We start from the raw sequence: 288,358 nt of genomic DNA, 5'->3' as shown, positions 1-288,358 counted from the left end.
CCTCCTCATGCTTACCAAAATAATTGGTGTCACCTTGAGCACCCCCAGCAACAAAGAGGTTAGTGCTAGGTAAGGAATATCAGGCTGGAAAATTCAGAATCCCAACATGAGCTCCTTCAAAGTTGTTTTGATGTCCAGCTTCAAAGGAGGGAAGAGACATGAGAAGGAAGGAGAAATATAGAAAACCAGGGTACTGGGAAACCTCCTGAATGCCGCATTTGCAGACAGGGTGCAGGCAAGTTTTCTTTGAACTGTAACACCCTCCCTACAAATGCAGACACCAGCCAGGATCACAGGGTAGGTAAGTGTTTTCCCCACTGAAATAACTCCCAGTGAGCTGCAAAGGCAGTTCTGTAGCATGAAGTCATTCCTAACGTGGACATCTCCAAGCAGAAATACTCTGTCGTCTCCCTTGCCTGTATCCCACCGAGCACTTGCTCTGTTCCCCGCATCCACATATGTGCCCTGGGGCACAAAAATGCTGAATGAAGCTGAATCCCTCCCACCACACCAGCCTGGCTGAGGACTCATTTATTTCCAGTGAGAACAGCAGGCAACGAAGTCTCACAAGTGAGTCTTTTGACACAGGCAATGGCCTTTGGGGGACACACATCGGCAGACACAGAAACAGGGCTAATATATCCTTTGTCATGGGGGCTATGACCACAGTGCTTAGCCCTGGACAGGACGCAGAGGACCCCTGCAGGGCTGCTCCCAGTGATAGGCAGAGCAGGTTTCCTCCACCCCAGAGCAGACCAGATGAGGGTTTAGAGGTCTCTCCTGCCCCCCATATCAATACCAGCAGCGATTTAACACCGCCAGGATGCGGTGCTCAGCCATTGAAGAGATTCATCCCTTGGCACAGATATAGACTCCTTGCACTGACTAACACAGCTAAAATAAGTCATTTAGTTCCTCTGTGCATCATGGCTTTTGTCTTAAAAATAAGGGCCAACACCTTTTTCCTCCTTGTCTCAGTTCGGCTGTTAAATCCAGCATGTAGCCAGGAGCCAGTTATTTTCAAACTACTACCAAAGGGGGAATCATCATTATCCACCTGCAGCTCTCCAGCCAAACACATACAGCAGTAGTTCCTCTCTCCCAAACTTTTCTCGTCCATTTGGACTATGCAGTTATTTACTGCAGAGCAACACAGCTGTACTGTGCATGGTGGAAGAGAATCCCAGTCTTGAGAAAAAAAGCATTAGCTACTTCAGCAATAAATAGATGAATACAGCAGCTTGCCCCGAGCTGCCATTGCAGAAGAGATCAATAAACAAGCATCTCTATTTATGCCACCGGCCTGCACAGAAACTCCAGACAAACTAATAACCTCGTGTTCAGCCACTTCCCCTCTTTGTCCCTGAAGCAGCAGCCTCACGCAGAGCACACATCTCACTCACCCCGAATAGGCTTTTTTGTTAATCATTCAAAAAGCTGTGGACACAGGCCTGTTCATTCAGCTCAGCTGCTTAACACTGCAATCTAAATAAAAAGGGAAAGAAGGAAAACTTTGTATTCCTTTCCTACCCTGAATATTAAATGACACCGTCAATGTTGCCTTGGGATGCAACATCAAACCATTTCCTCTGCCCGGAGAGGGGATTAAGAAGAATGATTTTGAGGCTGACTTGCCATTTCAAATCTCCCATTTTTCCCCCCATCTCAAACTCGAGGATGGAACATGAATGAAATCAGAATTAGCCTCGTTACAGACAAGCAAGTGGGGTGACCTAGATTCATTTTGCCTCTCAGAAGGAAGTGACGGCAAAAGTTTGAAACCTGCCATACAGGGCTGTTGGCTGTACAGCACATTTAGGTCAAAGTTTGTGGTGATCAAATTGTGCTTTCTGAAGAGGCTTTTTCCACTGGGATGATTTGTATGGCAGCAGCCGAATAACGCATGGGATTTGTACAGCCTCTGCTAGCAAATAACTCTAGCCTTTCCTACAAGTGTAGAGAAACTCAGGCTCTTCCCTGCAGCATCTTTAGTAGCTGGAAACCAGCTCTGCAACCTGGGAAGACACCTTCTGCTGGGGCACTGGGGTAGCTCTCACCACCAGCTGCACCAGGTAGCATCCTACACTGTGCCAGGCTGGAGCAGCCTTGCTCTAGGTCTCAAAGCGCTACAATGAAATGTGTGTTTTTTTAAAATGATCTTACTGAATCCCACCAAAAAAGTGCCAAAGCAGAAGACCTGTTCCCAGCCTGGCTCCTAGGTCTGCTGAGATGGCAGCTGAGTGGTAGCACAGGACGCTGCACAAGTGACGGTCACACTGAAGGAAGCGCATGGAAATTACCAGGCTGGCAAGGTTTGTTGTGGTGACCTGGAAGAAAAACCTTAGGGAAGTCCTCAACTGTTTACCCCATTAGCCCAGGAAGATTCAGTTGCTATATTTCACAGCTAACAAATCCTAAAGAATCTTAAGTGCTTCAGTATGAGTTAGAAGCACTGCTCAACAACAGGCAAGTTACTCAAGGTGCTGATAGCTCAGTGCTTGTCAGCAAAGCAATGATTCTGAAAAAGACAAAACCAAGCAAAGCAAAGAAAGGAAAGCTGGACCATGACTGACCAGCCCCACCAGCCAGAGGCCTCATTTGTCTTCAAGATCTGCCTTTAACTTGAGCAAAAGGACCACTTATCTTCCTCACACCATGCTCACAGAGCACGTACACAAGTGAGGGTTGGCAAGGCTTTTGGCTTTCCCTCTTTTGCTGTGACCTCCTGGGGTGGCAGTAGGGGAAAAAGAAAGGAAAAAAAAAAAAAGGAAAAAAAGGGGAACAACCTCAGCAGTTCATCTGTTCCCATTGAGACTCCTCATCCAGCCCCTTTTTCTACCAGTAAAAAGCAACAACAAACCCCCTCTTGCTCCTTAGAGGTCTCCTATTACCTGCCCCTTTCCAGTCCGTCCCTTATTGCCCTGACACGCGGCACACACAGGAATCCTGCGTTCCCACAGACTCCCACACACATCCCAATGGATGCTAGCTGGGTCATTCTCTGTTCTCCCAGGGCAGCTCTCGCAGCCTCTTACCTCCCCTTTCTTTTTTTCCCCCCTCTCCAAGCCCAGGGTCTGTCCCAGTTAGGGGTCAGCTGTGGGGGGCAGGCAGATCTTTTGGATGCAGCAGGGTATTACCCAGTTTACCACTGCCTGTATGTGAGGAAGGGACCTAAACCTTATCCTCTGGCTGCGCTTCAATCCTGGTAAAAAGGGCTAGCTGGCATTTACAAGAAGGTAAGACTGGCTGCCCCAGTTCACCCAGATGCACACCCACCTGCAAGCATATTGCCCACAGCTGCTCTTACCCAGCACCATCCAAGCTGCTTTTCCAGCTGTGGATGGTGTGAGCCATTGCCATTGGCAACTGCCTTCCAACTCTTAAAGCAGAAATTGCCATGGCTGTCCTCTGCAAGGAGAGAAACAGATGTCTTAAAGAAAAGGAGACTTCACTTCCCCGAGCAGCTCCTCCTACAGCCCAGCTTGCGGGAGCTTCAGGAGCATTTGGCACTCACCACGAGCCAGCGGTGCAGGAAGGACAGCGCAACAAACTGTACTCCAAGTATCCAGCTCTTAATTATGTCCCAAGCAGCACCTCTGCACCTGCAATAATAAGGACTCAGCTACATCTGCAGCTGTTAGCGAGATCCTGTTTTGCTTCATCCTTATTATTGGAAATAGCCTGCTCGGATCCAGCAGCGGGTGGAGATGTTTCCTCTTGTGAAGCAGATTGCTTTCTCCTGTCAATTATGAGCAGAGAGCTCAACAGCCCTGTGCAAATTGCTGGGTAAAAGCATAAATAGGAGTACACGCAAACCAATTACAGTCTTGGTGGCAGGCTTGCTCAAAAACAGCTGATGGGAACACAGAGGTCAAGGGAAATAAGAAGCATAGAGGTGATGGTTTGCACAGCAGTGCTGTGGAGCACAGTGGGAAGCACAGCCGTGACCTGCCCCTGCAGAATGGGAGCCATCCACAGCTGCAATGCAACAGGAGTTAACAGAGGAGCTGCAGCAAGTTGACTCCAAAGACACAGTTTTTTTCCTCAGTGAAGTTTCCCTTTCCTCAGGCTGTCACTTTGGTACCTATCAGCACTACGCATCCCATAGACAGGAAACCTGGTGCCCCTTGGGGAAAGGGAAACAATCGCCCCTCTTGCCATACTCCCACCAAAAGCCCTGATTTCACTGGACACTCCAACATGCCTGCAAAGTCCTGCAGGGTTTCTAAGATGTGAGTGACCAAGTCTCTGAGCTGAGATTGCACACCAACTCTTTACTCGGCATCAGTGCTCATGCTGCTCACGGCAACTGCCCTACTTGAGGAAGTCCAGGGTGGTTAAATTTCAGCTGGGCATTGTAAACAGACCCTTGTCATACAGGTTTCTGTTCCAGGGAAAAGGATGAGAAAGCATCCTTTGAGACCAACAGTCTCAGAGATGTATTCTTCAGCCCTATGGACTTTGCTGGCTGCTCCCAGCCTGATTCACAGCTCCCACGGAGCCTGCTTTTACTCCTTCCTTTGGGGCAGGAGACAGAGATGTCTCCTCTGCCTATAGTTTAGCCCAAGCTGGGACTTTCTCCCATCCTGCCCAACTCTTTAGTAACGCCATACAGAAACCTACTTTGCACCAGCTCTGCACTCTCAAACCCATCAGCATTTCTGCAGGCTCTGCAGAAGGATATCGATTCCTGCTCAGGAAGCAGTCCTGTCTGAAGAAAAGTCATTGTGTTTGCCTGAGTGGGCTTTGAAAGCTGCCCCCTCTATGCTGTGCCCATCCCTTCTTTGCCTTTCCACTTCTGCCTTCCCCACAGATCCACTGGGAAGTGGGGTTTGCTTCCCTGGCTCCCCCTTGCTCTAATTCTGGACCCCACAGGCAGAGCTGCCTATGATTTATTTCCTTGTATTTAATGCTGCTAAGGCAGAGGCACTAGAAATCTGCAGCTGGCAACTTTAGGCTGCTTTCCAGATCCTCCATCCAGACCTGCCAGCAGACGTTTTCAGTTTTGGTTCTCAGATCCCCATTACAGTCTAGTCTCAAAACAGCAAATCCACCAGCCCTCCAACTGTGCATGCTCAACTCCACAGCCTCAAAGCTGTTACAAATGAGCCACAAGTTCCTCACGCTTCTCAAGAGAAATGGGTATCCCTCCAATGTGTCTGTCTTTGGCAGAGAGCAACACCCTCCATTTCTCTCTAGCAGAGTTTGGTGCCCGGTTTTCCCCTCCTACCGGATTGCAGGCTGGTAAGCAAAGACAGATCCTCAGATCTGGTGATGTTAAAACTCTGCTCTATCAGTGACTCCACTTACCTCTGTGATGAGGTGAAAGCTGTGCTTGAATTTCTGCCACTTTCCTGGAGAACTTAAGCAACACCGAACCGCAGGTGTTATCTGTGCTGCTGGCTTCCAGTTCACTGCTACTGGGCGGGCTCTGCCCTTCCCACAGGCATCTCTGGGCCAGGTTTTATTCAGCCATGGAGGAGAAGTGAGAGCTGTGGTTCATAAATCATGTGAAATTCCATTTAAAGCTGAACTAGTAAGTTGAGAGAAGAGAGATGGGAAGAGAAGAGAAGGATTTGCATGTCTCAGGTTAGCCTCCATCTCCTAAAATGTGACTGAAGAAAGCAAGTTTAGAGATGTTATGGCAGTTATTAGGTTCAACAGGCTTGTATACATTTAAAATGATAGATGGAGCAAGGGCTGAGCAATCTCCTCTCTCTCCTGACATACAGCACTCACAAAAGAGCCCAAAGAACAAGGCAAGACTTGCTGAAGGAAAAGTGGATGCAAATCTTAAGGAGCAAAACCAATCTGAGACAGAGAGCTTGAAATTAAATATAAATTCAACCATGGAAAACATTGCCAGAGATATTTAGGGTTTGTATATGTATGTTTCATAGGTATACACACACACACACACACACACACACACAAAGACCAACAAATCCTATCTGTATGCGATGTGAGCAAGATGTTGCTATAGTAATCTTAATTTTACATTCCTTACATTAGCAAGAAGCTTGCAAGTTGTTTGGCACCCAGACTGTCTTTTTGTTATAGCATGTGCTGCATTTAACCCAGTGGGACTCTGTTCTCTGCCTCTTGGAGTTATGAAAATAGAAATAACAACTAACAATAACATCATCATCATCACACGGTAGCCTTGGATTCAGTTTCCTCTTTAAAAAAAGAAAACAAGAAAGAGAAAAAGAAAAAGAAAGAAATAGGCAGACAGAAAAAGAAACTGCCTGTGCATGATAGCACCGAGTTTAAGCTTGGGTGCGGACACATCCTCAAGGATGGGCACGGACCCAGGGAAGAGTGTTGGGAGCTGCCAGGGAGAAGAGCAGAAGAGTCCTGGCTGGGAGCAGGCGAGCAGGGGACACAAGCTGTAAATCAGACACGAGTCTGCCAAAGCCAGGAAAGGCACAGAGGTACCAAAACTGGTAGAAAGCAAAGGCCTCTGCTCTCTATCCTGCCTGGGTCCACCACCCTGAGAGGTGCTGTGGGCTGCATGGCGGGGGTTACCAGCCTGCAAAACCTGAGGACCCAAGCCCCCTTGGGGAATAGGAGTAGCAGCGCTTTGCCTCCCTGGGTTTGCTGGAGCTTCAGGTGGCAACAGACCCAGCGGATGTCCAAGGCTAGGGACCCACACAGCCTATGGGCACATCCCATGCTCTGCAGAGGCAATTTCCATCTTCGAACATCCTCAGCTGACATCAACTCCCAGGCGCATTTGTTTTCTCCAGATTGATGGTGTTTACAACTCCAGGCATCTTCCCAGTCATCTATGAACTCTGGCTGCAAGCAGGTCTCTTTGGGACGCTGAGTGACAAGTATTGTTACAGTGTCAAGGAGATGGGACTCTCAACTGCAGGCAGATCACTGTGAAATCATGATTTATCTGGAGTTAAATTATGTCTCTTTCCTGCCTGCCCTGGCAGTGCTGCATAGAAGTGTGTTGTATTTCTTCCTCTAAAAAGAAAAACATAGGGCCATTTACCAACGGCTGGAGATCAGAAGGTCCCCAAATGTAAACTGCAGGACAAAGCTTATTCGAGCGTATTTGAGGGAGGAAGTTGACAAGTGACAAACAGCCAGAGCTGAATTCACTCTGTTTCAGCTTACACCATTGCTTGGTGAAACACAGGAAGGGAAAACAGGTGAATTATTGTCACCTCCAAACTTAAACAAATGGAGGCTTCAAACAAAATTGCATTGCTTAGACATTCAAAGGGAGAAATATTTACCTCACATGCAGAAATAAATGTTAGTTTATGAGTCATATAAAGCTTTTAATGCTGAAAAACCCTCTCTGGATGAGGATGGGACATTTCTCATAGTGGTCTTGATCCATCCAATTTATTTGCAGGGCAAAAAGATCAGTGAGGGCTTTATTCTCCAGTAGATTCAACAATGAGAAAAGTTCTTCTATTGGGGGCTGATGCGCGCATGCCTCCCTATGCAGGTCCCTTCACCCAACCAGGCAGCCCCATTGCCCCTGCTGGGAAAGACCCCAGCTACCTCTTTGCACCCAGGGTTTTGGAGTCATGGCATGCCCAGCTGCAATAACAGTGTTGCTCTGCCATGTGGCTTTTCCCAGGGCCAAAGGATGGAGCTGCTGGCACCAAATCCTGGGGACACAGCAGCAACAGACACTGGGATCAGCCAAGGCAGGAATACCTCATCTGTATGCACGGGGTTTGGGTCTCGGAGTGACTGACAGCAATTCAGGCAGCACAGCAGTGCAGGACATGCCTGCCCAGATTCCTCTGCCTTTTGGGAAACATGTTGCTATGATGAGAGCCTCACACCTTCTAGAAAAGCACCATTCCCTCCGTTGCTGATGATTTATTTGGGAAGAAGCCTCATTTTTCACTGATCACATTAGAAGCACAGAATGGATTACAGCATGGAGCAACCTTGATAGCTGAGAAATTCAGTGTATGCAAATGTGAGCCTTAAATGGCTCTCTCTGTGAAAGATTGCCTGTAGCAGGGATGCCTTTGAGATATGGAACCAATGAATAGACTGGTATTTAAAAGCAGAGACTTTGCCACAAGCTACGGTACAAGGTCTACTGACATCTACAAGCAGCAGCGTTTTCCCCATGAGCATAACCTGGATCTCTGCTCTGCAAACCTGCTCATTCTGCTGCACAGCCCCATGCGCTTTGGGTTGTCTGGTCTATCCACACACACCCCTCCCACCCCTCCCAAAAGACGCCAGCGCTGAAAGCAAACCACTAAGTCCCCTGCAGCACCCACAAGCTCCCACGTCCTACACATACTGCTCCTTCGTACCTAAATTTCACCCCAAGGGTGGGCAGGAGGAAGTGCCAAGGGCCTGAGGCTTTTTCATCCTCTCCCACCTCCTCCAGCCCCTCAGAGCTCAGGCATTAGAGGGGAGCAAGCACAGGTATGAAGAGGGATGAGGGGAAACCCGTGTTTTCCCTGGAGTGATGCTGCCCATTGCATTGGTCGTCTGGTGCCAGGCTGCAGCAAACATCCTCCTTTGGGCATCCCTTGTGGCACCCAAGCTGGACCTGCCACCTCCAACCAGCACAGGGATGGACAGGGATGCTGTGCAGTGTGTGGCAGCTGCCTGAAGATGGCAAGCCAACACTGCAGTTTATAATACATGCAAATAACCCCACTGGAGGAAGAAGGGGGCTCCCTACACATAAGAGGGATATATTTTCTTCACAGCCCATGTAATGCCAGAGCAAAATTTAAATTGCAGTGTTTAGGATCTGAGCAGGCCTGAGCCTTTTTTGTTTCCTCCTCTTTGTTAAACGCTGCCTGTCTCAGAGAATTCCAAACGGTACTCCTGGTACTGCACCAGTCTTCAAGCCCAAATGCAAAGTCTGAGGAAGAAATTGCAATGCATCCTTTGGCACCAGGGAGCCATAGAGCTAGTGTGTGCATGCAATAAGTTATCCTAAGCCTTGTAGTGGCATTTTATGTCTTTTTGCTGTAGTGCTATTACAGCTTTGATTACTCCATTTTTATGTTTGTCAGCACAGCATATGGGCAAGATAATTTGTATTCCAAGTATTAAACTGGTAATGTAAATTATTAAAGACCCAATTCATAAAAGCATTACATACCATATGCAGATTCCTTCCTCTGAACTCTTCCCTCCCCCTCCTCCCCATTTTGCAGACCTGGCTTCACACAGTTTGAGCAGGACCAGGACCACTGCCAGCTCCCACCCCATGGGCACCAGGTTTGTCAGAATGGATGTCAGATGAAGACCCAGCACTTTCTTCTTCCTGCTGCCCCTTGCACGACTCATTTATCCCCAGGCTTCTGTTGCCCATCAGCTCAGCTCATGTCAGCATCTCTGAAGACTGGATTGTATGATAGGGAAGAAACTCTTCTTCATTTTTACTCCACTCCCATCTGCTGCAGAGGACCCTCTAAAATATACACATCTCCACGTGCAGCCATTGCAAGGGGACATTGGAGGGGATAACGACAGGAGAAGGTGAAAACAACTGCCGTGGTGGTCCTGTCTTGGGCTCCACACATGCAGGAGGATGGCAGCTTGCCTCTGGTTTCATGGTGGGGGCTGCCACGCTGTGGGCAAGCACCTGGTGCTCGTTGGCAATAGGTCACCTCTCCCTGTCCTCAGCCTCAACAGGATTCCAGTAGGAAAAGTCTGGGGATAGCAAAACCTGCCAATCCTACAGGGAAACTGGGCCTTTCAGCTATAACCCCTGTAATAACAGGCAACTCATTTCAATAGCTATTTACCAGACCATACACACTACCATTGTCTTGAGCAGATGCCATCTTCCGTTTTTCTCATTACCAAGATTTACTGTCTTATAAGCTTATTATTGACTGAGGCTTTAAGGCTTCTTCAGGGCTGAGACCAAAGGGAATGCAAACTCCCAGTGGCTCCTGTTTCCAGGAGCATCCTCTGCTGAAGCTGTCAGGACCGACCCCATGCTCAGGGCTGCCTCCCTCAAACCTGAACCCTTCTACTATGCAGCAGAGGCTTTGGCAGCCCAGAAGGGTAGCAAAGAGCTGCAGCGTGCCCTGTCCCTGCCATGGAGTGTCCCAGAGCCTCGTGTCAGCCCCTCGGGCTCTCCCCCCACCACAGGGCAGTTCTAATGCACTGCACTAACAGTGCTTCTGGAAAACCACATTAAATTGGAGCAAGAACTGGGGCTGTAATGCTTAACTGCACACAGCCTGCGTAAAACCATGCAAGGCTCCAGAGCACACAAATGCTTTTCTGACCTGTTTTTTTCAGGAGAAACACAGCCCTCCCTTCCAGAATGGGAGGGAAAGAAGGATTTTGTATCCTGCTTCCAGAGGTTTGGCATCCGGGGGCCCACGGGTGACCCCAGGGGACTCTTTGACACTACAGGTTTCACTGAGTCAGTGCTTTCAGCGGGTGCTGCCACACAGCTGCAGTGAGCTCACTCCTTTTAATTTCTTATGTCCAGCAGCAATGGGCACATGTCCTGTGACCACTCCTATTCATGTCCTGCACAGGTCCCTGCTTCTCTTCCACAATTCTGGTTACCTTTTTAAAATAAAAATCCCTTTACTTTTATCATCCCAAGCATGATCCAAAGCACTACCAAGCTCTTATACCTGCTTCGGGGTGATGTAGTTGTGCCTGGAGGTCTCCTCTTTACCCTCTCCTAAACTGCTGTGCTTTGGCTTTGCCATAGTCCAGGCAGGGTGTGAATTGCACTGTTCCCCCAAACAAGGCACGTATCCCAAACCTCTTGGCGCCAGCTTCCTCAGCATGATGTTTCCCACCTGTGGGCAGGCAGCAGTGGGTATTTGGTGGGAGTGCAGCAAGGCTCCAGCTGTGTACAGCCATGTTTTGGTACATTACAGCTGTGGCCAGAATTGAAGCTGCCAAGACAGGTTAGCCAGGAAGGCGATGGAAATACAAGGAGAACAAAACACTGGAGACAGAGCAGAAGAAATGGAGCACACACCAAGAAGCTAGTAACAAAGTGACTTTTGAGGGAAAAACAAAACCAAAACAAAGCAGTATTTGGCTATTTCTATTCACAACATATTTAGAATTCCTTCTCCAATGATGTGTTTTTGAGAAGGCAAAAGCATTTCTCAAGTCTTACTTCATCATCAAATTAAAAACCCCACACATCTGTCCCCACTCCACCCAGAGCTCTGTACCCTGAACCGGGTGCCTGTGCCCACAGGGGTCAGGCAATAGGACTGGCCAGGTAAACCCAATCCCGAGCAGATACTGGCGATGGCAGAAGCAGCCCTGTGCAGTAACAATGGGCTCAGTTTTGGGAGAACCAGACTCCACGCAGGGGAACGGTTCAGAAGCCCCGAGTTCGGTTTCTCTCTTCCTCTCCCATGCGTTTTGTGTTCTGTTGGACTCTGCAGAGCTGCGCCTGCCCAAAAACGCAGGGAGACACTGCAAGGAAGGGCGCAAGCATCCACTGTCCGTGTAACACCAGCCACAGGCAACGTTTCTCCCCCAAGCCCTCAAAGCATCAGGCCGAGGTAGCGCAGGCAAACAGTGCTGCCAGCCCGAGCCCGCCCTCCACCTTCAGAGCTTCTCCTGCCCTGCTTGTGCTGGTGGCTGGGTTTGTGCTGAACAGGCAGAGCTCTGCTGGGGAGGGTGGGGTGCTCCGTAAATAACAACAGAAACTGTTATTGCAGAACATACCCATAGAGAGCAACCGTGATCCCAGCGTGCTGCTCATCCCCTGCGTGTGTAACCCACATAATGAAGACGCAACCCACCCCAGCAGACAAACTAAACAGCAGGTTTCCAGATGTCCACCCTGCTTGCCCATCTCAGACTCCTAATCCCCTGCTTTGTCTGAGCTCTAGCTCATTTCTGATGCATTCAGATTATGCAGCAAGCATAAATACTTGTGAACATCTGAATATTCCCCCCCCCCCCCCATCTCACATTTCACCTTGGAGGAGAAGCACTTTACAGAGCCCAGGCCCTTCTTTATCAAGCCAATTAGTGTAACACAAAAGCAGCAAACAGGACCAGGCAAAGCTCAATGGCCTGTAAAATACCCCATATTTGAGAAAGGCTGAGGCCAAATATAACTGTTTCTTAAAAGAAGGAAAAGCCAAGGGTGAGTAACTGGAGTGCTGGCCTTTCCAACTGCATTAAAAAGAAAACCCAGCAAAGTCATCTAACATACAAGGCAGTTCATGTATCATAAAGGGAAGTTTACAAACAGAGCTGCTATCATTCCTTCTGTAACATTGGAGGACCAAAGTTTGCGAGGAACAAAAGGAAATGATTAACAGGGGAAATATGCATGGTACAAAAAAGACTTTTTAGTCCAAAAAGGGATGTCCATATTTAGAAACACTTGATTCCTGTTGTCAGGGCCCTGCTTTTTCCTGAATGCGTTTCTTCCCCGTGAAAGAAAAGTCACAAAGGGAGTTTGTGCGCAGCCATGTCACATGCAGACAGGGCACTGCCTGGTTTTCTTCCAGGATTAAGGGAAAAACGCAAAGATTCCAGAGCAAGCAAATAAAGAAACAATCACGTCCATATTTAGGAGGCTGCTTCCAGCAAACCAGCGGCTCCTCCTGCGGGATCCCCTCTCCCACCACAAGCACCCTGAGCCCTTGTCGGGGTGGGCTGTCCCCATGGGACCCTCCCCTCAGGGCTGCCAGAGGCAATCCTGCTCATGGGGATTTGCAGCTCTGCTTTAGGAGAGGCTGGCAGATCCGTAACAGGCTCCGGCACAGCCCCGGCACCTGAGCATCGCCTGGAATTGGGTAAATGGGGAAGAGACCCTACCAGAGCACCTCTGAAGGGCAGGATGCTCCTGTTTAGCAGGATGAGAGTATAAATGAAGCCACATATATACTTCCCATACATGCGTTAATAAACCCTTAGCTCACCCCACAGCAGCCTGTTCCTGTTCCCTGGCACGAGAAGGTAATCCCAGCCCAACAAGCACACTACAGACACTCATCACAATCACAGCCCAACATATTCCATTGGCCGTAACTATCTCCATTAAAGACCTGAGCACAAACAACAGCAAACATTTTTAAGACCACCATTCCCTTTCTGCTACCAAACCTTATCTCACAGGGCCAGCTGTGAAATAGAGCACTATATGGTCCGTGACACAGAGGGAGACCCTGTGGGCTGGATGCTGTCTGCTCAAGACCCAGAGACCTACAACCCTCAACTGCCTCCCACTCCCATTTCCCACCTCCATCACCACTGCTCGGGTCCACGTGCATCAGCCAGCCCAGCACACTGCAGCCTCCACCCTCGCCCCAACGCTGCCATGAGCTGAAATCTTCCCTGAAGCACCTGACTACCAGGAAAACACAGGCCAGTCTCTTCCCAAAACTTGGGAGTAAGTTACATGACCTCAAATAACCCATCGGATCCCGCCTACTGACTGTGGCTGCTTTGCTGGGTAGAGGGAGAGCTGGGGCAGGGAATGGGAGAACAGGCGAAGAACAGCATCTTTAATAGCTAAGAGATGTGTGAAACAAGCACTGTGGGGACATTTATCTGGAGGGTTTGAGGAGGAACACAGAGAAGAGGGGTTTAGGGGCTTCTTTCTACTTTGCACTTGGAAAGATCAGCTTGAACTGCTGTTGGAATTGGCTTTTTAAGATGTCACCTTCTAGTAAATGAGGAGCACTAAGGAAGATATTCCCTGAGTCTGCATGAGTGTTTTTTGGTGCTCCCCACATATAAGTAATCACACAATAATGCAAAAGTAGAAAGGCTGAGCTTTTAAGGGAGCCACCACTTTCTCCCTAGCAAAGCACTAAGAGGGGAGAGCAGCATACTGCAGAGACCCACAGGGAAAAGCAGAAAACCAAGGCCAAGTCCTCCTACATTCAAAACCATCCAAGGCCTTTTGCAAGTTGCCCTCAAGGTTGAAAATACCAGGTCTGATCTAGCCGATTTGTTTGCTAGACAACAATGTCTGGTGGGGAATCACTGGAGAAGGAAAGAGGAGCTAAAGTGTGGAGCAAGAGATCTTTTATTAGACAACTTAACACCACTCAGTCAGGTATTTATTCCACTTCCAGACACACCCTGGGAAGAAAGGGTTCTCCAAGACTTTTACTGATGCCTTGATCCTTGAGCTCGGTTTGAAAGACCTCCCAGCAGCTTGCAATAGACAAGTTACTATATGAAGCAACAGTAGACCCAGTGCTGTTCTCCCTGCTAGTGGAGAGCGAGCTTCACCAGGAGCTACAGGCAGCAAACAAACAACTGCAGAAGCCAAGTTCAGAACAGATCCCCAGCCTGATGTCTAAAGCAAAAGAGAACAAAACTTGACCAACATACATGTTTCAAGAAAACTGTAAACCAATTGCCTCTGTTTCCACCTCTCTCTTTTGCAAGACCATGAATTATTGCTGGTACATCCCAGGTAACGCAGAGTAAAAGAGCAATCACACAGTAATTAGCAGCAGGCAAGAGGCATTTGCCTCCAGCAGTCCCTCAAACCACTTCACCCTTCTACAGGTATTAATTTTCCAAACTATCATGAGGCAAATTTTAAGCTTCGAAAAGAAGCAGTTAAAAACACTTACAAGCAATAAGCTCTCACAACAACAAAGGCAGGCTATGTTTGATTACTGTTTTTTTAAACAGAGCATTTTTCTGATTTGAAATACCTGCAGGAGCTTTCCAAGGGGACAGGGTGTGAAGAAAAAGCGACTCTACCATTCACAGCATCCTACCTGCCTCCCTCCTTACACAGGCTTGGCTACAGCAACATGCAAGAGGGGGTCCTCCCTGGGTGTCTTGGAGGTGAACACCCAGAGAGAAGCAGGCCGAGGTGGCAGGTACAGCACAAAGCAGCAGTACCTGAAGTTCAGAGGCTCAACAGTCAACCACAAACACAACCAAAACACCCAGTCCCACAACTTGGTTCCCAGCTGTGATTTTCCTGGCTGCTGGACTCAGCCAGGGACATGAAGTCAACCATACCAGAGGACACAGCCACAGGGCGGGCATCCCCCTACCACAGTTAACACATTTTCATCTCCCAACATCAACAAGATAAAGATGTCCTTTTATACATTCCAGCTTCCAATGGTCTTACCCCACCACAGCACCAGTTTGCTGCTCCACACAACAACCTAGGCTCCCCAGCCCTAGAGAGGTCATTTGTCATTTCTGCTCCAGCTTAACAGGAAGACTAACCTCAGTTTAGCCACTTCAGAGGCATTCCTGTGAGGCCATGCCGCATCCAGGTACAAGACAAGATACTCACCACCCAAGAGACATAACTGCCAGCTCTAACAGGGCTGTGACTGCTTGCTCCTGCCTAATTTAGGGATCCAGGTGCAGGGAGGTGCTCAGGCAGGAGCTGTTAGCAGCAAGCAACTCCAATCAAGATCATCAGCACAAGCCATAAGCCACCCCTCATCCACCTCCTGCTCTAGCATGTACTTATCAGAAGGATGAGATGTTTGCAGAGCACTTTGAACACAGGCTGCCGAACGTTGCCCAAGCAGCGGCGGGCGCACACTACACTCCCAACAGAGCCTAGCCTGCTGAAAAGGGTTGAAGACATCTCACAGGGCATGAACCCCCTCAGGCATGCTCATTACCCCATCCCTTTTCCACTCCAAGCTGAAACACGTTCAGAGAGCAGCCCTCTTGTTTGGCAAGAGGGTCTCCAACACACTTTGTTTTGCAGCACAGCTGCAATTTGCAATTCAGTTCATTGCATTTAAATATGGTACAGCCCTAGCGGAAAGCAGTGTGTCACTTGTCACAGTTCTTCCAGCTATCTTTTAGAGGAAAGCAAGCTCAGGCTAACATTCAGAGAGGGAAGCGCGGGGCTTGCCAGAAAGCAAACAGAAATATTGCCATAAGTGCAGCATCCTGCTCTCACCCCCAACAAAGCCAGCAGGGACATCCCATTCCAGCCACTTCTGGTCCCAGCCCAAATTCCCAAAACGGCAGAAGAGGGCTTACTCGGGAGATGTTTCCCTGCCCATGGAACAACAGCCTGAGTGAGCAGAGGGAAAACAAACGTGTGGCGGCTGCCAGAATTGTGCTGGAGGCTGAAAGCAAAAAGCCATTCACCTGCCACCACCTGAGCCAGAGCCAACACAAGCCCCCACACCTCTCTGCTGTTCCTGCAGGGTTTAGTGGGAGTGAATAAAACTATATAAGAATCAGCTGTTCAAAGAGACCAGGCAAGAGAGATGCTTTGTGTCCCCAGTATGATCCCCAAAGCAGGCTCTCACCTTCCCGTGGACCTCTGTTAGAGCTGCAGCCATTTGCTGCTAATTGATTCAACACGCATTTGGACTAGGATTTTTAATTAATTTTATTACAGGAACAATTAATGCCCTGCTTCCCCACAGATGCATTAGGGTACAGACACAAGCAGTAAGAAATCATTCTGCAGTGTGGTTTGCCTTGTGTCTACTTGCAGGGAGCTAACCCTACACCCATGGTAGGGCATCCCCAATGCAGTCCCTCCACTATAGCCCCTCCTCTAGTGTAAGGGCTCACACCAAGTATGAATTTAGGAAGGACTGAATTTAGGAATGTAAAGGTTACAGAGCAGCAGGAAAACATCACTCCTCTGCCTCTCCAGGTCATGCCAATAGATTGCTGGGCTTGTTTTCGACAGAAGCAGGCTCTGGCCTGCACAGAGCAGCTTGACAGCCCCATTAATCACATTGCCCCCCAGCTGGTTTGATTTCAGAGGGATGTGGCGCATTTTGGTAAGAACTGTGTTAAGCAAGTGGTACCAACCACAGGAAATCAGCTTCACCATGTGGGTCAGTGCTTTCAGGCAGGACCCTGCCTGCCTCTGCCCACCTTTGCCCCACACCAGCACATGCTTTCCCTTGAGCAAAAGCTCTCACACCTCTGACACTGCTTTAGGCATCTAGAGGGACCAGCACACCCAGTCAAGTCATCCCCTGTGCCTCCTCAACATCCCTTTTTCCTAACCAAACCCCTCATCCTCGCAGCCCACCTCAGCCTGACTTCAGCAGGACGGGGGGGATGCAACAAATCACATTTTGTATTTTAGGAATCCAAGCAGTCTCACAGCCAGCTCTTCCAAGTTCATATGAGGAAGTCTCTCTTCATTCCTTCCCCTCCCTTTCCCCAGAACTGTTCCATCATTACCCTTCTCTACATACAGCAGAGTTAATAAGACATACTCTGCTTGGCTCACGACTAAAATCAAACTAGAAGTTTGAGCTGTACAGCAGCCCAAAGCAGTTGTTTGCTTTAAAACACCACAGGCATTTCAAAGCAGAGAGCATTTGGAGGTTGCTCTATCAAAACCAGAGCTGGGTCAAATTAAGCAGTTCCCAATATTTGAGATGACATCTCAGAACACAAAAAAAGTGGGGGGGGGGGGGATCATGTGTTATTTATACACATTCACATTACGGTATTTACCAACAGCAGAGTACTGGGGGCAGAAGCATCATCACTACATCTGCAATAGCCAAATTTGAGTCTCCAGGGTCCTGCACTATCATTGTATTGAACAGCATCTCCACAGCATGCTGTATTTTAGGCATCTGCAGAGCAGGAACACGTAGTGCACCACAAGGTCCAAGACCTTAATCAAGCCCTACAAGTCAATAGATTTCCAATATAATGAAGACAAAGAGGTGTCAGCTCTAGTTCTTATTTGCTAATACTATCAATAGGGGCTCAGCTCACTGGCAGTTAATTCAAAGCCAAGCCCGATTTGCACAGCAGTGATCTACACTAATTCTCATATGTAGCTAAGGGGAGATTTTGCCAACTAGACAAAAGAAACAGTATTAGAGCTCCTGAAACAATGCCATCACTTTTCTTTGCTCCATCACTTCCCCACCAATTTTCCGTGTGCTGGAATCTCCAGGTGTCGTTTCCCGCATAGCTGAAGACATGCAGAAAGGATAGCAAATACAAAGGTACCTATTTCTCTTTTCCAGACACTAATTTGAGGCTTTTAAAATGTAACTTCCCATAAAATGGGGGCTAATTTCACACTTGGGTTTTTTTGTGCATTAAAGACAGTAAGTGCCATAATTAAGCAATTATAGCAGTATTTCTAAATGATCCAACTGCAACTTAACCTTAAAAGAGATGCTACATGTTGCTATGTTTCATAAAGTTTATTAGCTCACTTCATCCAATACTAAGTTTTGCTTGGTCTTGCTTTCAGGTTCTAGTCCATCTCAACTCTTTTGCCAAAATACTACAGTTGTTGAGAAGTCACAGGAAGCCAGATGTGCTACCCAATTAGGCAACAGAGCTGTTTCAACCACATTAGAAGTAGTCACTGCCTGTGAACCTGGCCCTCATTAATCTGCAGTTAGGCTCAAATGAAGCAGTGGCAGCAGCCCATACTCACAGTTTACACTAATGAGTTACCCTGTCTTCCTAAGTCAGCTGCACATGGCAGTCCACAACTCTGACTTGCTATTAATGCAAGCATCCTCACATCCCATCTCCTTCTTGCTGCCAAGCAAACACCAACTGCTAACTACAGCCAGCACGAGGGTAGTGAGTGGGTGCCGTAGTTTTCCCAGTTCGTGCAGTTTCCATGCTAAGGGAAAATGAGGTTAGTCACCACCTGAAGACCAGGTACCACCCTTCCCTTCCAATGGCTGCAAAACATCCCCAGCTTGGATTTGAAAGATGGCAATGATACAACCAGCTGGCCACCTGAGAGGAGAGACCTGCATCACTCCCCCAACCCACCTCATAGGACCCAGTTCCTATTAAAACTTGCATGGTTAGAGAAAGGACACAGACCAAGTACCTGTGCCATGCTCCTGCTTCAGCAGGGAATTAGACTAGGCACCTGGCTCCTGCCAAGAATCAAGATGCTAGAAAAAAACACAAGTCTGAAACAGTTTAACACAGGACAAAAAAGGCACATTTTAATATGTACAGCAATGCATTTGGGCTATAAATTTACCCAACACAACTGGAAAAAAAAATCCAAACTATGCTTTTATACTTATTTCATGGTGTCAGCCTCATTCCTAGCCACCTACCTTTCTCTGCATCTCTGAATGCTGCTATATACACACACAAACAAACAATTAAGTCATGAATGTTCATTTAGGCTCCCAAGTTCAAGTAATAAAGTTCAAACTTGCATAGCATCTTATGCCACTCAGCCATAAACAGTTACGATTGCATATTAGCTGGAGCAGCCATCTCTTTCAATTCAGCCAGTTTTGGCTGGCCACCATTTATTTTATTTTATTTAAATCCTTGAGTCAGAATGTTTCCTAAGTCACCAGCCCTGAGGGATGCCACAGACTTCAAAATGAACCTCTTGCTGTCATCAAGATCCTTTAAAACCAGAAATTTAGAGTGTTGTCAAGAACAGTTTTAAAAATGTAATACTGTTTATTTTGCTTCAAAAACATTTCAGCATTCTAAACATACAAAAAAAACAGAACGTTGCAAATTCGTTTAAGTACAGAGTGTTTTTGAACTTCAGTTGCTGCACTGGCTCTTCACTTAGTTGACGATGAAGAGATGTCTACAGTTTCAGTTTAAAAACTACCGCACTTAACTAAAAAAATCCATACACTTCTCATGCCAGCTGAACCCCCTTTCCACAACTAAGAATGGCAGCAGAATGCTATTTCACTATATACAGAAAGACAACTTTAAGCTAAATGGACGCCCACTGTAGTGTAAATAGATCTACCCTCACAGTGCATGCTTTGGGCCATGGCACCCTGGGGAACGTACAACCTTTCCAAGTAATCACTGCTCCTCTAAGGCATCATAACTCTAAGCATGTACCACAAGAATCTGTCTAGTTTTTACAAACTATAGATATGTACAGTTTATAACCCAGGATTTTCTAGCCAATAACCATATAGTAACACCACCTTACAAATTAAAAAATGCTTGAAACATTTTTAAATGCTTTGTTACACCAACAGCAAAGTGCACAGAGTTAGGAGAACACTAGAGCGCCTTTTCATTTTAAAAATGTTTGGAAATATGTACAACTTTGATACAGTTTCAGGGTGCTCGCTACACCCATGGCCACTTCATGTAAACCAGTTACAATTTTCTAGAGCACTTTTAGAAACTACAACGCGATCGGAATCCAAATTTTTTTGTTTTTTTTTTTTAATTAAGCCTAATGAGGGCAAGAGACACCATCTCAAATAAGAGGTGCTTCATTTACGGTGTTTCCCCTACTCTATGGTATTCACATGGAGACAAGTATTGTACAGTTTTATTCATCATCATCATCTTCATCCTCCTCTTCTTCATCCTCCTCCTCCTCTTCGTCTTCTTCCTCTACCTTTTTCCGAGCAGCTTTGGTTGCTGCTCCCTTTGCGCCATCAAACTTTCCTTTAGACTTGTAGTCTGCAACATCCTGCAAAGTCAAGGGGACGTCTTAATTTGCTCTAAGCAGCAAACACATACAGCATTTGTACAGCAGCGGGCGTTAACGTAAAGGGACTGGCCTTCCACAGCTGCACCTCCAAAAGGGGCAACACCCAGCGTTATGGTACACAGGTATGCAGACACCTAAGCATCCTCAGCTGCCTCCAGATGATGGATACCTTGAACCCTGCGTTCATGGTTATTGCCTTGAGGAGGAGAAGAGAGCCCAGCCTCTCTTAAAAGTTTCCTGCTAATGGGACAAAACTCATTTAACAGCACAACACACCCTGTGCTGAAGCAACGCAGCAGCCACTGCTGGGCATCACTGGGGGAAAGCTCTCCATCCATGCTGGAATTCACCCTTGGCTCTCTAACCTACTCCATCCCAACGTACACAGTGCTCAGCTGCACAGCACACAGCATGATGAAAACAGGTCTGTAAGCTGGAGATCCTCACTATGCTGGGGCTACCTTAGCTGGGTATACATTACAGAAACACATCAACACAAGAGCCAGCATGGAAGAGGCACAAGTGAAAACTAGCCTTACCTTCTCGTACTTCTCCTTCAGTTTAGCTGCCTTATTGTTATAAGGCTGCTTTTCCCCATCACTGAGGTTGTTCCACATTTCACCCAGTTTCTTTGCTACATCTCCAATGGATATGCCGGGGTTTGTGGACTTGATCTTGGGGCGGAATTCTGAACAGAAGAGGAAGAAGCCAGACCTTGGAAAGAAGCACCAAGAGGACAGTCAGCACCACAGCAACCTGCCTGGAGAACATCCCTTCCTTTGTCCCTCACCCACAACATTCACACAGGAAGAATTTCTTATTTTGACTTAAGGAGACCAAAACCCAAAACATAAATCCAAATCTGTTTTTATTTTACTGAGGCCCAGACCTTCAGCCTTCACCCAATGCTTCTTTCAATCAGATGTTATCTATCCTCCCCACCCAATTTCATCTTAGATACACAAGTCTCACTGTGGTCCACTCATTTCCATGTCTTCCGTTACTATGAATTTAAGGGTACCAAGTACTGACAAGTCCTGTCAGTGCTCTACATGCTCAAGATTACAAACTGCCTAGAAGATCTGCAAGACAGCATCAGTAAACTGTGAAGACTACCAATACTGCTATACCAACAGCATACCCCATCTACTTCCTTTATGGAAACGTATCAGATCTGTTACATGGTGTGGAAACAAACCAAAACACCTGTGCATTTAACACAAAGTCACTTACGGTGGTCGTTTCGGGGCATTGGGGTCCTTCTTCTTCTTGCCACCCTTAGCTGGTCCATAATCCTTCATTTCTCTATCGTATCGTACCTTATCAGCCTTTGCCATTTCATCAAATTTAGCCTTCTCCTTGCTTGACATGGTCTAAAAAACAACAAAACAAGACACCGAACTTGTGATTACCCAACAGCTGGCAAACTTTAAGTAAACAAGCCAACACATACTGACTCAATAGGGGAGTTTCAGAGTTTGTTTGTTTTCTAACTGTACCACCTTGGGGACGAAGGTCCTGTACCAGGGACCGCAGCCACCACTGGCACGCTCGTAAGAGGGAAGCAACAGGAATGGGACAAGCACAGCCAGAGTCCTCTGTAAGGACACAGGCCTGGATGGAGGTAGCAACTGGAAACAGGAAAAGAGGCCAGGCTGTATAACCGAAGCACCTCAACAGGCAGATAAACTAGGCTGAAACTTTCACGATCATAACAACAGTCAGCAGCACCCAATCAATGGCTGGGACACACTGCCAAGAACGGTATACAGACCAAAACAGCACCAGCTCCCTTCACGTTCAGACACATGCACATCATTCTAGCAGATACAGCAAGTTACCCCTTCAGGAAGTCACAAATTAAAGTACCTTCCACCTCTCTGAGCACTTCTTGGAAAACTCTGCAAAGTTGACTGGAACCTCTGGGTTCTTTTTCTTATGTTCCTCACGGCACGTCTGCACAAAGAAGGCATAGGCAGACATCTTGCCCTTGGGCTTCTTCGGATCACCTTTAGCCATCTTGACTCTGTACGGAAGAGAGGGGAAAGGGAAAGAAATAAGTGAGTGCATGCATGGACAAATGTGTATATACGTACAGTGTGCATATTTTTATACATATGCACATACCACCATCCCCTGAAGTGACACCCCATCAGCAACACATCCCTTTTTTCCCCCAAAACACTTCCTACTATCCCCAACAGAAAGACTCAAGTTATTCTTCCCTTGACACTTGGGTTGCAGACTTGAGCCAAGCAAAACTGGTCACTGATTTCAGTTTTACATTGATATGCTTTTACATCATGCCCTAAGACTGGAGACAGGCTATTAAATACACATACTTCTGCCCATTAAGATTTATAGATGAACTAATACAAAATATTTTAGTTGGCTACCACACTGGGGCTCAAGTGGTGTGCACAGCACCAGGCTGTGACTTATCCCTTTAGCAACTGGAGTTCACATGTTCACAGCTGCCGGCCAGGTAGAAAAGCAGTACAGGCTATCCCCCCCATGAAACTGCAATAACGTTCTATATATAAGGTGGTGTGGAAATAAAAGCTAGTTTTAAACACAACAGGGGCCCGTGAAGCTCAGTGAGGTGAGCAGCGCTCGCTCTTGCTCCACCAAGTGACACATGTTCAGAGGCATAGTGGTCAGTGCAAAGATGCGATTAGCAAGTCACCAAGAGGATGATGCTAACTTTTGGGCTGTATTTCTTTCCCTTTCCCCAGTATTATTCTTTTTTTCTCTAAAAAAAAAAAAAAAAAATATTCAAAAGTCACAATAAGAAAATTAAAAAAAAACATCCCGCAGTAATATTTCCTATTTACTGCCTCCGAGGCGTTTGAAAATTTAATTTTTATTAGCACAACGTTAATATTTAATTGCGCCCGGTCACTCTCTGTGTGCGGCTGTAGTGGCTTTAAGCCGCTCGCTCCCACCCCGGCCGCCCCCCGACCCGTCGGGGGCCCCCGCTGCCGCCCTACACCTCTCCGCGGGCGGACAGAAAACCCGCGTACGCTGGGACCAGGCGGCGAGACCGGAGCGCGGCCGGGACCGGGGCCGAAGTTGGGGGCGAGCGGCCCGCCGCGGCCGGCCCGGCCTCCGCTCCTCTCCTCTCCCGCCATCTTCTCCCCCCCACTCCCCCAAGGTCACCGCGGCCGCTGGGCTCCGCGGCGCGGGGAGCGGGCACCTGCGGCGGGGCCGGGGCCGGCGGGCGGAGGGGGCAGCTGCGGCTCCGCCAGACGCCAATAATTCATCTTCCATTTTGTGAAATGCCTCCTGATGAAAGAAAGTGCCCCTGAAATGCGGCGGGGCGGCGGGCGGGGGGCGCCGGGGGGCCCGGCGGCGGGCGGGGGCGCGGAGCGCCGGCCCGGCCCCGGGCGGCCGGTGCGAGCGGTAGCGAGAGCGGCGGCCGCGCTCCGCGCCCAGGGCCGGCCCCGCTCGCTAAGATGGCTTCTCCCGGCGCCGCCGCCGCGCCGCCGAACAAAGCCGCGCTCCCCCTCCGCCGCGCTCGGCCCCCCGCGCCCGCCGCCCCCGGCCGCCAGCCCCGCCAAAACGCCGCCCCCGCCGCGAAGGGGCTCCGCGCTCGGCCCCCCATCGGGCGGCGGGGGGCGGCGGGGCCGGGGCGCGGACGGGAGGCGCCCCCCCCCCCCCCCGGCCCCTGCCTAGCGCAGCGCTCTCTAACAAAGGCTCCCGTGCAGCCATTATCGCCGCCGCTACGCTCCTCCGCGTCGCCAGAAAAAGAGTGCGGAGAGCCCCGGGGCGGCCCCCCGGAGCCCGGCCGAGGGCAAGGGGAGGTGGGGAGAGAGAAGCCGGGGCGAAAGCGAAAGGTTTGGACCCTCGGCGGGGTGCCGGGAAGGAGATTTTCCCCGCCGCGACCTCCCTCCCCATCCCTATGCCGCTTACACGTCTTTCTTCCCTTCGCCTGGGCTCTCCAGCGCCAGCCATATTAATGCCCACAGTACTGGCGGCGCGGCGCGGGGAAGAAGCGATGCGGGGCTCCGCCGCGGGCGCAGCCCCGCCGAAGACACCTTCCCGAGCAGGGGAAGAGCGGCAGAGGCAGAGGCGAAGGGATCGGGGGAGTTTGGAGGCGGCGGCGGCGAGAAAAAAACTGCTTCGCCGGGACCGACGGGCGCAGCGCGCAGGGTTTATCCCTGTCAGATGCTAAAGCGACAGCCATATTAATGCAGAATAAACAGCGGGCACAGCACTGCGCACGGCCAACAACTTTCCCACCGCCGCCAGCCCCACCGAGCCCACCCGGGGAACAGGGGCAAATAAAAACCGAGGGCGCCGCGCGTTTTGCCGTGCGACATTAGGAGGCGGCAGAGAAAAATCCCTGCCCATGCGGGGGAGAAGAGGAGTTAGTCCCGGTGTAGTTGCTGCACCAGCCATATTACTCTCGGCGGCACGGGAGCCCGGCGCAGAGAAATGGGGCTACACCGGGGACAGGTAGCCCCTCCGCACCGGGGTGGGGGGCTCCCGGCGGAGCAGGGGAGGAGAACGAGGGGTAAACACTGCGCCTCGCCCGCTGCCCACCGCCCCGCCAGCTGCGCGCAGCATCTGCCCCGGCACCGGCGATCTCTGAGCGAGAGGGGAAGAAAGTTTTGGGTGATTTCCTCCCCCCTTTTTTTTAATTAAAAAAAAAAAAGATTTTTTTTTTTAAAGGAAGAAAAGAACGGAAAACAAAAAAAAATACACCGATATCAGCCACAGAATGAAGCGGGGTCGGGCAGGACGAGGGGCGCAGGGCGGGGCGGGCAGCGGCAGCCGCCCCCCGGAAAGTTGCGGCGGGGCTCACGTACCTGTATTGTTCGCGGCAGTGTGGACAGGAGCTGAGCGCAGGGCACGGCGCGGGGCTCGGCGCGGCTCAGCCTCGCGTTGGCTGCCTACGAGAGCGGCCTGATTGGCTGCGGGGCTCTGCCGTTTAAAACAACCTCCTCGCCCGCTCATAGGCTCGGCGCCTCATGAATATTAAGCAGGACCGCGCGGTGGTTGGACGGCATGGGTGATGTCATTCATTCAAAACTGTAGCGCCCGCCGGGGGAAAGGGGAGGTTTGGGGGCGCGAGCCTTTTGGGGCGGGGAGGTTAATGCCGTCCCGCGCAACTTTGCGCGTGGCCCTGCGCCTTGGGTGGCGGGAACGCTGCGGTCCCTGCCCGCGAAACCGCCATGTGGTTGCGGCCGCCCCGGGGGCAGCCGGATGCCCCATTCACCACCGAGCGCTCCGGCGTTGCGCGCAGGGTCGCTGCGGGGTGTGTGGTGCTCAGTGTCCCCTCCCTCCCTGATGGACAGCGCTGGGTCCGGCAGCCCCGCACGCTACCCGCGTTGATGCTGTGTTGCAGAGAAGACCCACCGGCAGCCGCGCAAAAGGGACGAAGGGCAGCGAAGGCAGCATCTCGGGGGAGGGTGGATTCCCCGGCCTATGGTAATTGCCTCATTGCTGATTTCAGCAAGGGTCCCGTTCCGCTTTCACCGGTGCTGCTCGCAAAGCCGGTTACTACTGCGCGTAAAGGGGGGGAACCGAGCCCAAAATAAACTCCGCTGACAGTTCTGCCGATAGATGGAAAAGGAACTACACAGCAAGAAACGGCGTGTTTGTTGGGGGGGGGGGGGACGGACGGACGGACGGACGGGGACACCAGAGAGTTTCGCCCACTCAATCAAATAAAACACCAAAACAATTAACTTGAATTGCTGTTTCTAAACTACTTCCACAATTTGTTTGGTATTAACTTTCTAGGATTTGGTTGTTATTACAGCGGCTGGTTGTAGCCAAGTAAATCTGTCAACATGCCCTTGTGACTGAAACCTCCTCAGCATGGCTCAGGGGCCAAGGGGACAGAGGCTCCTTTGGCTCTCTTAAAAGAGCTGTTTCCTATAGGGCAGTTGCCAAATGGTTAAACTGGTATTAGTGGCTGACCACAATTGTCGGCTGGCTTGGAAAACTGGAGCTGTTATTTTAAGGCTCGAGCGGTAAGACTCAGAAACCACTGTGTACTGTTATGGGCTGGGCGTAACTGCCACCCTTTTATGATAGCCAGAAGAAACAGTTGCCCTCTTTAAGACATAGATAGTGAAGAGCAGCCTCCACCCTGGTCCGAGAAGCTGGCAGGCAAGCAGGGTTTACCAGATACTGCCCTGTGGAAGCGCTTATGGCTATAACAACATATGGTCACAGGCTGCCTTTGCCGGAAGAGATCAAAACAAAACGACTGATGAGACATAGAGGAGTTCCAGTCTCCTGCTGACAGAGACACTGGGGAGCGTGCAGAATTTCACCCAGGATTTTAGCCAAAGTCCCGCCTAGATTTCTCCCTTAGGGTACACCTCAGCTGGTATAGCAATCACCCAAATCCAGTTGTCATCCATATGCAGAACCGCTGAGGCTTAGAGAGATCTTACACCCATATCCTTGGGCTTTCCGAAGCAGATATGGTAAAACCAGCCTTACTAGCCTCTTGCCCTATTTCTACCTTCTAAAGCCAAAAGCATAAAACAAGGGGGTTCATTCATAAACATTAATGAGGTTACCCGAGGGACTGTATTCTGTAGCATCATCATAAAATAAGATAAGCAATACTACTGCAGGATAATCTCTTTGTAGCTGATAAACATCCCTCTCACCTATTTTTAGAGATACTTTAAAGTGTTTCAAAATAGTTGAATAATTAAGGCTTTTTCTCTTGGCTCTGGAGTTGCACATTTTTTGCGCTGAAACACTTTTTTCCTCAAATCACAATCTCACCCCACAGAGCACTGCTCACCTCTGTAATGCTGGGAGCATTACAGAGGTGAGCAGTGGCAGCCCTGATGGACAGGCTTGCTTAGGACAGGCACCTGGCATTAAATGCATGCGGCCCTGCTAGTCATCTCCACAGCATCCCTCCCACTTCTCATAGGCCAAGGCAAACATTCACTAAGACACTTGTTCTAGGCAAGCCAGGGAAGTTTTTACAGCTGGTCAAGGGGCAAAGGAGATATTTTGGTAGCTGAGAGACAGCTGGGTGGAAGGTTTTGTCCTAGTACTCACAGCATGGTTTTGAAAGCAGTGGAGGGCTGAGTAGCAAATGGGTGACCATAACCCCTATGGAGAAAGCTTCTGCTCACCCCCAGAGCTACCACTGCAGAAGGAAATTCTCCGGCAGTGCCCTCTGCCCTGCACATTGCACTGGGCTCTGAAGCTGAGTGCTTTCCCGCAGTGCACCAGGGCAACAGCCTAGAAAGTTGTCTGAGCAAATCTAACCTTTTGCTGTCACCTCTTTCAGGCCATGCACCCCACTTCTTCTTAACTCCAGCCTTCACCTGCCCCCAAGGCAGCTCACTAACCTAGCAAAAGATAAATGAAGTCCCAAATTCAACCTCCTTTTTCACTGGGTTAAGTTTCTGCTGGACCAGAGGACTGAACCTGCATACCTAGGGGTCAGGTAAGTACCAGAACAGAGGCAAAAGAGGATGCAGAAGGGTTCAGCCAGGACAAGGGAAACACTTCTTAGAAGTATGGGTTTGGCAAATTTTAGGTAGTTTTTCTTTGTTTGTTTTCATATTACAGACTACTATACATTTATTCTATAGGAAGCATGAGAAGAAAAAACATCAGAACAAACTTCAGGCTTCCTGGCTGTTGGCACAGAAAGCAGTGTTTGCTATGAAGCTAGGACTATGCATCTCAATGCATAGTCTTGTACCTTCCCTTCAGAAAGTTCTACCCTGATCCCCACCATACTTGCTACAGGCAGATTTATTTTACAAACACATGTTATGTGTTTATGCAACTGTCAGCTATACCCTGCATCCCACAGCAGGGACCCAGGCCAGGCAATATCTTGACTATAAGGACCAAGGCATAAAATTTGGTTCAAGGTCCTGTATCAAGCAGACAGCTTGCTGAGGAGATTGTCCACAGAGTCCTGTCCCAGCTGGAATCACCAAACACTGAAAGCTTCTGGCCCGTGTATATCATGTTGGTGCTGTCCAGGAAGCAGCAGAGATGCAAACAGCTGAGGCCTCGTCAGTACCGGCCAAGATGGAATGACATCTCTTCAGCTAGAGATGATAGAACAGGGAGGATGCTGCGAAAATATCTGGAGTAACCAAGGAGTCTTCCAACAAATCAACAGATTGCATAACTACACTTCAAATTCAGGAAAGTCATCCACATTACAAATGAAATGCCTTCTTCTGCTCCCTAGAGTTGCTGAAGGTCCAGAATAAGCTCACCTATTTTTGAGCCAACAGCCAGATCTCATCTGAACACCAGCAATAGGTTGGTGGGGTCAGCCTTCTCACAGCTCAGTCCTGCTCCAGTTGTGTCAGATGGCTAGCAAATCTAGGCCCTCCATGTGTCTAAGCTGTTCAGAAATCAGTGCTGAAAAGAACCAGAGTGATTTGGTGATTTTGGGTGTAGAAAGGAAACAGCATCCTCGCCACCACGGATCAGCTTCACAGCTCATCCAGCCACCCTCACCTCCACTGTATCGTTCCCATCAGTGAGACCATGAATGCCTTGGAGTGATCCTGGAGGACAACTGTGTATGAAAGATTGGTCCTCAAGACCTTTAACAAGCTTCTCAGTCTGAATCCAGATTGTCTTGAGTTAGAAAGCTATCCTGACATTAACTTGATCTCTTGTTAGTGTCACTAGGCATTTGCTCAGCACCTGATATGATTTCAGCCACACAGTGGATTTGAATTGATATCACATCCTTACTGGATTTGTCCAACACTGGTCAGAGCACATTGTTCTTGTTGTGTTGGCTATCTTGATCATGAGTAGCATCACCTATTAATAGCTAGGAATATGCTGGTCTGAATTCACAAATGGAAATTTCAAAGCATCTCAGTGAATTAGGAACACACCAGTCAGAAAAATGACTAGGGCCCCTGATGGCATGATAGCCTTAAAATGAGCTACTGTGTCTGAAAAGCTTCCCAAACATACACAGTCATTTCCAGAAGGAATAAAACAGTTACCTGGTTTCCATTCTTGAGGGTCAGGTCAAATACACAGTGCATTGCCAAAGCACATTCCTTACTGATTAACTTCTTGGGCTGAGATTCAGCAGCATCACTGGGAATAGCCAAAAAGTTCCTCTGGTCTGCAGCACACATGCTTGGAGATGTGCTGTTTCACCCCATCAGCCTCTGCTTTCCAGTGCTGATACTCAAGTTTCCACATTTCTTTCTGACAGCTGATGTAGGTACTGTAAAGCCATGAAAGTCTGCGGGGGCAAATAACTGCAGTGAGGTATTGGGTACCTTTTGTCCTTTACCCAGCTTTGGAAGACGCTGAGCCCATGACTGTGTGCTTAAATTAGGAGCACCCTGAGCACTGTATGGGGGAGCCTATTGAAGGCAAAGGGTACAGTATGCATCAAGAAATATCACTGGAAAACCTGGAGCCATCTGCCTCCTGTCCTTACTGAGCTAAGAAGTAATTTTCTGAGGCCATCTAAGCCACAGGATGCTGTGGCTCACAGAAAAATAGAAGAATCCCAAGAAGAAATACACTTGCTGTTCACAGGGTGAGGAAGTTCAGGAAAACTCAGTTCTAATATCTCAGTTCCCATTAAACACCTTTTCAAGCAACCTGGACACCCAGCACCAGTACGCTGAAGGTGTGCTCAAGGCCCTGGTAGAAACACCAGAGAGGAAGTAGAGTGGACACAGCAATCCCAGGACATCATCATGTATTCCTCACAGTGGTTTATCTAGGCATCCTGTCCTTAGCAAAGCAAGTTATCCCACTGTGGTCAGAAAGCTGCAGTTTAAGCAGTATAATTACAGCTGCATTTGGAGCTTCCACTCCAGTCTGGATCACATCTCTTCACAACCTTTACCCACTGGCAAAACTCTCTAGTGAAGACTTGACCCGAATGAAAAGGCTGATATAAATACATCCGTAGGGTTCTGCCAGCAATTAGGAATAAGGGCGGGGGGAAATCCCTCCGAGGAATCTAACAAAGCCAGGAAACCTTTTTAAACAGAACCAGCCTATCAGAGTGGCAGAGTTGACATTTAAGGTTGGATGGACAATAGTGACATGAAAAGTGTTAAATGACCTGTTCGTCTCAACAACATATTCATTAGGCTAGTTAGGGGGCTGTTTCCAAAGCCTTCAGTTTGGACCTAGCTTCTCCCATCACTGACCTTCTATGTTAACACGCAATAGAGATGAAGAGGCTCAATTAACCCTTCTCTAACTGGTGTAGTTGAAAGCTGTTTGCAGAGGTTTGATTTAGAAGTACAAGAGCTATTTTATTTTATCTTACTATTTCAATCAAGAGTTTCACTTCAGTAAAGATGAGGAGGAATCCCTCCGTCTGAAACCCTCCAAGTTTTACAACATGTGGGATTTCCATGCCTGGATTTTCTGATGCCCACAGCCTGAGGCTGAATTCCAAGTCCTGTAACTATAGTAAAATATTTGTAATTGCTCACTGGGATCTCAGCCAGTGAGAATATTTCCTCTTTAACCTATGAAACAAAAAGAGTTACCTTAAATACATGCTGCAAGTAGAAAATAAAATTAGCAATGGTGTTTAAGGAGCTTGGCAACATGCAAGTTCAGAGAAACAGAGGTTAATCTGATCCCAGTTCAGCTACAGGAAACCCAATGTTCCAACAATTAAAATATTAGTCCAGATGAACAGGTGACCCCCCTAAACCTCCTAATGGGGTGGCACAGCCTGTTATCCCCCGTAGCCATATCCCATTAAGCTGACACCTCTGCAGGAGTAGGATACACTTGCAGTTACACACACAAAATTAATTATTGTCAAACGCACTTCATGGGGACCGAGGTGAGAAGTTAAAATAATTGACAATTATATTAGGCAGCAGTTCAAAACCTCCTTGCAGCATAACCACAGGCAAGATAAACAGAAACTCATGGTTACCTTTGCAGGTGGGCTCCTCCACTTGGCTTTTTCCTTCCTTTCTGCCCCTTCTCCCCCTCCTGTTGTTGCTTCCCTTCACACCCTGGTGCTGGCTTTGTCCCAGTGCATGCTGCCAAGTGGCAGTTAGCCCTTGCACACCTGCTCCGAGAGATTTGCCACCACAGCACAGCACCTCCTACACTACCAGACTCCTGGAAACTGCATGCCCACTGCATGCTGCCTCCTTACATCCCAGCTCATCTCTGCTCCTTCATCTAACACATCCTTCCTGCCACAACACGCTTTCTTCAGGCATCTCCTTCCATCTCAACGACCACAGGACCATCTGCTTCCACGCATCTTTTTGAAGAGGCATTATGCCAAACACTGTAAACACCAAGTGACCTGTTGGATGAGCAGTGAGCAAAATTTAATTTCAGAAGGATGTTTCTGCTGCTGTTTTGCATAGAAAGAACCACACTCAAAAAACTTAAAGGTACTTCAGGAAAAAAAAAAAATCACACAGGACAACCAGAAACAATCTCTGCAAGATTCCCGTAGCCTTCAGAGGAAGTGGAATCTAGATGAAATTTTAAAAGAGAAGATTGTGTTTTCCTTGCACTTTAATTGGCAAATAATCAAGACCACATCCAATGCAACACAAGTTCTTGCAATACACGCTGTGACAGCAGACCAAGAATCTCTATTAGGAATGCAATTACAACCCAACAGCAGTCCAGCAAAAGACTAGATATAAAGGGAGGCATGACCCCACATTAGAAAGAAGCCAGTGATGATATGGCTAAGGTGTAGTTCAGACAGTGACACACTGAAGCGACACTAAAGGAAGCAATCAGAAGGGCTGCCACTGGATAGCTATTTCACAGTCCGGAATTGCTGTAGTCAGAGTTGCTTTCAGATCATCAAATAAACACACAATTAACATCAATTTTCCAAAACCACGAACACCCCCCTGCACTCAGCAATATCCAAACACAAACAGGTATCCTTTTCTCCTGGGCCGTCCTGCCACTGTCTCCTCTTTGAAAGAGGACTAGGGCAGCACATGGCATACAGACCAGGTGATACCTTTAAACAACTCATGTTCAAATGAATGGAAGAGGAGAATGTTCTGCAACAAGCATTATCTATCTCACAACATGTTTCTGAGTGAAGCTTTGGGTCTGGCCATGGTTTGTAACTTTTAAAGACAGGCTGCCTGCCTCCAGATGCCTGTCCTTGGCTAGGAAGAAGGAGGAACAAGTTTTCCCTGCAGTAACTCTGAACTAAATGCTTGGTCTCTTCCCCACCTGGTCAGGCTGCGGGAGCACATAGCATAGACCAGCTGCTCCGGCCGGCATCTGAACTAGGGTGAAGGTCTGGGTGTAAGAAAACAAGGAGAGCGCTGGGCGATTCCAGCCTGGTGGGGAAGCAGGCTGCCTGCACAACAGGGCTCGTAGAGGGGTTAAAAATCTGACTGTCAGAAAAGGCATAAACAACACAGGTCCTGCAAAGGCAGAGACTTCAGTTTCTTTATCTGTGACCTGTGGTATGCTGCTAGGACATATGATCCCCAAGAACTGGCTGTAAGGCTAGGAAATTTAAACATTGCCATATGCAGGTAGACTCCCAAAAAGCAACAGGGAAAAAAATGCAATTGAAGTTACAAGTATTTACAGTTTAGGAAAACATTTAATTGGTTGTAATAAAACCCCACCAGGGTGACATTGAGCAAGATGAGTTGGCTTGTCTTCAGAGGGTTAGGTGGACCTTTGTTTAAAAAGGGAATGAGAAACAGGAGAACCCCCAAAGTCCCTCAAGCTTCCCCACAACCTCTCTGTCCCTGTGTATTTTTTTCTTCTCATAGATCTGTTGAGAAAATACCGTTCCCTTTTTGGTATCAGTTTGGTGCTATCAGTTCACCATAGCAACTGACAGCAAACAGCAGCTCCAGTAACTGGAAGTTGTTGGCTGGCTCAGGTAGGCTCTCCTGCAGCAGCAGGCTCGAGTGACTCTGCTCTTAACAAAACCATCAGTTGCATAATTCTAGACCTAATTCTGTTAAGAGAGAATATACACAATTAACTAAATGCCACCAATTAAACTATCAAGAAGGCAGGAATATTTTCAGTTAGAGAACTTTGTGTGCAGCTACACTGTAATCAGGGTATGACAGCAGCTCCTGCAGACACACCAAGCTACTTCTAAAATAGCTACCTCAAGTGCTGGAGACAGACATGGACCACAAAGCCCACCAGGGCAGCTGAGTCCATCTCAGGCAGCTTCCCTGCACACATCTCCGTGCTGGCACAGGCCAAACTGCAAGCAGTGCCTGAGCTGCTAGAGCCTGGGATGCTGTGGAAGTCCAGGTCACTCCCAAGCAATGCCCAACAATAGATGGATCTGAGCTAAGACACCAGAGCACAACGTGAAGCAGATGAGACTCAATCCTGCTGCTAGACCATGGAGGTATTAGACTCAGCAGGAAGATAAAGAAGTCAACAGGATGGGGAAATCATGAAGGAGGGGGAGTTTCGCTATATATGGCTGGGACTTACACAAATATCTTTGTATTACTGAAAAGCATAGGAGAGGCATATACTGTGACAAAGTATCCAGCTCAGGTTGCTGCCACCAGGTGCTTACATCTATCCTTGATGATGTGGAAGGAACAATTTATTTTGGCGGAAATTTAATAGTAAAGAGCATGGATTTTTTGCCAAGTGCTCCTAAATTCTTCTGCTTTATGTTCACTGAACATCTGCTTTGCTAACAGATTTAATCCCTGTTTTGCATAGGAGTGTAGGAACATTACAATGAGTGAATAACAAACATATTTACAGTGAAATTGGTTTTAAGAATGTACAGTTTATGTGAGCACATATTCTTTAGAGACACACATACACATACATTAGGCATTGCTTTACCGTTAAAGGAAGGTGAACTCCTTCCGCCCAAATTTGCAACAATTTCTATTTTATCTTACAGTTGTTAACCCATTAAAAGACATTGAGATCAGAGTGTGTACTGTATACCTGTCACCACAGATTGCACTGAAGTCAACTAACTTTGCTTTGCTTTAATTACAACTTCTCATACCAAGACAAAAGTGTTTCATAAAATTCTCTCCAAATGTCCCAGCTTTGTGCTTTTCCCCAACTAAAGCAGATGCCTGCCAAAGAAAAACGCCTTCAATCACAAAAGACAGACAAACATACTGAAAAGATTAAAACAAAGTAAAACCAAAAGTGTGCCCAACTTCCTTCCCGTTATCATCAGAGACAGCATGTTTTCAGGATAGCAGCAGCACCCCGGTGTGTCTGGCATTTAAAAACATCCAAATAGCTTACACCCTGTTCAGCCCCTGATGCTCTAATTGTGTGTCCAAGTCCTAGTTATAAAATCCCACTGAATTCACTGGAATTCGTTGCTTAGGTATAACTGTTCATAGTATACTGTTTGGCGAGAGAGATTTCTACCACTGCATACACTGGTGAGATAAAAACCTTAGTAACTAAAATGTTTTTCAGAATCTTGCTTTCCTGGAGAAAAAAAAAAGTGTAATTATATGGAAATGGAAGAGTTATTTGGTCTTACTGTGGACATAGTAACTGTGGTCTCTGGGTCATCTTGTGCTCTTTCTGTCAGCTCATTTATTTTCCATGTGGCTGCTTGAATACATACAATTGTCTCTGGTTATCATATGCTGAACATGATTGTTATGCACTCAGATTTATTCCCAGCATGAAAATTATTTGAAAACGTGTAGAATGAGGAGGAGAAACACAGCCATCAGTTGAGGAACTCGCACAGTAGAGTGCTCAAGAGCTTCCTTTCAGATTTGCCTTTCCTGCCAAAAAAAGGCATTGTTACCGTGACAGCCAAGAGGCGTGTGTTACAACAGGGAAATCACATGGGATGCAAAATTAAAATCTCAATCACAGGTGAAAAATCAAGGCAGCAGAGGAGTGGATATACAGCACTGCTCGTTTCTCATCATCTCCCAGGAAAAGTTGCATATGCCTTGTCCTTACTGGGGTGATACTGTGAGATGTCCAACCCCCAAAGCAGGGTAGCTAAGCACCCTCCCAGCAAGTGGAAGAGGTCACCCCTTCCACCAGAACAGCATCCAGTGGCCCAAGCTCCTCTGCCAGCACAGCCGGACCTATGACAGGTCGTTACCAGTCAGTCCCACCCAAGGAAGTGTGACTTTGCAATGTCCCAGGCTGGCATGGCCACACTGTCAGGATTGTGCAGCACAGCTCAAGCACCAGCAGGACTTGCACACCATGCCATGGTTTCCACAGAGGAGCACAGGGGCTAATTCCTATGCTCAACTGAGGATCCAAATTACACCCGATGACAATTGAAGACAAACTTGTCAAGCCCATGTAGGTCCAGACAGCAATCACCTGGGATTTCTCCATGCACAGACCACTGTATTTCTGAATGGCAGATGACTATCCTCAGGTTCCTCTGCTTGCAGCTACTCAGCGTTTCTCCCCTGTTGTAGTAATTCTGGCCAACAATGCTCACTATTACTTACCCTCTTTGGATAATCACACCCTTATGGTACCTCTCACAGCCTAATGTTTTACAATGAAATCTGAGAAGGTCTGAATAATCCTAATAGCGGTTCAGCAGCGGCACTTGCACAATTATTATGTAAAATGTAAGTGTGCTCCTACCAGCTCTCCATTTAAATTTATAGTGATTGGTTCCAATCACTAACATGGTAAATGAAAAAAATCCCCAGCCTTCATTTAAGAGGTTTATAGTAAATAAAAAAGTGCCAAGGGTTGTGTGTTGGCCCCCAGTCTGTCAGCTTTCTGTGCAGGAAGGGATTCAGGCTCCCTTTCCTAGGCATACATAAAATGCCGGGTGATATACGGCTCTGCTCCATGAAGAGTATGGCTGCAGCGAGAGCCAGAGCAACTTAGGCTGCTGGTTCTAAGGAAACCTTCTCTGCAAGCCCAGGCTGGAAGGGCTGAGGCAGAAATCACCCACATTCTCCTGCAGCCTGCTTTTCCAGCATCTTTTCAGTGTTTGGCAATGTACTGTTTCCCACCTACAAGGCAGTGTGGAGTTGGAGCCCTGATTAATCCAGTGCACAGAGCCTTTACCATATTGAACAAAGGCCGGCAACTGTCAGATGTGGTGAGTATTGCTTGAATTATTCTTTCCACAAGGAACACAGACCTTGAGAAGGTTTTAATCTATCTCTAAAGGCCACTCTGTTGTTCTGAATTTAGGCTGCAGGGAAGGCAGCTCTTCACTCATGAGATTTTAATTTCAGTAGCTGCAAGAGTAACTTTAGAAAATACACCCTGGGTCTGATTCTGACTCTTACTGAAGTCAAAGGCCAACATACTGTGCAAGTCAGTGGGAAGAAAGGTGTGATTCTGCTACACAAAGCCAAGTGTCTGGAGGATGCTCAGCCCTATCCTGTTGTGAAGTTTACCACTCCTGGGTGAAAACAGGCGCCTGCTTCTCTTAGCTGAAGTCCCCCTGGCAACCTACAGACCCCCTTCTGCCCCCTGGCACAGCCTCAAGGGGAAGAACAGCCAGTACAAGCGACACTGTCCCCAGTTTGTTGCATACATAGAAGGCTTCGGAAGTGTTGTTCAGTGAGAACCACCTATTACTGCTCCCCCGAGGCCAGCTCCGAGAAGGGTCCTGCAGCTGAGTCAATCACAGGCACCAGAGAGGCATCCATCACCTTTACACTCCCTGCATCACCTTTACATTGCCCGTATTGTCTTTATGCTGCCCAGACCTCTCTCCCTTGCCATAAGCCTGCCATCTCTGCTCCTTGGGGAAGAAGGAAGGGCAGATCCTTCAGGCTTTCCCACATTCATCAAGCTGTTCTTCCAATGGCACTCAACACCCTTGCACTGCCACAGTGTCTTGACCAAATGGACTTCCCAAAGGCCTGTTCCTCCCAGACTGGCCGCAGCTGCTGGATGGGATGTCTCAGGAATCTCCATGGAGCCTGCCCACCGGGCCCCACTCAGTAGTGCTCCCAGCCCCTGTGGGAACTCAAGAGCAAGCCAGCAAATGGTGGGATCAGCCAAGGAGAACTTGCTTGTTGTCATCAGGGAAGACAATTCTCTCCCCAAAGGCACCCTGTGCTGTCAGAGCAGCACACTGGCCAACAAGGACAGTCTCAGTGACAAAGAGCCAGACATGAGTAAAGAGGTCCATTAAGTACTGGCTGGGAGAAAGAACCGGCATGTTTGACCCCAGGAAGCTCAATTTTTACACTAGTTTATTAACTGCAGTAGGTCCAAACCACCTTGGTTTTGTCTGAAGCTTCTCCTGACGGTGGCAGATCAAGGGAGATGCTGGACTCTGCTTCCTCTCTTCAACACATCTGAGATGGTGCAACCACAAGGACTTCATCCAAGAGGACTTCAAGAGCCATCATCCACACAGGGGCCATTCTCTCCAGAACAGTGGGGTTACTGGAGCCCCCCAGGACCTGCTGCAGCCCTCCCACAATGGCTGGCAAAGGAGTACACTGGTGTGGGGTGAGTCATTCCAAACCAAGGCTACACGCCTTAACAAGGAGGTGTTAGTTTGTCCCTTTATGTCCCTCCCCATCCATTTTTTTCCTCAAAATAAACAAATGCTTTGCTGGGTGTGCCTCAACCCTACACAGCCCATGCTACTCACAGGTCCCTGCTGCTCCCCAGCAAGGCTCCTCTCCCCAGAGGAGAGATGCAGCACATCTGTCCTGCCACTCTAACCCCGATGCAGCCTTTCCTCCTGCACACCCACACAGGGGGTATTGCCTGTCCCCTAATTTGCTGTGATTTCACAGCAAGAAATGAAACCAGTGTTTCTATGAAGTAGGAGAAAGTAACCAGCCGTGCAAGATCCAGTGACAGATCCCAGCGCAGCCAGCCATGGCTGGCGTCTGACAAGAGCTTCGTTAATGCATTTCTAGGCTCACTCCATGATTGGGGAAATCCTCCCTTCCCCACAAGAGGACACAGAGCAGAACCAGCCAGTCTGAATCAATCAAGGCAGACTGGGGGGTCAGTGGTGAATCCGGGCACAGGAAGGGGTCTTCAAAAGTGCACTTGTAAATCCCTCAGTGGGAGTCCCTCCTCCTCCTGCTCACAGATCTGTAGCGTCAGGGGCTTTACACTCCAGTGGCACGCCCCCAGTGTGCCTTGCACATCTGCTGAACTAAGGTAAAACTGGACACTGCAGAGCTGTGATTTATATCCACAGGGTAAGGCGCTGCTGGAGAGGTCCCTTCCTGCCGCAGGAGGGATACACACTTCTCTTTCTCTCCTCTCACATCCTGCCCTTGCAAGCGCTGCACAGTTACAGAGAGGAAGCCTGTTAGGACATTGTCACTGCTCCTCCTCCTCTTTCAGCAATCAGAAATCCCAAACCATGTGGCCGCTGTGCTACCCGGCAAAAGCACCAGGCAAGAGAAGAACCCAGGCATCCCTGCTGCAGGCCCTGCTGCACGGTACCCCTGGACGCTGGTGCTTTGGAGCAGTATAGGCACCTTTACCTTTAACAAATGCTAACTGGAAGCTTGAATTGCTCCACCAGATCTGGCCAGCTAGATTGGCTGAGAGAAGTTAACTCAGTGGAAGAAAAGGCCTTCCTTTCTCCTTTTGTCAGGCAACAGGTCACACATGCTTGCAGACAGATCCCAAAGCCTGTCTCTACTCTCACATTTCCTCTCTTCCGCTCCCTGATGCTTTCCTGACACATCTTCTTGTGCACTTTGCTCAGCTTTTGAAGTAACACTCCTCCCTGCTTGTTCTCCTTCCTACTCCTTGTCACTGCAGTCCTGCTGCTGTCATCACGCTCCCGTCAGACTTCTCCTTTCAACTGTGCATTTCCACGCTGTCTTTCCCAACTGTCACACACGCTTCTGGTTCAAACATCTGTTCCTCCCCCTCCCAGGGAAGTTACTCCAAAATGTGCTGCTTTTTGTCTGAATGGAAGGAAGGATAGATTTGGTTGTACACATGGTGCTACACGACCATCCAGGCTGCCAAGTGAAAAGGTCCTCTTCTGTTATTTGGTCACATCAATTCCCAGGGCTACAGGTTCAGTTCCTGCTTATTCTGCCAGGATGAAGAGTGAGAAGCCTGTTTCTTGTGCCCTACAGCCTGGTTGCTCGGGGCTAATAGCCTCTGCTATGCATGGAAGCAAAGGAGAGGGATACTGACTACCCCACAGAGAAGGAAGGTCTGCATGATCATTTTCTGTAATGGGGTTAATATATGCCCTGCAAGAATGACACCCTGAACTGCCCACCCTCACTGATGCCATGGGAAGGCAGGGGAGCAATCATGGGGTAAGAACAGCTGGATTCTGTCCTCCTTGACTGCCCCCATGAACTGGCTGGAAGCAAGGAGCCTCCAGCAGCTGCATGGAGCAGTATGCCTCGGCAGCATTACAGACAGAAACCCAAAATCTAGCTCTGTGTAAAACCTCAGGGTAGAAAATGACATTACAGCCCTTGGGCCATCTTTGTCCAAAACATTTGGAGACTTGGCAGAGACAGCAACTGGAGCTGTGGGGGAATCTTCTGCTTCCAGGCAGAGGGATGACTGCAAGCCCACACTATACATCCACCATCACACCAGCTCCTTCAACACCTCAGCTCAGCCATTCCCATGGGCTGGGTATCACTTACCAGCAGGTTTTCATTCACCAGGCACCCCACATGTGAGTGCCTGAGGCTGCTCTGTATCTGTGGCAAGCCTCTGATAAAAGGGTGCAGCTGGTCATGAACCAGTTGAGCTAACACAGGTGCAGCAGCCAGTTCCTCTATTAGGGCAGTCACTCAGAGTCCCTCCTCTCACAGGGAAAACTGGTCTTTCGTGGGCCTCGGACACATCCCCAAACCAAGTGTCAGAACTTAGAGAAAAAGGTTCAGAAAGTTCTTGTTACTGGTGGTAAGTTCTGCCCATAGCTGCAACCACAGTGAAGAATCTGAAATGTTGTTTCTATTCTATTCTCCTTTCAGCTGCTTATAAGTTTCTCAGTTTCCCATTCAGGGTGAAATGTTCAGTGCTTGGTCTCAGCTCAGAGATGATTTCTTTTATATCCCCCTGCAGGAACTGTGAGCAAAATACTAAATGCAGTAGATTTGGAGTTTGGGGAGTGCAAGCAATCAGATATTTCCCCCTTGTTCCCTCTGATACCATATGTTCCAATTGGAAATTTTACACTTGCAGACTGGTAACTCGTAAATGGTGGAGATGATAGACTTCAAATATTCTTATTGAGAGGCAGAAAACAAACCCAGATTTAACAAAATAATTGGTTCAATACTGTTAAGATGAGTTTAGAGAATTCTGATAATTCTTTTCCCTCTCCTGGTGTCCCAGGAGGGGCAAGTACACACGTTTTATTTTAATCTATGTGCTATAATTGTAAGGATAGCTGACACAAGGTGGTCCTTGTTAAGATGTATCTATTCGCTTTGAAATCAAGCTCAGTGCTTACAGGCTGCCAGAAATCACAGACCTATTATTCCAGGAACTTTTGAGTTCCACTGTCAAAACCATCAGAAGTCTGTAAGCGGAACAGCTCCCATTCAATGCATTCTTGTGCTCATTTGCAAACTCTATGGTGGGATTGCTTAGAGCTTTGTTCCCCTCGATCCTAAACTCACTTAAAACTAGAGGCAGAGAATATCTGAAAACCCAGCCTTCCAGAAGCAACATCACCCTAATCATCCTCAACCACAGTGTCTCTTAGGTCACCTTATATATCACATACTTGGAGTTTTTGCTTTAAAGTCAGTTCTGCAAGCCCCATGAAAGCTTTGGATAACCTATTCATACTTTACATGTCAGTATAAATACATAAGTTGTAAGACACAGTCAATGAACTTTAAGCACAGGTACTTCTAAGCACAAGTGCTCAATCACTGCCAAATTCATATATGCACATAGATGGTTATATTATCCTTTCGAGGGACAGGTTTATGTAGGGAGACAATATTCCCCTATCCCTTCTCCCTTTACCATGGCATGGATGTCCTTTTGTATGTGTCTGGGGAGTTACTGAACAGCTGTCCAGCCCATCTTGCTTCCCCTGCACCATCCATGGTCCTGTTTACAGCTGAGAGTCACTACTGACAGCTCACATGGATTTAACAACTTGGGCAGCAAACCACTACCAAAACAGACTGGCACATTGTGACATAACAAAACAGCTCACAAAATGACCCTGTTTGGGCAAGGAAGTCTCATGACCTGAAACTTACCAAACACAAGGGCTGGCAGACCATTGAGGAAGCAGATGATGGCTCTCTTCCAATCCTGCTGACCAAAGTGACACAGCAGCCACCTGGAACACAGCAAGAGATGAAACCTCCTTGGCAAGCAGCTCCCAGCCTGTTCTCTGCCTCCCCAGCATCTGGCATAAGCTAGTTTCACATCTAGAGCCCTTGATCACTTTGATCTCTCAGGTAGTTATTACCTTAATGATTCATGATTGTTAATCAGGTCTCACCTGCAAGCAAGGGAACCTCCACACCAGCCTGCTAACATTGTAGGCTCACTTCCCCAGCCTCCTGGGAGCAACTTTGTTACACCAGTCCCACAGCACAGTGATTCTATTAAGTGCTATGGAATTAATCTTGATTTATGGCAGTGGGAGAGAATTGTCAAGTCCCGTGTCCTCGCCTTCTGAGCTACTGGTACCGCTCGGATCTTCTTCATACTTTAAGTGCTTTATTCTGGTCAGGTTGGTAGAATTACTTTGCTTCTGTATCCTTACGTTCTGGATATTCTTTGCAGTAATTCCTGGTAGCGGCTTCTGGAAAGGTGTTTTTCTCCCTCCACTCCCCACAATAAATGAGTTTGTCACCTGAAATATACTGCCAGTGTGTTACATGTCCCACAGTGTTTGTGGTTATATCAGAAGTGTTTGTTTATAGCACCATAATTCAGCAATATCTTGATTACAGGAGAGATGATGTTGTAACTCACTGTGGCTAGAGAGAATATTATTTTTCTTTTCCTTTAATATAAAATGTTGATTTTCAGTCAATACACTGAAAGAAAAGAAGTACAGCTGTTACCCTAGTAACCAGCTGCCTTGTAAACCATAAGATGTTAGGAGCATAAGGTGTTAATTGTTCCAAGTGCTGCTTGTGGTCAGGGATAAAAGATAGAGTGGGAGAGATCTTAAGAAAAATCTGGGAAGATAAAGTCAGCTGGTCTCTGCTTGGAGAGAGCCTATATAGCAGCAAGTGGAGACACAAGGTGAGGAGAAGTAACACTGCTATTAGAATGGCCTGAATTGTGGCCATGTGTGACAGCATCCATGAGAGAAGCCTCTGAACGCACAACAATGCTGGGAGCCTGGTGGGTTTTTACCAGCATGGTCACAGCTCAGCACCTCTACCACCAGATGCAGCAGCTTTTTCTGCCACTGCTCACCCCCTCTTCCTGACCAGACCCACCTCGACTTCCCCTTCTGTTCTGTGTCCTGGGGTTTCCACGTGCTGTGCTCCAGGAGGCTCCTTCCAATGCACTATTCAGCACGGACTGAGGTCTGTCCTGCAGAAATTGCCACCACCTCTCTGCAGAGCATTTCTTCCAGTGGAGCAAGCCAGGACAGAGCACCCCTTCTGTCACATACCTGTGAGTGCTGCAACACAACTGCATTGCCCTGCTAAGCGGCTCCTGCTTTCGCACCTCTTGCATGGCACAGCACACAACATCTCCCTGGCTGCTCCTGCTGCGCATTCATCCCAGCCACGCTGCCTGTGAGGAGTGGGAGCAGTTGATTGCCCAGAGCACAGACTGAACTCCACAAAGATGTGTTTCTGTTCCAGCCTCCTACAAGACAGAGCCCTCATGTCCAGCAGGCTGGGGATGGGAAAGCAGCGCCAGAAGGACTCCTGCAAGAGGCCTCTAAGGAAGAAAGGCGGCATGAGGTCTTCTCTCCCATCTCTAAGATGAAAGCAAGCTGGCGAGACAGCAGCCTCATGCTCTGCAGCATCTGCCACCTCTCCCTTCCCTCCCCCCAACCCCAGCCCAGCAGAGAGCAAACATGAATATTGCTAAATCAGGAGGAAAGTTTCCTACTGTAACCTTTTTTAGCTATTACCTGCTCTTGATGCCCACTGAACATGCAAGTACCTGCAATCCCTTAGGAAATAAAGATAAGGGGCATAGAAAAAGCAGCTTATTTATAAGGTAACCCCCTCCCAGGGGCAGGGTTATGCTAATCAGAGAGACTGTCCCAGCGTAACACATGGATTACATACACACCACAGTAACATATGGAGAGGAGGGCTCACATTCAGCACGGCTGCCCTCCCCAGCACACATGGCTGGAGGGTTTCACACCATGAACAGGAACAGAGAAGCAAGGCCAAGCTCTGGCTTTGACCTGAAGAGAAAAAGGATGGGACAACAGCATTGGAAAATTGGCAATTCTGGCAAAAGCCCTCCCCTGGGCTCCAGTTTCCAGGGATATATTCCTGATGGCTCATTAGCTTCTGGGGAGAAGTTTTTTCTGCTATTGTTTTTATTTACTAACTCTTGATGTTTATACTTGGCAATAAAGTCACAGGTCCAGTGAGCCACACCACAAAGCCCTGTATGCAGCCTAATGCTGTGTCACATTGGTGATGGAGACTACATCTAGCTACACAGCCTTCATATCAAATCAGAGGTTTATTTTCTCTTTCTTGCTCCCCCAGGTAGAGTTGCCTGTGATAACGCAGCTGTCTCCATCTCAGCATAGCCTAACACAGACCTGTGTCACTGACCGGGGCTGGGATTTCTGCCATGCATCCTCTACACTAAGAAAACACAGCTTGAGCACAGATGAAACTGTGAAACCATGATTTTTTTCCAAGTGGAGAGTGCCTGGGCAGCACTTCCCATAGCAGAGCTGCATTTAAACTGGGGTCCGTGGGTAAGATGATTGAAAAATAAAGATGAATGAGTTTGGTTGGATAATTATATAATAAAATTGAAGGCTCTGGAGTTTAACTCGGGAATATAATCCAGTATATGTGGCTGGTTAGCCTGCTCCCTCTCCTACTACTAGCAGCACCATCTTAACCCAGCAAGCAAATCTGCCCTTCATATGGAGTCCCAAGACAGAAATGTTTGGGTAGCACAGCCCAAGTACCTGCACAGGATCAATCCTGCCCTGTGCCAGTCTCCCAGTATATGGTTTTGTGCCCCACGTGTGAGGCAAAGCAGCAGAGGTGCTGCAGGACTCGACATGGGCTTGTCTGCTGCTACAGCTGGACCCATAACTCTACACAGCTGAACAAACCCCATCCCAGGGAAGGCTTGCGGGAGGCTCTGTGCTTGGTAGGAGCACAGGGCAGATGTTTAGGGGCTGACAACCTGGTTGATAGCTTGGGGGCTTCACAAAGGCAAGCCATCCCGTGGGTGGGTGCGATGGAGACCTCTGCTCAGGGCCCGCTAGGATAAAGCTGGCCCAGGGTCAGAGACAGGTTTGGAGCTACCTCTCATTCCAGTAAATACATGGCTATGTAGAGGGTGGTGTCTAAGGGTAGAAAGGGCAGCACAGCAAACCTGAAAGGAAAACTGAGGTTGGTTTTGCTATCTGGAGTGACTGCTTTCCTACATTCAGCTTTCAAGCTGCTGCAGAACTGAAGAGCAAAGTAGAGGCAAGTTCTCTTTGACTTGGGAAATCCTTCAGAATTAAAGCAAACCCATTTTGAAAGGCAGACTTTGTCAGCTGTCCTATTTTTAGGATTGACTCCTACAGGTCCTTCCCTTCAATGATAGCAGTTTTGCCTGAGCAATGACTAGGGACTGCAGGATTTAGGCTTTTAATAAAGCAATTGTGTAATTAAAAATAAATGGGTCTCTAGTGTCACTATTTAAAAGAAAAGAAAACTTAGATCAAATAAGGCATTTCTTTCTTTTTGGTTTAGCCTGCTTGGATCATGCAGAGCTTTAATGACGCAGTCACAAATGTTGTATTTAAAAGGCCTCTTAGTTGCTGAGAGGAGCCCCAGGAGAGGGCTATTAACTGGCCAAATTAGGCTATTTATTTTTGTGAGTTTTGCAAGTTTGAAAAAGAGAGGCACATTTTCACTTAGGAGAGTGATATTTCAAATAGGTCACAGGAAACTCTGGCAGGCGGGGAGCAAAGCAGAGCGTCAGTAGGAAAACATTAACCAGAGTAATTTTGCAAGTGCAAGTCGACATTTGGGTTCCTAATGGCGTCTGAAGTCCATTCAAAAACCTTTCAGTAAAATGGGGGCAAGGCACTGCAGCTGCGCAGGAGCCCTGGCCTGATCCTGGAAGTCTAAACCAGCAGAGCTGTGCCTGCGGAGGCTGCTGCAAGAGAAGGCGATGCTGCCATCACAGCCGACGAGCTGGCACTAAGTGTTTGAAGGCGATGGACTCAGCCTGTTGGTTAGGAGATAGCTGATGCTTGCACAGATGGCTGGTCAGTCCTGAAATTTCACTGCTCCTTTCCCTCCTCCAGCTTTGACTTTCATTCTTCAGACAATCAATAACTTCATTTTCCAGTCACAGCCCGGAGCAAACCAGGAGTGACTTCAGTAACTCCCTCAAAGAAAGGTGCATGCACACCTGAAGAATCAGGTCCAGTACTTTTTACATGCATGAGACTGGTTGGGAAAGGTCCCTCCACACCATTTCAACAGCCATGGCACTTGCTTGCCAGTAGCACATCATTTCCTCCTTTTCCATCTGCAAATAACCTGGTCTTGAACACTTGCAGGGATGGGGCAGCCACAGCTTCTCTGGACACCCTGTACCAGTGCCTCACCACCCTCACAGGGAAGAACTTCTTCCTAATACCTCATCTAAATCTCCTCTGTCAGTTTAAAACCACTCTGCCTTGTCCTGTCCTTACTTGCCCTTGTATAAAGCCCCTCTCCAGATTTCTTGTCACCCCCTTTAGGCACTGGAGCTGCACTAAGGTCTCCCTGGAGTATTCTCTTCTCCAGGCTGAACCTGCCCAGCTCTCTCAGCCTCGCTCCAGAGCAGAGCTGCTCCAGCCCTCAGAGAATCTCCATGGCCTCCTCTGCACTCACTCCAACAGGTCCATGTCCTGATGTTGGGGGTTCCAGAGCTTGATGCAGGACTGCAGGGGGGGACTCACAAGAGTGGAATAGACGAGGAGAATCCCTTCCCTTGACCTGCTGGTCACGCTTCTTTTGGTTCAGCCAGGATACAGTTGGGTTTCTGGGCTGTGAGTGCACACTGCCAGCTCATGTAGAGCTTCTTGTCAACCAATGCCCTCAAATTTTTCTCCTCAGAGCCATTCTCAATCCAGTCTCCACACAGCCTGGAGCTGTGCCTGAGACCTTGCACTTGGCCTTGTTGAAATCCATGAGGTTCACCTCTCAAGCCTGTCAAGGTCCCTCTGGACATCATCCCTTCCCTCCAGCATGTTGACTGCACCACACACTTGGTGTCATCAGCAAACTCGCCGAGGGTGCACTCGATCCCACAAAGACGCTGAACAGCACCAGGCCCAACAGTGACCCCCAAGGAATGCCACTAATGTCCAGAACCAGGAGGGATTTCTGGCACAGTGAGGGCATGGGCTGGACTGTGACCACAACTGTATGCTCAGCATACAGGGAGAGAGAGTCCTTCCAGGCATGTCACAGAAAAAAACCCTGCTCCAAACTGTGCCACTGGTAGCATGTGACAGGTCAGGCATTAAAGCACACACTTTTGCAGAGGTGAGGATGGAATTTATAGGGGCAGGGAAAGGACAAATGTGTTGCTTGTCCATTTGGCATGAAGAGAGCTATAAATACTGTGATAATTGTCTCCGGGAACCACGGACAACCTCTGCCCTGACTTGCAACCACAAACTGTCCCTTTGGACTTTACTAAAGCTATTCAGGTTGCAAGTCACCAGCTCAGCTGGCTCAATTCTCTGCTGTTCCCAGTAAAAATACCATAACAAAAGCAGCCCTTTCCAAGGAGATACAGTGGCTGGTTCTCTGTCTCAGACAAACCAGTTTCAGTCATCACCCAGTTGTAAAGTACTGTTCTCCAGCTGGACCTTGTATCTCCTCCAGTGTTAGTAACGCCTCTAGATCTACTCTGCTTATTAGCTTAGTCCAGGAATATTTATTTAGCAGATAAAATTTCGATGCTGCTCCTGTAGAAATAGCTTGCAGTATATTAATAAGGCCATAATATTAGTCAAAAGCATTTCTTATGCACCCTTGAATGCTTGGGATAAAAGAAACAGCAGATGACAAAGGTCACAAAGCAAATTGAGTCCTTATGAGGAGTTAACCATCAGATAAAGAAAAAAGATGAGGGTGATCTGCAGGTACCGTAAACCACTCTTTCCTCCAGGACCTTGCAGCTCACAGAGTGCTGTGTATAATATGTGCACAATTACTATTTAAAACAACTAAATACGTATCCAAGTCTGTTAAGATCCAAAGAAATAATTCATACTTTCCCCAATAGATAGGCACAAAGCAAACCATGCCATAGTGCAGTCCTGCAACAAAGAAGTGTTTCTTGATGAATGCATCTGCATAAAACACCCCACCACCTGCCTGGCCAAGATGGGGCTTTCATGTAGATCTGCAGGGCTCTGGGCCACTTGTGCTTTCCCTAAATGGCCAGTTCCTTGCCAAGGTACTGGGGCACCTCATCCCACTGCTCCTTTCCAAGGCAGGGCACCAGCCAACACCAGCCATGACATGGCTCTTCCTGGCCTCAGTGCCATGCCAGGGGCAAGGGGGGAGGCTCACCAGCAGCTGTGCTGCCCTCCCCAGCGAAGGGCAAGACATTCCTCATGGCAGCAAGGGGCTGGCAATGCCCACTGCAGAAACCTCTCCTTGGCCTGTTTTCTTTTTGTCTCTGTTTCCCCATTCAGGAAAAAGCTTCTGTCACAACAGCTGCTGATTCATTTTCTGACTTGGTGCCGAGCGTGCCAGACATAACATTCATTTGCTGCCAAAGTGGTAAAAACAATGACTTACGAGCTCATTTTTCTTCAGCTGATTATGTTGGAGGGGGGGGGAGAGAAAGGAGCTTTAATTAAAATTAGATAAGGAGGAGAATAAACGCACTGAGATGCAAAAAGCAATGCTCTGCAAGGCAGGAAAGGGGATAGCATCCGTGGCAGTGTGGGAATACCCATCACCAAACAAAGAAAACAAAGCGGTCCATGGTCAACAGAGTGAAGGACTCTGTGATCGCTTGCTGCCCTGCACCAACTTCTGCTTCTCTCTCTGTTTCCCACCTTTCAGGTGTCATCAGCTTCCCAGACCAGTAAGTCTGGGATCCCACATGATGCCTCCCAGACTGAGAGGAATGAAGCTGCCTGAAGATGGCTTTGGTAAGTAGTCTGGTCTTTGATCCTTCCCATCTTTCTTTCCTGACTACTTCTTGGGTTGAAGGAGTCCCACCATCAGCATTTATCTGTTTCTTAAAACACTGACTAATGATTTGCCCAGTAGACAGAATCCAAATCCAACCCACATTTTGGAGGTGCTGAGGACAGTGGTAATTGGACTGAGATTTTGGCTTGCCTATTATACATTAGAGACAAGAGAGCCAAGTCTGGATGTGATGAGTGAAGTCTGGCCTGTTAGACCCTCCAGTATTTTTCTCAATATCTGACAGGCTGCTTTGGACACATGGGAATTAAGCTGATCCATGTTTCCTGACCTTAGTCATATGCCACAGGTCATATTCAGAAACAGCTCACCAGGTCACTAACTCTCATGGCAAACATCCAAGTGAAGCCTAGGTGCCAATAATGGCAGACAGAGCCTAACGCAGCATTGTCCTACTGGTGCTCAACATCAAATTCATTTTCTAACAGACTGGCCCATCTGCAACCAACATAGAGGAAACAGCACCAGTTCTGCTGGACAAAACGGATGGAGAACCAATCATACTAACTCACACATTCAAGTTTTCTAATGTTTCTATTACGAGTTAGTGTAGAACATAGCACAGCGAAGTGCTGACCCTGCTACCTGAAGGATTTGGTTCCACTGTCTTTAAATAATTGCCAAACCAAGCTGCTGTCTTCCTCAAAGTGGTTCATTCCCATGGGGTTTGTTTCAGTTCTTATTTGGAAAGGAATGAGAGTCAGCCAGTGCAAAGAAATGCAGAAGAGTTATGGTAACCAGTGCCAGGGTGAGGACCAGCTACGGAAAAACCATCCAAACCCATTATCCCAACACTACTATTGTCATCAGAACCAATGATAAAGAAGCGACTAAGTCATTCAGAGCACCAGAGGCTACAAGAGAGATTTTTAAGGTTCAGCTGCCTTTGGAACAGTCATTCCAAAGTCTGTGGCTAAATGAGTGGTGAGATAATATGATTCAAACCAAGGACTACTTATCTAATGCTGAGTAACCACTCCAAACTTATGAGTCGTAAAAGCCTTACCTTTTTACTTGGCAATCTTTTGCATTCTTTGCTTTAAATGGTTGTTTGTTCTCTTTACTTGAGAGGAACATGAAGAATGGCTATTTGGGAATGCAAACCCCAAGATCAAGAAGTCAATCTCATTCACTAGAGAAAATGAATAGACACTAGAGAACCTCTTAAGCAGGAAAGGATTTTCAAGAATATCAAATGAGGCACTTAGTTACCACTAACAAGACACCAAAAAAGCTGTCCATCTTCTTGGAATATTTTTGGAAATCCACCTCATTATGCCAACCTCTATTCAGAACCTGAAGGGAATATTTTCACCATCCTCTCACACAAAGGGGAAAAAAGGATTTAAGAAATCTTTTACGTTCTCTGCCCTTCTCTTTGCTACACAACTAAACTACTTTTTGCTTGACTTGATCTACCCACATCATTTCACAAGGGCTTGTACACACTGTCTTTTGGATGACATTGTTAAATTACTTCTCTACAGCAAAATAAAAGTATTTAAGGAAATCTCCAACTCAACCAACCATGTTACAAGAATACTCACCAAGAAAGATTTCTCCTTCTCATTACCTTTCACTGATTCAGCTCCTACAGAATGCAATGCTGCATTGAAGAACAATGCTCATGCTGTGGATCAACATGTCTGACCATCCAGAGACACTCTGCTTCTCTTGGGTTCAGTTGGACCTGTAGTTTCTCAGCACCTTTGCAGATTAAGCCTAGAAACTAACATATTAAATTGTATTGTTGCATAAGGACCCTAATTTCCAAGCTTTTATCTGCAGGAATGATATTGCCATTCTATACAGTAGACCAGATTTTTGTAATGCTATGGTTCATCAGAAGTTTTTATGTTAATACCGAATCAGAAATAATACACATGTGATTCATAATAATCTAACTGAATGGCTGCATTGAACGTATTGTAAGAAATTCTGGATAGGAAAGAAACTCATTAAAGAAATAGTGACTACTATTATCCCACTGCATATACTGTTCTACTGGAAAGTTTCCTTGAGTAGTTTCTTTAATTAGCAATTTGATATTTTGAAATAGTGTGATCTCCACCACACACAATTTGTAGAGCAGACTTGGCTGGCAATACAGAGGAAAACAAGCAATCTTCTCAGAGTTTGCGTCTCTAGGGCATTATCTTGTCATTTTCTAGCTATTCAGCTGCTGTATGTATGTGCATAACATGGTGACACTATACTTGTGGGATTTTGATTCTTAAAAGTTACACAGATAAAGAGCTTTCTTATTGGAACAGATTTTTTTTTTTTTTGAGAAAATCCACATAAAAATATTTGCATAACTTTGGGCTATTCAGATAGAAGGTGTTGACCCCAGTTGTGTTCTAGTGAATGAATCATTTATGTAGGAGCTCACTGCACAGAACGTATGGTATTTTATCTTTGCTGGTTTTCTGCCAAATACAGTCTGTAACAATTTTTCCCCTTTGCCACATTTGCTGCTTGATATCCTTTAAAATATACCAGCTCCAAGTATGAGAAAGCAAAACAGATTCTGGGCCCGCTCTGGCTGAGGGCTCTTTGTATGGATACTCCTGTGCTGGCACTGAGGTCTGCTTGCTTTTGGAGAACATCCATTCCAGATCTGGGATCATCTTGTGCTGAATGTTTTTAATCAATATTGATTTAAAGTTTATTTAAATCTGCAGGGAACTGCAAAAGCCCAGGAGCAAGCACAGAACCAGGGATCCTCCTCACATACAGAACAGATTTGCCCAGAAGCAGAGGGACAAAATTCCACTACCACTAACATCCTCAGCTCTGCACCTGCAGGGAAAGCCTGGGAGGATGTTTCTGCCAGAGCCCTACTTCATTATGTCTACCCTCTAGATATCACTTAAGTGGTATTTTGGCAAGACATATTTCTCCCAGCAAGGGCAAGAAACAAGATTATTTCATTAAGTGACTGAGGCGCTGCATGGCCAAAGCCACTATTACACTAGGTTTGATTTGAAATAGTAAACAAGAGGTCAAACTCTCTCAACACTGATCTCCCAGGGGAGAAGAGATAAGGTGGAGCGCTAAGATTTCCACACTCCCACATGAGTAGATAAGATCTGAATGAGCTGCCTCATCTGTAGGCTGCTTCCCTAAGTGATTTTTATAGCTTACACTGGAAACCCTCATACCTCTCTACACTGAATCACATAATTACGGTTTCCACCAGAAATTCCAAGCAGGATCTCCTCCCACTAAATTTCCTCTCACCTGCACTCCTTTCATCACTGAAGATGATGATTTGTCAGCACTACCTTTACTGCTGAAGAGAGTTCACATGCAACTCAATTTAGCAGCCAACAGACATGAGCTCCTAAAATACTCGCCCATGATTGTGCATGGCATGAACATCTCCAGGAGGAACCCTTCGTGCAAGACACACTGCAGTCTTGGTGTGTTCTCCCTGCTAAGCAAGTAACTGCTTTTACAACAGACAACCTCCACCATCAGGAGGATAACTTCTAGTTTGACAGAAAAGCCTGGCTTAGATGGAGACACTGCAGACAGCATGCAGTCTTATTAATCTCTGCCATCACAGCTTCCTCATCTGAGCTGTTCTCCATCATAAGAGGCTCTCTCTTCATTACACCCTTCCTTCCTCATGCAACAGAAATATAATATCCCAGCTAAACCTGACCCTGGGTAAACACTGAACACAGAGAAAACAGTGCCTTGAAAGTCACCAGTTAATTCATCTTTCACAAGCCGATTACTCCTGATGTGAAACGTTTGCTCCCATCCCCTCAGATCAGCAAGCTGGGGTTTATAAACAGCTCTGCAAGAAGGCTCTTCCTGAGTCACCCAAGGACTTGCACTGACACATGTGCCAATGTTACAGGCAGTTGAAAGCACCACTGTAATTACAGTTGACTGTTGTACAGCTCCAGTTTTCGTTGCTCATAACTTCATCTACAACTAATTTTTTGGGCTGGAAATTTCTCCAGCTGGCCTTGGCCTCAAGCTAAACTTTTTCATTTCAGCTGAAATGGTCCAAGTCTTTCCCAAGAATATGTTTGAGGGAAAAGAATCTTTTGCCCCTATTAAAAGGATCTTTCTGTCATTTACAGAAATGCTTCCACATCTCCATGTTTCTTAAAATACTGGCAAACTCCACTGCTGTGAAATACATGTCTTTCCCTGCAGGAAAAGGATTATAATTTGCCTGGTTTTAGCCTTAGACTTTTTATATATTTGCTGCTTACACACATGCAGCAGAGATCAAGAGAATAATTTGACTATCCTCAGTGCTGAGCAAGTCCAGTGCTCCACTGTGCCAGGCACACCAGTTAGGCCACACATGCAGCATCTGACCATAATCAAGAATGCTCCTGCAGCTGGCTGCAGGGTTTGGAAGGGCTTTCTCTGCTAATGGGATCTCTGGTGCAGGGCCTCTGTGGCACCAGGCCAAAAATTGCTGGGATACAGTTCAAGCTGAGCAAGGATATAGACTCTACAGGTCAGTGAACACTAAAGAAGTAGCTACCAAAAAGAGCCAATGATCAGCCTATCCGTAGAGCAAGGTCTGACCTGTAGATGATGAAGGTGACTCTGGGTGCACATGGAGCAGTGAATACAAGCCCAAATATTCAGAGGACAAACCCCATGAACATGAGAAGGGAAGCCTTGAAAAATCGGAATTAAAAAATGCAAATGACATCTTTAAAATCTATACCAACCCAACAGAGCCCAGAGATGTCATTAAGAAAACAGAATACCCAGCTCTCAGCAGCCTAGGAGCAAACTGGAAAAGCAAAATGGGCCCGCTCTGAGGCAGAAATTAAACCACTTAGGGATGTTCTTACTACTCTGTGAACATGAGTCAGTACAAGTGAAAATGGTGCACAGATGGGCCAGCACAGAAGCAACAGAAGTGCCGTGATATTTACAAGGGGCGGGGGGGGGGAAACAATCTTCCAAGTGTAAATATACCAGAGAAATCGTCCGCTCGCAGCACAAACCAGGGCTTTGATGCAGCAAACCCTCCCACCAGGGACAGCTACCAGGAGCTGGTAGACACATACCTGGAAGACAGTACGCTAACAGTGCTGATCTTTTCCAAAGAGTCACAACACGCAGAAACACGCCAGATGACATGGATCACTTTACAGTCTGTATGCAACCAGCAGCAAGGGGCCAAGCACTGTCCCAGGCCACAGAGAGATGCTAAGAAGGGAAGAACCATGGCAAGTGTTGACTCTAACATCTGGCAACACCAGCTTGGGCTCCATGTGTGCACAGCTTGGGCACTTCAGCTCAAGGCAGACCACAGCCGCCCATAGAATCATAGAACAGTTTGGGCTGGAAGAGACCTTCAAGGGTCATCTAGTCCAACCCCCCTGCAATGAGCAGGGACATCTTGAACTAGATCAAGCTGAACACCAGCAACATAATAGCTTAAAAACACTTGGATCCATTCTACTGTTGTTCTGCATAGAGCCAAGCAGGTGGCATTTTGGGGTCCCCCAGCCTGTCCTGGAGCAGTGATAACACATGAGGTCTCTTTCCCCAACCTCTCCCAGGTCACCCCATCAGTGCAAGCTGCTCAGTTCCCAGCATGGCCACAGGGCTGAGCTTTCTAGGCAAATCACATTGCTCCCCACCCGTCCTTCCCTCACCTGTAAACCAGCAGTAACAATATTTACACTTCTGCAGTTGGCTCAAGATGGGGAAATGAGAACTTAATTATCATCAGTGAGGAACAGCTCATGGCTTGACTGCCGCACGAAAGGCGATGGAGACCAAAGAGCAGGCTGATCTCCCAGAGTTGCAGGAGATAGCACAAACCTCACCCCAGCAGTAAAAAGGTCTAAGAGCTTTGAATGGGAAAGAAACAGCTTTGCATCACTCATGAACTTGCTTACAATGAATTATCACAACATTTCATAATGGGTTTCTGAGTGGGTCAACCAAACTCCTTCCTATTGAGCTGCTCTGACGGCTGATTGCAGCAGCACACACACTTGGGTTCTACAGGAAAACCATTTTTAAACAATAAAACCAACTTTCAGAACCTCTCACCTCCCCCAGACCCCCCTAACAACTTCGCTGGGTTCACACCACACTGTCTCACTCTCAAAGACTTTTTTTCCCTGGTGTTGTGTAAAGACCTGAACACAGCAGGAGAAATTAATTAACTGAGCAGACAGCAATTCTGCCATCAAATGAACAAAATGAAAGAGTAACAGAGACTTACACTTTTAGTCACCCCTAAGTGCTTCACATGACAACAGCAGGGAAAACACAGTCCAGACTGTTGTTTTAATGTTGATAATATTCCAAAATCCACAGTGCTTACTAATTTCTCAGTGGAAATAAAACCTTTGACATCAGTGGGAATTCTGTCTAGGCATGGAAGTTGGTTGTTACATTACAGTCTAGCAATAAAAGTCTATTTTGATGGTAAGATCGTTAGCACAAAGGTATTTTCTCTCTATGCCTGCCCCGAGCACCTGGACTGACAAGCAGAGGACACAGCTTCAGTTGAATTGCATTGGATTTGAATACACCCCTGCACAAACAAGCTTTCTGCCTGTGCTAGCTGAGAGTCTGTTCTGCTCTTCACTATGGGCAGGGTTTATACTCTGTAATCACCTGCCAGCAGCTGAGGTCTGCCCAATGTGTCAGCCTGCTCTGCTGGAGAGCATTTGCTCTTTGCATCTCAGCAGGCTTGTTACTGCTGCTTAGAGCCCACTCGAACACAGACCAGAACTGGACAAAGCAAGGCTGTTAGATCCCCCCCAAACCAGGAAGATGCTAAAGAATGTAGGAGGTGAGGGGGGAGGGAAAGCGATATGATAGTAAGAGGGAAAGGAGAAGAGTTAAAATTAAGACAGGAAAAAAAATCAAAGCTGTGGAGCATAAAAAACAATCACTTCAGGCGTACATCAAAATAGTGTCAGATCTTTTTCTGTTCATTAAGTCAGCAGTTAAACACCCACCAGCTCCACTTTTTGCTAGCCCTGAAGTTTTGCCATATCTGGAGATCCACTTTCTGGCATCAGCAGTAGAAACAACTGGGTTTGCAGGCAAATAACCTCATCTAAGGGCAGTTGGATGAATCCTTCCACATTGACTCGTTTCATCATAGGGTCCACCGGTAGGGGTCAGGTCCCATACTCTGTATGGTGACCAGCCCAAGAGCCAGGACCAGAGTACAATAAAACTCTGGTTTGGATAAAAGGTCAGAATTCTAGATTTTTCCTGTATTTAAGTCATACGTAATAGCACTTAATATACATCCTCAGGGGTTGATAAAAGAAAATTACCCCCATAATATTAAGTTAAAAACATCAAATTCCTATCAATGCAGCTCATGTAGTAGAGATTACCAGCCTGCAGGGACCCTGAGTGCTCCCAAAAAGGGAACAACTGTGCACTGGTCTGAGAAGAACTTGTCCATCTCTGACACTTGGGGTTTTAAACTCTCACATTTACAGCAGAGTCATAGAGAAAGTACCAGAGGCATGAGCAGAGCTTTTGAACCTGTAACAAAATTTAATATAAAATCATTGCAAAATTTCATGGCATGGTTAAAACAAACAAAAAAAAACAACTAAACCCAGAACAATAACAAACAAACAAAAAACCAAAAACAAAACTCCCCCAAAACCCCAAACAAAACCACACACAAACACACAAAAGAACCCAGCAACCCACACGCAATAACTTAAGACCAATCCCAAATCTTTTTTATTTTATAAGCATTAGTTACCTGTCCTGTACATAACTTCTGCTGTGCTGATGGAACTTTCCCACTGCAGGTATAACGCTGAGTAAACAAGAAAACCTTTATTTACAAAAGAAGGACAACACTGTACAATGCAGAGTACATATTAGATCGAGACCACGGTAATTTCCTAGGACTGTATTTAGATGAAAGAGTCTGGGATTTTTAGTGGTTTTGGCTACAAAACTCTTCCCAAGGGACATGTACAATTTAGCTGTGCTATAAGTCTCCTTCAGGCTCAGGAGCCAAGAAGAGAGTCATCTTTCTCCTCCAAGGGCCAACATTCAGGATTTGGAAGCAAAACCACTTTCCTCCCAAACAGTATCAGCCCTGAGTTGTACCAGCTCTTTCTCAGTGCCCACCCCACCATCATACTAACCTAGGCACATCGATCAGGCCTGTCCAATGTGAGGGGAAAAAAACCCAAGCAGACACCTTGCTTGCCTGGTACTACCTTTCCGCACTTGAATTCCCACACTTCCCAGTCTAATAAAGCTGCTTTATGCACTGTTTTATCACTGCAGATAATACTGCACACACTCAGCAACAGGAACAGAGATTCTGGTGAAAGCAAGTTTGTTTATTTGAGGGTTTGGTGGGGTTTTGCCCTTAAAAAAAAAACCAATTCTTCCCCATACAAAACTAAGAACATTCCTCGCCAGTCCTCAGTCAGCCAAAAAACACACGAGGTCTTTCTAAAAACTAAGTTCAGTGCAACAAAGATATTAACTGCTGGGAAAGGCAGGAAAGCTCTTTTACAAATGTTCATTGATGCACTGAACTTCACCTTACACTCTAAAGCTGCCTTTTGGATTCTGCAGACTTCTGGAGTAAGGCAGAGAGGAAGAAAGGAAAACCTTGGCCAGAGCAGTTACGCTGCTTTTGAGACATGTTTTCTTTGGGTTCAGGCCTCAGATTCTCAGCCAGCAATTTCTGTCCCTGGTGGAAAATAAAATAATAGTAATAAAAAGAATACGAAAACACCGGGTTTTGCTGCTTTTCAGGAATTTAGAGAGCAAACATCAGTTTCTAATGCATTTGAGAGAAATGTGGATTGACCCCAATGTCCCAGTATCCTTCCATTTGAGATCATAGTTATTATGAGTAAATAAACTCCTCAGCATCTCTGCCCATGAGTGCTGCCATGCCCAGCCCTGGAATAGCACGGTACTGGTGACATGGTGCTGGGAAGTGGGAAAAGAGGCACCCTGCAAGACACATCCCTGTGCACATTCAAGTTGTGCTTCCATGGAAGTGGAGAGATTGGTCCACCGATTACCGAAGTCCCCATCGCCGACACTTGAGCACATCCACATGACAGCATTAATGACTCTCGAAGAGCTTTTACATAGGCACCATGGCTTGTGCCAGGTACTCTGGTTTCAGACAGGTGCAAGTAAGCCTTGTTTTAAGCAATTGGCTATCGTCCCAGAGTAGACGAGGCCGGAATTAATTTTCTCAGTTTAATTTATTATTCAACATTTTCATTCTAAAACTGCACATTGATGCTTGGGGACCAGCAGGTGCATTTAATCGGTACATAAACCATACCCAAGCAGTCCTGTTTCTTCTCATTGCTGAGCTGTCTAGCAGGAGCACACCATTCCTCATACCCAATCCGCTGCTTAGCTTTCTTTCCTCCTTCCCTTTTAAATGGCACAGACAGCTGATGAAGAGCCAGGATCTCACCTTGACCCAGACTCGAAGCTCCATCAGACTTTCTCAGCAGGAACAGCCAGGCTTGAAATGAGAGGTAATGTTTGGCAGGTGCTCCCAGGGGACTGGCCAAAAATAAATGCACTCTCCAGTTAATTTCCATTCAAGTGCTACAAACATTTCTCCTTTAAGAGTGCAACTGAAGCATTTGATTTATACAAGGCAAAGAGGTTCTGTGCCTGTTTGCAGTAGCAGTGGCAGACCCAGCACACAACAGGGAACATTCAGACCCATTTTAAGCACCTACGTAATGTACCCATGCTCTCCATACAGGCAAGGGATCTTTTAGGGTGTAACTGAGAGCACTGTAATTAGGATCCTGCCCCTCACTTTTGATTACAGCAGGAGTCTAGACATCTAATGTAGGCAGAGAAATTACATACTTAAAATCAGCTTGTATAAACATCCCCCAATGTATCGGTTTTTTGAGGAACCAGACTGGAGGCTCTCTGAGAAAATGGTTATGACAAGCAGTACTCGGCACTTGGCAGGCAGTGAGAAGCAGAGTAAGTCTGTTTACAGGGAGCTCTACTCAGCCGTGACTTCCACAGGGCAAGCCACTGCAGCCAGCCACAGAACACCACGAGTTGAAGGGAACCGAGCCCCTGCCCCTTCCCGCAGCTCAGCTGCTGGCACTGCAGGAGGAAAATCCGTTGGATGTCAGCTCTGGCGCAGGACCAGAGCCAACAGCCCGGCGGCCTGACAGCCCATTGCCCAGGGAAAGCTGCTCCTTCCTTCTCCCGGGTGATGGAAGAGACTGGGAATACCCCTGATACTTAACCACAGGGCCGCTGGGGTTGCACAGGATAAGGGCTGTTTGTAGTGTTGCCATCTCATACTACTGCTTGACTTGCCTTTTTTAAGGAACTACTTGGATCACAACTTTAATCAGGACTTTAGAAAACAAGGCATTTAGAAGATCTGATCAGGCACATTCCAGCTTTGTAAGGGAATTTAAAAGACTCCAAATTAGCAAATTTTTTACTTAAAAAAGGATTACTGTATTTGGAAACAAGGCCATAAAACAACAATACCTCAGGCAGGAGATGGACACAGGTGAAAATGTAATTCAGCCTTTGAAACTGCTCATTTTAAATGGTCTATAGTATTTTCATTTTCCATCACAGATAACTGTGTGGCAAGGCTATGCATTTCTACATGACAGCTCATTCAGCTTTTAAAACAGGAGCACTCCACTAGCAGCTAAATTGATGCTTTTTATGTGTCCATCACTTATCAAGGGTAATAGATTAGCGCCTTTGAGGGGCTCTGAGATCTAACGGATTACATGTTTTAATCCTGCTAAATGATTCGAATATTCAGGAAGAAAAAGATTCTAAACCAGATTTTTGTGTGACCCAGCATTACCTTTCCTGATCAGCATTTCCCCTTCCCTTTAAGCATATTTTTGCTTTGATAGACAAAAGCATGCTAAGTCCAGGGAGGAGATTTTCAAAGGCAGCAAGAAGAATTGAGCATTGATACCTCTTAAAACGTAATGGGAAGTAAGTATATTTTCCCACTGAAAGCTCCTCCAATGGCCATTTATTCCGCTATTTAAGGATTACAGTTGAATCTAGCTCAAGAGAAGAAAATGAAAAGGCCTTAGCCCCCTTGATGTTGGAGGAAAGCGATCCAACAAGAAGACGGCACTACAGCCCTGGACAACATAATGCATGCGAAGCTCCAGCCTCAGCACAGACACATCCTCTGCAGAGCAACTGGAAGTGTTTAAGTCTGGGCTGCCTGCCTTAAACACACCCGGAACCAAGAATAGCCTGGGCTCCCGGGCACAGGTCAGGAGATGCTGAGTCACTCGCTGGCGGGTCCCCAGGCTTTCCAGCTGCCTTGGGCTTGGCTTCCCTTAAAGACACAACTTGTGCCGCTGCACACAGCCCCGCGCTGGCTGGGCACCACCGGTCACAGATGGCAGCCTTGGTTATTGGGGAGTTCAGTCAGACGAATTCCCAGTTTGAACCGCCCTGTTTCCCTCCAGTTTCAAAGCACAGCACTGCTGCTGCCCGCCCTCCTGTCACTTAAATGGTACATTCATACTTCTCTTTGTAATTATGAATCAACTCACAGGCACTGGTGTGCACCCCAGGCTCGAACAGCACTGCAAACAATATACTGTCACGGGTTGCATCAGCTGCTGCGATGCTCTCTCATGCCTTCAGGCTTGCTAACTCTAATATAATAGCCTTTTACCCACGTCCTCCCTCAACAATTACCAGAGGCTTGGAAAGCCACTGAAATGCAAATAGCTGATAGAAGAGGTTATCGGGGAACCAGAGTGGGAAGGTACAAGCGTTGTCCTGCTACTTGCCTTTAGTTTGATTCAAACTGGACTGTAATCCCGAATTTCTTTGTATAAACAGGAATAAAGGAAATATTGTGAATGCACAGATGGTTTTGTGCAGTGGCTGACCTGCACCTTCTCTAGCTCAGCTCCTCTGTAACCTGGGACCCCTGTTACTCCTGCTGCAGTAGAGTTGCACAGTACATAAGCATCATGCACTGTGATGACACGATATGAGCATGCCGAACTATGGTAACTTCCTGAAGCTCGCTCTGGTGTGCGTTTTGGAGACCTTCCCCCTGGAACGTTAGTGGAAAGCAAGGCACTGGGAGCATGGAGCCTGCAATCTTCCACATGGGCAGAGATAAAAATCAGGCTGCCCCTGCTAGCACACCACATCCCTTAACCCGAGCACTTCTGAAGATGACTAACTCCTCCATGTCCTGTTTGCTCACCATCTTTTCAGGTGATGTTACCACCAAGGACAAAAAGCACCTTCCAGACATGAGACCCTGACACTCAGCTTGAGCAGCCAGGGACAGCAGTATCTCCCAACTGCTGTGAGGTCGGGTGGAACTAGGACAACCCAGACACTTCTTCAGGCTTTCAGTCCTCACTAGCGCTTTAGGGCCTAAATATAGGCTGCATCCTCACCCCCTTTTCTGTAGTGAAACCACCTATAAATATCAATAAATAAAGATAATTCCTGTATCATTAACAATTCCCTCCCCCCATTTAAAAACAGATGTAGAGAAGAGGTTCCAGCACCTGGTGCACCTGAACTAGAAGGGGCAGTTTGTTTGCTTTGGCGAGATCTAATCTGCAGATCTAATTGCAGTTTACGGCTACTTAAGGGCAATTATTAAGACGATGGAGCCAAGTTCTTCTTGGCAGTAGTAGGTGTCACAACAGGAGGTGACAGCTAAATAAGCGGTCAGGGTCAGCGGGAGAGTCAGACAGGCCCCAGGAGAACCTCATTCACCAGGTGGTGGGGCACCGCTGCCGCGGGTCGCACAGGGAGGTGGGGGAACCTCCATCCCTGGAGGTTTTCAGTTTCACACCGAGTAAAGCCACAGCTGACCTGACCTGTTGTCCGTGGGTCCCGCTCCGAGGGGGCGTTTGGGCTAGAGACCTCCAGAGGTCGCTTCCAGCTAACATTTCTATGTCTCCGTAACCTCCGCGTTAAAAACTTGGCATGAAATCACAGCAGCTCCCTCCCCTGCACAGCCGCTTCCCGGGAGCGGGACAGAGCCCCCCGCCCTCACCATCGGCCCATCCCGCACCATTACTGTGCCCCGCCGGCTCCCGCGGCTCCGGGGGTGCTGTCGCCGGGCCCTCCCGCTGCTGCAGCCCACCCCCTCGGGCAGCAGCCCCGCAGGAGTTCGCTGCGCATCCTCAGCGCCAACTCTCCCCACGTCGATGAGCAAACGCGGGGCCGGGCTCAGCCGGGGCCGGGCTCAGCCGAGCCCAGCGCAGCCGCCGCACACGCCCAGCGAGAGGATGTGCGCCAGGGCCGTGGGAACGCCTTTGTGCCGCGACGGGTAGAGGCGGGTAGAGGCGGGCAGGCCGCGGGCCGGGCCGGGCCGCGCAGCAACCTCCGGTGCCAAAACTCGGGAAACCCTCGCGGGCCGCAGCTCCTCCCGTCACTCCTCCACGTCCGCAGGCTCCCCACCTCTTTTCTCTGTGGCCGGGTCCCGAGCGCAGCCCGGCGGGCGGGGGGCGGCACCGAGCGCCCGCCCCGCCCCATCGGAGGCAGGCGGCCAAGCCCGCGGCAGAGTCGCAGCCCCGCCGCGACATGGCCGGCCGCCGCCTCCTGGGGCTCCTCCTCGCCTTCGCCGCGCTGCTGGGCGCAGGTAGGTGCCGACTGCTCCGCGGGGCGGCAGCGGGAGGGAGCGGCCCAGGGTTGGAGGCTGGGGGGTGGTGTCCCCCGGGGCGAGGCTTACGCGTGATCGCGGCGGCGGGTCCGGCCCAGGCACGGCGGATGTGCCCCCGAGGGAACCCCGCGGAGGCTGCCGTCAGCACCCCCATCCACGCGCTGGGTACACTCCGGTGTATGCAGCCTCCAGGAGGTGAGGCCTGGGTAGGGGGGAGATGCACCCTCGAGGAGGGTCCCCCAGGAGAACGCACCGCCCGCGGATCGCCCCCGGGCCGCACCCTGCGCAGCGCCCCGACACCGCAGCACATGGCCGGACGCCAGCCTGTGCGCCAGGGCCCGGCCTTCGCCGTCCCCGGTCACTCCCCTCTACCGCCAGCGCCCTTTCCTTTGCCCCCCCTCTCCGCGGCGGGAGATGCTCCTGCACAGGTATCCGGCAGATAGGATGGCTCTAAAACCTGGCATTAGATAACAATACTGCTGATTAAAGCATCTCAGAACGCAATATGTGCCTCTGCGTGAGGAAGTGTCACGGTGATATTCAAACAAAACGTACGATGCTGCAGGTAGAAGGCTCAGGAGCAGTCAGTGTCTCAGATAATCCGAAACAGAGGGAGGCACAGAACCATCTCAGAAGGATGATTTGGGTTTTGCCCTCTGCTTACTGAGCTGTTGGATTAGATTCTCTGCATGACCCAAATTTCTTGGGTTGCAGGTTGTATTCTCACTCTTTTTTAGTCCCAGTGCTATTTCTGCAGATTAAACTAGTCTAACCCAGAAATCACTCCCAGCTGAGCAGTAACTGGGAAGATAAGGAAAAAAATAAAACAAGAATTTATTTTGGGGGGGTTCAGGTGAGGGCTAAAATCAGTGCAAAGCTTACCACAACTGTTTCCTTAAAATATTAATATTAATAAGTATTTTTTAAAAAGCTGAATAGAAAAGAAAAATGCTTCTTAAAGGTTGTACAGAAAAAATTGACAGCAGTTATGTCTTGGGAAAGTTTTTCTAAAACTCTGCTATTAGCTAGGAGGTACCCATCAAACCCAGACTGATTAGAACATATCAGCGTCAAACGAAGAGTGAAGTAGGCCATGAGCCGCTTTTGCTGTTGGAAAAGAATGGGTTTTCTGTGGGTCAACCTGAAATTAGCCTCTGTGCATTAGGTATTTAGCTACTCATGCACATGGAAGGGTGACAGCATGGTGCAGAGTTGCTTATGCTTACCAGCTTAGCTGCTATGTTTTTAATTGGCGGGTATCAGTTGGACAGGTTGAGCTAAGAGACTGTGCAGAAAGTCTTGATTTTAGGTTAAAATGTACAAAAGACCAGGTTGGACAAGGCCTTGGGTGATATGATTTAGCGTAAGGTGTCCCTGCCCATGGCAGGAGGGTTGGAACTAGATGATCTTAAGGTCCTTTCCAACCCTAACGATTCTATGATTCAAAAAAAAAAAACCCCAAACTGATTAGTCAGCAAAAAACCTGATTCATTTGTGTTCCATGTTGTTTGCAACATGGGCAAAGAAAAATGCTTTTCTGTTTCATTTTGGAGCACTGGACTGCTGGGTCTGGCGCTTGAATGTCCTTGGCTGTGTTTGTATCAAAATGAGTTTCACTGAAACATTCATGAAGTGTTTTTGCCAGCACAAGGCTTCACAGGTAATTGAACAACGTTATGTTCAGTTCCTGTCTGAGCTGCTCTAAATTGCCTCTCCATGGAAATAACTACATAAAGGTAGGTGGCTCTGCACTTACAAATTCTTCTGCTGACACTGGACATGCAGAGATGAGGTACTGCTGCCCAGCTTCAGCCTTTCCACATGGCCTCTGGTTCCTCCCCTGGTGTTTCTGTGTTTCACATGTGGTGGGTGTCTACTCATCCCTCTGTCTCTCTCCCAAACATTTTGGAGCAACTTTGCAGTGCCCATCTGAGCACTGAACAGGCCTTCCAGGTACTAGGGCAGCCTCCCTGCTGTCATCCCATGCCCAGGAAGATAGCAAGTGATGGAAAGGAGGTGGGTTCTTGAGGCAGGGCTTTCTACCAGCTCCTCAGTGCAGCAGCAGAAGAAATCAGATTTCTTCATTGCCTCTATTTGCTGGCTTTTTTTCCTGGCTTCTTTGGTAACAGTCATTCCAGCACTGTCAGCAGTTGCAGGCAGCCCAGTCTCTCATAAGCTTGGAGGCTTACAAATGACCAAGAACCAAGGCTACCAAATTTGATATCAGACTCATTACTTTGATTGATTCCTGCAGCTAAGGTCTGGATACACCATTGACACAGGAACAGTGTGCATCTTGGTTGTGGCTGTCCAATAAAGCAGGAACACCCACCCCACTTTATAACTGAAAAAGCACAGGAGGTTTTGAGTTTCCCTTTGGTCAAATCCCCCTGTATTTCACTTCGTACACTGCGTGCTTCAGTGCCTGGTGGGCTATCGGACATAGCCATGCCACATCCGTCTGCGCTTCTGAGCTGCTGTGATCCCTCTGCCTCAGCACCTCTATGGTTGTAGATGCAGTGCTGGAAATAGGGATTGCTCAAGATGCTTTCTAGTGCCACTGAACTCTGGCATATTCCCACAGTACAGTGACAGGGAGAAGCCTTTTGAGTATTTTGATGCAGTGGAAGACACTCAATTCCCTGCCTTTTTGCTGCAGTCAGAGGCGAGTGTTCCCTATGCTAGCATGTTGCATGATGTTGAATTCCCAGGTTGGTGGCTTTTCAGAAAGTAGTTATGTTTAAGTCATCCCGGGCTAGCCACATGTTTGTGCAAAATAAGGGAAACAGTCCAACAAGGAACTTCCCACAGTCGTTTTTTCCCCTCTCCTGTCCTCACCCTCGTGGTAAGCTAGTACAGAAATGCAGTGATGTGCTTTCATGGAAGATGGCAGGTCAGTGTTCTTGCAGGGACCGCAAGGTTACCTCTTACAGGCCAGGCAGAAGGAGCACATCCAGGTTTTATGCTTTACGTTGCGTTATAAAAGTTTGAAGAAAAGCTTCATGATTACAAACTGGCAATGAGCATAGTTGGGCACATCTTCCAAAGCTGCAATATTTCCAGTGATGGGCAGCTCTCCATGTTGTCATCCTGTGTCTTAATAGACAGCGTCTCACAGATCACCTCTTCTCTTCAGTGTGACTATGATATCCCACCAGCAATTACAATAATTACTTAAATGTGAAGGTACTATTTGACAGTATAATTAGCTATTTATAACTGTTACACAGATGGCTCCAGTCACTGCAGGCGGCTCCTCTGCACAGTCTCCACACAACAGTGCCCAACCAGCAGCACAGGGAAAACAGAAAGGAGCCAGCTCTTTTCCAGATGTTTTCCGGGTGTCCGGGCTCTGTGTTGCAAAGGGCAGTGGTGGATGCAGGTAGCGGAAGAAGGGGTGCTGGTGCCAGGTAACCCACCAATCCTGTGCCCATCGCTTGCCTGGGTCACTTGCCATGGTTGTGCCAGGAGAGTTGCAGGGAGGAATTCGGAGTGGAAGGCAAACCATTGGTTTGGCATTGCTGTTGAGGCTGAAGGAGATAGCAGCGCTGTGTTAGGCATTTACCTGCATTACAAATCTTTGTTATAATACATTATTATGTTATTAAATTTATAATTACTAGGTATCAGAAGCAAGTCAAAGTAATACATTTAGAGAATAATTTTACTTTTATAGAGTCTTTAGTGCCTATGAAAAAGCAGGAAAAATTTAATTGGTTTTCTTACAAATTATCTCTGATCTCTGAACAAATATGCATTAATTAAATGTGCCATGCCCAGATATTTCTGTACATAGCTTTGGAAATAATTAATTTCCATACTTCTGTTTGTATTTTGTAACTTTTTCTTCTACCAGTATAGTAATATCTGTGCTAGAAAATGACCATCTGACTCTTGGGCTTGTTCCCCCTCTACAGAAATTTTTCCCTTACATCTGTTGCAACCATTTCAGCCCTTAAAGCACATAAAACAAAAGATTCTATTGATCTCCAGTGTTGACTAGAATAAACTTTTAGGACTGCTCAGTTTAAAAACAAATTGGTTTCTCCTTGGAAAAATATCTCCTGGAGGTTTAGGGCATTGACTTTACAATTAACTAAAGGAGAAGTTGAGGTTTTAGTAGGCAGGGCTTCTGAAGCCACTCTAAAAATAAAATGTATGTTTATTAAACTGCTGAACACTGATGGCAGAGAGAAAAACCTTTGCAATAATTCCTTTGTATTCCAGTTGATAGAACTCTCAATTGGTAGAAGAACTTGAATAGAAGAAAACGGGAGAAGATGAATGTGGCATATCAAAACACAGAACAGGAAGGGACTGTTTTTGAAAAGAGAACTTCAAAGTTAGGGATCCAGATGCTGTAGTCACAAGCTGCGATTTGGGATGTGAGCACGAGAATGCATTTCCCGAGTGAACGATGCTTTTGAGAAGGAAACAGAGCACTAACATGAGCCTGTTTGCCTCCACAAAGCGAGGCAAATGCCTTCTGTATGCTTGCAGGGACTTCAGTGGAGCCACACAGGGTCAGGTTTTGATCTTCTGAAACCTACTGTTATGATGTGAATAAAGTTAATGCTAATACATATTTACAAAACTGTCTTCTAGTCACTCCAAGATCCTTTTTCCTTGCTTTCAAACCTTGTCTAAGAAACACAGAAAATTATTGAGGCAGGAGTACTGGGGCTACAGGGAGAAAGCTGATGCTGAGCGCAAGTACCTCTTCCCTGAGATACCAAAGAACATGAGCAGCATCTCGTGGGAAGGAGTGGGCCAGGTCTGCTGTTGGGATTCAGTGCTGGCAGTGCATATTTGTAGAAAAGCCAAAGAAAGCAAACCCAGAGGCATTGACAAGATTTTGGAGGTGGCAGCTCAGACAGGGAGGAGGGACGCCATGAACAGCATCATTCTGCTGTTGGAAGGCTCCACAGGCTGAGATATGGTTGTTTCTAGCAAACTGAGTGCTGGGAAAAGGGAATTGCTCAGCATTTTGCGTGCCCTTTGAGATGCTTTCTTTGCCCACACACAAAGAAATCTGGAATAGAAAGAATTCATGAAAGTTGGAAGAATCACACTGAAGGACATAATCTTGGGATGTTCAGGGGTAACTGCAGTGCTGGCTCTAGAAGGGTGGGAGGCAAGAGCAGAAGAGGTTTCCAGCCTCCGGCAAAGGAGGCGATTGTGCTGCAAAAGGTACATTGGATTTGTAATAAGATTTTGAACAGCACATTAACATGTGATGTTAAAGCAACATCTGCTGCCAAATACGAGCTTTTAGGGGTAGGAGCTTAAGGAAAAGTCTCAAAGTCAGATTCTTATATGACCTATATGGGATGAAAGCAAGCAGCTAGCTGGAGCACACATCTCTCTGATGACCAGCCACCTCCATTCAGGTGTCCCTGCTAGTGCAGGACTTGGGTCATCTTTCCAGACAGTATCACAATATGCTAGAGATTGGAAGGGACCTCAAAAGATCATCTAGTCCAATCCCCCTACTGGAGCAGGAACACCTACATAGTGTTACACAGGAATATGTCCAGGTGAGTTTTGAATGTCTCCAGGGAAGGAGACTCCACAACCTCCCTGGGCAGCCTGTTCCAGTGTTCCGTCACCCTCACTGAGAAGAAGTTTCTTCTCAAGTTTAAGTGGAACCTCTTGTGTTCCAGTTTGTACCCATTACCCCTTGTCCTATCATTGTTTGCCACTGAGTAGAGCCTGGCTCCATCCTCGTGACACTCCCCCTTTATATATGTATAGACACTAATAAGGTCACCCCTCAGTCTCCTCTTCTCCAAACTATAGAGACCCAGCTTCCTCAGTCTTTCCTCATAAGGGAGATGCTCCACTCCCTTAATCATCTTTGTTGCCCTTCGCTGGACTCTCTCCAGCAGGTCCCTGTCCTTCTTGAACTGAGTATGACCTGTGCGAAGCTAATGCCAGACCCTGCCTACCTCATTTGGAGAAAAAGCCTCCCCAGGTCCCATCCTGCAACTCAGTACATAGCATTCCTCTCAGATTTGCATAATTCCTACTATAGATCCTGAGTGCACCACAGGGTATGCTCTCATGGCATTAAGAGGTGGAAAGACCAAGAACTGGCAAAATGTCCCCCTTGCCTAACACATTTTCCCACGCTGGAAGCTCTTTTGGCCAGAGAAATCCCCATGTAGCCTGATGCCAATGCAACACCAGGCTGAAAAGGTCACAGCCCCCAAAGCTAAACCATTTGGAGCTATGCTTCCAGCTGGTGCAAGCCTGTCCTGAACATCCACTCTCCCCAGGCAAGCCCCTGCTCTCTGACCCAGAAGCAGGCTGGTTTGTAACCCAGATGCTTCAGCTAGGGTGGGCATTCAGCCTGGCCCTGCTCACTGGGCATCAGCTACTGCTGCTAGTGACAGACTGTCTCACACACTGTCAAGAGACACTGAGTGGATGCCATGCAGCTTGTGTGTAATTATTTGCCAGGAAACCAGAATTCGTTATTTCCCCAAATCCACAGGACAGGACTAAGCTTTGAGCCCGTGCATTTTCAAAACACACACTAATCCCAATCCATTTCTTTAGCCTCATGCAGAAAAGAGAGGACTTTTAAGTGAGGTTAAATATATGTTTGAAAAAAAGGTATGTTCCTTCTTTCTCTTTTGTAATGGTGGTCTTAACTGAGTGAATGATTTAGATACTTCTGCAGAGAAAAACTCAAAGCCAAAACACTTGAATTCAGCAACAGTTTACAGACTGTTTGCTTTGTGTACGCTGGTACTATTTCCTGCACAAGTAAGGTCAGAGGGAGCAAGGGACCTGATGGTGGATTTGTTTTTGAGCTCAATGAGCTTCTATCTTTACGTTTCAAATTAGTTCATGCCACATCACTTGCAAATGGTGCTCTGGTGATAAGGCAGCTGTTCCCCTGGTAAATGGAGACAAGAGTATTTGCTGTGCACTTCCTTCACCTAGGAAAGTGTTTTATCTCAGGGTCAAACAGTTGTCTTTCATGACTTTAAAAGATGACATTGTAAATTATAGTAACAAAATCATTGCATGTATAGAAAAACAAAACCCAAACCATAAAATTGTCTAACAAATCTTTCAGTTTCTCCTTGTAAATTGACATTTAACAGCAACAGTTTTTACCCCGGCAAAAGTATTTCAGCAGACCTTTCCCACTTGCTTAACAGAGGACTCTGCTTTTCCCTCCTACTAATACTTCTGGGAGGTGATGGATACTCAGTTGGTGCTCACCAGTCGAATGCAGGCCCTGGATTTACCTCCACAGTTGTAGACACAGCTTGTGCTGGGTTCCGGAAGCAGCAGCAGCTGGATGCACACCCCAAACTCAGCTTCCCAGACCTCCAGTTTTCCAAACTCCTCTATGAAAGCAAAAAGCCAAACCCACCTTATTGAAAATGAAGCAGAGCAAAAGGCTGAAGGATGGGACACAGCCTTCCTTGCTATGGGTGAGCCAAGAGGAGTGGTCTTGTAGCTGAAGACTAAAAATCAGTACCAGATCCTGCCTCACCTGCTCACGTTACCTGCAGAGATTGCAGCCCCCACCCTGTTGTCTCCTCATGCTGGCAGCACCACCCAGGTCTGTGATGCTCCAGGGATCCACCTCACCCAGAGCAGTAGAGGCTGGATCCTAAACACCTCCCCACCCTGATCCAACACCCTGTGTTTGCAGGGTGAGGTGCTGTGGGAAGGTGTGCAGGCAGTTCAGGCACTGCAGCAGCAGCAGGCGGGCAGGAGCCCTGCGCTGCAGGCTGTGTGATGGGGCAGACAAATGCCTTCAGCAGGAGGAGAGGGCTGTAGCCCCCCCATGCTCTCCTGGGGCCTCGCTCCATCTGTCAGCATCACCCAAGTCTTCATTTCCACTACTGCTCTGATTTTAAATAGCACAGTACGACAGGAACAGCACATCCCTAGTGATGAACCAGCACTTTTACCTTGTAATTCCCTATTTACCTACTTTTAACTACAGCATCTTCTCTCAATCTTTATCTGATGAGAGCAGTCTCTTTCCATCAGGAATCAGGTGATAAGCATTTAATCTCCCACTTCAGTCTTCTTTAGGCTTCCGCATCACTGTCTTTGTTATCAGCTGTTCTGTGCTGGCTTATGAACAAGACACTTTCATACCACAATTTGTTGTCTGGTTGATAAACAGGCATCTTTGGCCCTAGGCAAATTCACAGTCATGATTTAACATGTAAGCAGAAATCAAGTGGCTAATGTGAACCTGCCTCAAAATGTTTCTGAGGGACAGCATGCAGGAAAATGTGAAAGCAGCCACAGGAAAAGGTACTTGCTGTGCTTTCTGACCTTCATGAGGGATAAAGAATACAGCATTCCGTATGTCCCACCTTATGCCTGGTGGGGCTGGGCAGTGCTCCTGGACAAAGGTTGTGCCAGGATTGCCCACAAAGTGGTCTCAGGTCAGATCCTGCCTCCTGCTCCCAGCCTACTTTTCACTGGCAGGGCTAATCTCAGCATTGTTGCACTGGGCTGTGCCCATCTGCCCTCCACTGTGGGGAGCTCAGGCTTGCGCCTGCTCAGGACCAGAATCACAGCACCCCAGTGTCTCCCCTTACCTTGCTGCAGGAGCAGTAATCCAGTTCTCCAGTGGACTCCTGCACAGTGCATCTGGAGGGGGACAAACCTGAGTCCTGGATCACTGTTGGTTCCTCTGTGACCTGAGAAAGTCATCTTTATCTATTGCCTAACCTGTGCAGTAGGGTAAGTGCCGATTTCCCCTCTGCCTCTTGCAAAGCGGTTGGACTCTTGGAGTATAAGAATGACACTGTTCACATCCTTTCATCCTTTAGGTTTAATAAATTTTTCTACCTTAAAAAAAAAAACAACAAACATCAAAAACCCCACAAACCCAAACAAACCAAAGAAACAGCAAAAGAGTGAAGAGAAGAAAAAACTTCCTTTCCCATCAAATACATCTTTGAATTGCGGGTTACCTGAGGCATTTTCCCAGAGCTCAGTGGCAGAGCTAGGAGGGCTGGGACAGGCTGAGTTCCCCCTGCCAGCATTAGCCCACTGCTGCAATGTCCCTGTACCCAACCCAGGCACAGAAAGCTGGGCATCATCCCATCCTCATTATGGGTACAGGTGGGCTCAGGCACTCCACTTTGGGGGGGGAGCCTTAGATACTTGTGCCCAAAACCTGCCAGCTTTTTGCTCCTGATGCGATTGATCTGGGACTAATTGAAAGCAGGCTTTGGCAATCCTGCAGCAGAGACTTCTTTGACACCAAACTCAAAGAATGATTATCTTATTAAAGTTGCTTAGAATCACCTGTTCAGAGATGTCAGAGGGCCTTGGAAACCTTGAAAGCTTTGAGTGCTGATATTGAAGAAAACCATTTTGATTGCCATCCTGTATTGCCAGAACAGTGCTACCTGCTTTCTGACCATACTGGACTAGAAGAAGATCTGGTGAAGTGTTTGTTTCATGTAGGGACAGGGAGAGAATGATGCTGTGGAGCCAGAGATGGGGCAGGCCCGTTCTGCAGCTACTGGTCCAAGGCATCCCATGGGAAACCCTAATGTGAAGCCTCTCCCAGCTGTGGTAGCACCATCTCATGTGCAGCCCTAGTCTGGGCACCCTCTCCTGAGCAGATGCTGTGTGGCTGTACAGATCTACCATGGGCACTCAGTACGTCACCCCCAGCATTAGGTTGTCTCTAGCAGAGATGCAGCATCTTGGGGCCAGCTGGTGCTTGCGGCCCCTTCCTGCTCACAGCTTTGTCACAGTGACGCACCAACACTGACAGCAGTGGAATGTGTGGAAACACTTTGTTTCCCTCAGACAGCAAATTTTCTCCTTCGCATCTCAGTTCCCAGGCGTGTGGAGAACAATCTCTTTGCTGTGCTCCTGCAGCCTCCAAGCTGGTCCCTGTTTGAAAAGCAAAATCAGCCAGCAGGAACTGAGCTGCTCTGCTAATAGCTCTTCTCATCTCATTTTTATTAATAAAACATGAAAACACAGTAATCACCAGTGGTTTGAGTTGTAAGACTGAGAGCAGGTGAAAGGGAAACTTTGGGAGGAAGGAGAAAGTTGGCATGACAGTTTAGCATGAAGAAATGCCTCTGGATTTGAGGGGGCTTTCTGTCCCTATGGGAGCCAGCTGGGTGGTCATGGTCCCTGGTGGGTTTGGCAGTGGAAGCTGGTGGATCTGGTGGTGGAGCTGCCATTGCTCCAAGAAGGACAGGGCTAGGGGAAGAGCCGCCTGAAGAGCTGCTCATCCTCCTGCAGACAGGTCTGGAGCAGAGGCTCTTCTCACATGCCAAAAGTGAGGAGGAAAAGATCTGTCCTTAGACCTCAGCTTTTGGTGTTTCCTTGCAGTGTCCATGCAGGCACATCTGGTAAATGCCACAGGCCTCCCTCTGTGAGCTGGTTGCCAAATGCAGATGCTGGGAAAGAGATGATGAGGGCACTTCCCTCCAGGTGTTAAATCTTGCTGTAGAGAAGTGAGCAAGGCTGTGTGAGATGGCAGCAGATGGGACGCTCCTCTATGGTGTGCTTTTTGTCTGTTCTCTGCTGAGTGACCCGCTGGCAGCTCCTGTGGAGCACCACAGGGTGCATGGGGCAGCGCTGCTTCTTTGGGTGCTTTGGGAGCAACCTGGAGGTCTGTCCTTCCTTGAGGTAGGAGAAGGTGCGTTTGGACCTTCGGGCAGGTGGGCACTGCTGTCCCTCCAGTGTCTGGTGCCAGCAAGGGCTTGCTTTCTGTCCCAGTGCTGATGGTGTCTGCTGGAAGGAGCGTGGAACCCACCTGATGCAGGCTGGTTTTGGAGGTCGCGTTTTCCTCACCACCTCCATCCCTGTTGCTGGGTGCTGAGCATATTGTGCTGCTGCTAAACAATTCAGATAATTCCTAGTAAGCCTTCAAATCAGATTGCAGCAGTCATCTGCTTCTGATCCAGCACTAAAACACAGAACTACCCTGTGGCTTTAAGCACAAGGTGTGTTGCCCTGCACTTGTCCATCCTGACCCACCTGGCATGGCTCACCAAGGTGAGGGCACGCTGGGGTGTTGTGGAACTGATATTCCCAGCAGGGATCCAGCAGTGTGGAGGGTGTTGAGGGTGACGGAGCTTGCATGGGTCACAATGGCAGCGCAGTGGCTTTAACAGAGGCTTTTAGGCATTTCTGTTAATAGGTTTCAAACATAACCACCATTAGTCCCTTCACAAAGAGAAAGTCTTCATTATGCAAATTCTCATCTTAAAGCTTTATTCATGTGCTTCCTGGCAGGCTTTCCTTTAATCTCAAGAGCGAGATTGCTTGGAATTACCATATACCCTTGTTAATTGCATTAAAAAAAAAAAAATCAGCAGAGGTTGTTTTTGCCATAATCAAGAATGATTTTTGATTAGTACTTCTGGAAATCACAATGTTTCACTGGGAATGGAGATCGAGGACGACAGCATTAGTTACCTTGCGTTTCCTGCCAGGAGCAGGTGCCATCCCAGCCAGGGACTGTGTCCCACCACTGTCGCCTGGCCATGCCCTGGGCTGGGGTGATGTACCCCCAGTGTCCCCCATTGTCCCACTGCTGTGGTGGGTGCAGAGGGCTGAGTTTCACCCCAGGCAGAGCCCTTGCCTCCCCTTGCCCCAGTGGGCTGCTGACAGGTTTGTGCAGGGGCATCTCCTTGTCTTCCCTGGCAGTGGCAAAGGAAATGGAGAAAGTTCAGAGGCTGCTTTTCAAGGCAGAGCTAACTTCAGGGGAGGTCTGTGTTCATGAGACAGTCTGGGCACATCTGGAGAGAATGCAGCTGCATGAAGCTGTCCTTACCCTCCTGGCTAGCCAGAGCTGCTCCCAGAGGTTGTCCCAAACGCCACAGCTCCAAATTGCTCTGCTCCCCCTACACACATAGGACTTTGCTTTGGTCTTAGTGATCAGCAAGAGCTCAAGGTTTGCAAGCAATGTGGAGCTTGTGAGTAGATTTCCTGGGTGCTTGGCAGTGTGGCCAGCACCCAGGCAGTGGCGTTGGAGAGCACTGCTGTGTCTGAAGCTCTGGTCTGTGCTGACCAAGATCACTGCTCTGGCCAAGGGCAGGGTGCCACTGTGTGCTCCAGAGGTCCTTGGGGACCCCTGGTGCAGCCAGAGGCAGAGCAGACCTCACCTGTAGAGGAGCAGCCATTTGCTCCTCACAGACCTTTGGGGCTGCAAGGATGCACCACCAGCAGCGCAAGATGGCTCTGCACCCAAAGCCCCTCCATCCCTGGCACCCTACCCAGTGGTGCCAGTGCAGCCATGCATGCCCTGCACAGTCATCCTCCTGTATGTGCCAACACCATAGCTCAGAGCCAAAACACCCAGGTTGGTTGCTGGAGAGACCCTGATGCCTGTGACTCTCAGCACTCTTTCTTCCTCTCTCCTGCCCTCTGCGTTGCTCCTAAGGTAGCTGTATAAAAGTCAGGCAGTTTGACTTACTTTCTGCTGCCCTTGTACCTGCTCTGCATTCTCCCGGAATCTCCTGGGCTGTCAATCTCGTACCATTGCGGGCTCTCAATTCCCAGGGAAGCTAAACACATATATATTGCACAAAGAGATCTGTGGGCTGGCGCTAAAAATGGAATACACCTTGCTCTGAGTGCTGCAGACGGCCTAGCAATACACTGGGTGTGAATTATGATACTGTAATTCAAGCTTTGTCAAACAGTAGGGCTTAATTAGAATATATATATAATTGTACAAGCTAAAAAGCTGACGAGTACAATTGCACGTTTGAGCTGCCTACTACAGAAAATAATGAGGAGCGAATACATTAAGGGCACAAAACCCTTCTACCTTCAAAGAGCAGCTAGCTCTGATTAAAAATACCCCCAGCAAGGTGAGGGGAGTTGGGGAGAGGCAAGGGAGCTGGCTTGGCGGTAACTCTCACCTCTCTTTTATAGCCTCCACCTGGCTCAGCTGCTGGTGGGTACCCCCCACTCCGCATTCTGGTGTTGGGGGATTCCTGTTAGGTACCGCAAGATGGCCCAGCTCAGTTTCTTTTGATTGTCACATTAAAGAAAAATACGGAAAATACATCTCATTTGACCATTTCGCCCCCCCCCCCCCCCCCCCCCGCCATAGACCTGCAGGCCTGCAGATGTTCCAGTGCCCTTGGCCAGGTGGCACCCAGGGCTTGAATCGCCTTCCAGCTGCCCCTGGAGATGTATGTTTTCTCCCAGCAGCCAGAGAGGAGAGTTCTTTCAGACCCACTGAAATGGGGGGGGGGGGGGGGGTGAAGGAAACCCAAACTAGCCTAGTCATGAACCCTGGCAAAGATCCCAAGCTGGTTCCCCAATACCAAGCAACCAGAGGGTTTGTGTATCAGTGGGTTTATAGCCCTGTAACAGGTTGCAGGCAGCGTGGAGTGGAGGTGGAACATCAGGGCATGCATGACCCTGATTGCTGAGCATGCACTACACACTAACGCTTTTGCAACTCAGCAGCAGGCTGCCTGTGAGCTCTAGTATAGAGGAGCATGGCCAGCTCCTCCCAGAGAGTGTAAACCTGTCATATAGAGGTTCTCTCTGCTGTGCGTGGGATCCCGTCAGAGGATGGTCTTTTGGAACCCGGGAGACCCACTTCTCCACGGATCCTGGAGCACAGCGCAGGGAGCAGCAGTGCTGCCTCCCAAAAACCTGCATTTGCAAGGTGAACACATGCGTGCAAGGGGCTGGTTGGGTTTTAAGCATCTTGCTGTGAAGTGCTGGGTTTGTTACCACTTAATAACTGAATAAAAGGATAAGGAGGCGAGCATTCAGCTCTTATCTGTCGGAGCGAGCAGGCAAGTTTGCGTGCCTTTGACGGCAGCACTGTTATTGATCCATAAAAGGTGTAATATGTCTCTATAACACCCTTTGCATGAAATAAAGTTGTTGTCAGCTTCAATTAACTGGCAATCTATTACTAATCCTCACCAGTGCCTAGGGGATTCCTGGGTTTACATTGCCCTGGAACAGGATCTCAGTTTGCTATGAGCAGTGGTTGGAAAGCCCTGGTAAATGGGCTGTGCCAAGCACTGCAATTCCTAGGGAAGGTTGTCCCGGGTGATTCAGCCTGTCAGCAGTTTTCCTAACCTTCACATGGGCTGCGTGCACACCTCTCCCTAGCAGGGTGAGATTCCCCTGGGATGCGGTTGCAGCTGGGACACGTTAGCGGTTGCTGTTTTACATCAGTCCCCTGAGAATGGAGGGCCCTGAGGACCTTTCATCCCCCTGGACCCACTCGTGTGCCAGCTGGCTCTTTGGAGAGTGATTCTGGAAGTGGCACACTCCTGTTGTCCTGCATGGAGAGATGCCGAGGGAAGCTGTCACCAAACCCAGGGAGGTGTAAGTGCTGCTCAGCCAGGGGGTCCCATGAGCCCCTCAAAGCCAGGCTGGGGGGAGCCCATTTCTTGGGGTATTCACATTCCCTGCAGGGCCTGTGTCCCCACCACGGGGGTGACTCCATGCACTCCCATGAGCACCCACTTGCCCTCACTTGGTGTTTGAGCTCACACATCAAAGGTGATGCGCTAACATCAGGACTCAGCATGCAGCAAATCAGCACCCTTAACATCTATTTAATCATGGAGAGCAGAGGGAGCAAGGGGGAGAGGGAAGGGATGGCTCCTGGCATAGCAATGCGAGTCGTGGTGCTGCCACTGCATCTCTCCTGCCAGCTTGCCCTGCCTGCTGCAGAGGCAGAGAGAACCGAAATGAAACGTAGTGACGGTGCATTTCCCCAGTGGGGTTTGTAGTGCTTCTCATCCTGCCAGAGACACACCACAGTTCTGCTCTTCCACCTTTTTTCAAACACAGTTTACAATAGAAAGACAAGAATGACAAAGCCCTGCTGGTTCCTGAAAATCCCATAAACACTGGGGAAAAGGCCATGCTGGGAAAGGGAGCCTGCATGAAATGGACAGAGTGGCAAGCTTGGGACAGGTTGCCACAGCAGTAATGAGCTTGTGGGGTCTCAGGAGGGACATGTAGTGATTTAGCAGCACCCATCCAAGCACTGAAGCTGGGCGGTTGTGGGTTTTGGCACCATGGATGGTTTTACCTGTTACTCTGCTCATTTGCACTTAGACCACTGGATAACCCTGCAGCTTCATCTGGCCTGTCTCATGGTGACAGTATTTCACCAGCAATAAGGCCCAAGAGGCAAATACTTCGGCAGAGGAGCAGAGGGGTGTGCGGAGAGGCTGAGGGTGCTGAGCACAGCCCTGCCGTGCTGCTGTATGGAGCAAGGGGCTCATTCCATGGGTTTCACACAGTGGTAACTGGGCTCCACCTGCAGTGGGTGACCCACCACCAGCTGCTCCTCAGGCTCACAGGGGAAGCATTGGCATCCTTCATCTCAATGAGAAACATGCCCCCTGACTGGGACATGTGTTTGTTACTTACCCCCAGCAGCAGCTTCACACCAAGTGCTTTGCCAGGGGAGAGAAGCCCATAGCAACTTTCCAGCCATTTAACTTGCCCTCAGGTTTGCTGAGCGTACATCTGAATAGACAGCAACTGAAACGAGGTGCGATGTGTGAGTGAAACCCAGCTGGAGGTATTGCGGTACTGGGTGACCACTCTCAGTTCAAGTTTTTCACCAAAACGCTGATACCTGCTTTCCGATGGACTGGTGCCTTCCCATTGTTATTGTCCTTGTCAGTAAAGCTTTAAATTTATTCATGAAGCACGCTGGAGCTCAGGTGGCAATAGCTAAATCCATTTAGCAGTAGGAATAAGAGGAAAGCCATTTTAATGTTCTCTTGCAGTGCTGCAGTACTTAGCAAACCCAAAGGATATTAATTACTCAGCATGCTCTGAGATGTAAAAGCATGAATTTATCAAGACAAATACATTCAGAACTAGGGTAAGTCAACAGTAATTAACACCACGTATAAAAAGGACAGAGAAAGGAAGGATTAGCTGGCCCTGTTGCAGGAGAACATGGAATAGTGCCGAGTTATCCCTGGGATATTATAAAGTGGCTGGAGTTGTGGTGAGGCATCTAACAAAAACCCCTGTCTGTCCCTGTCAGTTGTATCCCTGGAATGGGGATTTAGGCCTGGTTTGCATTACCAAGGCAGAGTGATGCGGGCGGTCTCTGAAATGTAAAGTTGTGCTTGGCAGCCAGCAGCAGCATTTTCATGCAAAGCCTTTGATGTCGGAAGGCACTTGTGAAGAAGAGGTGCAGAGGGCTTTTTTGTTTCTCACCCGGTTTGTCTGTGCTGTCCCAATGTTTTCATGGTGTTTAGCAAACATATAATCGTGAGCACAGCCACAGATGAGTGGCAGCCCAAGAGATGAATTGGTAGGCTCTCCTTGACAAATTTAAGCATAGCGTGTGTTTTTATACCGCATCCATTAGGGCAGACAAATGGAAAATCCAGAGATGACTGCTCTGCAATTTAACAGTCACAGCATTCGGAGGAGGCTGATGTCTTCCTCATCACTGATGATGGGTCAGGCTTGGAAAAAACTAGCAAAAAACTAAAGCAATTTGAGCAAATGAATCTGACCATACTGTATTTAAAGGTAGTTTGCTTTGTGCAGAGCAAGTACAACCACTGCCGATTCTTTGTTCCCAGGTCATGGGGACAAGGCAGATGACTTTGACCTAGAAGATGCCCTGTATGACCACACCACCAAGCGACGTAAGTCACACTTATTTCTTGTTTTAAAGAGGAGAAAACAAACAGCTGTTCATGGATGCGATTTGTTCTTTGGGATCTGGTGCTGGTGGGAGGGTCGTGGAGGATACAGACTACCTCAACTTCTCTGCCTGAGGAGGTGCAATGTCCATCTGGGCTTGCCAACAGGTAGGACTGGAGATGGGCCTGAAGAAGCTGGTTGCTGACCGTGTGCCCTTCACTTTCTGATTCCCATGAGCAAAACACAGAGGCATGGCAGTGATCTGAGGTAGCAGTGACGCTGAACATGTCAATGAAGGGTCTGGAGTAGGGTCACATCTCACAGTACCAGTGCACTGGAAAACAAGCCCAGCAGAAACACTCCAGTATTCAGAGGCATAAATGGAAGTTAATGGGAATAGAGCAGCCACAACTCTTGCTTATAATTTATTCATATACTTGGCAATGGTCATCACTATTAATAGGTAGTCCTTTACAGGGGGTGAAAAAAGCAAATGATCCCTCCCTCTAAAGGCTGACTGTAGCTTGTTTTAGCCCAGGAACAGCCAGGGGAGCTGGGATCTGAGCATCAGCATGCCACCAAAACTCCTTCAGCTGACAGGGAACCTCCCGTTCATAATTCAGGGCTGGAAATTATGTGTCATTTAACTGAGTGACCTGGCAGTGGACAGCAAAACCCTGGCAGCTTACTCTTGTTTTCCACAGTGCCCTGTACAGTGTGTGTCCTTGCTGCTGCCTCCAGGAGTCTTAACTGGGAGCAGCTTATCACAGCTCCCTGCTTTCGGCTTGGCAGGATGCTGGTCTGCACAGGGGCAGTGTTCAGCCCCAGGCACAGCTGCGCCCTGCAGAGCTCTGGGCTCAGTCCTGCAGGGTTTTGGGGCTCTGGGCTCTTGACTTTACAAACGCAGACCGGCGATGCTCAGCTGGAAAGCTTGTAGCAGAATGTCAGCCCTTGATTCTCAAACAGAAGTGATGTGTTTTCAGTGATGTCCATGAATAAGGTTTTCCTCTGGTTTGTCACAGCGACTCCCGTGGGCCCCAGGAAGCCGGCAGGTGATACAGGTGAGACCTTCTTGTGTGTGTATCATTTAAGCACAGTGTGGGGTTTGCTTCCCAGGGGGGTGTGAATCATGTGAGCCCCACTGCAGGCTGCCCACGTGTGGCTGGTGCTGCCTTGGGGCACCTTCACTTGCCCATAAGAAGGCTGGCGCTGGTGTACATACGTGCACTCCCCTGTAGGGCCAGAGTAAATGCAATATTGATATTTCTGTCCATGCTGAAGGTGAGTGGCAGTGGAGCATTCATGGCCAAGGCTGAATTTTGCGCAGTTTGCAGTATCATAATGGAAAAGGCACAAATCACTGCTCAGCTACACAAGAGCTTTTGTTTCTGGCTGAATGGCACTTGCTAGCTTTCCTTCCAGGAGGAAACCCAGAGGATATTTTCCTTCCTTTTTTTTCACTCCAGCCTCCACAGAAAAGCCCAGCCTGGTGATGTTTCCCCACCCAGGGAAAGAACATCTCTCTGACTGTGCCCATCAGATGTGCTGGCTGGCGGGCTCCACAGCATCTGCCCTGGCTGAGGAAGCTCCTTAAATTCACCCGAGTTTCACTGCTGGCAGCTCCTCTGGCTCAGCTCTGGCCAAATATACCTACTTAAATATAGCACGGTCACAAGAGCCGAGGGTTGCTCAACCCTGCTGGGGCAGCCTGAAATAACCTGCAGCGGGGGAGTGCTCGGAAGTGAATCTGTTCACCCCTGCATCAGGATCTTGGCACAAATTTAAGCAAATCCGACTGTCCAGCTCCTTGGCCACCACGGTCTTTGCTAGGGATGAGAAGAGACAAGAGCCAGAAGCATGTGCAGCGCTGCAGGGTTTGGATCACAGCCTGAACAAGAGCCTGTTTGATCCAATAAACTCTCCCTGGGAAATGGACGTACACTGAGGCTGAGTTTTCATCTTGGCAAGTTAATTCTTCCCTGGGGAGTGTGTTTTGGATGAGTGATGGCACCAAGGGCTCCTGTGGTGTGTTGCTGTGTTCCGTTCAGCCCAGGGTCACTCATGGGTGGCCATGCAGGGAGCAGAGTGGGGCCCACCCACTAGCTGGATGCCCACAGCAGCTTCTCATCTGCGCCAGAAGATGCCCCAAAAGTGTTATTTTGGGGTTCAGCCTTGGGGTGGGCAGAAGCCACAGCTCAGGGAGGAGGAGTTGAACAGTATCCAGGTTGATCTGAAGGCTCTACAACATGGTTGTCATTGAGCAGTGGAGCAGCTGGATGCCCTTTTCAGCTCTGCACTGGCACAGGTACTTGTGGCCTCCAGCAGTCGTGCAATAGCAGCTGCAGAGCTGCCATGCAGGGGTCGCTGCTGGAAGCCTCTCACCGTTCCACAAGCGATGGGTGTTTTAACAGTCCCTTTTCTCCTGCAGCAGGCTTTGATTTGGCTGATTACTTTGACACCATTCCGGAGACTACCACCAAACCAGCCAAGCCGACTCCAAAGCCCTTCCCCAGGCCAGGAAAGCCAGGTACTGTGGAGCATCCTGTGCCCTGTGGAGGGTGCATGTGTGCTTGCCTTGGGGCTCTGGACAGGGGAAAACACTCCACAGGGAGTGTTTTCACTCACCGATTTCATCAATGAAGTAGAACATCCATACAGAAATCCATAAGCATCTTTTTGGTGGTGCCTGGTCCTGCTCCTGCATGCCATGGGTAGCTGGTAGGGTTGGCGTGGGACTGGCCTCACACTGGCAGAGCTCTGATGAGTGGGTCATAGCATGAATCCCACTGGCACATCTGGGGAGGGTTTTCTGGCAGCCCTGCTTGTCCCCTTCCCAAGTTCAGTCCCTGCTGGCAGGTAACATGGCTCAGGGAATCCCCGTGAAGGCACCCACCACTCACATTGAGAGCTTGAGCATCCCCAGGGCACCAACAGGCAGTGGAGTCCCTGGTGTGAGGGGCAGCTGAAGCTGTGTAGGGCTCAGAGCGCAGAACCAACCACTCCACACAGCCCCTGTCTCCCTGCAGGGAGGGGGTTCCCCTCCCAGCTCTTGTCCAAATGCATGTTTCAGAGAGTAATGTCATTTTGGTCTCTTTTTTCCCCCCAACTCCCTTCAGACAACAGCTTTTGGGATGTCATCCGCACCACAACCAAGCAGCCAAAAACTACGAGGCCCCCCCCCAAACATAACCCAGGTGAGTATGAGCACCCCAGCCCTGTGGCTCCACCTCAGCTCCGCTGCTGGCGTGAGTGGAGGGATGTGCCACAGTGGCAGCATTGCCAACAAAAACCACATGGTAGACAGGGTATCTTGGCTTTGCCCTGCACTTCCCTGGGCATCCCAGCAGTTCCTGGACTCTTGCATTCCTCTGCCTGTTTTAAGGCCGTGGGCTTGCTGTGCCACCCAGCATGGCACAGCACAGCCATTCCAGGCTCCACCAGCGTACCATCCCACCAGGACACCCTGTCAGTGCGCACTTTGCTGCCGCTTCAGGCGGAGTTTTGGCAAAAGGCACTCCCAGGCTTAAAAAAAAACCTAAAAAAATCAATTTTGGTGCGAGCTGGCAGGAGGGATGAGGAGCTTGGGTTGGCTCTGGACCATGGTTTTAGCTGCGGTTTAGCAAAGGTAGTAGCTGATCTGTCAGAGCCAGGATGTTCAGGTCACCAGGTGGGCCATTCACAGAGGAAAACAGCACCAAGCCATCAAGTCGCAGGCTGCTCCACCTGGCACGTCACTGTGGCATAGACACCTCCTTTCCCTCCACCCTTGGGAGCACTTATCTGGCTCTGACCTTTTCTACCCAGCTTCATTTATCTGACTACCTGGCACTTGAGCCACAGCGTGGGACTCTTTCTATAGGAAGAACGTGATATTTCTCATCACACATGAAACGGGATGGGGTTGGAAGGTCTGCTACAATGCAGGACAGCAAAACCAGGAGAGATGCTTGTGTTGGGTGCATCATCTCATTCATCAGCGCTTTTCCCTGGCAAAGCTGAGCATTTCTATGAGGCACTGGCACAGGCTGCCCAGAGAAGCTCTGGCTGCCCTATCCCTGGCAGTGTTCAAGGCCAGGTTGGGTGGGTCTTGGAGCAATCTGGTCTAGTGGAAAGTGTCCCTGTCCATGGCAGGGGGCTGGAACAAGATGATCTTTAGTGTTCTTTCCAACCCTAACCAGTCTAGGATTCTATGATTCATTAATTAACTGAAGAACAACCCAGCCTGTGGCCAGCACTGCTAACCCCTGTGTTGTTTTCTAGCAAAGGATCCTATGGATTTTGACTTGGCTGATGCCCTTGATGATAAGAACGATGGGAAAGGTGCTAGGAGGCCGGACATAAGGCCAGATGAAGGTACGTTCACTTCCCCTCTCTGTGCTGCTGCCCCCCAGGCCCTGTGGGAGATCCTCCCAGGAACAGGTTCTCCTGGCAAACAGGGTAGGGGGGAGCAGAAGTGCTGCCTTGCCCATGGCTGCTGCCCGCACCAGTGCGTCCTGGAGGGATGCGATATGTTGCAGGCAGCACAGTCCCTTCCTCCAGGGCAGAAGGAGCCCCTGCCTCTGCCATCCTTGGCAGAAAGGGGCTCTGCCTAATGACCTGTTGCCTGTCTGCAGGTTTCTTTCCCAGGGCCTCTTCTGACCCTTTAAATTGTGGTGACTGTGTTAAGTTCCCCTCATCCTGTACCTGACAGCTCTTTTAACCAAGGACATGTGCTGTTGGGGTTCTCAGTCATTGCCAAAACATAAATCTAGAGCAGGCTTCAGTCCGGGCGTAACATACGCTACAGGCTGGGAGATTTTCTTTTCCATCTCTAAAATACTCTGGTGAATGAATCATTTGTCTACGAGGATTGTTCCCTTGAGCACTTGAGCTGGAAACCAGACTTTGCAAGGCTAGTTTATTGATGTCGAGATGGCCGTATACCCCGCTCACATGCGTCATTAATAGTCAGGTATTTTACGAGATTGAATTAACTGGGTGACTTGTCTGCACTTTGATATTCTGGGCTTGTTGAGGTTTCAGACTCCTGTGAGGTGTTGAACTGCTGGAACATGGCATAGGTCACAAACCAGCACACGCGTTCCCTGGCATCGCTGCACCCTGGACTGCCTGGGACCGCTCTGTGTTCTGGCATAGTCAGGGTTGCTTTTCCGCTTTACACTCATTACTAAGTGCATAAATCTGTTTCTGTGGTAAGCTGATGAATAAGGCAGCCTCTTCCCGGTGTCAGAGCAAAACTAACCCTTCAGTAGGTGCAGCATCAGAGGAGCCTTTTGCTGGCTTAACTTTGGGTCTCTTCTCTCATCCTGTGCCTTGCTGTGCCCCTCTGGGACTGAGCCAAGGGGTTCAACGGCGCCACTCGTTCAGCTGCTGATTCCCGGGCCTTGTTTCTATGCACTTATGCCACGTGAATTAATCATGGCCAGGATGAATGGGGCTTTCGGCAGTCTGGTCTAGTGAAAGGTGTTCCTACCCATAGCAGGAGGTTGGAACTGGGTGAGCTTTAGTGTCCCTTTCAGCCCAAACCATTCAAGGACTCCCACTACAACGGGGTCCAAGATAACATTTTCACCTGTACCGAGATGTGCTGCTTCTCAGCTCTTCCACTGCAGCGGCTCTGTCCCTCTGGAAAGGGGAGAAAGTCAGCTCCATGCCTGCAGGACCCTGGGCCAGGCTGGCCCACCAGAAGCAGAGTGGCCACTGTACACACCAACTGCTTCTTCCTCCCTCCACTGCCAGCCAAGGCTGAGCAGCCAGAACATCTAATGAGCTCATAAATACATCAGTCATTTCAGTTAAAAAATAATACACTGGTATTCAAACTTTGATTCAGGTTATTTCTTTCAAACTAGACTGAAAGTCAGTATTATCTCTTCTATAAGCTTAAAATAATTTGGGGTTGAACCTTTTGTTAACATCTGGTATCACAAGAGAAGTGGAACTGCTTATTGACCTGTCCCTGTTCTTGCTAGGGATGGAGTAGACAGCAGACTGGGTGCTGCTGGTTGAAATGGGTGTGCAGGCCCCTGCTCCGGGTCCTGCTGCACAGAAAGCCCCGCACAGCTCTTCAGAATAGCCAGTTTTAGAGAAAACAGTGAAAGGAGTAGAGCAGCTTCCGCCTGCCCAGCAGGGAACCGTGCCCCAGGAGCAGGGTTTGCAGGAGGCCAGTCCCACCCTGGGTGCTGGGTGCTCGCAGGTGATTTCTGCCCAGAATCCCCCAAAGTCCCATTCCCAGGCCCTGTCCATTCAAAATCACTCAGGTGTTGGGATCCCTCTCATCCCAAGCAAGCCATGTGCTATTCTTCCTTCTGTTACACTTTTCTAGGCAGCTCTGGCTGCATTCACCTTCCCAGGATGGCCACTTCGGTGTTTTGCTGGGTGAATCTGGCTTTGTGCGGGTTGAGGGGTGAGCTCCCCCATACCTCCTACCGGGACCGCATCTCCCTTCAGCACCAACCACTCTTTGCTCCTGTTATCTTTAAAGGGTTTTCAGACGATGATCTGGCCAGCATTGTGGACGGCGGCTACAGTCCGGACAAGAAGAAAGGTAAGCACCGACCTACAGATGTTGTCTGCTTGCACAGCTGCACCTCTGGCAGTAATCAGCAATAACCAACCTCCTAGGAAGCACAGTGCGCAGAGCAGCACTTGCCTTCCTGTGGGGAGAGGGGGTCTGAGCCATGGGGCCAGGGGAACACAGTGGTTTTGGCCTCTGTGGTCCTTGTGCCAGTGGTTGGAGGTGCTTATTTGTGATGCCACGGAGGCTCTGCACTTCCATCTGCCACCAGAGACCCACGTCTCCACTATCACCTGGATGCTCACCCCTGTGCTGTGGGTGCAAGCCTGCATTTGCCTTCTACCATGCAACCACCGATGGCTGGAGCAAGGAGGGAAACAGCAACAGTCGTTAAGCCTGTGCATTTGCGAGGATCCACAGCATTAAATATTAAATGCTGTCAAGTAAAGAGATGAAAACCGCAAACCCAATCAACATTTAATGAATCCCCGTGCCAAGGACGAACCACATCAGAGGCATTAATACAATGCTGACCTGCTTCCATAAATTCAGGATCTAAAGTGACTCGGTAAGGACTGCAGCTTCCTGCAGGAGCAGCTTCTCCTTCCAGCCCAGTTTCTCCAGGAAGGTGATGTTAAACCAGACTTCAAGCCAAGTGAGGATTCCCTGACATTATGGAGCGTAGCCAGTAACCTCCCTGTCACGGCACGAGTCTGCTGTGTAATTGTCTGACAGCATTTCATTTGTTCTCTCTTTATGCTGAGAGCAGCAGAGGTATCAAGGGGTTGAGATGAGGTTCACTGTGTGCCCGCAGAGGTGTCTCCTGCGGAAGCTCCCCCCCAGCACACACAGTGGGATAGGAGCAGGTTTAGACCCCTCTGAGAGGCAAGGACGAGCTGCAGAGGTTTGGGTCAGCAGAGAAACTGTGCCCCACAGGGATATGTGCCCCCCTCTGCCCAGGGGTGCCCCTGGGACTGTGCTGCCCCTCTCCTGCATCCCTGCTCTTTCCCAGGATGCCCAGCATGGCAGGGGGGAACAGAGGGGCAGGGGGCTCTCATGGGTTTGTATCTCTTGCAGGTAGCAGGGGCAAAACCGACAACGACTACAGTGGAAGTAGGTACCACCATGGCCGTGGGGCCAGCAGTGGGGCTGTGGGATGGGGGGGTGTGTGCCCCCACCACACAGCACCCCTCTCTCTCTGCACCCCACAGGCACAGTGGCAGATACAGGGACAATCGCTGGCATTGCCAGCGGCCTGGCCATGGCGCTCGTCGGGGCTGTCACCAGCTACATCTCCTACCAGCAGAAGAAGTTCTGCTTCAGCATCCAGCGTAAGTCATCCTCCCCCCCCCCCCCCAAGCATCTCAGGGGCACAGAGCAAGCACATCCCTGTTTGCCCCCTGAGCCCTGCTGCCATTTTCTAGCCTGGAGACAGAAGTGGGGTGTCAGGCATGCAGTAGCAGACCAAAACCCCAGCCATGGGTCATTGAAACCCCTCACCCATCAGGGCAGCAACAAGCCCAGGACCCATTGCAGAGCCTCTCGCAGACAGTCGCAGCCAAAGATAAAACCAGCAACACCAAAGAGGATAAATACAGATAAAGCCCATGCCAACCCCAACACAAACAAACCAAAACCTTCCCTTCCTCCCCCCTCCCCCCCAAAAATCTCAGCAAGAGGCAAAAACTCACCAGGTAGCAGCAGCAGAGGAAGCACAGCAACCATCTGCAGCTACAACAGCCCTGGGTGGTAGAGCCCACCCCACCCTGCTGCAGGTGTGCAGCAATCACTGCAATTAAGTGCAAATTAAGCAGCAAAGCTTCCCATTCCCACAAAGCACCGTTTGCAGGAGCTGCCCCATCAGGTTGCAGGAGGTGTCCAGCAGCATCACCCCGCAGCACTGGCCTGGCTGGGGGGGGTGTCTCCTGCAGCCCCTCATGGGGTGGTTGCAAACAGCTGGAAAAAGCTCTTTTTAAATGAATCAAATGAAATGTTCTGCGAGTCTCCTTCGCTCAGGGGGAAGGGTGTTCGGGGTTGGAGATTTCTGTTGGAATTGTGCTATTTTCCCAGTTGTGCCTGAAACAAACAGGAACATTTTGGTAAATTAGATCAGCAGGAAAAGTCAAATGAATGTGATGGAATGAAACACCCTTGTATATTCCCCCCACTTAAATGATATTTTGGCAAGAATAAATAATAATAATAAAAAAAAAGAGTAAAGGCTTTGATGAGGGGGAAGCTGAGAGACACAAAGCCCCAGAAAGGCAGCAGGAAATTAAAGTTAATTATAAAGGAGGATTAATTTAAGCCATCAGACATGGCATGCTGGGCTAATGTCAGGCCTTAGATGCACTGCAATGCATGACAGAAATCTGAGAGCCGTCAGCCACTCCAAAAGTGGCTTTTTATTGAAAAACATAAATTGCATTTGGTGTTATCCCAGCAAAACACATGTCTTGGGGGGTGGTGGTGGTGGAAAGCAGCGCTGGTGTGTAATGACCACCCTCCTGATGCTGAGAGGAACGGGCTCAGCTCTTTTCCTTGCCCACCCATCAGCTGGAGTGAGGCTTTGGCACCATGTCTTGGTTTTCAGTCTGTTCTGATGAGTGTTTGCTGATTCCTCCGCAGGACATGCACATAATGTTCTTCATCCCACTTTCTTCTCTCACACTGCATCTCCTGCTTGTGAGCTGTGCCCTGGGCTAGGGCTCAGCCTCCTGTATCCCGCTGCATGCCTGGGCAGGACGGGAGCTGTTGGTGCTGCCCCGACAGCTCCTCTCCTCCACGGCTCAGCAGCTGCAGTGTCAGTGCTGCAATGAGGGTTTATGGTTTTTTTTTAGCCAATATCTATCTAAAACTGCCCCATTGCTACATGAGGGCTCCCATTGCACTGCTTTGATTTAGCCCTGGCAACTGTCAGTGCAGATGAGCCCCATCAAACCCTGGGAGTGAGGCATAACAGGTCCCTGCCACGCTTTATGCTGCATTTAGATGTGTAAACAAGTGTAGATACCTGAACAGTGCATGTTGCATGGACGCAGTATGGATAGCCTCATCCTCCTTTGACAAACCAGCAAGCCACCTCCCCTTCCCTCATCCATCCCTGTTGAGATGCAGCATTCCCACCACTGCCTTTTTCTCCAGAGGGGTCCTTCAGAGGAGCTGTAGAGGCTGGCTGAGGCCCATGGCACACCCAGGACAGTCTTAGCTCAGTTTGCAGCTCTGAGGTGGGCCATGGTGAGCCGTGCTGCTCCTTCCCCTGTGCAATTGCACATCCCCTGGACTGCCCACCAGTGCCCTCCGCTGCCCCTCAGCCAGGCTGTGCACTTGTTGCGAACACTGGAAACTTCTTTGCATTTAAATAAGGGACTTATTTGGGATTTGGGATCCCGCTGGGATCCTGCCTCATCAGCACAGCCCTGCTCTAAACTGCTTCTTACAGCTCTGCATAACTTAGCTTTTAATGAGAGTGATCCTATCTCTCTGTGCTCGGACCTGTCCAGAAGATGTACCCACTCCATGCTCTCCTAGTTGAGTGCCTCAGTGCAGTAACAAGCCTTGCTGCCTGGCAGGTAAAGGTAAAGCAAGAGGCTCAGTAAAAAGGGCTGCTGCTAGAAGCTGTGCCTTCTAGGCAAGCCTCTCTGGTCACTTTATAATCCAGCAATGCTTTCTCAGCACCGTTGGCGGTTTGCTGGTGTTTCCATACTGCTGTTCATGCAGAGGAGGTTGCAAAAAGACATCTTTGCTTTTACAGCAGGTAGGCCCATTACCAGAGTATTTAAGGCATCAAAGCAAATCATTGTAACTTTCTACTCTCCCATCTCACTTTCCTTATTATTACTTCTCAGAGGGACTTAACTCGGAGTATGTGAAAGGAGAAAACATGGAAGCTGTCGTAAGTGAGGAACCCCAAGGTGAGAACCTTGCATTCCTTACGCTGTCTGCACCTGGCCCCAAAGGCAGCTTTACTGAGGGACTGTAAGAAAGTCCCTCGTGCTGCACCGTGTCACTGTGATGAAAACACCACTTAGGAGATGCTGCAGCTTTTTGGTTTTCCCCCTTTATTGCCCACAAAGGAAAGCCATGGTCAGCTGCAAATGATGGCAGTTAATAGTATGTGGTTTCAGCCATCGAGAGTGTCTCATACAAGAAAATCATAATCAAGGCTGCTGCAAAGGCTTATCGGATGTCACATACAACCAACCAGTACCGGGCACCAATTGCTTGTGCTCAGGTCTCATCATGTGCTATTGTATTCACGACTTTTTCTTTTTCCCCAGTCAAATATTCAGCCCTGGAAACGCAGTCAGCAGAACCACCAAAACAAGACAGTGCGAAGATGTGAAGCATGACCCAGGGCTAGAAAAGAATCAGTCGGCAGCAAGTGGAGATCTTACATGTTTGTAATTTAGCATTTTATTTAATTTGACTCCAAAGCTATTTAATGTGTACTTAGGCTTGAACTGGCTTCTTATTGCTCTAGGCTTTAGGGTTAGAGTGGTTGTGTGCGTTTATTTTTTTGTAAAGAAGTACATGTTTACATCAAAGTAAATGGTAGGTTTGATGTCCAGGTGAATGCAAACCAACAGAAGGTGCTTCAGCAGTGGCCAATTTTAACTTAAGGGACAAGGTCTTTTCCAAGGAGCAGAGGAGCTTACAGGTGGGAGGCCAGCAAAGTGCCTGTGAATAGCAGTCCAAAGGAAATGAGTCAAAGTCTTTGTAAAGCACCTCCAGCCAAATTCTGCTATCAGCTATGAGCATGTCACTTCCAGCTGCACATTTCCTGAGGGTAGACTGTGGTCCTTAGTATAGCTACACCTAAAAATGAAGTGCCTATGGGTAGGTCCTCAGGTGGGGCCTCAGGCTGAGGCAGGTGACTGCCTGCTTCCAAGCCAGGAGTGGAGGATGCTGTTCCACCACCCAGCACTGGGCTTCTAACCAAATAAAAGGAACTGATTTTCACACCAAGTCATAAATACAGCAGTGAATGCAGTGCTCACTTACAGCAAATACCACTGGAATATTTGACTGTGTTAGAGATCAGAATGGAGCTGAAGGTGCCAAGCAATATAGTTTGTCTGTGCGACATGTCTACATTGTCTCCAAAATGGAAAATGTGTGCATTTGGATGCTTTCAAGAACAGGTTCAGACCTCACTAGAACAAATGACAGATTTAACCCCACAGAAAATAAATAAACAGAATAGGTATCTGTTAAGACCTGTGTGCTTGCTACCACAGAAATCAAGCTTAGCAAGATGCAGCCCTCCACCTTCTTCTTTTATCAACAACTGTTGAGAGCACTCCGTGGCACCCAAAGCAGAAAAAGGATCTAAAGCGTTGTGTCACCAGCTACCCTTTAGAAAAGGCAGAATCTCCTGAGAGGATGGGTGCTCCCTCCCTCACCGTCCTGCATGGGGCTCCTGCAGCTCTCTGGGGAGCATTGGGTTGCGAGCAGTGCTCAGCAGAACACTGGGCTACCAAGAGCACCCCAACCCCGTCTGAGTGCTCGCACAACGTGGAACCAATACCAAGACCTTGGCTATCTTGCAGGAATTTGTGTTTGTTTCTGATCCTTCCCTTGCCCTTCTAAAATGTGGATACTGCCACTTCTTGACACATTTATCCAAAGCAATGATTGTTTAAAAAGCATGCTTCAAGTGAAGACAAATTCACTGTACGTAGCGTAAGAGGTACTTACTATTTATATATAAACCTAAAATGTGTGCATTTTGTACTGTTCTGCCAGTCCCATACTTTGTGAATGTGTATTAAACAAAAGGCCTTCTGGTTTGATGTGGAAATTCACAGCTTTCAGGTAGACACGACTTACTTACAGAAGGCCTTGGCGGGAGGTGGATCAGCCTAGGAGCACTGCCGCCTAACAGCCCCATTTGGAGGGAAATTGCCTAGTAACATGGTTAAGTATTTTGCAATAGCTGCACAATTCTTTCTGCTCTTTTTAACACTTGCATTTTTAAAGCCTTACACTAGCTCTAGCAGAACAACTGCAGTGTTTTATAAGGGAAACAATTCTAGTGTTGTGGTGTCTCGTATTCAGAACACTTGGGCTGCAACAGCGCTGCTGTGAACTATGGTTGCTTTGTTTTATGAGTGTGTTTGGATTAGAAAACAAAACTATTTCATGATGGCCTGCTCAGGGAGTGGAAGCAGAGGAAATAGAGATGAGATGCGCTCCGTGTTTGCTTACTCCCAGAGGATCTTCATGGAGGAAGCATGGTCTGCAGGACTGGGATCATAAGCGTGCAGGAGCTGATGCCGATGAAGCCACACAGCTGTTTGTGCATCGCCATTCCCAAGCACCATCGCCTGTTTTTCTTTCTTACCCAAGCACATTTGACAGCTGTAGCATGAAAAAGGTTTTTAGAAAGTTACTGTAGATGAAGTGTCACAACTTGGCATTGAGGATCACTCAAAACAGTTTTCCTAGGTTAGATCAAGTGACTATAACTTCCTTTCTCCTTTTGCAGATGACCGATGTGTTGTTCTGTAGATGCAGATCATTGGGTTTATTGCATTTCTATCACTGTGCCCTCCCTGTTTGTCTAGTGGACAGTGCAATGGAGTGGCCAACATTCCTTACAGAATATAGCACCCACCCATCCTTTTGGAAGCTCTAGAACACTAGGACATTGGAGCAGCATGTGTCCACAAATACTGCAGTTTAGAGAAGAAAAAAAATAACCTAATAAAAAGCTGTGTCACTGAAAAAAACAACCCCAACAGATTTTCAAACTATGAAGCTGCTCCTTCCCCAAGGCCTTTTCTATGAATACATACACCTAGGTATGTGGAAAACCATGAATGCACAGTGAGAGAGCACAAAGTCACAGTAGTAGAATTCCAGGTCTCTTTCTTTGGGATTTAAAATAGGAAAATATTGACAAATACCACAGTAAAGAAATTAAACTTGGTCTTCAGAACTAGAGGAAAGTCAAAGTCTTAACATGCCAAGTGTTAGCGAAGGCTCACACTGGTTTTTATTGCAGTCTGTCTCCATGCGAACTGTCAGTCACTGAGATACAGGGTGTTTCAAAACACATCATCTGCATTTTAAGCATTATAACAACTGAGAGGATTCCTGTGTATTTCCCTAGTAGTGATCCAAGTTGGGAAATAAGTGACCAAGCATTGACCTCTCTAACTACTTCCACTTAACTGGCATCCTTTCTAAATCTGGATATGGAATTTTTGCAAATCCTGCCCTTAGGTTCTGTATATACGATAGGAACGTTCTCATCCTTTGTTAAAAAAAAGGCCATAAAACACTGGAAAAGTGGTTGGTTGGTTGGATTTTGGTTTTTTTTTGTTGTTTTCTTTTCATGACTCCAAACACTACATATCCAGCTATCTTGAGAGTTTATGTACTACCTGTGCTGTGAGCTCTTTTCTTACCACCTCACTTCAGCTTAACTAAAGCTATTTTTAAGTAGCAATAAAATGATTCAGAAAAGTTTTCTCAATTAGAGAGAAAACAGAGAATGAAAGAATTTAACTAGCTCTTTTCCTGGTTATTCTGTCACTTACTTGCATTTTCCTTTGGCAATACTGTAGCAGTTTCTTCATTGGAGATTTTGCAATACTGTATTAGTTTCTTGGGTTTAGACACTTCAGTTGAGAATGCTGACTTTGAATGAGTATCAGATTTTTTTGGCACTATCAACTCAAGTCCTTTTCATGCAGCCCCACTAATGAACTCTTGCAAGTGCCATATTGTCATTCTTAATTACTCAGTTGTTGTAACAAAAACAGAATTAGTCCATGATACCATTTCAAATTCTGAGAAAGTAAGATAAGTCAACAGGCTGAGGCTTAAAAAACCTGCTTCTGCAACAAAGGAGGTTCAGGAACAAAGGAAGTTCAGCAACATGGTATTGTGAAACCAGAGCATCTTTTCTTTTGAGTCCTTAGTTAAAAGCAAGGCGTATTGTTTGCTGATGCAGAAGCGATCTATGCCAAATGAAGGTTGATCGTTACCTTGTAGGAAATCAAGATTCATTTTGCTAATATGTGCATGTAAGGATCAGGGGGGTAAAAATCAGATTTTGACTACCATTGGAAAACACCAAATAAAACAAGTCGACAAGTAAGACATTTTAGACTTGATTATTTTGTGGTTTGTTTTTTTTTTTATGTTGGAAGTAAACTGCAAATGGTGGCCTATACCCTTATTATATTGTGCTAGGCTGGATGGGGCTTGGAGCAACATGGTCTAGTGGAAGGTATCCCTGCTCGTGGAACTGGATGGTCTTTGAGGTCCCTTCCAACCCAAATCAGTCTGTGATTCTATGAGACATCACCTACACTAAAAACTTTATCTAGTTTATCTAAAAACCAAACCAAACTGGGCTTTGTGAGAAAATAATTACCATTATGAAAACTTTAATTTAATGGTAAAGTTAGGGATTTGCTCAAACACATACACACACACTGTCCTCCGGTCATCCAGCAATTTGACTATAGGTCCCTATGTCCCTGGCCATGCCCAGCATGGCTGTATTTTGGTCCTTTTCCTGCAGTTTCCTTTGGATTTTCACATCCCATGCAGTGCAAACAAAGCTTTTAACCATTGCACAATGATGCAGTGCTTAGTCTTGCAGCCCAGAAAGGTGGTTTATATTTCAAACTAGCTAGTTCTGACTCATACTTCTTGTAGGAATAAAATTCTTTCTTCCCAACTGCACACCATCTGGCAGTCAAAAGATCTCTAATATAACACCCACTTAGTTCAGCATATGGGATCTCTCAGCAAATGGACATTCCTTTTTAACAGAACTGCTTCACCTGGGGAATACTCCAAATTGCCCATTTTACTTTGTCCTCTGCTGCGGGGCAAAATGACATGAACACCTCCTGTTGATTTCCTATTTCCCACTTTTTTGAAGAACCAGCGTTCTCTGTGTTGCTATATAAAGCCTATGAATTACTACATTTTTTTCTCAGAAAATAAGAAAAATCAAACATTTCTTGTTTAAAACTCTTTGAGGGGAAAGCTGCCTGTGCAAGGGGACAAAAACCAAGCAGACAGGAGTGTTTACCAGCTTTAAAAGCTGCCTTCCATTTTAATGAAGCAACAATAAAAATACTTTAATCTACAGTGACTGAAAAAGTGTAATTCAGCTCTGAAAAAAAGACTAAAATGGCAAAGTGTCTGATGCTGACCATTCACTTAACTAACTTTACAAGCAAAAAATGTTTCAGTTGATTACCAAGGCTTCATCCTATTCTGGGACACCGGATTCAGGTTGTTCCCAGTCTCACATGTCATCCACAATAAGAAAATCCTACAGGTCAAATTTAACTGCCTGCTTCTTTACACATTCCCTTTATGCTCAGCACAGTCAAAACCAAAGAGCAAAGCAAAAGAAGATCCAGGCTTTGAATCGGAAGTGAATAGTTCTGCCTAAGGTATAGCAGCCGGAGAACAGGGTTCTGCTCTTTCCTCAACTAGTTCAATACTGCCTTATTAAAAAATAATGATGGGATTAGTTGTTAAATCAACAGGAAAAAGTCTGATTATCGGGAAGCTGACTGACTACAAAGACAGTCACCTCTTCAATATAAAACTATGCTTTAACTTAACATGTACGAGCTATACAACACCTGTGGAAATGTGCATGCTAAGTATGTACAAAAAATCCACTGTGCTTACACACAGAACAGCAGGACCCTTTCCCCAGTGCAGGTCAGAGGCAGTGCGCTGAGCTGTGTTGAAACCTGTGCATAAACAGCCAGTCAGTTGAAATGACTGGTGGTGTTCAATGCAAAACCGAATTCCAGGGTTTTAGATCTAGGAATTTAAGCTTCAAGAATTCCAGACTGCTCAAGCTAATCCAGTCATCACTTCTACAATAATTATAGAGGAAATGTTGTGATTATTAGCACCAGTAAAAAGAAAAACTTCAAAAGATTTTCTTTAGCACTGCATTGTAGAGATAATGCGCTTTGCTTTAATATACAGTTAAAATGTCAAGGAAATCCAAAATATGGAAGAGTTTAATTCGATACCAGCTCAACATATTTTGGCAATGTAAAATTCGCTGCTGGCACACTGTTCAGCAGAGCCATTTTTACAGGAAAACATCTTTCATCTATTTATAAAAAGCCTGAGGTTGATTAAGAGATGCAACATTGCAAGCCTACCTAAACTTTGCTCTTGTAGGTGAGTACCTATTATATTCACTATAATAAAAAGGACATGTTGAAATACCCTGCACAGCACAGGAAATTTGTAAGACTGGATGCAGCACATGAGCCTTTCTGGTTGAAGCTGCAAAAGTACTCAGTGGCTCACCTTGCTCATTAACTATATGCTACACATAGTTAATGCAGAGAATGTGGAGAAACAGAGAAGCACCATGGCATATTAAGAACAAATGTACAGTAATAAACAAATACTCAGAGACAGTAAAACCACAATCAGCACACAGAAGCAATTGGCTCTTGTGAACAGTGCTTAATTCCCACCAGCAGAAGTTGGAGCAACACAAGCTGGAGCCAAAAAGCAGAGCTGCAGAGTCTAAGTGCGTAAGTACCTAAGTGCCAGATTTTTATGAAAGACAGCAAGGAAAACAGTCCAGGGAAAACTTTCAGCCTGCACCATCTCTGGACCTTCCAAGAAGGCGACTGAATAAGTTTTTAAAAGGTTGGATGCTACAATAATCAAATCTTGCTGATAGGAGTATTTTTTTTGGGGGGGGGGGGGGGGAGATAACAGAAAGTTGAGAACATGCACTTTATACAAAACCACAAATTATTCACTTTACAGAAAAAACTGCTAGCAGCAATTTAAAAAACAAAAAGCCAAGAGGCTTTATTTCAAGAAAACCAATTAAGATCGTATTGTTTAAAAACTTTGTCAAACAAAGTCTTTAAAAGTTAAGGGCTTCAAAAGAGTTTGGACAGGTAGGATCCATTTCCTGAACTTACAGCTTAAAACCACGGAGTTTGCATATGTTAAACAATCACACACACGTGTATAAATGCACACAGCCTTGCATTTTGTGTGTACACTGTAAAACAAAACACCAAAACACACTTAACAAAATGTGGAGCTATACAGACTATACAATTTACACAGCTGGGTGTCATTCCAACCCCAGATATCACCATCTGCTAGAAAACGAATTTTTACTTTGTACAAGACCTTGATATGAATAAGTTTACCCCTTGCTCAGGAGGCTGAAACTGAACAATAAGCTAAACAGTCAAGAGACTTTATTTCAACTTGTACAAAAGGCATTAAAAAACCTAAAATACATGCTTTACTGAATATATTACATCATATGTGTCAGTGTGGTGCACTTGATAAATCCAGCCTAACTTCATCCACTTTTAATGGCATATTTAGTCAAAATGTGAAACTGACTACACTGGAAAACATTTATTTTAAAATCAATTTCCAAGTGCATTAATTACCTAAAAAAAATAAATTGCTCTAGGAAAAAACATTTTTTTTTACTGAGTGAAATAAGGAGCTCCCATTCAGAAAAACATTCTGTATTCTGTGTAAGCATCATGTGGCATTTCATCTGATTCCCTCAACCAGGCATGGTACCCGAGGCAGTGTGAGAGGCATTTCTTGTCTGCTTGGCAGATGGATTCCTTTTTAAGATGGTTAAATTGTTAGTTGCTCAAAACAAAGTTTAATTTCACAATTGATGATTCAGCTAGACCGTCAAAACACATGCGGAAACTGCCAACAAGAAAATACATCACATCTATTGAAGCTCTTTTTGGCCTCATCACGGTAATACCAGACACAGAGTAAGGCATGTAGATCATAGCAATTACAAGTCACTCACAGTCCTTTTGTGATGGGAAAAGCATTTCACCCTCCTCTCTGTGTTACCTGACGCAAATGTTTTTACATGGCTTTTGTTACACAGAGGTGTGCACTGGCGTGGCTGAATGGGAAGGAGATGAACCTCTATCAGAGGAGGAAGAAATGGATCGTGTGGCAGCTTCCCGCTGCAAATCTTCAACCTTCTTTTGAAGCTCTGTCCGGATGGCAAGGAGCTCTTTCAAATTTTGATGGATTGGGACCTGTAGGGTAAAGAAACAACAGGCTTATTTTGACTGTTATAGTAAGTTATCTTCTCAAGCAATCCTTCCACTGTTTCCTTCAGTAATATAAGGAATCCAACACCTGTGAATTTCAATAGACCAGTATTTAGGGAGTGTTTCTTCACTCATTTGAAATGAAACATTTCGGCAAACTGCCCCTTTCTAGCAAATAATTGGCAAGAAACCTATACAAAAGACTGTTTGCAATGGTTCTGATAGGATACAAAACATATTCCAATAAATGCACCCCTATCTTTTATCAATACCACTTTCTGGCTGAACTTCATGTGTCTTTCCCGTGAACTATTTCCCCTGCCTGTTGGGACAGAACTTATTATGTACCAGAGTTAACAAAGCTGGCTCCATATGGAGCATCTTGTTACTCTTCTAACCAGGCATCTTTCCAAGAGTCTGACCCCTTCCAGCTTGTCAGTGAGAAAAGTGCAGCAGCCAAGTGAGTTGTGCTTCTGATGGACCTCCCAGAGTCAAACTCCAACAAACCTTTTATAGACGGGGGTTGTACACATTCTGCCTCTGCTTCTGACAGTACCCCAAAAAACACGAGAGGTACACCACTCTGCATCTGAGTTCTAGACATTTTTTATCTGGAACATTCAACTATACCATGGCCAAAGGAAGATGCAAGCCACACTGGTTTTTGCAGCTTGATCTGTTATCTCAGGCAAGTAGAGACTCCCCCCCATTCTTCCAAATGCCACAGAAAGGCCAAAAAAGTTTGAATGTAAATTGCTTTTAATTTATTTTATCCTGTATAAGCTCTAATTTTTTATAGCTTTTGGAAAGGGCATCATGGGAAAAGAATTTAATTAGACTGATGAGACAGTCATGGGGAAATGGAGCAATGGGACATGTATGGATTGCTAGACATTGGAACTTATACTCTGGGCTTCCGGAATGCCAGACTCCAGGGAACTGCATTCACCCACAATTACTTCCTACTGCTTAAAAGTGATTACAGGGCTGGGAGGCACACCTGAGCATGCAATTTTCACATGGTGCTATGTCAAAAAAGATATCAAAAGCCAGAAGGGGTTTCTCTTCTTGCTATTAACACGTAACTGAGTCACAATTTACCTTTTTGTGAATTCTGGCTTTTTAAACAAACTGCATCAAAAATCCATGCATCTGATTTTGGTATTTTTCAAAACCTAACATTTGTGTTTCTGAAACATGAAAATACAATTTCATTTCTAACTTTAGTTCTAACTTAAAAGAATAAAAAGTAACAAACAGTCTGGTTTAGGTCAACATTTTTCTGGCCACATACTTTTTTGTTTGTGTAAAAACTTCAGTGTATTCACAAAGTGCTGCTCGTGCACCCTGGCTGTCATCAATTCATCCAGCATGTCACCTACAGCAGTTCTAAAAGTGTAACTTTTTGAGTCTTCAGCAGAACCATCAGTGCACACCACCAAGTTCCCAATGATCCTGGAGTCCTGCCTTCACTATGCATGGAATTCTTTCTCTTCTTGCGATCTTCTCCTGCATCCACCACAGAAACTCTTTAACAAGACTACAGGCAACAGCTTCCTTCGCTAACCAGACACAAAGCACAACCTCCAGAGAGCCAATCTTATTTTTCTGAGGAGGTCTACAGAAAATGTACACTCCTAAAATATGACAAAACCGAGTCTGGTGATGAAGTTTGTCCAAGATGCTGTAATGCACACTATGGAAAATTCAGGTTTCAATGATGATCAAGGCTTTCTGGAATTAGCACCCCCCTACATTTTTTTTTTTCCTTAAATAAAAGATCCCTTCCTCATACACTCCTACTTCAGAGCTTTCCTTTATGAAGACGTCTTCCTGAAACACTTGGGTCTGTAACAGAGTGATTTACATTGGTATCATTACTCACGCAATCCCTGGGTCACGGAAGATTTGTACATCTGATTTCTGCACAGCTCAATCATGATTCAGTATAACAGGCCAATTCCTCTTAGACAACCTTGGGGTGTTCCTCTGCACAATGTTCAAACACTCATAAAAAGCAGTTTCATACAAATGGCTTTTGGGGAACCTACTACAAATCCTTTTGGGATACACTACAAAAAAGCCATTGCAGAACTTGGCATGCTGAGTAAGGTGCTCCAAGGAGGAAAAGTGTGGCTGCACATCTCAATCCTTCTTCTGCATTCCTCCAGAATCTAATTCAACAAGACACATCCTCAAACTCCGCCACAAGCGCTATTCCCCCCACACGTCCACCTCAAAGAACAGGTCTGTCTTTAAACTAATCAGCTAAATAACAATAATGACATTTTAAAAGTCTGTGTATATTCAACTCGCAAAAACCCTACAACTTTAAGACTGCAAAATTATGCTCTCAATAGATTAAGATGCATCAGAATGAAGATTGCTTCTCCAAACTCAAGTCGGCCATCCTGTACATTTGTATAAAACTGTTGGTTAAGTAAACATTAAAATACTAGCTTCCCTCTTGCATTGCTCATTTATTCAGTGCACAGTCTGATGCTACTTAATTCATGAGCAGTTACTCAATATTTAGCTTTCTTTGCAGTGTCTGACTCCATCCTTTATTTATTCTTCTGAACATAAAATGCTTAAGTTTCCTTTTCTACACTTTCATCTCATGTCAAGAAACAAATTTATTTCTGCAGCACCCTAATGAGGGATGGGAGTACTAACACTCCACTTTTACAAACAAGGATCTGGAGCAAGCATACCTTGGATCTTAAATTGGTTTAACAGAGGACTTAAGAATTCTGCAATTCAGCCTTGTGGGTATCAAGCAGGACACCCAGTAAATAGGGAGCACACCCACAGTGACCACACTGCTCCAGGTGATGCCCCTTACAACAGAGGAATCCTTTGGCAAAGGCAGGGAGAAACTTCACTTCCAGAAGAGCATCCTGCTACCTCAACCATGAAACAATTCTTTATCTGCCCCAGCCTGCTTTTCCCAGATTGTATTCCATGAGTTGAACAGAAAGCAAAGACCTCTAAAACTGGGAGCTCTATCCACTCCTAATTCCTATTCCCAGTTAGTCACAACTCTCTCATAGACTCTGTATCAAATCCATCTCTTAATCCTTTAATTCTCATTTATTCTCAGTCCTTGAGAATTCACTGAGATTGTTGCAGCCTCAGACCTCCAAATTGGATGAATTTCTTCCAGGATATGAGCAGGCACATTTCTGAAACACAATCTCTCTTCATAAAATCTTATGTTTGCCCTAGAGATGGAATACTTACAGAAAAACAGCCCTTACCCCAACAAAAGAAGTTTCATATGGGAAAACATTTTTTTAGCCACATTCTCATGAGCAACTGAGCCTTTTTGGATGAAGTTTTACAAAACAGTTCAGTCAATCATACATACTAGATGAGTCAACATAAAGCGGTAGAGTCCAGAAAAGTTGTAAGCAAGGCAGAGTAAGGTCTTATAATGGGCAAAGAAAAAAAAGGTCACCTTTAAAATGTTGCCCACCTTTTAACGCATGCACATTAGATATGAACTGTAAGACAGTTTTACATAAACATCATCATGCCACGTCATATGGTAGTGTAAGCATGAATGGTTTTCTAATGTCAAGTCATTCCCAGGAAAAGATTCTCGCTGCTTGCTGTTTAACAAAACATCATACAGAGAGATACACATCGACATAACACAGTAAGATTCCAAAACCAGTTTTCACACATTAAGCTTCCAATACAGACTTTAATTTTGTTCAATAACATGTTAAATTGAGCCTAGAGCTTAGCACTTTCAGAGTATTTTCAGGCAGCTGATACTACCTGATTTATTAGTGATAAACGCCCATGTTAAAACCACATACTCATGGAATGAGAAAAAAAGGTGGTACAGACAGCTAAAAGATACAAAAAAATATTACAGTTCTCATAAAAAGACCTGAAAAGCAGCCTCTGCTTTTCCCCAGATGTCTTCAATCCTGCTACTGTAACTTCCCTTTTTTGAACAAAGCTGCAAATTCAAATGCAGAAGAAAAGACCAACAGCGGTGATAGGGGGAAAAAGGAAGAAAATGCCCAAAACTGAGCCTCAATCTCAAATCATGCATATTTTTCATTCATTTTTATTTTAACAAGACTGTTAAGAGAACCAAATAGAACTGGAATTCTGCATCTTTCTGAAAGCCTCCTTCCATCTTGGAAGGAGGAGGAAGAATTAAGAGACTGAAGCATCTTTAATTCTGTAACAAAACCCATTAAAATAATTGTAAGAAAGAAGTTTAGCTTATTTTTATGTTTCCTAGAGACTTTTTCCTCAGGCAGACCTGTTGCTGCCAGTGTTTCCTCGTACCATGCTGTGCATGTTCTTACAGATAACTATCTCCATTTTTGTCACCTCACACCATTATATTTCAGTGTGTGATTCCTCTCTCAAAGCTTTCTTCATGAGGAAATGGGTCCAGCAGCCTTCACAATAACACCTATAATGGCTTGCTGTGAACAAGGTTCTCCATTATTTTGCTACTGTTTAGATTGAAAGGAAGTGGGAGAGTGACAGATTTTGTAAGGAACAAGAGTTTGGAGAAGAATGTTTATTAAAAGATCTTGTTACCACCTTAACCCTAGAAGTGTAGGCTTGCACAGCACAAGTAGTGTCTCCATGGCAAGCTTTTATTACAGTCTCGTTGAGAAATCATGTAATTGATTTGACTGAGATGAGTTTGTTGGGAGCCTGACAGCAGGTGTAGTTTTCTACTCTCTCATCCTGCCTTCTCAAATTAGGAGTGGAAGCTCAAACGAGGACTCTGAACCCACCACTCAGTCGCATTCATGTTATTTTTTCTGCTCTACTTCACTGTAATCAATACCAGGTTTTCAGAAGAGTGTGCATCCTTCCCTGTGTCACACTAGCGTCCCAGTGTGTTGCCACAGTAATGCTGCTAGGCAACTCCCAGCCACTACCACCAGGTCCCCATCACTTCTCTCCATACTCGAGGGGAAAGCAAAGCCCTACTTCTGCTGCACAAGATGAGCTTATGCAGATGAAACCCAAGCTGGCAGTGCATCTGCTGGTTTTGTTGGGCTGGAAAATTACCCATTAGGTCTTCAGGATATTTTTCACAATTTATTTAAACTATCACCTCAATTTACTGAGGAAACAATAAATTTAATTTCTGCTTTACTACAAAACATTGTAGTAAGAAAATAAAGTAGGAACAGAATCGTGAATGTACTACATTTTAACAGATTTTGGTGGGTTAACCTCATAAAAAAGAAATCTGTCATTTGATTACATATGAGAAATAAAATCAGATTTCTCTAATCACATAAAAATAATTAGAACTTGATCAGTCCAAAATAAAATTGGCATCTACATCTAATATAGCTAGCAATACAATCCAGGGAGGGACAAGGATAAAGAGTTTGCGGCAGCACTAAGCAGTGGGGGGAAAGCCCCAGAACCTTGGGAAATCTGACTTTGGAATCCAGGAATTAACAAAAAAGCTGGCCCTGTAAAAGCTGGAGAAGCATTTACCTGCAACACTTCAAGAAGACTTTTCAGTGTTGGGTTTTTTTTTCTTTTTATTGCTACTGTAATAGTGACTTGGGAACTATGCAGATTATGACTGAGATTGCATGTTGTTCCCCTCCCTCCTAACCATTTTTTTCCAGCCATTTAACCCAAATCCCATGTCCTTAGTCCTTTTACCTGTCCTGAGCAATAGCTTTAGCACTAAACATAAGCTTTACAGACTTATCCCAGTAGTTTGAAATTCCAGCATCTTTCTGTTTGGTTTAAGCTCTCAACAAGTTCTGTAGTCCCTTCCCATTCAAATCCCTATTTTCATTCCATTACACATTGTTGTGGTTTAAGCCCAGCTGGTAACTCAGAACCACACAGCCTCTTGCTCACTCCCTCCCTTTCTTCCCCTCCCCTTGCTTCCGGAGGGATGGGGAAGAGAATCGAAAGAATGTAAATCCAATGGGTTGAGATAAGAACAGTCCAGTAACTAAGGTATGACACAAAACTACTACTGCTACCACCAATAATAATAATGATAAGGGAAATAACAAGGGAAGAGAATATAAAACTAAAAGGGGAAAGGAAAAGAAAACAATAAACACATCACAAGTGATGCACAATACAATTGCCCACCACCCACTGACTGATACCCAGCCTGACCCAAGCAGCAATCTGGGCCTTCAGAGTAACTCCCCCCAGTTTATATACTGGACATGAAGTGCTGTGGTGTGGAATACCCCTTTGGCTAGTTTGGGTCAGGTGTCCTGTCTCTGCTTCCTCCTGGCTTCCCATGTCCCTCCTCACTGGCAGAGCATGAGACTGAAAAGTCCTTGATCGGAGTAAACATTACTTAGCAACAACTAAAAACATCAGTGTGTTATCAGCGTTGTTCTCAGGCTAAAGTTGAAAACAGCACTGCACCAGCTACTAGGAAGGAGAAAAATAACTGTTACAGCTGAACCCAGGACACTCCTCTCTCACTAAGCCATCTTAAGGAACTACTTTTTTTGTAAATACATAAATAACTAGAACCCATCAGGAAGATTTTAGTTAGCAAAGACCTTGGGTTTCTCTAGCTTTTTCACAATTTGTACTTTCACCTATTTCAACATTAAGTTCCCAGTCTAGCTTTTCTGCCTCAAGCCATGATTAAACTTAGGACCTGATCCCCTTCCTCACACAACCTATTTACATGCATCTTCCTTATACCCTTGCACTTCTTCTCTGCTACTTGCTTCTCCCTTCCCTTCCTTACCTATCATATTGCCAGCTGCCCTGTCTCCCCAGGGAGTTTCTTCTCTCTGATACAAGCACTCTCTTTTGCTTGTAAGACTTGATTCTCCCACTGTTAGTAATACTTACAGTATTTGAAATCCCACCCCCAATCAGTAAAAAACAGCAACTGCTGCAAAACTGAGTGAGCCAAGTAATGTTCTTTACTCAGATCTAATTGTAGGTTCCATTCAAAAGCAGATACTTTTCCTACATTTTAAAGATAAGGTACTAACTGCCTGTAATGAACTGAAAAAATACTTAGAACACTGCTAAAGAAAATTTCCTTATTGCTTAAAATGCCATTGATATGAAACCATTTTTTAAACTGAATTATCTACATTGAAAGCAGAACCTGGTGCAGAACTGTAACTCTCAGATCATACCACAGTTACAGTAAAGTATTCCTGATGGGTGAGGACTTGAGGAAAGATAAAGTTGCTTTTTTAATTACACCCAGTCAGAAACTACAACTATGCCACACAACACACATGCTACAACACATATAAAAAACATCCAGACACAAGACAGCTTCATCTCCTACAGAATTCAAACCTTCCTCTCCACAGAATTACTACAGTTCACTTTCAGTATTGACTTTCAGGTTCTGATTCCCAAGTAATCCTTCAGGATCCTGGAGTGCTGTTGGATAGCAAAATTTGTCAACAAAAGGACAGGTATAAAAGAAATTATAATAGCTACTCACAGTACCACCAAGTCTTAATTGGATGGCTATCTACTGTCTATTACTGTACCAGCTCAAGGACAGCCATTCACATGAAAATTGTTCAACAGTGAATGCATTTTGTCTTGTTCAGCAAGTACACTTTATCTATTTGAGCTGCAGAGGAAAACAGTTACTTTAAATTCATTGCTTGACTTAAGACTGTTCGTTTTTCAAAACCCTCCTCTGTGCATTGGAAAGACAACAGTATCTTTCACTTGAGATTTTTGTTCATCTTCATGAAGAGCTGGAACTCTGATAGACTTGCTTTTAAAAAGTAGTCAACAGTATACTCATAGCTAAAAGCAATCTTAAATGATGACAACAGCAGTTTTCAATGATAATCAATACTTCCACACTTATGTAGAAATACCAGGGACATCTGCATAGATATCCAGACTCAGGAAACTCAACATGGTGCAAGCTGATGCCATTGCAACCTACAGCCCATTTAGATTTAGAAATGTGACAGATCAGAGCAATGCTTTTAGTGCTTGCTCTTCAAAATATGTTAGAAACTCCCCAAAATGAAGGTCATTTGTACAGTACTGTTTTTAACTTTCTGTGTATGTTCTGATGCTGTGCTCACTACAGGACACTAACTAACCTTTTTCTTTTCCCTTTCTTTCTTAAACGGCTAGATTCTTTCAGCACACAGGATAAGCAGTCAGTTTATTCTATATCTACTGAATGCTGAGAGTTTTATCTGCAGATGTAAGTTACCTGCAGTAAATCAGATGCTAGAAATCTTGATTTAGACCCCTGGATAGAAAGAAACCTGCCTTGTCTCACATGAAACTCTGTGAAATGCAGGAATGAAATCCCCTTAGCTAGATTAACACTCAGCTATTGAACCCAGGATCCCTCCTCCTGACATCTCCTGCCTCCATTTTTTATGCAAAAAGATGGACTCAAGACCATGGCTTGCAGACCACAATGCCAAGCATTTCCAGAGCCATGTGGTGGCTTTGTGCTGACACAAAACAGTGTTAAATCAGACATATGAACTTTGAAAATATTACAACCTATGTCAAGATGCTCAGAGATGAAAAAGCTGGGCAACATGACTGAAGGCAGGTACAAATAACACAAACACCCCACATGCCACATCATATTCTGTTATAGGCAGGATAAAGCATCTCAGTAACTCTGTATTCCAGTTTATTGTCAACAAGTTTTCCGCTGATGCTTAGGATCTTATTTGTTCTTTTAAATATACTATATTTAATGTTTCTTGACATTGCAGTTCAGCTGACATCTAATCACTCAACTGTTCAACACATCAAATTCTGCAGTTCTATACACAGGATTAAAAAAACAATAGCAGCAATCATGGCAACCTGTTTATATGCTTTCCAGACATTTCTGTATATACTAAGCAAACAGTTATTTATTCCTACCTTTTCCTTGCCTTTTTTTAAGCCAGCTCTTAACCTACAAACAGACTTTCCTTGGATTTTGATGGAAGCTCCAAAGATGGTCGCATTCCAATAGCTGAACCAAATTTCTAGGTTATAGATTGTGCTAGCCATATATTCTAGATGAAAGTCAACGCATACAGAGGAAAGAATCTATTTGAAAAACTTCCAGGGATTGCTATGATAGTTTCTCCAGCACAGTGGCTAAATTCCCAGAAAAATTACAAAAAAAACCCCAAACAACAACAAAATTAAAACAAAACAAGTTTAAGCCTTGTACTCTAAGAGTTAAAATGTCATTTCCTAGAAGGCATAAAAAAAAACCATATCCTAATGGATTATGCAAATTTTGTGACTATTGCCTCTCACATAGAAAGACACAGCCTGAAATGACAGAACCAGGACTTTTACTCATGCTCTGCATGTATGAATGCTCAGAGTATAGTAACTCAAAAATACTGCCCCTGCAGAAGTCATATTCAGGAGGATCATTTGCTGTGTTCTCCCCACCTTCCATCATTGCCCAAGCAGATAACTAACTGACATCTGGCAGCCAGAACTCCTGAAACCAGTGTAAAAAAAAGACTTCTGAATGATATATGGAAAAGGAAAGAGAAATACATGCTATCAACTGAAATAATTCAAAACATCCAACTATCTTATCTGCTCTAGGCTAGTAGGGTAATCTGTTAGCCCAGTAGCAGGTACCCACAGAACACACACCTCTGTATGACAGAATGAAAGAGCTTATTTCCCACATGTCACATACAAATACACATTTCTCCAACCCAAGGAAAGGGCAAATCTGGGGAAAAAAAAAAATCTTCTCAATCAATAAACTCAAGCAAGATAAGACTAAAATCTATCTAATTTTCTTGGGACAAGAAGTCAATAATGATGTAAAACCTCCAAATGGAAACCAAGTAACATTTTATTTCACTTAATTAGAATGACCTTGTTGAAGAGGAGTTTAGCAAAAAGAGAATCTACAAAAGGTGTTCACATTTCAAATTTTCTATGGTGTTCACTTCTCAGACACTTGGCTTTGAACCTTGTGTGTCACCTGATTGCACGGAATCTATTGCAATACAGCTGTAATCCTAAAATGGGGTTCTTGATGCAAATGAAGACCACCAAACCCACTAAATCAGCCTTCCACAGAACTTGGATAGAACTGAAAATCTACCGTTATAAGCAATCTTCCTTTTCCAAAACATAACTCTAAACTCTGTATGTGCAGTGAAGAATATACTCAGACCTTACTGTACTGTTAAAGGTCTGATGAGGCACAGATACCAAAGAGAGAGTACAACAATGCACAAGTAAATGGTTATATCCAGTTAGCATTCACTAATTTTCAAATAAAAAAAAATAAAGGTGACGTATGCTCATTTCCAATAAGCCAAGTCAATGAAGTGCAATGACTAATTTAGAATCATAGAATCCTACGATGGTTTGGGTTGGAAGGGACCTTAAAATCATCTAGTTCTAACCCCCTGCCAGGAGCAGGGACACCTTCCACTAGACCAGATTGCTCAAAGCCCTATCCAACCTGGCCTTGAACACTGCCAGGGATGGAAACGTCTCTCAGACCATTCAAAAATTCAGAATTAGAAAACCTAAAATGTTGCCTCAAATCAAAACCTACCTTTCTGCTCTTGAGTTTTCTCTCCCACAAGACAAACTTGGTTGAAAAGGGGTATCAAACAACCACCCTGACTATATTAAAGGACTACTACTCATCTTCCCTTAAATTTATCTGTTGGGTATTTCTCCTTTTTGGTGAGCTCCTAGAAAACAATAAACATTTTCTAGTTTCCTGAAGATGTTTTTGCAGCTGATAAAACAGCATGTGAGTGTGCCTTGAACTGCTGTTCATCAGAAAGCTCTTCATTCACTTTAAATATTTAATTTTCTCTTATTAGAGTTGAAAACCAAAAGAACCACATTAAAAGGTATTTGACAAAAACACCTTTTTATCAGTAGGCAGAGATGCCCTTTCTTTTAATAAATCCACTGATTAAGATTTTTTTTTCATGGGAGGTAAGTGAAGACCTGCTGGGCATCACAATGGTCATTGTCTTTTTTTCTATCACTGAATGGGTCTGAATGTTACTTTATCAGCTATCAGGGTGTGAAACTAGACAAAGCAAGTAGAGAAGAAAGGAAACTTAGTATACTGTATATTGGGAAAGCCAACTGTATCCTGGGCTGCCTCAAAAGGAGTGTGACTGCAGGTCAAAGGAGGTGATCCTGCCCCTTTACTCTGCTCTCTTGAGACCTCACTTGGAGTATTGTGCACAGTTCTGGTGTCCTCAACATAAAAAGGACATGGAACTGTTGGAACAAGTCCAGAGAAGGGCCACAAGGATGACCAAGGGGCTGGAGCTCCTCCTGTATGAAGATAGGCTGAGAAAGTTGGGGCTGTTCAGCCTGGAGAAGGGTAGGCTGTGCAGAGACCTTATAGCAGCCTTCCAGTATCTGAAGGGGGCCTATAGGGATGCTGGGGAGGGACTCTTCCTTAGGGACTGTAGTGATAGGACAAGAGGTAACAGATTAAAACATAAACAGGGGAAGTTTAGACTGGATATAAGGAGGAAGTTCTTTACTGTAAGGGTGGTGAGGCACTGGAATGGGCTGCCCAGGGAAGCTGTGAATGCTCCATCCCTGGCAATGTTCAAGGCCAGGTTGGACAGAGCCTTATATTCCATATATTTGTCACAAATATAATATAAATTCAGGCCAGAGACAAAAGGAATGGCATGATGTGTCTTCACAAGACAAAGCTAAGGTCGTAAAACTAAGAAGTCAAACCAGTTGTATTAGTCAGGTGGCAGTAAAGTTAGGACAGTTACCAGGATCATCAGGTTTTGCTGCCTTCAGCCTGCTGATCGGAGCAATCTGTTCTCAAAGGCCAAGGAAGATCAATGAGTCACACACACTGGAGTGACTGCAGAGCACTCTCTAAAAGAAGTGAGCAGAGGGCTCTCCAACAGAGAGGCAGTGAGTAGAGCTTGCCTATAAGTATATGATTGTTCTGATATCTCTATGTCATCTCTTCCCCACCCTCATGTCTTTTCATGTGTGTTTATAAAGTTGGCTCACTTTCAGAGCCTATAGATCTCAATTAAATACAAGTAATAAACTGACACTGCTGCAGGTTGATTATACTAAAACCTGTATAAACCACCTCACAAATGTTTTTTTCAGCAAATAGCCTAAGGGAAAGATGGTATTTTGCTAAACAAAAACCAAAACAACAACACCTAGTTAACAATTTTACATTAAACCCATAAAGATTAAAATACACCATCTTTCAAGTTTTACCTCATGCTATCACCTAACAGGCACCCAACAGTCACAGGTCATCAAACAAAATAGAACAAGTAATGGAAACAAAGCAGCTCAGAGGAAACATCTCAGTGAGAAAGCAAGCAATTCTGCCTTTTCCAGGACCTTAAAAAGTATTTCTTAGACACCTGGTGTATCTACCAGTGTATCGTCCTTGAAACTTACCTTGGAACACCATCTTTTACAACAGCCTCTGACCTGTGAGCATCTAATAAACCTGAAACTTGTGTCTCATTCTAACTGCTAGAAGACGACAGCAGCTTTCAAGCAGTAACTTAATACAGGTAATTTATCATAATACGTTTGGGGATACCTTGGAATGTTACCTTAATAAAGAGATGGTGTAGCACCCTCAGATATATCATGGTTGTGACACAAACTTAATGTTCTTTCTTCAGATTTCTAGGCATGACAGTATATGGAGTATTCGTCTGATGAGATTTAGAGATTTATCAGAATAGCAGACAGTATTTATAAGAACAAATGCTAGGATGAATAAAGGAGCATGTGCACGGAGTGTTTAATCTTCAGCATGCCCGTTTGAAACCATAAAGGTCAACTGAAAACAAGCATCTATGGGATAGTTTAGAGAGCCTACAAACTGAGTTGGTGTGTAGTCCAGTTCTTTCAGAAACTGCTGCTATACTTTATATCATTGTTGGTAAAGTGAAAACATGATTAAAAACAAAGGTACGCTAACCTCTACCAGAAAGTTCAGGCAATAAAAGTACTAAAAGTGTTAGAATTACAGAAGTGTTACAAAAGGAATCTTCTAACAACAAGGATTGTTAATCTGTTACCTTTCAAAAGCAATAAAGTGGTACTGTAACTCCCTGTTCTACTGGTGACTTCACTGAAAACATCATTTTACCAGGTTTGAACACATGCTTCACCTTCTTCAGAAACATTCCCCTTTTTCCTACCAAGCTGAAATATGTGCAAGCGATGAGCACTTTTGAAATGAAATGCTGCATTCCACACTATGACAAATAATATTTTTTTATTTTTTTTTTTTTTTAATTTCTGTGCTCTTGACTGAAAGTCACGTGAAAGCTCATACCTGAGGCCGCATCCTTGGGTTCCATCTGACGTAGTAGTTCACCCACAGTTCCAAATGGTTCAGACTAGCAACAGGATACAGGACATGGTTTTCATAGTTCACATAGAAAGGATTTGTGAACTCATCTAACTGGCTGTTTATATAGGACCACAGCGAGACAGTCTTTGTGCTTACCTCCTGATTGATAAAAGAATAAAATTAATTATATGGATTGTAAACTCTTTTAAAATATGAGATTAGCATCTACAGATCAGCATTTTTGTCTGTGACATTTACCTTATCTACTAGAAAATCGTAAGCACTCTGAGAACACTTCCAGAAGCTGATTACTGAACAGCATTAAAACTTCAGGAAAACATTTCAGCACTTAAACTGGTCCAAGGCTAACTGAGAAAGGAGACTCAGGCATATTAGTTTCAGAGACACTAAGGTCTAGTTGAGCAAAATAAATCTGTACTGCTCAGAACTTACAGCAATGGTTACAGCTACTTAAACATATGGTTACACACTGACCAACTAAAAAACCCAAAGTAAAATTAAATGAGCTTTGAGCCGAAAATTAGTTGAGATACATGGCCTAGAAGATTTAAATAGCATCTGTGAAAAAAACTATTCAATTCTCTCTCTCACACTATTTGCTCCTGTCAATTGCTATTATGCTTTAAAATGCCTATTTTACCTTTACTTGCACTTCTGAAAGTTGCATTATTCTAAATGTAATCAGCATAATCATGGTTAGATCAGAGACTGGAAATCTGAACTTGTATCAGATTTGTTCTGCAATTTTACACCCTTCAGTGTTGTAAACCATGTGTTTCTACTACCACTGCGTCTTAAATTGCATTTCTTTATTGAGAATTGCATCTGACCATTTATAAAAGAAAGCTGCGTGGAAATCTTGCATTTGCTGGCAACATGTTATTCAGCTCCATCTTGTGGTATTTACATGCAACTTTTTCCATATAGAAGCAGTAGAGACAAACCAGAAAAAATAGAAAACTAAATATGGCAACAAATTGTTCCTTGCTTTAAAAAACATGAAGCATTAAAACTAAAAAGCCAAAAGTAAGCAAGAATGTATTTGGAATATTAACAAACTTATTAATTATTTTGTTTTCAAACTCAAAATATTTCATTGAGTTTGAGATTTCATTAACTTCATTCATTTAGGTATTGTAAATTTCTGTAGTCTTCAACCATATGTTCCATCTAATCATATCCTAAAGTGACCTGCAAAGTCATCCATAGGAGTTCCTTTGGAAACAGTGAAAGAAATGTTAATAGAATTTGACAATGATCATTTAAAATTGTGTATGTTGGCTAGAAATCTGACAGAGGAGCTTCTGAATCCCTCAACCCTCCGAACATGTAATAACTAAAGAAAATTTAATAGCAGGACATGCAGTATATATTTCTCATACCATGAAATTTCACGTCCACATTGTCTTTTAAGACTATGTGACAAATGTATCAACACCACAGTACAGATGTTCTTAGGTCTTGTATTCTAAGCATTTTCATATAAAATCAGCATATTAAGAATATGCATTACACTAATTATTTACCTCTTTTAATCTCTCTTTTTCACAATTGCATAAGAAAGTCCCAAAGAGACAACTGTAAAGGTGATCCAGAATGGTGATCAAAAATAACTCATTGAATTCAAAGGCTGCAGGGAACTGAAATAAAAAATTGGAAAAATTACTTTAAACTTTATTTTAAGCAGTGGAAAAAAAACCAACTCAGACATAAGAAATAATCAAAATAAGTAGATAAGGGGTTTTTTTTTATTTATTTAGTGATTATTTTCAGGAAATCTCAGAAAATTCAGTAACTCCCCCTGCAATATACATTTTACCTACATACTTCTTTATAAATACTCCTCAGAGACAAACCTTACATTCATTATCCAAGTATACCAGAATACAAACATAGGAACATTAGCTAATGTGAAACTGGTGACACAAAGCAATCCATTTAAGGAGCTCAGCAGTATTCCGTTCTAAGCCACCTAAAACTGTCTTCAACAATGCTTTATGTCTCTTGTTACAGGACAAGAAATCAAGGGAGGGGGGGAGAATGATGACTTTTAAGAGTTTTATTTCCTATTCTAATACGCAATAAATTGGATAATAAAGTCTATGGCACATACAACGTCTTTAACGTATATTTAACATGTTTCTTTTACTTTCTATCCAACTAAGTTACTTTTCTCCATATCACCCCTTGAGTTTACCATCAGCTATGTACAATAAGCCTTTAATCTCTCTTCTTTTCTATTGGAAAGTAAATCCTATACATGTGAAATGAAAGTTCTGCTACTCCACAGAGCACCACTAGGCACTTCATTCACCAAAAAAGGAAAAACTAATTCTAGGAAAAAGAAATTTGAAAACAAAAACTTAAAAATATATCTTAATCTGTAGTGCTCTAAAATCATAAAGGAAGGGATGAATACAAACTGCACGGGCTGCTAGCTATTCAGATGGAAAAGGTCTTACTTCAATCAGATTTTACGATAGGACTGCATATGGCAACTGCTTGATGTGTCAAAATAACTTTGTGTTCAGTATGACAAGGGTTGCAAGCACAGATACAGAATGATAAACATTTAGGAGGGAAAAAAAAAATTAAAAGACTAAAGGAAAACTTAAGAAGTAGCATTTCTCTCATTACCATGACACAGAGGCTAATTTTCAGGACAAATGAAACAAATTTTGTCCATTCCTACTAAAAGACTATATCTTTATAGAAGTCTAAAATGCAAAGTTACAGATTAAGAAGGAAGAATTTCCTGCTATATGGAGAAATATCAAGTCAATATTTTAGATCTGAAGAAAGCAGAGGACTGGTTTCTGTAATGAGCCACTGAAGAATACTGAACACTGTGGCAGAGTGACTCAAGAGCTACTTTAAATAAAAAAAGAAAAAAGGCAAGTATAGCTAGGAGGAATAACACAGCAACTGGGACTACGGATGAACTAGCTGATCTAGAAACTCCTCTTCAGTGTCATCTGTGATTTAACAAAGGGCAAATGTTTATTCATGGTGAAAGCAAAGAACTGAGTAACACACAATGGGTGTGCTTGTATTAAACCCAGAAAGATCTAAGTTTTAAGCAATGTTCTTTCAAAAGAACATTTGATTTAAGTCAAACACTACAAAGACATTCTCTTTCCAAGACCTGGCAAGATATGCCAACTTTCATCTGAAAATTGTGAGTAGGGAAATTATCAATATCATAGCTCACAAAATGAATGAATGGGAGCTTTCCTTCACTGGCTATACTGTACAGCAGCACAGCATGCTCACACTGGGGCTTCTCTCTCAAATCACTGGTTTGTTTTCAATCATCTAGCCATTTGTTTTCAATAAAACATCCAGGAACTTATGATTATCAAATTTTTTCAGTCATGTTCAAAATCACTTCAAAAATTCACATCATCACTTACAGCACTCCCTTCTCTCTTGGAAATCATGCCTAAACTCAATTACAACACAGTGATGTTGATAATGCACCTATGATTTTAAAAAGGTTATCAACAGAACTTGATAAGCAGGTGTGCTAAACTTAGGGGAAAATTCAGTGGGTTTCAGACCTCAATCTCAGTGTCCAGCCCAAAGCAGCAATCAGATACAGAGAGCAACAACAATTTGCAAAGGATCAAAATAATATTTGGAAATAACTTTGAAGACAAAAGCCTCTCCTAAAAGGACTCTTTTTAGCTGAAAGCACTTAATGAGCCTTGTCACATTAGGGTTCTGTGTTGTGACGGGTCCATACTAATCAGATGGATGCTGACATGGCTGCTATTCCAATCCAGTGAAGCATATTCAAAATTCCATACATCAGTGGTTGCACTCCAACTAATTTATTAATAAGTGATAGCACTTATTGAAACCCTGTCTTTGGATACAAGAGTTCTACTGTTGGAGCTGATGTATTAAGACTGTAAAGCTTCTATTACCGCTGCTGAAGAATCACTGACCTAAAAATGCTTTCCTCTGTAGTTCCAATCCTATTAGCATCTGTTTGAAGATTCAGGTGGAAAAACTCCCCAAATGAAAATAAACTTCTTGTCAAATCCACTAATTGTGAGAGAACACATGGGTCATTAAAATATCACTCGATGCTGCTGGAGTTGTTGGGGGTTTTTGTGAAGGAGGTATTCAAAAGAAGAATTCTCTTGTTCAAGAGGTCTGATGATGACAAGTGGCATCTGATTCAGAAACATGCAAAATAAACTTGCTTTTTAATCAATGAACTCATTCTTTACTACAGTAACATTTAAAATTGAAGAACTTTGCAAAATAGTTCTTATGATTGTGGAATGGGACTGAATTGGGTCAGCTGAATCGTAACAAGGTACACCACTGAAACTAGTGAAAATGCATCTCTGGCAAAGGATGACATCCAGTAACAAACAGGATTCAACTTTCTACCAACTATAAACAAACTTTCCTCCTGCGTGGGTACTGTGCATGAAAGGCAGAAAGCTGCTAGTTTAGCTGCAATATGACATGCAAATTTTATAGCTTTGTTTAAATTTTAACAGGGCATCAGTATTGCATCAGATCACTTGTGGCTTTTCCAGTTTGATATCTGCTATTCAAAATCATCAGAATTTACTAACAGAAATTACTTTACCATGTGGTTTTTATTAAAATCTGATATTGTACTCCTCTCCAGTTCTCATTACTGTAAGTGTGTGTCATGAAGAGCATAAAAAGCCAAGGGAAGATACAAGGCTGTCAAGTATTAAGTTTCATTGTCTGAAGCTATGTGGGAATTTATATCTTAATAGGAAGTTAAGAGATTCTCTCACTGCATTAAGTTGACTGTTTTAAGAATGTAGTTCTCAGAACCTAAATGTTTTGTTTGCTTTGAGCCCAAGCCCAGACCCAGGCCCTGACGCCCTCCCACAGTCATTAACACTTATTTGAGCTTTGGAATATTTCACAAATGTTTACCATGGTTTCTAATGTATGAAACTAGCACTGTTTTACAAGTCAATGATCTACATAAGGATAAAACAAAACCCTGATTTTCACAGGTCTGTGTGAAGGTAATCACAATATTCACATCTATTCTCTAGGTGTTAAAAGTCAACTAAAAGATAAAAATAAGTGGGCAAGAACTCTCCAAGAATGCCATTTTCTTTTTTTCCTCACCCTGCTGTAACAATAATGATTTATCAATGCATTGCCATTCACATATTTCAGAGCAGTTTCTGGATGTAGGTCTTGAACAGATGTGGTATTGGCAAAATGCTTCACAGATTCCTCTCTGCCGCCTATCTGTTGGTTTGGTTTTTTTTTTAAGTAGAGGGAACTAAACTGTTTATAGCAAGATACAGGAGGTGGCAAGGGTGATCACAAAAATAGAAGAGGCTGCTCTCAGTTATGGATCTCCCCATAGGACTTTTATTCCTGCCAGGTGCTAAGAACTGCTTCTTTTTGCTATTGCTAATAGCCTTCCTCTGAGAAGGACAGAATTTTTCATGTATTTTCTGCAGCTATACTAAGCAGCACATTAACGCTGAAATACAGATACACAGAAAGCAACAGTTTTCAAGGGACTCTGAACAAGGGTCCAGTATTACAGCAGGGAACTTTCATAAAGCACTGACGATGACTGTTTTGAATACAAGTTTTGGAAACTATGATGTAAGGTTTTAAGAACCAAGTTCAGAACAAGGAGACTAAGCTAAGAGAGCTGGGAGCCCCAGAATCATATGGAACCAGACAGTTAACCTCCTCTTTTCAAAACAAATCACATACTATGCAGACCTCAGTATAATTGCTTTTACCATAAGAGCATAGATCCATGTTAGGCTTCAAGGAGTTAAAAAACAAAAAGAGGAGTCAAGCACTTCTATTTAATTGCAAATAAAGCCTTCATGTGGGCAATTTCAGTAACCCCATTAAGGAACAGCAGTATAAAAGCTCAGACAAATTTTAGGTTTATGCTCATGGAGGTGCAAAGTAAGGAAAATGAAGGCTAAAGCCATGCTATAATGTAACATACTCAGAAAAAAATGAGAATTTTAACATTTTGATATCTCAAATACCACTAATTTCCAAGATCTCCCCTGAACCAGAGCTAACAGCAGTGCTGGAAGTAATAAAATTTATCTGAGAATAGGTTTGTACGTTAGAAGGGCTGTCCTGTATGCATAATGAAGCCAACATTAACTTATATTTCACATTTGACACACATAGAAGAACCCTTTCCTCCCCTCAGTTCACAATCAGCCTGGATTTTTGCTGTTTCTTGAGGACAATAAAAATCCGTATGAACATGTACTCTACCGGTGAACATGCAATGCAAACGATTTATCTCCTCAATAACCCTCATTTACGTAATCAGAAAATCCTTTGAAAGCCTATTTTAAACAAAAAGGATTGCTGGTATTTTGGTTTTAAATCAATATTTCTACTCTAGTTCCTTGTGGAGGAAACTTTGAGCAAAAGTTTCCATATGTGGGCATGGTGCAGTCACTGCACAACCAACTTCAGCAAAATTTGCTACTCCTCTGCAAAGGAATGTGTTCTCCTAAATGCATTATGTTCCCAAGATAAAGTCTAAGACTTCTTAGAAATATACTCGTAAGCATCTTACCTGCTTTGTCATTTGCCAGACACAGTCAATGAACTGAAGGAAAATGGGAGATCGGTCTGCATCAGCATGATCATCATCTCCATGTCCTACTCGCTGAAAGTCAAATCAAACTTTTAATTTCAGTCTAGTATATTTATTGTACTGACCCAACACTTAAAAGCTCAGAAATGCTTAAATATGTTCCAGGGGTTGAACAAGACAAGCAAACTGCATACAAAATTCCATAATGCTAACCTGTATTTTTCAGCTACTGAAAACACATTCCAATATTCACATGTATATGCCTTTGCTGTTGAGCAGAGCTGGAATTACACTTGGTCAACAAAGCTGTGCCAGTTGTTTCCCCTCTTTTACTGCACAACCATTTATCTCTACGAGTGGGATCACACTGGTAGGTATTTACTAAGACTGTACTGAAACAAAAACTATTCCATATCCACCTGCCACAACTACATGTCATTTCTCCTTAAACCATCTCAGAGTCAGAGCCCACAAAACATCATAATAATTTATGCCATAATTCCCTTTTAGCCCACGTGTTAAATTACACTTCAACCTTAAATCAGGGTAATGGTTCAAGCAATGTTACCTTCTAGACACCTTAATTGTTTTCCTTGTTTCTCCATTCATAAGATTGTTAAAGATGAAGCAACGTGTTACAGTCTCTCTTCCTTACAAAAAAGCCATGTTATTTTTTCTAACCATTATGTTCAAGCCACTTCATTCTTATTTACTTTAGATTATCTCACACAGAGATACTTTATATTACCTCACAGAGATTTCCTGTTAAAAATGAACAGGTCATAATTCTCTGACGTAATCACACCATTAAAAGAAGGACACCAGAGATAACTAAAATGCATCAGAGTACTATGAGAAAACATGCTATTCAAAATACAAGCTCTGAAATTGACAAACTCCATACAAAATATTTCAGCTTACCATTGCAAATCTGTGGCCAAAACTTATCCATTCTTTCTCTATGAGAACTTCAAACCCCTTGATAGTTCTGTAGTAGCTGTCCAGCATAAGCATAGCTAGTGCTGTGAGCTGTGCAGTTCGATCCCAACCATCGCTGCAATGTACCACTACAGATGTTTTACCAGACTCAATTTTATCCGCAATTCTTACTGCCCCAGCAAGAAGCATCTTAAACAAACAAAAACCAAACATTAAATACAAACCAAAAGTCTACCCCCCAAAAAGTTATAATTTTATACTCTTAAGGTTAATATATATTAAAGTTTCTTATTAATTACATAATCATCTGAATGACATTGCTTTAAATTGGAGATTTCTGAATGGTGGTAGGCATAATCGAAGAGGTACAAGACCTGTGTGCACTCTGTTGTCCAAGAGAGACTTCTAACCAGCCTCCATTATTAGTAGCACATAGCAAAAGAAACTCCTCTAAATTTAATCTAAAATTCTGTACTATGATGAACGAAGGCTGAAGGATCAGTGTTTTCAAAGTTCATTATCACAGTAATCAAGCACGCTTTTTTCTTCAGCTTTCAGTTTTCAACTACTACCTTTAAAAAAAGGGACAAACCATTCAGCTAATCTAAATCAAAACACAACCCAGAAGAACCCAGACACCCCTGGCTGGGAGCCTGTGATTACTTGGTGCATGAATCATACATTGTATTCAACCCATAAGTAAACCATTAACAGCATGGATTCAGAAGCATGCTAGAGAGCAAAGGACAGAGATGGCACACGACTGAGATCACCTGTGTGAACTTGTTAATCTCTTCCGCTACAAAAAAAAAATCCTCTCTTGTTCTCTTAGGCTGCTCTGCAGTATTTTTGAAACAGCTGAATAATCTCTCTCCTATAAGGATTCGTCTCTATAACATGACCTATTACAGGACTGAAAAATATGTGAAAAAAAAAAACACCCAACCACTAGAATAGGACCACAGGAGAAATTTCCATGTGGCATTCCAATGTCAGAAAATGGAATCTTGCAAAATACTTGCATTTTCCCTTCCAAGGCATGTAAAAACATCTTCTGGGAAGTAGAAAGCCAACATCCACTGGAGAAGCTGTGTACAAGACCAATCTTGGAAGCTATTTCAAGAACCAAGCTTTAAAGGCAATTTTCAATGATTAGGTCTTTCAGTGATAGCATCTTTTATGGTAAAACTGAAGGATGCCAGGACGGAAACAGCAGGAAAAAAATACAAAAGCTTCTATGGGACAATAGAATCATAGAATAGTTAGGGTTGGAAAGGACCTTAAGATCATCAAGTTCCAACCCCGCTGCCATGGGCAGGAACACCTCCCACTAAACCATGTCACCCAAGGCTCTGTCCAACCTGGCCTTGAACACTGCCAGGGATGGAGCATTCATAACTTCCCTGGGCAACCCATTCCAGTGCCTCACCACCCTTACAGTAAAGAACTTGCTTATATCCAATCTAAACATCCCCTGTTTAAGTTTTAACCCATTCCCTCTTGTCCTGTCAGTACAGTCCCTAAAGAAGAGTCCCTCCCCAGCATCCTTATAAGCCCCCTTCAGATACTGGAAGGCTGCTATGAGGTCTCCATGCAGCCTTCTCTTCTCCAGGCTGAACAGCCCCAGCTTTCTCAGCATATCTTCATACAGGAGGTGCTCCAGTCCCCTGATCATCCTCGTCGCCTTCTCTGAACTTGTTCCAACAGTTCCTTTTTATGTTGAGGACACCAGAACTGCACACAATACTCCAAGTGAGGTCTCAAGAAAGCAGAGTAAAGGGGCAGGATCACTTCCTTCGACCTGCTGGTCACACTCCTCTTGATGCAGCCCAGGATATGGTTGGCTTTCTGGGCTGTGAGAGCACACTGAAGCTGGCTCATGTTAAGTTTCTCATCAATCAACACCCCCAGGTCCTTCTCCGCAGGGCTGCTCTGAATCTCTTCTCTGCCCAACCTTAGTTACAAAACTTTACTGCACTAAAAAAGTGCAAATACTAAAACCAGCTTGGTTTTCAATAAAAGCAGAAAACTAATCTATATAACATACAAATAATCTACATAACATTTGGAAGGCAGGTGCAGGGACTGTGAGAATGAAGACCTTAGGCCCACTGTAGGAGAGGATCAGGTTCAAGATCATCTTAAGAACCTGAATGTGCACAAGTCCATGGGACCTGATGAAATCCATCCATGGGTCCTCAAGGAGCTGGCAAATGAAGTTGCTAAGCCACTGTCCATCATACTTGAAAAATCATGGCAGTCAGGTGAAGTTCCCTAAATATAACCACATTTTCAAGAAGGGGAAAATGGATGACCCAGGGAACTACAGAGCAGTCAGTCTCACCTCTGTGCCTGGCAAAATCCTGGAGCAGATTCTTCTGGAAAGCATGCTAAGGCACATGAAAAACAACAAGGTGCTTGGTGACAGCCAGCATGGCTTCACTAAGGGGAAATCCTGCCTGACCAATTTGGTGGCTTTCTATGATGGGGCTATGGAACTGATGGACAGGGGTGGAGCAGTTGATGTCATCTACCTGGACTTTTGCAAAGCGTCTGACACTGTCCCACACGACATCCTTGTCTATAAATTGGAGAGACATCAATTTGATGGATGGACCACTTGGTGGATAAAGAACTGGCTGGATGGCCACATGCAAAGAATTGTGGTCAGTGGCTCAATGTCCAGTTGGAGACCAGTAACGAGTGGTGTCCCTCAGGGATCCGTGTTGCGACCGGCCTTGTTCAACATCTTTGTCAGTGACATGGACAGTGGGATTGAGTGCGCCCTCAGCAAGTTTGCCGATGACACCAAGCTGTGTGGTTGATACGCTGGAGGAAAGGAATGCCATCCAGAAGGACCATGACACGCTTGTGAGGTGGGCTGATGCCAGCCTCATGAAGTTTAACCATGCCAAGTGCAAGGTCCTACACCTGGGTCAGAGCAATCCCAGGCACAGCTACAGGTTGAGATTCACACAGCTACAGAAGAGATTCAGAGCAGCCCTGCAGAGAAGGACTTGGGGGTGTTGGTTGACAAGAAACTTAACGTTGAGCCGGCTTCAGTGTGCACTCGCAACCCAGAAAGCCAACCATATCCTGGGCTGCATCAAAAGGAGCGTGACCAGCAGGTCGAAGGAGGTGATCCTGCCCCTCTACTCTGCTCTCTTGAGACCTCACTTGGAATATTGCGTACAGTTCTGGTGTCCTCAACATAAAAAGGACATAGAACTGTTGGAACAAGTCCAGAGAAGGGCCACAAGGATGATCAGGGGACTGGAGCACCTTCCATATGAGGACAGGCTGAGAAAGCTGAGGCTGTTCAGCCTGGAGAAGAAAAGGCAGACAAGTGATTCTTGGATAAAAGCACAGGGAGATACTATCAACACTGCCAACACAGTAGTGGCATCTTGTAAGAAATCAGGCTACAGTTTGTGCTGCCAAGGCATAAGTGTTAAATATCACGTAAGGGACACATCCATGAAGAATGTTATGTGTGTGTCAACTCTTTAAAATAATTTAAATGAAATTTAAAATTGCATGCTATTGTCATCTGTGCAACAACGGCATCAAGGTCCACTTCAGAGAGGTCCAAGCCCAGGAACCCCACTGAAGTCAATGATTTCAATGTCTTCAAAGGTGACCACCAGCCCAAACAACTGCACTTTTAAAAACAGATTATCTCATTAAATGCCAGGCTGATCAGAAAAGGTTTCCAGGTACTCAGATTCCCAACACTATTTGAAATAGTCCAACTTCAAGAGAATAAAAACATTAAACTGTCCCAAAAGATCATTAAATTTGTTTAATTCTTAATTTAGCGTTTGCTCCCTCTACTGGTTCTCCTGCAGCAGATAGCAAGCACTAGTTAATAGAGCAAACTAATGAACGATCCCAAACATGTTTTGCATGAGTGACATTTGAGCGAGTTGCTAATAAAACAAATTCCACTCAATCCATATTCATCATAAACAGGAGAGTGGACGTGATAATGAAAAATTTCAGAGGTCAGTGAAATAGAGTGTAAAACTGAGTATGGTAGTGATTTATTTTAATATTATGTTAAATAATAGAGTGGATTATAAGCCAGTAGAGTGCTGACTATAAACAGGCAATGAACAGCCTAGCACAAGAACACCAACATTGCATTGACGGAGGGAAGGATGAGAAAGATTGCAGTATTTACAGTCAAGGCCTTCTGGCAGTTGTTCAAACAGAATCTGAAGTTCCCAGGGCATTCTTCCAAAAAGCAGGGATAACCCTGGACTGCTCACAAACATCCCCTCTCAAGAAAATAAAACACTGTCCAACAATAAATACAATACTGTGCTATTAGGAATTAACACATTACCTACCAATACATAAAACTTGAAACACGATGTTATTACGGAATACTGATTTAAAAATTAAGGGGTTTTAAGATGATTACCCTGATGAAAGCAATGTGCTTAAATCTAGACATTATTCTATTAATATTTTCAGAAACGTAAGTTAAAAACATGGTTTAAAAACACAACTGATTTTCCGTATCAAAAGTATTTTACCCTTATATATTCCAGCCAATGGGTGGAGTCCACATTTGATAACCACCGAGTCTCATCAATAGTAGGATAAACTATTTCTTTAAGTTTACGCAGGGATTCTCTCATCACGTGTATATTATGAATTTCCAGAAAGACTAGCTCTGCATTTGGATAGGCACTTTCACTTTCATATCCTCCACCTTTAGCCTGTCATTCAAAAAGTAAAAACAGATGTAGAAAAGAACAAGTACAGGATTTCAGTATAAGGTTGAGAGTTATTCTGGTCAGGTTTCAGGATTTTCTGAAACATGATTATTTTAGCATAATAAAAACATATTGTTAGCTTTTGTTTTTCTAAGAAGCACTAGACTATTTTTTTTAGATGAAAGAAATTCTAATTGTAAGAGGCTACATATGATAATACATCCATTGTCATGGTTTAAGCCCAGCCAATAACTCAGAACCATGCAGCCGCTCACTCACCTCCACCACCCTCCTCCTGGAAGGATGGGGAAGAGAATCGAAAGAATGTAAATCCAATGGGTTGAGATAAGAACAGTCCAGTAACTAAGGTATAACACAAACCACTACTGCTACCACCAGTAATAACAACGATAAGGGAAATAACAAGGAGAAAAGGAAAAGAAAACAATAAATGCATCATAAGCGATGCACAATACAATTGCTCACCACCCGCTGACTGATACCCAGCCTGACCCGAGCAGTGATCTGGGCATTCAGGGTAACTCCCCCCAGCTTATATACTGGGCATGACATGCCGTGGTATGGAATATGCCTTTGGCTAGTTTGGGTCAGGTGTCCTGTCTCTGCTTCCTCCTGGCTTCCCGTGCCCTCCTCACTGGCAGAGCATAAGACTGAAAAGTCCTTGATCGGAGTAAGCATTATTTAGCAACAACTAAAAACATCAGTGTGTTATCAGCGTTGTTCTCAGACTAAAGTTGAAAAACTAGCACTGCACCATCTACTAGGAGGGAGAAAAATAACTGCTACTACTGAAACCTTTGGTCTTTTCTACGCTTTATCACATAATTTTTTAGCTATGTCTTCATGCTGCTTTTAGTTCCTGCCAGCCCTTCCAAAATTCTACAAGCAGCTTACTTTCCTTTGCATGCCCTCTTTAGAGACCCATTTCCATCTCTTTTCAACATCAAGCTCTCCTCATTCTCATCTCTTAATCTTTAGCCTTGTAATAAAGACAGAACTACTAATGTTATGATATGAACTTACCTTGTTTGTGTCTGCAACACTATTCTGTCTGGCATCAAAGATGATCAGTTTATGTGACTGAGCATTGGCATCCATTATTGTCTGTAAATATTTTTCATCTTCTTTGCAACGTTTATCATTTGGGCCGACTGATGGCTGACTGCATCGTGTTATTGTTGCTTGGCTCTCAGGATGAATCCAGGATAACACCTGAAAGAAAAGAAATTTATTTTAGTTTACTATACTACTATAAAAGCAGTAGACCAGAGTGCAATTAGACAATTATACTGCCTACATGTTACTTCTTGGCAAATTAACAAGTGCAAATTTAAGGACGAGCTGACGCAAAACCATACTGAGAGCACACTAGCACTGCTCATCCCAGATCTCAGCTTGAAATGCAAAGTGATTCTAAACATCTTAGCTTTTATTTCTAATAAAAACTAAGCCTGTATTGCATCTTACTAATTAGAAAAAACAAATAAAACCAACCAACTAACCTAACAAAGGAATATAAGACAAACAAGAAAACTCCTCTAGAAACAACGAAATACAAAAAACTTCTGTGTGGAAGTCTACGGACCTGTACACTACCTTGGTAAGCAGATCTATAGCATGAAAACTGTCACTATTTAATATATTTAAAGGTGTTCCTATGCTACCTGCAAAACTTGTCTATTCTCAATAAGACTGCTATGATGGTAACATATTCCACACCAAATCAGAACACAAGCTAACATGTGAATTAGCACCAGATCCCACTGTGGCCTAGAAGCATTAACTACAAACAAAAATTTATTATATGGCACAATAACCAAGCAATTAGACTCACATTTCAGCACTGTAGTTGTTCTCTTCAGTTCTAAACCCATCAAGCCTAATCCCTAATTCTTCTTTCTTTGCTCCCTACCTCACTGCTTCAGGAAGGAAGCCAACCCACTGTTATTAAAAATAATAATAAAAAAAAAAGCCTTAAAAGAAGTCCAATAATTTCTTATAAGCTACAAATTTGTAGAGTACTTATACCTCCTTGTAGAAGTTTCACTTACTGGAACTCTGCCTTTTGCTCTAAACGCTGCCACTTTTGAGAGGTCATCATCCTTTACACTGGTTGGCACAACAAGAATAGCAGGATATGTATCACAAAGCTCATAGGTGCTGTTAATTTTGGATATTTTCCAACTCTCATTGGGCAAGCCCTGTATGAAAGCAAAACATTTTTGTATTTTTCAGGTTAGACGTTTACAGATGAATTTGGGGCAATGAATATTTTTATAGGCTGCATACTTTTTAAAAAAGAAGTGTAACCACATTTTTCTTTTAAATAAGTTTAAAAATTTAGGTCTCCAGAGTGAACCATAAACCAAAAGTCCTCTTTACTATCTTTAAAACTTATATGTGAAATAACCAATTGAATGGGTGGCATGCTCAGGTAAAAAGTGACCATATAGTGAAACAAAAATACTTTTGCAACTATCAAACTGTAGATCCTCAATGGCAAGCAACAGTTATTCTTCTGTTTGATGCTTATTCAAATGCAGGTTTTTATAAAGTCTATATTTTCTAGAAACAGCACTTGGAAAATGTGGATTTAAGAATGCACGTAAAGATAGACGAATTTGCTCAGGTACTCAGCACATGTTACTTCCACCAACTTCAGCAGGCACTTAACACTCTCTGTGTTACTTGCGTTTCATTATCTAAACAGGAGATCTATATAGTGTGTGTATGTAAACAGAGTTGAAAACTTGGAGTTTCCTTTAGTATTTTTTTCTTGCTTAAATGTGTCTGGGGGAGATGGAGAAAAAATAATATACTAAGTACTTCTATAACTTACCTGCCTCTTATATTCCACAATTGGATCATACACTTTCCAGCCATTAACAGCAAACTTTTCTTTATAGCTGAACGCAAAAAGAGGCTACAGATAAGAAAGCAAAGGCATAAATTACTGTCTGATGGGCTGTATGCACAATAAGTTCTAAAAGAGTGAACCTTCAAATATTTCAAACCTAACACTTCAAAAACTCTTTTAACAGCAAACATGAAACCTTCAGTCAAGACTGGACAACACTGTGCTAAAAAGAAAATGAAACACCATTTCCTCCTTCAAGTACACGCCATATAATTAAGAAAATCAAGAACAAAATCAAGATAGGAAGTACAGAGACCTGAAGTTACTTGCCTGTGACTATACAACACATCAATGGCAAAGCCAGGATGAGGACCTTGGTCTCCTACCTCTCAATTAGTTCCATACCCATACAAGCAAATGAAGTAGCATTCTGCAGCTAACTAATAACAAGACTACTTGTACTTATTTGTTATTTTCAACAGAACTTCCAGACTGAATTATCTGCTGCAGAAAATAAGAGTCAATACGTATATATTTTTAATCAGCTACATTAGGCAAATGCAGATCTCAGCAGTTATGTACATGTTAACTAACTTCACTGCTAGCAGGACACTTAATGTTCTAAGAATTAATGCAACAAGGAAACAGGGACAGAGTAGCTTGGTGCTCTGTAACAGATTTTATGAATCAACATTTCTATTGTTGTTATACAGCCCTTTATTTCCCCACCTATATTTTCCGAAAAGATGATGGCCAGTGACAGCCTGCTCTACATCTTAAGACTTACCAGCCCATTAGAAACAGGAAACGCACGTGTTACAAGGTTTTCAAAGATCTCTAATCTCTTCTGCTCTTCCTGTTTATAGGCCAGCCGCAAATTTCTCATATCCTGTCAAAAATAAGTTACACTATTTTACTCTATGAAAAAAACTAAGGCAGTTATAAGAAATTTGACTGAAGGAAGGCATATGTAGCACTAAGACACTGACATCATCTAACCCACATTAGAACAGAGTTAGTACCAGATGACAAGGATCATCACTGGAGTAGCTAGATATAAAAATAGCCACTTTTCCTTTGAATCCACTCTTGAGACAAAAGGCAGAAGTATTTAAGACGGCAAGTATCATAAGAGGAATTGAAATATATTATCTAGATGAAGCAGGGTTCAAATACAGGGAACTGAACAGAAGAAAAACAGCACATGTGCATGCAGATTCCTCTTACAGGAAAATGAGATGAAAATACTTTAATACGAATAAATCTCTACCACACCATACCTTGCAAACTATTTCTATACCACACGAGTTGTCTCCGTGGCTCTGTACTCCAATTTTTTCAACTCTACTTATGACTCCAAGGGGAACATCAATAACAAAAGGTGGATCCTGAAATTTGTAAAGCAATTTTGTTACACAATAGGAGGAACACAGACTAATATTGCTCACATATGTTTCTTCAGAGTCAACTACAATTCCCATTTAACACATTTCACTTACACCAAACTTAACACTTTCTGAAATCTACCTCAGCAACAATCCTATGTGAAACAATATGCAAATAGTGAAGTCTTACCCTTTCAACACTTTTGATATACATTCTGAAGTCCGTCACTGTTAGAGTACCACTTACTGCTCCCATAAATGGACAGATATACATAACATCTTTAGCTGGAAAACAGACCAATTAAAGCTTTGTTTTACTATCACAGGCATTTCTTCCATAAAAGTATATTTCCATTTAAAAAATACCAAGATTTTAGCAGTTCTGTAAGATTTTGATGCTTGACCTCTATAGTAAAGCCCACTGTTCAGATGCTGTCAGGACTGAGAGCTGTCTTTAGCTCAATGGTGAAAACAATCAAATTCCTCAGTCCCATGGCTGCTCAGGAACTGGGGCAGGGCTTAGCTAGCATGGGCTGCAGTAAAGGCATGCAGGTAACAAAGCACCCTGCTGGTATTCTTAGCTTTGGATGGCTTTGGTCCCTTCTCTGAGGTGTAAAGCACCCACAGTCATCTCAGACCATCCAATTACTCATCTGCACACAACTGACTTTCACCTAATTCAATTACAGCCCCATATCTTCATGTTCACTTTTATTTGAAAGAGCTAGTATTCTTTTCCAGCCAAGTATTGTACTGCTAACACAGTCTGCTGTCACAGGTCAAAGTGAAATAAATCTCACTAAGAACTAGAAACTAAGTTTTCTATAGCTTCATCTTCTTTGCTATTACAGTTCTGAAGCTTTTGAATTTATGAAGTATCCTTGGCATCCGCAGGCAGAAATACAACCCCATACACACATATGGAACAAACTAACCCTTGAAAAAGCTGATTTATCACAGAATCACAGAATCCTAAGGGCTGGAAGGGACCTCAAAAGATCATCTAGTCCAACCCTCCTGCAAGAGCAGGGTAACCTAGAGTACATCACACAGGAACTTGTCCAGGCGGGCCTTGAACATCTCTAATGTAGGAGACTCCACAACCCCCCTGGGCTCTACATGGAGCAAGCCATCCTCAGGAACCGATTTTTCCTTCCTACATTTGGATTTGAAAGACAAAAGAAATCCACACCAAATCAGCTAATCTAAAGTGGCATTAAATTAAAACATCAAAAGTCAAAAGGAAACAATGTTCTGGTTTTAAATAAATAAACTAGTGATTTAACAGTATTCAGTGTAGTACTCAGTAGTATGCTTACCAATAACTTTGATTGATTCTCCAGGAAAAAGTGGAGCCTCTTCCATCTGTGCTAGTTTGTTTCCATCCCGCAGTGCCTGGCAGAAATCCAAAACCATGAGTAAATCTCACTTCCCATCTGTACTACATCGATATATTTTGATGCTAAGTGCTTTTACTACCAGATTACTGGAACACAAGAAGTGTGTCTTTTTTTACAAGGCACAACTGTATTAAATGGTACCATAGTAAAAAAAAATAAAAACATAAACACGACACTTGCTATTATAACTATTACACAGGCATACATGTTAGTAACATATTAGTAATGACGCATTTATGCAACAAGTAGTTTCACATGCTAGAGACATATAGCATACAAAAACATGAACAATGAGATAAGCCCAAATTTATAATTAAGTTGTTAGTCTTTTGCTAAATGCAGGTATTATTTGGGGTATTTTATCTACTTGAGAACATTTTAAAGCTTATGCTTTTTTCTATTTTTAATGTTGTTTGAGTATTTTCATCTGAGAGAATTTTATGGCAGAAGCTTTATTTATTTAATATTCTAACTTTGTATTTTTCATGGGAGTAAGTCAGAAGCACTCCACGATGCTCTGTTTCAATCAATACTCTATTGAGAGTGCCACAGGTTAAGGAAGAGGTCCATTATAAGAATGTCGGATCCAGAAGGTCAGCTTAAAGAATGAAGTAATAATGAAATATAGAAGAACAATTAGCAATTTTAAAATAAGAGCTAGTTCCATAAATTTTCATGTAGGTAAATTGCTTCATTCCTGGATGATACAGGATTGAACCTTTGGGTCCTTCATTGGCAGCTAAGATTTACAACGTACTAAAGATTTTAATTAAGAAAAAAAGGGTTTACAGGACTTTTAAGGATCATGTGAGAAAGCGATCTCTCTCAGGTCAACATGATGACATATTAAGGTTTCAAATTTTACATCCCAAAGTAAGAACAAATATAATGGACTATGTTAATAACTCTTCTCTTACATCACAGGTCAGATTTACATTCAAATAATCGGTACGATCTGTCTGCCTCCAAGAAACTACCCCAAGTCCGCATTAATAAATAATTTCTGAAGATATTTAAATTGATCTCTGGCTTTAGATTGTCTTCTAAACTAACAAAATTTTACATTCAGCATCCTATCACGAGAGATGACATTCAGAGGATTAGCCAATACTTGCAGATTTCGAAGGATGAATGCGATCTGTCAGGCAGGGGTTTACGTGCAGTATTACATTTTAGACTACTTGACATTACACGAAAACCCTACCTAGCATGTAACCAGTTAGCATACTAAAGGCTTTCTATGGATTCTCCTGCATGAAAAAGATTTCTATGTGATCTACAAGTACTAATATATAGTACCTTGCTACACAGTTAATGAATGAAAGATGAGTAAAACTCGCCACCTGATCAGGTTCTGCTTCAGAATGATAGCCATTGTGTCCATCCTGAATCTCCTGCATTGCATGAGGCAGCAGTAGGGCAAGAGAGAAGTAACAGGAAAAAACATGCACAACAGGTGAAAGGACAGAATCTTTTCTTTGTTTTTTTTCCCTTTTTTCACTTTCCTTAAAAAGACAGCATATACTTTAACTTCAGTTTAGCTATTCAAAATCTTCTACTCCTGGCACACACTACCTTCTACAGAAAGGAATCCAAGCTGTTAGCACTATCCTTTTGATGTTATTTGGCACAGCACAAAAAGAAAAATACACTCCCTTTTTCACAAAAGAGTCAGTGCAGGTAGATAAGAACATAAAAGCATGCACTGTCTTTTTAAGACAAACAACCTCATAGTGAAGAAAATGAACTCAAAGTATGCCACATGCTTATCAATAGAAGAAACTGAATACAGCTTGCAATTGTAGCATTAGGGGAAGACTCATGCAATGTTTTAAGGAAAATATAGGTTGAAATCAAATAAAAGTATCTCAACAAATTAGAAAATGATCCACTGTGTAAAACGTGTTTTAATTGAACTTCCAGTTTCATGGTTTCACCTATACTTCCAGCAACTTCTGTGTTGCTGCTGAATATCTAGTAAATTTACCCAAAATTATTCTTCATAGCAAAATATGCAAACAATCCACATTTTTGTGTCAATTTTGAGTCATGTTGTCAGGAAATCCTGAATATTAATTAAATCTCTTTAATAAACATAAGGTCCTTGTGTACTCTAGAGAGAAGCACAAATGTCATAGGGTCATATGAAGGAATTGTTTTAATATATTCAGGCAAAATTGGTCTTCTGTCTTCTTTCTTTATTAACTGGAGAGAAGTTGTGCTCATGATAGTCTATTATTCCCAGTTCAGATAAAAAGAACTTCTCACTTGATAGACTGCAAAACCAGCCTCAGTCTAAATTTACAAATGTTTGCTAAAGTCAATTTTTCTTTTTACAGAACCTTAAAAAAAAGGAAAATTTGAAGGAAGGCCTTCAGATATCTTCAGATAATTTGAACTCTATAAATTAAGTAAAAAACCTTTTAAAATTATAAAGAACTCCTAACATTAATGTTTTGGTGGGATACTGTTCCACAGAAATTACTTAAATTTCAGACTATAAAAATCTTGTTTCTGAAATTAAAGCAAAGCAGATATTGTGATCTCTGGAAGAAAACCAGAAAGGCAACCAGCAACTACACCAAAAGATTTTAAATAAATGAAAGATAAAGAAGCATAGCAGACCCTTCAAAGACGAAAGCCTTTACAAAGAACTATGAAAAAACAGAATGAAAACAATCAATTTTTGTTACTCAACCCAGACCAATTATTTCTATTTAAAAATAAAATACAGAATCAACTTGTATGTTTGTACAGTTGCACTAAACACATAGTTTTCAAATATGTAAACAACAGATGAGAAAAAGAAATCATTCAGACTTCATCTCTTGGTTTGAGATGGAACAAGAGGTCTTTGTTTGAATATAAGTGTTAGACACATTTCATGAACAATGTCAGAACACTATCCAGATCATTTCTCACTCCATAAATGTTACTAAGAGAGAGGGACAAGAAAACAAGGCATGCCCTTTTTCTCTCTCCAGTGAACAATAGGCAAGACCCAGTCTCAAAATGATTCAAAAGATGCAAGTCACTGCACTGGTATCTAAATTCAAACTTAACTTTCGATTGTATTACAAGGGTGGTAACAATTAAAGCAAAACAGGTACAAAGGCAAGCAAGAATTGGCATCTTATTTAAATATGATAAACAAAGACATAATGTTTTTACCACTAATATTCTTTGGTATAGATAACACGTTAGAGCTGCTAATACAGCACTCTGTAGTCCGAAGCATGTAAGCCTCAGCTGTAAGCATCCATTTTGTCAAAATTAATGTAATAAAACTGAAGTTAGTGTTGCACATTCAAAACATAATTTAAAAATACTGCTCTCTTACACATTGACTTTTATTGCTCATGAAAACATTGTAATGTATATAAAGCATTTCTATGGCAAAGAAGCTGTTGCACTGCATAGCAAAATGGTCTGACTGGTTCATAAAAACCATTAATGAAGTAAAGAAGAATGCTTGACACACCAAGATCTCACACAGCACAAAAGACAAACAGGTAGGAGGCCGTTTTACTGTTAGCCAAAGGTAATCTTACCCGTATAACAGGCCTCCTGTACACCTGTTAGTTAAAATATAAAAGGTTATCCAACAAATCACATATATTTGATTTGTTAAATATATCATCAAGTGCATCAGATTTTTCAGAAGAACCCTAGTCCCAAACATTGTAATTATAGCTAGATTTTGAAAGAATGAAACAGATCTAGTAGCTCTCATTTGCAGAATTGTTTTGGTCTAAAAACAATCTTGCCACTTCATTTTAGTGATGCAACAAATGCCAAGCTCTTTTGAAACGTTCATTACTCATCACCATTTTATCCAGTTACAATGTGCTATAGTGAAAAGAGAAGAAAGAGCCTGGTAATCCTTCTAGGTGGAAGACAATGAGTCTGCAATAACAACCTTGAAGTACAACCAAGTACAAGTACAATCCTTTATATTCAAACGGCAAAACAAGGAAACATCAGCTCTTCTCAACTTATTTCTGAAAGTGTCTATGCTCAGCTACTATAATCTAAGTAATTTTCATTTACATGAACCCCTTATTCAAGAATACTCTCCAGGCAGAGAGTATGTCAGAGAAGACATACACAGCAGAGCTCAGTGAAATCATGCTGCTGAAGGGTTTAGCAAGCAAGAGCTTGCTTGGTGCTCTCCAGTTTTGACCATTTCATTTGCAGCCACCTTGCTTTCATCTTCACCCTCCTCTAAATTACATTCTGGTAAGGCAGGTTAAACAAAGTAACATGTGTTACACCATTAGATATAAGAATTGATATATTTGCCTGTTTTTGGAAACATATTGATTGAAACATTAAAAAAAAAAAAAAAGAAAGAAAGAAAGAAAGAATAAAGCCGTGAGTTCCTGGTAAACCCAGCAGAACGCAAGAGAACTGCCTGAACCAGTTCCAGAAACACACACACGCATCTGGCCCTACCTGAATGTTCCGTATTGTTGTAAGAGTCTCAAAATGCAGCAATTCAAGGTAAGCAAGCATAATGAATACCCAGAAAATTGATCAGTGTACATCAAAAGAGAATGATGTCTCAAAGGAAAACTGAGTTATAAATGGGCATTATCTTTTTGCACGTGAATTCCACATTAATAATGAATAAACCCAGCCTTCCAGCAATACTGACTAAGCAACTAATCATACCACTGAACTCTTGTAGAAGCTAAGTGCAAAGAAAACCTTCTCCTAAAGCACAGACACCACTTCACAAGATACTAGGCCTGAATGTAACTAAAGGTATTCTAGGATAAAAAATTTCATCACGTTATACACAAATATGGGATTCCAAATCACTGCAATGCAATGATGCCAAATACGATTTATACACAAAATTCTGAATGCTACCAGGTTTGTTTTTTCTTATTTCATTTTATGAAAGAGAATGATGTAGGATTTAATTAGGTCTTGAAAGCCTTACTCCTGTTAAATAACACCCAAGAGGACTTTGGTATAGAGAAGGACGTTACTTAGAATTCAAAAGTCCTCTTTATACCAGAGGAATGTGTTCTAACTCAGAGATAAACTGAACACCAAGCTTACATACTTGGATTTTACTAAAATGAAATCCTTGATCTACAGGGCAAATACAACATCGACAGCTGTTACGCAAGTCTTCCTACAATGTTTCATCAAAGATGTTAGCCTTGACCCAAAGTAAGCATTTGCAATTCAGCTGCCATAGTATGGAAGAGCTACACTTTCTTATAAGCATAAACTGCTGACTGTGCCAATAGTGTGAAACTCTGTGAAGGTAAATTTTTAAGTAGGCTACAGCCAAAAACATTTTGTGGATTCATCTTCAGGCCTGGGCTGAATCTGACCTGCTGTCACAGAATCTAAAATACACTGGTTCTGGACAACAAACTTACAAACCACAAAGCGTGTTAGAAAATAATTTAAAATCTAATTAAAAACAAACAAACAACAAACAAAAAGATAAAAATCTTCACTTGGCCATTTTAAATAAAGACCATGAAAGTATTTCAAATCTGGAAAGAAAAAAGGATCTAGATAACTGAAACCTGGGGTTTCAGAGACTTGAAACAAAGCTGACTTCTGTCAATTTGCAAGAGACGGAAAACTGCATATGTTCCACTCCTGATAGCTCAGTTGGCTGGCTACATATAGGAAACAGCAACTGAACATGAAAGAACTGGGGTAAAAAAAGCGTAATAGAACGTAACAGGTAAACCATACTATGCAATCATTACCTTAGTGATAAAAATGTTGCTGGGAGGGAACGAAAAAGGTGATTTTTTGTTTGTTTGTTTGTTGCTAAACTTTCTCTGGTGAAACCCAATGAAAAAATAATAGCAATTTCTGTCCTTTACATGGGAAGAAAGACATCTGCATTCTTTATTGTGAAATCTGGAAAGCTCAATTCTGTACTCTGAATGACACACACTAGAAACACTTTCAAACCTGTAACTATTAATTTACTTTACTATTTTTTTTATTAAATGTAGTAATCAAAAGAAAAGACAAATCACTTTTGGCATTTTATTCAAAACATTGGCTTTTAATTTCCCTTTCACCGCTCTTAATTTTTATTCCGTAGACTTCAATGCCACTATTCTAAATACAGAGAGAAACACAAAGCAGATTCAAAAGACTCCTACACATAATGAGATGTTTCTAGTTCTGAAACATTCAGTGATAGCTTAAGTACTTACCACCTGATAATCAAGGTAGCAAAGACTTTCCTGATCATTCACTCTTTTCTCTTAAACAAATCAATGCATTTCTCAAGTCACTTACCCTGTAGTCCCTGGACATGCCTTCTGATGGGACAGACCCAGAAATCTGACTAGAAATGGTCGCAGCTATCAGCTGTTTACACCATTCCACATGGGATCCAGTTGGGCTGCAGAAGCAGAATATTTCAAATTATTTAGCAATAATTCAAAATGTATATTGAGAACAGCAAAGCAACTGAGCACATCCAGAAAACAAGACCATAAATGATCACTAATATCATGAAAATTAGCTTGCTTTATAGGCAGAATGCAACTGTTTGGCTGATCAAATCAGGGAAGAGAATTTTACTAGATTTTATCAGAGATGTTGAGCCGCCAGTAGATTAAAAGCAAGGATAGGGTCTGAGGAACTTCTAAAAATGTTGGTTCCCTTATCCAGTGTAATTTTTGTCATCATTCACACATTTTTTTCTCAAAGCCATCCACTGAATGAATTTGGTCAAGTAACAGGAAACTCCTTACGCTTTCCTTAGTATGATTTCCTGGTTATTCAGTAAATCCTCAAAATTCAATTACTCCATGCTAGTATTTAAAAATTTCAACTAAGCTAGTGTTGTATTCTATATCAATATTAAATGTAGAAAATATATGTTTTCTAATGTGTAGCTTCTAGTTAGGCATTTTTTTTTCCTACTCATAAAATAATCTCTGAATAATCTTCAGACAGGCCTTCCCATGCCACAGTAAGGAATTCTGCAGCGCACCGTGTTTATAAGAACCCTTTAGGGCCAAAGCATCTGAACAGCAGAATAGCACTAAACCCAGGATGATGGTCTTGAGAACAGTTTCCTGAACTAGTGCTGCTCACAAATAACATAGTATTGAGAGCAAGAAACAACTACAGTTTATTGCCAGACACTTTGAAATGCACTAGGTCTGCTTCAAGAAACACCAGTATCTGATGGAAAACTGGGAATGCCAGAGGGAACTGTTCCCTGAGTGCCGGGGCAGCCACAGCTTAGCTAAGTGCTAACTCTTCAAACAGTTCAGCTGGGCTCTTCCACAGATTTAATGCTTATTTGGAAGTCAAATACAGAAAGAAAATGTTAATTCATTTTTAGAATTCATTCATAAACCAGCTTTGGATTCTGTGAGTATCCAGTGACACCAAAGTCAGCGCATACTCAGCACCCAACAGGTGCACCAGGACCTGGACAATAAGAGGGTGGGATCCTCACATAAGATGACCAATTCACCTTACCAAGAAGTCTTTTCACACATTGACTATGCTAGTATAGGTAGATACAAGGTGAAGCTGCATGCAACAACTGACATGAAAGCTCTTTCAGAACTGATACATTTTTGTAGTTTTCTCTCCACCTACAAGATGCTACAGAGCACTAGATCCCAAAATGTTGGTTTGCAACTAAAACACATCTATGGTATTCCTGCTTGAACAATGAAGGCAACTGTCAGGTTAGTGCTAAACCCGAATCCAGATTCACCTAAGGAAACTTTTCACTGCAGTTTTGTAATAGAGTGCATGAGCTGACCTTTTCTGATCCCATCCATTTCTCCTTCTTTCACATCTCTTAATTTCTAGTACATCTTCCTAGGGTTTGCCTAAGTTTGTTTCCAAATACGCATTTACTTGTCAATCAAGAAAAGGATTTATTTTTCTATGGCTTATCTTCATCGGGTATCACTACATCAGCAAAGACAACAGCAGGAGGAAAAAATGTCAAGGCAGCTCCATCTCTACAATCAGTGTCTGAGGATGTATCAGTGAACCTTAGGATGCTGAACACAGCTGTGACTTATCACCATCTGCCAAGTGGGTCAACTACCAGCACACGTCTTTTCATTCTGTCTCACCTGAGGTCATGCACATCAGCACAGCCTGGTACAACCATACTGGCAAATAAGTAAATTGTATGAAAAATGGACATTATAACTTTTCCAGAGTAGAACAAGATGAGGAGAAGAAACAAGGAGACTATGATAAGAATGCGCATTATTAGGAAATACAAAGTTGTGAGTTTCAGTGACAGAAAATGGACATTTGATTTCCACCTTCACTAGAAGAATCTAAAATTCCAGATTTCTCCTAATATAGAGAGAATATGGAGACTGCAACCTGGCAGTGATTCTTAAATACAGTGGCTTTTCTTCGTTTTTCATCTGGGTGAAGCTTCCGCTAGTTTCTACCCCTTGTTTAAGGATTTTTGAACTCGGCTCTGTAGTCTGCCGCCAGCTGGAACCTTCTAAAGGAAGGAGGTTCCGTGCCGGTGAGTGCCCAAGCAGATGTGACAACACCTGGCCAGGTCCAGCCCCTGTGTGACACCGGAGCACCGGCACCGGCGGCACCAGGCGCGGAGCCACCACACGCACCGACGGTAAATCAGTTACACCGCCGCAGGGGAAATACAGGCGTGCATGGGAAATAAGTGAGTAACAAAAACGGGAATAAACGCTTAAAGGCTGAGAACAGCCTCACTTGAGTTCGGGAAGAGGAGAAGCTACGCACTGCCCCAAAACACCCGGCCCGAGCTCCGCCCTGCAGCCCCGGCCTCCTCCGAACCATCGATGACGGTAATGATGAAAAACACACAGCCGCGAGCAGGAAACTTTGACAACGGCCGGTTCCCCGCCGGGGACAATCCACCGTCAGCCCGCGCGCACTGGAGTGAACTCCCAGATTTAAGTCCCCCGGCTCCGCGCCCGCTTCCAGGCTGGTTTCGGGGCACGGAGAAGCGCGGAAAAGCGGGGAGAGCCCGCCCCATGGCCGGGGGCCGCGCTGCGCCGGGTCGCGGGCCGAGGGGCGCCCTCCGCGGAGGGCAGGCCGCGACGCCCCGCACCGAGCGCGGGAAGCGGAGTCGCCTTCTCCCGCCGGCTTCGCTCACCTGTCCAGAGTCTCCGTGCTGGGCTGCCGCGACCCTGCCCCTGCCGCCGCGCTCGCCGCCCGCACGGCTCGCCGGTTCACGCCGCCGCCCTCCACCGCCGGCCCAGCCGCCGCTGCCGCCCGCTCCATGTTTCCGGCCGCCGGCGGTGCTCGCCGCGCCGCCGGGATGGAGGGCTGCCGCCCCTCCTCGTTCCCCGCCCCGCTCCACCGCCCGGCCCGGCCCTGGCACCTCAGCCCGGCCCGCTGGGGCCCCGCCGGCGGCCGAGAGCTGTCACCTGGCGGCTGGGCTTACCCACAGGCCTCCGCGCCGCCGCGAGGGCGGGCAGCGGCCCCGCGCGGCGGGAGAAGGCCGGGCCGGGGCTGAGGGGAGGGCGGCGGGGGCCCCTCCGGCACTAGCCCGGGCAGGCATGGACCGCGTGCCATGGTAAACCGCCTGTCGGAGGCAAAGGGTTTGAAACTGACATCATGTTTATTGCTTCTCCGCTCACACACATACATGGCAGACGGATGTTAAACTCTCCCCCTCAACGCCCCAAAGTCGCTTCACGAGTCACACCCGGCTCCAGCGCAGTGCTGCGGTCTCCAGGGGCACGGTCACCAAGGGAGAGTACTGGCCAGGTTATGAGGCTGCTTCCTCAAGCATGACAAAATGCTCACTGCGAGGCAACAACTGAACTCAAGGCAGCGTGAGAAAAACACATCAAAAGGAGGTAGTACACAAATTAGTTCTAAGGGATACCCATAATACCCAAATAAAGAAGGCATCCAACACAGAGCCTAGTTTGTGTAGTGGGCTTCAGTTATTATAAAGTTTATCTACTCAGGTCCATGGAAATACAACAACAGAAAAGAAAGGAAAAAAAAAAAACAAACCAGCATTCTGAGATGGACATTTCATATGGGACATGAAGCACTTAGAGCCACTGATGTTTACATCCCTGCTCTTTTACCCCTCCAGGAAAGGGCACACAGGACCTGGAACTCCTTCATTCACTGCCCCAGGCTTGCTGTCGGTTGCAGGGGATGGATGGTCCAAAGGGATGGAGGCACCAGGCGATGCCCAACATGCACAGTGACAGCTCGGATCATGCACACAAGGGGAAGAAGAGCTTCCTGTTTAACATAAATCAGTTTGTATGCTAACATTCACAACTTCAAACTAGTATTTTCCAGAAAGTACTGTATTAAAAACACACCTACGTTTGCCTACCATTGCCATGTAAAAAATAGAATTAAAACAAGTATCTTATCTGTTGAATGGAAAAAAAAAAAAAAAAAATACAAGCCCACACAGACCTGTTAGAGAGCTTCAAAGACTGAAATTCAACTGAAGGAGTAATATGAAGAATGGTATATATGTAATAAGTGCAAAAAGATCCCTTTCCATATTAAACTCTCCCAAATGCAGCAGGTTAACATGTAGTGTTTACACAGTAAAACAACTAGATTTTTGGAACTTCTCCACACTGCTCAGAGATGTCCCCAATACGTTCAACTCAAATACAGAAACTTCAAATATTCTAGTAAAAATAGCTTTTTTTTTATAAACCACAATAGAAGGCAAATATACCCGAGTATGCATAGCTTTCAAAATGTAAATATATCATGAACAATTAAGGATCCTTCTTCATTTATCAGATATAACGCATCTCATTTACCTTATCAAGTCAAGATTTTGGGACAACATTGTTATTTTGGAAGCACACAGTGAAGAACATTAATGGGAGAATGAAATTTAGAGGATAAAATTAAGTCATAAATCGTGCATATTTAGAACTTGCATGGTGTATGCTCTGAGCTTCCCTGAAAACAATAGTGCAACTCAGTGTATCTACTGAATTTAATCACGAGGCGGTATACTTCTATTCCTTTGAAAAAATACCATTCTAAAAATATTCAGATGTCCTCTAAACTTCAACTTATTTTATGCAACTAGCTTTAAATTTAGTTTTCATATGCAAAATATTTACACTTTATAAACTTTCAGAATTTCTAATAAACTATATAATATATAATTACACAGAACTTAATTTATATATAATCCTATTATATCTTGCAGATCAAAACTCGCCACATGTACAATAATTTACAATGACAAAACCCTCAAGAATCAAAATATCTCCTTTAAAAGAACAATAAGAAAGTCCCTTACAAATTGGGAATTGCAGTATTTCCTGGACTGCCTGAATATTATTAAACTTCTGAGAATATGCAAAATATTAATTAAATATCAAGCAGCAAGGTTTGTGCTACTTTTGAAACTACTTAAAAAAATACCTGAAAGGAACAAATTTAAGGTTTACAAGAAGCCTCTGAAATGAAGGCTTGAAATTAGAATTTACTGGAAGGTTCAGTGTATACATGCAACTCTCGTATACTGAAGTCCCTTAAATACTTAATATGTCTGTTGAACAAAAGTTAAATTAAACAGTAAGCTATAACTGCACAAGTTTTCAACAGTATTTGTAACTGAAAATTTTTGACTACTTTGGTATAAAAGCTCCTTTAAACAGGCACATTTACTTTTAGAAGACAAACACAAGCATTTATACTATGGCTATTGCTCGATATTTAAACAAGGTCTCTGGGGGTCTGTTTTTAATGATATAAACCTTCTTTAGAACCATTTTACTCTGTATTACTCCAAAGAACCAGTATTGCCAACAGTGATAATTTAGTGCTGAACAGTTAGCCAAAACAGGGCTTCACAGAATCCAGTACAACTGTCATTTGAAAATTGGTTATTTTTTATAAAAAATAGATTTTTTTATTTTACTATCTACTGAACTATTTGAACTTCTTCATTAGAAGCATTTCAGTGAAACCCCTTCCATATTTTTATTTCAAAAAAGGAAAATCTGCAATTCTCAGGTAACCAGAAAATTTCAACACTTCTCTCTGAAATCTTACAATAGAATTTTTTTTTCTCTCATGAACTCCACAAAGGTATTCCTAAAAGGAATACACAATACCTAATTCTACCTAATGTGGATATTCCTATTGCCATTAGTGGTTTACTCATGAGATGCAACACTGAGCATGGATTTCCTTAGATGACCTACAGTGTAATAAATTAAAGCATTCTTAATGAAACCAAATTCATTTCAATTGCACCAGATGTTCCAAAATAATTCTTGAAGCCTTCCATAACTAGAAGCTGATTAATAATGTTCCCAGTCCACTGGTTCTGAAAGGCACATAACTGAAGTTGGTTTTGTTTGCTTTGAAGTTGTCCTCAAGTGAAGACAGCCTAAAATACTTCATTAAGAGAGTCTAATGTAAGGCATTAAAATCTTCCTCTTTATGCTATAAATCTACATTAAGCACCGCTTGCTAGGACAGCACAGGAAGAAGCCAACATTTCCTTCAAAAATGTGTTTGTACTTGAGACACCATTTGTGTGGGAGATGACGACGAGGCTGATGAATTGGATATCTTGGAATTATTTGTGATCTGTAGTTCTTCAAGTCTCCTTATATAATCATCACGCAATGCAAGAAGCTCCATGTATCGCTGCTCCATTGGATTTGGCTGCTAGAAAGAAATCTATATTAGTCTTGTCACTTCAGTCCCACTACTTCTACGCAGTTAGGCTGCTGCAGTATTTGTGCTTTCCTGGCATTACTCTGTATTTGTAGTTTCCAACACATGTAACAAGTTGTAGCTAAACAGAAATGTTTATATCTATAATGCAAGAGCCCTCTGTCTTTCACTTGTTCTCATCCACTGAAAATCTTTACACAAAACAGTTCTTGCCACCTCAATAAAACCAGCCAGCACTTCCTGGAGCATATGGATTTTATTTTCTTAATATCTAACAGTGTGAGGAAGATAAGTGTGACTATCTTGTCAAAAGTTTTGCTCTTCTTGACTTATTAGAAAGTTTTAGATTCCAGAGATCAAATGTCTCACCATCTTCCTTTAAAATAGTGTTAAACAGACTATTTTAGCTGCACTAATCAAATTAAGATGGAATCCATATCTTCAGATTAAACTTCCCTTACTGGTGAAATTTCCTGCAGTTTTTAATAGCAAATTCACAACTTTGTGTAAATAAACAAGTGAAATAAATGCAAAAAATAATGAATTCCATAAGCAAGCTTGAATGTGTTTAAAATCAACTGCCCCAGCCTTCAGGAGATTGCTCACTTGAAAGAGCATTTTAACTGCTTCCTTTTTCAGATAGTGTAATGAAACAAATGGAAAATGCAGATAGCTGAAAGTTCTCCTCAGCTGTATATAACTGTCAAAAAGTTGCTGCTGTTTCACAGTTAACTGCCTGTAATGTAATTAAAACCTACTAGCAGCACAGTTCCAGAAGCAAATGTAAATGCCTCACCAATTCAAGACAGGCTGAAGCAACGCTCTGAAGCACACCACTTGCTATGCACCCCTGACAGAGATGCCAGCTGTGGAAGGTGGATCAATCACTGAATGTAGTTACTAAGATGATTAGAGATGTAGGGTTAATGATGTGGCTAGTGACAGATCAGACTCTTCATCAGGCTTAAGTCTGAGTCTGATGCAGAACATGCTTCTAAGTAATGGCACTAAGAAAGGTCATAAAAAGACCTGATTCAGGTCACATATAAGCTATTCAATTCTTTAAGTCAAGACGAAGCATAAATTTCATGTGCAGAAAAAAAATAAAATTGCATTTTGTATATAAAAGTAGTGAAAATGTAGGACCAGTAGTAGTAACATAGAAGATTATCCCACAGGTTTGCATTTCTAGTGAGAAATTTCTGCCAAAAAAATCTTTCCTGAATGATGGCAATGTGCATTTTTAACTAGATTTACAGCTAATCTGCTTGCCCTATAACCCTTCACTTTCTAAAATAAATCTTTGGGTTCACCTTTTGCAAAATGCCCTCATTTTTCACAGCAAGCAACAAAAGCTTAAAACTAAAACTTTAAAGCTGGCAACATACTTGTAAGAAAACACAGCAAATTGTCTGCCTCTCTTGCAGCCTCCTGTTGTAAATAATGCAGGAGATCAGCTGCAGAAAAGGAAGTGCGCTGCTTGAAAACTCCTGATTCATTCCAGGGGCTGCATTAGGAAGACTGCTTCTGTCAACGAATTTGCTCCTCTGTTTTCTCCTACTCAAAACTCCACAACTTGTTAAGAAAGACAAATGAATCTCTATACACTATGTGCCACATTGATGAAATTTCTAGCAAGTTTGTAACAAACATTGAGTATCCATAAATTAAACATTGAAAGCACAGCACTGAACTATGTGTAATTTGATAAAAGCTTTCCTGGGCTTCTGATCTGATCCGCTTGTATAATTTTCAATAACAGCTTTTATCCAACTGTTACCCAGTGCAAACAATGTTGAGTCATTAAAGTTACATAAAAAAAATATCTTGCCATAAGCCATCAATACAGATAACAGAAAGGACAGAATAGGTCATCTTAGTGTGTAGAATACTTCATAGGCTCTCTGAGAAAAAAGGAGAAAGATTTAAGCAAATGCAACTACATGTGTTTGTGATGCTCAACTGTTCAGGGATCAGTAAGTCCTATTTCTAAGGGTTGGCATTCACCCTTTAGTATATCAAAAGGCCCTTAAAATATGCTTCCCAAGCCCAGTTCCCAAGACAAGGGCCTAGAAGGAGCTCAAGAATGACTTGTGAAATAATAATTTTCACCTTTTCCTCCATCTTTAAAAATATAATAAAAACCTGAACAGATTACAGGACTATTCTACAAGTCAGTTATGACACAAAACCTTAGTTCCAAAGCCTAAAAGCATTTTGTACATTGTAGAGAATTTACTTACTTGTTGCCGAATTCTTGGGTTCCACCTGATGTAGTAACTGACCCAGAGCTCTAAGTGACGCATACTGGCTACCGGATAGAGTGCTCGATTTAGCTCTTTAGTATAGAAAGGATTGGTGTACTTAGATTTTTCACTGTTTATCAAAGACCATAATGACAAGGTTTTCTCAGCCACTTTCTAAAATAAAATAAGAACAGTAAATATTTACACAAAATCCATCACAGAACCCATGGTTACATTCTAAAAATCAATACACTTCTGATTTATTTAGAAGCATAAGTTATTGTAAGTTACTATACCAAGTCACTGTATTAGAAACATTCCAAGCCCAGTGCTTGAGAAATCTTTTAGTAACCATATAGTATTTAAGTTACCAAACCCAAAGAATTTACCATGTAACTATTCTAGAATGAGAAAGGCAGTTCAAAACCACTGTCATACAAGGAATACAACCAAATACAACACAACCAAAACTGTCTGTGATCATCTAAAGTCAAGGCAACAGTACAACATACACAAGCATACGCTTCTAACTAACACAGCTTTTTAGACAGAAAAAGACTAACCTCTTTTTCTCTAGAAGACTCACTGTTATACAAGAAAGTACCAAACCGGCAGCTGTACAAGTGATCCAGGATTGTAATCAAGAACTGCTCATTGAATTCAAAGGCTGTAGGAAACTAAAACCAGAAAAGACAAATTTGTTCTTTACATTGTAAAAGCATGGAGGGATGCACATGCCTTGGTTAAGAGGCTAAAAGTGGCATTTAGAAGCCTGAATGCATCTACAAATACTTTTTAAGGCAGTATTTTCATATGCTTTATAGCAGAGTAAATGTACAGATGACATGAGGTGTTCCAATTTTCTCAAACTAGTCAATGAAAAGAACTCTTCTCAAAACGTTCCAACTGCCTTTAATTTCTAAAAAGAATAAAATACAGAATGGTTACAGTTTCAGTTTTACTATCACAAAACAATAAGATATGCATAGTGCACCAATCAGGAAAATAAGGACTATTTCTAATTCTTGACATAAACAGACTAAATTCGCTGTTTTGTTTCCTTACCTATTGAAAATGCTTAAATCACAGCACTCAACAGCTCCCAAGCTTTGATAAAAGCACATTTGTTCTTGGGTTCCAAGGGACAGCTTTACAAAACTGGTGAAGTGAAACACAGACCCTACTGAGATAGCTGGATGCAATTCTGGTAAAAGCACTTTGCTGGGTCACATCTCTCCACGTGTTTCTGAGAAGCCCAGATCCAAGACACAGAAGCCTTCCATGCATAGCCAATGCTAGATTATGCAACAAAACTAGAGCTTGTACACCAGTTTTGGAAATACATTGACATGGTATGGTTTAGAAGTAAAAACGTGCTTTTTGGCTACAGCATCAGAGCAGAGGGGTATGCTATCCTCTGCAAATACTTTTGTTTAAACAAAACTCTATGTTTTTAATTCAGTAATCTCTTAATGTTACCTTCTGAAGAACAACACATACCTGTTTGGACACCTGCCACACACAATCAATGAACTGGAGAAAGATGGGCGATCTGTCTGCATCAGCATGATTTTTGTCACCATGGCCTATTCTCTGAAATGAAGCAATACAGCCTCCTGTTAACCAAAACAGTCTATTTTATGGCCAGACATGGTTTCTTATTTTGCAGTAGAATATTAACACTTCTGTAATAGAGCAACTTATTCTTATGATTTCAAAATTAGTCACTGCACTGAGGAGAGATTCAGATATACAGAAATACTGCAAAGCTGTTCCAAAGGTGCCTGAGAAATATTCCAAAGGAATAATTGGTTCCATTATAAAAACCTCCTGGTTATTGGATAAGCAGAACTGTTAAAGCATCCATTACTTTGCAAGTAAACAAGCCTTGTTTCAAACTATATTTATGTGTCAAAATCCAAGTTAGATTACAAAAAAAGACAAAGTATATAAGTCACTAGAGAACCTAGATCAAACTAGCCACACAGGTTAGTCTCTTCCCCTGCCTCACAACCTAAAGATTCACCCTGAGGTAGAACATGAAAGAGCTCAAAGTTAACATTAGTGGTCTTGACAAAGAAATAATGCAACATTTTCAAAGCTTGGGTAAGCCACCTTCTGTGAAGAGTCCAAAGCAACAGAAGAATTCTCCCTACAGACAAGAAGCAGGTTTGTTAAAAGCTTCTTTTTCACATTTGAAAGCTGAGAACAGGTAAGAGATTCAGAGAAGAGATTCTGTTAGCTCTGTAATCCTGCTTGAGTGTATTTACCTGGAGGAGATGAAAGACAATCATGTATGTTGAACTAAGATACTGCCTATCTGCCCGCAAGATAGCAAGCTTAATGTCTTAAGGATGTGACAAATCATAAAACCAGTATGCTACTCTGTGCAAGGACTTGCAAGATAGTTTAGAATAATAGAACTGAACGGCAGGAAATAGGGGGAGATGAGGGACTGATAACAGCTGAACTCAGTCAGCAATAGCAAATGGCTAGAAAAGGCACCACAGGGAACACAAACAAATTGGCCTCCCTCCTGTCCAGTTTTCCTGGTTTAAAAATCCATGGTATCTGTTAACAGAGCCATACATGTGTTCAGTAAGTCTGAAGTAAGGACTGAAAGTCCCTCCACTTCCACTATAGTTAGCAGTTTTAGGATGTCTGAGTATTCTCCATCTATAATTATATTTGTCTCATATTTCTTATACTAGAATGCATTGTAAGACTTTCCACATAGCAAGCAATTCTATCATCTGGATAGTGCATTAAGTTCACTACACATAGAACAGCTGGGGTAGGGGAATTCCTTTTCAACAAGGAAACTTATTGCACACTTCATTAGATAGAAATTATACATAGGAACTATTAAGTAGTCTACTATTTAGTTATTTGTTAAGTTCATGAAAACATGAACCTTGCTCTAACCCAGACAATATAAGAAACACCTATTCTTCTTCAAATCCCTGATTAAGGGAAGGCATAACAACAACAGCTCCAGAGATGAGGTTCAGGAAGTGTCAAATGCACGGAAGTGCCTAATCCTCACTATTACAACTCACTAAACTAAAATACTGCATGTATGATCACAGTATTTTTTGCTTCCATTACCAGTTTTTATCAAACAATTGTTTAGGTTGGAAAAGACATTTAAGATCATTGAGTCCACCCACTAACCCAGCACTTCCAAGTCCACCACTAAACCGTGTCACTAAGTGCCGCATTTACACATCTTTTAAATACTTGCAGAGATGGTGACTCCACTACTTCTATAAAACTCCAGAAAAGGACTGCTTTCGCTATAAGCCAAACAACAAATCCAAATATACACCTAGAAAACAGCAGATGGCTAAGGGAGAGTGCCTTCAACCATTTCCAAAGATTATTACTCAAGTGAGCAAGTCAGGAAAATAAAACAGCAGTTTAAGCAACGGCAAGCTATTTAAATCACCCTTATTGCTGCTGCATTGTCAGAGATGAACCAGTGGACTGAGCTAGTCATCTGGAAGGTGTGTAAAAGTCCTGCCTCACTAGCAGGTGGAAAACATTATCTGTTAAAAGATAACAAGCTCCTTTGATTACGCAAAGCAAAATTAATGGTATAATGAAAAGAACCATAGATGATTTGAATTTATTCATCGTGGTGAAAGACACGCGTCTTTTTAAGCTTTGTACAACACATATGCTAGGTTACAAATCTCCTAGGTATAAAAGCTGATTTTATCTGTGTCATGACTATAACATTTTGTAAAATACACGATAGAATGAAAAGTCAAGTCAGTGTTTTGTACCAAGACAGAATACTTCTAAAGTTCATGTAACACATCACTATTTGAAGACTACAGGTAAGCATGCAAAAAAAAAAAAAATGTACTACTGCAGATATTACTCTCAACAATCAAAATGCAAATCTACCAAGCCTCAAAGCACCTTCACAATGTCAGATCAAGGCCTGCCACAGCCTACAAGCTCACTTAAGCCATGCAGTGCTTCATGCCGAGTAGCTATACGTGAATTTCCAAATTACTGAGACACTCTTGCAAATGTAAAGTGGGCATGAAATACACACATAGGCATATCTGTCCATTTCTTTAATTTTCCAGATTGCCAATTTTCCCAGTTTTAGCAATATTAAATAATATCTTTAGTATATTCTACTAGGGACAAACTGTACAAATAACTTCTACTGAAGGTGTGGAAACTTCTTGGTGTTAATTACAAGGTTCAGCATGAACAAGGAAGAGTCTTGTAAAGCTCCCAACTTCTGTCGTATGGTTACATACCCCAGCACACTCTCCCTGGCAACCTATTCTGCTTCTCTACAGATTTCCTCTCCGTAGATGTTCTCCACATAGATATCCTGGTTAAATGGTTAGCTGCCAAATTTAACAGAAGTTCACTAAGTTTTGAATGGAAAGTTTCTTAACACAAACACCCATAACTTCGAATTACACGTGGATAGGGGTATTAAGGACTTGCTATGGACAATTTTACTTAACCTTCTAAGCATTCAGAAGACAACTCAACAGAGCTAGAGCCAGCATTACCAGTGACAGCCTCCTGAGAGCTATTATGACAAGTTTAGAGCATTTGGGAAGAAGTGCTAAAATATCACTTCAAAGGCACTGGCCAGATGCATCTGCCTCTCACAAGATTCAAAATAGTCCAAAAGGAGGGTGAGGGAGAAGCCTCATGTCCCAGCCTTATTTGACCTTCTTCTGAAAAGCTGGGAAGACATAATTTTTGTGCCTTCTCATTTTCTTTGCTCAAAAACCACATATGACCCTAGCAATTCTGTGCTTTTAAAAGGCTGCAAAGGACAAAATATGAGCTCTCAGAGGAAGAATGGTAAAAAAATATTAACCAAACAGGTCTAAAACAAAACCTCTGCTCAGATCTACCTAGAAAAGTTTTAAATCAGAATTCTAAAGTAATGATAAGTATTATAAAACATTAGCACAATGAGTAGTTTAACATTAAAAGCTTTTCAGAATGTTAATGTTGCATTTGTGGCAATTATCTTCTAATTCTTACCGATGCAAATTTGTGTCCAAAGCTTATCCACTCTTTCTGCACCAGGACTTCAAAGCCTTCAATCGTTCTGTAGTAGCTGTCGAGCATCAGCATGGCCAGTGATGTTAGCTGGGCTGTCCGGTCCCAGCCATCGCTGCAGTGAACCAATACAGAGCTCCTTCCTGAGGATACCTTGTCTGCCACTTGAATAGCTCCTGTCAAGACAAGCTGGCAAAGAGGAACAGACACCAACCACATATCAGTATTACCATTCTAACAAAAATAAACTGATTTCTTTGTATCTACACAGTATTTAAATTGTTAGTGTTTCAATTAAAAGACCTAAAGAGCATGCTGTACTAATTGGAAGAGAATTTTCTAGGAGATCAAGTAAATTTCTTGTATAAAAACAGACAGACAGATTGGTTCCCTAATCCGTTGCAAGATCTAATTCATCTCACAGCAAATTCTTAATAAATAGGACAGAAAACAGCAACCTGGATAAACTGAAGAACATAAGCTGCTTTTTGAAGAAAGAGAAGATTTACCATAGGATATATTCTAAAAATTCTGTTTTTCATTTGTCTCCCTTCTTTTAACTAAATGACTTGAAATGTCTCAGTTGTTGGAAAAAGGACTTGTACAATTTTAATATGTCCTTTAAAAAGGACTTGTACAATTTTAATGTTTATTTTCCAAATACGAACAAAATTAAGAATTTATTAAGTAGAATTCCTTACATAATGTTCAATTCTTTTGCAGAGCTGTACTTGAGGCAAAAGGTTCAAAGGACAACTGGTAAGAACACTGGCGAGTTACCAGTTTTAGTATTTTATTTTAGTATTTTATTCCACAAGATGGAAATTACAAATTTTACAAGATTTATGTACAAAACCATTATTCACAAAACAGTCACATACATACTCACAACTAAAGTAATTACAAACCCTTCACAATGACACTTACCTGTAAGTCCTGCTCTGCTAGAGAACAAAATAAATCAGTTCTCACACACATAATACACAATCAGAATAACAATGCATTCCTCTATTAAAGACTGACATTTGACTTGAAGCAGACGATAAATGTTGACTTTACCTACTGTTGCTTAGTAATGAGATCTCATAACATACTCTAAGACAAGTTGGTAAAAAGCCAACACTCAGTGAGACTGGTTTTGCAGTCCAAGTTGTTTGACGTGTTTCGTATAGGGACTATAGCAAAGTCTAACAAAGAAAACAAGTCTGATACAACAGATTTAGACAAATGTTATTTCAAACAAACAGTAAAATGTTACCTTTATATGTTCTAACCAATGGGTTGATTCCAGACTTGACAACCAGTGTGATTCTTCCACGTTAGGATAAACAATGTCCTTCAACTTCTTCAAAGATTCCCGCATGACATGAATATTATGAATGTCCAAGAAGAAAAGTTCTGCATTGGGATATGCATCTTCACTTTCATATCCTCCCCCAGTTGCCTATAAACAACATTTCTAAAATGAACTTTAGTATATATGCACTCACATAGCAACTTTTCAATGGAGCAAGAAGGGAATTTTATTTATACTTTATTTTGTAGTTGGGCAATATGGAATTTCAGCTGCTTGTGTAAAACACCAGTCTTGGATACAAGCTTTGGAGGGGCACATTCTGGCAAAGAATTGCCAGGGGGCTTTCGTTTATCCAAAGGGACAAAGTTTATTAAGTACAGCACATGGCCAGAAAGACACTGAACAAGGCTACTTCAGGTAGCCTTGTTCCTTTCTTGACCAACTGACATTACAATGTCAATTTTTTTTCTTTATTTATGTTCACTTTTCCCAAAGACTAAACAAACTCATGATTCTGAATACAAAAGAAACCAACTGACTTCCCAGACAGATTATTAATGTTAAATTAAAATGTAAATTATAGCACACAAAACAACAATTACTCAATACATAAAAGACCACCACTTCCAGGGGATAAAACTGCTCATTTCTTTGTTTCTTAAGAATTAGGAAAAAATTCAAAGGATTTGTCTGTTTCTTTACACCACTAATTCAAAAGAGCAGAATCTCAGATTTACCAGTGCAAATTTGCTACCAAAAAAACCATCACCAATAAATAAAACTAAATAATAAATAAGTAAAAAAAATCCTCCTTTCCTGTGTTTAAACTGCCTGGTTATTTACTACTAAAACTGAACTGATATACAATTAGAAAAAAATGATAAAAATGTTTGGATACATAAAATTAAATTCAAGTGTTAAGAATAAGCTACGTTTAAGAATTACGTTCAAGAATCTTTGATTCTGCCTCTAAGAAGTTCATAATAACATTAAAGTATAAAGTTACATTTCTAACATTAACTTTTACTGCTAAAGGCTAAACATGTATTTAGATGTTAAGAAATTAAAAAGCCACATAAGTAGAAGTCTGTACTACTGCTGCTCTCTCAAAGCACTTAATCACCACCACAGCAAAGGATGTACCTGGTCACAGAAGTAAGCAGAAACCCACACTATTTTAGGACACAGTGCCACTGATGAGATTTTCCAAAGGCAGGATCATAGAATTATTTATACTGGAAAAGACCTTTAAGATCACCGAGTCCAACTGTTAAGCCAGCACTGCCAAGTCCACCACTAAACCATGTCACTAAGGGCCACATTTGCACAGCTTTTACATTTCTCCAGGGATGGTGCCTCAACCACTGCCCTGGGCAGCCTGTTCCAATGTGTGATAACCCTTCTGGGGAAGAAATTGCTCCTAATATCCAACCTAAACCTCCCCTGTCACAGTTTCCTCTTGTCCTATGGTTACTGGTTACTTGGGAGAACCAATCAACCCCCACCTCACTCCATCCTCCTTTCACATAGTTGTAGAGAACAATAACGTCTCCCCTGAATCTCTTTTTCACCGAGCTAAACAATTCCAGGTCCCTCAGCCTCAGAGAGCTGCAAAATCACAGCATTTCCTGCAGATAACAAAAACTTGTCATGCCATGAATTGTGATAAATAAATTTTGCCTTTATAAGCCATTATGCCACCAGCTACACATCAGACAATAAGCTGAAGTACAGTATAGCCTTTCCTCTTTAGTACCACCTACATTTCTGTATAGTAGCATAGTATCTCTATTCTGTGCTATGTCCTTCCTCAGATGCTGCAGTATTCTCAAAGCTGCCAGGTCTTTCATGGCCTTGAGCCATAGTATTTGATTATGCAAATATATATTTGATTATGTAAAATTATCTGTATTATTAATGTTCCCAAAAACCTCCTCACAGAAAACTTCAAACTCAGTCTTCTCCCCACCTTCTTTCACAAATATGATGATAAGCATCTGTTTACCTTGTTTGCAACAGCATTCACATTGGGCCTAGCATCATAGATGGTCAGTTTTGAGATTTGCCCATTGGCCTCCCTGATGATATCAAGGTATCTTTCATCATCTTTATTCCGCTTGCCACTCATTCCAACAAGGGGTTGACTGCAGCGCATAATAACAGCTTGAGTCTCTGGATGAATCCATGACAGAACCTATTCACATGTCAAAAACACAGTAATTTTTAATAAAATGTATTTCTTCTAATAACTTCAGAATCCAATTTATTCTTTAAAATAGATAGCCTGAAAATTAACAATTACTTTATTTCTTCAAAAGATAATCCCCAGACATGTCAACTGCTTCCACTTTAGGCTCATAAAATTTAATAATAAAAGAGTCCATTCTTTTACACATTTAACTCTTACTGGAATTATACTAACCTATGTAATCCAGAGTATTTTAATATTTTCCTACAAGTTTTAGGTTACACAAATAATTCTGAAAAGCAAACTGGAAACAAACACAGCAATGTCTGCTGAGACTAGTAATTCAGAAGAATGAACTCATTGTAGAAACTATGACTAAGCTGCTCCAGTTCTTGTAGAACTTTTCCTTTTTTTAGGCAAAGAAGGAAAGTTGAAGCTTTCTGCACTATCTTGAATGTTTAACCTTCTCTTTAAAGCACAGTTTGTTCCTCAGCCCTCTTTACAAAGAGGAGGCTCTGGAGCAAAGCACATGCTGCCCTTCTTGTTCCTAAGAGACAGAGGACACTTACCAGAAACAAGTGGTAGTGAGCTGCCCAGGGAAATATCCAGACATGAGACCTGCCAGTGTGTGTGGGGGTGAGCATGACTGGTTATTTCTTGACAAGAATAAAATTACTATTACCAAGGAAATGACTCTCACAGGTACAGCCACACAAAAGCCCTGTCATGAATTTTTAGATGACTGAGAAGATACAGCCCAGTTATAAGAACTTATGCACCCACTATATATATAAAACATATATATTTTATACACATTATATATTATACATACATGTGTGTACATATATAGTAAATGCGTAATTACAGGCCTAGCCTATTCTAGAGATGGGATTCACTAGTTAGTGAATACCATATCTAATAAATATTTATTATATTGCGTTTTGCATCTGTTTGAAATTAAGTGAGATTCAAGGCAGCTTTCTGATACTGGCTAAGAATCTAGCACCTCTTCGAGTTTGCCAAATGGAAATACTAGTTAAAGCAGATTGTATTATGACACAAACTAGTATTTTCTGTAGTGCTGTAAGGAGCCGATACATAAAAATTCTCTCACCTCAAAGAATTTTAGTTACAGCAATATACCCAAAATGTCAAATAGGTTTATCTTAAATTGCACATCCCAGTTTAAAGGCCTAAAAAGCCCAAGAACTCACTCCACAGACTACGCATGAGATCTTATTTTAGGACTGATCATTGGAACTATGTTTAAATGCCATGTGGTTTGCTTACAGGAGGAAAACAGTTGCGATCACATTTTACGTGTATCCAACAATAGTCAATAAACTAGTACAGATGGCAGTCTGAGGCTCATACTTCATTAAGAAAAGGGAATCTGCAATGCTAGCATAGAAAAGTCAAGTTAAAACCAACCAAGTTGGAATGGGAGATTGTTGCAGGGGGGAAACAAAACTGTGGCTTGGCCAAGACACTAGTTTCAAGCAGCAAAAACCACCAGCCAATCAAAACTCTTTTGCTGTAACCACTTCCAAAAAAGCATCCTCTGTCGTGCTCAGCAAAATACTGTTTGGATGCATACTTAAAACTAGATACACCGCAAGGGAGCTTTCATCTCATAATACTCACCGGGATTCTATTTCGAGACCTAAAGGCAGCAACTTTCTTGAGATCATCATCTGTTGCATTATATGGCACTACCAAGAGTGATGGATATGTGTCACACAGCCCATAATGTTCATTAATAAAACTTACTCGCCACCGATCATTAGGCAGTCCCTAAAACATAACACAAAGTTTTTTCAATGTACTTTCAGCTGCAGAGATAACCCTGCTCTTGAATTTTACATGACATTATGGCCACATGGTGGCAACAACCTACCAATTTAATTAAACTATAGCACAGTTTCAAAACAATAGAAGAAAAAGAATATTACAAAACCACACAAAACATCTCATTACTGATGGGATTCACAGCTTTAAACAACTATCTCTCATGCTCTTACATACACAGGTCTATTCTTATTACACACAAATCTATTCTTGCAACAAGTTTCAAAGCAGTGACTAAAACCAGCAGAAGTATTTCTTTAACTGTGGGATTGAGGAAACAAAATCACCTTCTCTCCTCCCTCAAAGCTCTGCCTTTCCATTTTCCTTTGCTGAAAAGAAACTATGGTTCTGAGAAGACGGGGAAGAAGTCTCACCTCAACCCTTCCTCCCTGTAGCCTCATATTAGCTTTAGGTTAGAAATAAGATTCAGGGTAGCTTACTTATGGAGAAACAAGAACTTTTAGCTGCAGTCTGCTCAGTAAGGCATTTCATAAACAGAAGCCAGGAAACCGAGAAAGACTGATAAGCCCTCTACACATGCACAGTGGGGTTCATGCACATGTGGACGTTTATATATTATCTTTTTTGAATCTTAGACATATAAATGTCAAACCAGAAAACTATGGTGGGACAAAAACATCTAAGGTAGTCCTTATTGTTTGCTTAAAAGAAAAAGTAATATTTAAAGCAAAAATAAATAGCCTAAATGACATTTTAAAGTTAAATATATCATCCTCTTTCATTGACATGTTTCTGAAATCACCTAAAGAGCAAGGTAGAATACAGACAGACACATAAATAACTTCTGTAAAGCAATGCTGTTTCTAAAATAATCTGCTCCCCTCCTTCACTTTAGGAGGGTGCAGACCAAATCAAACCTATATTTAGGACACTGTAGTTGCATATTTGGCACATTCTCCCTGTCCCCTGCTCATTTAACAGTGGCACATTGTAAGAGGTATCAATAGCTTCCTTCAAAAAGCAAGAACTACCTTCCTGTGACATTCTAATTTTTTTTTTTTTTTTAAAGCTTCCAGTGGTTTATTTTTCTTTATTTTCTTTTTCAAACTGTATTCCCATCTTCTCCCATTCTCGGCTCCCCCCATAAAGGAGCTCATAAGAGAAATGTACAAACAATAATTCCTCTATGTCAGTTGTCAGATAGGAAAGCATCAGGCAACAGCAACTTTGATAACTCACCTGTCTCCTGTATTCAGACATCGGCCTGTACACCATCCATCCATTTTCAGAAAACTTTTCTTCATTCACAAATGCAAAAAAAAGCTGTAGGATGTAAAGGAAACTTACTACACCAAGCTCTGACTGAAAGCGACAAATATGACAGCTCATCATCATCATTAGGTATAACCTAATGCCTGCCACAAAACACTTCCACACCACCCTCGTTCTCTCCCTTTAAATTTGGTATGTGTAAGATTGTAAAGCAAAGAGCAAGAACAAACAATACAGATCTGCAATGAAATAATGAAAATGTGACAAGAGTTGAAACAAGAAGTGACAATAGGTGAATCTGCAATTACTATATAAAATACTAGATGCTACATTGAAAGCTAAATTGAAAAATATTTTAATTTCTATTTGCTACCAGTAGGAAGCAGCCTTCTTTCTGCATCCCCTCCCCAACTGACCCTTACTAAAAGGAATCCAGGTTACCATAAAATTCCATAAAAATTAAAAAGTTGCCACCAAAAGTGATACAAAAATATGTTAACAGGTTACACTATTTACTTTTCTCTTGCTTTATTGCTCACTCTCAAGACTCAGCATCCTCACCCAGGATTCCAATAACTTTCTCATACCTTTTAGCTTCCTTTTCCTTTCAACCAACTCCAAGTGGGCTCTATTACCTAACTAACCCCAGTTCTTCCTTGGTTTTTATAGTTCATGACGAAAGCAGAAATGTTTATTTCAAGAATCTCCTTCATTGAGAAAATGGATTTTGGTGGCTTACAAATTCTTCAGATGCCAACTGGAGTATGAAACTAAGTTGTTACAGAAAAGAATATGTTGTCCTGAGCTAATTAAGCAACAACAGCCAGAGCAGAGAGCATTCCAGAGATCATCATAGCTTGCTTATGACAGAAAAGCTGAAAGTCTCCTAGCTATTCAAAGACATTAAAAGAAGAAACTGGAGGGTAAAACTTAACATCCCAAATATACATCATTTTCAAAGGCAACCATTTTCTGCATTTCTGCTTTTCTGAACTAAGCAGAAATGCAGAAAACCTGACGAGCAAGAAGATGCCCCATAACCATGTTTCTAAGGTGTCATGGTTACATCTACTGAGGTATGGCAATGCTTCCCAAGTGCACCACACGCTAAGACAGAGGTTTCTTAAGAACTTATGCGGGCAGACCTTAAGGGCTCGAGGCAATTCTGTTTAGCCTAATATGGTACAACGGTTTAAACAGTAAACAGCTCTAATCACAACACCACAAAACTGAATCCCTCCAGAAGGAGGGGTTTTCCCCTCATGTGTTTCAAATCAACAAGCATTTTAACAGCATATCACTGCTCACACAATATACTTTATCCCACTAGTTTCTAGAAACCAGATTTTTATATTAAATCAGTATTTTAGAGCAAGTACATTCACTGGCAAGTTTGCAGAAGTGAACAATGCATTCCCAAGTTGTGTTTTCTGAACCTCTTCACCATTTTTAAAGTAGTAGGCCCTCAGAGTAAGTAAGCATTACTGATTCTTTTGCCTAAAAAAACCCTACTATCAAGTGGGATGGAGGGAGAGATTTAGAAAGGAAAAGTAAAGAGGTGGACATCAACTGTATCAGAAAAAAAAAAATATTCCATCAGAAGTACATGCAAGTATGCGAAGTTAAATAAAAAAAAACTGAAAAAGTTTTTGCAAACTAGGAATACAGCAAAATAGAAATATCGCTATCTAAAGCAGTAGATGCAAGTGATTCGCTGAACTGCGAATAAACAGCTACACACAAAAACCATCCCCTCCTCCTCATAGGAATTTGCCATATCCTGAAGAGCAACTATGCTAAGAATTCACCAAGGAATCAGAGACAAAAGAGAATCTTATCACAGTAGAAAACAAACACAGGAATCCTAACAGATCATTTAAAAGATGTCTCAAAGGCAGGAATATATTATTTGACACGGCAAATCCCATGCGAGAACTTAAAAACTACCCAGCTTAAGCAATACAAGTTTATTACAGTGTACTATTTCATAGGAGATTTTACTGATAAAGAGGGTGCTCCTCCAAACTAGAAAGAAACAAGTGGCAGCTATGTTGTTCATGTAACCCACAAAATAACCCACAAGAATCCAGATGGAAAAGTGTATTTTGTTTTCACCTTTTTAAAAAACAGGGATAAATTTACTAGGCGTGAGGAGGAGATGAACAAAATTCTTTCTGAAAGAATAATTTCCTACTACGTAAAGTATGTTTCACTTAAAACACTGCTACAGCAGCTTTACCACATCTGCTGCAAAAGCTTTCAGTCACATAACCCACAGCTATTAAAGCTGACAATTATGCTTCATCAGCTCTGTTGACATTCATGGTAGTGAATGCCTTCATTCTTCAAATTCTTCCTATATTGCTCAAGGAAATGAATCAACTCAGCAAAAATCTGCAGCCTAACGAGTAACAGGAGACTACAATGAAGGAAAAGGTGTATGGAGCAAAACTTGGGCTTAGATTTTTATACAAGCAATTCATAGAAAGCTCTTCCAAGTATACTCCAACAAGAACATTAGTTAAAAGTGAGCAGTATATAAAAACCTGAAGACTAAAAATTACTTTTCTCCTGCAAGAGTTGACTGAATTATAACAAACAAATTATACACAGTTCTATGTGCACACTGGGTACAGACTGTACAGTTAGTGTGGTTACTACTAGAAGTCTTACTCATTGTACAGAAGAGATTAAAGATCTGAATCCTGCCCCAGCACTCCTAATGGCCTTTCACTTAAGGCTTGTTTTGTCAAGTTTTGAAAATATTCTTTGAGGATAGCCTGAGCTTTAGTCCAGGATAAATACTAGAGTCTGAAGCACAGCAACATCTCCAGCCTACCTTAGACCTGTCTCTCACAACAAAATACACAAGGCAATATATAAAGCAGTTTTGAAGAGTAAAAATGCTTCCTTTCCCACTCTGACAACCATAGCATGGTTCCATTCAACAATACACAGCTTAAAGCAATTTCTCAACCTAAGTTTTTCATAAATTCATATCCACTTAAGCAGATTGGTAGCCGTAAGTAAAATTTGTATCCTTCTATGCGTTCCAACATGAGACAGTAGAAAAGTCAGAGTAGCAGAATGTGCGTTTAAAACTCCATATACATTTATACTCCTTTCACAGTTCTAAACCACAGTTTAACTGCAGTGTAACAAGCAACCCCATTTTAATACTGAGAAACTGACACTTTAGCAAACATAAGATATACGCTTGGATACAATTGTATTTTCTTACTTGCGTCAGTACAAACCATATTTAGCACACATTTGCACATTTTTCATAGAAAAAATGCGATATGAGCAACATAAAGTAATTTCTATTAAATAACATTTATTTGTTGGAGTTTCTATTATTCTGATAGCAAACCAAATAGATTTGTTCATTATAACTGGGTCTGTCCATGTGATAAATACATGTTTTGATCCCAGAAAGCATTTATTATAGTTCAGGTAAGCTTCACATCTGCACTAATGACCCACATATTTCTACTTTCACCCTAAATAACCCAAGGTTACGGATAAAGCACAGTATGTAACTGTATGTCCTGATTTAACTTAACATTGATGAAGCTTACCTCTCAAAGTGCACATAAACTGAATGCAATTCTACAGCGCAGCAGGCAAACGGGAAGAAAAATTATGGGAAGAAAATATGCCATTCACAATACACTGTTCGCATATCACTTGAGGTAAAATTTCAGGCGCTACCCTAGTAAAAATACACAGCATAGCTTTTTGTACATACAGGTTTCTTTGTATTCATGCCCCTCAGACACAATTATTGTGTCAGGATGAAAACAAGGAAGTCATTTCACTACCTGCAGGCATTTCGTATGGACTACCTGGGTGTATTTATATCCTTCAGAGTGCAGAGAGCAGAAGGTCAGAGACGCAAACTACATAACCAGCTATAGGAATCATAGGGCTCCACAAAGAGAAAAGCCCTGGCTGCCTCTCTCAGTGCACCATCGTGCACGCAGACAAGCCTTTCAAATACCAAAGTATAGTAGAAAGTTGGCCACCACACAAAAGGTGGCAAAAAATGCTTCCACCCACCTTTCCATCCCTCCGTATCTATGGCATATTCCGCCTAAACTCTCCTTCTCTCCGAACAATACTTTAGGTACTCTGAGCCTCCAACCTAACTTATAGTCATTTCTTTCCTCCACACAAGAAATTCTGTTCCCTCAGACTGTCATTAATTCTGCCTCTTCAATGAAAAGCACTTCTCCACAGCTCCTATTGCACCCCACTTATTTTCCCAGGAATTATTATACCAACTGCAGCTTCATTAGATGTGTCTGAATTAAATAAGCATGGGTGGAAATCTAAAAACGTAAAGCCTGCACACAAGAGATATTCAGGTTCAGACTTCCATGTCTGATGGAAGCCCAACAATTCCTATTAGTCCATCTAGAAATCAGCTCCAAATTCTTTCCAACTGCTATGGAAAAAATAAATCAAGGAAAGCACTAAAGAGGTAAGAAAAAAAGAAGTATAGTAAACCACCACTCAGAAAGCTTATGGGGCGCAAGGCTTGTGATTTATCAGTACCTGTAGTTCGTAAAATCAAGTGAGATTCATAATAACCAGTTAGGATTTTTGCAAAAGCAAATTAAAGCCTCTTTGCATGGAACGGAAGTCAGGTTTTTATTGCAGATCCATAGTCTAAAAGCAGAAGGCTACTGCTTCACTTCAGAAAAGGCTTTAAAATATTGCAATGTTTTTGGTGAGCTGTTTTTTATGCTTCACTGTGCAAATAATTCTGTTTACTTCCTTGCAGTGATTTTGAAAATGCAGGTGTTAACCTGCAATTTCAACACACGCAGTCTCTTTTTCAGTCTTCCTACAGATTAAGTACTTGCCTTTGACTATCAATTTATCATTACCATTTTGCACAGAAAAATGGTATGCGATACACTGGTTGCTCACAACACAATGTAGTTCTGTGAGATAAAGGAGAGAGCAGCTGCAATCTGACAACACAGTTTGGCAAGCAGTCTATTTACAAATGGTTACATATTTACTCTACTTATGGAATCACAGTAGATAAATACACATGCTACTTCAGCATATATATATATATATACAATTTATTAAATATTTGCCCAACCCTTATGCATTACAAAAGAAGAAAGCAGCAGAACTACGACAGGGTCTTACAAACATGCAAAGAAAATTGTTTTTTCTATGTCTAACTTACTGGTTGATGCTTTTCATATATTATAAATCACTAAGCTTTTACTCTGTAGAAAAGGCTGTCAGTTTCTCAGTGTGTTTAAAACTAAAGATACCATTATCCTTGCCTTTAATATGCCATTACTGCAACTCAGCCAGTTGTTTGCCTGAAAGCTAAGATCAGACATCACAGTATTTACATAATTAACTTGTGATCATTTGTGAACATGGTAACCTTATACCATTATTGCACAGAGATTGACAGAAGTCATTCAGAATGAAGCCCCAAGTCAAAATGCTTTTTGCAAAATCAAGTTCTCCATTGGACAGGTATGTATGCCAGACTTCACTGCCATCTAAGATCATCTTTATAGATCCAATGACAACACTGGCATAATCTGACTCTCACATACTTTATCAGGATAACTAGGTACATCGGGAGCAGGAGAGGTCGAAGACAGCATGACTGCCAGTGTGTCTCACCAAAACTGGCATTCCCACAGAGCTATCATGGTTAGAAATAAATACATATATCACACAGGTATGATGGTGGCAAATAATCTTATGAAAATGATGTGTAGTTTCAAGATAAGATCAGGAAGTGAAGCAGCTGCTATGCAGAAGCTAAACTACAGAGACTAAATATATCTCATCTTTTGTGGGGCACTACAACATTTGGGGGGGGATTTTTTTTGTTTTGTTGGCTTCAATAAAAAACAAAACCCAAACTTTAAAAAAGAAACCATTCATCAACAATTTTCTGCCAATTAGCACAAGTCTGTAAGTGCAACAAAGTATTATGCTGTTTGTTCCACATCAACTAAGCTGCCAGTCAGATTTTTACATCATGTTATTGATCCCAGGGGATCTGAAACTAAACTATGCTCAAACTGGAGAGAGACAAGAATTAGCTTCTGGAAGCAAGCACACAGGACAATGTTGAGAAACTAACAAACAGTTGCAAACAGACCTGTGATTTATTACAGGCTTTCAAACACTGCTGTTCATACCATGATAGAGAAAAATCTTGAAAACAGTACGTACACTCTACTGAGAAATAATGTTTTGGGCTGCGTTTACCGTCTATTTGTCAGACAACAGTAGAACACGAAGAAAATTTAGTGAGGCATCCCTAAAAGCTCTTGCTTAGGATCAGCAGTAAGGATATGCATAGTTCCACTACATAGAAAAACCGGTCAGGTAAAAATCTGACACAAAATATAAAAGCACAGACAAAAATCACAGCACTGAAGGCTTAGACCTTTATTGTCCCAGTGATGCTTGCTTTCCACCACAAAGCTGCACAAGCATCAGTACCGCTGAACCAGCTGAAGATCAAGGATACAGTTCCACAAGGCAGTCTGAGCAAAATTACCTGTTTAACACTGATAAAAATAGGACATCCCTCTGCTTTCTCTCCTGCCTGCTCCCTATTCCACACACATGCCCTCTTTTGCACTGGTTCTGGTGCATTTCAAACCTGGTCTCCTCAAATTGTTAAAAGTGTCACAAGCCTAACTCAGAAAACAGAATATTTTGTGCTTGGTAAGTGAGCTGCATTGGCTTACTTGGCAATTATACAACTATCGATTTGGTACAAGAGGAATAATTAACTACATGGCTGGAAGGTAGAGAGAAGGAGACCAGAAAAATAAAAAGAGCTGAGCATACAAGTAGCAGGAGGCTGTCATCTTTACCCAGCTGTCATGTGAAGCCACAGCATGTTCTTTATAAAAAGACTTCCCTGATGGAGCTGGCTGCATGGTCAGAGTGTTAGCCTACATTCAAAGGAAAAGGCAGGCATGCACAGCTCAGACATACTGTCAAATTAAGACAGTGAAACCTTGTTCTAAACCAGTCACTGAAAGAGGCAGTCCCATCATTACCCTTCATTCACAACCAGCCACAGATGCCTCAACTCCATCCTCACACTGGGCTGACAAGACAGGAAACAACTCAGGGTAACACTTTTTGTTCGTTTTATTTTTTTTACTTTGTTTTTTTTACTTTGCTTTAGTCTCTTTAATCCCCTATCTGGTTCATCATAGAGCCTCAAACTCACGCAAGGAAAGCCAAGGCAGGGATGAACAACCAGGCAAAAATACACACCTTTGGCAGGATCAATTTAAACTGCTTGCTGCAATATGGTGAAAGCACACCAAAAATATCACACACTTGCTTAGCTCATTTTAAAGTTTTTATTCACTTTGTGACATTAGAAAATCAGGGAAGGTGCAACTTCATGATACAGCATAGGTTTACTTTATTTCACTCCAAAGTAATCATAATTTCTAATGGTTATACCCTGCTCCAAACATAGCCAAGAGATATAAAGTACAGCCATATCTTCCCCAGTTTTGTCCTTTGCTGAATTGGAAGGCAACACTACCTCTGCCTTGACTGAGCATTTCTTTATTCAGTGTAACTTCTATTGGCAAGTTACATTCAGAATGGGCAAGGCCATGTAATGATGAGCTGTACTATGCTCAACAGGTGCAACAATAAAGCAGGAAGTGCACTACTCCCCATATTACTCACAACCATTGCTAGACAGGAACACCAGAGCTGAGGTGACAAAACCTCATACAAGTCCAAATGTCATTACCATGTTATTCAAGCCCTGTAGTTGGATTGTACACCATAAAAATAAACCACAAGGGACTTTTCTAAATTGGTTACAACTTAATTTGTCCATATGCATTACATACAACTCCATACTGGTCCTCAATGTAAGGAGGAACAGAATTCTTCACCATGAGATCAAATATGGAATGAGACTGTCCAGAGACATGCCAGAACCTACCCCACAAGAAAAATTCAAGACTAAGCTTGACTGTGCCCAGGATACCCTTATCTACAGCCCTATTTGCAACAGAAGCCCCTCTTGACACAAACTTCTCTATAATTTTTCTACATATAGCTTTCTCTTTTCCATCATTCTTTCAAAGTCCATATATCCTGTTATGCTTTCAATCATTCTCTCATACTGTAAGATGCAAAAAAACGCCAGCAGTAGTCAGCGATATATTTGCTTCCTGTACTCACAAAGAAGCCTGTTGTAGAACTCCTCACACCTACCCAAACGTAGAAATGTTTCATTTCTTGAGACCTATCCATTAACATTATGGAATGTTATAACCAAAAGCATTTATTTTTCCTTATTCATTCCAGACTGTTTGCATATAAAATGCTCATTTTCTGCAAAAAAGTTTCAAAGAATTAAATGTGTATAGAGTATAGCCTACTGATTGACATGTATCTTCAGAGAAGGAAATAACATTCTTGCTGCAGCCTCAGACTCAACAATTCTCTGCACAAAGTTCTTAAAGATTCATAGCAGAACCCTCTACCATTTTGTGAGCAGTTACTCAATTATTCTAAATGAAATCATCCCAATGAAGCATAAACTGAATTTTACAACAGACAAAATGAAGAATGAAGAGCTGTCAAAATTATCCACACCAAGCACAATACACAGATTTTGGCATAGAAACAGAAGATAATGGTTAGTTATCATTGTCATTCAATTCCTTTCGTTAGATCATCTTTTAACCTGAAAAAAATCTGTAAATTCATTACTATATTAGCTGCCTGTTCTATTTTTATCAGTTTCATCAATAAAACAAGTGTTGTCTTAACATGTCTCTTTTTTCTGAAGTAAAACTCTCGGTTATTCATATTTATCGTGGCTTTGGAGGCTCCCCAAAAATCAAACATTTTCAAGAAATCAAGGCATGTACTACTGCATTTCCTAATTAGGGAGGATAACTTGCAATCTCTAAGAAATGAAATCCATATGGATCATAAGTATTCAACAGTTTACCTGACATATAGCATATAACACAATTTTATAAATATGTAGATCTAAGTGTTGTAAATGTACAAAATATAAACATTAACTCTTTAGTTTATGCAGATTGTGGTTATGCTTTTTAAGCAACCATGATGTCCATTAGTGGGTCAAACAGTTACTTGGCAAGAACGCTGCATTAAAACAACTCAACGGCATAAATGATGTAACTTACCAAGTTATGTGACTGGGGAAAAGCATATTTTGTGAGGACTTCGAATATATCTCTTCTACTGTGCCCTTCTTGTTTTAATGCAAACCGTAAATTTCTCATGTCCTGAAACAAAGGCATTATCTTCTAAGTGAACGAAAGCAGCAAGATATTTTTATGACATACAAATGCTATATTATTCACTAAGCATGATTTAGAATCTGCTTGCAACACACCTCAAGCCATTGTGAGTGTTCAGTTTTATCTCTTATCCCACAAAATAAAATAGAGCATAAGAATTCTACAAATAAAGCAGTACCACACTCTGCAATGCAAACATTGCTTTGTCACAAAGCCATCAAAAATGACTGTATCTGATTCACTAAAAAGTCTCCTGAGCTATTGAGTATTTGCAGGATGGGAATTACTCTATGTTTTCAAAATGAAAATTTGCCAATTATCTGTCTAGACTACATTCTCCCTAGCTATTTTATCATCACTAATGTCAAAAATAAGCAATCTGTGCATTAACTAAAGAATCAAATGTGTATACATACTCTATTAATGAGTCAAAGAATCCCAAATTATCCACTGGGAACCCCCCAGTGACCATATTTTTTTTATGGTGACATAATTTTTTTGTGTTACTAAGGCTTTTCACTGCCTTTACACCTTACAGAACCCCCATCAGAGGTGTTCTCCAAAAAGATTTTAGGATTATAAAAAAATTACTTACAGAACAAATGAAATAATGAGGCAATGCAGGAATAAAGCCCTACAACACTGCTGCTGTGCAACACCTATCATCAGTTAGTGATTCAGAAAGGAAGTCCAATCCCTCTCCTCACACACAGAGGACAGCCCTTTATACAACAGGTATTTCCCTCCTCAGTTCCAAAAATCTCTTTTTATATTTAGCTGTGGGGAATTTGTATTTTAATTCCTATGAATAGGTAAGCAGTGAGAAACGGAATCTTCAGATTTCATTTCCTATTGAATTATTGGAAAGTCTTACTTTACAGGTTATATCTAATCCATAAGAGTTCTCTCCTCTGCTGGAAGCCCCTCCCATTTTTTCAATCCTTGAAATTACGCCCAATGGAACATTCAACACTACAACTGGATCCTGCAAGGAAAGTTCAAGTAAGGAAAAGATTAATCTGAAGAGTGAAGCAAACTGCTCCTACACATTCGAGAACAGAAAGCAGACATTAAATACATATAGGAAGCAAAAGTGCATTTCTGCGTTTGAGTGTCCCCTGCCAACATGTTATGAAGTCTGTACAGTCACTTCACAGTTTGAACATCATCCAATTGAACATTCAATAAAAATACTTCATGCCTAATACAGTATGCAGGGAACAAAGGTGGCAAAACTCTGAAATACGTGTTCTGCTATGTATTTCTGAATGCCTCTGCTTGCTCAGACTGCTTTATCAATATGCAGAATAAAGTAGAACAAAATGAAAAAGGTATTACTAGTAGAGTTAGCTGCAACCAGAAAGACCTCAGTTCAATAGTCCTAAAATCTTATTTAAGAAAAATAAATTACGAAACAGGTAACAAGCACATTTTATTCTTTCATGTCTCTGCTTATCAAACGCACTACCACTCCCAGCACCCACGTGAGGTTCTACCAATCAAACTATTTTTCTTTTCCAACAGGAAGGACAATCAAAACCTCGGTTTACTGATAAGCATTTCAAGAGCTATTGCACATCATTAGTTGCTGCTCTTGATCTATCACAGAATAAGTGCGAAAGGAACAGCTATCAAAAAGAGCTCCAACAGGCAAAAGATAAAGGTATCAGTTCGGTGTGATTAAACTGCAATTTTACCAGGCAAACCCACATTTTTACAACACATTTAAAGAACTTCCATTTTAATATGGATTTCACAGTGGCACAAAGGCAATTACTATTTAGTCATTACACAGTTAAGATACGGTTATTACAAACATTACAGACCACTTCAAGTAAAAAGCCTCCCATGCAATTCCACAAGCATGCGTGTGCCAAAACTAAAACAAATGAACTGGTCACAAAATACATCAAAGGCAGTGGTGGTGAAGGGAAGGGGGTTAAAGCCAATTCATCCCACAGAAGTAATTGTGGCATATTACTCACATTTTCCACACTTCTTAGGTACAGCCTGTAATTTGTGATGTACACTCTTCCTTTAACAGGGCCATTAAATGGACACATATAAATAACTTCCTTGTCTGTAAGAAATGCAGCATTTCTTAGAGATTGCAAAAAATAAAAAAATAAAAAAAAAATCAGAGCTAAGGACAGCATTAGTTAAGTAGCAGTAAAATAAAAAGAGAGCTGCACTCAAATGAATTTAGAAAGCAGTAAATCTGAATTTAAGCACTTGAATTAAGAAAATGTGGAAGTTTCATATATTACACTTGTCCAAATTAAATCAGCACATTTCAGCAGCCTTCTCTATTTATGTTTGTGTTCTTCTCAGCACTATGTAGGAGAGGGCAGGACACACAGCGAGTAGATTTAAGTCCTCTCTGTGTTTACTAAACCAATCTATTCACTATCACAGAACAAATACACTATTTGATACCATTACATCTTTCAGTGCTCTGTAACCAATTCTGCGTTAAAGTAGTAGTTCCAGCTTTAAAGTGTTTAGGGAACTCACCATCCTGAAGAGAAACATTGTATTTCAATTTGAAGTAATCAAATACAGGAGGGCCATCAGCACTGTTTCAGCAAGGGCAGTAACAAAATGAGTACTAACACATGCTACTCAAAACAGGAAGATTTAACTGAAGCAATGCCATTAAACTTAAGTGAAGCACTACAAACCACCTATTTCTCCCTGTCCACTTGTTTCTTTAGCCCAATCCATTTATCTGCCTTCCACAACAAGCATGCCCTTTCCAGCGTGCTGCCCCAAAGCACAATTTTCATAAGGTTCATATCAAACATTCATCTTAATCCCACGCACTCTCCCTCGTGCCTTCCCCACAACTTTCCTCATTAATAATATAACTACTTCCTCTGAATCACCACTTTTGTTCCACTTCAGCCAATCTTCTTTACAAACCCACCTAACAAATCCTGGGAAGGGGGGAAGGAGAAGCTTTACAAATTAAACAGACCACTTCCATTGCATTCTGATATCCCAACACAAATTTCCATCAGTGGAAGATTCTATCCCAGGAAGAGCCTCCATCAAACCACTGTACACAATCCTCCTTATGCTACAACACCACTGCATGTAAAAGCTAACAAGTGCATAGTAGCTACATGCATGCCATGTTGGGTCAAGGAAGCACAAGACTGTACTTAGGGTAGTCAGTTTGGGCTAAGGTTCACTACACAAGATGCCAATACATAGTGGGTAGAATTCTCTTGACTTTGGAAAGCTTGGAGTAGCTCTCGTTACTAGACATGTGCTACCTGGTCTGTACAGTTATGACAGATCTTCACTTGCCATTTCTTTGTATCGGAGGATCTACCATGTATTCAAACAAAGATTTCAGACTTAAAAAGTTATTTGTGATTACTAATAAAAAGTCGACACCACAATTAAAAAAATGCATGCCACTTTAGCAAGACTTACACCCACACCCAGCCCAAAGTAGTCCAAATTATGAAACAATCCAGTAAGATAAATATATGCCATACGTAAGACACGTATATGGCAGACTCCTGAACACACACTGCACTAGGCAGCTACATAGCTTCATACCTGTAACTCTAGTCTCTCCTGGCAGACGAGGTATTTCTTCATTTTGTTCCCAGTTAGTTCCATCTTTTAGATTCTAAAGAAAGAAGTACAACAGCACATCGTATTTATTTACAACTCCTTCAAGTTCCAGATTTAAAAACAACCACCACCATCTTAGAAGTAATTTCTGCACAGAAAACCAGGTTCTTCCACAGTAGAAAATGACAGACTGAACTATACCAGAATACACCTCATTCTCCTAAACTGCAACTATTAAATATTTGAAGGTTGAACAGCTCTGAAACATAAGAATGTTTTAGTCTTTCTCCTTTTAAAGTAATAGTTAACTGTATTTATATTAAACTGGAATTAAATTTCTATACTGAAAGTTCTCTGAAAGCTTTTTGCATTTAATTTTCTGAATACACTGGGCCTGGAAGAACAAATCAACTGAAATCATTTAAGCAGCATATTCACAACCATTACACACAATCTACTCACTGATGACTTTCCCACATTCAGTAGTTTTCAAGAATGATTAACAGGAAAATAATCTTTGTTTCTGAAGCAATGTCTAAAAAGCTAAATAAAACCTTCATTTCCATTTTCTTGCACACAGGTTACACTTTCTTCAGCCACACAGCATCAAAAGCAGAAGGGAACATGATCTGGAATACTTTAATGTATTTCCCGCTACAGATGGACATTATTATAACAAGCCAGCCAAACATAACTAGGTGTATCTTACAAATTGCACTAGACAGTCCTTCTACAGCATCAAAGCACCAAAACTTTCAAGAATGCCACAGAATATTTCATTGTAGAAAGGCAGAATAAGAGTAAATTAGAACCGATTTTAAGGAGGCACTCATAATTTGAGATAGGGTATTTCATGTATCCACTACAAAAAGTTTTAAATCAACTCAGTTAACTGCATTAGAATCTTAGTAATAAAAATACATACATACATTCAAGAAAGCAGAAATTCAAATATTAATTTCTACCCAAATATGGAAGATAATTATCTCTGATGACCTTTGACATAAAACATATGAAAAAAGCTCCACTCACCCTTTTACTTGAGGAACTCTCCAAGGAGTTTGAATTATATTTAGGTGTTGATGATGAGGCCATACTGGGTATCTGATGAGAAAGCACAAATTGGGAGACATAAACTTCCACCTGGACTATGTTCCATTTACAGGAGCGATTTTAGACTTTGGAGGTCCAGAGGTAGACATCAAGAACCTTCAGGAATGTTTTGCAAGTTGCTCTTCATTTTAAAAATTACACAATGCCTTGTAACTGAAGGTCACTATTTTAAAGCATCCAAATCTACCAAGAAATCCGTTACTAGCTCTGGGACTGGTTCTTATTATAAGGTCTATTTCAACTCAAGCAGTATTTTGGAATTCCGGTGTTTGAATACTATTATTAGTTCAGTCAAGAGACATTAGCATTTGTTTTAAGCAACAGGATATACATATTACGAAATGCATCCTACTTGGAGTAATTGTATTAAGACTCCCCATTTAGGAAAACAGGAACAAACCCTAAAATTATGGCACAGCACTTGAAATCACAAGCACATCAGTACATAGAAGGAAAAATGCTCTACAGCACTTTCACATTTAAAAACAATTCCCATTTCCTAAACTGAAACTGCAGCTAGCACACCAGAAGGGGGAGTGTCCGGCCTCCGCGTCTGAACAGCCCTGAGATTTCCTTCCTATAAAGGAAAAGGATTTTATTTCTATTTAAATGCTATTGATTAAAGACAGAATCACATGATACCAGATTCACCATCTCAATCATTTCCTGACATAGCACAGGGGATCGTTAGAACAAACACTGTGAAAACGCTCATTTCTGAAATTACTGCAAACAATTACTGCCAGTAATTGTGGCACATTGTACTTCCTTTTCACTAGTCACACACCCTGGGTCAAGCCACTGTGCCATCGTACAAGTAGGTACAATCTTGAGTTCTTACTGTTGGGGGGGGAAGAGGTGATTACATACCATACCATCTTTGTTCCTATTCCATAAATGAAACACTGTAGCCTTAAATAAGCACTTTCACTCCCCTTTCAACACTGGTAAGCTTGCACCAAGCTCCCTGCACCATGACAAATCAGCCCATGCTCCTGCATAACAGTGAGCTCGCAGTGACACTGCAACAGTTCCAGACAAGCAACCGCAACACAAACTGCCAGATCAAAAATGCTTTGAAGCTACACTAACAATACAGGAATGTGCCTGTGTGAAGAAGCTGGAAAACCATGACCCGAGTTTTGACAATAAAGCTTATAATCTTCAGAGAACGTTTTTTCTTCCTTGCAGCATCTAGCATACTATCAAGCTTAAGGCAGCTTTAACATTTTTTACATTGCTATGTTAACTTGTGAACATCAAGTATTTGTTCAGATTACTTTCCTTAATTCACAGAAGTTTCCTAATAATGAGAGACTTGTAAAGGTTAAAAGTATATTTACCGAGAAGCTTGTTTTAAAATGTTTTCCATATGGTTTTTGTTCATATTTTAAGTGAGAAACACCAGATGGGACAAAAAGAAAAGCACAGCAGCCCCAGTTTTTCTACGTCAGCATAGACAGTGGTTTTAATTTCAGCTCACATAAATTTAAATTAAGGTTGCACCAACCAAGAGAGACATGTGAGCATAAACAAGCCCTAGAAAAGTGACTTCTTAAAAAGATGTGGCACCCCTAAATAGACCTGCACTGCCAAATGGAAACATTAACTGCAGTAGGTACAGGCACACTCTAGGTGTTGATCTTGCAAACGCAACTACTCCATCAGCAAAGCCACAGAGAGACAAGCTGCACCAGAGGTCATGCAAGCCCACAGGGATACTGGGTGCACACCTCGTGCCAACCCACTGCCTAAGCTCAGGAGAACAAAAGCTCATTTGGATATTCTTTATGCCTTTCAATACTACCTCCAATGACTGCTGCTCACACAGGGAATGGCATCAAGCGTTTTAGAAGTTTCCCGTTTCCTCCTTTGCTTTCTGCATTATTCCTTCCCTTACTGCACATTCACTAAGTTTTGGCTGAGCTGTAGCACATAAAGTGAGTTACGATTCCAAGATAATCATCTGACTCCCCAGTACAACTCACTGACTGTAACTTTTCCCAACCTCATAAGCAAAGATCCTTTCAGAAGCTCAAAAAAAATGTCTCTTTGTAGAACCTGACAGGACAGCAGGAAAGTGCTCACCTCCCCTCCACGCTGTCACCCCACCAGGCAATTTCAAACATCAAGATGCCTGGCAGCTCTTACAGCAGACCCTCGTGTGTGTGTTTCAGTGTATGGAAATCTACTTTGTGTAACATTCCCTCAATTCCCCATGAGGCTGATTTCTCTAAACATACTTAGTGAGAATGAATTTACTCATCTACTTCAATTTCTACAGAGTATTTCACGGTAGAATTACAATCATCTACTCTTTCATTTCCAACACTTCACTAATGCAAATCAGGCTTATTTAGAGTTAATTAAGTTGAATTAATATGTATTGAAGGTGTTATCTGTCAGATTGTTTTCCTGTAAATCCATAAAATATTTTCACCAAAATTAATGCCAGTCACATCACTATGTTAGTGATTTTTTTTTTTGTGCTACCTCCATTTCGCTTTGAATTCAAGTCACACTTGAAAAACCCAGATACAAATAAGCACATTTATAACCGCCCACATTTCCCTCATTTCTCTAAATAAACTATGGTCATGTAATTAAACTTTGCATTATAAAACACCCACTAGACAGCAAGATCACCAAGAGGAGCAGAACCTGAAGCACCTGCCCTATAATGAGAGGCTGAGGGAGCTGGGAATTACTCAGCTTGAAGAATAGACCGCTTCAGTGGGACTCACAGCTGCCCACCAGTACTTTTAAGGTGGTTACTTAGAAGACAGAGCCAGAGTCCTCAAAGTGGTGAGTGATGACAGGACAGCACACAACAGCAGCTGAAACAAACTAGATTCCAGAATGACTTAAGGAAAAACTAAATAAACCCCCTGTCCAACCTCCTTTTGCACTGTGAGGCAGTGAAAATAGACCTAGGGAGGTTGCAGACTCCATCCTTAGAGTTTTTTAAGACCCAATAAAGCTTTGAGCAAGGGGAGACCTTCTGAAGTCTTACCCTACCTGAATTACTCTATGCTTCTATGATCTTCAGGCAACAAAGAAGATCAAGTTCTCATTTAAAATTACCGATCAAACAAAGACACACCCTTAGAGAAGTGGGCTCCTCTGTGCCAAAAGAGCAAACAAGATTTCAAAACCATTTGAAATTAACATGAATTATTTCCTTTTATAATATTTTTTTTGTCAAACTGCAGCAGCAGCTTCTGGCAACCTCCCAAAGTAATATTGCCATGAACAATTCAAAACCATACTCCATCGTAGTCTTAAAATAGCTACAACTTTCTCATTATCACAGAGCCACAGCAGTCCTTCCACAGAGGGAAAAATATGGCAAGTAGTTTTCCACTGCAAACACTTATTTCCCACTATCACCTGTATGCACTTCTATACAAAAAACTGAAAACCATGCAAACCTCATGCTTGTCAGCAGCTGAACAGAAGCACAATTACTCTGCAAATTTAAAACAAATCAGACAACTTTGTTTATGATCTTCTGAAGTTCCAAACAGTGAGCATTCTTCCCTGAATCCATAATAGCAAGGAGACAAAGCAATTTTACTAGATTTAACTTGAACTAATAAACAAAGCTTTGTTAGTTACCAGGACTTAATATAGTAACACTATCAAGAAATGTAGGCTCCAATGATCTTACAATAACAATGACACTATTTGGAATCTGTATTTTCATTAAATATTATACTTGTGCTTCCTAGGATTCATGGGAATGGAGGCACAATCACATTTGAAAGGGTAGGCACTGAAGGTCAGGTTTTAAGAAGTCAATTCAAGGATCCAATCTGTTCTTTACGAATAACACAAGCACATACCCACCCAGAAAATCTAAACAAACTTGAAAACATGTAAATAAGCTTTTGAGGGTTAAGAAACCTGAAGTGACAGGCTACTCTTAAGGTTCTTGACTGCCAACAGATTAGAGGACGTGTGCAGTGCAGCTTGGAAAGACCACCAAAACTCTTATAAGCCATGTTTAGACCAACAACATCCTGGTGAAACTAATTCTCATTGTTTATGATCCAGAAACAAAGCTAATTTGACATTTTGCTGGTCTTTCACACCAGAATCACACCAAATAATTTGTAACCGTTATACAACTGAGCCATGCGTGTGTCAGCCTAAAATCTTTACATACATAAAGAACTAGTTTGTTCCCAAGCACAACATAATCTGCACCTGACAAAGGACTGCTATCACAAACATCTGAGATCAAGTAAACAGCACCAAGTAAATTGTGAGCACCACTTTCCAGCTATTTAATATTATTGACTGTCCATCACTGGATTAAAACTTTGGACAATCCACTTTCAAATTTGTACCTGTATCAATCATTTGGAGCAACAACAATTTTGACAACACTTAACCTATAATGAAGTTTTAAACTTTCTGTAGTCGGTAATGTTCACTGTTAATCTGGAAACATTGAGGAAATTAAATTACCCCACACAGAAGAGATAGAATATACTAAGAGGTAAACACAATGAAAAAACATTATTGACATATTATATGTTGAAACAGTTATTGTGTGGGCATCTAAACATATCTAAACAAATAATAAGGGAAACTGGATGCTTTTACAAATATCAGATTTATCAATATAGTAAAAATGAGCAACAAAAAGTTATAACATTTTCTAGAAGCATTCCAATTTCTGTCACACATCAATAACCATGACACAGGATAAAGCCAAACTTCTAATAAACCTGCTCCAGAAAATGATTTGTGCAAGAATGAAAAAAGTCTGTGCATCTCCAAGGCCTCTCCTAAAAATACAGGTACAAAATTTACTAAACCTCTCCATTTGCTGTCATAGTAATTCAGAAAACAACTAGAAGACTTCCGAAAAGAGTTACAACTGGGCAATTATTTAAAACTTGAAAGCAATGAGTGTTCTGGGTTAATCATTTAAGATCTGCAAGGCATCTGCCAGTCAAAATTAAAAAATGATGTTATTTTCATAGTTAGACCTCATGCCAAATAAGGAATTATTTCAAAGGGAAGAAAACCAGCATCATATTAGTAAACAACTAAGTGCTTGAAAGGTAAGTGTAGGTTAGTGCAGGGAAACAGAAAAGCTTCTTGCACCCTCATTTAAACAGAAGATGCAAGAAATAAAACATCATGTTTCTAATGACAAGATATGCTGGTGTCATACAAAGATTGTAGGGGTTTATTTGGTAGAGTAACAACCTACAGAGACAGTATGAATATGCTGCCTTATGTTTCCCCTAATAAAATAAAAGCATAAAATACAAGGTCCTAAAAACAAAACCACATCTGTCAGCATCATGACTGCACAGAAGAGATAACACAGGATACACTGGGTTTCAGAAATAACATCTAGAACAGGGCAAGGCTCTAGGAATTTCTAAGACAGTAGCAAAATTAAGCTAAAGCAACCATGAAGGGAGCGAAAGGGGAGGTAACAGCAGTCCACTTCACATATTAAGCATAAAGAAACATAAATCCTTAAAAAAGCATGGAAAAGCAAAAGTCCTCAAAGGTCAAGCCAGCAACAGCATCCAAGTTATCATATCAGAGAGTCACTGACGTAAGCATCAGCAACTTCAGTAAATAAGCGTTTAATCTAATGAAGTCAAAAGTAGTCACTCATCTTATTAAAGGGTAATAAAATTTTAGAATTACAAAATCATGGAATCACAGACTGGTTTGGGTTGGAAGGAACCTTAAAGTTCATCCAGTTTCAACCCCCTACCATGGGCAGGGACACCTTCCACTAGGACAGGTTGCTCCAAGCCCCATCCAACTCAATCTTGAACACTGACAGGGATGGGGCAGTCACAGCTTCTGTGGGCAACCTGTGCCACTGCCTCACCACCCTCACAGGGAAGAACTACTTCCTTGTACCTCATCTAAGACTACCCTCTTTTCAGTTTAAAGCTATTCCCCTCTGTGCTATCACTACATACCCTTGTAAAATTCCCTCTCCAGCATTCTTATAGGCCCCCTTTAGGCAGTAGAAGCTGCTCTAAGGTCTCCTCAGAGTCTTCTCTTCTCCAGGCTGAACAAGCCCAGCTCTCTCAGCCTGTCTTCATAGAATAGGTCCTCCAGTCCTCAATTATTACTCACCATGATGTCACCCATGCTCTCTGACCTGATACATTTAGACTACTTAACTGAAAAATAGATTTTAACATTTAAAAATAATACAGTACTGACATTAAAACCAGGCCCAAAATAATGCCAATTCAGGCATCAGAGTTGAATGTATCGACTACGATGCACACCAACAAACCACCTTCACACATCCAGTCATAAACTTCTACCTGTACTTATTCCAGAGTGGAGTTGACATGGAGTGGTGATCATGGAATCTCCTATTTTTAACTTACCATCACAGACACTTACAGGGTGTAAAATCCTTCCACGTGTAACCTCTTAGTAATGGAGTCTGCAGCCCTTACCTTTCCTCAAGCAATACTCATTCTACTGATATGAGACTGGTGGGTCTTCTTCCTTAATGTCTAAATGACATGCCCCATTCACATGTAGTTACTAAGTGTACATTTTCCAGACAAACCATATGAGCTTTCAAGTCTCTTCAAAAGGCTTCTCAATTCAAACCATAGCTAGAACACAGAAAGCATGCCAGCAGTATAGCATCAATGGGATAATGTGCAGGTAGAATGTATATTAGTATTTGCCTTTCTGCACCGGAGTTTCTAAGTCAGTTAATCAAATTCATCAGTAATGCATTATAAAAAAAAAAAAAACCCTGGATCCTACAAAAGAAATACCACTTCTCAAAAAGTTGCAATCTGGAGCTACTTGCTTCCCTAGCTCCAATTCTCAACCCAGCTTCCTGTCTTCTAGAAAAAAAGCACTCCAGAATTCCTTAAGTTGCCAACTCTCTGCAAGCTGTACAACTCCACACCCACTGCTGAATTTGTTTGCGAAGAATCAGAAAGGCTCCTCTCCCAGGAAAAGCATTCTCTTGTTCCCTAATGTGCCCTGTATTTGAAAGGGCAAGTCATCATCCCCAGAGGACTCAGTACGAACTAGTGCAAACGAACAAAAGTTCACAACAGTCAAGTGGCTGCTAATTCAACAAACAAATCAGAAGTGGACCAGTTGCCTGCCCACTCCTATTTTACAGGCTTACGATACCAGGTAGTTTTGAAGACATTAGAAGGACAACCTTGCACTAACAAAAAATAGTATCCTGACAACAAAGTTCTACAAGTGCCAACAAGTAGCTTTGTGGAAAGCTTGGCAAATATTTTCTCAGTGCAGTAGATCCTGTGCACTGCTGTGTATATGTTTCTTAAAAAAAAAAAAAAAAAAAGCTGGAAAGAGTAAAAAACCCCAAACACTTCAGTTCTGCCGTGATTGATATTTCTGCTGTCTCTGTTTGAAGGTGGGTTGGGTTTTTTTACTGTCTTAACTTCTCTTGGAATCTGACTCCCACCTCATTTTCAAAGAAAATCACAACTTCCAACAAGACTCAACATAAGTTTGTAACATTACTTTTTCTAATTATCAACTCAATTGCTTCCTCTTTTCAAATTATACTGAAAATGTAGCTTAGGGTGATATCCCTGGCTTTTATCCTGGCAAGCTTTCTTGTAAGAGAATTACAAGCTCCTTGTGAGAGAGCAATGATATAGTAGGACACATGCCATCACGGACATTGAGTAATTTATCTACTGATGGACCTGTTAGACAGTTCTCATGCTTTATATCACAGTAACAAGAAAAAGCAGCACCTACTTCAGCAACAATATAATTATTTGCTAAGGCCTGTTTTCTAGCAATCGTCGGAAGTCTGTTCCTTGCAATTATGGCAACAATTATTTCTGTCCGCTTTTACGAGCTTATTGCTTCTGTATTATTCTATGCATAATATCTTTCTCTTGCCATGATTATCTTTTTTCCTGACTCTTTCTTAATATCTGGTTGCCAAATTCTAAAGTGAAAGCTCAGTCATGAGTGGATCAAAGAAAGCAGTAGCTTTCCCTCTATACACATAGCCCTGTATAGCAAGTAACTGTTAAATTTAGGTATATTAGGTAGCATGACAGAAGCAAGTGGAGTTGTTTGAGAACCATTTGTCACATTACCTCTAGAATCAGCATTACATCTGTAGGAAACCTATGCCTGAAGGTTGATCCATGGCTTTCTAAACCCACCCAGTCTATTTTCTCTACACTGCATTCCCTGCAGGGAATGCATACCTCCCACATTGTCAAAAGCTGATGCAGTTGACAGAAAAGCCTATGGGATAGTAAATACAACTTCAAAGTTCTCTATTAAGAAAGCTTTCAGTTGCTTTTGCTCATTCTTCTTGAAAGATATCCCCTTAGGTCACTGTAGTTCTATTGCTAAAGATATAACTGATGATTCCACAAGAGAAACAGAAATTTTATGTTATATAATAATATACTGTATAAAAAATTATACTAACAGTTACAATGACATCCCCTGCTTGGGCTTTCCTCCAGCTTTCCTTTGAGAACATGTAAAACCAATGCATCAGACTCATTCTCTTTCCTCTGCTGCGTTTAGTTTCTTCTTCCACTACATGATTTGCTTCTCTGAATACACGTAATACTATTAAGAAAGTACCATTCTGAGAGTGTCTCTGTTTAAAACAATGAGCTGGAACTAGATGACCTTTGAAGTCCTTTCCAACCAAACCATTCCATGATTCTGTGACTATGATGAAGTCATCCACAAACCATTCTTTGCTTCAGTCCCTAAGAAAGGGGTGATTGGGACTATCCTGCCTAAATCATATATGGGGCAGCACCATACTTTTGAGTGCACTCCCTTCCAAGCAACAGGGAGGTAGCTTGCTGAGCAAAGACAGTCTGATACTTCTGCATTACATATCTGCCTGCATGTGTTATGCATTAATGGGTCCACTCAGATCACGCCATCTCGGCATACAGCCTTTCCATCCATTGTAACAAACAATAACCCAGCAAAGAGGTAATGCACCAATCACCTAGATTTTGTTGACGCAAACACCCTATCATACACAAAAGCTTAACCCAGCCTACTTTAAAACACTTACTTCTGGTTTTGCTTGCGCAGAAGCCTCCAGGTTTAATAAGTCATTTCAGTTGTAGAAAATACAGAGACACCCAGTTCAGCGTGAGATGAGAGGATAACAGTGTGCTCATTTCTTCAACTTTCAAACAGCATTTGACTTTTGTGCTGTACCTGGCCCCTGACAGGAATGAAACAGGTAGGAAGATGTTGTTAGCACTGCCAGAATATTTCAATCAAAATTACTTTTTAGAATGGAAGCAAACCCCAGAATAGCTGCTACTAAAAACATTCTGCAGAAAAAAAAAAGCCAGTAAGAGTTCCTTTTTATGCTTTGTGTCAGGACGTTTGGCATCAAGTAGTTGGAATTGGAAAGAACTTTCTCTTCTAAAGCTTTAAGATAAATGTTTCTAATGTGTAAATTGTATGCAGACTTTTAACCATGCTTCTGTTCCCCATACATATTTAGGCATCTTTCAGCACACAGTTAAGCATTTCCTCTCTCATGCCTTCCCAAAGAATACTGCCATTTGTTTCCTCTCCCAGAATACATGCAGGAATGACTTTCACATGAAAGCTGCTATGTAACTTGGCAGTCAGAAGGAACAGACCATGAAACAAAACTTACTTTTACCTAATGTGCGTTCTTACACAAATTGTCTCCTTTAAAAGGACACATATGATATTAAAGATTTACAGTTACTTCTCATTAAATTGGTCTTGCATTCCAAATGAACTATTGCTAGTTAACACTAACTCTACAGCTCAGGAATACATTAGACTTTGCTCAGCCTCAGTGATGCTACAGGCCCATCTCTTCAGCAAGTGCATCTTTTGAGAGTTTCCTTCTAACCAAGCACAGGATGAGAAACAGTGCAAAAAAGGAAAATCCCACATTTTACTGAACACTCTTCTGTATCACAACTCTTGTGATGTTTGCCACACAGTGGAGCTATATACAGCCCCAAACATTGTATGTTGTGCGTTAAGGCTCACTGCACTTACCAGCTTTGTTAATAACTGTACAGCCTAACTTTTTTAACTACCTAAGCCACAAATTAATCTTAAATAAAAAACTGTAGCAGGACAGAGGTTTTGGTTTTGCATAGCACCAATCCTTTATCATGAGATATCTGCCCTTCAAAAGCAGTTGACTATAAACAAATATATGACTACTAGCACGCAATAAGCACAATAATGCCCCAAAACAGAAAAGCCATGGGCTTTTTAAACATAGTTTTGATTAGTACCTACTGTGACAAGTCAGTTTACAGGCCAACTGCAAATTATTCAACATCTACACAACTTGAAAACTGAATTTGCCTTCTATAGTACCAAGAAAAACAGGGGTTTCCACAAAAAGAGTACAGCTAATTCCCTTCTCATGCCCTTAATTACACAAAATGCATCTGGAAAATAAAAACACAAAAACAAGCCAACCAACCCCCCCAAAAACCCATCAATCACTCAAAAGTAGGAATCGGTTTGACTGCCATAGCACAAAGACAGCAGGCAGAAACCATCTAGCATCTGCAGGAGTCACCTCTTGTTTTAAATCAACTAAAAACGTTTGCTCTGAAATGGAAGGTTTCAGCTTTTTAGCCGTGAACGCTGAAAGCAGACACATGCTTCAGAACAAAAATTCAAGGCACACAGAGATCAATACCACAGCGACTTAAAAGTCTGAAAGGAAATAATGAGCACTCGGAATATTTTAATGTAACAGGGGAGAACTTCTTTTTACGGGAAAGGTAAAAATCAAGAGTTCAACAGCAACCTCGAATTTGCTGTTGAAGCAATGACGCTAGCCTATGCGCTTCAGCAACGGCTTGATTTCAGACTGATTCAGCACGTCAGGAACAGCAACAAACCACTCCGGGCCGCCCAGTCCCTGTCCTACCACCCTTCCAGTCTCAGCCCGAGTCTCTGTCCCCGCGGTTGCCGGCCACAGGTGGCCCACGGCCCGCGGGTCCCCAGAGTGCTCGGGAGGGCAAGGAGATACCCCCGCAACAGCCTCCAGCAACCTCCCTGACCACCCCTGGAGGCGAAGAGGCAAGTGGCTGTGGTCGCGAGCGAGAGGGGCTGGGCCAGAGGAAAGGCCCGGGCCGGCAAAAGTCCCCGCCCGAGCACAGCGGCGGGGGGCCGGGAGGAGCGGATCCCATGCGCGAGGAAGGGCAGGCGTTAGGGCCGGATACCTGTCCGGGGAGCGGGGCCGAGAGCGGGTCAGCTCCGCCGTTGAACTGGGCCCCACAACCGCTCACCGCGACGCCGCCGCGGGCCCGAGTGCGGCGCCCAGCACACCCAGCCCGGGCCCACCTCGCGCGCTCACGTGACCAGCCGGCGCCTGCTCCGGCCCTCGGGACACAACCCCGCTGCCTGCCGGGAGTTGTAGTCCGGGGAGGCGGGGCCCGGGGCCGCGCGCCGGGTGGGTCTGTCTGTCCTGCCACGGAACAAGCGGTAGGACAGGAGGTGGTGGCTTCGAGCTGTACCAGGGGAGGTTTGGGCTGAATATTAGGAACAGTTTCTTCACCAGAAGGGTTGCCAAGCATTGGAACAGGCTGCCCAGGGAAGTGGAGTCACCATCCCTGAAGGTGTTCAAAAACTGTGTGGATGAGGCCCTCAGTGACACGGTTTAGTGGGGGACTTGGTAGTCCCGGGGTAACGGCTGGACTTGATGGTCTTAAAGGCCTTTTCCAACCTAGCTGGTTCTAGGATTCTAAAAGGAGCGTGACCAGCAGGTCAAGGGAGATGACTCTGCTTCCTGCTCTGCATTCATGAGACAGCCCTGCAGTTCTGTGTCCAGCTCTGAGGCCCCAAACACAAGAAGGGCATGGACCTGTTGGAGCAAGTCCAGAGGGGTCACAAAGATGCTCAGGAACACATCTCCAACTGTTCAGTGTGACTTCACCTTCTGCTGCACACAGCCCCAGGCGCCCTGTGAGTCCCACACCTGCATGGTCAGGCACCACAAGATGATGTGAGCTGGAAGAAACGTACTTTGAGTCACCCGGCTGATGATTCACTGGGTAGCTGTTTGGATCTGTAAGGGCATACGTTATTAAAGTTATATGTGTGATATTTAGGCGGTGTCTCTATTTTTGAGCCTGGTCCTTGTTCTTTTGTATTGCAGGGTATGGTGCCTGGGTCATGATCAGCCCAGACAACACACAAATACTCCAGCGTCCAATCCCTGGACCATCTGGATAAAAACTGGCTAATTGACAACCCTAATGTCATTTTAAGCTCAGTACAGTTAAAATAGTGTCAAGTCTTCTCCCTCAAGTGCTCTCTACTTTATCTATTACACTATTATCTGTCTGTATGTAATCATCTTTGACTCAGACCTTTCCCTAGCCCTTTATGTTCAGGCTACGTCTAAATCTGTCCATATAGCTAAAAATCCCATCTTCTCAAATCTCAATTACCTCTACATCCTTTCCTTTGGCCTTGGAAAATATAACCTTGTCTTGCTCATACTTATTGAGAATGCTGCTATAAAGACCATTTTTCTTAGTCTGTCATTTCCACCATGTTATTCCTCTCTTTTCATCCCTGTGCTGGCTCAGCCTACTCTATCATGTTGATCCCTACCCAGATGTCTTTTACTTTGGAAGGCCTTGGTAGCCTGTCTTCACCTTATTTGCCATTTCCATTCACTGCTCAGATCTAACTCACAATGCCAGGTTTCACAGCTCACTTGTAATACATTTAACAAGGTTCTTTTGTGCATTCTTTTGGCTGCCTTTTATTTAGAAGGATCCTATAAACAGCCCAAGAGTTACTGATATTTTTTCTTCAAAACTCTTCTTAAAACTTTTCTTTCCTGTAATGTCTACAATACAGCATGGCAGTTCTTCATGCTGCATCTCCTGCCTGTATTCCTCAGTTCTCTCATTTCATACCTTGTAAAGCTTTCAGAGAAGGACCATTCCTTGCATCGATTCTGATCCATAACAGGGTCTTGTAGCACTATCTAAATGCAAATAATAACCACACATGTGGAACTGAGATGCTGGGGAGAAATTTAGGTATTATGAGACTGGTGACAACAAAGTATAATTTGGGAGCATAACCATATCTGATTATAATAATAACTTGTTTTCTTGCTATTCTGGTGAGCAGAGGGGCAAAACTAAGGGGAGGTGGGGCGTTTGCACGTTTACATCAAGCCCATAAGTCAAGTTAAAGATGCTTTATATCCATCTACCTTGCAACAGTTTTTGCTGTTCTGTCTGATATTTAAATAGCAAAGTCAATGTAGTGTTAAACACATCATACACACATAGGTATGTCTGTATGTTCACATGCTTTCATTTTTTTTCCTTCTGTGAGTTAGATATTAGAAAAGATATGGTATATCAGTGATTCTTTGGCTTTTCTAGTGCTGTGCCCCTTACACCTTTTGTTTCCTGTTATTGTCCTCTGTTTGCTAACTTGATGTTTATTTTTGTCTCTGCTAAATAAAGACTGACAGATTTAATTCTTTTAAGCTGTACTTTTAAGACCTCTTTAACCTATTTCTAGCTACCTTTCCCCTCAATTAGCCTAATCATTTCTTTATCAAGGAACATGTTACCAAATAAAACACCTATAGCACCCTAAAAAAAAAATATAAAAATATCTGCCCCTTGCTGCTTGACTCACAATAGCAATAAGGTGAGTTATGTAAGAGGCTTGTTGTATTTATGGATCCTGCTACTCCCAAGGGCTGGAAATAGCAATTGTATTTTGGGAACCATTTCAGAAATACTGACTGAATGTACATACTTGTTATTGTGAAATCAGGCACATGCTAGCTTTCAGATACCTAAGTTCTGTCATGCACAGTACTGCTGTCACCAAAACCTGGCAAATGGCAACTAAAGCGTACATATATATATATATGCGTGTATGTATACACACACACACACATCTGCTGTGACTGGTAGACATATAGCTCCCATTAGATGCTGATTCTTCGTCTTCAAAGACAGAGAAAATTAATATCAGGTACTTGCTGGTTTTATATTTAGGTAGAAGAAAAGGCTATCATTTTCTCCATGCAAATAGCAGAAGCAGCTAGCATGGGGTTTTTTTTGAGAAATAGCTGCATTTCACAAGAAGGCAAACTCATCCTCACATGCATCATACCTAATCTGCATAGTAAATAAAAGGTTTTGAGAGAACTGGAATGAATTTGGATGAAAAGAAACAAACAATTGGAAGTTAGTAATAGCCACTGAATTACCACAACTGTTAGTGGAATTAATTTTAGTACCTTCAGAACAATGTTCCAAATTAAGAGAAATAGAAAAAAATCCTCTTAAATTAAATAGCACACAAAGGAATAAGCTTCCAGTTCACTTCAATGTAAATTGCAATGGAAAGTTACCTGTTAAGTGTGTAAATAGAGCTCGTAAAACAGAATGATCTTTCAGACTAATACCCGTTCATTGCTTTGCTTTTGCTCTGTGCTCTGAAGTTCTCTGAAGGGCTGAGGTTCAATTCAAATCCCAAAAGAACTCTAGTGGCACAGAGCAACTGAGACCACAGCAGTGCAGTTGTTATAGTTAAGATAGCCTGTAAAAACACAGCATATTGGCATTGAACAATTTATCAGCATAAAAAACCTGTGTAAGATGAAGCCCCCTGACACCCTCCTTCCATTGACAAGGTCCACACATGTACAACTTAAACTACAGTAGTGTCTGAATCACTTAAAATTCAGCATGTAAGTTATTCTAAGCACCATTTTAACTATGCCAACGAGCATAAGAGAGATGGGCTGTCAAAACAGGGATGATACACACTCTGCTCAGAAATACTCTTTGTTTTACAGCACAAGAGTCATGGCAGCTGACAGGACAGGAAGGGAGACATTTCCACCAGCATTTATACTCACAGTGGAACATTTGTGCATTTTGAAAACACAGCACAGCCCCTCTCAGCTGTCATTCCTGATGAAGAGGAGTTAGGTTTTGAACTCGGACAAGCTCCAGGCAGCAGATTGCAGCTGCTGAGCGGCAAAGAGTCTTGAGGTCACAGAAACAGCAGAGAGCATGTAGAAAGGTCAGCACTGGGAAAGCCCCTCCTCTTTAGAAATGTGCAACTATTTAGACCAGTACACATTTTCACTTGATTTCCATAATAGTATTTGCTGTCACATTGTCAGCAGTAGTGACTGCTTATGCAGTATAGGCAACCAATGAGTTGGCAAGCTGTTCCAGGCAACACTATCCATCAGAGCTTTACCCACACAACCCAAACCATTCTATGATTTCTCTCTCTAAAGCCCAGCTGACCAATTAATTCTAAAGAAATTCTGCACTCTCAGGTGCTGGTGATGAACTTCACATTGGATTCAAGCCTGTGTCAGCAGCGGCTGACAGTGCATAGTTAGAGGAACTGAGAATATAGTTTCTTCTGGGCTCTCCAAAGTTTCAGATGCAATTTTCTTTCCCATTGTTAGAGAAAATTGCCATTTATTGGCAGGATTAAAAACAACTGGTATTCGTTGTGTTAGCAGGAATCTCCATTGCAGCAGTCAATGAATGATTTTCTCTTAACTCCGATGGTTCCAAGGATCATTCCCGTGGGACTGAAAAAGCCATGCTGCTGTCGATCAGCTAGCCTGGCTCATCTTTGCACTCTGGTGAGTAGGAGAAAATCATTATATTATGAAGCGGATTTTCTCTAGTTGATCTAATGAGTGAAACAAAACCCCTCTCAGCTCTGCAAAATCACTGAGCCAAGTGAGGTCTTTGGAAGCCCTGAATATCGCATCAGATGCTGATACAGGTTTCTTCAGACAATTAGCAAAGCGTCAAGCAGCTACCTGAAAGAAATAATGGATTTTATTGGGGCTAATGCAGCCATTTCTTCCATGAAGCTTCTTGTGAATAATTCTTGCTGGAAAAATTGTACATGATTTCTTTTCATTTATATTTTAATGCAATTTATTATACAACTGCGACCTCCATTCAGGGTTCAGAAGATCAGAGTACTTACAGTAATCTTCACAGCACTTTGTATCTCCATCTACAGCTTACATTCACAGCATGAAAAGAATAAGAAGTTAATGTACCAAATCAGAAAGTCTCTGTGTGGCTGTGTTAATCTCTGTGTTGAGTTATTATTTAGTAGTAGTATTATGGTAGCTTCTAGAGACCAGGCCCTTGTTGTGTTGCATAAAATACACAAAGAATATATTTGCTCTCCAGAATAGCTCACAGCTTAAGTTTGAAGATGTAGACAAGAGGTACTACAGCTATTATTATGGCCACAGCCAGGGGCAAAACTATCTTTGTGTTTACTGTGGATGCTGACACCAGGAATAAAGTTAGCTACTGAGAGACAATTAAAATGAAAACATTATTCTGGGATGAGACCTCAAGGTGCAAGAAGATGAAAAGAGCTTCCCTGTCTGATTTCATGCCAGGCCAAGCATGGTTGCAGATGGTGTCTTGCTGCACTCTTGGGTACATTAGCCATGCATAAGAAGCTCAAGAGTTGTCAGACATTTGAGTTTCTAAACCAGTCGATCATGGAGATGTCTGCAAGATGAAACAGAGGATAAAATGATGAAGCGGCTACACATCCCTGTGAGAGAGTGCTGGAAAAGCCTGTGCTGGTAGATTTATACGTGGCTTAGTGTGTTAGCTTTTGGCATAGCAGCTGGAAACATGGGCATGTTTTCTGGCTTACACACTGGTAACCATTCCAGGACACAATGGCCTTTTCTTGCTACTTCTAGTAAATAATGTTGGGCTCCTCTCTGTTGAGTGTTGTATTAATCTCACAACTTAGTTCTAGCCAGTTTCCTCTGAGAAGGAGTCTGATAGAAGCATTTCTGTGTCTAGGCACCCCGCCCTCCCCCCAGTAGATGATTTTGAGCTGTTGATTGATTGTACCAAATTCAAAATACACTAGGGCTCTCAAGAATTAAGTTTCACAGAGTATGCATCCAGGGAAAAGGGGGTCACTTCCCAAATACTCACCAGTTCATCTCTTATAAACTTGGGATTCCCGTCAACCATTCAGACATGGCAGGTTATCATCATGTGTGTGAAGAAAATAAAGGAAATGTATAGGTGTGTGAGGAGATAAAAAAAAAACAAAGCCACAAACAAACCAACCAACCAACCAAAAAAAAGCCCATCAAAAAAGCATACCTTAGTTAAAAATTCAGAACCGCTATAAATGCCACATCTGTAAGAAATGACTTCCACTGTTTGGGGAAAAACTGATCACGAAACACGTTAAAGGCAAATTGCAAATGTGAGAGCAGATAGCCTCTTGGAGCACTCAGGTAGCTGAACAGCAGGAACTCAGTCTCTGAGTGGCTGCAAATAACTACAAATGTACAATTGTCCACACAAATTGCAAAACACCAACAGAACAGTAATTTTCCAGGTAGGTTCGGAGCGTGGCCTGAAATTCATTGGAAAACTCATTTCCCTTTTGAACAAGGGATTGGGTTCTCAGTCACTCAAGCAGCAAAACTCAGCCTGTTACAGCCAAGCATTTACAAGTATTTAGTTTAAGTTTCTCTTTGGATAGTCAGTCACCCGCTGCAGGCAGCAGGAACTGCTGCTTTTGGGCTGAAAAGGCCAGCTGCAGGCTAATCTGCTTTGCATGCCCTGTGTCAAGCGGGGAGCAGGGGCTGCAGGAAGCTGCTGCAGTACCAGAAGACTCTTTGATCTGGCTGACACAGCAAAGCAAAGACATGGGACTAATAATAATAATAATAATAATAATACTTGGCACTTTTACAGGCCTAGCTGCTCAAAGTACTTTATCAGTGTTAACCAATTACCCATCAAACTATCTCTGTGGAAGACGGACTACCTTTATTTTATGGGTAGGTAAACTGAGGTGCAAAGCTTGGCTGGGACACTAGCAGCTTTTGATTTACAGTGATGAGCCCACTGCTGGGCTAGAAACCCTCCCCAGACAAAGGAAAGGACTCTGCAGAGCAGCAGCAAGTATCCAACAATCAAACCCACCCAACCACACTCCCAGCCCTCCACTGACAAAAAAGACACCATTACATTTCAGCAGGTTTTGGTCTGAGGTGACCAGACCACAGGATTTAGGGAAAGGCCATCCCTGTGCAGAGGCATCACTTGAGGTTGTAAGTGAAGTCCTAGCCGTAAAATCTGTCTCCAGGACATTCATGTGCCCTTTGTCCCTACCTCTCCCTCATTCCTTCACTTCAGGTACACCCCAGCAATGTTACATTCACAGCATTCCACCTTGGAACCATGGCCATCTTGGCACTGGAGTGATAACGCTGCACCAGGCTACCCAGACCAGCAACAGTCCCCTAGGCCACACTGGAGCTGCTGTGCTGCAGAGTGAGGCCAAAGCCAGGCTGCTCCCCATATGAACACGCATCCTTCACACATCCCTGCTACACAGGGGAGCTTCCTGCTTCCTCTGGGGATAGATCAAAACTCACATTCATCACATTCTCCTGCCGTTTCCCCACAGGTCTGCTTTGCCCCTTCTGCGCACTTGCTGCATTACTATTAGTAGTATACTGCTACGTTATTTCAACCACAGGTCATAAGCCAAAACACCTTAGCAGAGTAAAGATCTGGAGGTTTGAAGCAGAAGTAAGACTCCACGTGCTCTTCAAGATTCAGAGGTGGCACTTGCAAAGACCTTGTTGACAGGAATACTGGCTAAGAAGAGTGAACCACTCACATTTTCACTGTGAGCCCTGGCAGGGTAAGGTGTGCCATGTCTCAGAGCTTGCGCAGAAAGTAGGTGAAATCCATGGCTCATCCTCCACTGCCTACCTGCTGGGCTGCATGCTCTCCTGGCCAGAATGAGCCAACTGGCTGTTGAGGTTGGAAAATTAAGACACCAAGAGGCCTGACTCACAGCCCCATTTTGCCCACAACAAGCCATACAGAAACAGCCAGCTTATCCTCCCAGATGTGTGAAACAAAATCCAAACTGGTGCACAGACAGTCATGCACAACCCACTGGCCATGAGACATGGTTGCCAGTCCTGCTTAACTACACTTGAAAAACCCCACTGGTGTCTGCCTGCCTGCCTCATTAGGCACTTAAGTATCTTTGGGATTCCAGTCCTGAGCCTTTTGTGCCTCACAGTCCCCTGCTGCTGAGGACACCATCAACTATCCTGAAAGGGCACAGGAAAACATAGGTATTTATTAAGGATTGTGAGGTTCAAAGAGGGGGTTAATGGGAGCTGCTTAGGAAAATAGTGTAGCTAGCTAATAGGTAAAAAAGAATAATAACTTATGAGCTGGGTAGAGGAAAGGAACACAGATCCTGCTCTGCCAGGTAATTCTGCTTTCCTGGCTGCCATACAAAATCAGCAGGGGTGACAAGAAGCAGTCTGTAAACTTGAAACAAAGCATGTTGCAAGTAGTATGGGGAATAAACAAAGGAATTAGAGATTTGTGCACGTCTACAGGTATACGATATAATTGGCATCACAGAAACATGGTGGCATGGCTCCTATGACCAGAGTGTTGGAATGGAAGGTTATAGGCTCTTTAGGAAAGACAGGCCAGGCAGACAAGGAGCAGGAGTAGCCATCTGTGTCAGTGATGGGCTGGAGAGTATGGAACTCTGTCTGGGGACAGGTGATCAGGCAGCAGGGTCAAAGAGAGAACAGCAGTGGGGGACATTAGTGTGGGGATCTGTTGCAGGAAGACTCTATGGATGAAGTGCATTATAGACAGATAGGAGCAGCCTCGCGCTCACAGGCCCTTGTCCTCACAGGGGACTTAGCCATCCTGATACATGTTGGAGGGACGGTACAGCCTGGCACAAGCAATGGAAGGACATGGAGCTATTAGAGAAAGTCCAAAGGAGGCCACGAGGATGATCAGGGGACTTGAGCACCTCCCCTATGAAGACAGGCTGAGAAAGTTGGGGCTGTTCAGCCTGGAGAAGAGAAGGCTGCGTGGAGACCTCATAGCAGCCTTCCAGTATCTGAAGGATGCTGGGAAGGGAATCTTCATTAGGGATTGTAGTGATAGGACAAGAGGTAACAGGTTCAAACTTAAACAGGGGAAGTTCAGGTTGGATATAAGAAGGAAGTTCCTTACTGTGAGGGTGGTGAGGCACTGGAATGGGTTGCCCAGGGAAGCTGTGAATGCTCCATCCCTGGTGGTGTTCAAGGCCAGGTTGGACAGAGCCTTGGGTGACATGGTTTAGTGTGTGGTGTCCCTCCCATAGCAGGGGGGTTGGAACTTGATGATCTTAAGGTCCTTTCCAACCCTAACTATTTTATGATTCTATGTTTCTGCAGCTGGCAGAAGTCAAGCACAGCTCTGTATTAGCAAAGAAAAAAAAAAGAGATTTCACAGCTTTATAGCTTTGGGCTAGTTTTCCCTCAGGGAGTGAAAATAAGCCAGTCTCACCACCTCCTGCCAGTGTCCCAGGTCTTGTCTGTCCCAGTTATTCGTCAAATACAGCACAGCTCCAGGATGTGGAACACAGCAGGGTCAGCACTTGGGTCCTTTTGCTCCTTGAAAAGGGATTAAGACAACATTAGAACAATTAAAATGTCCCTTTTTTTTTGATGCAAATCTGACTTAAGAGCTTAAAATGGCATTTCTTTTTTCTTCTCCAACCAAATTGTTTAAATCTCAGGCATAAATTGCAGCATCATAAACCTTGATGAGGACAAAACCAGTGTGATTCACAAAACCTAAGAGCTTCTCACTGGTTTCTGGCTCTGACACCTGTGAGACTGGCAGCAGGGTCCAGCTGTGCAGCAAAGGGCCTTTTGTCAGCAAATCATTGCTGTAGCTGTGTGTTGTTTTAATCAACAGGCAACCATGGTGCAACCCAGACCAGCATCATGCCAACCTCGAGAAAAAGAAGAAATGTCCAACCATCTCTATTTCCTGAGATCAGGAGGGCAAAAAACCTGGGCTCTGTGCCCCCATCATGCACATGGTCATGCGTTCTTGGCTACACAGAGGGCACACAGCCCAGTGCAGACAGCCCAACACTAACACACACAGCCCAGTGCAGACAGCACAAGCCCTTGTTAGGCAAATGGCAGCCTTGGGCAGACCAAGGGTAAAAACCAAGTCCCAGACCTGCCACGTAACGGGAAATGGATCCAGATGTGTATAAACCAGAATATTTGTTCTGTAAAGTGCTACAAACCCATTGAGTGAGCAAAGAAAATGGCTGCAGCTCTACTGTTTTCAGCCTGGCTGCTTTAATAAGGTGCCTTTCCCTGGCTTTATGCAGGATTGTACACAGGAGGCCTCTTGACCAGCCAGTCTTAAGTTCTCAGTAACTCTTGCAGCTGCCAACCAGTACTTGTGTTTTAGCTTACCCAGGAGAGACCCTTATTGGTTTTAAAGCACCTCACTCTCTTCCAGATCTTAAAAAAAAATAAATACAATAAATAAATCTGCTATGTATACAGCAGGGAATAGCGAGTGAAACAGGCATTAATTTGGCATTAAGCACCAAACCCTGAGCTCAGCCTGAATAGATGGCAGGGCAGATGTGCCAGGGCCATGTGTTCCCCCCTGGAGCATGTGCCACCTGCCTTGAGTGCAGCAGCAGAGGAGGCAGAGACCCTCGTCCTTGCCAGCCCTGCAACCAGATGCCAGTGCAGAGCAGGTGCTCTCCTGGGGCCACCCTGCACAGCTGTGGCCCCTCTCCCACAGCACAGGGCCACCAGGACAGGACCACACGGCTGGTGCCAGCCTCTGGCTCCTGCTCCCAGGCTGGCGTAAATCAGGGGTTACCCTGATGCAGGCAGTGGCACAGCTCCTGATTTACAACACCCTACGCAAGAGGACAACTTGACCTTATGGTTCAACATCAGTGCCATTGAAAGCTTCTTAAGACAGACATGTAATCAGTCCTGGAGGGACACTGAGCAGCAGAGCTTAGGTTCTGCATAAGTCAGGGCTGGGCTTCCTAGGGAAATTGCCTGATCCAGGCTCCCATGACATCTATTCTTAGGTGCTCCCTCCATGCTCGCTGATAGGAGTGTATTTTTCCATTTTACTTTGGTCAAAAATGGGCTGCTTCAGATTAATAAAATCCACAAAGATAATTTTTCCATAGCAAGTCCGACTTACCTATGTGACCTTTCAGACAGACAGGCTTTTAGCGATATCAGCTCTTCAGAAATTCTAGCCTTTATGGGCATCTGATGTTATTTTAGAATCCAAGAGGAAAAAGTTTACTGCCTTGCCTCTGTTTTCACAGCCATAATTATGAGGGTAGTTTGGTGATGTAACTTGTTTGGTAAATAAATGATAGCTTTCAACAGCAAGTGCTGTCGGACACTTCATTCCTTGTAACCATTTTAGAAATCCTAATCCATTTTGCATTTCCACAGCACCAGATACTGCTTGTATTTATGCTTGTGTAAATCCTGTGCTACACCACTGCCTTCAGGAGACCTATTCTGCTTTTACACTGTGTGCAAGGCAACAGAATATGGCTTGTGGCATAAGTCTACATACGGCTTGTGGTATGATCTGCTAGTCCAGTAAGTACAATGGGAGAACCGTGCAGATGTAGTCTTACTCCCTCACTAGCTGCAACTATTTGCCTTGGTGATACGGACCATGAAAGTAAAGGCAGGATCACATTTCAGGCATTTTCACATTTTAAACAGAGAGAAGAAAGGGGCAAGGCAAAGTACATACAAAGATATTTTTTTGCAGAACAAAACAGACAATTTATCATGATAGAGGCGCTACCAGTTACAGGCTGACACCAACAAGAACCACAGTGTTTCATAGGGCTCCAGTGACTGATACGTTACCCCATGGTCTCCATGCCTTCACCCTGTACATCCCTGCACTCCGTGCCCCAGCCAAGCTCCCTGCTGACCTGAGGTAGAGGCAGCAGCCCAGCTCTCAGGCTGCAACCCAAGCAGAGCATACTGGTTATGTGCCACCTCCCCAAAACACATGTTCAAGAATCAGCAGTTACAAGTAAGACCAGAGGCAGCAAAGTAATAATAACACTTAGTCCATTCTTCTTTCAAACTCAATATAGTCCTGATTCCTTACACCACCTCTCTGGAAAGGAAGGATCATAATTCCCTCTTGAGACATTAGGAACTGGGGTATGGAGGGCTGAAAAGCTCTACCAGCAGAAAAGCTCGACAAAAGAAACCAGAGTGAAAACAAGTGGGTAACACAATGCAGGTACAAGATAAACTCTTCCATAAATTCTGTAGGAAACTGTTGGCTTTTGAAGACATCCCTCCACAGTGTTTGTTACCCAAATCCCGTGGAACTGAAAAGCTGAAAGATGCATTGACACAAAACTAAGTACAAGAAGAGGGCATTTTTGTTGTTTTTATTAACACCCTAGAGAAGAGCTCGTGGGCAGCAGCCTTGTCTGCCACCACAAGTGCTGTGCTGCTGATGCAGAGTGGGCGCTGCTGGCTCCCAGAGCTGCAGTCAGACCCACGGTTCCACAAACCAGCCAGTGCTGCTCACTGGCAGGACACAGCTCACGACAAAAGCTGCTGAAGCGGTGCCAGTTTTCACAGCCAAACAAACTCACCTTTGTCCTCGCCACAGATGGACTCACAGGCATTTCTCCCCTTTCTGGAGGTGAGCTGGCTTTTCTGTCTCATTCAGACGCTTGCTGAGTTCTGCAGCCTGTTTTGGGCAATTGTTTGGTGGGGTTGATTTCCTTTGCTGGAAAAACTGGCTCCTGTCCTCCTGGCCCTGGTTTCACACAAATATGTGCCATTCTTGAGATGAAGCCAGTTAGGATTCATTGTCCCCAGAGCCTCTTGCACTGTGAGGACCTGCTTTTGCCATCATGAAGCCACACAGGTTGCTGACAAGGCCTGGGCTGGTTGTGCTTGGGAAAGGTCTCCTGCCCACCTGAGCACCAGAAGCAGAGCTTTTATCTGAGTGCTCTCAACCTCAACTGCCTCCTCTCATTTGTGACTTCAGGAGCTGTTTTCTGCCATCCAGCTCTGGAGCACAGGCTTCTGGAAGGACCCTCCCTAGCCTGAGGAGGACCTTGTCAAACCCCTTCTCCCAGCATGGAGCATGTTGAGACCATTCCTCAGGTTTGCCTTGCCCACAGTGTGCCTAGGACAAAGGGCAACACTGACGGGTCTTCATCAGCCCTAAGAAGCTGGCATTTGGCTCTGTTTAAACAGGCGATTTGAGCTACAGATTCTGTTTGTGCATTTAAGTTTGCTAACATTTTCCGGTTCATTCCTACCCATCTTCCCAGCCTTGCCTGCCCCATGGCAGGGACCAGCTCTCTCATCAGACCATCTCTGTGTCAAAGGAGTGACACTGCCCTCGTAGGCATCACTGAATGAGCAAGGTGGGACTGCACCTCATGCTGGGCATGGCTTGATTTTCTGATGGGCCAACTGAAATGGGCATTTAGAAACAAGAACTGTCGCTTAAATAAACATGGTGCTATGCAAAAATAAACCCCAAGAGAGATTAATTTCACATTCACCTATAATTACACTGAAAAATGAGAGTGTGGCTAAGAAATCCCGTCTTAAAATAAAATTAAAGCCTGCTTCAATCCTTTGCCTAGCCCATTTCTACCAACAGCACACATGCATTTGTACATGTTATTAGATTGACATTGTAGCATCCTGGACAAATCAAATTAATCCAAATATCTGCAGGTATGAAATGTTATAGATGAGAAATGAACACATAAAGTATATGCAATTTTCCCCTGGCAGTTTATTATGGTATGAAGAAAAAAAAAACATTCTGTGCTTGAAGCTGACGTAATATTACAAATGTATTGCGAAGTATGATGTGACTATTAAAATATGATTACACAAAGTCATTTTAAGAAGTTTACAGTACAGTGAATCTTTTATAAACGGACTCTTAAATATACATAGGACAATAGTAGCTGACTGAAAAAACATCAAAAATTAACTATTAATGTTTATAGACTTTTCCTCTGAAAAAAAAAAAGAAAGAGAAGTCTCACATTAAAACAAATTATGAAAAGCCTTAAAACCAGGAACAAATCACCTGTACACTACAAATATACATGGCAGAGGTGTGCAAACCAGAGCTACCTTTCCACCAGGGAGGGCAGACAGTGCCTGCCCTGTGCCTCCTCTCCTGTATAGCCCACCTTGGAGCACAGTACCTCCTCGCCATGCGTGCACATGCCTTTCAGCAGCGGGAACATCACAAGCACACACTCACTGCAGGACAATGACGGCACGTTGTCAGCGTCAGATTGACCTACTGGAGTGTATTGAGCTGATAACGTGTCCAGGATCTCTGCAGGCAATGCACTGGGAGCCCAGATAGGACCTACATACCAGGACTGGGCTGCAAGTCTGAGCTATGAGTCTCTTCTTATGGATTTTATGTGTTCTTTAATGAAACTTTTCAATCTTTCCTCGTGATATGGGAGAACAGATGCCACGTTTGATTTCTGCTTAGTCTGGCTGCAATGACACCCCTAGTTCATGTGTTAAGTTATGTCAAAAACATAAGTTTATGCTGTAATACACAGTATTACTGAAACTAACAATATTATTTGCATATTTATAACAAGGTATAATGAAATCCCTATAATAAAATCAAAAGTTACGCTATAGATTTATTTACAAAGAGTCCAGCAAAGAAGTATAAATACTTCTACATTTAAGGTTTAGGAAAACATAATTTACAAAATATTCAAATATATACAGTCATCTGAAAAACTGCCAACATTAAACTTTGATGCAGGCAAAGAATTGGCTGAGTCTATTCATTTTGTATTGAAAGAGGCGCTGGCTTTCCCAGGCTGTCTATTCTGTTCAAAAGCCATACGTATGTTATTTACAAAGAGACTGCTCTTCTCCGAGCTAAACATGTCCAGAGCTTTGAGTGTGCTGTCCCAAAATGTCATCTATCATTGTCAGATTGTTCAACCACTCTTCATCATTGCTGCTGCTGCTGTTCTTCATGAGAGAGTCAAGGAAGTCAGTGTCACTGCAGTTGGTGGGCATGATGGAGTTGCTGTGCTGGGACACAAAGTCGTACTGTGGCAGCTCGGCGGTAGCACTCAGCCTGTTGAAGGCATCGGGTGGCTGGCCTGAGGAAGAGTAGCTTGCTGGGCCAAGGCCCGGGGCAGGATTGAGCTGGTTAAAACTAGACACTCCTTGTGGCATTGATTTCATAACATTCATAGCTGGCAGGGGTCCTCTGGTTAAATTGTGTCTCAAGGTCTGATTACTCATTGAGCTCAAGCCCTGGCCAGGCTGGCCCATGCTCAGTTTTTGCATGTGTCTGACCTGGACGCTGGGAGCGATCTGATTAGGCGGCACTACAGCCTGCTGGGAGAACTGCTGACCCGCTGCGCTTGGCCTCACGTTCTGTTTGGAAAAGAGAGTGTTACTGGAGAACTGCTGCATGCTGGTATCCATTTGGCTTTGATTTGGCATTCTTGGCACAGTGGTCGGTGTCCACATCTGGGCAGATGAGTTGGGGTAGACGTTAGGGACCCTTGGCATACCTGGCTGCCTCAAGTGTTGCTGAGTTGCAGAGTGATTTGCTAAGGAACCAGAACTGAAACCTGCCATCGGCATTCCTGGCCGCACAGCAGAGTGGTTGTGTACTGTTTGGCACCCTGAGTTCATGCCCAGTGAGTTCTGGCTTGGCCGCAGTGGGATGTTAAAGTCAGAATTAGGTGGAAAAATCCCCTGCTGCTTGCCAGGGTTGTGTGGAATCATCACCATTGTCCCGCTGCTCTGGCTGGCGGTGGCTGGGGCCATGCCAGAGCCCAAGGTGCTCTGGAGCATGGCTGGGTTAGATGGCAGCATGCGGTGGTTGGGCGGAGGAGCTGGCATCACCTGGCTGCAGTCAGTGGGAATGGGCTGCTGCACAGCTGCGGACAAAGAGACGTGTTAGCTGGTGAGCACACGTTCACCCTGGAAACATGGCAGAGCCTTAAAAAGCTGCTGCTCTGTCCTTCTCTGTCATTACATGGGCCTCTCTGTGTTCTTTGTAACAGCTATTACTGGAGCAACAAGGAAATGGGTGAATCTCATGATATGTGATAAAACGTGAAATGCTTTTATTCCGGGACAGAGGACCATTAAGTGCCCTGTATTTAATCAGACCCTAGGCACTAGCTCCTCGAGGCTTTTCAGAGCACGCCATTTCCCTCCTTACCTTGAAACTGATTTATCTGCTGAGCTGCAAATAAACTCCTCTGCTCAGATGTTCCTCCCAGCATATTTTGTCTCTGCTTTTCCTGGAAAACAAGGGGCATAACATTCAAGTTGCATCCTCTTGACAAGCAAGAATAGCAGTAGACAACTGAAGTGTAGCCACTGTCATCATTAACAACCTCTCCTGTACGTAGATGCCACACACGCCCCCCTCTGATGAGACTCAGCCCAGACAATTCATTTCAGGCTGAGTCTTAATTGCTCACATGCCTCTTCTTGCAAAGGTGCCCTGACGACAGCCCTGCATTAGGAAGCGCAGCCTTCAGCAGATGTTGTACAGGTGCCCCAAGAGGAGCTGGACAAACACTGAGACCCTCGTGTCACCAGCTTATGAGGAAGTGCAGCACAGCCAGAGGCTGCAGGAATCCTGGCATCTCCTCAGCGCCTCTTGTGTTTACTGTTTGGATGCGTCCTGTGAAGTTCTCAATCCAGGGACAAAAGGTGCCCGGAAGGCTATTAGTGAACAGAATCTGTGGCAGTATTGCAGGGACACACCAACAAATGGTGTGGTAGCCATTACCCTGTCTGCAGGATGGCTCTGCTCCTGTGCAACCTCACTTTGTGCTGGTTGCCACTTCTAAGCAGTTAGCACTAGACCACAGGAAGCCAGGGACCCTGAGCAAGACACTACGGGCTTTCTCCAAGTGACCTGATTTGTGTCTCCCACCATTTAACCCCAGAACCCACCACTGCAGTTGCATCCCTGCTGTGGACCTGGGGAACTCTCTGTGGACTGTGGAAGCCAAGGCCTGGCTCCCACTGCATCAAAGCAGCAGATAAGCTTGGAGCCAACTGACAGCAAGGAGGCAGAGTTGGTTTTGAAAGGGAGTTTGATCAATGAGCAGGACAGAACTTTGTTGAGGGTTTTACTGAGCCATTTCCCATCCAAAGAAATGAGACTCCTCACTTCTTTTAATGGGAAAAACGCACCACGCTCAGAATCAGAGGCACATGTCTAGTGCTGCCCCACCCAACTTGTCTGTGGAATTCCCCTATCCCTGCTCCTTCACAGGGTATGTTACAAACTCATACAGGGATTTCTGTTGCTAGAGAGACCAGCCAAGTCCAGGACAAACTGAAGTCTAACATCTGCTCTGGTAAAGGCCAAGGGAACCAGAGAGAAAAGCAACACATGGAGGACATCTCTCCTGGGCCTGACTCACTCTCCTTCTCTGCATCTTCCCTCCCAGCTCCGTGGCTGACCAAGGATGACGGCAATGATACAGAGGTGACTGAATCCTTCCCTTGCACATTAGTGGGCAGATCTGCACTTGGACTTGCTGAGCAGCACTTGGCCTTGGCTTCCCTTGGGCATGACATCCTGGACTCACCACAGCCATAGTCTGACTCAAGCCAGCAGTTCCAGGGTCACTCCTTTGTGCTTGCTGACTGGTGATTTCCCCATTCCTGTTAGGACAGTTAGTCCTGTCCTTAACAGTGAGGTGGACAGCAGAGCAACCCACAGAGGCACCTGGCATTGTACCTGCATCAGCTGTCGTTTCATTATTTGCTGCTTCAGTAAATGGTTCCTCATCGTGTACCCATTCACCGTGGCTGGTGCCGGCACAGAGCCTCCGCTTGGGATGGAGCCCGGCTCCTGAAGTCTGGCAACAATTCCTGGATTTTGATCCTGCCAAGAAAGATGAAAAAAGAAAATGAATCTCATCAGGGAGATAACAACAGAAGCCCTTAGCCTCTCTGCTGATGCCCTCTCTCAGGTCTTTGGCTCTCCCAAGGCCAAAACACCTTGTGGGTTCACATGGACCTGCATGTCATGTTGAGGACAGTGAGGGGCAGGGGACTTCTCTGATTTCTGAGGATCAGCACAAGAAGAAGTGAGAGAAGCAAAAAAAAGTTAATCCAAAATTCTTAGTGACTAGCCTGAGGCTACAGGACTGATTCACTACTATTACTGGAGTCACATGGCAGCCTGGCTGGCAGAAGGCATGTGAGTAAAGCGTCACATTTCCCACCAGTTCCCCAACTGTTACACTGAAAGACATAAGGAAAGAAGAGTTGCATGAGGGTAGGATTTGGCAGTTGAATGTAAAGGAGAGCCTACAGGAAAAGAAAACGGCAAACTAAAGGCAGAAGAGGGAAAAAGGTGCCCTCAGACCAGGGACCAAGAAAGGAAGAAAGAAGACATGGGCCTGGAATTAAGTGGTTCTTGTGGGTTCTGTGAGCTGACAAACAAGGATAGCCAATTGTGAAAAGAGAGGAGAATGGTCATGTCATGGCTGGGCACAAATCAGTGATGCACTGGGTCTGACTCCTGGCTAGTGCAAACTGGCCTCGCTGTAAGTCCTCAATGAAAGATCTGAGGTGCTTTTCACCAGGTGAGGACTTGCTTTCAAAGAAAGAGCACTGTGGAGAGAAAAGAATATTCTCAAAACCAGATGAAGACAGAACCCAAAAGGGAAAAATACTTTGAAGTCTAAACGTCTCTGGAGCTGGCAGGTAGTCAGGGAAATACAAATGAAAAACTAGGGAAGAAGTCAAGGCCTGATTGAGGACAAGATCATATGAGCACTGTACCCAGGAACAGAAGTACCAGTGTATTCCCCTTTCTCCATTTTCACATCCAGCATCTACATTATTTATGATCTTTTGTTATTATTGGCAGGGAGAAGTTTGTCTGTTATATCCAGCATCCTTAGCTGGGCCATGCTTCCTTTGTTTTCAGAATGGAAGCCCACATCCTTTGTTTGAGAATCAATGTTATCAGGAGATAAGCAAAAAGAAAATGGTTGTTGCCTTTTGACATCTGACAATTAGAAGCATGCTCAGACAGGGAAAACAGGATAGGAACCCTGTTTCAGAATGGCCATAAGAAAGCCTTGGAAGGCATTTGTCACCAGCAAGCTTCTTGGGCCTGGGGCACCTTTCCACAGCTGCTTCACTATGAGGAATCACCCAGCTCCTTCCAAGATATTCTTTGTAAGACTGATTACCAAGAAGGTCACTGAAATGACTCATTTTTATAGTGCCTCCCTTTGTTGTAGCACTTCTGTCTATTATGCAAAAGTACAATTGATGAAATGTAAATGCCTGCTAGATAATTTACTAAAAGACACAGACCTGCAGCTCATCACTGCTCTCATTATCATTCCTATTCATGGGCAGTCTCATAAGACTAGTCTTTATTACTGGTGCTTTGCTTACAATTCTGCTGGACATCTCTCCTCCTCCCCCTTCCCTCCTACACATTTTACCTCCTCTCTCCCACAGAAAAAGAGGGAGGGGAGGAGAAAAGTAAATATGATTTCCTACAGATGTAAATATGAAAGTTCATGTAAAGCTAGCACTCTGCTTTCATGTCAGACAGGATTCTGCAGCCATAGTTAAGCTTTGAATAATGCAGATTGCCTCTAGGGGAATATTTGAAAGTGGAGGAATTCAGTTTGTGTACTCTGCACATGAAAGGCACTGAAATGTTCATGCCACCAAAATCCCTGCCATCTATCCAATTTCCTCCAAACTTGTCTTGTTGCGTGCAGAGGGTCTGTGCTTACTGAAGCAAATGAGTTTAGTGCAAGGACAATCATACTGATGTCTTGCTCAGAGCTATTGCATTAACAAGTCATAACATTAAAGTCTCTTTTCCTAATCATGTCCACCTCATTCTAATTTCTCCTAAACATCATCAAGAAAATAATGTTGATTTTTCCATATTATTAATGGTAAAGAAGTGCAAATCACATTACTAATTGCGGCTCTTGTGCTGCGGCAGTACAACAGCTTAATTATATGGGATTTTTTGCAGGCACCCTATAGCAATAATGACAATCAGTGAAGTTCATTTGCAAATACACAGAATGGGTTGCTGAGTTTTTCAGAGCAAAGTTGTATAACACGTAATTAGCCACTAAAGAAACAATCTATAGATATACATTTTGCTTTTGGGGAAATTAGGACAAAATAGCATAGATGGGAAGACAAAGAATGAATTCAAAATCTTGCCTTCTACAGTTCACATTTAGGTTAAGCCAAAAAAAAAAAACAAAACCAAAAAACAAAAAAACAGGGAAAAAAAGAGAGAAAAGAAAACGTTCTCTCTTTTCACCACTAGTGGGAACTACTGTTATTCTCTTACAATAAAAAATAACTACTTAAACGTCATGACTAAGAATAGCTCTGGTGTAGTCTAAAGGACACTGCTATCTGAACCAAAGGTTAATGAACTTTAAACATTTTCCCTTTTCATCGCTCCCTAAGAAAAATCACTTTCCTTCCCACAGTAAGGCCAAGCCACACAAGCCATAATCTTAACTGGTCTATAGTTTGGGCTATCTCATTTTAAAATCCAGGAAGACAGCAAAGAGAGGAGGATTCTAGTGCTGAAGTTGGGAATGATGGAAGTGTGTGTTCACACCCAAAGGCTCCTGCATCCGAGCCCACTGTAAGCTAAACTGTAGGGCATAGATGGCCACTGGGATTCTTATTTTTTAACCTAAGGAAGTGTTTGCATGTAGATATCAGGTTTTTTTGTCATTTTTTTACCTCCAAAAAACTTCTATTAAAACATCAAATGGGCAGAATCCCTAACTAAACAGCATACCACACAGCCCTAGAATTGGAGAGCATGGGTTTATGTTGCTAAGGAAAGTGTCACACAGCAGGTCTGGACCTCCTGTAGCACTCCCTGGGGTTTCAGATATGGTGGGTTTTGTTCAAAAAGGCACTGGGGTTAACTTCCTTGTTTTGACTTAGTATCCCATGCATTAGTTTTGAGAGCAAAACAGAAAAGAATCAGGTTCCAGGTTTGAAGGAACATATACTGTTTGTGTCAGTATCCAGCCACTGGCTGTAATTGTGAAAGCCCAATGAAACTAGTTCTTCCCAGCTGGTGCCTGATGGGAGGCTGTCCAGGCTAGGCAAACCCATTTGCAGATCACTGCACCCAACTGCAGTGAGTGTGGGTCTGGTCCAACAAAACATTCAGGCAACCACTTAATGGCAAATGTGCAAACAATCCCACTGCAACCTACCATGTATATTTATGAACCTACGTCCTTCTAAACATCCACTCACAAGCTTGACCTGCCCAGCCCCATCATCTGATTATGTACAAGATGCACAACTGCAGTAAATAAGCACAGAGATGAATAGTTCTGTTGATAAACTCCAGTCCTCAGCACTTAGTTATAGACCCAGCAATCACTTTGTGGCTTCACTTAAGCGAGAATGAAGAAATTTATGGCCCCTAATTCCTCCTTATTAACAAACAGGCCAAAAAGAATTTAAAACCAAGACTTTCTGAGGATCTGAGCCGGAGCTTTAATCACTCTTTGGCAAGTATGTAAAAATATTTTTAATCTTTAATAAAGAGCATGCATTGTTTTTTAGGACTATGTGAAAAAACTAAACTCATTTATCATTATTAAACTTTCCCATCTGCTCTTACAGTGCAACTCCAAAGAATATAACAAAGAAATGTACATGTTTAATTGTATTGACTTAAGCCCAGAGCTATCGGAGATGTACAATTTATTTCAGTGAGGGCATGAGGGGAACTGCAGGCTGCTATACAGAGTCATTTGTCCAATGCTGAAAAGACAGTTATCTGCACCAAAATGGCTCTTGGAAAGGCACATTTGCTTTATAAGAAATAAGCTGCCAGGTGAGACCATTCAGCATTATGTTACAGACACAGACAATAAAACTAAGCCATGAATTTCAATAGTTAACAGATGGACTAATTAGAGACTGAATTCTTTGTGGTTCTAACAGATAACCAGGTCACAGCAAGGTTACTGAGAGACAGGCAGCTTTGCAAAATTCAGCAGATATTTGTAGAGTCAGGGAAGAACTTCACTTCCTAACTGAAAGCGTTAGCTGCAGTGGAAGAACAGAAACACGTCTAATTAAAAATGCCTATAGTACCTGCATGTGAAAAGTTTATTCCATTTCAAAAAGCAATGCTGATTTGAGAAATATTCCCTCCACTTTCAATAGGGCATTCAGTCTGAATCCAGTAATTACAGAGCTTAAACCAGAGCGGTTTTTGAGATGAGCCACAGCACCCTGGCATAAAAGGGAAAGACTGAAGGAAAAGATTCGCTCAAGGTAGATGAAATGTAAAAAAAATATAGAATATATTTCGAGTTAGAAATATAAGAAAGGGACAAACTGCTTTTTCTATCTTTTTTTTTGGTAACCAAAGATAACGTACTTGAAGCATTTACCAAGACATCACACAGTAACAAATGAACAAATAAAGAATAAGAGAGGAAAAACATGGCACTGGACTTGACAAGAGCTTGTATTACTGATGTGCTCAGCCAGGGACTCGAGGTGGGTCCGTATTCCCAGGAGGGACAGCTGCTCTCTAGGGGTGGGGTGAAGTTTCATTAACCCAGTTTTGTTCTGTATTTGAAGAGCATCTGTTACATATGGTGAGTTCTGTACTCTGCTGAGGAAATGCAAATGCTAGTTTCAACCTAATGCCTCTGTGTTTCCCTGAGCTCCTGCCTGTCTGCATTGTCTCCTGTCTAGTAGGTGTTGCATCTCCTTGGTGGATGCCTGGGCAGCACCTTCCTTTGAAGTCCCTGTCTAGGACTCCTAGGCGCAATGACTCTACAAATGCTACGAACTAAGCAATTAAAACATTAGTAGCCTTAAAGTTGCCTCACCCATACAATTTCACAGTATAAGAGTTTTGTGTTTAGGTCTACAGAGAAGCCAGACATAGACTCCTGGTGTCTAGCAACCTTGTGCAGCCCCATAGAAAAACACCTTTACAAAGGAGGATCATTGCCTCCACAGCTGTTAATCCAAGTAGATACTAAGATGGTGAATTTGTCTGGCCAATGCATACAGACAGAGCAAACAAAATCCAGGGTCATGGTTTGGCAGAATGATGGTGTCAACCCAGTCAAGAGTGCAATGTCTGTGAGATGCCATGATCATCTGCTTCACACAGAAGTCCGGGGTTACCTATGCTTCTTGCCTCTGCTTCTTGCCTTTAACTCTCCATTTGCTCTTTGGAATTTTTCTGTCTTTTTTTCTCTCCTCTATTCTGCTCACAATTCAGAGATGCTCTTCAAGATAAAACAGCCTTTCAGTTCAGAAAGGCTCCAAAGCTTTCTGTTTGTTTGCATGTTTGTTTTAGCCCAATGTATGAACATTGATAAAACAAACTCTGCTGCTCAATGGATCTTTTTTTACCCATCTTTCACCCATTTACTTGATATACAAGCATGTGAAATACTACCAGATTCAAGTTTCTAAGCTTATCTTGTTTGAAGACTGTAAGTGATCCATGAGGATATGGTTCTGTTTCTAAAAAAGTTCTTTAAAGTTTTTCTTTCTTTTCATATGGCACTAGCATGTACAGCTTTCTTCAAAGCTAGTCCTGTGCTAGAAGCAATGACAACATCACCTGGCTACTGACTGTGTCAGGGTCTCCTCCCTTCAAGCAAAGCAGATGGAACACTGATTTCCCTATAGCTGCTCATTATATTGAATGTTGCTCAAAACAAAATCCCATTGAAGTATCCAAAGTGCTTTTAAAAATGCACCCAGAATTTTAATAAGATGGAAACTGAGTCCACTTCCTCTCATAAAAGAACTAATCAAATTAGATAAAGCTTTTTTGCAAAGACTCTACCAGTATTTTCAGAGCTGGTTTCATCCATCAAAACATGCCATTAAAGAGCAGAAGCAATCAGAGCAACAGAAAAACAGAAAATCCAGAGTGAATTATTGCAACAGTGATTTTTCTCTTAGGTGAAAATGCATCCTTTAGCAGGCAGGTTGAAATCAAGCTGTGATGCTGCTACCAGCACCATGTTGTTAGAAAGAACATAGCAAATGGCTTTGGGAGCAGCCAGGAGCCTGAGGCACAACCTGGATGGGAGAGTTGGTGTATCCCAGACACACACAACCTCCCAGGGACTGTGGTGCTTGTAAAGAGGCACAATAAGACTCCAGCAACAGGAGCACCCCTACAAAGAGATCCTTTGGCTCAGATGAACTGCCAGGCCATAGGCAAAGGCAGCCCAGAGAACAGCTTTGCTCCACCATCCCGAGTGAAAGGCAAACCTCTCAGGAGCAAGAGAGAGCACCGCGGCTCAGCCAGACACCTGATGGCAATGGGATCTGAGTACCTGCAGCGTTAACACACTTCTCCTCCACTTGAGAACACTCTAGGGCTGGACTCATCCCCACCAGTCTTTTCACCACCATACTTCAACATAAACTATCTATTATTGTTTTTCTCTTTATATACCAAAAGATGCAGAGATGGGTGTTTTGTACCTGTCTATACAACACAGAGTCAAGATCCCAAATTGAATTCTCTGCAAAGGACAAAATATATTTGGCTTGTACAGCTATCATGATTCTCCAGCCCTTGACACCATGCTTTCGTTCCCATGGAGGGCAGCTTGCCTATAAATTCAATGAGATAATCTAAAACTGTATTTAGCTCACCCAATTTCAGCTGGTAGTCCTTCTGCCTGTCTCTACAAGGTTGTGCTAGCTGCAATGACAAACTACAACATCTCGTATCTATAAAGTCGTTTGACTCAAGTAATCCTTGTGTTATGTCAAGGCATGCTCTCAGAGGTGTCAATGAGATTCAAAAGGAGCTGGGTTAGCTTGACACCTGGAAGAAACTGCTACAGGGTAATGCAATGACTGGCTGGTGAATTTCTGTATTAGGGAGAGCAGAAAAGATCTGATTTAAAAAAAAAGTGAATATTTCATTCTAACAAGGGGAAAACTGGGAATTCTTGAGCTAATGGGAGAAATCAGTCCTCTGCCCATTTCTGAAAAGCTCTGTGAATGGCAGTGAGGTGGTCAGAGATTTCTCTGACTGATTCTCAGTGAACCCCTTTATTTCTCTAAGTTAAGGTTTCCATGTATTTCTTTTTCCTTTCATGCAAAGGGTCAATTTGCAGAGGCAGATGCCTGTGTCTTGTTAACTTTCAACAGCAGTTGCCTGCCTAACCGCTTCTGAGAAGCCCTTTGCATGAAAACCTGCCCACATGCAAAACCCAACAGCTTATACTCCTGATTTCTCATGTAAGTTCACAAAGAAAGCACACCCTGGCATGAAGTATCACATCACTTTTTCAGTGCTAAACCTTTCACAAGCTTACTATTTCCTAACAGATGAACCTATACAAACACCTAAAATGGCTGTATCAGACTGTCTGCCCAATCAAGTTCCAAAAATCACCACCATGACTTACACAACAAAATTCAGTGATAAATAATACGCTAAAAAAGAGATGCAAAGTAGGCTGTGACTGTGTCCTTGTGAGCAAATTTTTAAAGCAAAGATGCTGAAAAAGAAAAATGCATTAAGGTGACCTTGAGTATGGGGAACAAGGTGCTATTCCATTATTTTTTTAAATGGAAATGATTATTAAAACACCCGAAGCTGAACTGCTGTAACCAAGTCAACTCAATCTCCCCTTAAAAATTCCTTTTCTCCACTTCCATTCAGATTGTATTTACAAACTGTAGATGTCTCATTTTTTTCTTGTGTCATTTCATTATTACAGAGTTGAGATCACTAGCCATCTGCAGCTTCATTTCATCAAGCTCTGGTTTGTCCTTGGAGCAAGGTCATACGGGACAAGAACATAAAATGCTGCTTTCCTCAACTGACAGTTCTTTATGCCTTCCTGTAAATACTCCCCACTAATTTTAAATAATTTTACCACTTCATACTCCCCCTCACACACGCTGAAAATGCTGATATAGACGCATATTAATAAGGATCTTGTCATTTAGCCACTGCATGACATATTAGAAGCAATTAATGGTGTTTATTTGCTGATAACACAGGCATTTCAAACTCCAGCTCAAGAATCCTTGGTAGCTTCATGTGACTTGCAGGATATTAGCTATGGGTCAGAAGTTGGGACCCCCCCCATTCAGCATTAGCATATGCTTGGAGCTACTCTGCTTTCCATCAAGCAGAAAAAAAAATGCAGTCAGCACACAAAAATTAGCAGCTGCTATATACCCTATGATGGGTGAGTGATAATAAAACATCACTAGGTGTATGTGGGTTCACACATTGAAATCAATAGACCACTAAGACAAGATTTTCAGGCGCATGACACAACGTTCCAAGCTAAAAACAAAGCAAACAGAACATGGAATTTCTACTCAGATCAGCTTTGATTTGCCATAAATTCTGGAGCATCTTCCCTGAAGCAGAGACTGCTGCTCTGAATTACAGCAAAAGCAAACCAAACAAGGGGAAAAAAAAATAGCAGGGTAAATTAATTTGAGAGTCTTCATTAGCACACCCATAAAGAAACAGTGAATAAGTGAGTGATTCAGGGTAATCAGCTCTAGCTCTGGGGGTCAGTCTCCCCTCCAGTCTCTGGCTGCAGACGCTGGCAACAGCAGACTGAAGGTCCCACCTCTAATCTCCAACACAAGGTGCCTCTCTTTTGGCACCTGGAAAATTCACTCCTGGGCTGATGTAGTGGATTCTGCAATACGCTCTGCTGTAAGCAGCCATCTGGCTCCCAAGTAACCATGTGAGAGTTTTTACTTGGGTGCTTTTAATAGCCCCACTACTCCTAGACATGAAGACATGCACATCTAAGAGGTCTGTGCAGGGTTAGCTCATGAGACTGTGAGCATGCAATTTGTCAGAAGAAGACGCAGAAAATGGGATCATTAAAGGTGAACTCCCCAGCTACCTCTAAAGGAGATGATCTTGAATGGTGAGCTTGTTTCGTGACTGAGTCACAGGATAAAAGCCAGCCACATGGACTTGGGTTCACATGAGCAGGTTCAGTCCCCAGTTCCATCATACATAGTTTCTTCACATGACTATGGCCAAGTTGCTTCATTTCTCTGCCTCAGTTTCCCCTCAAAAGGAATTAAAGTTAATCCCTGAGTAGGAGGATGAGGGTCAGTTCCTGGAGCAGTGTGAGGAGTTAACATCTTCAGCCTCCTGAAACAGTGCCTCTCCCATGCTGTCAGGTTATGACCCAAAGACCTGCAGCAGAACTGCAGTTCATGCTGCTCACCTGTAAGAGGTGGAAGGGCTTTTTCTGCTCCACACGACACACAAGACTTTGTCATGTCCTCTTCTCTGCAGCTCTCTTCCTGGTCCGGCCACAGCTGGTTGCATCTCAGAACAGCACTAAACTACACCAAGTTGTAATGGTCCCCTGAGGCCTCTATCTAACCTCTCTGCACAGACCAGCGGAGCGCAGCATGTCCTGGAAGCACGTCCTGTGATCCCATGACTCGCTCCTTAAGTGCCAGCAAAAGAAGCTGCTGCAACAGCTACAGACATTGCCACACCTGGAGAATCCAGAAGTAAGAGGCTGGCTGAGGTAGTTACAGGTGAGAATCCTAGGACTTTCCTAGAAGTCCTGCTTGGTGCTTCATTGTGAGAGCTTTTACTGTGGTGAGAACAGTCCTGCTTTACTTAGCATCCTCTCCTGCATCCCTGGCTTCTGCCCCCTTCCATCCCCATTATGTGTCTTTCTTTGTCATTTACACAGCAGGAGGTACCTTTGATTAAAAAATTATCCATGATGATAAAAACATCCAGGAGCCTCTAAATATCATCTTCTTTAGTCAGCCAATTTTCCCCTGAAATTCTGTGGGATTTTGGTGTCTTTGTCCCTTAAGAGAATAGGATTCTAGGAAATGTGCCTTTGAATATTTGGCCAGTGACACGTTTGCTCTAAGGGAATAGGTAAGCATGTTAAGGAAGCAAGAGGCTGGAGCTAGTCCACGTTCCCTGCAAGGCAGAGATGTTGCAGAGCACTCGCAAGTGTTTCTTCTGCGGAGACACTGCATGTCAACAGTTAACTTCCCTTTGTTCCCATCCAATGATTAAAGTTAGAAGCTTGCCTGGTGACATCACCAGAGTTTAAACATGCTGGATATGGTCCAGGGAGCCAAAGTTATTGCTGACCCCACGCTTACTGATCTGCTCCGCAAGTAGCTGATGTCTGCTCTCACTTTATGAATTATTTAATGGGTTAAAGATTGGTCAGATCTTCTTTATGCAACATACAGCTATATGGTGGGCAGGAGGACATAAACATGCATTAACAAGGTTAAAGTCATATACTGTAACTACACTGTTTTCAGCTTGCAGCTTTATTGACTTAATCATGCCAGCACCGCAGCCAACAAATCATTAAATCCATTCCATTCTTTTGCTGGTTACCAACCACAAAAACAGAGGCAGGCAAACACGGAGCAAATCTCAGAGGGGGTGGGGAGCGGCGGCGGGGTGCGGGGCAGAGAGAACAGTGGGATCACTATGGAGTGCTGGCTGGCCTGTCACTGCCAGCACAAAGACGCCAAATCTGTCTTTACGGACTAAGTGGTTTCATGGCTTAAAGTGACACACTCATTTGTTCCTGTTTTGCAACGATTAGAGAAAAGAAGAAGGCGAGGGGGAGGAGGAATAAAAAGCAAACTGAGCTGCTTCGTGCCGTAGCAGTGTGCGTGTGTGTGCGCATCCTCGCAGAGCCACGGATCTCATCTGTAAATACAGCCCAGGGCCAGGCAAAGGGGATGGGGCACTCGTTGCGCCCGGAGCGGGGGGGCTTGGGATCCGCACAGCTGCTAATCTGCACTGAAATGCAGGCATAATTAAGAGTTCAGGGTAAAGAAAAAAGACATGGAGCATTAAATCAGGCCTCCTATTGCCCGCCAGGAGCAACTCTGACCACAGCCAGCAGTGGGAGAAATCCCTGCTTTCACACCGAAGTAACAACTTCACTTTTGGGCAAGTGCTTGAATTTCTGACCTGTAACTTTCCATACCCATGTCCAGGCCCCACCCCCAGAAGCTCCCTGATTGTCAGCAGTGCAGAGAATGCAGGTACCCACAGCGGATTAACAAAATAATGTTCCTAGGTGGTTAGTTCAAGGCACCCAGGTTTGAAAACGGAGCTGTCAGCTTATTGGTTTTGAACATGTACGATCTTATTTGTCACCGCTTTTGTCCCCATTAATTTCTTGATGGAAATCATCTTCTCTATCACCATAAAATACAAGTGGCTTGTTTTGCTCAAGGGAGCATCAGACAAACAAGCTGTGGAGGAAGAATTCAGCATGAACACTTGGAAACCTTCAAATATCAGGGTGTTATTGATAGCATTTATTGATGATGACACTGCCTATTTGCAAGCTTTCCTTCACTGAGAGAACATCAAATAAGCTCCCCCTTTCTGGGGAAGACCCAGCTGCATCAGGAGATTCCTGGCTCACTTCCATTACAAAAAGAAGGAAAAGCCAACAAGCTCCCTTTTCTTCCCCTCCTCAGTATAAGCTCCCTGGATAAGAATAACCTGGATTTTGCCATCTTACCAGTGCAGGGGCTTGGCAGATACATTTGCAACTTGTCCTGAGGTTCACCACTACAGACCTGTTGGAACACCGTCATTATTTGGTTTTATAGTTGTTTTCTCTAGACCAAAACAACCCTTCTTACAGGTTAAATGCAAACCTTGCCTCCTGTTGTTTACTAGTTACCAGTTCCCTATCACCCAGAGATGTCTCCTGGCTCCATATATTGCAAATAAACATATCATTACTCCATGCAGGAGTCGGCCAGGATTCCTCTTGGAAACAACCGCCAGAGAAAAACCTGTCCCCCAGCCACATGCCCGCAGTAACAAGGCAACAGAACACCATCAAACATCTTTCCAGCCACCACACTGCAAAACCAGCCAGAAATAAAAATGCTTTCTGAGAGTCAGAAAGTCAAGAATTCAGCTATTGAATGACACTCAACTTCAGACTTTTGGTATACTGGATCAGCACAGCTGCTGCTGCTTCCAAAGATGGAGAATAAAGGTACGTCCAGCCCACAAGGGCCAAGCTCGAGTGTGTTGTCCAGGCTTCCCTCACCCATTCATCATATCTCAGAGGTGCACATTAGGGTGAGGTGGAATTACCTTCTAAATATCTTTTCCTCCACTGGCCACAGGAGGAGCCTAAATGATGGAAGCAGGAAGATGACCCAGTCCCTGAGGAAGGCTGACAGCAGAGAGCACTAAACCCACATCTCAAGTCCCAAACCAGCGCTTTACCACTCAACTTGTCTTTTGTCGGGGGCTCAGCAGCCCTGGCCCCACAGGAGGTGCACAGAGGAGCTCCCTTCACCCTGCTAACACCACCTCCTGCCCCTGAATCCCAGCTTCACAGGCTCCCGCCAGTGTGCACCCGCCTTTCCATTGGTGTGTGCCCAAAGGCAAAGTGGAGGTTTGTGTGATGGACTCATCAGCCTGGAAAGCATCTTATCACTGCCCTGTGCTTATCAAGAGAATATGGAAATGTAGAGGAGGCTCCACCACCATGGTCATTAGCCAACAAGCTGCTTCAAAGGGAAGTGACAATTGTGGTGATGTTTTAGGAGCGGCACGCCCAGCCAGGAGTAACACACCAGCTGGGCTATTTATAATCCCTGATTCTAGAGTCTTAAAATAGCACTGCTTTTATTTTTACATTTTTAGGCACACTTGTATATTTAAACAACTCCGTTTGCAGGCTCCACATCAAACACATCACAGCCTCTTGGAAATGGGAGACAGCACTTCATATCTCCCCACTGAAAGGAGAGGTGAACTTCCCTCTCCCCATGACCCCTATCTCCTTGGCCAATGTGATTAGAGTCCCCAGGCCTATTTCCATATAGTTTTACATATAGTCTGGCCATACAGCATCTGGCTGCAAACATCGCAACACAGCAGAGCTCAGACTGTAGTACATGGCCACATGTGTGCTGCTCTTACCAACAGACACCCCAAAGTCTCTGAAGGAGTTAATGGGTCCTACAATAAAGCAATCCAGATTGTCTGTGTTTTTCTTCAAAAAACAAAGGTCAATATACAGAAGCTGTCAAACAAACCATGGCTGCATGTTGGAAAGGAGAGCTCTCTACAGCCTCAGCACAAGCACAGCTATTTGTTCTCTGCTCCTCAGTGCTACCATGTACCTTGGCCGGCACTTCTTAATGACTGGAGCATCCATGTGCTTTTTGTAAAACAATCTTAAAATATTCAGGGCAGGAGAAAAACTTCCTTGCACAGTCAAGGTTCTGGGAGATTGCATAGGTGTCAAATGGTAAATTGTTAGGTGTTTTGTTTTAATTGCAGAGTTATTCATACCCTGGAACTGGTTATTAACATAGGAAAAAAACAGAACTTATTCTTACCCATAATTAAAGAGGCTATAATGAGACTGCAAAAGCATGGATGGTCCCGCCAGACCACCCCTTCCTTCAGGACTTACAGGAGGAGGAACATTAGAGGCCCCATCTTAAGATACTTCAGCTAAGAGCTTCAGAGGGGTCAGGCATGACACATGACCCCCAATTTCTGTGCTGAGCCTCACCCCCCAGCACCCCTCCTCCTGTCTCACCACAGCAGGGATGCGTTTGGGAGAGAGTACTGCAGGGGTGCAATCCCACCCTTCCCTATCAGCAAATCCTTTCTGACCAAGGGGCACACGGATAGGACACATCCTGGATTTGGCCTGGAGTTGCATAACCATCCTTGCTAAAATTCAGGATTAACAGGTTATATTTTCATTTGTGAGATTGTTATCTGCCCTGAGAAAGGTTTCCGATTTCACCAGCACTAATCAGGATGCCACAATGGATTTCCGGTCTTGGCAATGAGGCTCGAGAGCCTTTGTACCTTGTGGAGCCGGTTTTAATTCAAATCTAACTGGCAGAGCTATTGTAGGCTGCATGTTGAACAGATTAGGGAAGAAAAGTGACTTACATGCTACTGTACCTTCTCTCTAAATCCATTTCTTACAGACACAAATCCCTCCAACCACCAAAGCACCTGGTACCCATGCACCTTTCCAGGACTGACACCCTCCATCTCTCCAGTGGCCCTGAGCCAAGATCCCCATTATAGTTCTGTGCCTTACAAATCTGCACTGGTTCCCTGTTATGCTGTAAAGGATATCATAAAACATAAGCAGCAAATACGTCCCGTATCAATAGAGCAGCATGCCATGACAGCCTGTGCTCCCAAACAACGCTGGGCTGCATGCCTTGCCTCTCACACTGTTGGCTCACAGGGCATTCCATGTTTAATGCTCTCACCCAGACACAACACTCTGAGAGAGAAGATGCAGTTGGCTGAGGAGAACAACTAAGTACAAAACTACTGATGCCATAATTATAACTGTGAGGCCAAACAGACTCCCAAGAGGGACAATCTTTGTGGATTGGGGAGGGAAAGGCTCACTGACGACTGGCTTTACCAGATGAGTAAATTAGACCTGGGTTATAGCCTTCTTGTTCTCCCCCTGCCTCCACCCCCAAGGACTGTGTGAGTCAGTGGAACTGGAGGGAAAATGTACACTAAATTCTACAAGTGCAGGAATTAAAGAGACATCTACAAAGCTTGCCTCTGGCGCTTGATACCAGCTGCAAAATTGGGTTAGCTTGACATTGCTGCTGGAGGTGAACAGACCCAGGAAGGCTGGCTAAGCCGCAGCCGAGCAAAGCCCCTCTCTGTGAAGCAGGTGAGCTGAAGGCTGACAGCAGCCTCATTGCTAGGGCACGAAAACACATTTTTGGATCTTTAAATCCAGGAGTGGAGTCAGAGCAATTAAGAAAACAAACTACTTCCTGAACAAACCTGAGGTTCAGACAGTTTGTGAATATGAGATATATGCATATCTGCGAGTCTGGCCTGAGCCAGTTTTTAAAGGGCTGGAGAACCCTGCAAGCTCTCCGAGGTTCATAAAAGCTTTTCCTTTAATAGTCAGGTCAAGAACATTTCAGTGCTGAGTCTCTTTTACCAGTGAGAGCACCGGCAAATCAACCCCAGCTGACATTCACGCTGCCTGGCAGCAGCCCGGGAGATCTCCCTAAACGGTATCACAGCTCCGGAGAGGAAATCTCAAATGTCTCGTAAATCCTGCTGCGGGGAGTGCCACATCGCAAGGGGCTCATTGCGTTTGTCCACTCCAACAGGATGCCAGTGATGACACCCAGCTGCCTCTGTGATACCACCCAAGACATCTGCCCACCAGTGCCCTGTCCCAGCCTGCCCCTTGCCACAAGCAGCATTCACAGAGCAGTGCACAAACAAAGCCAGGATAAAAGCAAAGATCACTAGGTTACACCAAAGAGTCTTCTTTTTTTTCCTTTCTTTCCTTAATACTTTCCTTTCTCTTCCCGTTTGCTGCTGGACTTCAGAGGAGGATGTCAAGGCTGATAAAACGAGTCCAGAAACCCTTGACACGTCTCCACAAGCTGGAGAGGTTTCCTTGGGGTAAGAGCTGTGGCTGCACTGGGGTCAGCTGGGAGGAGGAAGAGGAGGGCTGGGGAGGGAGAAGGGGAAAAAATGAACAGCTGCAAAGCAATTAAGCCTGCCTCTGCCTTACTGTCCAAAGCAGGAGGCAATCTAATTCAGCCTGGTGCCTCTCTTCCTTCAGCCGTCTGGTGCCTGCCTGGGATTCAGGAAAGGGGCTGTCTGCCTGCCCACTTTGTCTGCTGAGCCAAAGGGGCCCTTCCCAGCCACAATTTCCAAAGGAAAGAGATCTTGGCTGGCGGTGTCTCTTCTTTTCTGAGAAAAACATGCACTGAATGTAGTGGCAGCAGCTTTATAACCCTCTCCTGCCCTTCCTCAGCAAACAACCAAAGTGGAGCTGGAGCAAGAAAATGACCCCGCTGGCTCCTCCACTCAGCACTTGTCTCCCAGCACAATGAATCAATTAGCGTCCAATCATTATGGTGGTAACTGTATCTTTCACAAGCAAGATTTTATATAGAGATAGAATAGGATGTTTTCTGCTCATTTCCTTCCTGTCATTCTAATCACGAGCTACTGTTAAAAATACAATGCATTTAAAGTCCATAATATTCTCAAGCATGTGTTCCAGTTTCCCAGCTGAATAGCTGGACTTCTGTTTTCTGCACCATAAAGGTGCAGCAATAAAGGGGGGGCCCATATGCAACTGGGTTAGAAACTCACAAAGGGCATATACAGGTCATCTAATTTCCATGTTCCTAATATCAGGGATTACTTTAATTCCTTATTCTTGCCAGCTGTTTCAGTTTATAATCCATGGTGCAGGACTCCTTCCAGCATGTCTAAGGACATACTTGTTCTGCTGTTTCTTCAGAAACTGGCAAAAACGTTTTATTTGGAAAATGTTAGTGCAGCAGTAAAAAGCCTTTTAGTACCCAGTTAGAAGGAGAAAATAGGCTCTGTGAGAAGAACAGAGTACAATTCAACTTTACTTTCAGTTAAGTTTCACAGTAACCTAGACGGCCGGTAGGTACCTTCCCTCTAACTACAGTAAGATAGAAATAGGCAAAACCATGTATTTTAAATGCAGCTAGACAGCATTTCATCTTATTAAAAGCTTCAATACTGTTATCATAAGTAGAATAAAAAAGAAATCAGAGTGAGCAAGATTTTAGCTCACCATACTGGCAAATGCTTTATGAAGTAAGAAAAAGTAAAGTAAGAGGAAACCTTTCTAAGCTAAAGCACAGTGGTTTTATATAGTGTCAACCTATAATGGAGCTGTACACCTAAGTCATGAGTTCATTTCTAATCTTACGCCACATAGGATCCCTGATAAAGGTCACAGTTCTTTTTAGAATTAAAATTTATAGCCATATAGATATATGCCACCTATGTAGGAAAAGGAATGCGTAAAATGGATTTGTCTGTTTCCCCCTCACCGGAAATGTTTTTCTTAATAAAACCAGTTCTTATTAAATAGTAATTTTTTTAAGTAAAATACAACATAAATAAATGTTGGGGATTTAGACAAAGTCCTAAAACACCAACGGGAAAACAGCAATATGTCTAGCAAAACTTCTTTCAGTTAAAGATTTACCCCCATTTCAGGACCACCACACAGTCTATGGTGACATTACCAACATTTCTCTCTTCTTGCTGAACTTAAGCACTCTTAAGCCATTAAACACATAATATTTTCTGATAATAGAACGCCATTCACATTTCATTACCAATATTTCACTTGAATGAGATATGAACTTGCACATCAAATGAGTCTACTTCAGTCTGAGAAATATTAGCACACTTTGGGGAACTGCAGAATCACAAATAATGACATCAAGAGCCCGACACTATTCCTGGAGAACTTGTAAGTCCTGGTTGCAGCAATAGGCATTTGAGATGTGTTAAGGATTGCAAAATCAGATGTTAATCTGCAGCGAACAACACAGGTATGGGCAGTCTGCATTTCTGCCTTAAGCAAACAAGAACCAACAAGACAATTAATGAGAGAAAGCAGCACCAGCTCTAACTGCACGTATAAATAGGCATTAAAACCAACTGTATTCCTCAAGTGAGTCATTACACCGTGAAGAAAACTTTTACAAGAAACTTCATGTTGTTTACAAATTTCCCATTTACTTTTTGTTTTTAATTCTTTCCTTCCCACTCACAACACATTCAACCAACCTCGGGAAAGAGCCTAAATGAATAACCACAGAATCATCGGTATTTACTCTGGCATCTTCAGTTAACCGGGTCTCCACTTTTTCTGCAGTCGACTAACTAATGCAATCTAAACACAGACCTTCTTATCAAACTAAGACAAGATTACTCAGCGTTCTTCTGGCACAGAAAGACTCAGCTTTTTAGATCCTGGAGTCTGTTCCCTGGTGCAAGCTGGGTCCGGGTGGTGGGAATGGCTGCGTTGCCTTCGGCACTTCCCGGTGTGGCATGAGGCACAGCACTATAACCAAGCCAAGGACGAAAAATACGGCAGGAGTAGCTTAATTCCAGCTCTAAATGAGCTCAGCAGGGAATCTAAACAGTCAAGTCAATTGCCAGAATCTGCACTTTTCAACCTCATTCTGCTCCTTTGATCAGACTGAATTTTGAGCTACGGCGATTAATGGACTAATAGAGGAAGTCACAGGGTATCTCTTGGGAGAAGAGAAAAAGGAGAAAAAAGTACCTTCTTCTTGTTATGCATCTATTCTGCTAAATGCTACATTTCTACTTAAAAAGCTAAAATGCTGATGTGGAAAGTTTGCTGGCGGAGCTGGAAAGGAGGGGAAAAAGGGGGCTATACAAAACAAAAGTTAATGCTCATATGATTATTCATTCATTGCTTAAACATACCCTTCGGAGCAATGGTAAAAGAAAGCAGACTATCCAAATACAAGTGCCATGTAAACTACCCTTCAATCCTGTACAGTAACAGTAATTAATAATGCCTGAGAGTAAAGGAAATATTAAAGACATTTATTATGCAAAGAGAAGCTTCCAAAAGCCCTGAGTATTTAAGAATGAAAGAAATGGGTTTGTGTATGACAGGGATACATACTACTGCTATCCCAGGATAGTATGTCTTCATCTTTCTGGAGAGGGAAGAAACACAGTCACAAAAGTCTTTCTTAAGCACTCTTTTTTCCTCATTTGCTTTCGTTATTGCCATGCCCAAGACGAGGGGGCAGCTTTTCTTCCTGCAAGGGCAAATGTTTCTTTCACAACTCACTGTAAAAAACAAATGCCAGAGGACTGCAAATAATCACTGGACTGATTAAAATATAATTTATTCAGAGTTTGGCACGTTTACAAAATGCTGGTACTAACTCCCAGGAAAAACAAACCCAAAAACAAAACAAAAAAGCCAAAAATAATCCAAATGTAAACTGGAGCTGATATAGGAACAAGTGCTTCCAGCTTCCAACACACTTTTTCTTTTTTTTTTTTTTTTTACTAATATGCTAATGCCAATGACAACTGTGCCCTTTGCTGCATCCTTCTCCTCCACCTTTGGTTTTTCTTGAGCATACAAAGACTATGCACATACATGATTCACTCTGCTCTCAGAAATAATCCTGTCATTGTCCTAGAATGACCTCCCACTGCACAAATTTAGGTGCGCATGTTTGAATCTTTACAAGATCAAGCTGTTATTGTAATGTCTTAGACTAGGATATCATACTATTTTGTCTGCATTACAGGGCTTACTCTCTGTGAGTCTCGCATCAATTCTGTAAGGGGGAAAAATAGCTTGGCACAGCTTGTCCATAACCTGCATGCACATCTGCATCTGTCTGACACTGATCTAAGGTATCACATTTTCATTACTTCAATGAGAAATGTTAACTAATTTTGCTGATTTTATAGAGAATATTATTTATTCTACAGTAATACATTTCTTATCTTCTTCTTTTAACATTCCATTATGAAAAGGGTTAAATTGTAATATAGGATTACGTTTTGTTAACAGTAGTGCTTTTTTAAGAATTACATACTGATAATGGTAGTATTTGCCTTTCTGTATGCTATAAAAAAATTAACTTTAAACCAGATATGTAATAAAGCGATTAGCCTTCAAAGCCCTAAGAAGAGATGCTAAATTCTGATTGTGGATTTCTGTCAATTAGTAGTGCTGGCTGCTTGAAATAGTACAAAGTGCTCAAGAAAGAAATATTACACAGCCAGCATGCCAGACTGATACGCTTCCTAAATGTACAGTTTTTGAAGACAGCTCATGATAGTGTTTGGCTTTCAAACCTTAATGTTAACAGATTTGATGGGACTGCTTCTAATTTGTATTTAAGACCCATTACCTCTTCCTCTAAGCAGTCTCTGTGAAACATCGTTTGTTCTAGGGGGATATTTACCATCCAGCACAGCTCTGTAATGGCCGTTAATTCACACCATTTTGCTTGCTCCTGTATTAACCAGCAAACTGTGAATCATCCCAGTGTTTCCAGACTCGCAGATGTACGAGGGAACCACCAAGGCCAGTTCAGTTTCTCTCCCCATTCAGACATGGAGACAATATCAGTTCCTGTTTACAGCCACGGCTTTGTTTTCCCCCACCCACACGCTGAAATTTCTCCAAAATGCCCAAAGAAGAAAAATACAGAGAGACTGAGTTCATTTTACCAGGAAAGTTATTTCTAGGTATTGCATCTGAAAGAAAACATGTTTGTACTTTTATTTGGTGAGCAGCCTTTACTGCAGAGAGGCAGAATGACGGAGAGGCAGGACACAGTAGGCTGCTCCAGCCACCCCACCCTGCGGAACCGCCGGCCGGCGCCAGGCACACGGGTTAACAGCATCTGAGGGGCTCTCTTATTTGTCTGTTTGCTTTTTATTCTAATTGTTAAATTAGGCTTTGGTCCTGTAACTGTTCCTGCCTGGTGGAAATGCAGATGTGATTTTAGGCTGCTCCAAGACAATACCAGGTAGAGGCCACCCCCAAATTCAAGGGTGCAAACAGTGCTTTCACGGTATCACTGCAAAAAGTATTAAAGGCAGTTGTTAATGTAAGCATCAAATTTGAGGTAGTAAAAAGGGCATGATTTTAGGGAAGTAGGCACATTTACTGAAAGCCAGCTTGCTTTTAGTTCAAAATAAGCTCCCCCAAAACTGTCATTTACTAGGAAAGATACTGGAAACACAGACAACAAAAAACTTATCTTCCACAAATGTGAGGGAAAAGTGGAACTAAGATGTTCTGATATTAATGGGTATTTACAGCACAGATGAAACAAGATGGGTGTACAATAGGGTCACAGAAACCATTTCCTCATTGCTATTCAGCAGGAGACTATGTGTGCCATGAAGGCACCTTTTTAATATAAGAATTATGGGTGCACTAACTTGTAAATGAGGATGCAAGTAGTGTGTTTTGCCCATCAGTAACCACTATTCATGTTGTTATTTTTAAGAGTGATACACAAGAAGGAAGTTATGGCATTCATTATGAAGCCAGACAGTGGGAAGGTCACCGAGTCTTCCCCTAGATTCCTTGCTTGTTTATAGCTTCATTGCATCTAAGGGCACAGTTGAGAAAAAAATACGTTCAAACCCTTTTGCTCAACTGCTTATTAATTTAAAAATTTCTGCATATGGATAGGTTTGGTTTTTTTGGGGGGGTAAAAAAGAAACAGAATGGGTTACTCGGGAAAAAAGAAAGCAAGAAAATCTGCAGCTGGGGCCTGATTCAGCTGATGTTTAGCCCAGGGAAACTTGTGAATACTGCTACCAAGCTGCCTAGAAAACCCAAGAGAAACTGCCCACCCAGGCTGGCAGGATCAGAGTGGTTTTGGTACAAATGAGTGCCAGAATATGGTTTCACATCAAATGAATCACACACTTTTTAGCATGATATCACCACTGTAGAGAGAAGAGGTTCTCTCCCACCTCACACTGCAGAGCAGAAGGAAACAACTGTCTGTTGCTTAAAACTCAAAACCACAGAAGCAAGAGGGTTTTTTTTTTGTTAATGTAGAACCTCTGTGAGATGCACACTCTGTTCCGCTCTCCCCATATGGAGCTGGGGGCTACAGCATTGCCACACAGCTTGTGTCCCGAGCACCAGGGAACCTGTTAAAAGCACCCTGTCAGGCTGAAATACAATGCCTTAATAAAAGAGAAATTTAGGACAAGTCACATTTCCATCTACATGTTCACAACACACGAGTACTTCCTCTTGTCTTTCCCCACCGAAACCCTGGACAATACCACATCAGCGCCACTTCCCCCATCGCTTCATAGTCCTGCAGGTAACAAAGACTGTCTTCACCTTCCAGCACCCCTTTCTGGTGTTTATAGCACCTTCCATGTCTCTTTCTTTCTTTCCAAATGGACTTTTTTTGTCCAGCATGAGATTCCCATATATGTCTGTGTCCCAAGTGTTAAATTGCTGGCAAAACATCTTCCATTTTATTAAACAGGTCATAACTAAGGGAAAGACCTGGCTGGACTGAGGAAAGTGCTGCAGCTTTGGTTTAGTGTTCATATTAATTTCAGATCCAAAGGAGGGTGATGGTGAGGTTGGGGGAGGATGCTCCCCACGTGGTGTTCAGAAGGATCTGGTCTATTTACAAGCTTCTCCTCTGCAGATTGCTTCCCATAATGATGTGCTATGTGGTGTCCAAAAGCGCTTTCAGCACAACAGATAGCTAAACTGGAAGGAATGATGACTGCATTAGGCAGAGCTGCTAGAAATATCAGTGCCTGTAAACATCTTTAAATACAAACCAAAGAACTGGGAAGATTAAGACATGGCTACAAGGACTGGACCATAGCAGGGAAATGCTTTGGAATACTTATAATCTAAGAGACGATGACAACACACGCAATTTAAAACACACTGCAAAAGAGCAATAGACTAAGAAGGTCAGATGTGAACCAAGATTTTATCTTGATTACTGCTCTTCTGAAAATGCTGCATTGCTGTTGGCATGTTGAGGCCAAGCACTCTGTTTCTTTTCACAAGTTTATTCCTTACTTTCCAAACCCTATCTTACAGTATTTGTTCACAGGGGAGGGAGAAGGGACAACATGCCAGGCTGATAGTAACAGTCAAGCTCCTTTCAGACTCTTTTGAACAAAGGGAGAATCTCCCGTCTTGAAAAAGATAACAACGCAGTTGCACGTGCAGAGATAGATAGAAATTCAGAAATGACCATTCAAGAAGATGTTTTTACATCTGTGGAGAGGTCAAAGTCTAGGCTCGGCCTTATTGCTCTCTGTAATCCAGATTCATCACCAGCTTCCTTTGTTCGCCTATTCAAAGGCACTTAATTAGCTGGAGGGCTTGCTGCTTTGCCTTCAAAAGCTCTCCACTCCCACAAAGGCTTTGCTTTGGTATTGTGCTACCATTGCCTTTTGAAACCAAATCTGTTTTACCTCTCCACAGCATTAGTAAAAGAAAAAAAATCCACCAATATCTTAAAAACTTTTTCCAGAGAAAAAAGAGGAGAGGGAGAGGAGAAACAAAGATGAGGGGAAATATCAGCAGAGTTTCAAAGTGGCTTTAAAGTAAGTCTGACACAGAAAAAGGGGGGATGGGGATGAAACTGGAGATGAAATCTAACCAGTATTTATGATCTTACATGATACTGTAGTTGGTTTATGTGTTAGGAAGACTCCTTGTGACATCATGGAAATCCCAAATAAAACATGATTTTTTGCCTGTACTTACAAGAGGACCATATATACTCAGGTGCTGTGTGGGCTGTGCTCTCTGCTTCTCCAAACTCTTAATCAATCTGCATCAGAGCTTATAAACCTGAAGTGCTGCTGAATCAGAACAGTCTCACCTATCAGTCATGGTACACTGACTTTTCATGGGCAGCAATAACTTCACATAACACAGGACACCAGGAATCACCTCCTGGAATTAACTTTTCTGTTTATATTAATATAAGAACCAGTACAATTTTGTATTACATTATATTTATTTAACTTTCGACATCCAAGCTCTGGGTCAGTTTGTTCTTTGTATCAGTGCATTTCTTCAGTTTTGTGTCTATGTTTAGAGAACTCATGCTCAGAAACAAGATTTTTTGTCTAATTCCCTCGCACTGACTCCCCTTTCCCCCCCAGTATATTTAATCTTGCTCAGGGTTTTGGTCTTTCTCTGCAACCTATAATTTACTCTGCCAACTCAGATACTGTATTGCTGCTTTCAACACAGTTAAAGAAACACTGTCAAGTCCTTTTCAAATGTTTTCTTAGTCTTCAGTATGTTCTTCACTATCTCATATACTGCCCACATGTAGTAAAATACAACTATTTTTGCTGCAAATTATACTATTTTTCTCTCTTGTCTCTTTTCCTATCAGCTTTCCTCCACCATCATTTTTGGCAAAGGAGCTGAAACAAATATACCCTTCACTGACAATCCAGTATACAAGTATCTGGATGTCAGCAGGAATGCAGAGGGCTCTAAGAATAGCACATTCAGTTCCTATAGTGCAAGCGGAGCTCAGAAATGCAGTGTGTCCCACCCAAACAATGGCTATTTATTAGCTACATCCCCCCAACAAAACAACCTTTTAAGTTGTGTTTTGGTTTCCAACATCTTACACACAGGGCAGTGCGCAGGACTGTCCCTCCTCCCTCAGACTCTCAAGTTTTAACTCAGACAAACTTGGGCTTGGAAAAGTAATAGCCACCCAAAGGGCTTCTTTTATTCCACCGTCTTAAACTGCAAAGATCACCGCTTCGTTTTCCTGCCCTCAGGGGAACCCTCCTTTCCCTTCACAAAGACCTCTGTCTGTTCCTATATTGGTGAGAGCAAAAGAAGAGCTCTTCTGGAAGTGGTGATGCAGTATCAGCATTGCTGAAGGCAGAATTGGGCCCAATGTATCTAACATTCCAGAATAGGAGATGTGCAAGTCCAAACTGTATTTAGTCAGGAAAATCAGGGAGATACCCAACCATTCAACCTGCCTGGGCAAATGCAGCTTTTCATTCCCCCAGAAACAGCCAATAAAGTCAAGTGGCTAAGCTTAAGTGCAGAAAACAGTGTGTGATAGTTTTGGAGACTATCTTTGACTCTCTGACATTTACTACTGTCTTTACATTGTGGATTTATTAGTCTAGACCTTTGAGTATAATTTCACTCAGCAAGCATCAGTCCTAGATGAGTAAAATGAAAACCTGTACACATTCACAAGAGCAATGTTAGCCCCACCAGGCTTTGCAATATCACACAATGCAACCCGTCAGTGCCTCAATCAATATCTGTCAATGCCCAACAATAAAGACATAGTGCTTCGGATGGGAAAAGATTAGCCCTTATCAGATTTACCAGTTGTCCAGGCAATACAGGATCAGGGATGCACACTGATTACGCTTAAGAGATACATCGTGAAGTACAGAAGTGGTAGAGCTGCGGGTAGTAACCCAGCTTTTGGAATGCAGAGTCTTTCCTTTAATACGCATTGAAACAACAGCAAAAAGCTCATTCCGGGGCTGTGTCCCAGGGCTGCTCTCTTCCCCATGTTGCTCTGCCTGCTACAAGGATCAGATTTCATGGTTTATTGTTCTCCCTCCAACTGGCCACCATCCACATTCTTCTCCCGCACAAAGCTGCACCTCTTGCTCAAAAGAAGAAAGCACTATGCCTTCTTTTTGTAAATTTTAGTCACATTTACAAACACACACACAGAGCAAGGGGATGACTTCTAAACATTCCAAGGAATGCTGCTGGTTTTTGTTGAGTGGATTTCTGTGAATGAGGCTGAAAAAGGCAACTTTCCACCAGAAGGTTACTAATTTTTGAAGATGGCAAAGTTGTGTTCCCTGTCTTCTGAGCCTTTAACATACTGCCTTTTAATGAAACAACTGCTTCATGCTTGAAAAGTCACATTCATCACCTGCCTTAGGAAAGAATTAGGAAGGAGATGCTGCAAAGCTCAAATTCAGCTCTGGATACACTGCTGGAAATCAAAACCACAGTCATTGGAACTACTTTCCTACAATGGGGTAAAATCGGTGCACAGCAGATCAGGTCCAAAATTTCAGTATCAGCGTCTCAATGAAAATAAGAACTCTGCTGCAGACAAATAACATCAACATGCTAGAGTCAAAGAAACACAGCAAATACCCCAGAATTTTAAGGTTTCCCACCTACAGTATTTTTTTCCATGTCATTTTTCTGTTAATTCAGCACTCAGGGTCCATTTTCTTCTACAAGATTTGCAGTAAAGTCATCAAAGCCTAACAAAATGCTCCACTCCTCAACATCCAACATCTTTCGTCCACAGCTCAACAGACTGTGCAACTGAAGCACTGGCATCTGCTGTGTAATTATTGTAGCATAAGTGTTCCTTGTAAAATGAGGGAGGCACCATAAGCTTACCTAACTAGTCTGAAAATGTAAAATGCTCATCACCTGTAATCACTGCCTTAACTGTCCTTGATCTTTACTAATAGCCACCGAATTATAACAACTCTCTCTCCGATGGTGAGAATCAGCTAAAACACAGCACAGGCAGAAAAGGAAAGTTGCTGGAAGAGGGGCTATTTTGGCCAATTAAAGAGACTCAATGCAGGAATTTTTCCCATTTTCTTTTGGCTAATCAGTGATGGAAGGGGTTCAGAGGTGTAAGACAAAAATGCAAAATGCAAAGCAGGGAAAACTAGGGCACAGGAAACCTCAGGAATCCAACAGGGATGTGGCAATTCCACCCAGCAGCAGAGCCAGAAAAAAGAAATATGCTCAAAGGTTATGGACACACGACCAAAAGCGATCATGTTACTGCAGTTAACAACTTACTAGCTATCATCTGAAATGCAGTAAAGCACCATGAAGGTATTCTTCACCCAACTGCTCCTGACCAAACCATCTGATGGGCTGTAATGCAATTTACTCATTTCAATCTCACTGCCCATCCATACTGTTAGATCCCAAGCCAGAAAGACCCTCTGTGTTTTATTTGGGTCTCACTGCACACAAACAGGGTCTTCACATGCTTATAGCAACATAATTGCTTCAGGCCTTCATTAAATTAGGGGCCTTATATTGATAACCCTTTAAAGTGAACTATCCGTGCCATGTTGTTACATGTCACGTATTTGGATAAGCAGATTTGGAGAGTCACCAGTCCTGCCCATTTGTCTGTTTTAAGCTGCTGTATTGAAATACTGAGTACTGAGTGTGCACAACTTGAAAGATAGTGACTTGATCCTGAAGTGACACAATGAGAATGCACCTCATTGATTTACTACAAAGAAGCTGTAACTATCCCCTTATTTCTCATTGCTACCATAAGACAAGGTTACACCAAGTCGCCTACATTGAAGAAATCTGCCTCCACTGAAGAAATCCACCTCTGTAAAAACCACTCACTTAGCAGTGAAGAAGAGCAAAATAATTCAGGCTCTGGAGCATATTCCCCAGCTAAGCACCACACTGTCCAGCAAATCCTAGCAAAGCTTCAGAAATCAAGCTCTGTTTTGCTGAGTGAGAAGCAGTTCAATCCTTCATGAGGAGTTGGTAGAGTTCCTGTGTGTGCAACTAAGCAACTTGAAGGATTCTGCTTCCAAAGCTGGTTCAGCCTAACAAGGTACGTGGCTTTGGTGGTGAGATTCAATGTTTCATACTATTCTTGCTATCAAAAAGATAGCCATTTATTCCTCATACCCAGGCTGCCCTCATGTCCTTCCTTGCCCTGAAGTCCCCGTTCACTGTAAATCTCTGATGCACAGTGGTAGGGGATAGCACTTTGCGCCTCTCCTTGAGTCTCTCAGGGAGAAATTGCTGGAGAGAAATCAGGGCTGTGTCTCACTGCTGCCAGCTGCAGTTTTGCATCTACCAGCTCTGTTGGTATCACAGATCAACAGAGGGTGGGGAATGGCCCTCAGCCAAAGCAGGGCATTGCCCAGGGCAAGTGCTAGCAACAGGTATTTCAAGTTTACTTCTGCTCTGTAGTTTGACCTGCTGTACATGGAGTCATATTTTAACTTCGCTTCTCACCCTACCTGATCTTTTCTAGACTCAGAAGCATAACACAAAGAGTAACTTCTTGAAGGGCACTAAGAAAAGATACTCTCACTAAAAGATGATAAATATGTTACAGGAACATCCACACAGCTTACGCTAACTAAGAATACATACAAAACATAGGTCCATGCTAGATCTATGAAGAAAATTAACTCTATCACAGCCAAAACCAGCACAATCACCTCTACACATAAAAATAATCCATTTTAGTGGCATAAAATGTGTTTTGCCTAATGGCACAAAAGTTCTCCACTTGACTAGAAGAGACAATGCACAGTGGAATTATGGGACATTTCAACTAAAGAAATAAAATTACTCTGATAACACCAGCACGATGTCATTGCCTTGTCCATGCATACACTGCACACACCCCAGAAGTTCAGTGTCGTCACATTTGAAACACCAAGAAAAGTAAAAAATAACTCAGTATTTTCACGCAAGCCCTGTAATACAGAAGAGATGTTCTCACCTGTCTGCTCTGAGATGGCAACGTGGCAGGCTGCATGTGCCTCTGCATCCGATGTGGCTGCATCAGCTGCCGAAACTGCTGCTGCAGAAACTGGCTGTTGTTAGTCTGCTGGGGTGGCTGTGCAGCTGGAGATGGCTGCTGCGGCTGTTGCTGCTGGAGATAGTGAATGAGGGACTGCTGCCCTTGTCCTGCTGTCAGAGGTGGTATCTTTTGAGTAGCTGACTCTGAGGCAAAGTGAGACAGTGGTTTGGTGTTATTGAAAGAAAACTGGTCTTGGCTAACAGGGCTGTCAGCCACCAGACCTGGCTGCAAGCTAGTGGATGGCTGTTGCATAATTATGTTCATATTTTTGGACTGGTTTGTAGTCATTGATTTAAAAAGTGAGCTCTGCATATTCGTGGGGTTGCTGGTGGGAGTGATGTTAGAGATTAATGTACCTTGGGGACTGAAGGGCTGCTGATGGAGAGCTGGGCTTGACAGTTTTTCTGGCCTGTATGGTGGAGAAGGTCCAGTATTTGTGGAGGCCATGCTGGCAACCAAGTTGTTCTGTGGACTTTTAATATTGTTGGCTGGTAAGCTGGCTGCTGTCAGGGTGGGCAGCATGGAGCTCTGTGGGCTGAAGGGCTGCTGGTTCAGAGCCGGGCTGGAGAGCTTTTCAGACCCATAGGGAGGAGAGGGGCCACTGGATGGGGTGCTGCTGGAAGTCATGCTTGAAAGCAGGGTGTTTTGAGGACTCTGAATGCTGTTTCCTTGTAGATTATTAGCAGGCATGCCAGACACCATTACATTTTGAGGACTGAAAGGTTGATGGTGTGGGGATGATCCTGCCCTGTAAGGTGGAGAGAGACCAGGAGGAGACATAGTTGGCCAGCTAGGAGGCTGTACTTGTTGCTTAGTAGTAGACACCTGCTTGCTAGCTGCCAGCTGCTTTAGCTGCTGAGCATGCCAGTTGGAGCCAGGTAGGTTGGGTAAGGGTACTGGAAGCATAGGTGGTGGCTGGTTCTTGCTCTGACCTGCTGTAGAGATGGGCGATGCAACAGGTTTGTTTGAAGAAGGAACTTGGAAGTTGGCTCCAGCAGATGATGGTCTCATCTGAGGAGATCCTCCACTGGTTGGATTGCAACCCGGAGAAAAATCTTTGTTAGCAACATGGTTCTCCAAGTGGGAGGTCTGTGGGGAGGACTTTGGAGTGGTACTTATGCTTGGTTGAGAATGATTCAGCCCAAGTGGCTCTTCAGCCTTGCTGCACAAAATCTTCTCCAGGTCCAGGTCATTGGGAGAAGGATCAGGCATTTTTGTCAGCTCTTCCAATAGATCTTGCAGCTCTTGGTCCACAGACTGCAAGCTGTTTCCTTTCTCATCATAGTGGACAATGTTATTGTTTTGCGCTCCTATTGATCCCTTCTGATTTATTTCGGTGTTGGGTGGCACTGAAAATGGGGAACTAATGCCACCACCATTTATGTGATTGTTTTCGAGGAGCACTGGATGACCTGCAACTCCCAGGGAGGAAGCACTGTGACCAGTGGAGAATGAAGAACTTTGCATTTCTGGACACGCCACATTCGGATTGGCACCTTGGCCCATGGCAAGGTTTACATCATCAAGACAAAGTCTTTTACTGTCATTTGGGAAAATGACATCAGGCACACCGCTGGAGGCAGGAGAGCTGTCATCTTCCAGTTTCCTTTTAATGGATCCCTGTAACTGTGAAAATAAAAAAGGAAGAAGAAAGGATCCATTATTGACCTTATTCTAACATGTTCTGAAGCTCCACGCTGTAACACTGGGTTGGAGATAAAGAAAATTAAATCATATAATTAAAAACCCAATCATCTGAGACAAATTCAATCAGGATTTAAGTGGGTGCAACTTCATTGAAATCAAAAGAATTATAGTCAGACAAAGGCTAAATCTCACATATTGGCCTTACAACAGATGTTAAAACTATACAGTACTGTCTGTCATGTGAACTGTAATAGAAGTTTTTTAAATAGTTTCTGGTTCCATTTCAATTAAGACATTATACTCCCTGCATAACAAACATGCCTACATTTTTATGATAACATTTTTTAGGTCTAAATGGCAGATCTGAATGAAACCCTGGACTGAATTTTGTGACCTTCTGCCAGTGACTCGGATTAAATTCAGACCTGGGACAACTAAATTGTTTTACATTCTTTATAGGCAGGACATCTGAAATAACTGGCATACTTTCTAAACAAACCAAACCAAACCAAATTCTCAACTATCTATCTAAACAGACTTTCAAGCCTCCAATTCACAGATGTTTTAGATTTCAGAAACAGTAAATAACCTCTTATTTTTTTGTTTATTCTTCTAAGTCTAAGGCAGTATGGGCTTTATTCTTTTGAAGGATTGCAAGTCATTCACAAAAATGGAAATAGTTTCAAAATGTATCAAATAAGTATCGTGATCTACAAGAATTTGTAAGGTTGTAAATCCACAAATCTTAGGGGAAAAAATCTGCCTTCAAACTGAGAACAATGCTTCTAATACTAATTCAGCACGATATGGCAATCTCTTCCAAATATAATCATCTGTGGTTTTCAGTTTTAAGAAGCATGGCCTGTATGTCATAGGATTAATCAGACATTAACATTGCTGCTTCAAGTTAAGGGAAATAAGCAGTACGTTCTTCTTTATCAACAGAGGGAGGTAGCATTTTGATAAGTATCTAATCAGCAATGGGAAAACCATAGAAGGTCACTGTTCCTCTAAGGCAGCTCCCAGTAAAGCCTCTCCCTGCTCTGGCCTACAATTGCAAGTGTCATCTAGTCATCTAGTGCCATGAAAAAAGATCACATCTAATATCAGCTCATATCACCAGAAAAGTCCCACCACCTAAGCCCAGCGTAACCAGGTGCATTCTAGGGCTGTGGTGGGTGATGACTAACTTCTAAATTTTACACTAATGATTGAGGACATCAGTTTTGCCTGAGAATCACTACACAACAGCCAGCAACTTTGGTGCTCTTAGAGCACCATCACCACAGGGTGTGTGGAGGCTGCAGGGCACAAGGTGGGCATACCTTTTGTGGCTCCTTCTGCAAAGAAAGCCACTGTCACCCCACTAAATTCAGCCTATTTTTAAGCAGTCATGAACGTGCTTTATTCTGACCTGAGAACATGGGAGAGCTGCCCAGTGGCTCACCCGGTTGGACTCGAGCGAGTGCTGTCTCATCACTTATTTCTGATTTGGTGGGCAGAGAGAAGGTTGTGGATTTGTGCCTACAGTTGCTTGGGCTACAGATGCAGTTTAGGATTAGTACCGGTCATAGCCATGCTAGCATCCAGCTTACCCAGGCATTTGGAGGAGAGTGAAAAGATACAAGCTAATTGTACATGATCATCTTGGCAGATGGAAAAGCAGGCCTGCATGCTACAGGAAGCCGCTGATCAGCTTTTAAGAGGAGTTTACCTACCCTCTACCAAGAGATGCAGCAGTTTTGCATGGCATTGTGGCAAAGACTTTGACGTGGATATTTTCCCCTTACCCTCTAAGAGCTACCCCTCACTAGAGCAATGAATACTGCTCCCCTGTGACCTCCAGTTGCATTGCTTTCACATGGGTTACACTCAAAAACCACTGGCAAGTGAGAGCCAGTGCTGGAGTGTTGCTTTCAGCCGCTGTTCAAAGGTTACCCACAGCCCTCCTTGGTCACAGTGCTACGTGTGGTTTGAATGGCTGGTCTGCGAGACACTGCCTTCACAGCTCACCAGAGACAGCTGAAGCATCAGAAATTTGATTATTCCTCTAGGCTGATGAGGCCAAAATTTGCTTAGCTTTGGGAAATGGAACAAGGCCTAAATCTTCTCCCAAGTGTGGGTCTAATGATGGATGAAATTGTTTTCCTTCATTTTCTGTGCTAAAACTAAGCCAGAGCTGCATGTTTCAACAAATGTTGCCCTGTGTAGGCTGAAACATGTTGGTAGAGCATAACTACACGCATTTAAACCCAGACACGTATAGAGAATCTGTACAGGGGTTTCACACATCCAAAATAAACACAGCATGTTCCCAAGTTGCACCCTGGGAACCTTCAGGCAGGAAGTGGTGGGGGATCTCCCACACTTGGCCAGCTGACATGCTGGCATGCATGTCCTTGCCAGTGCTGCTTCTGCCATAGGACATTCCTATGCGCTGAGTTAGTGGGGAAAAATTTGGGCTTTCTAAACACTTTGAAAAATAGCTTTTTAACTTTTGCACTGGGGAATAAATGTGATGGGAAAACAAAGCTCCATTTCCCCAAGACTGTTACTAGATATAAACAGATAAATAAGGCCATAGCTTTCAGATGGCATGAGCATTCCAAAACTGGGGCTTTAAATAGGTTTTTAGACAGGATGTTGTTGCTTAGCCCAGGCAAGAAGCCTGGCTGTAAGAGAGGCAGTGAAATGAGCTGATGTGTCATGTTCTCTTGAAAAACAAGCCTTCTGCTTCCCAGGTGAACAATTGCACAAGGACTGTAAAATCTGGAGCACCAGTTTCCCCACGTGCAGGCAGGTGTAACTCCTCACAATTTAGTAGCATTGCTAGATTTGACTACAGCCCCAAATTTGAGAGAAGAAGACACTGTCCTTAAAGCAACTAAAAAATCATAGAATAATTTTGGTGAGAAGGAATGCCTGTGTATCATGAGCCCTCTGCTTCAAACAGATCACGGATGAATAAACCAGACCACAGCATTTCACCAGGCGCATAAGCACGAAGTATCAGGTACATGCAGAAATCTTTTCTTGGGCTGGCTGCGGTTCAGTATTCCCCACTGAAACACAGGTGGTTGTGACTCCATACAAGTATGTTGTGGCAGGAGATCATCAGTGAGGCACTACAACTTTAAGCACCAGGAGCTTTTGATGTAACTAATTCAAGAAGCTGCTTGTACCAGATCATGCAGCCAGTGCTTGCAAGACATTTTAAGACCATGTCTTCAAAACCTATAGCTTATGCTATTTGACAAAATCAACAGAAACGCGAAAACCACCAAAACATGTTCTTTTCCTTGCTCTGCTGGTTAGTATATTGGGCAGTTCAAATTGAATACCTAAGAAGTGAATAGAAATATTCTAGAAACACAGAACACACACATGCACATTAAGCTGGCTGGAGGCTGTTACTGCTAAGTATGGGAAATCTCCATATCTGCAAGCAAGGACAAAGCAGACAAGCAACAAAGGGACTCTTGCGATCTTGTCAAAATTCATTAAAATGCATTGGCATGCACAGCCTCTCTTCAGTTTGGGAATACCTGCAAAACAAAGGTGGGCCCTCCAGTTTGAGGAATATCCGATTATGAGTCCTCCATTATCTCAGGTTTGCGTTTATAAGTGTGAGTGCCATGATCCCAGCACTAATATCCTTTCAAAACCAACAGGCTGTCTTTCTGGGAGAGATCCAATTTACAAATGAGTAGAGCTGCTACTTCACAATGGCAGTGTAACAAGAATAAGTAATAGCTGTTTACTCTGCCCTGTCTGAGGAAGCCATACGGCTGTGGTTACAAACACCTAGTTTGTTCGACGCTACCTCTTTGCACAGAACTGATTCCTGACGTATGGACAGAGCACTCCACAGGCTTCTCTTGCGCAAAGAAGAAAGGCAGCCTCGGCAAGCGAAACTAGTCCTCGGCTGCACCCTCTCCTAGACCAAGCTCTCTGAAGTTGCCCACTTGGGTCACTTTTGGCATCAGGCTCTTTCCAAACTCAGGAGGTGGTGTCAACCTTGAGTAACTTGAGACAGGAAGGCTGGACGTGGCAAAAACTGAAGGAGAGATCAGAGTGTTAATAAGCACACACTATGGTGGTTCCATTGAATTTTAATAACCAATTGAATGGACACCTCTGGACTGGCTCTCTGCTTTGCTGTCACTCAGCCTTCCTCCCTTAACACATCAGCTGTCCTTGGTTACCACTGGCTGGCCCTGCTGCCAGCCCCTGTTAATTCTCCACCCATCGCTTGCTCTTTTGCCTGCATGGTGTCTGTGAGGACAAAGACACTGTGGTCTGCTCAGGAGACCCTCACTTCTCCAGCCTTGCAGCAATCCGCCTCCACCAGAAATAAGCCAAATCAAACTCGAGATTCCTATTTAGGTCAATGCAATGCAGAAATGAGAGAGAGGGAATATGTTAGGTAAGGTATTTCTGTGCCTCATCATGGCTTCTGCAGCCTGTCAGAGGAGATTCAAGCCTTGATTTACAGCAACTGCAGGGTGATGATTATTGATCTGCAGGCACCCCACCCCACTCACTGCTATCAAGAGATCCAACCTACAGCAGTGATTCCCACACCTGCATGTTTCTTCAAGCAAGAACTGAGCCCAATGGGACCTTGAACTGATGTCTGTAGAGTCTGCACTGTCATCCTTTGGTGGCTGGTCTACCTTCCCTTGCCTCCAGCATGCACCATAGCTGGTGGAGACTCTTTTGATTTAATAGCACAAAATGGATCCATGGATCCATGACTGGGATATCCAGACAGGGAATCAGATAACCTTCTTTCATTGGGAGTCTCAAGACCCTTGTAACTCTTGGGAAATGCCAGCTGTTGGTTTTTCTCTTTATTCCACAGAAGAAAGAGAAATGATGGTAAAAAAAGATGGGGCAGGTGGGAAAAATTTCCATCTCACTACAGATGTGGGGATTTGCTAGTGTTGTGGTAGCTTTGTACAAAGCCTTTCAGAGCAAGACCTCAGTGCCTCAGAAACCTGGGGAATCCAGGTCACCAACAGGCTGCTAAGATCTGTCATAGCTGAATTGTTTTCATAGAGATTACTTTTTGTTGGAAGGGCTGAGCAACGCAGCAGCACGAGGGAACGGAAGTCTTCTTTCCAGTATTTTTTTTCAAGATATATTTCAATCTGTTTTTTCCCCTTGCAAAGTATAAAATTTGAGCCTAAAGTTTGCTCAACTGAGCTGACCAGAGAATCTATCACTCTCTGTGTCTTGCAAACGCTAGACACTGCCAAAACTGGAAACGTGTATTTGCCAGAGGCAAACTGCAGCATTCAGCGATCAAGACTTCAGTCTCCATGGCTTCAACAAGCTTCAGCGAGACCTATCTGCCCATCAGCCCAAAATGTTTCTATCTGTTCTGACAAAAACAGTCATGTAATGAGAAAATGGAACTGGCAATTTTCCATATAAAACAAGAAGACTTCATAAATGTTTCTTCTGTGCCTTAAATACACAATTTGTAAAGGTCTGTGCTCTCCACTGCTCATTTATCCACACTCTAGATAGATTTTAATGTTCTACTAATCTTTGAGGACAGCGCATGAAAAAGAGGTGAGAATTTGACTCTGTGTGTGAAGGCTGGAAAGCAGATTTGATCTAATACTACCTTTTAAATGGCAGTAGTTACTTGCAGCCCTTCTTGAATGATCAGATGTGCTGCTTTCAGTAGAAGGCTGGTTTGCACATGAGCAACAAACCCCTGATGCTCATGAGCAAAGATCCTGCTTAACTAAAGCAGAACCTGGCACTGCATTAAGTGCATTTAGCACATCTGCAAGTTTCCATTACTGCATGCTGGCTGCCATTTGGTCACAAACACATGTTTTGTATCTGAATCCAGGAAAAAAAAGCCTCCTGCTGACCAGTGAGTAGCCAAAGCAGTCCTTGACTATGAGGAACATAAACTATGCTTTATCAAAGTCACATCTCAGGCTACAAGGAGAACTCAAGGAGGCTCAAGCAATTAAAACTACCATTCACTTTCTCCATACCAAGATTAAACATAAGCTAAAATCACATTCCTCCTACTGCTTTGGGCTGTTTGACCCTTCTGATTTCAAATGATTTCAGCATGGGTGGACATAAAGTTGTCATTTCACATTGTCAGGAGAGAGATCACATTGTGATTCCAAGCTACCAAAGACATGTTTCACTATGCTTAAAAATAGCAATACCCCAAGTCCTCAGCTAAAGAGTACCAGAGTAAAGTTTGCTTTGGGGTCTGCTGGGTATCTGTAGGCTGGAAAGGTGGCAGATCTGTTTCTAATGAGGTGTGGCAGTAGAGAAAGGATTACAAATAGGGAAAACTCACAGAGTAGACTTCCTTCTATTCATCACACTCATGGAAACAGGCAACTGGAAGGGAGGATAAAGGAAGAGGAACTGGGGATATAAGCAGTCATTCTAACCTTGAAAGGACAGTGGTTATGACCTAGCTGCATGCATTATGTGGATTATTTTTGCCTGGAAATACTGCATCTCCCAATCTATAATTTACAGTGGCAATAAGAAATCTGCTGCCTTTAAAACAAGCATATTAACATAGACTGGAAGTTGCTACTTAAGCTATGCACTTGCAAACCACCTAAACACCACTGCTACATTTCTAGAACTTGATCAGTACCACAAACATCAGTTGCGTTGATGGAAGCATGCTGTGACCCTTTGCCCCATTACTGTCACCACTCATTGTGATCTCTAGTTATTCTCTCAATAAATCAGGAACCTCAAGCTGTGTTAGAAGGAAAAGAAGACAAGGTGAGTGCTTTCCCTTAATAATATGGTGATGCTCCCTGTTGTGAGTGCAAAAACACAGTAACAGCACTGTTGCTCCTGTGCCTGTATGCATTACCTAGATCTGAGCTGACAGACATAGCAGAGCCCATGACAAGGTTTTGCTTGCTTGCACAGTTACTCCATAGCTACCATCAATTCTCCTTCCCCATTGCACTGTTGCAGTATAACAAGTTTCTTGTTTGACTCTGGAACATGAACTTTTCAATGGTGACTGCTGACCTGGCACTTCCTTTTGTCTACGTGGCCTCCTTCCCCGAGTTACCACGCAGCATAGGAAGCAATCCTGACTGCAAATACTCAGAAGTGCACTGTTCAGCTAGTAAGTGTGAAAATCCAAAACATCACGACAATACAAAACCAGAAAGATGCGATCTAACAGTAAGCTTAAACCACAGAAACTAACAGGAAATTCAACCTGGACTACCAAGAGCCTAAGGTATTAGCTTTTTTATTTCTAATCTTAACCAAAAATTAAAGGGAAGGAGATACTACAAATACGATTCTCATACCGATTTGTAGGAATGCAGTTGTGCTCATAACGACAGAAATATGTGACCTACACCCTGCTTTATCTTGTGAAGCAGCAAGTTTGTGAACAAGGTTTTTCTAATTACCCTTGTGTAAATTACAGGCAACATCACTAATATCTCTGTGAAGGTACCAATGTAGGATTAGTTCCAAGGAGAAGAAACACATTGCCAAGAAGACACCTATTTCGCAATCTCACACAAGCCAGCTTCACACAAGAGACAGAGTAACATTCACTTACAGAAAAGCAAAAAGGAAAAAACCATCCTGAACCAGTAGCTTTGCTACTTTTCAGGTCAGGCAGAATTACCAATCTCATTTAGAAAGCACCAACAGAGATCTGCCCTATCAAAACAAATGTTCAGAGCCTTTCCATCTTGTCTTTCCTTAGCAATTCATCTGCTTTTGGTATTAACAGCACTGTTGGAATAGAAATTTTTCTAGGAGAAAAATTGCTGTTGACAAATGGATCTGGAGGAACAGGACTACTGCTTGCTCCTGTGTTGCACTGCTAGCAGGAGATCTCTGTACAGATGCCTCTTAATCAGTCATCTGAAGACTTACAGCAATCACGTCATGCATATTGTTTGGCTGTAACTTCCACATTCCATTTAATGACAAGTGTTATTAACTAGACAGCTGAAGACAGAACAAGTTCTCTGCCTCTTAGTTTTTAAGCTGTAGTACAAGAGCATTTCGTTCATATCTGTCCATAAATCAAGATCAATCTTAGACTCAACGCCTTTCCATCAGTATTACCTCATCTTACCTCAGTTTTAATACTGGCAGTATTGTTTTATATCTTTTTTTATAGTCCATTAATTTCAAAGTCCTTTGGAACACTTTGCAGTAATTTTGTAGACTACATTAATTTCTCACAGCAATAGCTAGGCTGGAGAATTGCAGATCCTCTCCACTGAGCAAAAAGTGATGTTTTTGCTATTTGGGTCTACTGGGATTTGAAAGCTACTTTTCTCTCTTCTTTTTTCAGCCCCTAGCACTGGCACAGTTATGCAATGACCACAAGTTAACAAAAGCTGTGTAAGAAACAGGCTGTGTATGTTGCTTAATTATGAGGTAGGTTTACCATTTGCTAGATAACCAAATAAAATCCAGCCTGACACTTCTTTTGAGCTACATACTGCATTATTTTTCAAGATCCTGAAAGCCTGACTTGGTAAAACTGCAGGTTCCATTTTGTCAAAAGGTATGGCTGGGGAATTAGCAGCCTGGAGGCAAAGCCTTCAATTAGGTCAAACCTGGGGACAAAAAGCTCTCCAATTCTCAGAACAATAAGGAACAATGGGATTTCAGTGTGTAAAAAGAGCATTTTTGTTACAACAGCTGAAGTACTCACACTTACTCTCCCAAAGAATAACAGCTACAGCCTCACCTGTGTGGCTGCCCCCAAAGGCTCCCACTGTGCTGCCTTACGCCTGACTGCTGAGCAGCCTTCTGCTTGCTTGCTGCACTAGAAAGCAATGTGTTACTGCATCCAGAGCTCTTCTGGAGGCTTGGCAGGGGACACAACGTTTAAAAGAGCAGTTTGAAGTTTCTCCTAAGTACTGTCAGAAACTGAAGCACAACCCTAAGAAGGATGGAACAAATGGGCAAGGAACGTATTCTCTCCTACACATCCATCCACAGCCTCTGTTAGCCTCCTGGATGTTCCTCTGCCTTTCAAGTAATGAAACAATGAATTGGATATTGATTAATACACAAACATAAAAACAAGCCTCACTTAGAGTAAAAGGATCGTCAATGCAGTGAGTCTCTCACTGAACGTGGGTGTAGAGAGAAGTTTTTATACAGCCAGAAGCAGAAATGTTTTGGAAAGCAGAAGAGTCTGGTGATGCATGTTTAATCTGTTTCTGACTACTCTGTTTTATCCTACCACTTTCATCTTTACCTATATAGCAACTCCAATATTCTCAGCATGCATTAATTGGAATAGGAATGTGCTTCATTGGAAATACATTACTTGTAGGCGTCCTTCCTCCTGGACCAGCAGGATGACTGGACCAGAACACAGCTCTGGCTCCTACAACACACATGCTTTGAACAGTAGCTGTTACATACCTAAGGGCTTTAAAGTGTTTCTTGAAAACAGTGGTACTAAAACCCCCAAGACAAACCCGCAGACCATTGCCCCAGCCCTAAAGCCCTATATAAAAAAAGCCCTATATAAAGCTGTTGAAATTCTGGCCTCAATGAAATAAATACTTTGGGACACTGACTTCAGCAGGAATGGGATTTCGTTCTTTGCTTTTTCATTATTATCAACTAAAGGAGTGAATTAAAAAATTCACAGTATTTGGAGAAATTGTCTACAGCAGAAAATGCAATGCTGAAGTTACTTGGTTTTTAGCCAGAGAACCTCTTGACTTGCTATAGATACCAGTTCCCCTCTGTCCTAGAAGCAATGTTAATCACACATTCATCACTGCAAATTGACAACATAAATGCTGACTTGTGCAAACAATGTTAGAGAAAATGGTGTTCTTGCTTCAGAAATGAATTACACAGCCTTTTAAGCTTTCTACACTTCTCAGTTTTATGTAAACTCTAATTTCTAAGCCTTTGTTCTGCCTTTAAAGGTCACACAGTTGAAAGCTATGAAGCATAGCATGTGTTCCCACTGATATTAAAATACTGTTTACTAAATCATGCATATAAATGTAAAGAAGAAACTATTTGCAACCTACTGCGTTAATAAGCAATGATTTATCAGACAACACAGTTCCAAGTATCAACATGTGGAATGTTAAAATCTGATCTTAATCACAATATGTGATTTTTTTTTTTTGGTTGCTTTTTGAAGTAAAGTCTCCACATTGCCATGCAATCACCCTAACTTGTGATGACACTGTATCTGACTGATTAAACTCTTAATCTTGCCAATGCTTGACTTCTGGAATACAAGCAGTCTTTTTAGAGTCGAGCATATGATTGCACATTTGCAAGATCAGGATTTCATTTGCATATTCAAATTGCAAAACTGCATCGTCCCTGTGTTTGTGTAAGGCCAACTATAGCGCTCCAAATGCTAAACAACCACTGTAGAGCTGGACAGTATTTTTAGCATCTCTGTGGTGCACTTCTATCTTTAGCTGCTGTGTTCACAAACAATCCCACAGGACACTGCATAGCTAACATAGCTTGGGCTCTTCAGCACATTCAACTTTTCTTCCAAAACATGATGAAAGCAGACTATACAACAAGCCAGTTCAGGATCTGCCAAAGTTTCCTTAGATGCTTTGTCTTGAGTGGAGCAGAGCTATATCAAAGTACTAAAACATTAAAACATGAGAGCATTCTGCTCTGGAGTGGCAATGGAGCTTGCTGTGTCTTCCTCAGGGGAAAATCCAGCCTGCATTCTGAGTTTGCACTGTGCAGATAAATCAAGGAGGACAGTGAAGGATTTCTGATGTTGTTTCCTAGCAGGATGTGCCCATAGGTTCATGGCAAATTTTGGTCAAAGCTTAACCCTGCAAGAGAAGTTAATAATTGAACTTGCCAAGTGATCAGAACGTCTAAATCCAAATGCACCTTGTTTTTACAAAGAGGCATATTAAACCAGTGAGCCATTTTATTAGACTCATGCTCATGTAACAAAAACATGTGTTAGCTCTTGAGTGCCAAGTATCATCCTGGAGGGTTACCAATCCCTGCTACAGATTTTGTAGCCAGACTGCAGTTATCTGTCATAACAGAGGAGGTAGTTTTGAACACACAGAATGAAGGGATGCTGCTCTGTTTGAGAATACTTTACAGGGTCCTGCTCTCTTTGTAAAACTCTAGGAAAGAGATGTACTGCATGGTGGGGAAGAGCTGGAAACTTCCTGCTGACTGGAGTGAGACTATCTTGTGGAAGCCTCCTGGATAGCTGGGACGTGGCCCCAAGCTTGCTCCAACATTCCTTAGGGGAACTTCTGAAAATGGCTGCAGCACCACATGTTCCAACATGCAGCTGTAGCAGCTGGGTCAAGTCTGAGTGCATAGGAAATGTTTTTAGAGACATCTGCATAAGGCGGTTCAAAACTACAGGTTTACCACAAAGAGAGAAACGACTCATCGTGGGAATGGCAGCATTAAACAGATGATTGATCTCTGAAGCTTCAAATCTGAAATGCTTTCCACACTGAGCTGGAGCTGCATATGGAGACAATAGCCTCCGATATCTTGATTTACAGAGGAAGCACTGATGGAATCCCATATATCCTGTTAATGGTGAAGGGAAGGGAATTATGTAAAGGAACTATTTTTTTCATTAAGTGCCTTAGCTGAGGTTTGCAGATGAGCTTAGATGCTTGGGTCCAATTTAATTTCAAGGGGATAAGATAACCTGAAAACCCTGAGAAAACCTTAGACCTTGGTGAGTGCTTCACAAATGGTCTCCTCATTTCCCCATTTACACTTATCTTCTCTCCCATTATGACGTGCTATTGAACACAGTTATTAAAATTCTTTACATGATAACAGGACTTTCCAAACAAAACGTGGTCATCAGCTTCCTCTACCCTACCACAGGTATGGCTATATGTCTGAGAGATGTGAGGCCTGGGGAAATGGCATCAGGGCCAGAAGGGTACCCCTTGGCTCTGCAACCAGAGCAAGGCTGAGATGCACTGGAGGCAGCAGCACGTACTGTATGCTACATCTACAATACCTTTCTGTGGTTCTGCTTCTTAAAAAAGAGAAAGTTATTTTTTCCTTTTAAGCATAGCACATGTTCAATGAAGAATATCACAGTTAATCATTCAAAGCATTCACATTATGTAACATTAGCATCAGGTTAAAGATAAAAGGGAAAAAACCCTGCGGGTGGCTTTGCTTTTTCTGAGCCTTTTCTTACAGGGCTTAATTTTTAAATGAGCAGAGACTTCCCCTCTACCCAGGATGTGAGGTTGACATGCCGGGGTATGGTCCTCATCCCACTAAGGGCTCCTCAACTGGAAACTGTGGGTTGCAAGACTTGGCCTTTACTAAGAAACAGTATTACAGGAAAACTCACTGTATACTTTTGAACATCAACAGAAAATTACCCTTCCATTTTCTAATACAGAGACAGTGCCTGGACTTGAGCAAACACATTCTTGAAAGGTCAAAACACTTAAACTGTAGATACCTCATTTAGGATGAAAAAAAATTGTTGTTGCCTCTTAGTTACGACATTTCAGTTTACCCACAAGAATTACACTACTTCCCCTAAAGTTTTCAAGCCCAAGAGCATGCTTTTCTCCCAGTGCTGTAAAGTGAAGGTAAAACTCTTTCTGTATTATGACTTGTCACTGAATCCAGTGGTTTGTCAAGAATACAGCCATTCCTCCCCAGAGGCCTCCAGCAGACACGTGTATGGGGATACCCTGTCTGCCTTCAAGGAGAAGGGGCTGGAAGAGCCTGACCCTCCTGGGTAGCAACTGATGGAGAGCTGCTGCCCAGGCGAGCCACACATAACCATTCACACCAAAGTGTGCAGACCTGAAGGAAGTATGAGATCTCCTAAAATACAGAGCTGGAGGGTGGGCAGCTCTTCATGTTTTCTGACAGAATGGGAGGAACTTCCTCTTTCAGTTACAGTTAGACAGTCAAGTGAGGATATAACTGCTGTAACGATCAGGAAACGACTGTCATGTCCGGACAGCACTACAGAGTGTTACTGGGGAGCTGCAAGGCCCTTGCAAACTGGGAACAACAGTTTGGATTTGCTGAAAGTGCTCCAATCTGTCACTAAGCACGGTGTTGTGTCCACCTTCAAGTGTCAGGGCGTTAAGGGACTTGAAGGAACACCAGTTTAACCCTAGGCCTAAGAGATGAGATTCACTTCATTCCAGCGGAGCAGCTTGAGGTCACTTCATCACTTTAGACCATATTTCTTCCCTAGGGCTCAGATATCCTGAGGCCAAGGCTGCACTGAGCTACCTCTGGGACTAATTACCGTGGGTGAGCACTGTGTTAATGTGACCCACTGTGCTGGGCCATGCTGGGACTTCATCAGGATATTGTGTGCACTGTGCCCAGGCAGTCTGAGCAATCTCAAGCTGAATTTTACTGATAGGATGTCCCTTAGCTTATTCAGTGCTGGTAAACAGGGATGTCTTAGGTCAGATGACTGTTCTCTATAAGAAATGACAGCCCCTCAGGTGGAAGTTGCTGAACTCCAGCTGAGAAGAGATGACTGACTGCAAATGCAGTGGAGATTGAAACAGGTTAGCTACTAAAAGTGGTTGAGAGTAGCCATTTTATTTTATATTGGCACAGAGGGATGTCAGGTACTGGTTTCTAGAAGGGAACACAACTTCTTCAAATGGACTAACTTGAGCACTTCCGTGTGCTTACCATGGCTGCAACCCCTCTCCTTCATCCTTGCCACTATGCAAAGTTCCTGCCAGCTTAGCTTTAGTCCTTGACTGTATTTCCAGCACACATCGTTGGCATCAAGAATGCATTTCTCAAGTCTCTCATTGCCAAGTTTCTAAAGGACAGCCAACTTCTCTTCTGAACCAAATTTTCAGTAGAGTCTCTCCTAATGCCCGGCAGTGCCCTTGGTGCCACATCATAGTGTAGCACGTACCAGCCCCATACACCTCATCTCATCACTGTGGTTGCTTCACAGTAAGAGAGCTCCAGTTCTTCAAAACAAACCTATTACCTATTGAGGTTGTTTGTGGGGACTGCAAAGAAACTGTACCTGGTTTCCTGTGCTTCAGTCGCTATGATGTAGTCACACGCTCAGTCACACATGATACAGGAAACGAGCAGGAAACGTCAACCTTATGTATTGCAGCAATTTTTTCCCTTCCCTCCATGCCACATCTGAGCAGCACACCAAGGCCTGACCTTGCACTTTTTAGCACAGCCTTTCTTACGCAAACATTTGAGTCAGGTCTGGAGCCAAAAATGAATAAAAAGCCAAACACACTGCCTATTTTTTTTAATGCAAAAGGCGGCTACCCCACTTCATGCCTATTTGTATTCACATCTAAGACAAACTGCATGGTTTTAAAGGAATTTTGTAAGATCAATAAGAATTAAAAATGCAACTTGTCTTTTACTCCTTCTGGTACCAGTATAAAGACTGTTAAAGAACTGATATTCCTGGACCTCTGCAGATGTGAGAGGTGCTGATGCAGTACGATGATTAAGCACATGTATTAGGAGGTTTCAGCTGTTATATTTCTCCCTCTCCTTGTTACAGTCATCTTAACTTTGCTTCCATTAAAAAATGCAAGGCAGAAAATCAACAAAGACCTGCTCCTTCCCCTTGCTTCTTTACACAATCATTTGGACAGTGGATGTAAAATAGTACTTTTCTAACCTGCCAGCATCTCCTATCTCCTTTATCCAGGTGTAAATGACAACAGGGAGTAAGGAAACGGTATAATAAAAATACCCCCCTTTGCCTTTTAAACACCTTTAGTTGAAATACAATTTTCCTCTTTTCTTTCCCTATTAATTATATATGAACTGGGAAAGATAAATGTCAACTGTATCCTTAAAGGAAAAATGTACCAAAATTTATCAGTCTTCTAATAAGAAAAAAGAATAAAAATCTTCGTCCTCATGGATTAGTCTGTCCTTTCTATGACAGTTGTCTTGCCTTTCCAAAGTTTCTATTTAATTCCAAGAAAACTTGCCTTATTATATCACTGGAGAATCTACAGGTCCTAAGTGACCATCCAGCACCTTCCAAATTCTGCCAATTGTACTGCCAATGACTTTTCAAGAATCAAATCTGTATTATAGTTGGACACCACCAGTTAAGAATTAATGCACAATACTGAACCCAATTTGAGATATTTTGTGTTGGTACATACCAAGACACCAAAAATAACACATGGGAGAAATGGGGTGACATTGGAGTAGTCTTTTGATTTAAGGAAGTTTCTTCTCTCACAGTGCATCTTCCCTTACACAGTATTTCCTGATTTTTGCAAGACAAATCTGTAACAAGACATGCACTAAGCCAGAAGTGTCAATATGACTAATTCCCTGAAAATAAACTTTGCTCATTTACAATACAGCATCTCTAATGTAAGACATGAAATTGAATTGCAGAGAAGTAGCCTACTGGGTTGCCTGCAAGTGAGCTGCACTGACAGCAAAAGGCAAAGCACGATTCCTTAACCTAGCCAAGAAAATACAATCCCTGCAAGAACTGCAGCATGAGCTGACCAGATGCTGTGTCACCGCACTTGTTCACCAGGCTGTTGTGCAAGATGAGATTCTGCTGGTCAATAAGGGGATGGGGCTCTGCCCCAAGCACGCCTCTGGCAGCTCTTGCAAAATGACTCTGACAACACCACCTCACTGGGACTGCCCATTTAATTATGCCAAAGCAGAGCTGCAACAGTATTCCTAGACAGTTCTTGCCACAGTCTGGATCTCTCATTGCCACATCATAGTTTTGGGTTTTGGAAAGAGGTTGAACTTTTTTTCCCCTAAAATGTGTAGAAGCTCATGAATTGAATGGGAGGGAAGGAAAATTAACCTCAAGTGCATTTCCTTTACTTACTGATGGTTTGTGCTTAACTCTAAGGGTAGTCCAAGACCAAGGAGGCATTTCTGTTAGCCCTTAAAAATGTATTTATGTTTATCTCCATATAAGAAAGCGGCAGGAGCCTTCAATAGCACCTAATATGTTCCTGGTGTCTGAAACACATGGCTGTCAAATAACTAAATACTTTTAATAGAAACCTGGTCCATTAATGATCTCAACCACCACAGAGTCATGTGAGAACAGCAAACAACCCCAGGAAGAGCCATGGAAGTCTTTCCATGCTGAACAAAATGCTATTTACAGTAAGAGTAATAATGCAACCTCTATTGCTGCTTTGCCTCCCTCTCCGACACATCTGCACACAACTTTCCACTGGCTCCTGATACACATGTAAAGAAGCAAAGCTTGCCTTTTCCTGTGCTCACTTCCTCCTGAGTGCACCTTTGTGCAGATGGCCTCCCAGGACCCATGTGCCACACTCCAGTGCCAACTGCAGATCCTGTGGGGTACAGGCTTTCCACCGCCTCATGCATCAAACATGTTTCCGTCTGGGTGTCTCAGTGCTTGTCAGTAATATGTTTTAAAATAAAAGCAGAAATTGTTCTTTTCCCCTCTGAAATCTGTCTTTGCAATATTCTATATTTACAATAATCTGTGCTATTCTGTTTTATAACTGGACCTGAGCTGCTGAAACAACTAGAAACTTTACTACTGATTTCAGTGGGAGTTCCTCTGCCTATCTACCCACGGTTAGCACTTTTGAGAATGAAATGATCACATCTTTTATAATGATACCAGCACTTACCCTCATCTTCCACATACCTGTGCTTATAAAGAGATTTTATTGTGTCTGCACTCACCATATTTGACCTGTTTCAAACCCCATGTGCAGTACAAGTAAGTGCACTACACAGAAGAGAAAGTATGTGTCTAACAAAAACATTTATTACTCCAAAGCCTTAGACAACAATCGAGGTAAACCTAGCATAAACTGCAGCTCAAGCTGTGCTTGCAAGTGAAGGGGGGCCCTGAAAGTGCAATTTGCATTTAATGTTTTTGCCATTAGTTCAAGCTTTAGGTGAAACAAAAAACCCCAAACTCATCAGACAGGTGGAATAAATTGGAGGTGAAGTCTGCAGCAATCCACTTGGGGGAAGAAGCAAGCTCACTTGACAGGCAAGGTGAGGCTACACCCTGTGGTGAAGGTTTAATTTCTGTAATTTTTATTTCTGAAAAAGGATCAATCTCCCATATTTTAAGCGTGTTCATGAAGGAATTCCTAACAATGGTAAATCTGTGTGCAATGCCTTCCTCAAATCTTTTCCCTTCCACATCTAGGACTTTCCAGGACATCTAGCTGCTTTCCAGCCAAAGCACTGGACTATAGAAATGGGCTGCTCTGATTTATAACTGAGGTGTTTAAAACCAGGCAATCTAGGTATTGAGTTGATAGCCCACAATGTCTGCAGTCAGCAAAACTTAAAAAATGCAAAAATATTGACAAGATCAGACAAATACATAATGAGGGAGTTATTAAAATGCAAATTGCCTGCCTTCTGGTCCTCCTGTGGTGTACGGCACAGGACCCCAGAGCCTGCATCTAGCCCAGCTTCCCTCTGACTCTATGTCAGTTATAAGTGGGGAGAGAAATGGAGCTGGGGAAAATGAAGGGGCAGAGCTATCACAGGCCAGCTGGATGGGTCCCCACATCCCAGGGGACCCCAAAGAGAGACAGTGACTGTATGGGAATGGGAGGCATTGTGATATGCAAGGAACAAGCATGCACTGGACCCCAGACCTTCACAGGATTTCAGAGAAGCTCTGGCCGCAAGTTGGTGAAATCTGGCATCGAAATTCCTGAGAGACATTGCATTAAGTTAGTAAAAAAAAAAAAAGAGTCCAAGGAAAGGATGTGGTGGAAATCCTCTCTACCCAATCTGTTCCAAGATGCTTGGACCTGGCTTTGAGAAAGCCAAGTGCCCTGAGCCAGTTTGAGAAGTCCTAGATGGAAAGTGAAAGAGAGAACAAGCAATATAATTCCCTCCTTTCTCATCTCTGCCCCCAGCTTTTTCTTCTCATTTAAATAGCCTTATAATCCTGCAGACTGTCTGGTATACACTTATTATTTTACCTTGCAGACACATTCTTGTAAGTCTGAGGGCTGTGTATGTGTCTAGATGTCTATAATAGAACAAGTAAAATAACACCATTCCCAGCTGTGGGCTGGATGATCCAAGCCCCCACCAGGAGAAAGCTTTGATGGATATTACAACTTTATGCAGTGCATTGCAATCATGTTAATATTGCTGTAACAATCTCCAAAAACTATGCCAATAGAGACAGTGACACCCAATTAACAGGCAAACACTAAGGGGGAGGTTAAATGCTAATTTTACATTGGCATTTAGCCTAAGAACTTCATTATGCCATCTTCTATTTTAGACTGTAGCCATCCCACCTTGTGCTGTGCTGCCATCCATTCTTAGTATTATGTGTATCACAGTAATTCCTTGCATAACAAAGAAGGTCACAACTGTTGGTGCTAGGTACCAGCCCAAAACCAGAAGAAAAAATGGTCTCTGCTTCCAGGCACTTGCAGTAGCTCTGAACCTAAGCTTTATTGACACCTGGAAGGGAGATCTGGCTCAGGGTGTTAAAGTGATGGTTCAGACAAACGGACATGGCAACCTGGTGCTCCTGCAAACACATCAAGAGGGAAAGGACACTGCAGTGATATGATCTCAGTATCTGGTTGGGAGCATCCATAGGCAGTGTGGAGTCAGGCAGGCAAAAGGTGGCTGAGTCTCCCTCACCATTATTGAGGGCCACTGATACGAAGCCAGTTCTTTATCTGATCTTTCAGATATATAAAATCCAAAATAGATTGCTCTTAACACACATAGATAACAGCAAAGGTACAGAAACAAACTGAAAATTAGTGCAGCATACTTGAAGCTACAGCCAGGACTGTGTTAAAGCTGTGTTGAATTTGCAGAGAAATTAGATGCCTCGTTAACTGTGGATAGATGTACAACTGCCCAAATTTAAACTTCCTCCTTTCCCCAGCTCACCACAGTCATTACAAATCATGCAGCTGAATGAAAGCTAGAAAAGCACTTGGAGCTCAGCAATTTTGCTGTGGTGAGTCCAGTAATAAACGAGGGAAGAAGGGTGGCAGCACTGATAATCTTTACATCAAAAACACATTTTCTACAAAGTAACCACCTATTGTTCACATGTAAAATACATCATGCTGCTACTGGAGAACAAACTGCCCTGCATTTTATACATAGTAATTTTATTATAGATTACCTCTGATTGTGACTCAAAACCCAACTGCTTTATGCACCTTTTCTCTTGAATAAATGCACAAGATACACAACATGGCTGGATTATGTTATGGTGTTCTAGACAGTGGTTTAAAATGCAGTGTTGGAGGGCTATTTCTACTGTGCGGTATCACACATGAATTATTAACAAAAGTTAAGGAATGAAAGCAGAGCAAAGCTTTATCTGTCCAACTCAAGTCAGCTCCTGAAACATGCTGCGAACCATCCCCCTGTTCCCAAGTCAAAGGGGCTGGAGGCAGCATAGTACCCAGGAGCCCTGGTCCCTACAGTATCTCTTCCTGGTCTTCTCATCTTTCTCCCTGAAGCAATTAAAAGCCAATCTCTTTTCCTCTTGTCACTCTCTCTGAAGCGACAATGGCTAGGTGGGATGTAGTTGTGTAAGTGCTAGGTCTTTTTCCTAAGGCTAAAAACCTGCGGGTAGATGTAAGCAGCCTTGACCATGTGCAGGAAAATCTAGTCCATTGCTTATCAGTTGATTTGGCTTCACACCAAGAGTAACGCTGCTATAAAGGGCCAACACAGTGTGAAAAAGGAGCTCTTCTACCAGAATACACTCTGTTAATTCTGGTTGAACTGATATTTCTCCTAGGACAATGGCTCAAATCACATTTAGACTATTGTACCAGGCACGGCAGGGAATGGAGCAGCAGGCTGGCTTCTCTCTGATGTCACTAAACAAGAAGCGGACCAAAATAAATAAATAAATAAATAAATATCTCTTGAAAATCAAATGTGGGACAAACTCTCACAGCATCATCTTTCACCAAAACCATGTACCGGGTTTAAGCAAAAATCCCCACCACCACAGCAGGAAAAAACCACCGAAAAGTCAAAAATTCCAGACTCACTACACTTACTGTAATTGTCCTTTATAAGAAGAGCCCTCTAGTTATGTGAAATGACATTACCTCACAGCCCCAGGCTCCCCGTGCTATGCACAGGAAGGAAGCAGACACACATCTCTTTAAAAGCCGTTTCCTCTCTGCTCTATTAATTTCAGAGATTAAGCAAGCCACTCCTTTGTGGCATAATAGAGCGAGATAGAGCCATTGTGTTTGCAGAGTCCTGCTCGCTGTTTTTCCACCTCTGAGCAGGGGATGCCATAGCACTTTATTCTCAGATGAAGAAAACTTGTAGCAGCCCTAAAGCCCCCCTTACTCTTAAATCACAGTTTCAGCACGAAAGAAGCCACCAGCCCTATTCTTTTCCCCCAGCCACTGATGAACATTTCAGTATCTCACTGACACAGTTTAGGATGGGAAAAAATCCCAGTCATATCAGATGAGGAATTCTCTTTCCAAGGCCCATGAACCAAGAGGATTTATAAGGATTTTTTTGCCTGGACACAAACATCCCACCTTCCTGCTGCTTCTTGCAGTGTTGGAGCTGAGGTGCTAAATTTACCATCATTTTTTTCTTCTTTTACAAAATTATACATCCTTTTTTGCTCTTTTGCCTTCACAGCACAAAATCCTTCAGCACGTACTGGTGAGTGATGACCTGTCATAATACAGAGGCCATGAGCTCTCCATTTCAGAGACTATCAGCACATCTGATGTTGGAGCCTGGGATTACACAGGCTACAAAAGTGACCACCAGCTGGCCAGAGCCTCAGCTATTCCTAAAGTATTTTTGAAGGATAAAGAGAGAAGTGAGAGATTTGGACAACATCAGAGCAAGTTAGGATCCCCACTCCAAGCCTGGGCTTTTCAATTTCCTTTTAAAGCTTACATATATGATTTATTGGCAACTTCCCAGATTTCTTCCCACTGTTAAACAAACAAGGTTGGAAACACAGGACCTTTTTGTAGCCAACTGCCATAGGAAATACCACTTCACAGGGGCACACAGATCTGCAGAATCCCGTTTTTGCGGTGTGTAAACACAGCCATTACTAAATAGAAATGTCATCAGCAGTGAATGGATTTTAGGAGGAGGAAAAGGATAACACACCCAGAACATCAGAAGCAGCAGGAGAAAAAGTGATGTGCTGGCTGGAGCAGAGGTGCAGGAGCCAGAACACTGTTTCTACTGTACCTTCCCCTGCAACACAGAGTCAGGAGCACAACACCCATCCAGATAAAACAATTTGCCTATTCAGCAGCTTTCTTTTCATGAGCAGCTTCATCCTTGCAGGCTGCCCCCCGTGCCTCCCGCCTTCCCAGTCGCCAGCTGAAAACTTGAGAAAGAAAAGAAAAGGAGAAAGGAGTTGCTCAGACAAAGGCCCGATTCTCTGCAAAGAGGGGGGCACGCACACCAGAAAACAGTCACGGTGGGTTGGGCACGGTGCTGGCAAGTTACTCTGCTGGTACTTGCAGGACTCTAGTACTTGTAGGACTCTGCTCCCCAGGCTCTGCTTCAGGTTTTGGGACCAGGTGATAATGAGAAAGGAGGGAGCTGGAGCTCCTGCACCCTCAGCACTGGCCTCCTGGATACGGCCAACACTGCCAGCTGGGTATCTGATCTCTGCACCTTCTCCCAAAAGCTACACGGGGCAGGCTCCTCACAAAGCTCTCCCTGCCTGTTGCCAATGGAAATCTTAACACCATCCAGAATTTTGGGTAGGTTTTTTTTTTTCCCCTTGTGAAAGTGTTTTTTTTAATGGTTTACATTTATATATAATGATTTATATTTATATATAAATAATGATTTATATTTATATATTATATTTATGTTGAAATCATTTTTAATGATTAAATATAAATATATATTTTTATATATTTATATAAATATAAATCATTAAAAATGATTTCAACATAAATATGTTTATATATATGTAATATAAAAAGACCCAGAGATACTCTTCTAGTGTATGAATGTAAATTACCAGTTCATATTGCAGAGGTGACTCAACAGCATTTAGGTGCCAACATGTAGCTACTTCTGGATGGAGCAGGATGTGATTCAGCAACTGCAGGCAAATTGCAGTGTACCCCTTGCCTCCTCTAGACTAGTTTTTCTTAATAAACTAAAATTCAGTTTAATAATTCTTACTTTGACCTTTTTCTATTACAGTTACTATTGATCTAATGTAATACACATCCCTTACCTTTCTCCTCCACTATTCAGAAGCCCTAAAAGGAGTCTTAGTACTGCCGCACATTAGCGGCAAATAGATCCTGCACTCAGCATCACACCAGCCTTAGCTTCTGGAAAGCTTTCTTCCCCAGAGTATCAGAACTTCACCCAAAATGCAGCCCCCACCATAGCTGTATTACACCAACAGCTGGAAGCAGCTTTTCTATGCCTCTGTCCTGTTACAACCACCTCTGGCTGGTGGACTCTGCTCCATGGGCAGAGCTTGGAAGAACACCATCACCTTCCACCCTCATACATGGGCTGCTGGAGAAGAGCAGAGATAAGGCAACTGTGAAACACAGGTGAAACATTTAATTCTTTTAGTGTGTTCCGTATGAGGTGCAGAAGGTTGCACTTGAAAATACCAACCTATAAAGTTGAGCTAGCAAAGCCCTGGCTGGCAGTGGTGACAGAGGGTACACAAGGATGTTAGTGAGGACATGCCCGGTGCCTGGACATGCTCCTTCACATCTTTTCCAGAGCAGTTCTGAGTGTCTTCATGGAACTGCATGAAAGCAGAAGTTTTTATCTTTACACAGTGCTTGGTGCCAAGGCTGGGGGGGGGAGGGGGAAGCAAACTACCTGAGCACTCTCAGAAGATCTAACAGGCAGGATTTATTAGTTTTAATATTAAAATATTAATAAAATCTACACTGATCATAAACTCAGGGGCTTTGAATCACTGGAGAAAGAGACATGGATTTTTTTTCTAAATGTAATTTTGGAGTTGAGACACCCGGAATAAGAGGCAATATTAAAATCATCAGTCAAAGCAACCCTGTCTCAAACATACAAACCTCTTCTCACATCTTCTATAAAAGCAAATCTTATTCTCATATTGCCTTCATGCCAAACCCAACAAAGGAAACAAGCATGCTCTTTGCCACCCACTTTGCCAAGGGATTGCAGAGGTGTCTCTCCACAAGGTTAATCCTTGTCCGAGTGTAGCTCCCTGTACTGAGAAGACTTTGCACTACTTCCAGGGATTAAGTGGAATTTGGTGACAGGGAAGGTCTGGATCAGGACTTTGCATCAAGTATCACGCTTATCCGAAGGTGTTTTGGCTCCCACTTCAGAAAACAGCAAGCCATCTACTTCAACCTTACCTGCACAAGAAATCTGCATCAGATTAAAGTGTGAATTTAAACTGTTTCTATAATTTTTCTAAAGCATAATAATGACCTCATAGGTTTCATTTATATTGGTTCCTAACGAAGGTAAATAAAAAGGAGCGGGTTTACCCAGCCTGTCTAAACCCCAGCATACACCAGCTGATAACAGTGTAACTACCTTGTTCAGGCAAGACCTGCATCCCTCTGATCTAAACTCTGTCCTGAACATAAACAGTTTACCTTTCGGAAGTGTTAAATAAACTCAGCTCTGCCATGCAAGTTACCTTCAAGTAGGGTAAAAGCAAAACACAATAGAAATAAACTGCATAAAGAGTGCTCAGCACTCTAAAGGCACTTTGAGGAAAAAAGGGAAAAAACATAAATTAATCAGAACATAATCACTTCAAAATTTGCTAGTTCAGAAAAAATTACCAGCTTTTCTCTGCGCAAAGAAATACCCTTCTAATGCTTTGCAAGAAACACAAGCAGGCCCAAGGAAATCCAGTGAGAGTCTGAAAATTGTTCAACTCTGAAAGCATTGTAAAGCAAAGGGGAAAACTCCTAAGGAAAGCCAAGAATAAGGTTTCTTAATCTTACACCGAAGGGTTGTAAATGTGCAAGCTCAATACCTCACAACCCATTTTGAGTAAATAAAGGTTTAAAATGCTCTTTCTTTAGCGTGACTGAATTCCTTTCCAATGTGACCTCAACATGCCATTCCTCTATCTTTATCTGCCAGCACAGCAGAGCTGTTGACCTTTCACCAATGACCTGCGCAATCAATAAGCAGCCGACAAACTGTCTCAACAGAAATGCTCCACGGGCAAGTTTCCCCTCGCTCTGTGTTGTCAAGCTCTTCTGTTCCTGAACTTTTCCTCAGGCCCTCGGCTGTGCGTCAGTGAGACTTAACAAACAACACAGGGCTCAAAAATACCTTTTCTTGGGCATTCCCTATCCAAACATATTAAACCTGTAAGTAGTTGTGCTGTTGTTTGCAGTCCCACGAACTGCTTTCATGTTACGTGCAGGATCTACAAGATCTCTACCTCAGGCTAAGCACTTCATGTTGACTTCCCAGGACAGAATCCAAACTCACGTAGCTCAAATATGCATAAACTGTTGGAAAGTGTTGGAGAGTAAGAAAACAACTGCAGAAAATAGGAACTCTTATTAAAGACTTGCCCAAACACCAACTGTCAAAGTCTCAGCCTAAAGAACTTCAATAAACAAACAAAAAAATAACACAGGCAATCACAGATGCCTGGAATAAGAGAATAAACTAAGGTAGGTCAGAAAACACTCATGTTATTATGGGTGTCTTTCAGGTGACTTCCAATGCTATAAATTCTGCTGTACTGTTACACTACATGAAAAAGGATCTAATGCAGTGTTTCTCTCAGTAAGATTAAAAAAAGCACTGTATGAATTTTTGACTGAAACAGATGTGTATTTTTAAGGTGTTACAGATGGGGAACCAGTAAAGAGCTGCAGTGTGTTTTACTGGGGTACAGAAAAGAGAACAATCATTCCCTGCAGTGCTTACAGCAAACATACCAAAGCACTGACCAAGATATGAGAAGCCAAAAGAATGAAAACTATTAGAGACCAGCCACAAGCAGAAATGAAACTAATTACTCCATGGGGCCTTTATCAAATTGAGTGAATGCAAAGGTAAAGCATAGGTGCAAGTACTGAAAAGGAACTTAAGATTATTAAACCTGAAAGAATAACAGCTTAAAGAGCTTATTCCCATGACAATGAAAATGCTTAACAAAGATGGAGTTTCTCTCTCTCTATATACACACACATACGTATTAACTTCTCTTAGAGTATAGACTTTTTACATATATAAAAGCTAAGGAACACTTCTGGTGGCTCTTATTTAATGTTAATAATATTTGCTGATGCAAGGCAGCTGAAATTTCAATACCCAGTAAGCCTGCTAACAATTGTTCACAGCACTACCTTTTCATATACTCCACATACTCTGGGAGACTGATTTATTGTTTCTCTTCCTACCATTAAAATATTGGTAGGATGATTACAACCGTGTTTTGAATTGTTCTGTTGCCTTAATAACGTAAATGAGGTATGTCAGCATAACATGGCATTCTTTTATATGGATTTTTTTTAGCCTTTGGAACTTGAAAGTCTGTTCATTGTGCCTTTTTAGGGCCCACTAATTACAAAGATCAGCTCTTTAAAGGCAGTGGCAGCAAAATTTTAGGAAAAGTGATCAAGTGATTAACCTACTCATTGCAGACGTGAGAGTGTTAGCATTATCTGCACAGTAGAGCTGAAATGCACGTAGCAGCTCTGATTTATTTGTTTATTCTTAATATGACTAAGTAAGCATGGTTCAAATATCAGTATTTAACCAATTGAACTGATGGATCAATACACTATTTCACTGAACTTAAACTTCAAGCAGACAAGAGCTATCAAAGCCTTTGATTAAAAACCCCTTTCTCATTTGAGTCCAGTACTCCAGGTGGGGTCTCACAAGAGTGGAATAGAGGGGATGAATCTGGCCCGGCTGGTCACAATCCCAGGCTTTCTGGGCTGCAAGGACACACTGCTGGCTCATGGTGAGCTTCTCATTGACCAACATCCCCAGGTTCTTCTCCTCAGGCCTGCTCTTAATCCATTTGCTGCCTAGCCTGTGGTGGTGCTTGGGGTTGCCCCAACTCAGGTGCAGTACCTTGCACTTAGCTTTGCTGAACTTCATGGGGTATGCATGGGGCGCCTCTCCAGCCTGTCAAGGTCCCTCCAGCTCCCATCCCTTCCCTCCAACATTGTTGACTCCACCACAGCTTGGTGTCATCAGCAAGCTCACTGAGGGTGGACTCAATCCCTTTGTTCATGTTGACGACAGATGCTGAACAGCACCAGTCCCAGCACCAACCCCTGAGGAACGTCACTCATCACTGGTCTCCACTTGGCCATTGAGCTGGTGACCACAACTCTTTCTCAGTGTGAGAGTGAAAATCAAACCTCTTGTTTGGGATTGCTTAACTGAACTGGTGCAGATTTCCAGCCATGGGTGTCTGGAGCCCAGGACCAGTAAATACAGCTCCAGAAAAGCCTGGCATCCCTCTTGTCTGGTTTGGAAGTGCAGGACACAGGCATCAAGGCAGGATGCTGGGTCAGGAAAGGAAGTGGTGTGACTCTTCCAGACGAGACAGAGATGCAACCAGGAGTCCTTGCCTACCAGCCATGGTCCTCTCCTGACTCACACTGTGACTGAAGCCACATCACCCCACCATGCTGCATGGTCACAGTGCTCTGATGAGGGGGACAAGCTGTGACTAACACAGGTAGAAGAAAATGCAAATGCAAGCCTACCTTACCTTTTTTTTTTTTTTCCCTTTCCTCCAATGATGTGCAGAAAGCCCTTGAAATCCCAAGCACTCTCCAGGTCAAAGCTATGCAGAAATACTTGAGCTGTGCTGGGGCTTTGAGTTTTTCTGTTTGTTTTTAATTTTTTTGTTTGTTTGTTTTTTCTTTTCATCTGGATGGAATGAATTGAAAGTGCTGCTTAAGAAGAAAATAAGGATGCAAAACTGAGGAAGCGTTGTAAGTAGGTGTATTAATAAACAGGCTCCTAATTTATTGTCTTTGATGGTATTCGGTACTATTTTAAAGAGTCTCAAAAGAATCACAAACATACAGCAGGTCATATATAAAATCCCTGATGAAGCAATTTAATGCTAAATTAAAGCTGAAACTAGGTAAGCCCAACTCTTGGGATCTTGGGTATTTTCAAACACTAGAATAGAATCAACACTACCCAAGAACACTGTGTGTTTTTCAGATTTTTAAATATTTATTTCCTAAATTAAATAGAGCAGGTTTAGCTGGTTCTTACAGCTTAGCAGGAAACAATTTAATTTCCAAAGCAATTGTATATTGACAGTTGGCAACAATGGTTTTACTTTATAAAAAGAGAATGGCAAAATAGTTGTGCATTTCTGAAATGATTCCAGAGAATTTCCTTGGAGAACACAGTCAGGGAAAAGTATACAAACAAGCATTAAACATGAATGCAATTTAATAAACATTCACTCAGCTATATGGTGTGATAAATAGGTAAGAATGTAATACAGGCATTTAGCTTTCAGCTTCCAAAGGAGCTGGAAGCTAAAACAATAATACTTTCATTAGACTCTCCTGCCTGGCATCAAGAGCCAATTTCCACCTATTAGTATGGATTTCTATTACCTGCCTTGTGAATACCGTTAACCCATTTATCAAGCCATACCTTTGTCACTCATTACAAGCTGAAGGGAAGCAAGATTGCTAAACCATGTAACATTAGAGCATCAGATTAAATCATTTGACCTAGAAGATAAAAACATTCCACTTGCATTTAAAACGGAAAAAAAACCCAAACCCAGCCCTGCTCAAGTGACAGCTATTGAGACCTTTTGCAGGATCAAATCTTTCCTTGCTGTGTCAGAAGAAACTAAAACAAAATAAAAAAATCAAAAAATCACTGTCTGCAGACTAATTGTGAACTCAGTGCGTGTGTCATTAAACATGCCTCATTGGGTCCCTTGGTATGTCAATAGTGGGTAGGAGGAGGCTGACTGAAGTTAAACGCCTCAAGTCTTACTGAACATTTGCCCCTTTCAGTGTCCTCTAAGCAAAGCATCATTTAACAGAACAACCTCTGCCAGATATGAGGCGCTAGCAATGAAGTGCTTATTGCTCAGATTAAAGGGGCGCCCAAAACACACCAGGCACTCGTCTAAGTGCAGAGGGAGGTGCTGGGGTAGGTCCTTTCTTGGCTCCTGATTTGCACCAAGAGCAAATGTGCCCTCCGAGCATGAGCCGCCCTCCCGCTCCCTGCTCCCCTGGCAGCTGGGGAGATGAATGGAGGTACTATGGCACTATGACACGCACACATCTATTCATCATGTGTTTGTTGCTAAACACACTAAATTTCCACTTTCCCACAGGGCCCAAGTCTCCTTGCCCTCACACCCAGTTCTCAGCTGAAGGAAGCTGCATACAGCAGCTAATGGATCCAAATGAGCATTAGCTGCTCCCTCGTTATCTCACTACTCCACCACTCATCTTCTGCTAGGGTATTAAGACCATAAAATTTTTCTTGCTGTTCACACATGATCTGATTATAAAACGTCTGCTTCCATGCCTATGATAAAAGCTCCACAATATGCACCTTAGCCGCTTCCCCTGGAGCAGTGACCCAGGAGTACTTGTATTCCTCCCACTCTATGCATCTCAGCTACAGATGCCAAAAATACTTAAGACCTCAATCCACAAAGGAGAGACAGGATCTGGTAAAACAGGAGAATGTGAGCCAAGTCTCTGAAGTTATAATACTTCAAATTTTCTGGTCTCCACTCAGTGGAGTCATTGAAGAGTAGTGATTCTTCAACTGGAATGTCCCAGCTTTCCTTGCCTCATTCTCCACTGCTGTCACTTACACTTGACTTCAACAGCTTAGGGATGGTTCACCCTACTCCCCTGCTATACGAGTGTGTTTCTTTTGGTAAGATTTCCGTTCCCCCAGCAGAGCAGAATGCTTCCTGCCTCACACGGTCCACGGGGGCCAAATGACCTCCAAAACACCTACTGAGGAAAAGATATTTCTCTATTCCTTCTTTGAAACCTTGCAGTGATCAGTAAGTTAGGAGTTACTCAGAAGACATTGAGCAATCAGGCTGCTCATTATATTTCTCAATTAAATTATTACCATGAGTAATTCTCAGTGCAGTACTACAGGTTGGCCAATCTTACACCCTTTTCAAAGGACTGGAAGAAATAACTGCAGCTTTGTGAAACAGACTTTGAATTCCCCTTGTACTCTCAGGTAGTCATTTTATCCTGTATTTTCCCTCTTTGCACACTGCAAGTTCATCCATACCTATTTCTTCTCAGTGGTCCTTTAATCCTTTTCTGTTTGTGCTGCAGCTCAGCATAAGGACGGGTGTGTTTCTATAAGCCATGTACTCAGGCGGCTTTATCAATATGCATGCATGGTGCAAGGAAGAAACATATTTCTGCTGAAGAAGAATCAGAAGCTGGGGTCAGGCATTTATGTTTTAGCCAGATTTTGATAAGACATATTAGGAATTCATAGGGCTTTTATCATTTTCAACAGCAAACGGATTAGACCCAACGCTTACAAGAGCAAGAACATCAATTGTTAAAAGAAATATGTGCCACACTGAAATACGGTAAAGCACCTGAAAGACATAATGTACTGTCTGATAAAAACACTATAAGCACTTTCAAATTCAACCCAGTGATGACTGGCTGAGTCAGTGATTCATTTGTCTGGCAGAGCCAAAATTACAATGGCTTCTGTTCTAATGCGCTAAAATGCAACAAAAGTGCAGAGGGAAGCCATGATTTCAACCATGGCCTCACACAACAGCAGGGGTTCAAACTATGGATAATATACTGATGCTTAGGCCACAGGGCAGAAAGAAACAGTAAGAATCTTTTGTTGCATTCAAAAATGTTATCCAGCAAGCTTGCAATACTGATGGAAACACTCAAGTCTTGATTTTTTTTAAAAAAAAAAAAAAAAAAAAAGCAATTTTTTCCCCCTCAAATTCAAGGAAAGGTAAAGATATCAACTCAATAACAATCTCCCTCCTGTCTGAAGAAAGGCCCCCAAACCAAAAAGCATCTCAAATTCATCCTTCTTTCCCCCCAAATATTCAGCAGGCTGCAAACGTGTTACAAACCAAATTACTTTTTGTGCAGAACTTCTAAACCCCTTGACTTTTAATAATGTTGTGCATCATTTGATTTTAATTACAGATTTTTTTTTATCCCTTAAATTTGACTAAAAATGATGTGATTTACAAAGCAAACAAGCCAGTTAAACAAAGCTAATTAAATTCACCAGAGACAGCCTTGCTTTTCCCCTCAGTGAGTGTTTATTTCAGCTCCCAGTGCTCTGATAGCTCCTGACAGCTTGCTAGGACACAAGAAAAAAGTAGGTCAGGGTAAGCTGGAATCAGCAACAGAGGATCCCATTAGACAGGCTTGTAGGGTAATACGGAGATCGAGGAAGTGTGTGATGTAGTGACAGTGTTAGAGACACATAACAAACAGCCTGAGGACAGCCTCCAGCAGAACCAGTACATTTATCTTCTCTGTGTTATAATGACCCCTCATACAGCTTATCCAGTTTGTGATTCCTCATACAAGAGGTGCTGTATAAACCTAATGACAAAACCACACTCACAGTTTGCGAGCTGATGCTGAGCCAGAGGCAGCACTGTCAGAGGCTCTGCTCCTGTGGAGCCTTGGCCCTTGGGGCACAGTGCCCGCCAGCTGCCTGTCACACGGGCAGAATACAGCCCCTTGCTCCAGCTGGGAATGCAGCGAGGAATCTCACTGCTCACAGACATCAAAGGAGAATAAGACTGGTTTCTCTTAACCAGCTTCTAAAACATTATACTGATGATTACGGTTGTGGTGCCAACACTGGGTCTGGAAACATCAAGTGCACCATAGCAATAAAAGCCATCATGGCAGCAAGGGAGCATGGCACAATCATGTTATGGGGGCCCAGACAACACCTGCTTCTTACTGAGCTCTTGTCTGGGCCTCCCAGGGAAGCCCAGCCCAGGTTCCTACATGCCATCTGAACTGGCAGGAGGGCTTGGCTATGTCTTCTCATACCACAGCCTTTGGGAGCAGCCACTGGCAGACAAGGTGGGCTGAATGACCTGTGGTTTCTGCTGGCTTTCCCAGCTGGAATCATGGTGCAATGAAGAAACATCAGGGGAACCAGGGAGTAGAGCAAAACTAAAAATACCAAAGCGATCAGAGTTTAATATAAAATGCTTTATGTTTCTAGATTATTTAATGTTAAGTGTATTTTACTGGATATGCGTAAGAACCTGGGCAGTTGCTAATGCAACAGTTCCCTCCAGAAGAAAAGGGTAAGAGTATTTTTTTTCTTGAAGTACCTTAGCAATAAGAGCAGAAAACACAGCATCATAAACTCTGCAGTGTAATATTAAGTCATAAGCAAGAGGAAAAGCAGAGCTCTAACTCTCCTTGTTTTCATGCCTATTGCTTGCACCATTAGAAGTTCAAAGTCCCCACCACCATCTCCAGCAGCGCTGGACATGCCCCAAACATTTCAATTATGACAGCCAGTTTCTCAGACTTACACACAGCCAGAGAGCTTCTCCTCAACTCTAAACTGCACAGCTTATGTTAGAGAGTGCGAGCGTGTGCAAGCTCGGAAAAGAGGTACATTTGACAGGAACAATTTAAATCGCTACAGGCATAAACAAACACAACTGGAGAACATTGTTTTATTTTGTTCAGAGCTCGATACGTTCACTTTGCTTAGAGATGTCTCCAGCTTCCACTTTACTGTGCCCGAGTGACTCGGTTTCAGAAAGGATGGAGGCCAGACTGATAAAACGGGAATTTCATTTTTGTAACCCCAGCTTCATTTTCATGTTTATTCATTCAGAGTGCACCATGTTCAGCATTTATTCCCTTCTTTGTTTCTAGTTACAACCTTTCTGCAACACAATTCACCTCCTGTGCTGGCAGTGCTTCCTGCTCCTCAGGGGTCACACTATATGCCCGCTTGCACCCACCCATTCTACAACACAACACATCCCTTTCCTGCAATTTTTACTCCAGCAGACAGTTCCACTGGGTTCACAGAGGTCCATCCCCATGATGCTTGTTTGCTCCAACCCTGAGCATCCAGGTAAAATCCCTACCCAGCCAAACATCTTAAAGGAAAATATGCGTGTCCTAATGAAAATATGCATTAAGATAAAAGCATTAAAATAAAGGAAGACAATGAGAATGATCAGAGCAGCACTGCCTGCAAGGAAGTAAAGAAGCTTTTAACAGCACTAAAATATAAAATTGATTTGTACACATATTTGATAAAAATCAATACAATTAGCAAGTAACTGAATACTAGAAAGGAAAATTGATTGCTTGAGGGCCCAGAGGACTCAGGGCAATCAGTCCATTCTTCTAGCTCCTCCACTCTTAATAAAAATTTACTTTTTCATAATCCTGCCTGAACTCTTTGCCCATTAATAATGCCACTAAATAGCTCTTCTTTTAGCACTATCATTGCAGACCTGCTAGAATTACATTTAGAGGCAGTTTCAAGTGGCATGTCCTGACCATTTTGCTATCTGCAGCACAAACCTCCAGCAATAGTGTAAAAGAATACTGGCTAATGAACGGGAGCAGAGAAACGCTTGAGAAGAGCTTATAAAATTAAGTACCAAAGTTTAAATAAACGGATTACCATAGAATTGATTTACTACATCAATTTAGTCATCTTTTGCTGATACATCATTCCTTCCTCAAAGGAGAAGAGCCACCGTTTCGAAACAACTAATTGAACATTTTGAACCATGGCCTTACAAGGAGAGCAGGGCTGCACTGCTCTGCTCTCCTGTCTCCCTTCTCTTGCCAAGTGATTCTTCACTGCAGTGTGAAAATTGTTACTCCACATGAAACAGGAGTCTGAATTTATAGTCAAATCTAGAGTAAATGAAGCGGCTGCTACAGCCACCATCTCTGAGCAGATTCCAGTTTCAGGCAAGGGCATCTTCTCTTCCTTCATTAAGGTGGGACTGGAGGAACTACAACACAACTGCTCTTCCCCACAGAGAGGGAAGGGAGCTCCTGGCTTGGCCAGCACAACCTCCCCAGGTGAGGATTTCCATTCCAGACACCCCACTGTACAACCTGATAGAGTGCACACAACTCGTACGCATCTACAAAGGAGGTTTCTCTTTCAAAAGGTCAGATGCTTCTCAGATAAGAATTTTCTCAGATGTTAAGCTTTGCCCACTGGCTCATATTGATAGGAAGTTCTTTAAACCAAAAACTACCTCTGAGCTCCCAACAACTTCTCTGCCAGTATACAGCTCAGGGTGACACAGCCTTTGCTGTTAGCCAGGGCCTTGATTCAGCAATGCACTTGAGCATACACTCTACAAGTAGCCCTATCCAAGCCAAAGGTGAACAAATAATTTTTCCATATTAACAAGCCCACTTGCATGCTTAAAATTCAATAATATAATTTAAGCACTTTCTGGTGCATCTCCAAAGGAACATCTCCAAGAAGTCAGTGAGTTGTATTAAAATCACAAATGCCACTCAACAGAATCAATCCAGCAGAAACTCTTTACTCCAGAAATCTCAACACATACTTATGTCTCCAAGAGACCAGTCCAGCCAGACCAGTGACTAAACTGAGTCATACTAATCTAAGAAAAGGTCCATGTATTGCAACTCAGCAATCCCTGGTGATGCCTCCAATAAGGGGGGCTGAGAGACTGCAGTGCCAAGGGAGGAGAACTTCGAATCACTCTACAGGGCAGAGTGCATCTTACAGGTGCAGCTGCAATATCTGCTAAGTTGCCTCACCAAGTTCTTATGATGCTCTTACTGAAAAGTTTGTCCTGCTGCTTCAACTCACAAGGAAGAAACATTAGTCTGGACACAGAAATAGAAACCAGAAATTACACAGTTTCAGCGCTGGCCTTCTTTGCAAACTACTTTAATCTCTTTGCGTCAGTTTTTCTGCCTTTATTACTAAAAGAAAGACAGTAAAACTTACTTCACCTAACTCATGCATCTTTTGTGAAGATGGAATGCTTGCTCTGTGTAAAGCACTTAGAAGATGAAAGGCATTGAGTAAATATTAATCATAGACACCACACCTACCAACAGGATCTCCAGTATAGTGATTTGGAGGCGTGCTTGAAAAGTCTTCCTTTGTGCAATTCAGGAAATATGCTTTCCTGGAGTAGTAGAGCTGTATTAAAGCTAATCAAGAATTCTCATGATAATCGGCCTGTTAGCCTTCATAAGATCATAAGAAGGATGATGCTTCCATTTCGAAAGACAGCGAAGTGCCACGGAATGAATTACATTAAACAGGCTGAAGCCCATTTACAACATGGTCATGGAGGAAACTATAGAAGTTCTTCCACTGACATTCATCTTGGAGCATACACACTTGTAAATCAGCTCCTATTCAATAAAGAAATGTCGAGTGACTCATTCTCTCTACATTTGAAAAAGCTTTCAAAGAGAGCCAAAGAACCTTTTACTTTCCTGCCTGCCTTTATAAACATTGAACTACATCTCCTCACTTCAGAGAAGCTATAATGCTTCAGAGCCAGCTGTAAAAGAGAACATTACCATCTTAGGCTGACAGAATCCAAGGCCACCTTAACATCCCAAATTCCTGTTGAAGGAGATTTGGGAATATGATTCATTAGCAGCTCAGCTGATCTTCTGAACCAGCTTCCCAGGCACAGCGAGTTTCACTGATCTCACACAGACGTGCCCGTGAGGCTGGCACGAGGAAGGCTGGCGACACTGCTCTGGGCACCATGTGGGTTGAGTGCCAGATTATTTACTCAATGTATTAAGCAACTTCTGCAGCTCAAACTTTGCTCATGCAAGCAGCAGGTTAGCCAGGTGAAAGTGGTCTTGAATGTTTCTGCCTGAACCAGTGAATTTACACAAGGACAGCAGCACAGACATACCATGACTCCTGTCCTGTGTAAGCACCAGCTCAAAGTCAGCCAGCACGGACCACAGCTGCACACTGGACAGCTTCGGTCAGCTGCTCAGTAGCAGGGCTGCTCCAGCACTGTACTCACCCAGACAAAGTCCTTCCAACAAAATAAACCAAACCAATACATGATCACAAGGCAAGCCAAGGTGTGCAGCCCCAGCACCGAGCCTGCTCTCTGCCACAGCTCTGCCTGCCTCTGAAGAGGTGACACAGGATTACCTCCCAGGAGCTTCTCTTCACTGCTAAGGAAATCCAATTTCTCCAGCAGAGCCATCACAACACCACATAAAAGCAAGAGTAGAAGATAAAAAAACAGGAGTTACAAAGTTGAAGAAGACAATGGAGATCAAGAAAAGCAGTGTCTGCAAGTCAGTGTTGAAGGAGCACAGGAGTTTTCACACAAGAAACACTGAGTGGAAACAATAGGAGAAGCTGGACCTGTGGACCAGACACATGAGAGATCCCAGCTTTACCAACGTGGGCCTGGACCTGCTGTGCATCCATCCACCCCCAAATACCTGCCCAGCTTCTTCAGCTCTCCCTTCAGTCTCAGCCCGTCCCTGCTTGCTCTCCCCTACCATTGCCTCCTTGTACTTTGGACCTCTTCACCTCTACTCCCCAAGGTCTCTGGCTGTCCATCAGTGGCTGGGGCAGCCCCAGCCCATGTAGCTGGGCCGGGAGCACCTGCAGTGCTGGTCCACCTGCTTGCTGGGATCCAGCAGGATGCATAAACAAATTACAGTGCAGACACACAGCTCTGCTCCAAAAGGAAATGACCAGTGGATGCTATTGCTTAACCTGTCTTAATAATGAGCATGTATTTCTTGAAAATATATGCCACCTAATTCCCTCGGCATTGCAAACATGTACAACAGGAGGGTAATTTAAGTTAATCAAGCCCTAAGCTCTATGCGAAGTTTAACAGTTGGCCTCACCATGTTTTGGGTAGCAGATGGCCAAGTACCCAAATGGCGTTTTCTGCTGTCCTCATACAAAGACCTATACCTGTTTCTGTTCTGGGTGTGAACGCCAACAAAGGGACATTTGCTGGACTAGCTGAAGGCTGCAATATGGGTGACCACTTTAAATCCTGAAATAATAGAAGTGTAATTACCAACAGAGATGCTTCAAAGGGAGGACTCATGGGCAGACAGAATCAGTCATTTACTCGTTAGTTCACCATTACTGCCATTCTTAGGTGTGATAAAATTAAGGCCACAGGCTGGCATAAGACTCCCAGTATGTAACCTGTGCCTTATCTGCAAGTGCCAACGTCCACACAGGTGAGGAGTAGAGGTTTTCTTACACAACAGCATTGTTGCTGTACCTCACAATATTTCTATTCATGCTATCCTTACAGATTACTCCAGACTGTACAGAGCCTGGCACGTGGGCATCAGAAACCAGTCTGAGTGGATAATTTGGATTTATAATTGCCTCTGTGGACAGTCACTCAAATGCTCTATTTCTGGCTACATTTTGGGGACTGGGACAGAGGGAGAGAAGAGCTGACAAGGGGAAAACCAGAATTTGTAGATGATGTGTACAGCCAGAAGTATTTTAAAGAAAGGGCAATTAAGACTGCCTAACTCAAGCTTTTTCTAGGCAAGCGGGTGAGCAATAAACAGTTCAGACTGTGCAACACATGAGATCTTCATAATTTGTAACCAACAGAAGACACGCATTTCTCCTTTGAAACACAGAGCACATCCCCCAGCATCCAATTAATGGCAGTGTGTACAGTGAACATACTTACATTAATTGACTGGTCCAATAGTCATGCCTGCCCCCAAGCTTTTCTGGAAGTAGCATTTCTGCTGCAGCACCGTGCAGAAATGCTTCACATTTATTAACTTGTTTGGCTTTGATTGCTGGATTGGTTCCCCATTCCCAAGGCACTTAGATTTATTCTTTTAGCTTAACACTACGAAGTAATCAAATCACTCAGTTACAACTGACAGGCTGTAGGAGCCCTGAAGGGGAGGGGAGAGTGGCATCAGAAGAAACATCTACATTTTCTTTTGCATCCTTCACACTTGCAGTAATCTTCAGATTTGACTCATCTCTATCTCTGGAATTCAAGAATATTGAACTTGAACTGACATGGGAAGTTATTTGAAGATGCAGGACTTTCACTTGAAATTAAGGCTGATCTCCCTTCTGGGATCAGGGACCAAGATTCACTTCTCATAAAGACTGAAAAGCCTGAATGTACTCTCCTTCTGCTTCAAGTCAAACATAAGTGTTGCTGCAACCAAGAAAACATCCTTCCAGCGCTATGTAAAGTTCAAACCAACCAATCCATAAATAAGAAGAGGGGATGAGATGGAGGATTCAAATATGCCTTTGTGCCCTTTCATCAAACCTACAGGATAGGTAAGAACATAAAGACAAAGGAGATGGCTCAGAGAGTCAAGATTAATATGGAAATTGAGAAACGGGCATGCCTTTGAGTGGGTTTTGACTGTGCCTCTTCAGTACAATTTATTTTCAGCTTTATGCAGTGCAGTACTACAAAATGCTTAGCACACAACCCTTCGTGTGGAAGACATTTTTTTATTTAGACAAATTCCAATGTCTTTGTCTAATGTTAATCCGATGCAAAATTAGAAAGAAATTAGAGCTTGCATGGTCCTGTGTGCTTAAAAATAATTTGAATGACCCACTGCTTAAAGTGTAAAAGGGGTCCTCTGCTGTTAAAATCCAAACATCTTTCACTTCAGACCGTGCTCAAACTGGCAGGGTAAAGCTTGAAGAAAATCCCCCAACATGTTTATTTAATCAAGAAAAACAACAAGACAAAACTTCATGGAGCCTGTGATCAAATAATCTTGCAAAGTTCGGACTTATTATACCAACAATGTCAGGCATTTCAATGCAGTAGCATCAAAACTAGGTATTTACGGCTTGGTAGTTAGTAACCCTTTGAAAAGGGAGAAACAAAAATTCCTTTTTAATGAGTCACTATTTGGCAGTCAGAGATCAAAACCTTTTGCCTGTATTTTTGACTGCAAGACTGTATATACTTGGGTGCTTCTCAGTCTGTGTGACTGTATTTAAATCAATGCAGTTAATTAAGAAAATAAGTAAGCTAAAGGAACAGGAGAAGTGAAGTCCTTAAAAGTACCTGACTGTCAGCCTCATCTCCTGGGTTACTGAAATATCAGATGAATTCAGAAATTACGTTCATATACAAATCTGGAATTGTTAAAATCCTAGTAAGATTTAAAGTAACTAGTCAAAGCAAAATGAAATGATATTTGGTGTCATTTCTGATAACCACATGAAATGAATGTCAACAGACTTAAACTAATGAAAATGTTTACATACTAAATGTTACATACTAATGTATGGGGAAAAGCTTCTCATATGTGAGTGGAACTGTGTATGACAAATGTATTTGTAAAAATATTCATTTACATTTGCCCAAAACTTAACCTATGAAGACCTGTGACGGAAAATGAAAGGTTAAAATACAGACCTGGGAATAGATGCTATTTTTGTCTTTAAATATTTTCTTTCCCCCTATATCAAATTCTGAAGTTTCAGCAAAAAGGAAGATAACTGATGTGATGTCGGGAAAGGAAAAACAAAAAGAAATCCACCCAGGTTGGCATTACAGCCAAAGCAAAGAAGTAAAACCATCATTCACACTGAGGGTGTCTTAGAGTAAGATGTACCTGACTTTATTTTGAATGTAATTTCCAGCTACATGGAAAGTCCCTAAAGAGCTCAGCTAGCAACAAGCGCTTAAGATTTACAAAATATTTAGCTGTTTAAGGATGCTTAGTGTGAAGATTAAGGTAAACCCCCATTATTCCTGTTTCACTATTTACTGCAAAAATTGCTTTCACCTCTGGAGGTCTGTGGGGCTACAGATATTCAAACCCTCTGGAAAAATATCTTGACAGTTTTGAAATTAGAGTAGGCATTATTCAGGCCTGGCTTCTACCTTAGGAAATGTCCAAATCGTTATATGAAAACTCACATAACTCACAGAGATTAGAGCAGAGACTTCCCACTCAATCCACATACTATTTAACAGCCATCCCATGTAACAACCCATCAGCAAAAGCATCTCTATACCTTACTGTCAGCTCACTGAGCTATCCTGTCCCTTACATCAGCTGATCTTAATTTATGTTCAATTTACTTGTAGATCGGAAGTAATTAAGTAATTACAGTAACTGGTTACAATTTGGGAATTGAGAGAACTGAAGGAAGAATTCAGAGAAATAACCTGATCTTCTACCGTAAAGAGAATCAATCTCCTTCCATTAGTCTTTTTGGCAATCCTGTGTCATCATTGTCACAAGCGATGACACATTAATTCTCTTTTTGAGAAAGGGATTGAAGGATTTGACTTTGTAACTGTGTCCTATCTGACCTTGGAGAATCTTCGGGGGAAGCTTCCCATTAGATGCAGTTACAGTTTTTACTGAAGGAGAATTACTGAGTTGGGCCCATGCTTGAATGCATGACACAAAAATACACAACCAATCTTCTGTTTCCATTAGAAATAAATTGTCAGAACATAACCAACAATTTTGCAGATCCAGCCCTATGTGAGAAATTACATTTCTCCTTCTCCTACAAGTCCTTCCAATAAGCTTGCTCAGAGGTGATGGACATGGGGCAGAATGAAGAGACAGTGACTGCAAATTCCTTCCGCAACAACAGTTCTTTTAGCTATATCTACCTAAACAGGAGATAGGCTGTATTTCCCAATCCAAACCTTCCCAAAGGGGAAAAAAAACATTTGTTGTAAATATTACAGAGCACAACTGGGAAAGAAGAAAGTCATCCTGTTTCATAACAGGAACAGTCTTCCTTCGAGACTACACACTGCTCTCAATGCAACACGAACTGTGGCATTGTCGATGTCAGTGCGAGCAGGCAGAAGAGGACATATGGTCTTTTGTACTGCTTCCAAGATGCTGCATGTTGGGGGAAAAAAAAAAAAAAGAAAATAAAATAAAAAATCATTATCTGGGCTGGAAGAAACCCAAGCCACTGTAAATGTTTGTTTATTACAGCTTGGAAGACCTTTTTAGAAAACCAACAAACTACTCTTAGCCATGTAATCCTAAACCCAAGTGGTGGAGGGGAATCAAGCAGAAACTAGGCATTATTTTGGGGAAACCAAGAATTATTTTGGGTAAACTTTTGCTGCCACGCTTATTTGAGCATTTCTCTGTAACTAGATATCATTTCTAATACTGTGGCTATGACTAACGAGTTAACAACGCTATTTACACTAGTACTGTTGTATCATTAGAAACGAGATTATGTACTTTAATTCTAATGTCAGCACAATTATTTTAACACCAAGTGTGTCAGATCTGACTCTATACCCCCTAAATTAATTTCAGAGTAGTGGTTAAATAAAATGACATACTTCTTTGTGCTTTTGTTATAACACACTCATGTGCAGCAAACTGTGAAGAAAATGTAGTAATTAGAGGTTAAATTAATCCCTGACAGACAGGCAGCTTAGTAAAGCTGGGCCCTCTTCAGAAAACATAGCATGGAGCATGCCAGCCTTTCAGAATTAGGCACAAAGAACAGGCGAGATTGGCAAGTCTCTCTCCAGTGCAATCCAACCAAAGGGAAATGCTGAGAAGTTGGAGTAAGTCTTTGAGCAGCCACTACTACTAGGCAGATCTTGTGACAAATGTGATTTACAGCTCCCAGCAATTGTTGCTCCAGCCGCTCTAACTGCCTGATCAGGACCAGCCACTTGAAATTAAGGACAGTCTTTTGCACAGCAGAACAGGCTTCTAACCGCCATATAATCAACCTCGAGACATTAATAAAAGTGAACAATGGCATTATATTTCACAACATAGCTAGAAAGTTACTTTGCTGCTTCTGATTTTAATGCAGGTAATGGATTTCATTGCCCACAACAGAGTAAATGTGGTGTGCTATTCTGAAAACAATAACTAGCTATGTCTTGGGTAGGTGTAACTCCTGAACTTGCTTGGAGTTCTGAGGCACTTAATCCTAGGAAAAAAGAAATTTCCACTGAAATGCAAAGGAAAACCGACACAAGACAGAAGAGGCAGCAAATCATGCTGATGATACCCCATTAAGTAATTCTTTTTTGTGCGTGTCAACAGCAGTGTTTTTTCTGATCTCTCTAGCTGTGGCCTGACAGAAGTAACTGGTTTTTAAACCTGTGCATGTACAGCCTGTTATCAGGAGGGGAGCAGCGGGAGGGTGCCTGCTCTGTGCTGTGCAAAAAGAGCCCCGAGTTCCCCACACTGACAAATCATGGCACAGAATCCGCAGACTCGCAACCACATCCATCCCACTTGACTTACACCTTACCTCCAAAGGTGGAGGTTGCAAAAAACTGGCTTCCCCCCGGGCTATCCCTGATGCCACTCAATAGATTGCCTGGAGTGAAACAATAACATAGTTAACACCCTCACCTGCAGAGGAAATCTATATCGTGTCTGGGACACTCTGAGCCCCCAGCTGTCCCTGCCTGAATGGGAAAGCACAACCAGCACCAGTGGTTTTAACACCAGGTAAATGTAAATGGGAAAAAAAAAAGGAAAAGCCTGTATTACAATTATAGTAAAGCAGGGGGCTTGCAGAGATTGCAGATCAGTGTGGGAGTGCATTAACATCACTGGTATTTCTATACCACCCAGATCCTCAATTATTAACAAATTAGGACATGTTTGATAGGGCACTTATGTAACACTTCTTTATCAATAAAACTGCCAAGTCCCCTGCAATGAAAAGCAGAGCAGATTTCAACAAGTCATAATGTGACACCTCACTTTGGACAGGGAACAACAATGAATTCTGGTTTCCCCTCCTCAGCCCAGCCCATTCCCAAAGCAGCTGCGGTCAGTCCACAGCACCTCTGGAAGCCTGGGGCCACCGAAGCCTCCTGTAAGCTGGAGCCCTTTAATCAGGTAAGCACAGATCAATGGCTCATTGTAGCGATGAGCTGTGTAGGGCCATTCCAAATCCTGCATCCCCCTGCTCCTTCCCATACCAGGGCCCCACTGGCACTTCACTGGCCCCACACAAACAGCCACTGGGCACAGGCTCCCTGGGCATAGCCTGTGTCACTGGCTGGCCTGCAACAGGAAGGAAAGCCACAACTCTTTTCCTTGCTCTACCCTTTGGGCACAACAAAAAAGGACTGCTGGGTCTTGGTAGGAGAAAGGCTGGTATCCTCTCCTACGACCCAGCCTAACAAACACCATTCAGTTCACCCAAGATGCACACCAAAGTCAACAGCTCTGAAAACAGCTCCTGCAACTTTCCAAGTAAATGCTGCACAAAATAAGTATTTTCCCCTTGAAGGCAAGCAATGACTTAGTAATACATTTTATTCCATTTAAAACTGGGAAATCATTATCAGTGAGGAGGCTTCCCAAGAGGAATAAAGACTCTTCATAGCTCATTTGCATTTGCTAGCTATCCCTCTCTGACTGCATCATGGTCTGGTAGCGCAACTGGTGACTTCGAAAAAGATGGAGTTGTATCCCCAGAGCCATGAGCCCCGCTTATGCTGTCACCCTGAGATATACTTTCATTCTGAAGAGAGCAAACAGGCTGGTCCACAGCAACTACAGTGAAAAATATACACCAAAAGACAAGAACATAAAGTGAAACCTTTAACTGACAAAGACTCCAGTTTTCTGTGTGAAGCACTAGCAGTAATAATAAAGAACACAGGAAGGAGACCTCAATGCAAGCACAGACTGTTTTGCAAAGTTTCCTTCAGCAGCTGGCAGATCTGAAATGGGTTACAGCAAGTTAAAACTGTGATACTGATCACTGCCTATTCTACAGGGTCGGGGTTTGGGTTTTGTTGTTTGGTTGTTCTTTCTTTAATAAACCAGCATTGTTCTTTAGCTATTTTCACTTCAAAACAATACTCCAGAATCTTCCAGTATCCGGTCCAATCTGAAACACCTCTAATGAGGGTATTACTAAATGCCTAAACAGTTTCTTCATGTATTTGATAAGCAGTTGCCTTTTTGAGCATGCCCCTTTTACACAGGTGCACAAACCAAAACTGACTGCAAGTACACAACAGTACTGTGCACATTTGGCATCTTACACCAATGCTTTAAAGTTCCCCTTCAGAATCCCTGGCAAGAAAGGAAGTTTTGCATAATTTTAGCACTCAACATCTGAAAAAATTAGAACAGTCCCAACTGCTCTTTGAGATGTATAAAAGAACAGTTGAAAAACTTACAGTTGACTGGTGCTACCTAGGTTACCCGTCAATGCCATTGAAACTGGTATATTATTAAGAGAGGTGTATGACGGGAATTGGTTTATTGTGCTGATCCATAGTAACCAACTCCTGTTCGTCCATCATTTATCTCTCTCACCAGCGACATATGGGTTTGTCTATTCACACTCTCAGCATTCTCTCTGCTCCAACAAACAGTCAGCTTTTTCTGCTGGGATAAGGAGATTTTTTAGTTACATCCATTATGTTCGTATCAACATTTATGGCAAGAAGATAATTGCCAAAGAGCTCAAGGGGATAAAAGCTCCCCTTTTATAACACAACCCCCCTTAAAAAATCAATATTGATATAAAACAGTCCAGCGGAAAGCCTTGGTGTGTCTTCTGCTTCCTTCAGTTCAAAATACTTCTTTTTTAACATAGCAAGTCAAACTGGAACAGCAGGTAGAATAAAAAGGCTTCAGAGGAGTTATCCTCCTGCTCTTCCCATAGAGGAAAAACAGCAGTGTGCAACATTACTTGTTCCTTAAAGAAGTGAGTGGCAAATGTATCAGATACAAAGAGGGCTCCTTGGAGAGGTGCCAGCATCATTTAAACTGATTTATCTATCTTTATTTGGAGACCACACCTATCGCTCAGAAACTGGAACTTACAGTCACCTTCACCTGAATGCTGAAAACTGCTGACGCTTGGAAGCAGCCAGCACAAGGGAACAATGAAAATCCAGGATCCTGTCTTTTTCCCTATTTAAGGAGCTCAGACAACCTGCTACTACCCCATTCCCCAGTTTGGATAAGTCCCTTTGTCACAGCTTCTGCAAGATTTACTTCACTTTCCCATGGCTATGTACTCATAAAAGTTATTTTAAGGCGAGTCTCATCAGAACAGCAAGTAACATAGAACATTTATTGATTAAATGACTGGGAACCAGTGAGCTGCACTCTACTTAACCTACACGACGACTCAGGGATTTTACTTACTGTTGCCCTTGTGTTACCTTCTGCCTTCCTAACTTTTTCCTCTCATGAAGCCAGTTCCTAGGTCGATCCGTGTCCTACACTTGCCTTCAGGCAGGTTAGGGACCATTTAAGTCAGCCTGACACCTTGAATCATGAATTCCTGCCAAATCTTCCTGTAGGTTCAGAAAGTACCTAAAACAGCTCCCTAATCCCATTTTAGATCTCTGAATGCTGCCACATTGTAACAAGGTCAGTAAAAAACAAAACAAAAAACCCAACAAACAAACAAACAAAAACACAACCCCAAACCAAACCAAACACGGGATTTATAAAACACCTGTACCTGTGTAAGTGTAATAGGAAACCACGAAAAAGAGCTTAATAAATGTCTCTTGCAATTTCTATTCCTCCCCCCCCAACCATTTAACTTTAAAACAACCCCCCCAAACCTTAGATTTAAAACAAATCCAAGAGACTTTGCAGGTTCAAACTACTTAGTTACAAGGGACTAAAAGTGAAGCCCTGTCAATATTTGCTTTTCTGATTCCGAACAATTAGTTAAAAGGATTAAAATCAAGAGATTGAAAACTTCAAGTTAAAAAAAATACTAAAACCCTTTGAAAGTAAAAAACTCTATTAAATTTGAGCTGTTCAATTCTAAACATTAAACAGCTTTTCACTCAAGAGAAGCTGCTAACTGCTCGTTACCTGCCTCACAATACACACTATTTGCTTTTTATCCCTGAGCAACAGCCTATTTCCTGGTTGAGTTTAAAAACTCAGTGACGTTCCAATTTCAACCCACACATGTGTGTCACTGTCAACGTCAGTGGCAGGAAAACATTAGAAGTCACCCCTTGCTAATGCTTTCCTAACATGGAATTTCCGTGTATCTCGCTCCCCCAGCCCACCGCCTCCCTGCAGCTCGGAGCATCCTTCCCAAAGTGCCTCCCCCCCTCCTTCCAAACATATGGCAAGGAGCAGGAACTGAAAACGGTCAGTGCCAGAACCATGTCGCTGTTTTTTTAGGTGCTGGCGTGTCCCGCCCCTGCTCCTGCCGCCGGTAGCGGGTGGAGCGCGGCCGCAGCCCCCGCCGCTGCGGGGCGGCCCCGGGCGCGACAGGCGCCTCCGCCGCCGCCACTCTGCTCACACGGTGAATACGCTCCGGCGGGCACCGGGCTTGGGGTACCGTGGCAAAGCAAGGACACGCTCAACCGAGGGATGACCGGGGGGGGGGGCTGGCAAACCGCTGCGGGGTCCGGCAGGTTCAAGGCCGCTCCTGCTCCATCTCCATATGGCCCATCCCGCACATCAGCAGGTTTATTTCCCCATCAACTCGGCCCGGAGGGGGAGCTCCGGGACCCCCCCCCCCCCCAACCCCCTGGCATTCGTCATTACGAGGGATTACAGAGCCAGGCAGGGAAACACTCGCGTTATATAACCGGGAGCAGCTCGCCCCTCCCGGCGCTCCCACACCCCGACCGACCGACAGCCCGACAGCAAGCCCGAGCAGGGGCGGCCGCACGGCGGCAGCGGGGGGTGGAAGTGGGGGGGCCGTGCCTCCGCCCCCAGCGCGGGGAAGGGGCCAGATGCAGCTTAATGTCCCCAGTGGCGGGTCGGGGGAGGGACCAAGCGGTTTTCCTCCCTCGGGGCCGGAGGCGGTGGCAGGCTCCCGTGCCGAGAGGCTCCTTGCAAGCGGCCGGTCCCCGATAGCTCATCTGCTTCCGACGGGACGAGGTGACCACGCGTCCGCGCACGGCACCGGGGACCGCCCGGTCGCGGCTCCGCGGCGCCTCCCGGCCCCGCCGCCTGCCCCCGCCGGGGGCACCGCGGAAAACAAAGCGGCCTTTTAATTTATTGTTCCGACGGTGGGGGGGGGGGGGGGGGGGGGCGGTGTGAAAGGAAACCAAAGCTCGGTTTCTTCCAAGAAGCGGCCGTTCTCCCCGGGATCCCTTCGAGTCACCTTGGTGACAACCCCCTGCCAGCCGAACCCGAACAAAAGCCGCGGTGCCCCTTGGCCGAGCAACAGGCCGGGGAAGGCGGCGGCGTAGGTCTCGCCTCTTGACCGGGGCTCTGGAAGAATACGCAGGACCGAGTCAGCGAGCGCCTTGTTTACCCGACAATCGCTCTAACCCCCGATCTTAATCACAGGATGAGAAACCAAAACAGTTTAAACCGTGAGTCAGCACGCGTTTTATTTCACACACACGCGCGGTCGCGGGGAGAGCGGCAAAACGCATCGCGTTCACTCCGTCCCCTCGCTCTGAAGCCGCGCTCGACCCTGGCACTGGGGAGGCTCACGCCGGGCTCCGCTCTCCCTTCAGGAACAGCCCAAGGCTCCTCCGGGGCTCGGCGGAGCCTTTTGTTCAAAATTCTGCCTCTATAACGCGCGCTTCACACTCCCCGAATAACCCGGCACGCCGCTGCCAGCGCAAATACCGGGAGTTACTAAATAAACCATCACGATACGGACCAACACCAGCCCCTCTGCGTGTGACACCTTCCCGGCGGAGTCCCCTTGTGATGCTGGGTTTGTCCTTCCCTCCCTGTTTGATGGGAGTTTAAAGGACCCCCGCGCCGGGTTGAGCCAGCCTACCCGCCCGACAACGCGCACATACGGACCCATGGGCCGGCAGAGCCCCGGTCCCACCGGCCGAGACCGGCAGCATCCGCCCCGCACGTCGCCACACGAGCAATGACACAGACCCCCGGAGCGTCCCCGCCGCCTCCGGGGTTCTCCCCCCCGCAGCCCACACCGCACATCACCCCGCGAACCCCGTCCCCCTCCTGGGCTGCTCCCAGCCCTCCCCAGAAAGGAGGCGGGATCCTCACGCCAAGCTGCTGGCCGCGTTTCCCCCCAAGCCCTGTGCAGCCCCTCACCACCGCGGGCGATGCCCCGAACCGCTTCTCCAAACTTTACCCGCCCGGCGGAGAGCGCCCGAGAGAGCGACTCTTCCGAGGGTGCTTCAGTCCTTTTAAATCAACGCCTACTTTTCCATCCCGTATCAATCGCAAACGCTACTTACTGGAATATGAGGCTCCATACGTGGTGCTTCTACCCGCTGGGAAACCAGCAGCATCTTGGACTGGGGATCAACCGGCTTTTAGATCCACTTTGGCTGTATTGAGCAAAAACCAGCACCGCGAAGGACTCTCCGGCTGTTTTCTCCTTTTAGGTTCCAGACAAGTTCATCCTGGCGTTGCAGTTTGCTAATGATTCACTGTCTGTCTCAATCTGCTCACTACATTTCCATCAACCCACAGCTTCCTCACTTAGAAGGTGGAGTTTGTGGGGTTTAAGTTACTGATAGGCATATCTAAGTGCTGTGTCACTCAAAGAGGAGGAGACACACACTCACACTCACACACATACACACACACGACCGGCTCCGAGTTTAAAGGGGAAGTAACACGTTCTTCAGAAACTGGAAACCTCACAGACCCAAAGATCTTACTTTTTTTCCTTCTGTGCAAGAAGGCGAAAACCACGTAGCCCACGGACAGTATTTAACATGCAAACAGCAGCTTGGCGTGTTTAGCACCTTCTTTGCAGAGCTTCATGTTCATTTAGTACAAAAGTAGGGTAGCTCCAAAAGAGACAGGCAATCAATGGATAATACATATCTTTTTCTTCCAAGTTGAAGTGTACAAATCACTGAAAAGAGAGCCCGAGGCATGAAAAGGTTCGAGTTACTCTTTAGAAGTGTAGTTTCCTGTCTCTTTATGCCATTACAATACAATATTCTTAACACTCATATAAAAGGGTTAAGCTCCTCTCACACAGGTGAACCCAGGTTACTGAGAAGAAAACAGCAGAGTTGTTTCATTCTCGCCTTTTGGGCTATGTACCTGTATTTTTGAAGACAGATACAACTCTGAAGAAGGAGACCTCCCATAAAATCACACACTTCTCATATGACTATAAACGTGCTTGCTACAAGCTGCAATCTCTGAATGTGAATTTTGACAGACCATCAACCAAAGGCTCAGAACCTGTTCCAACCTCCCTTTGGGTGTGCAGAAAGGATGTGGAAAAGGAAGCTGCAGGCAGCTAGGAGAGCACACTGGGTCCACAAATAATTGCTGGTGTAATTTCATTACCTTGCTAAATCGGTACAGTTGTCACTCCTGTCCCAATACACTGGAGATGCTAGAAGCCCTGTCCTGCTACACTGACTCGATGAGATGTGGGAGCCATAGAACCATTTCTAATAAAGTGTCTAAATTTTTTTAAATAATTCCTAAAATAGTAATGTTTATGTTTTATAAAATTAAGAAGTTATTTGAATAAAGCCCAATTACTGCAGCCAAATACATACAAGTGGAACCACAATCTGGTCTCACTTTCCTGAAAGCTCTCCAGACAGCAATCATCTTCAATTTGCAGTTAACTTACAGACCAAACCCATCTTTGTACTCTGAGCTGAGAAATATCAGGAATACCAGTTCATTAACAGAGCGACATTGTTTTTCACCTTCGCTGAAGCCTCCAACTTTTCTGTCACTGCTGTAACAACAGGCTGGCTTCCCTGAGCAGCATTGGTGTTACTTCAGTTTGCATCATTTGGAAGAGGTTTTCTTTTCTGTTGATTTTGTCTTGTATAGTGTTTAAAGTTACTCTGATGTATTTTTTTCTGTTGAGAAAAAGTAGTACAAAAATAGTGAATTTGTGGGGGTATGAACACCCTGAATTCTGAGGGCAGTGTCTATGGGGAGGTGTATCATTGGGCTGCCCAGATCAAATCTACAACCCTGCCTGAAATGCCAAGGCTCAAACACAGCATTAGAGCATCAACACGGGATCTAAAAGAGCCAACATGTTGAGCAGGAGTCACCTAGAATAAGCAAGCTCAGTGAAGACACACCATAAGCTCCACTTGCAAGGAGATGCTGCTGTCTGCCCCATACACAATGCCTCGAACCCTCCCCTGGTGATAGATGTGTGTGTGCAAGAGTTCCCTTATTTCAGCCTGAAGTGTTTTGGACTAAAATACACATGTACGAAACGTGGGGGACACTGGGATTTCCACATTCTGTAGATATACTGGTCCTACCAACACCACCATGACGAGATGATGAATGCATTGTAGGTCCATGTCGGTTGTTCTATGCAGCACCTACAGGGCACACCAGTCATCTGTCCAGAAGTTTTGGACAAACCGTGTCTTTCATGACTCTTGCCAGACATCTGAAGTTCCTGACAAATGGCAGCATTTCCCAAGGACTGTCATTTGCTTTGGTTGCTTCATAAAACCAAACCAAATGAATTCTCCAAAAGGAAGCTCTGGGTTGATCAGGCAAAGGTTCAAGGTCTGTACTGGGATGCTCAGCAGTGTCACAACAAGGACAGGTCTGGGTGTGCACAGAAGCCTAATTCCAGGCAGTGTAAGCATTTAACAAAAAGTTACACCCTTGCAGACATCAGTCGTGTTCAGCGATGGGTAATGGCTAAGCAGGGGATTTCAGAGCTGAAATTCTTGTCTTCAGTGATTAAATTATGAGCCCTTTCTTTAAGCATATTTACTACCGCTGGCCTGGGGGAATCCCTGGCTGCTCTGGAATCAATGACTAAACTTTCAGTGGCTTCTTCAGGGCTGTATTTTATCTTCCTAGGCTAGGCTTACCCTAAGCAAATTGCAGATTATTTTATTATTGTGCTTCTGTCTTATTTTGAAGAGGTGAGCTGTGGAATTCTGCAGGGGAGAAGCAATTCTAAGGATATCAAGGCTGTTATGGCCACAGGCTGAGGCCTGCTAAAACGTATTGAGGTACTGTGAACGCTTCCCCCAAGGCTGGGCATCAAACCTGGGCCTGACTGCCTTGGATTAATCCTGTTCTTTATCAGTTTTACAGTAGTTTGCCATATTTCACTTAGCATCTTTAGTATCAATAGAAAACATAATTGGCTTTGTTCTCTAACAAAACTAGCATCTTTTCTTTCCAAGTGGAGAGATCTTATTCAAAACCAGTCTGAGAGCTGAGAAGTTTTAACTGGATGTAAAAAATAAGCAATTGATGAAAAGAGTGCACTGGACTGTTTCTTTTCTCAAAACAAACCCCAAACCAAACAATTAAAACCTAGCTCCTCACCAGTATTCTCCCTCCCCCCTCTCCCCATCACCCAGGCTGGACCAGTGCTTGTCCTGCACTCCATAGTTTTTGAGAAACCAGTATCCTTTTACCAAAGGAGAACCACTAGCTGGAAAGCTGCAGTGTGCTAAATAACTGCCAAGTGTTATGTTCACCAAGTGAAAGGATCACAGACTCCAAGACAACCTTGACAGGCTGTGTGAGCAACAGGCACTAGTGAAGATGGCCAACGGCTGGAGAAAAGATTTTCATCTTTCAGGTTGGTGTGAACTAAACATGCTCAAACCGGGCATCCAGGTAACCTGCATGCTGGGACTCTGCTCTCCCAGGAGAACTGTGCCTGGCTCCCAGCTGGCCTCTGGCTGTTCCTGACATCATTAAGGACAGCAGAAGTCCAAGCAGACAAGAACTGCTCCACAGCATGGCTTGTGCACTGAAGGGGAGCAGCAATTGAGCAGGGCAAGGACTCACCGCGGATTCACTGAGGGATTCACAAATCTGTCAGTGACCCAGAATCAGATGAATGGAAATCATGTGACACTTGCTACTTGCACATTTTTGGCCTGAAATCAGATGAAATCGATGGCTTTGGCTGAAACACCCTTGGAGTGTGTGTGCTTACTGGGAGCTGAAATGGAAAGCAAAGCTCCAGGGAGTAAAATCACACAAACTGCAACAAATATACACAAGTCTTCATAAGCTAGAACATGAGTTTGTCCTAATTCTACCCCAAACACAAGCCCTTAGCGTGTGAGCATGAGGTGCAAATTCAAGGGAGATACACACAAACTGGGATGTGGACAGCTAATTATTAGACCAAACATAAAGATGATAAGGAAGAAGATATATAAAAAAAGAAATTATTCCTCTGATAGAAAAACACAGTAAATGTGTTTGCTTTCAAGGAACAGAGACAACTGTGGCATAATCACAAATCAGTATAATATAAATAAGAACGTAAGAATTCCCGTCAGGTTAAAGATGCACCTAGCCAGTATTTTCTTGGAGATATCGGTGACATCCATTTTCAGAAAGCATTAAATCACACAGTGGATATCATTCCCACAAATGGACATTTTAGAGTAAATGGGTTCAATAAGGATTGGAGGTACTTATGAAGGGCAAATTAATCCATGGCTATTTAACACGAAGGTCTGGATGTGACCTCTGGTTCTGAACCATTAACTGCTGGAGGCTGGCAGGGGACCTGAGGGAAGGACGGACACTCCCTGTCCATGTCTTGTGTACAAAGCAGGTTCCTGCCTAAGGGTCTACTAGCAACCGATTTCAGGCAGAGGTAGGGGTCTAGATAAACCTTCTTCAGTTTGACTGGTCAGTATTGCTTTTCTATGCTAGGTCAGATCAGTGGTCTACCTAATCTGTTATCTTGTCTCTGACCATGGGGAATAGCTGATGCTTCAAAAGATAGAAAAGAAACCTTTACTGAATGACTGCAGGACAAATTGCACATAGCAGTGCAAGTTTCTTAGCAAGTATCCAAGTTTCTAAGCTCAGTCTGTAACTGGCTGATACTCAGAACCAGAAGGGTTCTCATGTACCTTTGTGTACTTCCGCCATAGTACACTATAATATATTGGGGATGAGATAGCTAATGCATGCAAAATTTAAATTCATTTCTGAAACCCATTATACCATCGGTAACATCATGTGTTGAGTAAAACATCTCAGGTCATTTTTTAATGTGTTTAATTGGATGTTCTTTGTTACCTAGTAAAAGCATATGGGAAATGCCTGAAAATAGATAAATTGCATCAAGAAACAAATTGAATTTCCTCAATAATGCTTGCTACATGAAGTAATTTCCTAGGTCATATAGAAAAATATAACTGTTAGTGTATCAATTCTAACTTTTTAGAGAAATGTTACTTTGAGGGAAATAGGAAGCTTCAAGGAAAAAGCTTTGGCTTGCGAGTAGTTAGCTAAGGGGCTGAAGCATGGCTTTTTGTTGATTTTGTTAATTTTGTTGATGAAAGAAGAATTCAGGATTGACTCTTCCTTCAGCAGGTCATTATTTAAATGAGTGTCCATGGAAGAGCATATATATGAAAGCATCAGAGGATGGGCTGACATGCTAACAGTGGGTACATGAACTAAATTAAGAAATCATATAAATCAAAGTGATTGCTGATTGTGGTACAGAAAACCAGACACAGATCGAACCAGAATCTTCTAACCAGAAGAGATAAAAACACTACTAGTAATTTTCATAGGAAGGCACGTAGCATAAAGTATGTAGCTTTTACTAAAGTTAAAATCATGTTGTTGATGTCTGTTCGCTTGCCAAATACTTGTTCCAAATCAATCTACTCTGCAGTTATATTCTAAATACAGTAATCAATTATTTGCACAGCTCAGAGATACACTTAAGCACATGCTTAACATTCTGTATGACTCTCAGAAACTGAAGGGATTACTGGAGTGCTTAGGTAAGCACACATACATCTGCACCATCAGCACTGGTGTGATCAAGTACTGCATGAGAAAAAATCCCAGCCCTACTGACATCCCAAACTGAAGACCACTACTCAAAATCTTTTCATGTAAACAAAAGTCTGCTGATCCCATCCAGGCATTTCATTTTTAGTTGAGTGAGATCTGGCCTGCAGGATTTCGCTCTACAATATTTTACCTCTCTTCATTCCTACTTGCAATCAGGCCATACAAAGCTGCAAAGCTCTCTTGAATGCAGATCTCCACTATGACTGAGGCTAGGAAGCAATATTAGAACACTATGAAATACCTGACACACCTTCATGAAGGCCAAAAAAAATTTCTATAGAAAGGCTGAATGATGACCAATGTGTTTAACTGCTTTTGCATGGGACTTTGGGTCATTTCAATCCCGACTGTCTTGCAGCTAGTAAGATTTTTCATTTAAAATACAGAAGATAGTACAAGTGAACATAGTATCACATTTAATAGCTGTATTCTTAGCAATGATTCATTGAAAAAGTTTGCTAATTAATGATATTTCTCCAGCTCTGACTTGTGCACAAAACATCTTCCCTCTTATATGACACGCTCCCTTTGCAGGTGCTGCTGGCTCTGACTGGTGAGCCCAGACCATGTGCTGGCCTTCCTAGTGACAGCATTGGGGTTTTGGTGCACAGGGTGGCAGGGCTGAGGCTGCAGCAGGTTTCACATGCAGCCTCTGTTACACCTAAGACTAAAAGCCATCATAAGCTCAACTGAAAGTATACATGCAAGTACACAGGCATCATTTAAATGAGCCTGCATTTGCAATGCCTGTCACTACCCAGGAGATGCCTTTTCTCCCAAGTGTTATATTCAGTAGCGTTCTCACATTTGTCAGTTGCTGCAGAGCTCCAGCAGCCAAGTGGGCACAAAAGCAGCTTCCAGCCCTTGGAAGGGCTATCGGATCAGGAGCAAACAGCGACAGGCATTGCTTTGTGAATTTCTGAGTTAGCGATAGGCCTGAGCAATAGGACACTTATTTTACTCCTGTACCTGACTGCAAGTAAGGCACCACTCAGAAGATACAACAATGCAAAAAAGGCATAGTCATAATTTTAGCTTTGCTGCTTTCTCACTGCTGGATCATACAGTTCATACACATATGAGACGGTCAGAAACCTACGGACCTGCCTCAACTCCTCCAGAAATCAATACAAAGGCAGATTCCAGCCCATACCTGATATAAGAGATTCCAAATGCTTTAAATATCTAAGTCTGCAAAAATGGTTCTATATTCACTGTTTTTAAGACAGAATCACATAATTCTGCTTCTTTCAGGAAACACACATCCTTCTTCCTTAATTTTCCCTTTTAATTCCTAGAGTTGTCCTCTTTGCTGGAGCTGACGCTATTTTTTAAAGCATTCTCTACTTCGTGACTGTCAAACTACAATTTCCATGCCAGATACATGGCAAAGTTACATATTCTTCAACTCAAAACAATTTACATGAATATTCATAAACTACCTGATGGCAGAATTGGCCCTGAGATTTAAAAGCATAAGCCCACAGAAACAAATGTTACCCTCTTCCCTTTGTCAGAGATCCCTTGGATCCAGCATGGAAATTATACTTTTATGCAGTTGTCAGGAAAATGCAAAACCAACGCATGAAACATCGTATGTTCTGTTTATTAAGGAAGAGTGTCTGTGATGATACAGAATCAGTCAGACTAGAACGTTGCCAATGTCAGTTTGTGATTTACTAGAAATTATTGATTTCAAATCTTGGTTTCCCAGGGCTACTGAGCATATCCTGTCACATAAATATGCATCCATTTGCTAGCGGCTGCTGCCTTGTACAAAAATGTGTGTTGTCTCAACTAGTGTCAGGCTTCTTGAGCCAAAAAATAAAGCCCTGCATCCCTTCAGTGCAGGAACAAATACCAGCTATTAAGATGCATTTTTATGTTCAAAATGATATCAGGACAACTTGCACAACTATGGCACCCATCCAGAAATATATATTATTAAAATTAATAAGAAGGCACTGTCCTGAGAAATTGCACCATGCTCCCCTCACCCCCTAAAAGGAAATTGCTCAAAAGATTTCACGGAGCATCTTTAAACCAGGAGACAGGTACACCCTCATACAGCTTCTCAAACAGCTCAAGAAACAGCTTGAATTTAACTACTTTTAGGGACAGATCTGTCACGAGCAAGTTACACAACATGCAAGTGCAAAAGGATGGTGGGTATAGTAACTCAGTTCATTAGGGCTGAGAGTGGTAGTTGAACTGTCAGCACTTGTAAAGATTAGAAAGAAAAGATATCACTGTCAGCCATCAGGAGTTTGGGCATGGGTATCCTCTCAGTCTGGCCCCCTGCTCATCCCCTGCTCCTGGTCACCTCATGCATTACTGTGCAGCGTTTCTTCATTTGTCCCTACTACTCCTTAAGTCATTCTCTTGGTCCTTCTGCCACGCTCATGCCTCCAATCCCAGCTACTCACTCTGCTGCTCTCCCTTCCCCAAGGGGAACACTCCCAGGTGGAGGTGGGTCTGTCTCTGCCCTACTGCTTGTTGAATGCCAGTGTGACCAGGACCTGCTGTACTGTACCGTGGGCTCAGCAGTGGTTATCTGTTCACTGACAGAGGACTTCACAGACCAACACAAGAGTCCAGGAGGTTTTGTAAATTTATGGCTCAGTCATTAGCTGCTTATGAAAGTTCAATAGCATTTGTAGGATTTGATGAGGGACGCTGACAATTCTGCTGCATGCTCTCTCTGGTGCATACTCATCTCAGTGTTCAGAGCATGGTTTTGATTTTATGTTTTTCTCCCCAAAAGAAATCTCTGTTTACCATCACTTTTCTCAAGTCACTTGCATGTCATAATGCGTTCTCTGTTTACTAAAATACAAAAGCTTCAGGGCTGACAGCAGTGGCAGAAATGACAATCAACAGAATTGCATTTTCTTTTGTCTTGTCACTTCATCCTCACTTGTTTTTGTACAGTGCAGGGAACAACAGGAAAGGGTGCAGCCCTCCTATGACCAGCCAGTCTAACCTTTGCAGGAAAAGCCTCCCTCCCTACCTTCCAGTGCAGCTGGAACTGGACTGAAGAAGGCATTTCCCCATCAGAAAGGTGGTGATGATCACCCTGCTCTGCAGTTCTCAGGCACCTGCTGCTATCGAGAGCAGCCTCAACTGCAGCTTATGCATTAAATTGAGGGAAGTTGTGCTTTGCCAGGGGAGGACTGAAAATGTGGGTAGATGACTTCCAGTCATATGGGAGGTCACCTGGCTGATGCCTACTTCATGGGAACAGTATAGCTCTGTGGAAGCATGGCTATTTACACTAGCGAAGGATCAGACATGCTCATTCAAATACAACTTTCAGCTGGCTTGGAAATGAACCTCAACTCCTTTTGAGCACTCTGGCTTTTCCTAAAGTATTTGAAAACAACTTATTCCCAGATTACGGAGAGATCTTGCTCTTGCAGAAAAAAGGACAGAGCCCGAGAGAAAAGGAAGCACTGCAAATTCCCAAGCCACTAACAGCAGTATGATCCCTAATCAACGTTGAGGGGCTGACAGCAACAATGAGCATTAACTGCTGCAGTGAAGGGGACTATTTAACCTGGCTACTAAAAGTTATTTCTGTCACAGCTATTTGAACAAAACATTTGGCAATTAAATTAATTCAAGCATATCTTCTCTTTTAATGGGAAAAATGAGGGACAAATCCAGGCAGAGAATGAATGGCATCTAGATAAATGGGGAATTGCACAAAAAGAGAAAAAAAAAATAACGGTTCTCTAAAATATATTAGTATTACATTCTGAAGTAGCACCATATGCTGGTTTCCTAGATGCTGGTAATCCTGATGTATTTTTATCTTGGTTAGTACCAAGGAGGGAGCTATACAGGGCCAAGTTCTTCCCACATATCTATGTTGAATGCAGTTTACCTTCACTCTGTGTTGTGAATCTGAACCAAGACAGGCACGCATCTGCTTAAGATCGCGCCTTTTTCTTCCGGCTGTATCTGACTTTGGATTTTAAATGGTGCATCTCTTGAGTCTCTGATGAGGCCTTCTTTTTTTTTTTTTTTCTTCCAGTGATAGAGCCTGGAAATGTTGGACTTAATCGCAAGCCTCTACTGCTGCAATTTAAGGATCAGATCCTCTAATTAGATGCAGCAAGGGACTATAAATTGCTCACTTTCCAGACAGAGAACAACAAAAACCCATTCTGTGCTAGTGGGGATGCATTAACATATACGTAGGACTTAATTCTTCCTTAAATTGAACGATATTCCTTCATCAGTTCTTAGAAATCACTTTTGAAGCTGGTGGCATTCATCCATTATTAGGCAAGGAAGAACAGCCACGACTATTCCAGAAAACAGAACCACCACTAATTAATATTTTTTAATTGGATGAATTTGAAATACCTATAGCACAGGTGACCCTAACCCTAGCCTGCTAGCCAAATTATTGTGCTCCCTTCCCTGTATGCAGTACTCCTGCCACTGCTCTAGCTGCATTGCCCTCTGGTCACTTATCACAGATCTTGGTACAGTTTCTGGTGCAATGATCCTGCAGCTTTTGGAAGGCAACAGTCCTACGATGAAATCAACTTCACCAGGATTCACACTATTTTAAAGGCTTTTGTAAGATATGAGTATGAACACAGATCACAATTTTTGTAGGGCCTATGGGAAAGTATTTTCCAGACAGTTAATCTGAAGTTAACAGCAATGAAATGGAGCAGTATGCAGCTAAGAACAGTTTATTCAGTTGGTGCTCACCTTTGATACAGCCAGCTAAGCTGTGATACAAACACAGTAGGTACAATGTTAAATTATCACATTACTTTCCAGAAAGTCCTGTCTTTGAATATGATAGGTCACATCTTCACTATTATTAAATCCCTGTTTGACAGCCGTTAGAACCCACCCTTTCAGTTTGACCAACTGATCCTCTGAGTACCTCCAACCACTGCCCATGCAGTCCGAAGAGGGCAAAAAGCAGGTAAGTGCATCTTTGAGCATAACATATACAAGAGAAGCAAGGCATGATACTTCCTAGGATGTAAGGAGAGCCAAACAGCAATTCATCACACAAGAAAGAGATTTGCCTTTGTCAGTTTAGGATTCTGGATTGAGAATCCAAGTGTTCCTGACTGTCTAGTTAGCAATTCATGTTACGCTCATCACCACGGTATGCGACTCCCTGTGACCACACACTGCATGTTGGTAACTTTTAGCCACTCTAACGATAGGTGTGGTAGCACCTCGGAGTCACTCTGGAAACCAGGAATACACGTTTGGGAGGCATCTTTTATAATTGGCAAGGCTGAGCTGCAGTTCTGCCTCAGGCAGAAGGTAAATGCTGTCTTACTGGGGGTGGTGAAAGGAAATCTCTTAGCACAGAACGAATGCAGAGCTGCTCAGCAGCCTGCAGGAAGGGGCTGGCACCTGGGGTTGCACAGAACCTCTTTCCAAAGCAACCACAGGGAATATTTTTCCCCCAGGTGAGGAGCCTGTGCAAAGGATGTTGTTGCTCAAGTCACCGGTGAAGTTGTAGGGAAGTTGAAATCAGGAGCTACAGGAACCTTTCTGCATTCTGGCAAGATCCGAATCCTTAGCTGTTTATAAAAATGTAATTAGCGGCCTGCCAAGCACTTTGACAATGTTCTGACTGCTAGAAAATGGTGATAAACTTCTCTTTCTGTGTCTCCCTATCTCATGAGCAATTATTCAATCAGTGGGTTGTTGACTGGAGGACTCAGCCAAACAATGATCGGGCTTTGAAACTATTCAGTTACCTCTAATGAAGAAGGATCAGGGAAACAGCGCTTAAACACCTTAAACAGAATAGCAGAATAAACAGACAAAATGATTCTCAAGAGAAACTCCCAGACATTTGCCAAGGTTGGCTTTGGAGCCAACTGTGATACAAATGCATAAAATAGTAGTTGGTTAATGGTTGTGAAGTGTTGCTCTTTAAAGGTTACTGTCTTCCTGTCCAGACAAGGCTGCAGCTGAACGATGAATGAAGAGATCCACACATAGAGGTTTTCAAGCACCTGAAACTCCCACTGGTGTCAACAGGAATTTTTGATAACCGGGACTGGGCCAGTAAAACCTGACTCTACATGATATTAAGAAACCCCAGGGCTATTTGCCTCCTCACTCCCTGTGTTTGGATGATGGAGTACTTGGAGTGAGGGTTCCAGAAATGGTGGGTATTTGGATGCATGTTTGTGATGGGAGACCTGATCTCTAAACCACAGGGATCAGGTATCTGTGCCAAAGAGTTAGACTGCCTAGCAGGGGAAGAATCCTGTCTGTGGCTGGGGAAAAGTGTAGTGATCACTGCAAGAAGTACAGCAGGACAGAATTTTGCTTCTGAGAGAATTTCTTTCTCTTCTCCATTACAAGTCTCACCATATACAAAGAACTGACTTGTTATTGCAGCTCAAAGGAATGAATGAGCTCAAAAGAATGTGAAGAGGAGAGAATGCTACAATTCCAGTGGGAAGAGCTGCTTCTTTTTATTTAACTTTCCCATTCAGTTAATATTTCACTGTGGCCTTCGGGAGCAGCCTCATCAGAATGCCCCCGTCCTGCGCTGTAGAACTGGATGGTCATCTGAAGGGTAAACACTGCACCTGTCTGTAGCTGTCCACAAGCGTTTTGTGCGCCTGCGTTTCTGAAAGTATCTCACGGTTTTGTTTCCTGTGAATGTGCATTCAGCCCTGCACGCTCACGCAATGCTCAGCTGAGTTTGGGAGCATGTACATAGTGGGCCATGGGGGATGGGGCCAGGGAAAGAAAGCAGGGGCTGTAAGGCAGCTTGAGAACTGATGCTGTGCTAGTGTGAAACTCCTTTGTCAAGGAAACAACATGGCCAGGTTCGGGCTGAAAGAGCCTCGAACACTCCAGCAGCTTTAGAAATCTGTGTACTGGCCGCAGCTGCAAGCAGATACACCACTGCGGAGCAGCCTCCCTTTAAAATGGTGCCGAGCGCTCCCGACAGCTTCTGGAATTCCAGGATCAGGCCTAAAAATAACAACATGTTTGACCTAACATAGCCACCGGAGCCAGATAAGACGACAGGCTGCATAGCACTGTTTGAAGTCTGCTTTCCTAAACTGCAAACCCATTAAATATTTAGGTGGCCATATGCAAATCGTTTGAATTCTGTTTCTCAGATGCACACCATGCCATGCAGACATGCTTTGTGCCCAGATCCTCCTCCTAAGCTCCCATCAACTATTTATTTTAAACCCGTAAAGGACTTAATTTATGGTTAATTGCGGGCTACCTTTTTTTTCCAAGGCTATTTATATACGAGGGAGGAGGCAGGGAGAAGCAGACTGCAAAGACCTGTGTTTCAGTCAAAGAAAGCCAACGTAAAAGCAACCCCATTTCTGTGCCCGTACCAAAGAAAACCCCAGGACTGTTCGCATATTTCCACCCCCCTCCACGGGTAACAATGTGATAATTCACCAAACAAACAGCTCTTTCTGCCGGAGCTGTGTCGCGGGCGCTGCGAACACGTCGGAGACCAGGGCCCCAGATCTTCCTTTCTTAATGTCACTGCGAATTTGCTCGTGGAAGTGTGTGACACCCGCC

General features: G+C 43.4%; 6 protein-coding genes and 3 long non-coding RNA genes across 20 annotated transcripts; 3 read left to right on the top strand and 6 right to left on the bottom strand.

The window, feature by feature from the left end:
• Positions 1–18,857: 18,857 nt before the first annotated feature.
• On the bottom strand, positions 18,858–25,346 carry HMGB3 (high mobility group box 3). The gene is made up of 5 exons (XM_061445989.1): positions 25,189–25,346; positions 22,247–22,403; positions 21,611–21,750; positions 20,917–21,091; positions 18,858–20,356 (listed from the first exon to the last, which is right to left on the bottom strand). Exons 2-5 carry the CDS (start codon positions 22,394–22,396, stop codon positions 20,213–20,215), a joined length of 609 nt encoding a protein of 202 aa, XP_061301973.1. The 5' UTR covers positions 22,397–22,403; positions 25,189–25,346; the 3' UTR covers positions 18,858–20,212.
• LOC133265639 (proline-rich protein HaeIII subfamily 1-like) lies at positions 23,833–24,702 on the top strand. Its single transcript, XM_061446386.1, has 2 exons — positions 23,833–24,213; positions 24,346–24,702. Exons 1-2 carry the CDS (start codon positions 23,833–23,835, stop codon positions 24,700–24,702), a joined length of 738 nt encoding a protein of 245 aa, XP_061302370.1.
• Positions 25,347–55,883: 30,537 nt separating the features above from the next.
• LOC133265451 (uncharacterized) lies at positions 55,884–61,937 on the bottom strand. 2 transcript variants are annotated; one of them, XR_009741961.1, is made up of 2 exons: positions 57,207–61,937; positions 55,884–56,175 (listed from the first exon to the last, which is right to left on the bottom strand). It is a non-coding gene; the product is annotated as an uncharacterized LOC133265451 (long non-coding RNA). The 2 variants fall into 2 exon arrangements; XR_009741960.1 differs by having other exon boundaries at positions 57,212–61,937.
• Positions 61,938–62,125: 188 nt separating this feature from the next.
• Positions 62,126–91,936, top strand: CD99L2 (CD99 molecule like 2). The gene is made up of 11 exons (XM_061445988.1): positions 62,126–62,287; positions 78,877–78,942; positions 79,963–80,001; positions 81,372–81,467; positions 82,057–82,134; positions 83,201–83,293; positions 85,425–85,487; positions 86,535–86,570; positions 86,669–86,788; positions 89,306–89,371; positions 89,738–91,936. The coding sequence occupies exons 1-11, from the start codon at positions 62,230–62,232 to the stop codon at positions 89,800–89,802; spliced, it is 780 nt and encodes a 259-aa protein (XP_061301972.1). The 5' UTR covers positions 62,126–62,229; the 3' UTR covers positions 89,803–91,936.
• Positions 91,937–96,177: 4,241 nt separating this feature from the next.
• Positions 96,178–138,683, bottom strand: MTMR1 (myotubularin related protein 1). Of its 7 annotated transcripts, none has more exons than XM_061445984.1 (17): positions 138,441–138,683; positions 135,104–135,209; positions 132,367–132,390; positions 130,159–130,209; positions 128,735–128,810; positions 127,606–127,700; positions 127,311–127,418; positions 126,818–126,919; positions 126,013–126,096; positions 125,225–125,374; positions 124,197–124,385; positions 122,970–123,155; positions 118,411–118,617; positions 117,469–117,561; positions 112,412–112,525; positions 110,847–111,023; positions 96,178–97,522 (listed from the first exon to the last, which is right to left on the bottom strand). In XM_061445984.1, the coding sequence occupies exons 2-17, from the start codon at positions 135,119–135,121 to the stop codon at positions 97,358–97,360; spliced, it is 1,839 nt and encodes a 612-aa protein (XP_061301968.1). In that variant the 5' UTR covers positions 135,122–135,209; positions 138,441–138,683; the 3' UTR covers positions 96,178–97,357. The 7 variants fall into 7 exon arrangements, with proteins under 7 accessions (XP_061301968.1, XP_061301964.1, XP_061301969.1 ...); XM_061445980.1 differs by lacking the exon at positions 138,441–138,683 and adding an exon at positions 137,946–138,130; XM_061445985.1 differs by lacking the exon at positions 132,367–132,390.
• An 874-nt stretch (positions 138,684–139,557) lies between these two features.
• On the bottom strand, positions 139,558–180,714 carry MTM1 (myotubularin 1). 4 transcript variants are annotated; one of them, XM_061445977.1, is made up of 16 exons: positions 180,682–180,714; positions 178,446–178,601; positions 169,295–169,366; positions 168,245–168,317; positions 166,660–166,754; positions 165,549–165,659; positions 164,558–164,659; positions 155,316–155,399; positions 153,912–154,061; positions 152,085–152,273; positions 150,041–150,226; positions 148,765–148,971; positions 145,234–145,326; positions 144,297–144,410; positions 143,731–143,907; positions 139,558–141,478 (listed from the first exon to the last, which is right to left on the bottom strand). In XM_061445977.1, exons 3-16 carry the CDS (start codon positions 169,355–169,357, stop codon positions 141,311–141,313), a joined length of 1,812 nt encoding a protein of 603 aa, XP_061301961.1. In that variant the 5' UTR covers positions 169,358–169,366; positions 178,446–178,601; positions 180,682–180,714; the 3' UTR covers positions 139,558–141,310. The 4 variants fall into 4 exon arrangements, with proteins under 4 accessions (XP_061301961.1, XP_061301960.1, XP_061301959.1 ...); XM_061445976.1 differs by having other exon boundaries at positions 180,616–180,709; XM_061445975.1 differs by lacking the exons at positions 178,446–178,601; positions 180,682–180,714 and having other exon boundaries at positions 139,558–141,475.
• Positions 180,715–182,267: 1,553 nt separating this feature from the next.
• LOC133265448 (uncharacterized) lies at positions 182,268–184,465 on the bottom strand. Its single transcript, XR_009741959.1, has 3 exons — positions 184,302–184,465; positions 183,846–183,979; positions 182,268–182,389 (listed from the first exon to the last, which is right to left on the bottom strand). It is a non-coding gene; the product is annotated as an uncharacterized LOC133265448 (long non-coding RNA).
• Positions 184,466–194,089: 9,624 nt separating this feature from the next.
• MAMLD1 (mastermind like domain containing 1) lies at positions 194,090–275,624 on the bottom strand. Of its 2 annotated transcripts, none has more exons than XM_061445972.1 (5): positions 275,215–275,624; positions 226,305–228,011; positions 198,094–198,240; positions 196,552–196,633; positions 194,090–196,264 (listed from the first exon to the last, which is right to left on the bottom strand). In XM_061445972.1, the coding sequence occupies exons 1-5, from the start codon at positions 275,266–275,268 to the stop codon at positions 195,243–195,245; spliced, it is 3,012 nt and encodes a 1,003-aa protein (XP_061301956.1). In that variant the 5' UTR covers positions 275,269–275,624; the 3' UTR covers positions 194,090–195,242. The 2 variants fall into 2 exon arrangements, with proteins under 2 accessions (XP_061301956.1, XP_061301957.1); XM_061445973.1 differs by lacking the exon at positions 275,215–275,624 and adding an exon at positions 249,189–249,335.
• On the top strand, positions 273,834–274,369 carry LOC133265446 (uncharacterized). The gene is made up of 2 exons (XR_009741958.1): positions 273,834–273,925; positions 274,117–274,369. It is a non-coding gene; the product is annotated as an uncharacterized LOC133265446 (long non-coding RNA).
• Positions 275,625–288,358: the final 12,734 nt, after the last annotated feature.

Source organism: Pezoporus flaviventris, unplaced genomic scaffold (assembly GCF_033815535.1).
Source record: "Pezoporus flaviventris isolate CSIRO_AGI_PZ_B2104156 unplaced genomic scaffold, CSIRO_AGI_Pfla_v1 ptg000005l, whole genome shotgun sequence".
Taxonomy (NCBI): Eukaryota; Metazoa; Chordata; class Aves; order Psittaciformes; family Psittacidae; genus Pezoporus; species Pezoporus flaviventris.
The sequence above is the reverse complement of the archived record's forward strand: the minus strand, read 5'-3'. Positions and strand labels throughout refer to the sequence as shown.

Coding starts and splice junctions, on each gene's coding strand:
- HMGB3 (XM_061445989.1), bottom strand. CDS start 22,396: ATGGCTAAAGGTGATCCGAAGAAGCCCAAGGGCAAGATGTCTGCCTAT. Junction 21,751..22,246: donor AGTGCTCAGAGAGGTGGAAG/GTACTTTAATTT, acceptor GTTGTTTTTTAG/ACCATGTCAAGCAAGGAGAA. Junction 20,357..20,916: donor TGAAGGAGAAGTACGAGAAG/GTAAGGCTAGTT, acceptor TTGACTTTGCAG/GATGTTGCAGACTACAAGTC.
- LOC133265639 (XM_061446386.1), top strand. CDS start 23,833: ATGGCTTCTCCCGGCGCCGCCGCCGCGCCGCCGAACAAAGCCGCGCTC. Junction 24,214..24,345: donor AGCCGGGGCGAAAGCGAAAG/GTTTGGACCCTC, acceptor TAATGCCCACAG/TACTGGCGGCGCGGCGCGGG.
- CD99L2 (XM_061445988.1), top strand. CDS start 62,230: ATGGCCGGCCGCCGCCTCCTGGGGCTCCTCCTCGCCTTCGCCGCGCTG. Junction 62,288..78,876: donor CGCCGCGCTGCTGGGCGCAG/GTAGGTGCCGAC, acceptor CTTTGTTCCCAG/GTCATGGGGACAAGGCAGAT. Junction 89,372..89,737: donor CGTAAGTGAGGAACCCCAAG/GTGAGAACCTTG, acceptor CTTTTTCCCCAG/TCAAATATTCAGCCCTGGAA.
- MTMR1 (XM_061445980.1), bottom strand. CDS start 138,073: ATGGAGCGGGCGGCAGCGGCGGCTGGGCCGGCGGTGGAGGGCGGCGGC. Junction 132,391..135,103: donor GCATGTCCAGGGACTACAGG/GTAAGTGACTTG, acceptor TTTAACTAACAG/GTGTACAGGAGGCCTGTTAT. Junction 126,920..127,310: donor GTATAGAAATAGTTTGCAAG/GTATGGTGTGGT, acceptor TATTTTTGACAG/GATATGAGAAATTTGCGGCT.
- MTM1 (XM_061445977.1), bottom strand. CDS start 169,357: ATGGCCTCATCATCAACACCTAAATATAATTCAAACTCCTTGGAGAGT. Junction 165,660..166,659: donor ACCTAAGAAGTGTGGAAAAT/GTGAGTAATATG, acceptor CTTTCCTTGCAG/GATCCAGTTGTAGTGTTGAA. Junction 141,479..143,730: donor ACCCAAGAATTCGGCAACAA/GTAAGTAAATTC, acceptor ATTTCTTTCTAG/CAGCCAAATCCAATGGAGCA.
- MAMLD1 (XM_061445972.1), bottom strand. CDS start 275,268: ATGCTGCTGGTTTCCCAGCGGGTAGAAGCACCACGTATGGAGCCTCAT. Junction 228,012..275,214: donor GTATGGAGCCTCATATTCCA/GTAAGTAGCGTT, acceptor TTATTTTCACAG/TTACAGGGATCCATTAAAAG. Junction 198,241..226,304: donor TGCCATCTCAGAGCAGACAG/GTGAGAACATCT, acceptor CTTTCTTGGCAG/GATCAAAATCCAGGAATTGT.